Source organism: Coturnix japonica, chromosome 2 (genome assembly GCF_054131305.1).
Source record: "Coturnix japonica strain WE chromosome 2, WE-NBRP24, whole genome shotgun sequence".
NCBI lineage: Eukaryota > Metazoa > Chordata > Aves > Galliformes > Phasianidae > Coturnix > Coturnix japonica.
Genome location: NC_140664.1, coordinates 116,439,876 through 116,653,487, shown reverse-complemented (window position 1 = coordinate 116,653,487; position 213,612 = coordinate 116,439,876). Strand labels below are relative to the sequence as shown.

General features: G+C 37.4%; 1 protein-coding gene across 4 annotated transcripts; it reads left to right on the top strand.

The window, feature by feature from the left end:
* Positions 1-55,533: 55,533 nt before the first annotated feature.
* On the top strand, positions 55,534-189,238 carry NXPH1 (neurexophilin 1). 4 transcript variants are annotated; one of them, XM_015853663.3, is made up of 3 exons: positions 55,534-55,891; positions 57,526-57,687; positions 187,295-189,238. In XM_015853663.3, the coding sequence occupies exons 2-3, from the start codon at positions 57,634-57,636 to the stop codon at positions 188,054-188,056; spliced, it is 816 nt and encodes a 271-aa protein (XP_015709149.1). In that variant the 5' UTR covers positions 55,534-55,891; positions 57,526-57,633; the 3' UTR covers positions 188,057-189,238. The 4 variants fall into 4 exon arrangements, with proteins under 4 accessions (XP_015709149.1, XP_015709148.1, XP_015709147.1 ...); XM_015853662.3 differs by lacking the exon at positions 55,534-55,891 and adding an exon at positions 55,943-56,688; XM_015853661.3 differs by lacking the exon at positions 55,534-55,891 and adding an exon at positions 55,973-56,928.
* The last annotated feature ends 24,374 nt before the right edge of the window (positions 189,239-213,612 follow it).

The following is a 213,612-nucleotide window of genomic DNA, read 5'->3' as shown; positions in this document are numbered from 1 at the left end:
TACTCTCACATGGATCCAATACATCCTATGTTGGCTTCTCCTTTTTTCTATTACACATACATATAAATAGCCCACATGGCTAAACATTAATAGATTTCTTGCATGTTATTGATGACATTATCTTCAGTTTGATTCTGTGAGAAGTCTTCCAGTATCCTCAGAATGTTTAACAAAGCTGAAAATATCATAGGTAATTAAACTGTTTTGCTCACAGGGTTGATGTATCATAAATCAACTCATTCTTGCTAAGCAAAAAACATCATTATTTGGATGATATCTTAAAAAATTGAGATTCAGCTTCAATCTTAATGCAGGATTTCAAAAAGATTCTTGAACTTCTCAGATATTGCTAGCAAAAAGGTTTAAAACACCCATACAATTTCAGAGAAATCACATTATCTGATTTATTGTGAAAGCACGCTAGATTGATTGATTGTCATTTTAAGTTACCAATAATGGGGGTCATCTTACGCTTTTAGAGATAAAGGATGCTAAAATTTGCTTTTTTCTTAGCTCAGTGAGATGTACTGCAACAGTTTACTGCTGTGGTGAAAGATTTTCCATTATCATGTCCCTTTTAGAGGGCATCCCAAGTTATTCGTTTCAGTTCCCATTAGGATAAAACATAGCTTGTAATACATATAGTTGACAGTTAAAAGCATTTGAAAATGCTAGATATGTCATATTTTCACAGCTGTGTTTGTAATCTGTTTCCTCTACAATTAAAGAATTGTTTAGACTGACTTCTGAAAGGTATATTCAGGGCTGACCTGTTCCTTTCAGCACATCCTTGATCCATGAATGATGTGTAAACTGCTCAGCACAGAAATTGATCAAAGACTTGAGACACTATATTACGTTTTTCTTCCATCTGGCCTGCACTAACAGCTCATTTTGACTTGTGTAAAGAAAAGAGGGCTCTACCCATTCTCCTTCCCAATGAATCCAAGCAGTGAAAAACATAACTGTACTATTTACTGGATCTAAGTGTACAAGATCTAAATAGCCTGGTCACTGATATAAAGGCAAATCTGATAGAGGAACACAGCAATGGAAGTTGCAATTAAACATTTTTCATTTAGGATTTTTTTTTTTTTTAATTGACAGTATTTTTTATACAGGTGAACAAGTAATAATGTTCTTTACAGCACATTTTAACAAATGACTCTACTATGGTTAAGTAGAAGTTTAGTGTTTGAGCCATTTAAACATTACGTTTGGGAGCTACAGGTCCAGTGCAAGTCTTTAATATTTCTATGGCTACTGATTCAAGTTCCCGTAGTCTTTCTGTTTATTTAATCTTAGAATCACAGGCCCAGTGGGCCCACTTCAGTCCATTGAAAATGTGAACATATTTTTTTAATTGACTGTTTTTTCAAGAGTTCCTTTAAACCAAAATGTGATTTAAATTAGTACTTTAGAGTACATTAGTACTCCAATCCAAACTAAACCAAGATATGTTTAGAATATCTATAAACTCTTCTCTCATGTTAACAATTCTCTTTTGAGCCAGGAAAAACAATGCAGAGCCACATATTTAGGTCAAGTGATGCTGAAGACGTTGAACTATTCAGCTGCACCAAACATGAATTATGAAATAGGGCTAATAATGTAAAAAAATCAATTGAAACCTCCTCCCTTCCTTCTGCTTTTATATCTCCCTATATGAAGCCTATCTGAGAGCTACAAATGAGTGTGTATAATCATGAATATCTTTATTAGTTATTGATTTCAGGCCTCCTACACTACTGTGTCTCATGGCAGGATTACAGGGAGGGAATTATGACCCATGGTAGAGTAAGGCTGAGTGAACATCCTTGGAGAAAAACTCATTGATCATATGCATTAGATTGGAACAGGTGCCGGGGGAAGCTCTGAAATCTCCATCTTTGGATATATTCAGTATTTGCCTGGACAAAACATATAATTTGTCTTATAAGTGTAATTTGAGGTTAAAATTATTTCTAACTATGGATTAAGCCCTTCTTTGTACTGGTGGGTTGAGCTAGAAAGCCTCCCCAGATGCCTTTCAACCTGTATTTCTTTCTGTGATTCCATGAAGATAATAATCCAAAAGTACTTACTGCCAACCATTAAAGATAATTTGGTTAGCTGTTGTAACACATTTAGCTACAAATCCTATCAGTATTGGGAGAATATCAGCGTGCACATCCTCCCTCCAAGACTGCAGTTTACATGAGCAAGACACTGAGTTGCAGTTTCATTCTACGGAACCCTGCCTTGGAATTTAGGGTTGATTTGCTGCTTAACATGCACGTATCTTAACTCATAGATATGCTAGTAGATAACTGGTAGATGCTGATTTAGCTCAAGACAGTCGTTATATAGGAAATGTCTATTATCTATTCTGTAATATTATTTAATTATGATAAGTTGCTTTAAGTGTAGGATTATTTGCATGTAGTAGGACTATTAATCAATGACATGGTTTAAATCTCAGAACAGCAGTATTCCCTGTCTGATGGAACAAGAGGGGAAGCAAAACACCTGACACATATCATGTCCTCAAATGGTTGTGCTGTACCAAGATAGAAGTCAGATTTCATGGGCTAGTTTCCAAAGAGCAACAGATGTCTTTGTCCTAACTTCAGTCATTCTAGAATTTGACTTCTAACTGTATGTCATGTCACTGGGATAGAGCCTTTGGAGACAATAAAACAAATCTACCTTGTATCATTTTACTTGTTGGAAACAAACTTTATAATAAAAATGCATACATTTCAGTGTTGTAGATATGTATGTATTATACCTATGTATGTGTAGGTAAGCATACTTTCTCCCTGTCATCAGATCAGGTCCAAATTCTTCTGCTATATTGCTGTAAATGTGAAACGAAAGTGAAATAAACTACTGAAAGACATTCGAAGGTCTGTAATGTACCAAGCACGTCTTGCCTGGCGTGGAGAATCACAAAGAGGTCAGTAGGTCTTGTTTTTGTAGAATTTATACTCAATGGGAATTGAATGGAAGTCCTGATGTTTGACCTAGATAGGAGAGAGATTAGGTGCTGTATTGTGGCATTACAACTGGCATGTCCTTATAACATGACTTTTTATTTTCTGCGTGTTAATATCTGTGACAAAAAAGGAGAGTCCACAAGGCCCTTGTTGCCAAGGGGAAATACTGCTATAATGTTGCAAGGAAACACTTGCATTTTATGATTAGTTCTCTCCATTTGTTCTGGGGGAAAAAAAAAGGCCTATTCATTTACAACATATAAGAGTTCTCTTTTTTGTTTCAATAAATGAGTGTGGACATGCTATTCTGTCTTCTGTCAAACTTATAATCTTTTATACTCTTTCAGGAAGATAAAATTTTCTGACTCTATCACTGGAAAGCAATAGTATGTTAGAATGAAAGAATTATTCAATTTTCCTCATAATGGCCCTTTAAAAAAATGTAGGCCATGATTATTTTGCAATAATACAGACTTAAATGATTGTAAACTTTCATTGATAATGACAAACATCTCATCTTAGGCATTTTCAAATAAGATTTAATAAATTTAATAAATCATAGCATTTTTTTTCCCCATGGTCGGTATTCATTAAAGGAGCTCAATTTCTAAATTCCAGACTGCTGAAAATAATGAAATTAGATCAATAGAGTTATGTTTAATGGCTTGTGTTATGCAGCTCATCTGAAAGAGCTCTAAACGTACATTTTCATAAGGCCTGCATTACTCAACTCATTGACTGTAGTGAGGTGGTGAGCTAATGCTGTTATTTTTAGTTCCTGCAGGTTTTATGCAAGGCACGCTGGAGATAAAGAGCTAGGAGGAATGACTGTGCTGAGTGTAGAAGTAAAATGCATTATGAATTTTAAGTTCTGGTTTTCGGGAATGAGAGTTAGGCAGTTCTGAGTAGTGTTGTAATTGCAATTTCCTCATTTTAAGGACTCCAGTTAATGGGTTTGGGAATGCTGCCCATGTTCACATTTTCACAGAATACGTCAATTGGAAGAAGGAGCAAAGAAATCTCCTTGATGTATGCTATCCTGTATCTATCATGGCCAGTGCTAGGAGAACATGCAAAGAAATGTATGGGAGCTACTTGGAGGTCGCATGTAGGTCTCAGTGTCAAGTCCAGTCCCTCAGTTTAAGACTAACAATGAAGTTTTCTTCCTTCTACCAATTTGCTATTTACATTGACTGTGATAACCCTTTGAATTACATGGAGGTAGAATGGAAGCTCATGTTACCTTCACATTTTGCTTATTTCCTTTCTAAGAAAATACCAGTATTTTCAGACTCTGTTTTCGTTTCTCTTTTATTCTCTTTCAGTCTCCTCAGAGCCCATGTAAATCTGTAGCGCTCTTCTGGAGACAGTGTGCTGGATCAGATGAACACCCAGTGCAGGGAGAAAGTCACTTCTGTGGGTCAGCTCACAGCCTTCTAACACATGGTGGTTTTATCCAGCCCTTTCCTATGCCAGCTGCCAGTTTATCCATTTTCATGAAAGTAGATACACATTAGACAGAAGCTTACCTTTTTTTTACCCCTTACCATGAAACCATTACTGGCTTTATTAACATGGTACTGTGAGAATACCCAGTCATTCACTTTGATCAGTATTCCTTATACTTCCCCACCTCCTTCACTGCTCTTCATTAATTCTGTTTCCAAAAGGTAGAACACTCGTAATTTTTAGGTTAATCATGGTGTCATAGAGAAGTAGTGAATTTAGTAAAGTGCTTTGGATTCCTATATGCAAGACACTGTGCAGAGAAATTAGAAAACGATAACATTCTAAAAATAGTCAGCTGGATTTTTTTTGTTGTTGTTGTTATTACTCAGAGGAGATTGAGGCTGGTCCAAAGAAAGCCCTTTTTACTGATGTTTTTTTACTCTTGCTGTCCTTGTGTTTGTAAAGATGTTTGTAATTTATATGAGGAAACTGAAAATCTAATACCTATGTAACTTTATGCAGCCTGACGGGTCTGAGAAATAATAATAAAAATGAACAGAGAGCTGGAGATGTAGATTGTGTCAAGATGTAAGACTCATAATTACAGCACAGGAAATGGCAGCAGATTATGAAAGATCTCTGGCCTGAAATGATGTAGCAAAAATCTCTAAGCATCTGGTTAAAGAGCCCTATTAGCAAGTGCCTGCATTTCTGCAGGCTGGCCGTGTTATCTTACATGGAACATTTTCAGCAGATGAGAGCAAGCAGGTGTAAGACAACAACTTTGATTCTTCTTTAGAGAAGTGTATTGAGAAATAAATGTCAATTTGAATTTATTTAGCTGGTGCTCCAGGGCAACTACCCAGTAAAAGCATTTTTTTTAATATGTCTAGAAAGGACAAGTAGGGCTTACTAGCAAAGCCTTGTCTTGTTCTGGCCTGCGTCTGTGTGTAAATGCTGTACGGTGCACAAAGGTGAGGACTGTTTGTTCTGTCTGACTGTGCTGTATTCAGGTAGGCATTGCCTTGCTTACAGGTTATTAAAAGAAGGGCAGCTAGTGCAGAGGCAGAACATTTGGATTCCAGCGCTACCCAGGTCTCCTTGCTGCATGTGTATTCTCAGCATCCCAACTGAATGTTGTAAATGCCCAAAGTGTAGATGAGATTCATGTGTTCATCCTTTAGCTCATTACTGTGATTGCCAACATATATAATAAAATAAATAAATATGTATATATATTCACCAGAATGGTCGATTTGATTTGATTCAACTTTATTCTAGTCTGTTCTTAAATCCATATCAAATTATATATGTTCACAATAACTTGCACAAGAAATACACATATATTTTAGTGTTACTGAAATCATTTTTTTTTTGCTTCTAAGGTCAGTAAATTTGGATATAGGGAAGCTGAATTGACATAAAAATAAGACAGAATGAATCAACTCCTTTATTGCATTCTAACATAGAAAAAAAAATTCCCTGTATGGAATCTCAGTATGACTTTTTTTTAATGTGTGTGTGAGATTGTATCCTTAATAATAAAACATATTTTTGCCTGGTTCTTTCATTATATAAAAGGAACTGGAAAAGAAACTTGGCCAAAAAGTTGTAATGTCTGGAAATGTTTAATACAGTATTATATTTAAAAAATAATCAATTGATAAGTAAAGCATTAGATGGATGGCCTTGCTTTTATGACAAATGTTGCAAAGCTATTTTCAGTGAGTTGACATTTGCCACGCCATTTATAATTTATTAATAATGTTGTAATTATTAGCAGCACAGCTGTATTGCTTGGGCACTCAGACATCCTAACAATATGTGGTCCCTTCTGCACAAATATGATGTAAATAAAATGAAAAACAATCTCCGTTTCTAAATATTCTTAGCAGGCAAGGCAGAAAAGGAGAGTAGAAAATGAATATTATTACAGAGAAATGAAGTGACTTATCCCAGGTCCCATCAGATGTGAGGAAGCTTAAAATAGAAGACGAGTCTCTTGAGCCTCAGCCATCTGAGCCTTCAGTCTAGTGGTTTGTTTGTTAGTCTAATCTGTCACTCACATACTCCTTGAACCCACCTAATTGCAATCTGCACCAACCAATTTAACAGATTCATTTTGAAGGCTCTTTTTAAGTCCTGGGTTGCACAGAAAATTCTCTGTATTCACAGGCCTGTGGTGATAAGAAAATGCTAATACAGCCTCATAGGAAAACAAATTTTTAGCAGGTCATATAGATATATGCTGAGACTCATTTACTTGTGACAGTAGTGAGCTGTGTGTTGTGTGTGCTTACAATTGGTTTGCACACCTATTTTGACCATGTCCTGTGGCACAGGGTGATGCTCTGCTTGGTGGTTGTGCTGACCTCACGGATGTCTATGGGGGAGCATTTCTGCAATTATTTCTGCTTTATTTTAAGTGAGAAAGCTGTTGAATTTCCCTGTCTTTCTATGTGAGTCTGGATGAGGCCCAAGGAGAATTTTAGCTGGGCAGCCAAAGGGACTTGCCTTAAAACTGACCACAAACTCAAGGACTGATTCATCACATGATTGCAGTGGTCTTCCTGAACATAAGCAAGAATGTAAAATTAAAGGAACAAGGGAGACTGAAGGTGAGTGGGAGTGCTACAGGAGAGGGGAAAGATAATTTTTGAGCAGATGATTTGCTGTAAGTGAGAAACCCATCCAGTACATTTTTTTTTCCCCCAATTGATTTCTGAATTGCATTTTATGTGTGTGTGTGTGTTTATTTGTAATGAAAAGGATGAGTCAAGTACTGTCTGGATACGGAGCTAGGAGATACAGTTTAAGGGATTTTCTGTAGGTATGGTAAAGGGAGGACGGTTGGATTAGATGATCTTACAGGTCCTTTCCAACCTTGTGATTCTATGATTCTATTATTTCTTTTTTGAATAGATACAAGAAGGCTTGGGATCTTAGCTGACATTTGGAGTTTGTCATTGGTGTAAATCAAAGGATTTTAAAATACTGGAGCCAAAGGACATTTTTGTGAGAGGATAAGCCAAAAATTGAGCTGGAGATCCCTGAAAAAAAAAAGACTGCAAATCCCAGTCTTGAAGTACCACTGATCAGGATGATGGGCAGCATCCCTGGGAACTCAGTGTGCTGGGAAAACTCCAGCAGAGCCTCACAGACATGAAAAGCTTTTCAGGAAGGAAACTGCACAAGGATGGAGCTGCTTTATATATATATATATTATTTTTTTTCTCCCCCTTTTCCTTATTTTATATTTATCCTTAGCATACAGCACTTCATTTTTATAAAGCTGTACCCCCAGAAGAAACATTCAGTGCGTTTTCATTAAAGGAAACACTACCATAAGATATTTCGTTTGCATGTTGTGACACAGCCGAGTGATAGCTGGCATTACAAAGCACTGTCTGTGTGGAGTGGGTGAGCTAAATGAAAGCCTGCATGGAATTTGGTGAGAGGAAAACGAACCCCTCAGAAACAGGCATTGATAAAAGCATGGGGAAATCATAAAGGTAATACAGACAGTATTTCGCTTTTGGAGGAAAGCGCTGCTTGTAAAATGTGGCTGCCAGCTCGGAGGAACCCTGGCGTATCTTCTGCAGACACAAACGCTACAAATCCTGCCATATTAATTGGATTTCTCCCGGGGAAGTTGTTCAGATCCCTCATTCACCTGGTTACAATCCAGCTGATGCAGCAGTCGCCATGGCGACGGCTGCTCCAACATTTGAACCTATACAGATATTGCTTTTTACAGCCTCCCCTGATCTCGCTGCCAACGTGCGGAACCGTCGCCCCTCACAAGAGAAATGCTGTGGGTGGGAACTGCGGGATCCGACGGCCGCTGCGATCGCTGCGAGTCGGGTGCGGCTCTGCGGGGTGAGGCTGACACCTGGCGGTTCCTCCTTGTCTGAGACGGGAGGTTCGGTTCACAGAATCAGTGTATCTGGGGCTAGAAGGAAGCCGTAAGGATCATCGAGTCCAGCTCCCGGCTCCACACAGCGGCATCCCAAATCCTGACCCTGTGTCTGAAGGTGTTGTCCTAATGCTGCTTGAACTCCAGCTTGAACTCCGCGCCCACCGCCCTAGAACCCTTTCCCTAACCCCAGCTGCCCCTCCCCTGACTCAGATCCATGCCGTTCCCTCGGACTGAAGGGACCTCTCAGCTGCTCCCCAAACGTCCTGCCCTCCAGATCCTTCATCATCTTTGTATCCTTCCATTGGACACTGTCTGATAGTTTTATGTCCTTTTTGTTTGTACTGGAGTGCCTCAAACCGCGTGCAGTACTTTTCCTGTACATTCTAATCGTTCCAGGGAGCTAATGGCTGATGTTACACAATACAAAACGTGTCATTAGAAAAGCAAACATGCTCTGAATTCTTTCAAGCTTTCAATTCTAACTTCCCAGACTGCTCATTCATAAAGCGTCATGCATAGGAAAAATGCAGTGAACACTAACCAGTTAGGCTGGACTCTGATTTCTGAGTGAATCAAGCTCTTTTACATTTCTTTAAAAATAAAGTGGTTCTTTTGTGTGTGTTTGTTTGGGTTTTGTTTTGGTTTTTTTTTGAGGCAGAGAATGAATACGTAACAAATTGTCTCTTCTAGGCGATGCCTATCTGAAGCTTAACGTTTATTAAGCATCGTGCATGTGACCAGTGCTTACAAATACCATTAATAAATCCAGCAAGAGGACACACATAAATCCTCAGTGCTCTCTATTCTCCAGGCACTAGCAAGGGCACAGTGAAATCGTGGGGGAGCTGCAGGTGCACTGCAACACGGGTAATTCCTGAAAGCCTTGTGCCTGTCAGCTCCCAAGGGCAGACGGAACATCTCAGTGCCATGGAAAGGATTTCTCCAATGACAAGTGGTTTGTGTGTCTCCTTTGTGGGGGTACAGCATAAACTCCCTCTATTTAGTTTGGTAGCTGATGGGAGAGTGAGAGAGCAGGGCTTTAGCTGCCCTCCCTTCTGCTCCATTTTCCTTTGAAAAGTGTTCTGCTGCTGGCATTATTAACTCTGAAACTCCCCATACAGCTGTGGGCTGCAAGGACTGGATCTTCTATGCAACCATGGAAGAGGCACAAAGGTTTCCTTGTGACCACTCACTCTTTTTGTGTCCCCACAAAAGCCCACTCACAATGTAGTATGCTGTTAATAGCTAAAGCACAAGATGTGGTAATGTAAATGAAGCCTGAGCAGCTGAAGCGAAGGTTTCGGGGAGACTGGGGTCTAAATGATTGTGCTTTATCTTCCTTATTGAGTTACTGCCACATGACTGTTCTGGCTTAATCCCTTCATAGTACTTTATGCAGAGGCAATCCGTTCAGATGTTTAAACACATATTCATTATATGCTGTATGTGCTCAGATGTCCTTCCATGTGAATATGACTTTGTTAGTACTCTGTCCTCAAGTATATATTTCACCTGTTTGTTTGATTACTGAGGAATTTTGGCAAAGTTTTGGCTTTGTTACAAGACTGTACCTTCCATTCCCTGAACTAACATTGTATTCTTCTCATTAACATGTACAAAAGTGCACTTTTCTTTTTTTGTTTATTTTTTGTTTTGTTTACTAAGGGGTTATTAAGAATTTGCAAAATACCAGCATAGGAGCAAAGGAACTGAGCATCATTGAGACTGTGTGTGCAGTAGAGATCCAAAGAGCTTTGGGATTTTCAAAGAAAGGAGACTCGGGGGCCCCTGAGAAGTGTACGCATGTCATGAATGTCCCTTCTGTTTGTCAGCTCTGCAGCAGTGTCAAAGAAGCTCCTATCTGTGACAGGCAGACCTGACAGACAGCATTGTTCATTCGGTTTTTATTCAATATAAGGGTCACAGATCCCAGTGTCAGGATAAAGTAAGACTAAGTAAGTGTCTGATTGATCCTGCGCTTCTAGGACATGGCAGACTGGGACGTGGGTACTAGATGTAATTCAGATTTTGCAAGCCTGGGATAAAGACTCTGAGATGAAGGTGAAAGACAGAAATTCTTTGTTAGGGTGGAAGCAAGCCACAGTGAGGATTTAAATCTATTATCTAAATATAAAATATGTGGCCTGTACACAGTCCCTAATTTTCGCTTTTATTTTCTATGACATCTTGCCAAGTTGAGGGAGCAGCAGGGAGACAAACTGATGCCACAAAGCCTGTGAGAAAAAGGAAGGTAAGAAGAAATCTGATCTTTCTGGCACTGTATAAAAATCCTTCTAAATTCATCATTGGCCACTGTGGAACTGTGCTGTTTCGGAACAACTGACAACCTCATCATGCTGGTTCTTTTATTCTGGGAAAGAATTTCTGTTCTTTACCTGATATATTCTGCTAAATTGGCTGTTTGTGGTTTCTAAAATCAAGAGCTACTGGACAGAAGGAAATGGAATGAAAATGGACCATAGTAAGTTATTATTGTTACGAGGATGTGGGTGTATGAGCCTAACATGGTCTCACATCTCTGTAATTGTAGTTCTCATTTGAGGGAGCCATATACAAGAAAAGGAATAAATATAGTGGACATCATTTTTCTCACCAGCCAAAGAAGACACCAAAAGTGTCATTAACTTGTAATAGAAACTAGTCCTTGGAAATGCTCAGCTGCCTTTGAATGTCCCTATTCAGGTGATTCCTCTGCACTGCAGAGAAAATGAAGTTTCTGAACTAATGTTTCCTGAGAAAACCTGTGTATAACAAAGCATGAAAGGGGGGTTGGAGCTTGATGATCCTCGAGTTTCCTTCTGACACATGCCATTCTATGATAAAGCTGGAGAATCACTATAGACACACAGAAGCAAATGGTGTTCTCTAAAAATAAATTTCTGTTGCCCTTCTTCCATCCAAAGACCCTTGAGAATCAGGCTGGAGCAGTTACACACAAAACTTTTAAGAAAGTCAACCAAGGCAAATGTTCTTCATTAGAAGTTCATAATGAATGTTGAATTGCCTTGTTGTCACAGACGAACTCACAGTTGCACATTTCAGTTTGCACCTCGATGCCAGCAGAACTCATATTTCCTTATAGAGGGATATATTTTGAAGCAAGCATTACAAATGCTTATGCATTCAGCTACTAATGATGAAGCCACTGTGAAGTTATTGTCTAGACAGCAGCTGAGATTTGAAGGCACCTCTGGAAAATGTGTTGCCCAAGATCCTCCTCAAGGAATGGTCAGCAGGAGTGGGTTGCTCAGATTCTGTTCAGTTGGGTTTTGAGTAACTCCAGAACTCCATAATTGATTTAGGCAGCCTGTGCCAGTGTTTGAGGACCCTCACCTTAAGAAAGGTTTTTTGTGAGTTTGGGTGGAATTTCTTGTGTTTGAATTTGTGCCACTTGTCTCTTGTCCTGTCACTGGGCGCCACTGAGAAAAGTGTGGCTCTTACTACTTTAGGCACACTCTTGGGGTCTTTATGGACACTGATAGATTCTCACTGATCCTTCTCCAGTCTGTGCAGTCCCATCAGAGTAAAGGAGGCAGTCTGGGAACTCTGCATCTGAAATCAGTTCTGGAACTGACATATTTGAGAAAACTGGAGTGAAATTCCATGCTGTGTCTCAATAGTGGAAGCACAAGGGTCGTGACCCAGTAGGAAGGTAGGTTAAAGTAACTTTGAGATACTTTTGTGCTCCTTTAACCTTGGATTGCCCTGGGGTCTGCTGAAAGCTCTACCATAATCTATTCAGCTAAAATTGTGGCTCCTCTGCAGTGTCCTAAGGGGATGTGAAATAGGATTGCATGAAATAGAAATGTCATGGCTGAAATAGCCATAATGCCGTTCCTCTTGTCCCCACTCCAAACTGTAGCATGCTTGTTATACTAGACCTTGAGAAAGAATGTAAGGAACAAGGCTTTTTTTGCTTTTTTTAGTGCTTCTGCTAAGAAAATCTGACATGTTTTGAGGGATTTTTAGGGCCCCTTTAGACCTCTGTGTTGCTTCTTCATGGATAACAGTGAAGATGAGTCTTTTCTGCTTAATCCCTCTAAGTCTCAGGTATAAGATGCTTTTCTTTTTACTTGTCCCTAAGTAGTAAGCTTTTTAGATTTGATTTGGATTTTATTCCATATGTTGGACCTGGCTGAGAGGAGTCTAGAGTTTTCTCTGAGGGTGTCTAACAATGCTGGAAAGTAAATAATTAGGACAAAACAAAATGCTTGACTTTGTATTTAGGTCATTTTACTTTTCAGGAGTGAAAAGTGCAGAAAGGCTAGGGGAGGCAGAAAATGACTGATTTTAACTATGGTGCTTCCTGGTTATGAGGACATCATTTAGAAACATCACCACAATGTTGTGTAAGTCCAGATGTCTAGAAGCTTTCTCTTAAGAACTCTCAGCTCAGTGGCTGCCATTTTAGGGTGATAATGCTTTCCTTCTCATGCCAGGCTGGAATTGAATCTCTCTGTACTGCTAGTTTTGGTACAGGGTGTCTTGCTAAATTAAAGGCATTCTAGGAAAATTACATAGTCTTTTAGATTCTTATGACTGGGATAAGTCATACGTTTTTGGTCTTTTTGCCAAATGAGTATTCCTTAGCTTGGTTCATTTCAAACAGAACGAATCTGTAATAAAGGCCTCTGAACATTGTTAAGGTGGTACATTTCAATACCTGGGGTCTGCTTGTATGAGAATCAATGAAGATCAATGTGCAAGCAGTGAGAAAATCAGGTCTTGCTTTGGTCAGGTGACACATCTGTTTCTACACATTTTCAAATAATAATAAAGCTGCTCTCTTAAATGCTCTACTTCCACACACTTCTTCAGTATTTGTCAATATTCCCATTGTTATTCAAATCATGTGTCCTACTCTTGTATTCATGCAGCAGTTAAAATTGTGATCGCTGGATTATAGCAGTCTTTATCATCATAACTGAGTTTTTTACTTTGAATTAGCTCTAAAACTTTAATGCTCCATTAATGTATGATACACTGGATATAAGACAGATGATGAGATTTGAATAAGCTCATATCTCTTGATCTTTTTTATCTCCATGCATATGCATGGAATGGAAACATGGCTTTGGGGGCAACAAAAGTTGGAAGGATAATAGAGAGTAAAAGAGTATTTGAAACTATAGATTTAAATACTGGGGAAGGAACATATATTTAAATGATGGCATCTCTGAAGTCCAATGGGGCTGAAATGACAATAAACATTGGCAGCAAAAGAGTAACAGTTGGTATTGCAACAACTTTGGAGTTGAGATTGTGAAAATTTTGTTCATTTTCAGGTTAAATAAAAGAAATCAATTCCTCTTGTGATGCTCCAGGCTGGTCTTTGTTCTCTGTCTGCGAAGGAATTCTGTCTTCCCTGAAGCTTTTGTACCTTTTTATAGGATGAAATCAAGTGACCTTCCTTCACTTCAGCTAGGACCTCATCTCCAGTGGGCAGTGACTAGACTGAACATAGTGACTACATTGATTATTTTATCAAAGGTAGCAGTAAGAATACAGCAGTTAGAGAAAAAGGTTTTAAAACAAGTTCTTACAATTGTCCCCATGAAATATTGTTTCCTGTTCATAAAGGCAGGCAGATTTGCCTTCTTAACTCCCCTCCTGCTAAAATTATCTGCTTAAGCATACCTCTGTATTTCTATCTATTTTCTCTTGGCACTGAGATGCTAACTTTTTATGCACTCAGAGTTACTTTCTCTTCTCAGTTCATGGAGGACCATTTGATGTCTCTCTGACAGGCTGAGACTGTCCTCCTCAGGCTAATGAACTTCCCATAGCCTAAGTGTTTACCAAGCAGGGTCTTATTGTGTTACTTATTTTTTAGTTTGCTGTCCAAACACCATATTGTCTAGCCCCACAAAACAGCAGTAGAAGTTTAATGTGGAGTTTAATGTCCATATTAAATGTGTATGAACCAGGTCAGTATCTGCAGTTTATTGCAGTGCATTGCTAATTTGGTCAATACAAGTCATTCAGGCAAACCAGATTTCTCTGAAATATCAAGCTTACTCAAACCCCTGTAGTCTACTGGTTTTTTACAAAACATGCTTTAAGAGTCTATTTTAAAATTTGAGGAGTAAGGATGTTTCTTTCTAATTTAATCTGTCGTCTCCTGGTGAGCTGATGTGTAGTGCACAGTTGACAGACCTCTGAGCAATTGCTTCAGTGCTCTCACTCTGATTTTTTCAGGCTTTGCTCAGTGATATTAGGACAATCTTGATTTCCAGTTTATTCTTTTGGGGTTTTCTATTGAGCTCATGACCAAAGAAACAGAGTGACATGCAGTAGAGCACAGAGCAGCACAATGAACAGCTGGTATGTGTTTGTTCTCTCATCCTCTCCTCAGGGGGACGAGTGTGTGCTGCAGAATGTTTTCCTTTGGAATTATTTTTAATACTGTGCTAATAAGAGACAAGCAAGGGTAAAACCAATGTGCTTCGTGTTCAGAGTATGAGCAGTGAGACTGGTTATGTCCTTATATTCTTGCTTACCTCAAACACGAATAAGCCTCCAGGAAATACCTGTCTACTGCACAGACACACTTTGATCTTTATGGAGAATATGTCATGGATATTGTCTCTTCGATACTGCAGGGAGAGGAGGCTGACCATTTCTTTATTTTGTTTTAGTAGAGCAATCTGAAGGAAAGCCCCCACCTCAAAAAAAGTATTTAGGTACTTCCAGATCCATAGATCGTTATTTTTTTTTTTTTTTCCAAGGAGAGTTTACATTTCTAAATACAGAGGACTAACACTGCTATTTCAGTGAAGCCAATGACAATTATGCTTATCTATATAGTACAATCTCTGCTTCTGGAACAAAATGAAAACTGGACAGGAAACAGCAGTGAGAACTGTTCTTTTGGAAATCGTCTTTGTAATGGCTCATTACATACTGTCCATGGCACCCTTTTTGGAGAAGTAGAGATGGTCTACAAAGAGATTACTCTCATATTATTCTCAGATACTTTATCAAACAATGTTTCCTAAACTAAATCTTTCCTAAATCATGTGATATTTAATTAAAATTAAAAAATTAAAAAAAAAAAATCAATTGTCCCTTTAATATATTGCTGTAGCGAGACAACATGAAATGGTGTTTTGGACTGGCTGCTGCCAACTGCTTCCCTCTATACTCCAGTTATGGGCCTCTGTGATGGACTCTACTCCCACCCACAAGGGGAGGGTCTGGTGTCTCTAGCAATGCTGGTTTAGCTCTATGAATGAGTCTCTCATGAGTCAGAATAATACAGTGGATGTTCCTCTGTGTTTATACCTCCATAAGTACTGGAGTGCACCAGAGGATTGCTTAGTGTACAGCAACAGCATGCAACTCTAAGCAAATGATGTCCAGGATCTGTGCCTCTCCTTACACCATCAAGACTAAAGGGATGCTGGGGCAAGGTATGAGGAGCACTCCCTCTACTGCTGCCAATGCTTCACAGCTCTACACCTACCTACAATTGTAGGCAAGACAGCGTCATCTGGGAGAAACTGTGCTGCTGCAGTCATGCTGCTGTCACTGCCAGTGGTGGGTTGCATGTGCCTACCTGTGCTGCAGTCGTGTCTCCATGCAATCTTATTCCTCAAGACTATAGTTTTCTTAGTGTTCCTTTCTCAGCAGAGAACATGATTTGTATTTGACGTGCAGCCCTGGGCCAGCACAGCCAGGCTTTGTTTTACTGCTCCATAATGGACATGCTTGTAAACTGATGTTTCCATTCTAGAAGGTTAATAATGATTCTTTCTGGAGTGAAATTTTATCCATAACAGGATAATTACAGTGAAATAGCTGAGAGTACCTTTCCAAGGCGTCAGTTCCCAGGCATTCTCTGCAAATGGGAGAAGGATGATTTCTGACAATCTGCTTTTGATTACAGAAAATTGTTAAGTTCTAGTTTCACCCTCCAACATTTATCTCTCTGCTGCCTTGTTTTGGAAGATGAAGCTTCACAGGAGCTGAACAGTGGGTCTTATTGATATAATCTCTATTTTACCTAACAGGTCATTTACCCCCTTCCTCTCTGCCTGCCTCCTTTCTTTTCCTTTCCTTGCTGCTGCTGGCAAGCTAATTAGGCTGCTCCCACAAGAAAAATTCATCCAGGGCCATAACAGCCATATCAGATGGAAGCTCGGATAAAACTCTCCACAGTATAGCCTTATAAGTGCCTCTCAGCTTGCCATAATGTTTCCCTGCCTGCTTTCTTTTACTCCTTACTTTATAGGGAAAATTCTCTCATCCTGTGTTCTATGCAAACATTAAGTAAATTAATTAAAAGAAATGATGATGCATGTTTCCTGAAACATACTCCTTTACTTCCTTTTATCCTTCTTTCATTTCTACATTGTAGGTGCTGAATCTCAAGCTTTGTCCATCAAAAACACATTGTATATTTCTATATCTTCCCTATTATAAATCCTTAACCTTCTACTAGACTAATATATTAAAATTCTTCAGACACGGAGTAGCAATGCTCATAATCTCCAGTTCATTATCTTAATTAGATCTGTCTTATATTATCCCACAGTTTAGTCTCATTACTTTAAAGGTGATCAGCCTTAGAAGGGAATGTGAGCAGAATTTAGTGAATTCTATTGTGCCAACATTTCTCTCGGATCTGGCTTTGGATCTTTCAGGTGCAATAATGATAATGCTGCTGGTGCGGTTAATTAAAAATTGCATTTGAATGGTATGAATATTCATTCTGGGGAATGAACACAGGATTAACTCAGAGGGGTAAAATGTCTGCAATGGCCCAAGGATGTGAAGTGAGCCTGGATCACATCAGAACACAAATGAATCATTTAAAATGATGGAAATTCCAAATCCTCCCACCCTGGAAACTATTAGTAGAGTATTGCCCAGGTTGAGCCTGTCTCTTAATGTGACAACAGACATTAATGTTCATCCTTCAGTAACAAATTGTATGTCATATATTTGACATACACCTCTACCTAGGAGCCACTACCTGGTGCTAAATCTTCACTAAATAATTAAGAAAGGCTAGTAGCTTTTTAAAATTCTTAGGCTAAAGTGTTACAGTTATATCTGTAAGATCCAGGTTTAATGGCTTTCTGTGAAAGATCAAAATTGGTTTCCCAGAAAGTGACTGTGACGTGCAGGATGCTGCTGGGGAGGGTATAGACAAGAACTGCTGAAACCTTTGATAATGAAGCACTCTGTACCCAAACCGTCTCTCTGGCAAAACCCAGGACTTAAATATTCTGGGCAAGGATGTTAAAAATGTATCTTTTCTTTGTCTTGTGAATAACACCATTGAAAATATCAAAGTGGTGCTTCTTTTTTTGCCCAAATTTATTTGTTGTCATTTTTTCTGAACAAAGGAAACATCAAATAATGAACAGCTTCTGTAAAGCTTATCTGGTACTGCAGGATGCTTAAAAAAATGAGACTACAAACTAGAGATAAAGCCTCTTTGGTGTAGGAACGTTGTGTGAAGTTTAATGGGCATTTGCCAGAGAATATTTTGCTGGCTGTTAGCTAGCTGCCAAGGGATTCACGGGATGCATGTACTAGAATAAAATGCTCTGTGAATAAAATGGGGTCAGTTAAGGTAATTTGCATGGTGCTTTTGACTGGAGCATCAGGGAGGTTCAGGCTTGCTGTGCAGTCAGAGATAGTGCAATGATGTGTGTCCTCTCCTCCCTTGCCCTACGTCCTTCTTATCTGAGTCACTTCTAGTTTGAAGCCTTTACTAGATGGCCACCCGGGAAAGCCCAAATCCACTCATCACTTATCCTGTACAATGCAGAATCTGGCCTTCTTTCTCCAAGAGAGAAGCAGCAGCATTATGTCTCAGAAGCCCAAGCTATTTCACTGGATAAAGGGCATGGGGGTTTTTCATGGGAACAATCCCTTACCCCTGTAAAGTGAAGACAAATAAGAGTAGAGGCATTCTACTGACTCCCATATTTTCGTGTTAATGACAAAGAGATTTAGTCAGCCTTTCTACAGGGAAGATGCAGCAGGAACATAGGTTGTGTTTTGGGGCAGATTATTTGTATAGTGGGCTTCTCCATCTAAGCATCTCAACTCTGACCAGGCTGGGTAGAAGAAGAGAGAAGGTTGCTCTGCCCTATGTGTTGCAGTTATTTATATTTAAAAGGGGATCTTTTTGCGAGTCCTACAGAACCTTTAGAATTGATGTATAACTTGAAAATAGTCTCTTAATTGTCAATAAAGGCAAGGTTAAAAAGTCAAACGACTATTATCATTATTTAAGTTTCTTTTTACCAGCACTATTGTTCCTAGTTTTTCAGGCTAAAATAAAGATAATGGTTGAGAAATAACTCAGGGCCATTTAGTCTGGACATAGCATACACAAAAGCCAGAAATTTCTTGGTTGACTTGTGGGAGGCTTTTACATTTCCTCATCATAGTGTGTGTGCCCAGAGACACCAAATATGTTGCAGATAGGGTATATGTGCCTGGCAGGTCTAATATGGGGCCACAGCTCCTCTAAAGCTACAACTAGTTGATTAACTCTTAGTTGCCTTTGACATCATAGTCCTTATACAGAGCAACCCTCTGGCTGTAGGGAGGCTCAAACTCTTTCTGAAATCAGATCCCTTCAATGTCTAACTACCAACAGAAAGCTGCTTCAAATCTCTAGCATAGTGCATAGCACATTAGTGCAAATGTATGCCACATGCAAACTCCACTGAATAGAGTAACATGAGGGCTTAATTTGCCCTGCTAATTAGACTTGAGAAGAAAATTGTGGCCAGACAGCAGCTGTGGGAGGAAAGAATGAACAAACTCAGACTTTTTGTTCATCTGGTCATGCTTTTCATCCTTGTTTAACTATCTGGCAATTATTGCCCATGTATTTCTGTTGTTCCTTAAGATTTATCCTGCAAGTGAATCTGCTTATTGAAGAACTGCTGTTTTCTTCCTTCCCTGTGGTTTCACCCACTGTGAAGGCCAGACTTGAGGTGATAGAATACCTGGCCTTGCATTTGCGCCAACTGTTTTCCTTAGGTTTTCTTTGGAAAACTAATCACATTAATTTATTCATGGAATGTCACGGTGCTCAATTCTGAGAAGGGGCATGTGCTTGTCTTTTGTACCCTGCTTCTGTTTTGTGTACTCTTGTGGAGCCCATGTGTCTACTGCCTGATAGTTAATCCCACTGATAGTGTGATTTAATAAGAGGGAAGAATGATATGGCTGCATCCTGCCCATTATGCCCTTAGGAAGGAGATTTTTATTCGCTGTCAGATGTCACTGATGGAGCATTTGGCTTCCTTTCATCAAGTGACAATTGCAGTTTTAAGAGTACAGTATAGAGTGCCACTTTAAAGCCAAACATCTCAATTCACAAGTGAGGGAAGGATAAAGTTGTGCAGCTGGAGGATGTTATTTCTTCTCAGCAGCTGTCATTGAAAAGGCATGGGAATGCTCTAGATGTCAGGTGTCATAAATGCTCCATCCAGAGTTTGTCACGTGCTGGGTAATATAATGTGAAGTGTTGAAAAGAAGTTTCTGTATACATTGAAAATCTTCTGTAGGCAAGTTTGCCCTGAAATTTGCTATACTGATGCGTAGGAAGTCAGAAATTAATTTAAGTGAGATCAGTGGCAAAAGCTGTATGTTTTACCAAAGTTGTGGAGGCTTTTTATGTCACTCAAGTAAAATGGACAACTCTGTGAATGTTCATGACAACTCTTTTACTCCGTGCTAGAACTCTCCCAATCCTTAGGTGTACCTATACAGTGTTACCTGCTCCTTCTAAGGACAGATGCATATATGCAGTGTGGGGCCATAAATTAAAATGAGGAAAATGGTATTTTAGTAGAACACAACTTTACACTAGAAAGGTGTTGTACTGTGCCCCATGTACACTCTACTGACAGTTCTCAAAATTTCCAATGTATTTCTCATTCTCCTTATTTCACAAACCTCATCACTGAGATAGGAGAACAGCTGAAGCCATGAAGAGCATCCAGGTCTTTTAACTTGCTTTTCATTTCTTCAGTTTTTCTTATTTTTCAAGAATTCACTCAATTGTTGACAACCACTGCACCATCCACATGTAGTAGCACTGATTTCACTCAGTGAAGAAAAGTATGAACTTATCAGTTTTTAGGTCTAGCATCTGATGACAGCAGGGGCTAGAGAGGGCAAGATTTGAATCTTATTTAGTGATTTCCTTGGCCTTGGACTCTGGTGTTTTCTGTAATGTCCTTCTCCTTTTCTGTTGGGAATGGCCAGCTTTCTCTGTCAGCTGTTGAAATCAGAGCATCTTTCCCTGTTCCAGCTGGCATTTGTCAAAGCTACATGAAAAGCAAATGGATATACAGAAGAATGCTTTCATTTGTAGTTATGTCAAGTGGAGATGTAATGCTAGAAATGTAAGGATGTTTGTTGATGCAAAGACCACCAGGCACTGAAAGCTGAAATGTTGCTCAAAGGGAGCAAGCCAGATGGGAAGAGAAAAGAAATCCCCAGCTTTCAAGTGACACATCATCACAGGTGAGGCTAAAGAATGAGAAGTAGTTTCTTCTTCTAGTCTGTTAGTACCTCTGCACATAGAATCCTTTGTGCTCTTTGTTTAATCAATTCATGAAAAAGTTACTTAGTGTGCCTCCCTAAAATGAGTTCATATCAGCTTCTAGGAGGTCAAGATTGCTGGGCTCCACTACTGTATCCCTTCTGTGCTCACAAGCATAGGAGATTTAAAGTGCCAGCAAGATCAAGACAGGCTAGGAGAGTGAGCTATGGAACTACTAGTGACATTTTTCTCATTTTGCATTGTAGGCAATAAGTCCATGAGAGTTGTGGATGACTGGAACAATCTTCTGGATGGGAAGTCTCCTAAGGAAGAAGTATTTCACTTGGTACTGTTACAGTTGCCTTTGTTTAATGCAGAGACGAATTCAGGACTGTAGATTTTATGCAAATTATCTTTGTACACCAGTCAAAACAGAAGGAACAGATTGGATTATCATCAGAAAAGCCCAAGTGGTTGGATTTACCTGAACTGATACTCACTGTTTGTTCAGAATTAGGCTGACGAAAAAGAAGGTTGGAAGATAGGACAAAACCTATTTTCAAATTCTATGGCTTGAGAATCCAGTTTAACTGATTTTTCCAGAAATGTGTAAAAATAAATTTGGAAGAAAATATTTATGACTACTAAAATAACTAATGCTGTTTCCTGTGGTTATGAAGGAGTCACAGTGATATGCCTTTAAAATTTTTCTTATTGCTTTTAGTATCCATCTAGATGCTGTGAAGTGTTTGCTTATGTAATATCAAAACACTTGTTAAATTTTCTGCCCTTCCACCCTTGTCTGCTTTTCGTTATTTAGAAGGACACTACGCATAGTATATAAAGTGCTTTGGAAACATAAGGATAAAATGACTTAACATGACTTGATTTTTAGTGACAACTGCCTTTATGTTTGCTGGGTGCTCCTGTTCATAGTAGTTGGGTTTTTTGTTTTTTTTTTTGAAGCTGATCTTTGTTTTTCAAAATGTTCACCATTGGAGGTAGCAATTTCAGAACTAAGCTTTTGTTGATATTTGAGCACAAATCGTCTTTGGAATGTCTGAGGAGAGTATTTGCTTCTCTATTTTTAAGTTAAGGTGGAATGAAGTAACAAGGAACAATTCATTTGTTGCAAAAAGAAAACCTTTATATAACTAATGGTAGTGATGATATCCAGTGAAACAGGAAGATCTGTGATAGTTACAGGTAGTTATAAGTTTCTTTCTCCATTCTTCCATGCTGAAATCATTAATTAACTTTTAAGATATTTTTCTTGCAGAATGTACTGGGTTTTGTAGATCTTAAGAAATAGTATTGAATAACATAAAAGATGATTTTTGTAGTGATTCAAGAAAGAGTTGCAGATAGACACATATTAGGGATATTTTGAAAAGCTGTTCTATACCTAATACAGCTTGATGAATACAGTTGTAATGAATGATACATAATGCATGCAGATTTGAGGTTTGTTTCCAGTTTTGTATGAACTGTAAATTAATGTGTTGACCACTTGACTGTCTATCTGTTCTTACATTTTCTGTGAGACGTTTGTATTGTATGTTGAGAAAAATGATTCTTTTAAGATGAAAGTCTGGCTTGATTTTCATACAACAGTAACAATGACAGGAAGAAAGGGATACAAAAATGCCAATCTTTTGAATATAATGAGAACAGGCTACATTTGTATTATTTCCTGTGCTTAAGTTTCATTACAGTAATTTTCCCAGTGAATACATTGCACAGTATGCTATTTCCTCTTCTCATTACCATCTTTGTCATGGAGAAGAGGTTATAGAATCTTAATGATTCAGTTATTTAAACCTTTTTGATACTCTCTGTATTTTGAATGACCTCTCTGTTTCACCTTTTCCCTAAGGTTATTGAGCTTGAGAATAGGAATTACTTTCAAATCAAATTACTCAACAATGAAAAGGGCAAGGTAGTTTAGACTACTATTATCACAATTACAGAGATTCTAGGAAGGATGAGAAGAGGGAAAAAAATAAAAGAAAGCTGACTCTGAATCTTTCAGAAGATCTTTACTACAAAGCAGTGGAAATTGTTGTATGCCAGTACGATGCAAAGCTCACTGGAGATTGTGGATCCCTATGTCCCAGTCCTAAGAGATTGTTTCAGGTGATATCATATTGGAGTATTGTTGGCTTTGCTGTCAAAACTGTAAACACTCTACAGTCCAAACAATGGGCAATCACTGACAACGTGATCTCTAAAAGTTTCATCATCTTGAAAAGTTGTATAAATGTGATTGATCATGTGAATTTGATATATTTCAGGAATGATAGTTTGTGGGACTTCTCTGCATTCAAATGGGAGGAGAAGAACAGGTCTCTCTACATTAGGGTGCCAGGTGATGGCCAGTGAAATGGATAGAAAATTACTTGGGTTCCACAGGTCCTGGGGGAAAACTGATATGTAAAAAGTACCTGGTAAAAAGAAAACATTTATGACATGATGTGAAGTTGCCCCACAGTGTGACCAATTGGGCTCTGCCAGCCAAATAACTTTCACCATTTAAAAGCATTACTGAGTAGCCTGTGATGGTTCACAGACATCTGAGATTCTCAACTGAGAATATTAAATGATAAAAGCCAAGATTAAGGATTCAGTGCTTTCCAGTATCATCAGGATCCTGAATGTGTTCACTGATCATTCTAAATGGTAAATTCACTTCGGAGGCATATGCCCTGTACTTTCTATAACATTTGTTTTCCTACATGGGGCAGGAACATTGCATGAGAGATTCATGAAAAGTGCATGAAGAACAAATATAGGCAAAGGATTTATCTGCAAAGAATTTTTATAGTACAGGGAAGCTATATTTACACACATTCTCCAATCTTTATTTGAATAAATAAAGTGGTGTCATGGGACATGCTGCAATACTGATAATGAGTTTTATACTCATTCATCCTGAGAAGTTTCAACAGATATAGTTTGCCTATCAAATGGATTTAAAATTGTATTGTCACTGGCTTGCTTTCTGCAATGATTGCTTTTGTATTGCAGCTCCATGCCTCAATAGACACTTAGATTGTCTATATCTGCCACATTGTTCACATGAGTCTCCCTATAATCTGTAATAAGAAAGCCTTCATTTTAATACAAAAACTCAACATATGCTCCTACAATGAATATTAACTTAGGGAAATGGCAGCCAAACTGATATTTTCCTTTCTATTCTCTACTCTTTCCATGTACATTGCATGACATGCACCAGTCTACTTAGTTCAACAACTTGGCATAGTCAAGAAAGCATTACAGAAGGGATGTTGTGGGTACAATTGCAAACATTTCCATGTTTTTTATTACCGTGCTGTGCAGAACTGTAGTAATAAGTATTGACTACACTTGGCTTAGCTATTATTTGAAATTCATAAGATCTGAATCCTAACATTCAGAACAAAGTATGACTTTCGCTTAATGCATTTTTTAGGCATGTAGTCTATTTGAAACACATCACCTTAAGAATGAGTGCTAAACGTTTTACTGGATTAGTGTTTTAAGACTTGGTCAAATACTCTGCAGCCTGAATTTTATCAGAATTGAATCAAACTGCAATTCTGAATGTAAAATCCTCTTTCTACTTTTTCTAGTTGAAGTTATTTTAAAACATTTCAGCTAGGTTAAGTAAGGAGCCTACTGAAATAATTGCTAGATTAATGTGTTTATGGACACATTGGTTTTACTGCTCCCTTCTCTCATCTTTGTGTAAATATATTTTTGGCCTATTCCTAACAGCCTGAGAGAAAAACAGTAATCTCAGAGATAGATTTCCAAATACTTTATGAAAGATGTAGCTGAGTGGAGAAAGCTTGCTTCAAAAAGAATGCTGCAGTTTGAGTCCTAATAGCAGATCAAATATCAGCAAACCCAATTATAAGACCTAAATCCATGGAGAATCATCGATTTCTGTTGCTACTTTTTTTTTAGTATTTTTTAGTTGGGTTCTGAAGATGACAACAGTTTCTTCTGGGAGATGCTGGCGCGGTAATGGCAGGTACTTTCTATTTAGAGTTTTGCAGTGAAAACAGTGCATTTTAGTTCAGTGTGATGGAATATATCAGTGGACTGTGCCTATGTTATACTAGAATCTGGAAATACTTTGCTAGGGATGTGATAGGGACAAGAGAGACAAATCTTAGATTGTGCTAAGACAATGAATTCAGACAGAATTGCTTTGTTGATTTGTTACGTAGTTCTCATTTAATTGTTTCACAACATCTTATAAAGGTTAACTATACCTCAGATTTTATGCCTCAGTTCTCACTTGCTTCCACTCTATCAAGAGGAAAAATAAGATATGGAGAGATTAAATGGATAACTGAAGGCTCTACTGCAAGCCTCTGTTATATCTCCAAAGTGCTCTAAGCAAGGTACATTGGTACCAGAAGCACTGCAGTCATTCTAATCAAATGGTCTTTTTAAGGTTAAATTACCCTCGGCAAGTACATAGTATATATTGTAGATACATCCTCAGTCAGGATAATGATAAAGCTCTGATTCCAGTATATATACTTAAGGCAACACCCTGGAATTTTTCCATTTCTTTAAAATATGATCAGATTTCACTTTTAATTCTTGACAATATATTGGTTTATTGTGCTAGATTTTGCACATGGGCTTTTAAATACTTACGGTGTAAAAAACTCAACTCAACTCTAACTCTTCTTTTAAATAAAGTTAAAATCTAATGAAAGAACCCTATACACTGAAATGGAAGCACAGAATAGCAATCATTTATTTCAAATTTCAATACTTTGTGGGGCTATGCTAGCTTCACAATGTCCTAATACATTTTAAAAACTAATTAGAGCATATTTATTTGTAGTCGGCAGAAAAACTATTTACATTTCTCTTTGAGGTAACCATCTTCTGATTTCAGTATGCTTCTAAGCATCTACTGAAACACCCAATAATTGAGTTTTAGTATCGGGAAAATATGTTCATGTTTAGTAAAGAAAGATTATGCACCCTAGTCCTCATTATGGATCTCTCTAAAGTAGTGGCTTTAAAAACTCCTAACAAGACCAGGAAATTAGAAGGATATGAAAGAAACACTATGGAGAAAGATTTGTTTTTCCAAATTAATATGATGAAGAAACGTTTATCATTTTTCACCCTTTATTTTCGACCAAAACTAAATTCAATCATCTATTTAACTCGCACTTCAGGATTTGCATTTGAGTTTGATGGCAATAATAAAGTGAGATAAATTAAATTAATATTCTTCTTGATACAATTAGTTTAATAACTTTTCCATTTCCATTCCCTTTTTATCTGCTTTATCACAATTCGATAACATACTACAGTAAACCAATGCTTCAATAAACTTCTCTCTGTGCCCAGCATGAAGAGATTAGGATTTCTTTTATTGCTCAGATTGTCATATCTTGCCTTATATAGCACCTTTTATTGCAAAAGGAAGCCAGGCGCTTTGATATAAAGAAGAATGACATTTCTCAGAGTTGATACGTGTGTGCTTCTGTGGTGGAACACAGGCCTTTTTCGCAGTAACCATCAAGTGCAAAGTCCTACATCCAAGTGCAAGGTACTACAGCTGGGCTGGGGCAATTGCAAGCACATATACACATCAGGTGGAGAATGGCTTGAGAGCAGGCCCAAGGGAGTGTTGGTTGGTGAAAGCTTCAGCATGAGCCAGCAATGTGTGCTTGTAGCCCAGAAGGCCAACTGTACCCTGGGTTGCATAAAGAGAAGTGTGTCCAGCAGGTTGAGGGAGGTGATTCTGCCCCTCTACACCACCCTCTACCTGGAGTATTGCTTCCAGTTCTGGAGGCCCCAGTGCAAGAAGGACATGAAATTGATGGAGCAGGTCTAGAGGAGGGTCACAAAGATGATCAGAGGACTGGAGTGCCTCCCTGCAGGGGCAGGCTAAGAGAGCTGGGGCTCTTTAGCCTGGAGAAGTGAAGGCTCCAGGTGGGACTGTACAGCAGCCTGCTAGTACCTGAAGAGGGCCTACAGGAAAGCTGGGGAGGAACTTTTTATAAGACCAGGTAGCAACAGGATGAGGGAAAATGTTTTTAAACTGGAAGAGGGTAGATACGGACTAGATATCAGGAAGAAATTCTTTACTTTGAGGATAGTGAGACACTGGAATAGGTTGCCCAGTGAGGTTGTGAATGCTCCCTCCCTGGAAGCATTCAATGACAGGCTTGATGGGGCTGTGAGCAACCTGGTCTAGTGGGAGGTATCCCTGCCTATAGATGATCTTAAAGGTCCCTTCCAACACAAGCAATTTTATTATTCTATGACATTATGTTGTACAACCATTAAGGTAGAATGCTCTGAGAAACTGGAGGAGGCTGGAATAGCCTTGCTGGGGTCCTGGAACCTCCAGGACACATAAAGTGTGTATTGCAAATGCAGATACATGTGTACTCATGCATATTCAAGGTTTTGATGCCTGATACTTATATACCACACAAAGAGTTTTTCTGCCTTTATAGCCTGAGTATTTTGGCTTTAGCTGGATGGAATACAGATTATGTGCAGAATGAAATTTTCCCTTTAACATGGGCTCACTGAACAGGGCTACAGTGCTCTGATGTTACTGTTGCATCCATTGCCAATAAACTGCAGCCTCTGTGCATTCTGAGTGACCGAGTGGCCATGTTCAGGTGAAGGTAAGTCCCACATTCTCCAGGGTAATCCTTCATACTAGGTGACATGAAGAGATTTTCTGAGATATTGCTAATATTTCTCAGTGGAAGTCAAACATCATTCAAATACATACGTTATATACGAACACTCATTTTAATTATTTTTTATTCCCCCTGCATAATTGACTTCTTTCTTTCCCTTTTAGTTTCTGCAGGACTTGAAGACCCAGCTAAGATGTTCTTCTCAACAGAAAGGACAGATTTCTGTGGGAGTTGGGCAGTAGTAATTGTGTTGGGTCAGCAATCTATTAGCACTGGCAGTTTAAGCCACCGTGTTCATAATTGTCCTCTGTGTGTTTACAGAAAAGATGAATATATACACACACAAATCTTTCAAGCCCATGTGTGGGCTGCTTAATAGTTTATCGAGTATTACCAGCTAGCTTAGACCTCCCACTTATCCTTGCTACTACCAAGTGTGCCTAGAGCAATTTTTAGTGGAAGAGTTATTAATCATGTGAATAGCCAATGCTTTGGTTCTCAAGGCCATGCCAGGTGCACTGGAAGGCAAAGAAGCTGTTTCAGGAAAAGCATTTCAGTTTCTTGCTCCATATTAGGCTTCTACATGACCCTAGACAAATTTTTTATATCTAGTTTTCCATATATACTTGAGCTCATAGGCCTGGATCTGTAACAGGACTGGCTCTGGGAGCAGAGGTCCCAAATCTAAGCTGGGTGCCCAAAGTATGTAAAAAGGTGAAACCCTTATACAGTGACTTCTTGTGTTTGTGCTCCATGAAGAGATAATTAAATCATTTTCTTTGAAGGCACAGTGAAAGGATGTGAAGGGGAACAGTGACCTGCTTTTGTGCGATGGTTTAGAGGTGAAATACTTCCATTGAGGAGAAGACCTGGGTAAATAAATGTTGTATATGTTTATAACTTTATATTTTGATAATATTCTGCTGAAATAGTTTTGATTTCATCTAGGTCTGGAAGAAGAACTCTCCTGAGGAAGCTCTGACAGGCTGTTTACTCTGCATGGCTCTGCAACATCTGAAGCGAAATGCATTCAGCCTTTGCAAAAGAACCTAAGCATAAAAATAATGAAAGAAAAGGGACACACACACACACACACAAAAAAAAAAAAAAAAAAAAAGGCAAAAAAGAAAAAGAAAAAAAAAGAACAACTGAAACAAATTTTTACAGAGTCGTGGATATTTTGGTTAAGGTTTCTCAGGACTTCCGGGCTCTTTGTCAGAACCTTTCCCAAAATGTTCTTTTAGTTACTTCTGTTCGAGGGTTGCTTACAAAATCCCTTTCTGAATGCTTTCTTCTAGCTCTCCTGCACGATGTTTCCATTTTACATCCTTTTTCTTTACTTTGCTGCTTGAAGTTACTGAGAGTTAAGAGTTCAGCAGTGACTTTGTCTTCCTGGGGAGGAGCTGCACAAGCACCCAAGGAATAAGTTCTGTCCATCAGACATGGTCTGTTGTTGCTCAGATATTTTTCCTGAGGAGGTATGCTGCTCTCAGATGAGTCTTTTTCAATCTGTTGAACTATACACAGACTTTGGTGATCCTCATTGGGCTGAGAACATCAGTGGATCAACATGAAAGTTATTTTGGTTTGGGCAGCACTCTTTTAAGACTTAGCTAAATGAATCTCCTATTTACTTGACATTGCCTAAGAACATGGATACTTCAGCACTTGTTGTGGATCAGTATTGAAAAGTAAATACAGGAGAGTTGTAACGTGGACATAGATGAGATTTTTTTTTTCTTACTAACAATTACAGTTTTCACTGGAACTGCTGAGCATGACTATCACTGTTTCTTAGAGTAAATGAGAGCAGTTAAGTGGTCGTAGGCAATAAAGAGAGAACACAATGGATTTGCTACTATGGACACTGACAGCAGATCCCAGCAGCTCCAGATTTCTGGGAAACACTCTCGGAGCCTAAGGTTCAAATGAATAGAAATGAGAATCAATAACTGTGAGAAAAACAAGCAGAAAGGACCAGAAAAAAACAGGAGACAAAGAAATATCTGTGGCATGACTGAAGGAAAGCCAATGGAAAAAACAGCAATGTTGGGGCAGAATGATTGTTAAAAAAGCAGATTTAGGATGCTGAAAGAGAAAAAAAAATAACATTCTATTGCTTGTTCCTGCTGCATCAGGGATTTATGCTTGTTCCTGGTAAAGAAAATGGGTTGTACCAGGGCAATCACAGACTCTGTCATCAATTTATCCTCCTAACAAAACAATTCAGAAAACCCCAAATATCTGGTTAACTACCTGGATAAAAAGAATAAGGTTATAAAGAGAAGAGCAATGTTTCCAGCTGTGGAATTTGCTAGATAGGCAGTGAAGTGTGTTGTTCAGCTGAGTTTTGCATAAGAAATACATTTATGTTGCATTTCTAATGCAAATTGCCTGTATTTCACATGGACAGAATGAATCCTTTCTGGCTTGATCTTCAGCTTTTCAAATCAATAGAAGGACTCTAATATATTTTCAATAGACTTTGGAGCAGGCTCTTCCTTCCATGCACTCAAAATGACTTACAATCAATTTATGGCAAAAATCCTCTTCAGAAAGCCTGAAAACTACAAATATGCAGTTTCATGGGGAAGCTAGCATCACTTGCCTAAAAATAGACTCAATTTCATTATACTGATCCAGATGCCTGCCTGTGAAGAATTTACTCCCTGTGCATATGCTATCTAGCTTTTAGTAGCTTGAACAAAAGAGGCAGAAGACTATGTTTAAGGAAGAGATGCCAAGTGTCTCTTTTTATCAAATGTTCTCTACACCAAAATGGAAGTACTCAAGAAGTTCATTTTGATGACATGTTATTTCTTCCTCCGTCCTTACGAGTAACTTGTCAGGCTACTGATAACAGAAGTGTTGCGGAGAAGTGGATCAGCCACTCACATTCATTCAGATGGGTCTGTAAAGAACCTTTTTATATAGTCTGTTCCAATGCAGTGAATGCAGTGATATATTTTTTTTCTTTATATTTTTTTTCCTTTTTTTCTGGCTATACCTCTGCCTTGGATTCTGTGAGAATTTGCAGCTTCTGGCTGTGGAGGCACATCCCAGAATTGTCCTGGCTCATTGTTGAGCTAAAATCTGGAGAAAAACTTCTCTTCCTTTGTGTCCACGCAATAAATATGCACATGCACTGGCTGAAAGTGGGGACACAATTTGAACCAGGAGGTCTGCCTGTCTGAACCATTAGGGTACGAAGGGATCAAACGCTGTGCAGAATTCAGTAATATTCTGAATTCTGAATACATCTCCAGTATTACAGATGCAGACTTATGACACTACACTGGGGAACAGAAGATACATATTAATCCCCTTGCACCTCTGGGGGAAGTGCCAGGAGTATATAAAGGGGATGGCCTGCGAGATTCAGTGAGCAGAGTAGGCTGAAAGAGAAGTACGGACTTGCAAGTCCAAAAGGGCACAGAACATTTTGAAGTTCAAAAGTATGATATGAGGAAAGGAGATTACGTGTAGTTCTGAGAGGCACCTGGGGGAGTAAGAGGAAAAGCAGTGGGCAAATCATAGTAGAAAGCTACCTAAAACAATCTATGAACAGAAGGGGAGAAATGGATGAAGATGAAGGATTGGTGTTCTGGTTTAGGAGTTCATAACTTAGTGCTGTGCACCTGACTCTTTGCAATGTGAAATAAGGGAGTCTGGGGAGTCCTGACTGAGGTTGAGAGAGGTCATGGGAGTCTTGTGTTTCAATAAGGCTTTTCTTTGCTATGTCAGCTAAAGCCCATCACACTGCATCTGTAGTATGAACAGCCTGATGGGGCAGCAGGAAAATTGGTAGAGATACTGATTAAAGAGTGCCTGGAACATTTAACAATTCCATATTTAACTTTGTAATAATGTTGCTATCAACCCTAGGGGTGAACAGGAAGAAGGACAAAAGTCCTTTTTCACAATTAACAGTCTGTGGTAGTGGTCATAAGGTAGAGCAATGCCAAGAACACTTTTCACAGCATCAGAAAATTTCAGAGCTGTGTCACTCCTCTTATGAACGAAAGAAGGAATGATGATTTTCACTGTGAAATACCTGCCTCAAGGACTCACCACCATGGTGAGCATCAGTCCTCTAGGAGATAACACAGCCCAGCAAGGGAGGTGTTAAGAATGATGACAAGAACTGTGAAGGTTCCATATTCTTACTGGTGTACCAAACAGTTCAGCTCACAAGAAAGCTGTGCTCTGGAAGCTGATGGAGAGACCTTTCTTATCTCCTGCAAGTGATAGGAAGACACTTAATCTCTTTTCCTTTTATTTTGAAAATATAAACCACAGGTTTCTTAAATTTCTGAACCCAGCAAAATAAAGCAGAAAGATATCCAGGCATTTGTATACCACTGCAAATGCTGCCAGCATCCTGCTGCTACAGACAGGGATTTCAGTGAGTTGGTGGAGAACTGAGCCAGCACCTACTGTAAATGCACCTGGCAGCATGAGCTGCCTGTGATCATGTCCTTCCTTCTCTCTCTCTCTCTCACTCTATTTCTAAATACTCCTCACAGTCTCCACCAAATGTTGATGAAGAATTTTCACAGTTTACATCCTCAGACCTCCAGATTGTGGGAGAACTGTATGGGGAGATCACTCCCAGCTGACAGACTGGGTGCTCCCCAGCATTTCCAGACTTTCTGCTGTAGAACTGGAACCTGCGAAGGGCAGATGAAGTTTCTCTTAGGGAGGGTCGTACATCAAAATGAATGGAGTAAAGGCAATTTGAGAAATGTATAAAATGTACATGTAATAACTACGGATTTGTACAAGGTGAAGATTATTCTGAATATCCCTTCTCTGTATTGTAATTGGTTTTTTTTTGTTTTTTGTTTTTGTTTTTGTTTTTGTTTTTTAAGACAACAAGAACATAGATCCCAGCAAAGAAGTAAATGAGAAAATGCTTTATTATTTTTATTAATTTTTTACTGTTATTTTCACATCGCATTTCAGCCCTAAATCTGTTGCTTCTAGGCAGTGAGTGAATCCTGGCATGTGCTACCCCACGAGTGAATGCTTTGATGATGATAGTTCAGCTCTGGACTTCTCCTTTGTTCCAGACCAGATGTTCCGCTTCTCCCTGGTAATCGTTAACATGGCGCTACCTCATTATACACCTCTGTCTGGAAATTATGCCAGTGCTACTTCAAAATCAGCCAAGAGCCATGCTGAATCAATGAGACAGCTGGCAACCCTCCCTGGGGACAGAGCGCTTTACCTCTTGGATTCAGGCAGTCACTATGAGCTGAGATCCAGGACGCTGTGAATGATTTTTCGTAGACAGGTGAGAACAAAAGAGCTTTGAAAACCTAATTCAATAGAATCTGGGAACATGAGGGTCTATTGATTAAAAAAAAAATAAAAATACACATACACCATCCAGTTGCATTTTCATCTTAATTGATTTTTGTATGAGATGGAAGAATGAATTCTGTCAAACAAAAGACTCCATAGAAATCTTTTCTTTACATACCATTAAGTAAGTAGATTTTTGCATACACAACAGCTGTGTGGTGTTTGCAAGAATCAAATAATTCCTGAATAAAGCTCACAAACTGTAAATTGATCTCTTTGATCTTGTCCATAACGTATGCTAATCCTCAAATATCCAGGGAAGTAGAGGACAAGATAATGCAAACAAAATAAACACCTGGTTTATATAAACATTTGTAAATTGAGGTTTGAGGCCAGCTCACTGTTAGCATATTTACTTTTGGAAAGAAAAAACAAAAAACCCCCCAAAAAACACAACTCAAGACTTTAAAAGGAGAAAGGAATTTGGCTTTGTTCAGTGAAGTCTCATTAAACTGCAAGTCAGAAAGTTATCCTGAAAATAAATGAGAATTGGCTGCACTTAATTTTCTCCTTCCAGTGAGTATACCTACTTTCACAGGATGTACTTGACAAAACCCATCACAAGAAAAGCATTTGGTTTCTACAAAGACTGTATGACTAAAGTAGACTGCAGGGTTCTCAAGATAATCCCTAACATTGCATACAAGACCTCCTGGATCAACTGGTTTGAACCATTCTAAGAGCACTCTGTGCACTGAGATACTCCCCTTACCTCCCACTCCGTATTTAATTTAGGAACATAAAATTGAGAACTTCTTTTTATTGCTACTTGAAAGTCTCTTGATCACGTTGGATGCTCCAGAAGCAGTGATTAATAATAGTCATTTCTTCTTCCAAGAAAGAAGATCTTCTAACATAACTAGTTATGTTTCTGATGTCTCCCCCTACCAGGGCTGCATGGAACAACATGTCCTGTTTTTGCTAAGTTTGTTGAAATTTGTGTTAACACCTGATTTTAAGAACATTAACTTGTTTCACTCCAAGGGGTTAAATTTTCTTGGATGGCCAGTGCCCAAATGTAGAAAACTCAATGAAATAGTGATGAAAGTGTAAAGTACCAATGAAATCTGGGCTTCTGCCATCGTTTTCATCAGGAAATGCACTGCCTGTGTGACAGAGATCTCTCTGTGTTTCTTTCTTTCCTGACTTTGGTATTCAAAGCAAGTGCTGATTTTGCTGAATAGAAAGAAATACAGCTGAGTCACATGTCTTGAAAGTGGCTGCAGGATAAGACCTGGAACTGCATTAATATGACAGCCATCCTTCACAATAGTTTTTCTGCATCCTGTAGAGATCCTGCCTGGCAGAGAAAGCTATTTCCTCTAAAGAAGAGCACTGTGGTTGGTTTTTCTTTCCTGCCTGGATTATCTTCTGACTGCTTTTATTTTGCTTAATCAAAACCAACTTCTGCTCAGAAATGAAGAAGGAAACTTAAATCTCAGAAAAAAATGATGGCATTTATTAATTTCATACAAAGCCTGTTAATTCCTTGCAAATATGCAGGTCATCAGTATATCCAGGGTGCTTTTCAACTCAAAAAAAAAAAAGGCTTAAACTTTGCAACATTCCTGTGAGGCAGGTAAATCTTTTCATAAAGGGATTATTTCACCAGTTACTGACACCTCCAGGGTGAAACACTGTGGTTGTTTAACTGCCTGTAGCCGCACAGCACAAGAAGTGAGGGGACAGGAAATGAAAACCATCCAATCCAATTTAATTTTAAGGAGCAAATAGATAGGCAGAACGTAAGGTTCACAGCTGGGATTTCAACAGAGTAGAGGAAATAATACACCTTACAGAAAAGTGGCATAGTATTTTCAGTGATTGCAAATAGCAGGCTCTCGGTTTTAACATGTTATCTGGAAGACAGAATCCTCTGCAGCTCATGGCTCCCCACATCATCCTGAGATAACAGCCTGAGAATTAGTGTTAGAGGGGAAAATGCAAGCTACCAAGGCACCATTTGTCCTCTTGGAGGAATCCAGATATTTCTTAGAGGTTCACTATGCAAATACTGCCCAGGCACTGCTGATGAGTTATGACAGTACTGCAATGCAAGGTAGCAGAATGCAGCAGATGCTTGGAAGTGTCATTGCAGAAATATGCCAAAAGAAAGATTATCTTCCAAAAACATTTATTACTTTTCCTGGGAGTCTCACAATCCATATCTACTTGTTTATTCATTATTCTGTAGTGATTAGAAATGTTTAGATATTGTATGATCATATGGACAATTCTTGTCTGGACATGGGTTACTGCCCTTAAGGTATCATCCTCATCCAGTGAGAAAATTCACATTACAGCCCTGAAGAAGACCAAAGGTGTTAAGCAAAATGTAAAGTAATAACCACAGGGACAAAAATGCATCGCTTGCACATGTTTGGTTGTAGGAGAAGAAACAAAAAGAAGGAAGATGAGAGGAAAGATTAAACACTTGCTGCATTCATTCTGTGCTTGTCTTTTTTGAGAGATACTGTGGAGGTGCGGCTGCAGAGCAATTATTCAGTGATGCCAGGGATAGTAGCAGCTGTGTAAACAGCTGTACACAGACAAAGCTTGTCTGATGGGAAGGGCCTGGCTGGTGGCAATGGGTTGGGACAGGGCAGAGAGCAGCAGCATCAAGTGAAATCCTGCCCTGATTACAGACAGAGGTGTTTGCTTTCAAGAAAATTGGGGTTTCAGTCAAGATGTACTTTTGTGGGTGAGAAATGAGAAGGCAGGATATCTTTTTCTTATTTGCATCCTTGCGTACTTGTCTTCTATTAGAAGTGTGTTTGACTTCTTTAGCTCCAAAAGATATAATCTATCAATAAATGGCAAGTGTTTTGAAAGAAAACCAAGCTTTTTTTTTTTTTTAATTTTATTTTTTTTTACTTTCTTTTTTTTTCCCCATAAACAATTCCTCTGGAGCTACAACAACTATATTCTGAGCTTGAACTACCACTTCTTCTGCAATCCTCTTCCATAAACCATGCACTTATTTCTGACTTCCCTGAGCCAACCTAAGCAATCTACTGTGCTGTTGATGGGTGGTCTTCAAGCCTCCTGTATCAGGATGCAGCTATTTGCTAGCCTTCCTAGTGTGTGTTTCTTAGGTCAGAAAATCTGCTGTCTGCAGGATATCGTGATGAGAACATGTATGTTGTATCTCATGTGCAGCTTCTATGAATTTCCAGCAGGAAGAAATCCTTTTTAAACAGAAAATTCAGCCTTGCTTCGTATGGCTAGGGCACAAAGCTCTCAAAAGCTTTGCAGTTTAAAGAGGACAACAACACTGATAACTGCAGAAATTTCAAATAGATATTGATTTCTGTGTTGCATAGAAAAACAACCAGTGTTATTTATTTCCCGAACAAAAGGAGTAGAAACTGAAATACCCATTGGGTAGTGAAAACAAAGAGCCCTGAAGACTTAGGCACAAAAACATCGGACAAGATAATCTACACTGAGGAGGAACATTTAGTTTGAAACCTTCACCTTACCTACAAAGTGGGAAAGAGATGGAGATGTGCCAGGAATAGAAGAGGAGTGGTCCTGATAGCCTCAACAGAGGAAGGAACAGAGATGTAGCCTTGAAGCATAGAACTGAATACCTTGTTTACCATGTGGAGAGTCTAAGATTTAGAGTTTTCACAGGATTGCCAAAAAGTGAGAACTAAAGATGTGGGAAACATTGTGTGCTATCCGTAATTCAGTTTCAGTATTATATAATGGAAATTAGTTATGATATAATAGCAGCAGAAATGTCACCAGAAACTGTCAAAGTAAAAAAAAAAAAATTAACTTACCTGTCTTTCCTTTTATCTCATAAGTGCCAAAGTCTGTAGTAGCATTCTCTAACAGGTAGAATTCTTGTTTTGAGTTCATGATTTGATGCTTGGGGGTGATATTTGAAATACAGCATCTAAGATGTTGAGGAAGGAATCATTTTGCATGAGAAACCTAAAATGATTTTGAAGGAGTTTTGCAGAATAGACCAAGCTTGTGTCTATTACAGATTAGACAAGTGGTGCCTGGGCCCAGTGTGAATCAAATATCAGTTTCTTTGATGTATAGTCCCATCTCTTTCCCCTCTTTCCTACTGTGTGAGCTACTTTATCTTCTAGTTTGTCTGGTACTTTGTTTACCTTCTTTTTAGAGAGAGAGAAAAAAAAAGGTCTGAGGACTCATTACTTTATCCCCAAGGCAACACTGGAATGAAGACAAGGGACATCATTGTTGAAAGACAGTAAAATGATGGGATTTAATGAGAAATACACTTAGGGAATGCCAGCTAAAGCTCATAGCCCTCTCAAGACAGCTGTAGCACAGAGCATCTTGCATTTGTCACAACCAATCATCCTAAAATCATTATGATATTTAAGAAACCAAGAGTTCACAGTAATGCATATTTTATTATATTCTCTATGAAGAATACCAAAAGATGTACTGCAAAAGCAAAATAGATTTCTGATTAAGAACAATAAAAATTTAGAAAGTTAAAATAGGATTCTGGGTAATCTGAAATTTTACGTTATACAGGTGTGATAATTAGGACTACACAGGCCATTTAGAGCATATCGACCAATCATCAAATTATTTAGGAGTTTTATAGATCACTTCTTTCTTCTTATCTTCTCCCAGGTATTCACATATATACTCATGAAAACCAAATGGGTACTGTAATCAGAAGGTTGAAGAGTGGGTTGACCAGCTCAGCTTGAGCCAGCCACAACCAGTAGTGATCCAGGATGTCCCTTTCCATATTTTTTACATAACTTCGTAAGACTGGAATGCTACTAATGGTGTTAGATTATATTTGTCAGGATTGAACATTTTACATCCATGCGAAGATAACCAAGGGTTTTGGGAATTGTTTGAGTTGGAAACACCATGGTAAGCTAAGCAAGGGATGAAAAAGAAGCACACAGGTTTCAGAAGGACAGAGAGGGTCTCATCACCCTTTCAGTATAGTACAGAAATAGCTAGCTGACACTATTAATTCATTTTATATAAGACACAAATACTAGTGACATTTTTGTGTTTTCATCCTATTATTATTCAGAGCCACACTACCAAGCAGCTGCAGCTTCCAGAGAGTCCAGCTGAGGCTCAGCACTATGAACTAATCTCACTGTACCTTCAGGCATCGTTTTAGCTCTCATTTTTTCAGCTTAGATGAGACAAAAGTCTGTCTTCAGAGTCTGGCTCCTCTAGTATACGTAGGCAGAAACATTCAAGCAAACTTAGAATCCCAGAGCTGCACAAGTAAGTGACAGGATCTGCACACATGGAGGAATCTGCTGTCCTGGCAGCCCCTCCTGTGGGAAGGAAGAGGAAATGGGGTGCTTTCAGCAGCCTTTGAGGCTCTGTAGTTGGGCCAGAGGAGGTGACAGGAGACAGCAATCTGCAGGCTGCCTTGGCTGGTCTGTGCAACCCCTCCCTCAGACAATGTTTTACCTGTTGAGACTTCCACATGTTTCCCTTCCCCACTCTTCTGCTCAAGCACATATTTGATTAGTCTTACCTACTAATACCTTGTGTTTTTACCATTGAGCTATCTAGGAGACCACACTGCCACTTGCACAACTTTCCAAAGGCATTTGCAATACTTTTCTCTTGCTATTTACACTCTCTCTCTTTGCTCTCTTTGCTCTCTCACTTTCTTACTCTGTCTCACTGCTTGCTATGCTTGATCTTCTCTTTGAGCAGGACTGAAGCAGTTGAAGCAGACACATCAACAGCAGCCTCTGTGATGAGGTGCCACACTACAACTGAACCTATGCACACTTGCCCTCTCTCTGAGACTTTCTTCATCAGTTTGGCCCACTGTCTTTCCATGGTTTCCTATAATGAACGGCATCTCCGAGCCAACATCTCTCTTCACTACCAGCATCATTGGAGAAGTACTGCACATCCTCTAACATCTGTTGCCAAGTCTCTCACAGGTTGTCCTATCAGTAATAGTGGATAGAAAAGCATGTTTTCTTGGGAAAAGTGAAAAAACTCTTTCCCCTTGATTTCTTGCAGCTCTTTGTTGACAGCTGCCTGTGTTCTAATGAACAGATAACATTTTTGAAAGGGCATACAGTAGCAGACACTTTCCTATCATTCACTATCTCTTTAAACATTTTGGCAGCAGTTCCATACATGCTCTAGTTTTTTCATTCACTTTTTATCCTGTTCCTTCTCGAGTAATGTCACTTTCATACATCCTTTCACTAACAGCTTGTCTAGCATCAGCTGATACACAGTAGTACAGTATTTCCATTTTCAAGAACCTGCTGCTGTAGATAATGGGAACCCTTTCATCAAACAGTATTCTTTTTCATCTTTTGTTAGTCACTGAATGTAGTCCAGTGACCTGTTCACTTCCCTTTACAAAGAGCCTGTTTACAATCAGAGACCATTTCTTGCTTTCATCTCGCTTGCTTCTTCCATTTTCAGTCTCTTCCTTTGCAATGACCACGTCCCTTCACTTCTCATTGCTGAGCTGTTACCTCTTCATTTGGAACTGGTCTCATATCTAATTTTTCCTTTTTTTGTCACCCATAGACAGCAGTGAGTACGGCAGGATCATTGGGAAAATCAGAATTTTGGATCTCCTCCACCCAGTAGAAGAAAGCACAAAGTTAGGGCAAAAGAAGCTCAGCCAAAGTTATGCTACTGCTGCAGGTTGCAGTTACAGTATTTGATACAGTGAGAATTTTTCAAATTCTTTTCCAATGGCCTCTCAAGCATGCAATTTCAGTTTTACGTAAGTGATAAATACAGCTGTGACTTCTCACTTCTACTTTCAGTCAAAAGCTGTAAGTTGGGCGAATCTTGGGTGGGAAAAAGGAGATTTCTGATTGAAGATCATCTCAGCATGCTGTTCCTGTAATTAACACAGAGGAAAACTCAGATCTTGTTTAGAGATGCTTGAATGCCTTGAAACATAGGGATGTGCTGACAGCTGGGTATCCAGTGGGAATTTTGGGTAAGAAATTGATACAAATGGAGTCATTTTTCTTCAGGCCTTTTGCTAATGAGGACAATGGATGAGTGAAGTGGGCAACACATAACTCCACAGGTATTTTATTTCTAGGTTTGCTTACTGGCAGCAGTAAAACTTGGAACTGGGAGCACTGCCAGCAGTGCTACACAATAAGTATGAATCCAATAATCTATTATTCCTCTCCTGGAAGAGGCCAAATGCTAGATAAATTTGAGTTAGTGCTCCAGTACTCAACTCTTTACCATATTCAGATTGTTTGTCATGGCATCCATTAATTTCGATGCATACTATGACATCTTTGTTTAAGTGAACAATGAATGATCCGACAAATTGGGGACCTCTAAGTGCTGGTGTGTTGCACAGTCAAAATAGGCATCTAGAGTAGGTGTACAGCTGCAGTCCTCAGCCACTGAAATCTCTGTGCTAAACAGTGAACGGGAAATTGTCTTGTCTGGAATTAGAATGGCAAAGGTATCCCTGATGTCTTTGTGCATTATATTCTTCATTTACTTTTAACCGAGTGGCTGAGGTGAGCCTCTCAGATGAATAGATCCCTGCCCCAGGGTGCTTGTAAAAAAAGCTTCTTATTTACATCAAGCAGCGTGTGAACAATTCACTGCTGGAAGCACCTCAGCTGTGTTTGCAAATAACTGCTGCTCTCTGACAGCAAATGCTCCTGGTTCATCCCCTACATACATATGGTGATATTATGTTCAACATAAGATGCCTGTAATGAGCAAGGCCTTTACATTATTCCAGAGCTGGTGACTACTTAACATTCATCCTGGGGAAAGAGCAAAGGGCTTTGGAGTTTGACCTTCAAGGTGATTTTGAGCTGGGATCTCAGATCATTTCCAATTTTTTTTTTTTTAGAAAACAGCTTCTAATTTTGAGCATTAAGTAATGTGAACTTTAAGCATTTAAGCATCTGATAATGTATCTGAAAGCAGCATCAAGCAAAGAGTTGCCTAGATATCCTCATTTAAAATCCACAGTTAATGATTTCAGCATGTGAGAAGACACAATAAATCAGTTTCATTCTCCCTAACTTTAGTTGCCTGGAATATTGGATCTAATCTATGTCAGACCTCCTTTCTGCTGCTGGTGGGAGAGAGATGGCATCTTCAAAGCTCAATATGCTCTCACTAAAGCAGAAGCCTAATTGGTGCCAGAAAGCTAAATCAAATGTCAAAATGCTCTAAAGCTTCGTGCCTGGGTTAGGCAAGATGAATTGCCCTACAGAGTTTCTTGCCCTAGTCCTCTGACTGCGAAATCCAGACGGTGAGCTAAGTCTACAGGACAATTTTTTCATGCTTATACATAGATGTGATGAATTGTAAATCAGAAATTATAGCTATGGAAAAACTGCCCAAATTAAATCCCTTTTGCATATTTAGCTCTCTGTAATGATAATGCTATTTAAGAGCGAGGGATCATTTGAACAGACCCTCAGATGATGCTCCTAGTTCATGCCCAAAGAACATGGGGGGCTGTGAAGAATATGAAGCATTTTGCCCAGCAAAACCTTTGGAAACTAGATCTATAGCAGCATCCTTCAGCACATTGATGTTAGTTAGGTTAGTTGCTTTCAACAAGTACATTTCACAGCCTAACCTTGAGGTTGGAGCTAGCCCTAACTTTATGAATAACTAGAGCTTGTTTTCCTACTGGGGTTAAAACATATTCAGTCCCATACATTTTCCAATTTACAGTTCTCTTGTACAACCAAACTCTGCTTCAGCTGATGCTATTAAAATAAATCATCCAATATTTTTGAGTCTGTGCACGCTGAACATTAAGACAGGTTAACACCTCATGCAGCCGATAGTGAAGAACTGTGCACTATGTAACTCTCTATTTAAGGTCTGTTAAATATCACCTTCTGGGTTTCACAGACATAATTATGGTTCCTACACTGCCAATTATGGCTCCAGCTACATTCAGAAGGCTACATTTTTCTGAAAACTGCGTTTGCAGATGATGCTGTGTTTTCCATAAATAAGTAATCATGAAACTCAGATGATATGCATTGAATCCAAAGAACAGATACAGTTCTGACTGTAAAACACTTGCCCAGTCTGTAGGGTTACAGCAGGTTTCCCAGCCTTCCTTTTGTGAGAAGACACCAGAGTCAATGTGGGATATGGAAAACTCCCTTTTGGGTTTGCAGTCATCTCTGCAGTGTCACAGAAGCATTCACTACAGAAATTACAAGAGCTGGGTAGAGCAAACAGTGTGAAATCAATTTTGCTTGGGAATATAAGGTTTTACAGCACCCCAGGAAAAGGTGATGTCATTTGTCCACACATGGACAGTTTTCTTTTCTTAAACTGTGAAGACTTATGCAGACATATGTTTTCCGTTATCAGTCAGTCAGTAACTCTTACCTGCCTATACCTGCCAGACACAACTGGACTCTTGCCTGGAGGAATACAAGCTGTCCCCCTGCAAACAAGTTAAATGTGTGTGTAATTTAAAGAGTACTAATAGCTGATGCCTGGTACTGCTTAAGTGAGCAGTTAAAGTTGATGCTAAAAGACCCTAGGTTAATCAGAGATCTAAAGCCCTTTTCACATACATTTGTGCACATACCTTCTCAGGTAGATAGTCACCAATTTTAAAACAAATTATTTTCTTCTCTCACTCCTATGTACACATACTTCTATGGTCTAGGTTCTGAAGGGCTGTGCCATTTGCCAGCTGTGTGCTTTATTGAAGACCAGTTGAAGACTAATTGCTGCAATCAAAAACTTAACAATTAAATTATAGTAAAATGATTTGTTGTTTTAATTATTTTATTATTATTTTTAAACTGTTGAATTTTCATAATGCTCTCCTCTACCCTCATATTTCTTCTTTTTCCTTTGCAACTGTGGCTTTTAGGTTGAGGCCTGCATCCTGCTGTAGTGGATCTTCTCTTATACACTTTGCATTAGCAATTTCCTGCTTCACTGCTCATCCACTATGAGACAAGCTTCAAGATTTAGTGATCGTACAGCGGAGTTGGATAACAGCACTTCCATTTCCTTTTACAGAAATTGGCATCTCTTGCCTTCTGAGAGCCCTAGTCACTCAGAGGCACCTAAACAGAAATTGCAGCACAGAAAGGAAAAAGTAGCACTAGATTTTTTAACAACAGCATCTAATGTTTTTATTTTATTTTATTTTATTTTATTTTATTTTATTTTCAGGAATGTAAGAACAAACAAACAGATGTATTTGCATTCAAAAGGGATCTTTTCAGTCACTGTTGTTCAGTAAAAATTCACCAGAGGTATTTATGTTTGTTTTTGCTTTTGCTTTTGTTTTAGCCCTCCTCTGTTGGGTAGGCATCTACTTTTTGCAGTTCTGCTTTATGTGGGGAGGTATGGAGGAGAAGGTGGAGCCCTTAATCTCATTCTGTTCTTTTCTGGTAATTCACTGTGGTTTTGTCTTTTCTCCTTTAAACTAGGTTTTGAGCAGGCAATGCCGTTCACAGCCTTGAAACCTTCTGGTTCAGCAAATCCCTTCTGAACCACAGAGGCTTCTCCTGCCAAGGACTGGACTCAGTGGTTCAAATGGTTTCTTCCAGTCAGATTTTCTACTTCTGTGCACCTGCAGTTTAAGGACTGCTAGACAGACAGAAGCTTTGTTTAGACCAAAAGTATATCTCTGGATGGTAATGCAGAAGGAAAGCGCGGGAGAACAAAGTTTACCAGCTTCAGGTGACCAGCAATTTAAACACTGGCTGACCTAGAGAGAGCAGCTGGACTACTGTCACCATTTAATAGCATGTAATGCCTCTACCTATCAAAAACTTGTCTCTCTTTTCACAGTTTCAGATGTGCAACCCTCACATCCTTTGGTGATGTGCTCAGGAATTCACTTACATCTTGACCTACACTTTCCTTTAATAGTACTTCTTTCTCAGTTCACTGGGTGAGAACTCTTGCATTGAGAAAAGTAGTACAAATATCATTGCCTGCTTACTTTCTTCACATCATTTTCTTCCCTTGCTGTTGGTTTTACTAGCAGAGGAGCTTGGTTTTTATAAGCTTCTGTTATGTGGGAACTGTAGCACAACAGACCATTTGTGAGTGGTGTACTCATGGTTTCTGACTTGTTCACACCCTATCTTCAAAAAAATAATAAGAGTTTATTTATCTCTACGATTTCCATGGTTTGTTCAGCTGACAGATTCACTGGAAGTTTCCACACACCTCTTTCCCATGTGGAAACGACCATCTCAGAGCATGTATTTACATAAGGCTCTACCTTCTGATTTGCTGACATTGAATTTCATACCATGTCTTATTATCATTTTAAATTCAAGCCACTTTGTAAATGAAATACTTCTTCACTGCCATCCTCATTTTGTTCCTATTCTGAGTAATTGTACATCATCAGTAAATTTTGGCATGTCACATGATCCTTTCAGATCATTTACAAATCCATTGGATGCCAAGAACACCCGTACCAGGATCACTGCAGCCCCTTGGCTAAATCCCTCCACTGGAAAAAAATTGAATTCATAATAGGACTTTCAAACTCAATGAAAGTTAAGTGCTTTTGAGTATTTATCTGTGAGGACTTTGCAGAAGTTTTAAAGAAATTTGCATAATACTTACAAATTGCAGTATACATATTAAACAACTCTTCAGAAAAAAAGGAATAGATGTATGAACAATGACTTTCCTCAACAAAAGTCATGTTTTATAGTGTACTGTATTTCTGGGTCTATAGGTTTTGTCCTTCAGCATTGTTTTTAACAATTTCTTATTCATGATGGAATACAGAATTCCTAAGTTCAGTACTGGCAACTATGTATAAAAATGGCACCACCCTTAATATCTATGGCACTGAGACTGGTGTGTGTTTTAAGTTATGAAATAGTGTTGATTGCTCAGCAGTTTAATATTCCTTTAGGGCTCTCGAGTGAACATTCTTGAGTCCTGGAACATGATTTGTTATGACTTATTTTACAATTTGTTTCAAAATCTTTTCTAACATTTCAGTCTGAGGCAGATCATCATATTCTTCCCTCGTATGAAGTACTTCGATACCTGAGCCTCCCTCAGATCCGCCACCATGAACACAAGTGGAAAAATTCATTAAACATTTTCAGCCTTATCTTCCATGTGCACTCCTTTTACATCTTGATCGTATATCTGCCTGACTAACTAGCTGGCAGGCTTCCTACTTCTGAGGTGTTTAAAGAGAGCTTTTTATGAAACATTTTTATGCCTTCAGCAAATTGTTCCTAAAAATATTTTGGGCTTCTTTCTGGTTTTTCCTTTAACTTGCCAGTTTTTTGTTGTTTTTTTTTAATTGGATTAAACTTTCTTTCTGTTGTCTCTGCTTTTAAAAGTCTTCATCCTGTTGTTTACTCCAACTGACTTGTGATTTTGTCCTTTTTAAACATTTCTTTTGATAGTTGTTGCTGGCTTACTAAGAGCCTATGCTATGACATCGTAAAACAATTTCCACACTATATAAAGTGCTTACCCTTTTACCTGTTTCATTTCTTTTCCCCTTACCCATATTACATTTTTTAAGGTATTTCTCTTTCTTGAAGTCAAATTCAGTTCATGTTAATTCTTTCAACTCTTGCTTCTATGGGCACAGTCACAGTGCATGCAGTGTGAGGATATACTGCAGCCCTTTTGCAGGTTGCTTTGAAGCAGGCCACTTAGAGCTAAGTCAATACTGGCTTTTTGTCTTGTGAACTCTCTGTGCTCTTATGCTATGCAAACACAAGTGTGTTATGTCCAGAGAACAGGACACAGCAGGCGCCTCTGACACCCTTCTTTGCAGCAGCAGTCCCATGGGACCTTTGAGTACCTCTAGGAAGATTCTTCTAATGCTTATCAGCTGTCTGGACTGGCTTTATCACCCACATATGATCTCATTCTTTCACTGTACTGAAAGGGTTCTTCTTGATTTACCCACCAGTATCTGTGGGAAGAAGGAGGGAATGTCTAAACTGAATGGAAATAAATTACCCCCTTGGGGCATTTAGTTCAGTGAGGAGAGAAAAGTCATCAAATGTCACGTGATTATTCCTTACAGATACTTACAAATAAAGAGCTATTGATTTTTTTCTATTTCCCTAACTCTCTAACCATGGGCTATAGGTAAAGAATGGACTCTCCTAGTTAGTCCCTGGGAGCTTCCAGGTCTTGTGTTTACCAGTTATGTCCCAAAGCTTCAAATGTTCTCAGTCTGCCTCAGGATATTTTGAAACAGGGCACTTCTGTTTGCCTGGAGCTGACAGTTCTGGATCTGGGACTCAAGTCAAGAAGGGGATACATGCTGTGTGTTAAAAGGTCTGAGAAATACAGGTACTGGATCCTAGATTAACCTTGGCATGTCATCATGGAGATGAAGCAGTTCTGTCTCTAGGGACTGTCACTCATAAAGTCCTTTCTTAATGAGAATCTTTGGGTCTTCTGAGGGACAGAGGGAAGAAAGGCAGGAGTTCATTCAGCACGGCAGTCAGGTGCCCCATGAAGTGAGACAAGTGTCTTGCCAGAGCTGTGAATTTGGTGAAGATGAATGCCAGTCATTTGCTTAAAAAGAGAAGAAATTATGACATTACAGAATGCAGGAAAGAACAGGAGCCTTTCCACAAATACTGACTTTCTTTGAGTTTTATTTAAAAGTTATCTATAACTTTCTGGATGGATCAAAGTCTTGGTTCTAGTTTGACTTTGCTTTCTGATATTGATCTCAAATATCCCAGAGAGTTTCAAAATCTAACCTTTTTACCTTTGTTAGTTGTTCAACCATGCTTTCAAGTGCATCTTTTCTCTGGTTCTGAGCATGGTACTTGAGTATTTCAGCCTAAACTTTAATTCATTGCCTAAAAGGTGATGTTTTGCTTATTCTTTTTCTCCCTTTGACATTAATAATGTCATGGTTCACAACTAACAGGTCCCCTTTGCATAAGAAACTGTTCAGATGCCTTCAGAAGTCCATCACTGTAACATGTGGCATATAAATAATTGGACAATTTTCTGTGGCATCAGAAACCGGATTATCCATGTGCCCGAGAATTTAATCTCTGTAGAATACTTTCTTAACAATGTGATCTTGATTTCTTGTCCTTAGTGCAAGAGAATATATAGACATCCTAAATATCCTATTGCTCAGGGAGCCCTTTTACTGGAGATGTTCAGTCCTCTTTGGGTGGATGCTACCCTTAGACAAAACTTACTTTCTCTTTGGTTGCACACAGCTGAGACTGTGCTAGGATGTGTCTGTGAGTAGTGCTATTCTGTCACTCCAGGTTCCTTCAATGTGACGCATTTATCAGGGCCAGAATCGTGTTTGCCCTGAGTGCACCCCATCTGCTCAGAGGGCAGATAATTGTACAGATGATACCTGTGCATTAAGTGAATCAAGCAGCTTCTGCTTTCCTTCTGCTCTCATTAGATACTTTGCTCCAAGCTTCTACAAAGGAGATAGTTAATTAAGGGTAATTAATCTTTGCAGTACCCAGCACTCAAACAGTAAGCAAACAGATACCTATTTATCACTTTCTTAAACCAGCTTTATACTTGATTCAGTTGAAGACTGTTAAATGTGTGGAAGCAATTCAAAGTCAGAATTTAAACTACCAAGCTCCAGGATTTACTAAATTTTAGTCAACAAGGGCTTAGATTGAACAACTCCTAAAGCTGAACTCCATACATCTGTTTTACATGAGTACACTCTGCCATGCTGGCGATGTCTCAAATTTAGTTGAAGTTAAAGCCTAATTAAATTACACAATTCCTCCCACAACCACACACATTTAAATGCAATGCCCCTTAAAAATAGGGAGATATTGACTCTGTAATTCTGACCTCTGAAACCCAAATTTACTCCTTCAGTGTTTGAAACTAGACAGCTAAGAAAAGCAGATTTAATTCTAAATAGTCTGCTGCTACTGCAGAATAATTTTATAGTGTATATCTGAATCTAGAGGTATAAAAACCTGTGAAAATAGCAAATCCAAATTCGGCTGTGCACAAAGATGACTTGTTGGTTAGCATGTGTTTGGCCAGGAATACTGTAGTCATTCATATTGAGACTGTCCTCCAGATCTGTAAAGACAAAATGAGATTTGCAAGGCTCAATTTAACTGAGGAGCTGGAGTGATCATGGCCACCTTGCTTTAACATTGCTGTTTAAATCAGGCTTCTGTCAGCATCTGATTGTCTCCTTAAATCTATGTGTGAATATAAAATCACAGACGCATCTTCTGCCCTCAACAAGAAGATGAATCTTCCAAAAATGTGCTTCTTACAATTATGTTTTATGATCCTATTATCTTATGAGAGGTACAACACATAAGCTCAGCTTCTTTGAAAACAGCGTAATATATACTATTGACAGATGACATGAAGCAACAGATTTGTCAGCATAGATCTACATGGAGTATAGACTGAAAAGTAAAAGATGGCTCTGACAGTAGGTTAAATGGTTGATTCTTCAAATCAGGAATCCCATTTTAAGACCTTTTACATAATACCTGACTGGCACTGGAAGATAATTTTAGACATAATTATCCAGGAATTATTTTGATGCTAATGGACAATTCTGCTTTAGCAACCTGGGGATTATTTTCATACAGTTGTCTTTTGTGAGTTGCTTGGACTTCCATGCTGCTGAACAACAAGCAACGAGATTCCCCTCAGTTTAATTTATGTCCTCTAAATGTCTTTGCCATTGCTTCAAATGGCTTCAGCTTGCTTAGCTGAAAATGGCAGCTTTTTAGGACGTGGGATGGTGAGTCAGACTGGGAACTGGACTGTCCTGTCCATGAAATGGATTGTACAGCATCAGTCTGAGCATGAGCTAGTTTGCGCCTATTTCTGGATTCACTGTCATTGCTGCTGACAGCCCTTTGTCTTGTGTGCCTCTCCTTGAAGATACACTTTTCCCATTTAAATGTCCATCTGGATATGAGTCTCTGAAATTGACCAATTTTGATTATGGATGATGTAGATTTCTTCATTTCTGTGTTTAAGAAGCCCACTTGGCTGTTGGTAAAAATCCCTTATCACTAAGAGATACTTGTGCAAGGGCTTTGTATTATGGACACATCTAAGGGCTCTGCTCAGGAACCATGATCCCATTGCTTTAAGAATGAGCATCAGATTGCAGTAAGGAAAATCCTTATGGATTTAGAAAAGAAAAGTCTTCACAGTGGAAACAGAAAAGCACTGAAATAGATGCATGCATCACAGTGAAGTAGAAACAGCGGTTTCATAGGATCATAGAATCATGGAATGTCTTGGGTTGAAAAGGACCACAGTGATCATCCAGTTTCAGCCCCCATGCTATGGGCAGGGTCACCAACCACCAGACCACACTGCCCAGGGCCACATCCAGCCTGGTCTTGAATGTCTCCAGGTATGGGGCATCCACAGCCCTCTTGGGCATCCTGTTCCAGTGCATCACCACTCTCTGTGAGTGTGTTTAAACCTACCTTGTTTAAAACCATTCCCCCTTATTCTATCACTATCCACCCTTGAAAGTATATCCTTGGTATTAAATCACATGGAATAGTCATGGAGCAATGCTAAAGAAGTTCTCACATGTGAGAAAACCTCCCTCAGAGTCTGTCTACCACAATCTTTGGAGCCTGTTTGAGTAACATCTGAATGTTGGCATCAAGAATGATAGGTGGAAATCTGTACCAGCAAAAGATGGATTTTTGTTCATGAGTAGAGCAAAATGTATTTCAGTACATAAGATAAAACACTCTCAACTTGTTATCTTAATTTATAAATTTCTACATGAGTAATTGGGTGTTAATGCTTGGTGAGTGCGAAGTTTGAAGTTGGGTGCATTTTGCAGTCTTATGCTAAGCCACAAGGTGGCACTGGAAGATTGTAATAATCCACTGTAATTAACATTCCCCCCCCAGCCCCCCCACCCCTCTTCCCTCATAAATCTTTGACAGGGAAAGCAGGATTTTTCACATTAAATGATGTAAACCATGGGAATTGGTTATTTCTCTTTGGTCTGATTTTTGGCTTCACATCCCAATAATTTTTAGTGAAGTTTTCTCCAGAGTAAAATAGAAATGCATCTGTGTGCAGTACAGCCATTGCATCAGCACAACAAAGTAACTCGACAAATCAACACGCCTTTGTGTTTAAACGTGTATTCATTAATACTGGTGATCCTGTCAGCTGTCCCTCTTTTTGCAGCCAAGTATTCATACCTCAGCAGTAACTGCATGCAAAAGTAGGAATTTCATTTCCTCTGTAATTTCTTTGATATGTTGCCTGAAGCTTTCTTTCCCCTTGCAAAGCAAAGAGGAAAGCCTATTTCAGGTTTTCATCAAAGGCAAAAGTTCTTCCAAGATTTGTCCATTTCTAACAAAGATTTGACAACATTCTGTCCGAAACATCTTGCATTTTTCTCATAGCAAAAGTAGGTTCAGATCAGCAAAAGCATTTGATTATTTTATGCTTGTTACAATGTGAAAGTTGACACATTTGCATACAGTTTTGCAAAAGACATAACCCCTTCCCATAATCTCGCATTTCTTTTATATTCCCTAAATATAAAAACTGTTAGACCTGATTCTAAGTTGAGTAAAGTAGCAACGTGAGTGGATGCCTGGCTGAAGGCTGTCCTTCATATCTATGAACATATGAAAGACACAAAACCACAATGAAGTCCAAGAAAAAAAATAAAAATAAAATAAAAGGAACGAAGAAGATAATGAGTGTGACTCAGAGAACCCCTCTAAATAATCAAAACAAAAACTGTGTTAGGATCTTTTTAGACCTAATAATGGTAGATACAAGGTACGATCTTGATCCTTAAGTGCATACAGCCTTGTCTGATTTAAGGCTAGCCCTTGCTGGCCTTAACATCTTGCTGTGTGAAATCATCTCCTAGATGAAGGCTGAGACAAAACCTGTCTTTAGAAATTCTTGTCACTGCAAGAGGTATCTAAACAAAAATTCTCACAAGGGCTTAACTCTGCCTCTAAACTTTCATTTCTCTGAAGAAAAGCAGACCGATAGACTGAACGTAGGTGTATAAAACATGAAAAGTAAAAACTCCTGAGTTGTTTCCTGATAGCTCACTTTGCCTTGCAAGACCAACTATATGAAGCTGGGTCATTAGGGAAGATAAAATATCATCCTCGCTCTGGTTCTGCAGATGATGAGTTCCCAGAAAAAATCAGTGTGGGAGGTAGTTTACAAACTCTGCAAAGTAAAAACTGTCTGAAAATGCTTAGAACTGCACATGTCTCATTGAAAACTCACCCATGAGCCCACTTCATCTTAGCTACTGTCAGTGGCAGCAGTATTTGGCATGAAGAGTCCCATATCTGAGCTCAGCTCTCAGGCTGTTCTAACTGATATAATCTGCCCTTTTATCAGATGTGTCCTTAGAAGAGAAGAAGGTTTCTTTTGAGCATCAACAATTCTAGTCATTCACCATCTGTGAAGACCTGAAGTCTACAGGACTGTGAGGCTCTTTATTGCAGTGCAGAGGAACTGTAAAGAAGTGAGCCTGGAGCAGAAGAGCCAGCGCTGCACCAGATGCTGCATGTTGGGCATGCTGTCATGGTCTTGGCACAAAGCTCAAGGGAGGGAGTGATGTGAGGAAGGACTCCGGAGTCAGAGACTTATTGAGGGGACAACCTGGCATCCTGCCCTGCTCATCTTCTAAGCTCTGTAGAGTAACAGGTAAATGCTCTCTTTGAGACTGGTAACCTGGCACTTCTAGAGTGTGACTGAGAAAAAACAGCAGAACAAAAGACAAGAGGAGATCTTCCTTCAGTGACAGCAATGCTGTGTCATGGAGTTTATTCCTACTTCAGGCATGTGTGATATAGAACTGCAATGTCCTACCCTGCTCTCAGGGAGAAATTTTGCCTTTCTCTATGGAGTGGAATTCTGCCCCAGATGCTCTGAGTTTGTACAAAGCACTTTCTGGACAAGCCTTGAAAAGCTGTGATCTCCCAAGAACCACTGCTATGACAGTGCCCTCAGCTGCAAATGTCCATCCTTCCTCTGGCACTTCAGGAAGTCCAAGAACCTTCAGCATCTTCCTCACTTTATCCATTACCAGCACGCAGAAAGCAAAGACTGACAGCCTCAAAGGCATTTTCCTCCATCAATTTCTACTTTAAGGCAATTTAACTCTCTCATGTTTTCACCCTCCTGCATAAAGCTTTTCAGTTGACATTATATAAGTTGCATTATTGTGCAATTAAAAACAGATGCAGAAAGATTTTAATAAAACTTCTGCTATCAGGTTTTATGATTTCAACAATTATTGCTATCAGCTGATAATCCCTAGAGTGGCCATCATGAAATATTCCAATGATTGGATTTTAATTAGGAATTCACTTAGTCCAACAGAACTTTTGATATTTAATTATGTCTCTAGGAAAATCACCCAACTTGTGGTATTTTGTGGATATTGGAACTCTTTGCTCAGTATAGACTCATTCCAATACTTTAAATGATTATTTTTTTTCTCTTTTTTTCTTATGGTTATTATTAAAACTCCATTTCCTGTATTGCTATTGTAGAAATTGTCAAGATTTAATGAATGAAATAAACATGGAACGCAAATAGAAATCTCTATTATACATATAGTGTTAGAAAAGCAGCTCTCTATACAAAGAAGATTAGAAAGCTTTCTTTATTTATTGTATTTATGATCTTCAGATAAATATTTTTTCCCCTGTGGATTTAAATGTGTTATTAATGAACCGATAGATAAATTTGGCTGTAACTTTTATTCTTATAGACAATAGTTTATGTCTCACCTCATCTCAAGTATTTTGGGAAAAATCCTGAGTGTGCACGCAGTGTCACCTGTAATAAGCCCAGTGAAGCCTGTAGGCTTGCTCACATTTATATCACAGAAGCACTGAGCAATCCAGACACTACTGTTAGTACATTACCTTTTAGTCATTGATGCTGCATGCCACATCTCACTCCAGCGTTCCATGATTCCTCCTGACATAGTGACAGGAGAAATAATTAAGAACATCATGAATTCAAGGTGTTTCTGTTAAAGTGATTGGAATATTTCTGCATTTTTCCATATGGAACACAGAGTAGCATCACTTTGTGGTATGTCTTTATAAGTAGGCAGAAATCAATGCAATAAAAGTCTCATAGAGATATTCCTTGTATTTAGGTGTATGAATAGAATATACAGTCATATTATGACCTTGAAAGAACGGAAATAAAACGTGACAAAGGACTCTGTTTGTAGTATTTATACCAGCCATAAAATTACTCTGAATATGAAGATTTCCTTGAAACCAAAGAAAATCTATTGAAATAGTGAAGAGGGGAAGGGAAAAGAAGCAAAGGTCTGATGAATGAATTGTTGGCAGCATGAAGAACATTTCAGTAAGATTATTTACATGAGTGATATGAGGCATCTGGCCCATATACTGTATAGTTACAAATATAGAAAAGCTGTGGAGGCCATAATCTGTCACTGTTGTGTATATGCGACTCCAGTTGAATTCAATGGTACTTCAGTGTGCATACAGATGAGATGATATTTGCTCACAGCATGGGCTGATTTTTTTTATTTATTTAAAGACAGTTGTCATCAACAATTAAGTGTATCCTTTAAAGTGATGGGACAAAGCTTCTATCAGTGCTAATCAAACCAAAATTCTTGACCCAGGCGTTGGTTATAACAGTGAAACAGCATGAGAAAAAATGGGTTGAGGGCAGACTGAAAAACGGTGGTTTGAGCTGTGTAACATTTTCAACTTCTAAGGTTTGCCTCAGCACTCAGTACTCCAGCCCCTCATGGCTTCTTTGCTTTACTTTCTTTTATATATATATACATATATACACATATTAAGGATTATTTCCCAAAGATGACACTTAGTTTCTATAAATAGTATTGCATGAGATTCAGATCTACTTACTGCTTTTATTTCATGTATAATGTGCAGGTGGTTTAGCTACATCGCACAGCAGGTTTAGCCCAGTCATTTGATATTTATCATTACAGCACTGTGTGTTCTTCTAGTGCCTCAAGCAATTAAATCATGTGCCCATCTTCTGTTGGAACCTCCAGCAATTATTAATCACTTGCCATTGTCTTCGGATTTTCTGCTTGTGACCCTTTCAGTTCTGCAAGAAGGGAAGCTTTCTTCGCAATAACAGGGAAGCTACCTAAAGGTCAGAATATATTTCAATGCTTTAAAAGTAGTCCAATTGCATTTTAAAGTCTAATTGGACTTTTTAAAAGTCCATTAGTAAACCCAGAATTTGTGATTCTTTAAAACCTCACCAGCTGACACCACCTTGCTGGGGAGCTGGTTGCTAGGATTGCACGCAGTATCCAAATGGTTAGAATTAAAATTAACTTTTAAAAATCTAATATTTCACTTAAGCTCTTCTGCCAATATTACAGAATCAGATAAAAGTCAAATGTCTATGTTGAAAAATCCTAAATGTCAGATAAGCAGTGCCATTCCCTTTGAAAAAGTATCATGTGTTCACAGCTGGAATCCTTTGGAACCCTGTTTCTGATTTTTTGTTGTTGTTAGTTTTTATCAGAAAAGACCAACCCAAAGAGATCATCCTTGCTTCTTTCTTCTCAAATCACAATGGAAGGAAGTGGCCCAGATGGCCTTTTGGAAGGAAAGCTTATTTTCTCTGTAGTTAGGAAGCTCAGATTGGGAGGTCAGATGAAGTGAGAACGCCCTCAGTGAAGGCTTTGGTCAGTCCCTGCCTGTTAGGACATAGGTTTGCTCCCTCTTAAGACCTTTACCTCAAGATTCCTCTGATGCCTCAGGTAGACAACATACAGGCTTGTTTGCAGTACACCTCGCTGAGGGGGAGGGGATTTCAGTGGGCTGAAATAAAGAGGAGCCACGCTTAGATTCCAATGGTTTCACTGCAGAACTCGCCTAATGGAGATACGAGGATTTGGTGAGAAAGACTGAGGAGACCTTAATTTGTCCAGCCAAAGGAAGAATTCCTCTCCAATGACTACTTCCATACCACCTCTGACTTGAAGACGTTAATGATCCAATCTTGGAGAGGCTGAATCAAGCTGGGCAGGCTGTGGGAAGGATAGTTCCTTCTTGGAGGAGGAAGCTATATGTTCCTCAGCAACGTGCCCCTGGCAATCAGTCAGACCTTGCATTTGCTCCTACTGCTCTGCATGAAACTGGCAGTTTCATATCTAAGTTAAGAGTAACCATGCTGGGACTACATACATAACAGCTGCATCTTGTGAGGAACCAAAGCGTACATCATCCGTGGGCTCCACTCAGCTGATGGCAAGTTTGTTCTGTACTAAGAGAGGACCATTTCTCTTTCTGTCTATAGACTGTGTACTAAATGCAGACAAAGCCTCTCAACTTCTGAGAAAATAGGAGTGGAAAAGATAGGAAGGAGGCAGCTGGCATTAAGGATAAGTCAGCTGTGATTTTTGATTTGTTACCCCTTTGAAACATGAAGTCCCCAGGCTTCTGGAGCCCACACGGTATTGCAGGGGCTGTCTGAGGGGCAGGATGACAGCATGATTCCTTGCAGACTGCAAGCTTCTGTTCAAAGCCATGACGTGAGTGTCCCACGTCTGACAGAGGGATGGTGCTGGAGCCATATGGAAGTGTCCATCTTCCAGGTGTCTGGAATGGCCATGGAGGAAACTACCGTGCTGCTCTTCCAGAGGGGATTCACCACCTTGCCCACTCCTCTGTTATGTTAGTGTTCCAAACCCAGGGCCCGAGATTAAAACAGATCGGTCCTCAAGCCTCAGATTGCAAATGCTAAGTACAAGGACATGCTCTGAGAGAAGCAAGGATTTGGCAGGACAGCTGAAGTCCTCCCTCCCTCCTGTTCCTCGCTCTGTGCAGTGTGCTGGCTTGCTTCTTGGTTCCCCTTTGGGAGGTGATAAATCTGAGCTTTGCTATCGTGGCTGGGGATCTGGGAAGGCTGCCCTGTGCTGTTGGTGTCCTCCCCTTCACCCTGTCCCAATGTCACATTGGTAAGACGCGGGATGGGGAGGGGGGAGTGGGGGGAGTGTGTGGAAGAGGGCAGGAAAAGAACCCGGAGGACTTGTGAAGAAGAAGGAAAGCAAGGTCGATGAGACCTTTCTCCTTGCGTGACAGCCGGCGGGATTCGCCGCAGCACCGGGCAGGGATGCGCCTTCCAGCCTCGCTCCGAGGGGCTGCCCAGCCACAGGTTTCTGCCGGCGGGGGAAAAGCGTCTCTTTAATCCCGGAGCTCGGCTCCCGCAGCCTTCACCCAGCTCGATCTGCGGGCTGAGCGGCGCCGCGGCTGCACGGGACACCCCCGCGGGAAGCGGAAAAACTGAAGGGAAAGAGAAGAGGCCGAGGAGCTCCGCAGGCGCCGGGCAGGGAGGCAGCGCGGCGGGCAACGCGGGCGCGGCAGGCAGCGCACGGCTCGCTCGGGGAGGGCTCTGCTTCATCACCCCGCGCAGAGGAGAGGATGGGACGCCGCTGAACTCCCCTTCCTCCCTCCTCCCTTCCCCCTCCGCCGAGCCAGCCCCCCCCTCCTCCCCCCTCCGCCGCTCTTTCTCTCTCCCCAAGCAGTGAGGCTCGGACAGCGCTCGGCTCCGGCGCTTTATTTTAAGATGATCGGCCAAGGTCTTTGCAGATAGATTTTATCTGAAGTTAAATAGCTGGCGCTCGCCGCTCCCTCGCCAATAAGTCATTTCTAATAGAGACAAATCGCCCTGGACGCCCCGGAGCGCCGCTGCCGCCGCTCCTGCCCGCGCCCCCCGCCGAAAGCGAGCGGGCAGCCGGGGCAGCTCCCTCCTCCCGTAAGTGTCCTCCTGCTCGGCGGAGCCGTGCGCGACTGTGTGCGGAGAAGGGGAGGCGGAGGGGGGGGAGAGCCCGCCGGCCGCCCAGCCAGTGCCTGCGCCGGATGCCCAGCGGCCGCGGGACAGCCCGGTGCGGAGCGCGGCGAGGAGATGCGCAGGGGCGGGGGGCTGCGCCGCGGCGCTCGGCCCCTCTAGGCTCGCCCATGGAGCGCCCCGCGGAGCCGTCGGATCCCCCACGCCGTACGTATCCCCGCCGCGGCCCCCCCCCGCGGGGCGCGGGGCCGGAGGAGGGCTGGGGCCGGGGCTGGGGGGCAGCTCCCGTCGGGGCGCTCCGGAGCGCGTCCCCGACACGGAGCGAGGCACGGAGAGGCGAGAGGAGGGAGGTGGGCGCTTGGGGGCGCGGGGGGAGTCGCGGAGCTGCCTTAGGGGCCCGGCGACGAAGCTATTCGCCCCGGGGAGCGGCAGGAGCCCCGCTCCTCGCACCTCCTGCCCTTGTCCGCTATGCCGGCCCCCGCCGAGAGCGGGCGCGCAGGGCTGGCGGTGGCACCCCCGGGCCGTCCCAGCCGCACCACGGGGCTCCCCAGCCCGGCTCTGACACGGGGAGAGCTGCCGCCGGGCGCTCCGCAGCCAGCCCGGACCGGGTGGCCAGTCCGCTCTGCCGCCGGATTAACTCGATTTTAATCGTTTTCCGTTCCCTCCACCCCCATCCACACACCCCATCTCCTTCTTCTCCCCCCCCACCCTCACCCCCCCTTTCCTACACACCTCTCATCCCCCCTTGTCTCGAGCCTAACGTTGTCTTGTGGTCATGAGGTCTATAATTTCATTTTTGTCTAGGCTGGTGAGAGCTCCGCTTGTTCCGTAAAGTGGATGTCAGGTGGATCTATGTTCTGCGAGGAACAAAGAGGCAGCGAAGGCAGCGCTGGGGAAGTTTGAGCGGCGAGGATGCAGGCTGTGTACTGGTGCGCGGTCCTCCTGCTGCAGCCCACCCTCTACTTGGTGAGTGCACGGGCCGGCAGAGGGGAGCGCCGGAGAACCAACAAACTCACGGCAGCTGCCGGCAGCCCGCGGTCGGGCCGGGCCGGGCCAGAGGGGCGCGGGGGTCTGCGGGCGGAGGGAACTTCTCGTCCCCGGGGAAGGGCCGCGCCGCCGGGGGGCAGCGTGCGCGGTGTCCCGGTGCCACCTCCGGGCCGGGGCGCCAAGTGCCTGCGGGGCTGCGTTCGGGCTCGGGATCGGAGCAACTTCGTGCCCCGTTGCCGTGCGGCCCCGTTGCCGGCACAGCGAGTGCACCCGCGTGAAGCGCCGCCGAGTTCCGTGGCGAACCTCCTTTAGGATTCCCGGGGGAACGCGGGTACACAGAGGCGTTATCTCGGTTAGCGCACACTTCGCTCCCTCCGCAATCGCAAGGAACAAAACCAGGCAGGCTGCTCCCTGCAGCCCGCGCCGCCGCCTGCGGTGCTTTCAGCGGGCGAACGCCGGGCGGTAGCTCATCCCTGGGGCGGAGGGGAAGGAAGAGCTCCTCGGCCAGCAGCAGCCGTCGAAGCGCCCCGACTCCCGAGCGCGGGAGGCTCCGGCCGCGGCTCCGGCGGAGGCTGCGGGGCGGCGGGGGCGGGGGCGGCGGCGCTCCCCGTTCCGCGTCTGCCTGCCTTGATGCTCCAGCGCCGCATGGGGGAGCTGCGGGGCAGCGCGGCCGACGCGGGGCAGCCAATCGCGGACGGGTGCGGGGCTCGGCGGGTCCGTGCGCGCTCTTCTCCCGCGGCCGCGCAGCTCCGGGGACCGCGCCCGTCCCGCGCCCTCCCGCCGCCCCCCACCCCCGGGCGTCGCCTCCCGCCGGTCGCGTTGTGTGTCGGAGGGGTGGGGAGAGCCGGGAACGATCCATCAAAGAACCGGAGCGAGATCGATACGTCGTGTTAAATTTTAAATGTGTTTGCTGGCAGTTAAACTGCTCTCGACTCATTACAACAACAGCGCTGGATTTATTCTGATGTGCCGCAGTCTGAACAACAAGCGCATTAATTCTCCTTTAATTGTAAACTGGGAGCATTTGAAAACCATTCAGTGTGCAAATTATGCTGATTCAATTACCGTTTAGTTACAGACTTCATTACCTGAATGCTTCTTTTTTTGCTTTTTTTTTTTTTTTTTTTTCCTTGGTTGGCATCACTGAGCAAAGGAGATTATTTTTTATTTATTTAGTTAGTCAGTTTCCTTTGAAACAATGAGAATAAGGGGAAAAAAAAATCGGGAATAAAAGGAAGCCAAGGGGAGAGGGTGCGCTCTTCGGCAAGAAAGCCCGGAGGGGTGCGGAGTGTTTCCCCGTCCCACCGGCTCCTCTCCCTCCCTCGGTCGGAACCCGCTCGGCGATGCCGGCCCCTCTCCCCTCTGTCTGCATTCAGGAGTCAGTCGGAAAGTTTGCGTTGGGCCCTCGCAGTGTTAAAGTGATCGAGTGGAAGCGCCAAGCAGCAGCGCTCGGTGCTCTCCCTCTGTCTCTCTTCTTGGACTCAGTTCGGAATTAAGATTGCCGGTGCCCAACCTGTTAGGAAGGGGAAACGAAATGACGACTCAAACGGCTTCCCACCGAGTTTGTGGCAGGACTGTCTGTGGGCGAGAGGACAGCCGTCCCCCCCTCCCGAATCCGGCGGCGTTCAGCTAACGCCCCGAGCCTCCCCATTACAGCACTGCTGCTGTATGACCCCCCCGACCGGGTGAACCGCTCTGCTCTTCTTCCACAGTTCAACCTTTTCCTAATGAAATCTTACGGAAAAAAAAAACACCAAAAAAACCACAACCAAAACAAAACAGATAGAGAGGTGCTTCTGCTTTCCCTCCCTCCTTTTAATAGAGCCTTATGCCATTCTGCCTTATTGCTTGGGATTTATAGAGGTCACGGCTGACCGCAATGAGTGGGAATTTCGCTGGGATGGAGATGCTTGGCTGTATTATGCTTATTGATAAGAACATTAAGTAGCCTGTGCGAGACATGAGTTTTCTCCTTGTTCTGAGCTGTGCGTTGTAGTGCAAATACTACGTTTGTTTTGCACGGGAAGCTCGCTGCCTTTGGCCTAACCGAGTGGCTCTGTATTTATGCGGTAGAATTAGGAGTTAATCTCCACGGGCCGCAGTTATTTTGTTCTCTCAGGTTTAGAGAGCTGCACAAAGTGTTCAAAATGCCACAGTCGGAAGGATTTACCCAGAGACACCTCGCTGTCCTTTCTGAAGCATCTCGGTGGTATTCTAATGAGTAATGTTTTCTCAGCTCTCAGTGCTGCGCCGAGCTCAAAACTGTCATTGAGGAAGCGTGCAAATATTTAGAGAGAAAAACCCGCTCGGAGACTGGAGACTTTTTTTTTCCTTCTTTTTGGGTTTCATTTCTGTCTGTGCATAAGGACACCGAGGTCCTACACTCTTCCTTTCATTGAAACATTCTCGTTTAATTCCTACTTAGCTGACAGTGAATTTTCTGCCTGACACCACAGCAAAATAAAACTCCAGGCTGTCTTTCCCCGCCTTTATTTCCTTCTTTCTTACTTTCTTCTTCCCGGGGTACAAGCAACATGCTGCAGAAGCGACTACAAAACGCACAGCAGAGCTGCTGGCAAAGCCGGCAAAGCTTCCAACCACTTGTTTCTCGGCGGGCCAGCTCCGTAAAGGGCCAAAAGGCCGAGGCAGACCGTTCCCACAGGCTGCACGGAGCCCCTCGGTGCGAGCGGGGCCCGGCGGGTTGTCGGCAGCGGCCAGCACCAGCCCTGCCCTCCGCCCGCAGCGCGACATCCCGCACCGCCCGCTGCCTGCGGGCCCAGCCGCAATCCCGGCTCTCCTGCCCCACGTCGGGGACAGCCTCCAATCCCGTGCGAGGAAGGAGCAGCAGCTCGCATCCCTTCTGATGGGATCACCCTGCTCTCTGCTTGCTCCCTGCCCGGAGCGGCGGATTTGTCAATTAGGCTCAACACAAGCGTTGTCTGGCAGGGAGATTTTCCTCCTTGCAGCACTTAAACGGAGCAAAGGCAAATCACGGGATGATTCCCCCCACCTCCACACGCACCCCCGACGTGGGCTGCGAGGAGGATGCTTCGCAGGGGAGCTTCTCCTGGGCGCAGTGTTTTACAGGGCGACGTTGGCAGAGGTATCTGCAAAAAGCCTGCTAACCTCCTCCCTTGTCGGTGGGATTTCGAGGTCCGTTCCACACCGTTCGGAGGCCTTCCGACAGCTGAGCGGGGCTCTCCTGCAAAAAATGTCGCGAAGATGAGCAGTTTCCAATTGTTCTCAGCGGTGGCACACTCGGTGCGGTGTTTGCTGAGGGGGTAAACAGGGGGTTGGCGGCTCCGCAGTTTGTGTACATTTAATTTCCCTCTGTGTCGCACTGTTTGCGGTCATTTCACCCCGGTTAATGAAAGCTATGGAGAACGTGGAGAGATATCACGTGCTGCGAAGATAAGTTGATTTCATTTTTTCTTCCCCATTTTTTAAGATAGTTGCTGATCGCGTCCTACTTTGATGTGAAAGGGGAAAAAAAACAACACCAAAAAAACAACAGCACTACAGGCTGCGAAGATAAAACAAAAAACAAAAGAGAGGGAAGGTATTGTCCTGTTATAATCACCACTCACAGTATTTTCTCAGAGGCATTCAGTGCTGAAAGCGTTCGGCTACTGCTTTTTTATTATACTGCTTATTTCTTCCAAACAAGAGATTCCTTGCATTTTTTCAATTTGACGTCCGAGGTGTGGAGGGGGGGAGAGCGCTTGGCGGGGGCTGGGGAAGATCAGTGGCTTTTTGTGCTGAGGAGCTGACATGTTCCCGAGACAATCCCGCTCCCCTTTTCTAAAGGAGTTCGGGACGCATTCACAGTGGCGTAGGGGAAATAGTTACCCTTTCGGAAGATGGTGCACGGGAGTAGAAATGGGTCTCGAATCAGTTGCACCTGGTGAAGTTAACTCTAGTGCTCTAGTTTTCTGTTAGGCAATACAGTGATGCATTTTTTTACTTTGTTTTTTTTTGCACGCTTCCTTCATTCCCAACCACAAGGACCGTCCGGAGGAGCTTAGGGAGGGGTCTTCCTGATGCTTAGCACATGCTGTTTTCATCACTGTAGAAGGCAGCTCTGAGTAGATTTCACCTTTCAGGGAGGCACCTGAACAGAATCCAGTATCCCCTCCCCCTTGAATAACCAAAACTTCCAGGTTGGCACTTAGAGGTATCCATTTTAAGCCCTTTAATACATCCTTGCATCCCTAAACCGCCATTTTAATTAACAAAAAGCCAATTTCCCAGTCGTCTTGGAAAGTGCGGTGAAGCAGGTTAAGAAACCAATTGCTCGGAATAGCCAGCACTTGGAGAAAATGAATGTGTGAGCCATCCTTCCCTCTCTAGGATTGGCTTCTGTTCTCTCAATTGGGCTTGGATGAAGTTATGCTGTGATTTATCAGATAGTTTAACTCTCAACTCGCTCTTCTTATAAGTCAGCATTAAACCACCTCCTGGGTGCTTTGTAAATACAGCTTTAGCATTTTTTTCATGCAGCAGATTGACATGTTGACGATTCTGCTTTAAGGAATGTGACAATAAAGTGGAAAACCAAAGGCTGGCAAGCACTTCATCAAGGATAAAAAGGTTCTGCTGTAAGGATGTCACTCAATTTATTGTGAAAGTCGAATGAATTACGTTTAATGAAACTGCTCCCCAGATGAATATTACCAGCAATTTCCTGAGTTGGCTCTGTCAGATTGATATGAGGAAATGCCAACCCATATCAAAAAAGATCTCCAATCTCAATTACTATGCAAGCTTTCGAAGAGCTCCTTTTTATTGATATGATATATATTGGCGGGTTCTCAATGCAGTGGAAACTGCTCTCTGTTCCCCAGAACTGCACTTTTCCTAGTTTATTGTTTAACCCTACGTTTTTCTGGCTGTATCTTAAACTTCTGAGAGTGTCCTTCCTTTGGTGGGGAAACTGCCTCTCATTCACTTTGTCTTTCTGTGACCTAGAGAGACTGAAGTAGTGCGTCTTGCAGAGTGAAGGGGTGATGCCAATTTTGGGAAGTTTGTTCACCCTGGGTGGACAAAACCGAAGGTCAAGAGAAATAACTCGGCTGAGACAATGATGTTGGATCTCATTTTCAGTGTATTTCTAGGCGACAATCCAGAGCATGCCAATATTTATTATGACTGGCAGTCCCAATATTCCCGCCCTTTCTTCCTCATTCCTCTAGGGCTTCTTTGGGCAAATTAGAAATTCACTAAGCCCGCTAAGAGAGAGAAAAGCTCTTATGTCGCCTCATCTACATAAGAATTGACTTTGTGAGAGGCTTTTCTACTTTAACTACTACGACACCGGTCGCTGCTTAGTAACAGTTTCTTTTCCCAGAATCTGCCTTGATGCACTTGTTTGTGATTAAAGGAGGAATTCAGTCAGTTTTATTCTACCACAGCCCAAGATGGAGAGAGAAAGAGAAGGTTCTGAAGGGCAGCCGGGAGGTTCTTGGCACTCTGCAACAGGATGGGAACACGGGCATCTTTACACGTGGATCTGAGCTGCCTGCATGCAACACTAAAAAGAAAAAAGAAAGAGCTTATCCTTATCCAGTATAGAGTTAATTTTTGTTTCCTTCCTCTTGTTTGTTATTGGATCCGCATGCAAAACTTTCTTTGGTGCACGATTAGCCCAGCTGATTTTTTTTAAAAAAGTGGTTTTCTTTTTGTTTTCTCTCTGTAAGAGAGTCTGGACGTTTCAAGTTGGGGAAGGCTGTGAAGGGAGCAGAATGGAGGCAAGGCTGACTTGCAGTGCTCTGCTCTGTTGCTGCCTCGCCTCGCCCAGTCTCCTCCGGGGGCTGGCGCACCTTTTCGCCGCCTCCAGCCGCACGGGCTCCGTGGTCCGCTCAGCACCTTGGAGAGCTTCGGGGCCGGCAGGTAGCGGAGCCAGCACCGCGGACAGCGCTCGGAGCCGCCCCTCTTCCCTCCAGCCGCGGAGCCCCGCTGGCACCGCTCGCTGTGCGCAGCCGGGGAGCAAGCCGGTCCATGGAAACTCCTCCGTCATAGACACCCCGTTCCGAAACAGTCAGTATTTCGAGCCAGAGCTGCACAGACCATAATCGAAACCCACTCTGGACTTGGGGTTTTGTTGCCTGCATCACTTTTCCTGAAGGAAGAAGTGGATGGGTGGATAGGAAGGTCAATGTATTTACTGTTGCTGTTGACATGCTTTCTTTTAATGGTGAAACAGCCTCTTTATTTTCTTGGGATACGCTGATTAGAGGGGTAATACTTGAGTGGGTTGGGGAGTAGGGATGACATCTTGCATTTAATTATCAAAGACCCCCAGAATTATGCCTCTGGGTTTGGGAAAGTTGTTCTGTGATGCTTGGGTTTGCTTCATGTCATCCCATAGCACTGGATCCTCTTCTTTTTGGGGAAGATCAGGGACATCTGTAAGCATCAGAATCAAAATGGGCTATGGGACATGACTGACAATGAAGTGTGAGAGCAATAAATGATTAATAATTACTGATGATTCCCACCTTCTGGGTTGTAGTTGAAAAAGTTCTCTTGCATAGTCAAGAGTTGACATCACTTTCAGGGCAGTGGTATTCTGAGACAGCCACAAGGGACAGCCAGATCGGCTTACCCCACTTACTTTTGTTCAGACAGCCAGGGCTCGGGTATACTCCAGCTCCCTACTTGCTTTCAAGAGGAGGTAATCACACACAAGATCCTCCATTCCTGTAAATTCCCACTCACTATTGACAGAGCTGTCCTCTAGAGGTCTACTGCCTGAAAAGCACTTGTCAATGAAACACCGACAGTTGACAAGGAAGGTATAAGTGGATGACTGATGGAGAGCCTTTCAATAAAGAAATGTGATAGGAATTGACTGGGCTACAAGGATAAACAACCCACAATCTCCATCAGCCCCACAGACAAAACTCTAAGCCATTTATTCTTGATCCATATTCTCCCAGGAATATCGGTAGTGACTGGGGTACTTCTGCTAGATGTGATCATTTTCCAGTCTGTTTTGTTTACACCGTGTCCCCATGAGTGGTGCCTGGAAACTGTATTGCCTGCTTCAGAGATATTGCTTTTATCTTCCAAATGCCACCCTCATTAATGTCAGTGTCTTGCGGTACACCTAGTGACAAATGTCTCAGGAACGTTCATCTGCCTTGCATGCTGCATCTATCTCTCCAGATTCCCTGTCTCTACCTCTCCAAGGGGCAGTTCAGTAATATTTCCTTCTTGTCCCTTGTGTCTGCTTTAAAAGGATTTGCTTGCTAGTTGGTCTCTGTCTTGTCCATTCACATGTTGGTTTTGCTGATGTCCTCTGGGGTATCACCCCTTCTGTTAGCTGTTTCATCATTTAGATGACAGATTGACCAGTGCATCAATGCATGGAAAGATAACATGCTTTTTCCATGTCTGAAGTTTGTGGAAAGGGAAGAATTGAGGCTCACTTTGCTTTCTGACTGGCTACCAAATGATAATGATACTAGTGCCCTATTTTCCTCAAATCTCATTTTCTAATCCAGGCTCATTTACTGAAAATAAATCTAAAGAATGAAGAGCCTGGTTGTTTCTTTTGCATACAGCCCAGTTGTTTCTTTGTATGTACATCCCAGTTGTTTCTTTTTGTGTGTGCTTTTAATCATTCTCCTTTTTGCCAAACATTTGAAAAGGTACTAAGTAAAATATATCTATGCTATTTCTTTGTACATTTCCTTAAAATTAGATGATTGCCGGGACGGGGTCCCTGGGATCAGCAGACTCAGTAGGAGTATAGATTCTGTCTCCTGTTCAAGATTAAGTATATCATTTCTATTGCTGAGGATTGATTGTCATTATTCAGGTGCCTCTTCAAATTGAAAGCATAATTGACAGCACTTCAAAAATTGTTACTAATGGAATTTCTGTTATGGAAAGTTCAGACCACCTGTACCATAATATTTTTATAAGCCATTCTTGATTGAACTTTAGAAGAAAAATTCTTCTGTTAAGCTATTTTGTCAAGAAGTGTTGTCATAGGCCTTCAGGTACATGAAATTACTTATATAAAATTAATGGACTGCTTTTATTATATTTGCAATCTCATCCATAGCATTTGAAGGCTTTCAGAAGAAGATACAGACTTAAAATAAAAATAATATTAAAGCTGTGCCCTCACAGTTGTTGCACAGTCAATAGTAATATTGTAAAATATTGGTCTGTTTAAAATCAGAATGTTACTTGGTAATTTGACTCTAATTTAGAGTAATTTCTGTTGTCACTTACTGCAGCTACTCTGCATTGCATACAGGGTGTTTTCTTAAGGCTTACTCTGGAAATGTTTTGCACATTGAGAAGATTTTTTTGGCAACAGTGCTAGGTAAAACATAGCAATAATTTTGTAGATTTATGGATGACAATTGCTAAGTTAATGGGTCTTCAAAAAGCAGAAAAATAAGCAGGAGTATGAATACAGGGATGAGACATCAAAAATGTGCACAATAAATATAAAAGCCTTGACCACTAATAAAGACGGACTCCATCCTGCTGCCTTCATTTGTGATATATATTGCCTCAACAGTACACATAATTTTATATATCTACCTATTTCTTATATGTGCTTTCACAAACAGTTCAATTGTCTTCATTGGACTGCTTGCAGTAAATGGTAGAGTAATACATATTGCAAACAGAAGTACAAGAATAAGACCCTTTAGTAACATTATCTACTTATATCTGAATTATAAAAATAAATGAATAGGATTTTTGGTAGTTGTGTGCACAATGGATATTCTTAACTCAGTGAAGCCATTTCAGTGAGTGGTCACTTGGTGCGAGTAAGTAACAACATCATCTGGCCTTTGAGAAAACAGTGCTCTGTGTGAATCAGCTGCTGTGTTTTCATCTTCTTTACAGTTAATCAAGTAATAATACTCTTCTCTTGATGTCTACTCTGCGAGTAGCTCTGCTGGCTCAGATAGTACCAGTCACTGTAATAATACATTATTCCACAGAATCATAAAGGTATCAGAATGTGGCATATGTTTGTATCTTTAATGCGCTTAATATTTGCTAACCTGAGCAGAATGTAAGCCTTGAAAAAGTTATTGGGTGGGTTAGCAGATTGTAATGATATGGTTCAGTCTTTCAGCGTAATGTATATGGAATGAATATTATATATATATGTAGCGTAATGAATATGGAAATGTGTGACTAAGTAGGTTAGAGGAGGTGCAACTGCTTCTTTTCCAAACAATGAATGGAATATTCTGAAATTGTGGGGTTGCATCAGACACTTTAGAGTAGATGCCAGTGTTTTGTGACTGCTTTTTGTAAAACATAAGTTTAAATGAAGAAAGGAGAATTGCTTTACATGGGCTTCAGTGTTTTACTGAACAAGAATAATAAGGAAGTGAATGCATAAGGTTTTTGCTTTTGTTTTTATTTTTTTAAATTTTCTGTTTTAAGGATATATTTTTTACTTTTGTGCCAGAAAAGATCATGCATTTACGTTTTTATAAATCCTACGTTGTAATAATTTACATCTGGTCTACTTTGAATCTACTACAGAATTGTGCTTATAGGCAAACATTACACTACCTATCATCCCTTACTCTAAAAATATTTCCTTTATTATTTTTTCACAATAATTACTGGGTAGCAAGTTATTTGATAATAAAAATTATACATTATTTTTGAATAATATTTTTTTTTCTACTTAGTTCTGAATTTTAGAAATAATGAGATACAACTTATTCATTCTACTAATTAAACTTCTGTATAAATAGTCTGGAAAACATCTTTATCTTTGAAATGAACTCCAAAGTAGGCTTTTCAAGTAGATTATTCATTTGTCCTTTTGGTAAATGTGTTTTTGGAGTGTTCAAGCACCACTTACTGTTTTCTAAAATTACAAAGATATGCAAATGGTGGCATATCTGAGGAAGCCATGTGTGTCCTATATGCAGTATTATATCTGTGCTCTAGATTTGAAGTCTAACTGCTATTGATATCTGTTTTTGCAGATTATTGCAGTTTTTTTTCCCCTTTCAGAAAAAAATATAGTTGAATTGACAATCATATTATTAAAAAAACCTCACAAAACTATATTTTCTTCCATAAAAATACCACATGTTTACTGCTCTGTTCAGACTTGAGAGAACTTTGCCATTGAATACTCTGGTCATAAAAGTGTCCTTTTCTTGATTTCCATTTTTATGAGGTGGTTGGGAATGATATTTTGTTACATTATAGTTGGAGTTTCTTTGTTTGCAGTGGCTATTTATAAATAGCATAGAAGAAAGAAATAAGGATTTTAAGAAATATGAATGAATATCTATGTACGTCTAGAATGCTGTAGATATTCTGCTAGTGATATCCATTGTATTTGGTCAGTGCAGACTTCTGTGAAGTCAGAAGGAGCTGAAGAGCTTCTATATTCTTTCATTTCTAACAATGTTTCATTCATTGTGGTATGCTTTAGTAAATTTATCAAGAAAACTAGGATCCTGTCTTTGGCCTGCCATGAAACTGTTTACATCCAAGTCCTTTTGTACTCTGGCAGAATAGCTCAGTGGCTATGGTTAGAATAATGGCTAAATGGTTTGTCTCTCAACATTTATGTTTTGCTTTAGTCAAATAGAACTGTGTTGTTGATCCCTGCATGTCAAAAAAGAGAGAAAAAAAAAAAAAGGAGAGAGAAAAAACCCTATGTTGCTAACTGTTATGGGTGGATGATTTGCTTTAGCTCAACAGGTGGAGCTGTGACTTCGCTAGCCTGGAGATTCAGGCTAAAATTCATCTATCTGGACATGTCCCTGACTCAAGTTTGCTCACATACTTCATGCCCCTTACAGTTGCATACACTTCTGTTCCTCATGAAAAGTTGTTAAACTCCCGAACCTCAAAACACTGTGGGAAATCAGAGGCATATGGGTTCACGTGTTTGTCAAGAAAACTTGTACACTAGTGGGAATGCAGTGCTTGTAGGGCTTGTAGAGAAATTAGATTGAGTTCAAGACAATACTGATACTTTCACCTATTTGAGTGTGGTCCACATTGCATGATTAATTTAAGATGAATTCTTAAATTCTAGGATTTTGGGGGGGGGGGGGGGGTGTGGGGAGGGGGTGGGCAGAATTTCAGCTAATACATCTATACTTTACCTTTTTTTTTTTTTATCTTAGTCTGTAAAAATATGAAGAATAATTCTTCTGTCTGTTTAGAAAAGGCTATTTACAGTAGATTTATGCTAATAACTTTTAAAATAGAAAATTAGTTGCTTATACATCATATAATTCTAATTTCATAGAGATGTACTTGCACATCCTATGGGTCACACTCCACGCTGCTCTTTTTTCCTTACTTTAGCTGCAGCTGATTACGTGGTTGGAGAAAAGCATGAACGATCCCCCTGTGATGGTAAACATTTCACAGAAAAACAGCTTGACAATTGTGGGGATAATAGCATAAGGATCCAGCTACAGAGGTTCACACACTTCAGAACCTTTCAATTCTCCTATATTGTTATCCATTTTATTTTCTTATATTTTTTCAATGCATGTTTATGTAAATATATATATATATATATATATATATATATATATATATATATATATATATTTTCCCAGTGAATAGTTAGCTCAGGATGTTTCTTTAAGGACTGTGCATCTTTTAGATGGTCAGAGGTTCAAACATAATGCCAGATATTCAGTAACTGCATCAGGAGTGTTACTTGTACTGCACTTACATTGGCAAAGTCAAGTAAGGAACAAAGACAATAGTATGTGAAGACTCACATCACATCATATCCTGTAAAACAATAATCATTGCTATTAGATGAAACAAACAGCTCCCAAGGAAGCTCCAGCATAAAATATGCTGAAAACACTCAAGGAATGCTCATGAATTAAAAAAAAACAAACAACAAAAAACAACAGAAATCAAAATAGGAGACTTTATTTCAGGAACAGAAATGTAGGGTCAATTAATCAAATAAATTGTTCGTTATTAATAATGTGACCAGCTACAGTCAGATTCCAATAAATATGCCCAGTGGGAATGGAAATTTGTTCCTAGTGAAATTACACTGATAAATTTATCCTAGCTTCCAATGTCTTCTGAATATGTATTTCGGAAACAAAAGCTGTCATAAAGATGGCCTAATGGAAAACAACCTCAACTGTTTTTTTAATTGAGATTGCTCTCTTTGACAACAAAAGTAACTTTGGGCTTATTTATGGATGTTAAAAATATCACTGCATAGACAGAGAAATCCTAGCAGGAATGCCAGCATAAAAGTGACCTCCAGTGGTTATAAATATAAACCTGAGGTTGTGCTTTTTTTGTTGTTTGTTTTGGTTTCATGACAAATAAACACAATATGAGAACTACCTTTAAAAACAAAAATCACATTGTTTAATTTGTTTAATATAATATAATACATATATATATATTACTATACAGTAATTTTATATAACTATACAGTAATAAACTATAAACTAAATAACTATATATTACTATATAGTAATATATATGGGAATAGTAGAAATTTTTTGTTAGCTCTCAAAAAAATGAACAGAATGTTCATCTTTAATAAAACATGGTTGGTTCTAAAATATGAATGAGCCACTGAAGTTGCACAGAAATCAGTAAAGTAATTGAATGGCAATCCTAGCTCAATTTCCTTTTGAGAAATCAAAGAAATCAACAGAAACTAAAAAAAGAATCATTCAGTTGAAACTGCTGAGCTTGCACAAGCTTGGCTCTTTAAGTGCTTATTTCTACCAGGCTATTCAAGAATCATTTACACTGCATTTAGTGGCTGAGACAAGGTTACACACAAACCTAAGTTTTTGACTTTGGTCACAGCTTTGGATCAAGGCTGAAAACTTCAGTTAGGGTTTTCTTCTGCTCAGACAGTATTACTGCTACCAAGCACAGCAATGAAATCCCGCAAGTGTTCAAGGTCTCAGAAAATGATTGTGCAGAAAGCTCCTCTTACAGGCATTATTCTTTATTTCTCATCATTGTCTTCTTCTGTCAGAGCTTCTAGCTTAAATTCATTAACTACTTCATAATCTTCATAATTCATGTTACTCAAGCTCTGGTTTTCATTAGTATGGTGTTTTCTGTTCATGACACTCTGAATATCATCTTTGGACATTTTTCCATGTGAACGTTCTCAATATGAAGTATCTTTTCTGGGGCTGATATGCCAGGCCATAGCTTTCTTTTTTGATCATTCTGTGCTCAACTGCCACTTTCAGTCACACTGAAAATATCGCAGTTGCAAGACGCTAACAACATGCAGCTAAATTCTACTCCCAGATTAATGACTGCATCTCACATTCAAATGTTACTTATGGTAGAATTAATATCAGCTGGAATAGACTTCTGGGTTATTTTTGAGCTTAAATGCCATCACTACAGCAACCTAAAATGCTGTAATTTCTCTAGTAATCTTAATTCTTACAGGAATGCGAAGGCAAAAAGAGTATTGGCTATCAAGAAGTGGCTTCAGTTGGATCTTATAGCTTACCTGAGATTTGTAAAAGAGATAGGACAATCACAGAATGCTTTTCTTTGTTCTCACTCCTATTTTTGTAATCAGCCCGCTGGCTGAATGTTTCATTATTGGTTTGGGAGATTCAGTTTCATTCTCTGATTTAAGAAGTATGAACTCCACACTCATGCTTGCTACACTTCAACCACTATTTAGTAGAATCATACGGGAGATTTTATTGATTTCACTTGTTCATTACATTATGCTGGCTTAATACAGCTAGAAAAAAGGGTCTACTCATAGGTAAGTTCTGAAGCACTTCATTTAAGTCTTTTTCTCACCCTTTGTTCTTATGCATAGGATTTCATTTGTTGTGGATCCACTTCAGATCTTGAGAGCTTGTGTTAGAAAAAAGCTATGTTTGGATATGAAAGAAATGCTTGAGCCAGAAAGCTGAAATTACACTGCCTACTCTGTCTGTTGCATATCAGCAATAGTAGGATAAGGTGCCTAACTCTAGGAGTGGTGCATGCCTAGGAAATGATAGAAAGCGTTTAAGTTAATTTCTCATCTTCTTGCAGTATCTTAGTTTGGAGTGTATAGTAGCTTCTGTAAATCATGCTCTCAGAAAACTTCCAGTGGGTACCTAATTCCAGATTAGGAGTTTAAACAGAGACAGGGAGAGTAAGTGCCTAATAGTAGCAATTACAGACTCCTTCTGATTCTGACCTGGAGAATCTGCAAAAATTGCAAATATTGAGCTTAAACAGTATTGTACTTTCTTGTACTTAATCTGCTTGCCCAAATGTTTTTCCTTTGTAAAGCAAAAATTGGATTTAAATACAGTTTAAAAAACCTCTCTCATGCACAGCTGATTAATTACATCTAGAAAACTGCCCACGCTCTTGTGTCTATCACTGTCCTTAAATACATCTCAGAATACTGGGCTCTCTATAGATCTAGTCTCTATGTCATCTTCAGTGCCTCTAAGGCAGGAACTGTCAGTTAGAAAACTGGAGAATTAGGCTTAAACATCTCATTTTATTGGCTTATGACATCAGGAACAAGAATTGCAGGTATATAGTAGGTCAGTGCATCTAGTTCTATAGACTTGAGCAAACACATTGTTTTGTGGAGCTAGAACATGTAAACGTTATTCCACACAAATGAATCTGGGAGCTGGAACATGTAAGGAACTAGTGATTTTGGCTCTAAAATCTGAAGTGTTTCTGAAAAATAATGGTTAAGACTTGAGATTAAGAAAGAAAAAAAGAAAAAAAAATAAAGAAAACACCCCCACAAAAATAGCAAACTAGACTAACTTCGAATGAACATTTCAGGAACTGTAAAAAATTATATACCTGGCAAAAAGGACATGCCCTACCACTTTTCAAAGGTTTTCCATTCTCCAAAAAGCTAGCATTAGGATTTCTAAAAGAAGAACTGCTTTATCAAAGCAAGGTATATTTTCCTGTAATCTTGTTCTCTAAACCATTTTGTGTGGAACTTTCCACAAAGGCTAAACAAATGTAAGGCTGATACCTTGCAGTGAAAATTTTTCTTCAAGTGGTTAAAGTTCAGCAAACTTTTATAAGCAACTGAAGAAAGGTCTTATTATGGGAAGCTTCAGGTAACCTTAATCATAGACATTGCTACAAGAGCCACCTATAATTTATAGACACGTGTGCCGTCCTAGGCACTCTGAGTGGCAGTAAATGCTCTCCAAAATGGTGTTATTCTATAAACTTGTTTATTTAATGCTATACTCTGGAAAAGCCTGAAGTGTTAAATAGAAAGGTTAGAAGAATCCAGTTGTTTATATTGTCCTTATAACAGAGCTGACTCTATTGTGGTTACAGATCAGACTTGTAAGAAATATTTTGTCATGAGGTACTTAGAGAGAGCAAAAATAACGGTACGTAGTAACAGATGGGATTTTTTTTTTTTTTTTTTCCATTAAAAATGGCAGCTAGCCACACAGAACGGAAAAAAAGATGCTATGCAAATTCTTAAAGATGCAGATTGCACTAAATATTATATAGTTTTTGTTATTTCCTAAATTGTAGAATTATAAGCATCATAATGCTGTTTGTCCAGAAGAGGTGATTTATTTATTTTAAAGCAAGGCTTTTTTTTCACCTCACCATCAATGGGTAAACCTTTTAATCTGTACAGCTGAAACAAGTAACTCTCTAAAGCAGGTCCAGACATAATTAGTGACCAGTTCACAGAAGCATCTAGTGGGCAAAAGAAACAATCTCTCATTTCAAACTTCTCCATCTTAAGATACGAAGACTTTTCAAGTGGTAAATAAAAATAGATAACCAGTTCCACAAGTTCTGGGCAAAATGTACTGGTAGTAGAACTGAGAAAGCCTTTCTCCATTCAGGCTACATGTGACCTTGGGAGAGCCTAGTTATTCCTTGGGACACACAAAAAAGTTTCATTTTGTAGCAATACCATCTTTCACCTTTATGTGGATTTAAAAATGTAAATAAAATTGCTTTCTGTCAGTGGTGTATGTGAAGGTCACTGTCATATTCACCACGAGAATTCAAGCTATTCTTTGACCCACCATTTGTTCAGTAGATAACAGTGTTCTATTCACTTCCTGTAATCTAGTTTTGTAAGCATTTTATAGCCCAATATTTTATGCTTAGCTGCTAAAAAATAAGAAATAAGCCTTCAAGAACTTCATTGCAGATTTATTTACAGAATAACTGTGTACTAAACACAGATGTTTTTTAAAATGCCTGGATATATTGTGTTACGGTCTTACAAGAATAGTGAGACAGTACTAGGAAAGATAGGGGTAATGAATAGCAAAAGAGTTCAAGAGTTCTCTCTCAGCTTTATTTTTAACTCTTATGTTCTTATCTCATGCAATTGCACAGATCATCTTTGTAGCTGTTTTGGTATAAGAAAACAAGTATAAGTCACTGTGCTACTTTAAAGGTGGAGATGGTTAAAAGGAGTTTAAATTTAAATGATTTGGTAAAAGTGAGATTTTTCTTTTTTCCCATGTGTAAGGTAAGGGAATAAGTGTGAGGTTTGTCACAAATCAGACTACCCAGGTGCCTGCAGCTTACTCTCTGGGTATTTGGAACATTTGATGGCCAGAGCTTCAGCTGGTATTAAGTCCGGATGTTTCCCTTGATCTGACCATATGTGACTGTCAATACCTTCTGCTGTGGTTTCCTCTCTTGGCTAGCAGACCAATTGTTCTGAGAGAGTGTATGTTATGCTCTAAGGCAGAAACAAACCCTTAAATGTGAAATGCTAGCATGAACTTTCCTACCCACAACTGATTGTACAGTTTCTCAATATATAAACATTTTGTTCACTGAAATGTGAATTACATTTTATTATATTCTTACATTTTTCTCATCTGCACTATTTATAACTTCCTTAGCTACATCTGATGGTGGCCATAGGTAGAATTAGGACATCAGAGTGTATGTACTGGTTTGGCTATTACTTCATCCTGTAATAAGAATTCACTGAACACACATTGCTATGAGACCATCTCCACTTGGTTGAGAGTAATTAGTGAAGTTTAACCACTGTGAGAATCTACAAATGCTTTACCACAACAGAACTGTGATTGAAACCACTTCCAAAAATGCCCCTGGACTTCCATAGATCTATAACAAGGTCTGACCTTTAGTACTACATGAAGATACTGGGAACTACATTTTTACAAAAACATTCTTATGTCTTCTGTGGGAAGATTTAATATACAAATAGAAGGAATTGTTACTATGTCCAGTGTGGGCAGCTCAGCATCTCATAAACTAGAAGAGATTTCTGTGTTACTGTAGAGACAGTAATTTCTCTTGCTTAGAGCACAACTGCATAGCCATGCACAGATGACTACATGCTTGGTTAGCCTCTTTTTGAAGGGATAGCAGAATGAAGCATTCCTAATTCTGAACATATAGGTATGGCAGTATGTGAGCTAACAAGGCTTGCCTCTTAAATGACCTGTTAGCATGGCTATGTACAAATACAAATATTTTTGGATTCAGTAAGAGATATGAGGGTAGTATTTATTTGTTGTCATTTCCACAGTAAATCCCATTTTGAGGGGAAGTAGGTGAAAGCAAGACCATGAGTCTAAAATATTTTTTTTGTGGTTATTAACTGAGATGGAATATTCAGAATGACTAGATTTAAAATGAATCTTCTGTTAAAATCATGGAGATCTAAGAATTTGTGTCAACTAGACAAGATAACTACATGATTTGCAGAAATAAAGCTTGTTTTGATTTTTTCTTTCTTTTTATTTGCCTTTTTATGAAGGGTACAAGCAGAAAAGCCTAAGGATTATAAACAGTATTCTCAGTGTATTACAGAAAACAGTGAATTTGGATAGAATGTGGATAGAAAAGTGTACTAATTTCCTGTGCTCCACATAGTCTGATATAAAACTCATCACTGATGAGTATCTCTAAATTTAGGCATTCAAGTCATTACTTGTTTGACTGACTAACTATGGAGGAACTGGTAGTGAAATTGGAGACTGAGAGAAGTTCTCTGCAAATCAGACTTTTTAACTGCATGCATTCCACAAGCCAGTGCTGGATGCTGTCTGGGACTTCATACTGCAGCAATAATGTCTCTGTGTAAGGCAATTCATAGAATCACAAAATTGTTTGAGTTGGAAGGGACCTTTAAAGGTCATCTAATCTAACTGTCCTGCAATGAACATCTAGTGCTAGCTGGGTTCCTCAGAGCTTGGTCCAGCCTGACCTTGAATGCCTTCCAGGGTGCGGTACCCACCACTTCTCTGGGCACCCTGTTCCAGTGCCTCACTGTCTGTATTGTAAAAGACTTTTTGCTTATATCCAATTTAAATCTCCTCTCTTCTAGTTTGAAACCACTTCCCTTTGTCTGATCACAACAGATCCTGCTAAAGGGTCTGTCCCCTTCCTTCGTATAGCCCTTCTTTATGTACTGAAAGGTCACACTCAGTTCTCCCTGAAGCCTTCTCTTCTTTGGGTTGAACAGCCCCAGCTCTTTTGCTTGTCCCATACACCACACAAGGTTATTAATATGTAAGTCAGAACACTTCACCTATTGTGATCAATTAATAATATGATAGCTCGATGCATTTAGTCTTTAACTGAAGTTGTAGACCCCCTGAAAGAATAAAACACTGAGGCAGAAAAAGGAGAAAGATATATTGATTCGTCAGTAATTGATTTTTAAAAAAAAACGAATCCTATTCTCATTATGTCATTTCAGATTGATGTTTTGGGATATTACATGTATTTTGCAACTAACCCATCTGTAATAAAAACCCCAGAGCAGAGAAATATGACATGAAAGGTTTTAAAAGAACCAAAGAAATCTGAATTTCTTATGATACCTTAGAAAGCTATGCAGAGATTATCATCCCTGATAGAGACCTAACAGAAAAAATGGTGAACTATTTCCTTTCTTGGTTTAGTGGAGATGTGCCATAGCTTTTAGATGCCAAAACATTTTGCTGTGCCAGTATAGATCTTGACAGGTCTTTACATGTTACTCATGTACTTTATATAATTTTCCAGATAATAGTAGGAAAAAGAAGGTTCCTTGCATTCATCCATCATACTGTTACAAAAAAATCCAGGTTGAGGTTTAGCATTAAATTGTTTGCTATTAAGATGAAGAGAAATTGCTTGATGACATTCTTTTTCTGACATGTGGACACAGTTAGTGTCAGCCCAGTGAAACTGAAAAATGCATGTTTAATTTTAAATAAGGAACTCAAGATACAGTCAGACACTTCACGTTTAAACATTTGCTACCACTCTCTTCTGGGTTGAGAGGTATGTCCTGCAGGAGCACTTGTGAGTACTGCAAATATGGACGCAAGGGTAAGTTATTGCACTAGCAATATATTATTACTAAACAAAATTTTAAATTTCTATCTAAAATTACATTGTAATACGATTATTAACATGAGTGTCTCATTTTTCTCTACTGTGACTTGAAAAATAAACACTTGTTCAGTGCCAAAATTCAAGTTGCAGAACTGTGTACAGCTTGAAGTAATAGCTTGAGGATTCAAACTAAAAAATAGAACTAACAAAGATAACTGTTATTTTATATAGTGTATTTCATCTTTGTTATCTAGCTTACCAATGTGAATTTGATTGGTAAGGGATAATGGTGATTTTGTATGGCACAGAAGATGAGGATCTTTGCCCTCTAGCAAGACCCATAAAAAACTTAAATACTTTCCAAAGCAAGGTAGGATAAAGGAATAGTTTGGGGCTGTCTTTGTAACTGGTCTTAACTTACAGTGGATGCTGAGAAATACTTTAGCCCTCGGGTATTTGGTAATAAATACTATTCTGAGATTAGACAAACCAGATGTAATGTAGTTTTAATGCTAAGATTATATGAAGTCTTAAGCTATTGGAATAACAGAGAAAAAGGTAGAATGACATTATGCTACTTTTTAATGCAACTCAGTTTCACTAGTGAAAGCGCTAAAATTCAAATGCTATTTGGTCAGAGTCCAGATTGGCTGTTTAAATTCTTTTGCATATTACAAATTAGCCCTGCTCAGTACTGGGGAGTGCCAATTGTCTGCTGTCTGGGAGGAGATTACGAGGACAGTCCTTGTTTATTTCCTGTGGTGTCTCATCTGAACTTTATCTGCTGCAGCTAGAGCCTATCTATCTCATTTCTGCAGCTGGACAAGATGTGTATGATGTTTTCTCTCTAAACTGCGAACGTCTTTCTTACATGATTTTGCTGAAATGGAGCTGGTAAATGTAGCCTGGGTTTGTCTACCAGCTCCATTTCAGTCCCTTGGAAGGCATCAGACAGCTATGGTGACTCCCAGTGGTGACCATGAATTGTGTATGTCTTCCCAAGGTTACAGTATGGATCTGTAGCTGCTTCTGCTCACTCCTTCCTTTGCTCTTGTGTCAACCGGTGGAAACATTCCTAGTTTTAGTTATGCATGTACCAAAGCTAGTCATTACCAGTACGTACCCATATTTGTGTAAAGCCAAATCAGACATGGGCTTGGCTGCCCATCCCTGTTGCAATTCCTGTCCAGCCTCTCCACCTGGATCCTTTCTTCCCAAGTCTTTGAAAAATTGTTTTGCTAAAAGTAGAGAGAAGGTGAGACACAGCTCCACGTAACCTGCAAGGAATTGTTTCCTTCCCAGCCTAGCTGTTTTATAACTTGAACTGCAAGCACCTGTCAGCTACGCAGAGCAGTTCAGTTTGGTGCAGTAAGGGAAACTTCTGTAGGAAGTGAACGCATTCCATGTTCAAGTATTTGTAAAAATTAACCTGTTTATTTTAGCAAGATACCCATGCAGAAGACAACGTTTGAGATGTACACCTGAAAAGATACATGTTCTACTTGATTTTACTAAGCAGAAAGCTCTTTATGATGTTGGCAGCCATGTCTCTGCTTCTGTGATTATACTGGTCTCAGTCACTCTTGAATATTATTTGAACAGGCATTCTGGGCTATGCATTCAGCAACTGGAGAAGATAATTGGAAGTGTAACCTATGTAAGATTTTTATATCTGTACCTACCTGTTTTGGCTTCAACTTTCCCTTGTCCCAGGTTCTACTCTCTCACCCTCTCCCGTGTTTGTTGTTTTTGGAGTCCCATCTATCACTACTCTGCATGGACATTTCCCTTGCTTTGGAATGAATTAGATTTACTATCTCTCTTGTTGTGCAGGGAAAAAGAACCCTGCTCACCATGTAAGCCATCCAAACAAGCCCTGCCAAGTCATATGGCAATCCTGGGAACCAGCATGTGAGAAAATGACTGCCTGAAAAGATAGTTCAAGCACAAGGACAGACCTGAAAATGGCTCAGATATTGAGTGTTGAAAGGTTATACCGGGCAAGTGCAAAAGCCAGGAACAAAAGTGGTATATCTTAAATAATTTGTTTTTGTATATATATATATATATATATATATATTAGCTAAGAATTTTCATATTGAAAATCAGGATGCCATGTATACACATACTTTTTATCCAGATTGCTGTGCAGAATTATCACGTGGGAACCAGTTTTGACACAGAGATGTAGTAGTGGAGACAGAATATCATTCTGTGAGCACACATGTGTGCATATGAATATATTTTGAATATATCTAAATGTTTGTATGTGTGTAAGTGACAATCAACTTTGCCTGTTAGAAAAGCAGTCCAGACTAGGGTAGGATTTTCGTAACATTACGTGTCTTTGACAGAACACTCAGGATAGAGCTCAGACAGCTGAGATGTGTCTTCCCATGAATTTCCATGTTTCAAAATACTGCAGGGTGGGCTAAGGACAGGTTCATTTGTGATAAGTGCCATCCTTGCCTGAGCCAAGAAAGCACAGAAGCACTTGTGTGCTGCTCCTTGAGGCAGGGCTGTCAGAATACATTTTTCATGAAGGCAAAAAAAGTGTGTAGTGGGGTGAATGAAGGTCTTTTGTTTTGGGTAACAGTAAAGGTTTTTGGAATATGGGCAGACTTGTTGACACGTAATTCATCTGCTGTCTGTCTGACTTGGGAAAGGACCTTGGTCTTGTTAGCATCTGTTCGTCTGTTTCCATCACTCCTCAAGTTGACCCAAGAAAGTTGCATACTGTCTTTTCTTGTGTGCTCTGTCCTGTGTGCCATAAAATCTTGGTGATCTCTGATTACTTGGGATATTCTCAGTGGGAAGGGTTCTTCAGTGTGTTCCAGCATGAGTATTCCCAGAATAATGATATATACATGTAATAGTACCTTCTGCAATGCTGTGACCTGGGTCTCTAAGAAAATAGGTGCCCTTTTGCTACCATGCCTTATTAGGCTACAAGCTCCAAAGTATATCCATACCTGGTGGAAGCCTGAAAGCCTCCTCCAGGGGCTGATCTCCTTTTCCTTTGGCTATGAATACTAAGTAAGTAAGTAGTCAGATTCAGGTAAGATCTATTAAGATGTGTGTTTTATTCTGTGATGCAGTTGTCAAATACATAGTGTGAGCTCTAGGCAGAGATTAGTAGGAGAGCAGCCAAGGACCTCGGTGCTCATCAGGATGCATGTAGTGTGATCTCATACAGGATTGACAGGAATGTGGGTAGCTGCCTAGAGGGCTGTAGTACATGCTGCCCCTAGTAGGAGAAACATAAGGGATTTAGGCAGATGCATAGGAATAAAAAAAAAGGCATCATGTTGTTCAGTTCCAAGGCCACAGACAACTGATATTAATGGACTTTGTACTGCACCACAGCTGGGGTGTAAGCAATTACATAAAGGTAATGTATTTGCATGTGGTCATGTTGACTGGAGGAGCTTAATACTCATTTGAAGGATTATCTTTATATTTCTTTTAACGGAATTCACATCAATATGCTAAATTTTGTCTGTGAAATGTTTCTATGCATTTCTTTTATTTTTTTTCTTCTTAAGATTTGGCCTTTAGTTCATGGAAGTCCAATTCATTTAGACAATAAATCACAGGTTCTATTTTTAAATAACCAACATTGTGTGATATCAACACCTTGAGAAGAACAAGTATTTTAAAATTCTACATTATGAAAATCTGAAAGATTGTCTTACTCTTTTGAAAGCCAAAGGAGATTGCTGCTAGGCAATATGCATGAAGAAAGTGGATGTTACTGTAAATTATGCATCTATCTGATCTATTTTTCTCTGTTATTTAAAAAGTAAATGAATGAGAAGATCAGAACTACAAAGAAGTTAACACACCTGTCTAGGGCAATGCTTTATCTGCCTACCAGGCTGCCATGGCTCACAATAAAGTGAAGCTTCTCTTCTTATGCAAACAACTCTAACAATTTGGAAGTCTTTTTAGGCCAAACTTGTACAGGGAAGCAAGTATTGACAGGCAAAAATCTTAATTTTAATCACACATAAGGTCTAGGGTGTTAACATTCATAAGAAGCTTATGAATAGGAATCAAGAGGAAATTACCTGTTTCTTATCAACAGTCACTATTTCCTCCTTTCACAAAGAGGACTGGGGGAGAATACTTGGTGACTTTATTATGAAAATAGAAAGTTATTTTTCTTTTTTAGGCTTCTAAAGTACAGATGTTGTACTTGAAGAGTGTAATCCTTTGTGAACAGGGAACACAAAGCCTATTGTACTTCTTAATAATATAGATCCTGCCTGGAACAAAAATACCTCACATTCTTGTCTTTCTACATACAGAAAGATTGCTCAGTTGTCCCTAGTCCAGCAAAGAAGGACTGAGGAGTTGAGTACAAGGTTTGTGAGGGAGACATCAGAAGGAACTCTGACTGCCTGTTTACAAATACTGGCTACTCTGCAATAGAACAGACCGTGGATTTTCACTACCGTCTGCAGTTATCACTGAAACAGGTTAGTTTCTAGGTCTGATTGGCCTCCAACTGTCATTTCAGAAGGGTGCAATATACATAGAATATTGCTCATGATTTAAACCAGTGGAAAGCAAAGGAATTTTCGATCCCATATGCCTCCTTGAGATTTGTGTTTTCAGAATTTTAGCACTGATTCTTGCCAAGGCTGTGAATTTAGGACACAAATGATGAATCACTGATGATTTTGAAGTAGATGAAGAGCAGTTGGCTTTCTGCACCATGAGTTGTCTTAAGCAAGACAATGGGTGGTATTTTCCAGAAAGAGTATGTCTTCAGATGACTGAGCTACAGATGGCTAGAGGCTGGACAGGTATTCTGAGGAGTGCCACTATAGACACGTTTTGTTCTTGTAATCTTCTCTAGATACATTTTTCTTGCTGGTGTTGAAATGCTGTTGGCCCTATCTGCTTGTTCTTGTGTGCTTTTTGTAGGAGGTGGCTGAAATTGCTTTGTGTAATGTTAGTCTCTTCTGACCAGTCAAGGAAGGAATATTGTTTCATGCACCACATCCTAAAACACTGTACAGCCATTGAATCTGATTCGTTTGGTCTTTGCATTCATCCCTTGAAGTAGTAACAAGGAGTAACAAGTGTCTGAGCTACTGCAAATTAAGTACAATCAGTGCTTTACAGGCAACTCTCCCTACTGCAACTAGAATATGCTCATGCAGGTGGATAAGTGAAAGCAATTTGACTGTATTTTCTAACTTAAAAGAAGCAGCTGTCTTATCTAAGAGACATCTGCCTCTATTCCTGAGATTAAATATTATTGTTCAGCTGGTAGAAAATAAAATTGACAGGCTCTAAAAAAATTAACATTTTTCTATGACAAACTTGATCTTGAGACTAGCCACCTGAAAAATGGAATGCTCACTGGGACTTGATTTTCATTTGCCTTGTTCTTTGGCTGCTCAGTAAGCCTATGTGAAAAAAAAAAACACAAAAAAACCAAAAAACCCAAAATAAAAAATGTGTATTACTGCTTACTAGGTGTTTCACAAATCAAAATTATGTTATATATTTTCATACTGCTTCTAGTTCTGATCTGGTTTGCTGTTCATCTAGCAGATCTGCTTGGTATTTACTACCCCTGTGGGTTTCTAAAATCACTGTGGGAATTCTAAGATACGCAAAGTTCCATAAAAAATTCATAAGATAGTATCTGTTTCAAAGCTTGAATGAAAGCTTCAGCTGACTTTTTCTATTATGAAGTTCCAGTTTCTAACTGTACTTAATACTCTTTCCCTGCTTTCATGTTTAAAGGGTGGCATATCATAGGGGAAATTCAATGGAATAGGAAAATATACTTATTTCAGAAGTAATTCAAATGCATTCTAATCCATTAAGTACATTACAGATTTTTATCAAATGTATTTTTAATGACTTTAAAATAGATGCTTCTAATTTTATACACTTTAATACTAATTTTGACTTATGCATTTGACCAGAAAAATGTCTGACAAATACTAGTGTAATATACACTTTGCATGAAAATGAATGACCATCTGAAGCACAAAATGATAAATCAGGGTTGGTGCTTCTTTTCCAGATAGAAGACTAAGAAACAGCTGGTCACCACGATTAAGCCTAAAATGAGATTCCTCAGTCTGTTTAAACAGTTCATGTTCTAAAGCCTGAGAATCTATCTCCCATTTCCACAATAGATGCTCATGGGTGTTTAGTGCTTTTGAAATGAAAATCTTTTATTTAAGTACCTTTTAAAATCTAGTACTCTCGAGGGATGCCTACACTTTATTTTGATACTTTAGTAGTCCATGTAGAGAAAAGGTAACCTTAGAGTCTATTTTTAAATTTTAATCAAAACAAGCTTTTTTTTTTCTTAGTCCAGAATTCAAGTTGCTTTAGTATACTGCTATTTTTGAATACAGCAGGAATGAATGAAAAATAGCCTTAGGGTTTTTTGGGAATGATCTTGTCATGTGTACATGGCACACCTACTTGGAAATATTTGTATTTCTGTGTATTTTATGATCTGTAGTGTGTAAGGTGTTGAAAATAATGACAAGGAACAGAATAAAATCTTTAGAGATTGTTGTTTTTTAAGTATTCAGAATTTATAAATGTAAAGATCAGTTGCAGCTAATTGATCCTTTTTTGCCTCTTTCACCTCAAGTTGTTAAAGAGAACTTGAAAATCATGGAGAGTGTAGAGTGCTTAAGATAATCTCAGAATGTGATGAGGGCTCACAGCATTCATTGGTGGGAGTACAGAGGTGAAAACAGGTTTACGCTGTGATGAGTGAGAAATGGTTCCAGTAAACTCACTGCATGTTGAAGAATTTCAGCATTTTTATACTGGGTCTCAATTCAATTTGCTCCCATTTTGTTGTCCTAGGTTGAGTAACTGAAGAGAAGAAAAAACTTCTCTTCCCTCCCACACTGTATCTCTACATGTAAATGAAATGGAAAGGGAAACAACATTGATTTTGATCATGTGTATGAATTCTATTTTCACAAATTAAAGTAAGAACCCTTCGTGAAAATTACTGAAGATGTGACAAACCTATTTATGCTCCATTATTTTTTCTCTGCTGAGGTAAATCACACTTCTTAAGTTAATAAAACTCAAAGTTAAATAGACTGTTCAATAGTGTAGCTATATCCTTCTAATCACAGTCCTGATATTTTCACAGGGTTTTGGAAATGCAGTTGTGAATTTTTTAATGGAATCTTTCCATTTGGAGGTAACTATGATTCTTGTTCTTCATGTCAGTATGGAGACCAGTGCTGATTGTAGCACTGGGAAGGGAAAGGGAAGTTACTTTGGGGCAGTCAGTGACCTTATTTATAATAAGGAGGAACTCTGGAAGGAAAGAACAAGTGATTTTTACTTCACACGAAGGTTCTTGACACCTACAGTGAATGTAGTAGACTGTTTTGAAAAGCATATTATGCCGTGCATTGCATATGGGACCTTTCTCTCACATATCTTTGTGCTGATCTGGTTGCTGAATGAACTGATACAAGGATGTGTGAGACAAGTAGAAAGCATGTGTGACTAAGGACAAAATTATTTGTTGATCGAAGACAAATGGTCTAAAGGTTTTAAAGTGTTGATGAAAATGTATGTCATGATTTTCTACTCCTGTAGGCTGTATTAAATCTGTAGAACCTCTGAATAGCTCTCCAGCTTCTGGATTATTGTGCGTGATCCAGCTGTTTTCTGATTTGTTCTGCATCAATTTTATTCTTCATCTGCCTCCCCATTTCTATGCTTTCATTTTCTGAAGGGAAAGTGGAACTTTCATCAACTTCCAGTAAGTTCCCAACTGACTTGTCATGAACAGGGACTGTAGGCTGCATCCTGGAGTGTATCCAATCTATGTATAGTCTCGCTCTTCAGCTGTGTCTCTGGAACGAACAACGCAATTCAAGAGGAAAGGGAAGTGTTGTTTTTTTTTTTTTTGATTTTATGTGCTTTTCAAAATTTCCTTTAGCTCCTGGAGGCTGCATGTTTCTTGATTTCTTTTTTCTTTGTCTATCTTCATAAGGTGCTGTTTAATACAGGGATGATCTTTTATCCTGTCTTTTATCTCATTCATCTCCTTTACTCAGACTACAAGAACAGGCTAGATACTTTCCACCTTTGTATTTATGGAAGTTCCCATTTTTCAATAGTTGCTTCAGGAGAAAACTGTGCTGTCTTTAGGCATGCTTTGCACTATTGGTGTGGCAAATGCTGTTCAAGTACAGCTAAGGATCGGGGCCATATGCTAGCTGTCAGACATGATTATTTTTCAGAACTATACCCGCAGAAGTGAGTCCTTTGATCATATCCCAAAGGCAAGAGCAAGAGGTTCTCTCTGGTCATATTAATGTCATGCTGGTTTTCATTTATTTTTCAACCAAGTTTTTTCCTAACTGTGGTGAAAATCCTCATAAATAAATCATGGGACATTAAACAAACTCAGTATGCACTTGGTATAGGAAATTTTTGCCTTTTAATTTTAGAATGCTTTTAAACCTATTTTAGACGATTCTATCCCAGTACTACTTCAAGTGTACAATGTTCAACAGCTGTGGCATTTCTATTGGTTGCTTGTAGCTGCTGAGAAGATGCCTGAAACACTTTCCTAAGGAATTAATTTCTGTAAAGAAGGATGCTTTCTTATGAATATCCTCTTTTGGGTCATGGTGCAACTCATCAGTAAATCAGAAAGTGAGAAAATTGTACTTTAGCTACCTACAGTGCTGTTGACACAAAGATGAATGACATCTAATTTTGGATGTTACACCAAACACCCCATGCTTGAGAAGTTTCCACTTCAGAATCTTCTCTTGTTACAGATACAGAAAGAAAATACCACTACTGGGGAAAACATAGAGCACTATTTAACATGAGTTTTGTGATTGTCTGAAAGGCAGTGAGACTAGCAATTTTGGATTCAAATTTTCATTAGTAATATACTCACAGTTAGTGCTCTCCCTTTGTCTCAAATCTGGAAATACGAGAGAGCTCTCCTTTTAAGAGAAAAGAGGTATCTGTAGTCTGAGGGTAGTCATGAGTAAATACCTGCATGACTTCTGAGAAGAATAAACCTCTACTTCTGCACTGTGAAATGGCTGCTGGCAAGTTCAAAATCTATAGGCATATGAAGTAAATTATTGTGACTATCTACATAGGTTTGTAGTAAAACACACCGACTGAAATAATTCCCATGTAATTCAAGTGGATGTATCACTAAGAAGGCTGTCAGAAGTTGACATGACTCTGGGGTGGAGTGTTAGGTGCCACAGCAATGTGTGCTGGAGTTTTTTGTTGTGCCAGGCAATAAAAGATTAGAAAAATTACATCACCAGAAAAGGTACTTCCACATTACACAGGGCCATTGATTACAGAGGGAAATTGAAGTTTCATTTTGCAAACATGTACCTCAACTTGCAGAAGTGCTACCAAACTTAGGGACGCATAGCATGTAGAAGATGTATATGCTCATTGTAAAGTAAACTAAGTACAATAGATAACATGAAGCTCCTACAAATTAGAAATCAGAAGAATGAATGTCATTGTTATTCATTTTTCATTTTTTCCCCTTTATATCATCTATGTTTCTTTAGAATTTTACTATTTTTCTTCCAGTCTTTTACCAGTGTTTTCTGTTGCTAGATCATTTTCTTTTATTTCTTTCTTCCTCTTAAACACTAAGTCATTATTTTTCTTTTATTTTTTTCTTTCTTCATTTTTTGCTTCTCCTTAAAGTCTATTTTTGCTCTTCTTAGTGTTTCTCGACAACGTACGTCTTCATTTTCTTCTACTGTTTAACCCTTTCCAGTCTGTATCCTCTATTTGTTTTCTCAGTTGAAAGTTCTATTGTCCGAGTCTTTTGTCCAAGGCTTCGTTGCAAATGCATAGGAAATTGAGTCCTTGGAAAATTATGTGCCTATTATGCTCTATGCTTTGACTTATTTTTCTGTGAAAACAATTAATAAAACCATTGATATTTTATAGCAGAATTGAAATACGGTAGGTCCATGTTGGTAATTGGGATTTATTACTGAATCATACAATGTTAGAAGCATAAAAGAAGTTTTTTTGATATCTCATAAAGTTATTTCATTTTGAGTAAATGCCTTTGTGTTAAATATAGAAAAAATTACAGTGAGTATTTGCAGTTTCCATACCCACCAAAAAAAAGAAAGAAAAAAGAAATTGAGTCTAAAAGAAAGAGAATTATATTTCCAACTTGGGTTAGATAATAGTGGAAAAAGAGCATATTAATGACCAAAAATATGAAATAGTTTCAGAATTCAGAATGTCAAGTAACTCTTTCTAGATACATCTAAATTTCTCGGCTACTTTTATGCAACCTTTAAGAACATATGATTTGTTCAGAAGCATGTGCCAGTGTCAAATGTTTGTGAGTCAGTCAGGTTTAGACCCCCCAAAACTACTTACATTTCTAACTCCTGTGCAGTACTCAGACTTTTGAAATTACTGTAATAGTAACTCTCAAGGACCTAATGCAGTTGTCTTTTATTTCAAGATTTTTGCTGGTTTTAGTTAGCATGCACTTAACTTCTTTAACCTGCCATTTCCTATTAGGCGATGACTACTTCTGAAAAAATGTATTTCTTTTATAAGTTGATGTAATTAAGTATTTTGTTCAGTTGTACAGTAACATGATAGTAGTGTAAGTTAGATCTTCAAAAAAAGTGAAGAAAAATTGGCTAAATAAATAACGAGAAAGAATGTCATAGAGCGGTCCTCAATCTTCCAGTGCAGGACAATTAAAAGGGGTGAGACCCCAGCTGCATGTGTTGTCTTTCATTTCATTTTATCCAGAAATGCAACATACAGTAATCACTGAACACAACCAAATTGGTTAAGAGATTTCATATATTTTAAGAATACAAGCAATAAATTTCTTATATTCCAGCGAAAAGTAATACAAATAAGTATGGCTTGAAATTTTTATTCTGGTTAACAAAATAGCTATGTCATAACTTACAGCTATTAATCTGTAGAAAGTGTAGTAACTGTGTACTAAAGCATCAAATAAATGAGATCAGCTTGAGCCAACTGTTTAGATTTACAAATTGCATCAACACAGAATAGTGAGACAATTTAAAGCTTAGGAAAGAATTGCTGATGAAAGCCCTTTAATAAGGTCTGAAATACACATTTCTTCTGATTTGCTTTGCTCTTGTGCTTTTTTTTTTTTTTTTTTTTTTTTTTTCAAGACTGGTTAGATATGAACTGCATCATTAGTCTTTAAGAAATGGTCAATTACAGGGAATTGCAAATTAGCTCTACCTGTCAGTGTCTCCAAAGGGAAAGATTTGCTTATCTGCAATATGGGAACAAAAGGAAAACCAAATGTCATGGGAATCTCTAAATCATCTGTGACAACAAGTAAATCTGTCTTCAAAGAAGATCAAGCCAATAGACCTTCCTTCGAAAGTGAGAAGCTTAAAAGAAAAAATGGAAAAATTCAGAAGCAGCACTGCAGGATGAGAGTTTAATATTATTAACAGCTTAAAGAAAAGGAATTGTCAAGAAAGAGATAAATTATATAGAATAGGAGATCAATTTGATTCAGCTCAAAATGATGAAGTACAGATGTTAGTGATAAAATTGTTTTGTTTAATCGCCCACTCTCCTAAACCTCCTTCAAGGGTCTGTTACCTTTGTCTTCTCCAAATGGTGTGTACTTCAGTTTTGGAAGAATTTTTGAGGCTCTATTGATTCTGCAGGCTAAAAATCAGCTACAGTAAAAGTTTAGACTCTTGGCTCATGTGTACAGACATACATGTAAGCATTTAAATCAATATAATACTCATTCCTGTGAAAATTTCTCATGTCACTTAATTTGATTGTTGCTGGTACAAGAGAAAGGCTTTTCTCGTTTCAGTTATCTGTTGGCTTGCTCTAGGCTTTAAGACAAAGTGAACAGCTGGGGAGATTTTTCTTTGGCGTGATGTTGCACCAGTAGAACAAGCGACACAGTACTTCATGTCCACATTGCTATTGTGCCAGACAAAATAATTTTCAGTTGAAGCGTACTGACATGCTAAGGTCAAGCTGCAGAGTAACTGACCCATCAGAATAGCAAGATTCTCAGCAAGTCTTGTAGTTCCAAGATCTTAAAGAGCCGGGGTCTAGAGAGCAGTCAACCTTTTGTGTGGATGAAATTTTGGCGTATGAATTCTTAAATTCTTTGCTGTAAGGGCTCTGGAATGCTGAGATAATATAAGTTTACTTGCTCCCCCACTGAAACAAGGGTATTTTATCATGACTGTGTCTAAGAAGGTCCTATTGATTATTTCCTGAATGTTTTCATAGTATAATATGACTTGGAAATTGTCATGTACTTGGAAATTTTATTAAGGAGTAAAATGAAGAGTTTATGTGCCTGACAACACTATGTGGCTTTTTTTTTTTTCTTTCTTTCTTTAATTCTTTCTTTCTTTCCTTTCCTTTCTTTTTCTCTTTTCTTTTCTTTTCTTTTCTTTTCTTTTCTTTTCTTTTCTTTTCTTTTCTTTTCTTTTCTTTTCTTTTCTTTTCTTTTCTTTTCTTTTCTTTTCTTTTCTTTTCTTTTCTTTTCTTTTCTTTTCTTTTCTTTTCTTTTCTTTTCTTTTCTTTTCTTTTCTTTTCTTTTCTTTTCTTTTCTTTTCTTTTCTTTTTTTTCTTTCTTTTTTTTTTCTTTTCTTTTCTTTTCTTTTTTTTCCACCCTCTCCTTCAATTACTAAATTTTCTTTATTGTGATCCATGATTTTTTCTTTCTTTTTCTTTTCTCATTCTTTTCGCTGTCCTCTGGAGAGACAGTGAAGGAAGAACTGGTAGGGGTGCTTAGCTGTCCATTGGGGTCATCTCACCACAACTGCTCATCAAGTCATTTTTAATTAATCTTGGTTGTGGTGTGAACTCTATTATAACATTTTTAAGTGTTGCTTTCAGGTTGAGTATACTGCAGCAGATTATTCAACCACAAGTAGTGCTAAAGGAAAAGAAAAGGTCAGATGCTGGAAAAGTGAGATTCATCAGCTTAAAACAATTCTAATCTATCTGGGAAGTGTCCAGTAGAGACCAGTTGTGGAATAGTGTAGGTAATGATTCACAACAGAAGCCTGGCCACATGCTGAAAAACAGTTGAAGCTGTATGCAATTGTGTATGGTGAATATAATGTGTAACTAATGGTATATTTAATGAAAACAATTATTTCTGCCTTTCCCTTTATAATTTTTTATCACTAGAATTTACAGAATTCATTGTTATTATGGTAATGTTAGTAGCCACTAATTTGCAGTTTATAGAGACTCTGATTTGGCATCTCAATGTGATTCAAAAGAGAAGATATGTGAAATGATGGTCTTTTTTTTGCTAATGGCTTACGGCTAAGGCTAGGTTTGGATTGAACAGGCAAACATAAGTATCAGAGGAAAATACAAGATGAGACAAAAAAGATTAATATATTCAGTAACGGTTCTTTCCCCCAGGACAGAGAGACTGGAAAGGTCCCTGAACAGTTTCCTCTGTATGTGAAAAAATGTTTTTATATGGAAATATTGTGACACTGCTTCTTAACACTAGCTTGTCATATATGCCTGTTCAGCTGGAAAGGAGTTGTTATTTTCTTCATAGTGTCTGTTACGATGCTGTTTTGTCTTTAGGAGAAAGACAATGTTGATAATGCCTTAGTTGTTGCTGAGAAGTACTGCACACAGTCAAGGACATTTCAATTTCTAATTTTCTCATATTGTTCTGACAGTGGGGGGGGGGGGGGGCTGAGGGAATACAAGTTGTTGGGAGGGGACAGCACCAGGACAGCTGTCCTGAACTGGCCAAGGCAATAATCTATGTCTATTCTATGACATCATGTAAAAATACTTGAAAATGGTGAGAAGATGGCTGGGTGGACAGATGCTGCCTGGGAACTAGCTGGGAATTGGTTGGTGAATGGTGAGCAATTGCTTTTGCATCACTTTTTGTGTGTGTGTCTATATATATACATTATCAAAAGTATGATTCTTTTTTCCCCTTTTCTGTCTTAGTAACTATCTCTTATCTCAATCCGTGAGTTCTATTGTTTTTTCCTTTCCTGATTCCCTCCCTCATCCCACTAGGAGGGAGGAGTGAGTGTATGACTGCAAGGTGCTCAGCTACCTGCTGAACTGAACCACTACGATGTTTTTTGTTGTCTTTTAGCTCAATTAACAGCATTGCCTTTATAGGGATCCTATGACGGCTAAGTAGCTGTAAGAATGTGAGGGCTAGACACAAACTTAGAAACCTTAAACTTCCCAAAAGAGTAACATGCATCACTTTTTCTTTTCTTTCTTTCTTTCTTTCTTTTTTTTTTTTTTTTTTTTTTTTTTTTTTTTCCTTGTCTGACATCAATAAATGTCCAGTAGATATAGATAGTAAGTTAAATGTCATGGACAAGGTCAAACAGAAGAGAATGGTAGAACTGAGATTTAAGCCTACTTTTCTCTCAGGTGTCTTAACCACTGATATAATCTGCCATTCTTTGTCTTAAAGGTAATTTATTTTGTAAGTCAAATTCTCAGTATATTACTCCTAAGATGTAGCAGGGTAATAAAAATAATTAAGCAGATGTTCGAATCACTAAATGAATGTCATTTTTTGTTTGAAGGCTATCCCAGTATGAACTCAGATTTTAGTCTCCAGTGAAAATGTCTGATATAATGTTGGATTTTAGTGTATTACCAGAGAGAAGAATATTTAGCTACCTTAAATGTATTCAGCTATTTGATTAATTGAAGGGCTCAGCAGTCAGCGGACATCTCATTAGCCAATTCACGTAGGCATGCTGTGACTATTTTGGATCACATATCCACAATTCCAATTGACGGTAAAAGGCCAATTAAAAAGTAAATGTGTTTTCATATACTGAAGCAGTGGTGTTGTCATGCGGCTTGGATTTTTCCTTTTATTTCATTCCCAATTACTCATTTTAATGATGTGCTCCTGAATGTAAGAAGCTAATGTGCTTATTTTGAGCTCTGCTTAGAGAAATTGTCAAGCAACCTTTCTCATACTGTTATGCTCGGCTGCTGCAAAGTTGTGTACTTTGACTGCATGTACAGAGGTTATTGTGCCAGATGGTCTGGTTGTTTTGGGGATGTGAAGAACCACAGTGATTCCTGAAATATATCCCTTATGTCATAAAACATCACTTTAACTGGCTTTTCATAGATGAGATATATAGGTATATTAAAAGAACCAAACTGCTGCGATTGAATATCAAAAAGGTCATGATACATTTACAAAGGCATTGTATATCTCCAGCATTATGCTATATTTTAGCAATTTTTTTTCCCCACTAATATCAGTTTTTTGCTTTTCAGTAGTTTAAAAGACAGAACATTACCTTAGCTATCAAATGATTACTCAGAAGAAATGCTAAGTCACAGCTTGAACCAGTGATTGAGCACCTGGGTGAATGGAAGGTGTGGAACCATAATCCACCCCTTCCAAGACCTCATTTAAGGTCTTGCAGTAGAGGCAGGAGTATCTTGCTGGGAATCCGTGTGTATTGTGGCCTTCCAAGGGTAAATAGTTGCTTTCCTTTGCTTCTATGTCAATGGCTGCCGCCTGGGACTTTGCTACTCAGCTATCATTGCTGTGTTTTCTGCTGTGTTACAAATAATTTGTCTCTAATTTTGTTATTCATTTTCTTCTGAAGCAGCAATTATAAAATGGATTCCTTTTTTTTTTTTTTGAGCTAGCTAGAAATATTCAGTTATACAGAAGCAGTATAAATTTGATCTAAAGTAGGTTGGGGCCTAAGTAAAAAATATGAAAGCTGTGTTTAGTTTCCTACTTATTCCTCCCTGCCACCCTCTGCAAAGAAAGTCAAGGTTTTTTAGTAGTTTAGCCCCTAAAATAGTTTTTGTGTTTTATGAAGCAAGTGTCAGTGCTAAAACAAAGGAATGTACATAAAGGAGGACTTTCTTTTTCTCTCTTTTAAACATAATTATCAATTATGTTGACTAAACTCTTCTATAACCTAAATCACCATCAAGTAAGAGCATATGAAGGATGGTACAACACACAGTCATGGCCTGTGGGCTCTGCCAATTGATGTAGACTGGGCAAATTTAGAGTTCTGCAAGTCTTTCTGCACACTCCAACAGTTGCATCTGAACTCACTCTAGCACAGGTGAGTTCTGGATCATCTTGGAAAGACCATATAAGTCGTATATGAGACACCTCTACTTGAAGATTTCCTTTGCTACACTGTGCAATGGTCTGAAGATCTCCAGAGTAGTCACAAATGCACAGTGTTGTGTAGAAAACTCTTCTTGACCCAGCAGACCAAGAACATTACCTTTGAATATGCATTTATTTCCTTTCTTTCTCCTATTTTTGTAATTCCTTATTCCTAAAGGCACTTGGAACAGTACTTTACAATATCAACTTACTGGGCTTTGAGAATATCCATAGCAGATAAATGCCAGGGAAGTGGGCAATGAAACTCAAGCCTAAGTGACAAATACGTACCTTAAATTTCAGTGGACAGCAGCTAACACCTGAAGTAAACTGTTGTTCCAGGAAGCTATTGTAGATCTTAATTTAATCTACCTGTTCAGTGTGTGAACTCACGGCCTATGTACTGCACTAGGGAATAGAAGAAAAAGATTGCCAATGACTGTAGGCTTATGATAGCAAGCTCCTTCTGATCTGTTCTGGAAATTAAAATCCTGTGGCAATTTGTAAGTGCGTGTAACTCATGGTCTTCACATTTAGATGCTGGCAACATAGTTGGTACTTAAATATTTTTGATGTTTCATGGTCATCTTCTTTCATTTTCAGCGCTCTTTAATTACTGACAAAAATTGCACATAAGTGCTCTGAGTAGTAAAGTTCCATTTGCGAATCATCACACAATGAGATGAACATGGGTAATGTGACCAAGGCTTAATGAGAGACAATACACTGATCCATTCATATTGATGGATACTTTAAGTTCATAATTCATTCTCCAAATTAATATTTCACTAATGTGCTGAATGGATTAAACTAAAGGTTGCTTTACCTTTTTTATTTTTATCATTTTATTTGGTGAGCTAAGAAAATAGAATTAAATTCTATAGACACTTGTCTTAATATCGCAAAACTTACCAAAGGTTAGTTATTTATTTTTAATGCCACATAATAATACCTAATTTCTTCAACATATATTGACTAACCAGTCTTTTGTGTCTACCCATTTAAGTGTCATTTATTCATTGTAATTAGTAATCAGATCTGGATAAGAAAGATAAAACAAATGTAAAAATATTCCTCTATCTCTGAATTTCTTGCTTTTAAGCAAAGGAAAAGTAAAACAGGTCATCAAGAAATTAAATACATAAAGATCAGAGGTGAGATAATGAGCTCATTTGCATTGCATTCAGGATTTGTTTTGAACTTCAAAACATGAGATCATACAACAGTCAACATTTAAATACTGCAATCTATATGAAAGACTAAATCAAAATAGTCTCCTTTTTCATCCTCTAACAATTATTCCCTTACTGTGTTTTCAGTCTTTCATTTGGTGTTCTCTGAATATGCAGTGCTTTATTTTTCTATAAACAGAACTAATCCAAAAACTGCTGTATGTAGCAGGTAGTGGACAGTATAAGAACAGAAGTGATACTGGGCAGGAAACAATTGGAGGTATTGGACTATTCAAGAAGCTGCTTTGTAAATGTTTTTCCACTGGTGCAGTTCAAATCTTGACTTAGGATAAGACTTGTGTTACACTGAGGAAGAGTGGAACTGAGATATATGACTCTGAATACAATTTTTCTGTCCAGTTGTGTGGAAGGCCTATAAAATATCTTCTACTCTTGATACTTGGTCATTTTACAGATGTAATACAATACTGAGACTTCAGTGAGGGACTTAAAGAAGAAAGCCTTGGTATTTTTAGAACACAACTTTACAGTCAGTCACAGATTGGTGGAAAATAAACACAGGGCAGCTGTGTATACTACCTCAAAAACAGACCAGAGGACAACCTGAGTATAGGCTTGAGACAGGGATGTGTATATTGGCATGTATGTTAGGAAGTTGCCAGTTAGATTTCTGGTTTTGCTCTTCTATTCCTTTTTCTTTCAATATCTGTGTAGAAAACAAAGTGCTTCACAGTTTATTTAGGACCAGATTATTCCTCTCATTCTTCTAGCAGAAGTATGGACTGAGATGGCTCATACACTTCTCTCTGTTTTCCCAATTACTTGTAAGAAACCTTCGTGTCCTTACAATAGAGAAATTCATGTTCTGAGCAAGGACTTTGGCTATGTCAGTCCTTTCCTTTCCTCTGTTTCCTTGGAACAAACCAAGGCTGTGACAGGTTAAACCTGCTGTGATAAATGATAGTTCAGTCACCTCATGACTATAGCTTATAGCTTAAAGATGTAACAGGATGATGTTTCAGGGATGTACAAATTTGCTCAAACAAATAAAATTGGGAAAGGGCAACATAATTTTTTTTTTCCCCAGCTACTACATAATGGTAAAGACATTTGATTTTCCACTGTATACGTCACCAGTTCAAATTCAGTCCGAGTGTTACTTGGTTCAGTCTTCTCTGAATTAGACACACTTGACCAGGGGACTTTCAGATACTCAGTGACCATAACTGGACACACAAAATTACATCTTTGCTTTGTCAGTATAAAAATGGAGAAGGGGAAATAAAATATAAATAGATACGAGTAAAAAGCAGCTCAGGTGACTTTCTTTAGGAAGCCTAACAGAATCTACAGTCAGCCCTACTGATATAGCTGCTATTTCTGCTTGCAATCTATTTTCCACTGAATATAATCAGCCAAACAAACAAAATAATCATGTTTGGTGCAGACTGCTGTGTTGGCACCTGAACAGCACCTAATGTGCCAGCTGCTGCTTTGTTTTGTTTATTTGTTTGTTTCTAGTGTATTAATGGATTTTACATTGCTTTCATTATCCGGTAAAAATATAATAAAGACTATTCAGGGTATGTGGATGCCAAGATGGCATTGTGGGGAAATTTGGATACATGTGATCTATCTTTGGAATAGGTGATCTTCATATGTTTTCACTTGGTTACAACTGTACAAAATGTGTGGACTCTTTATTGCTTTGGGTGAACACGAAGGATCCAGTGGGGATTTTGTAAAGGTGTCTGTACCCTGTATACCATATTGTTTTACATCAGGCGCTTTCCTGAATTGCTGCTTTTACCACAAGGAGACATTCTCTTCTCACCTTTAATCTTCTGTTCCTGAACTCAGGCTGAGGGAGCTGGGGTTTTTCAGCTTAGAAAAGAGAAGGCTCTGGGGAGGTCTCATTGTTGTCTTACAGTACACGAGGAGAGTTTATAAACAGAAGGAAACTGATGTTTTACATGGTTTGATAGTGACAGGATAAGGAGGGAGGCGTGGAGGGGGAACAGTCTGAAACTAAAAGGGGGAGTTTTAGATTAGATACTAACAGGAAATTCTTGACTCAGAAGCTACTGAGGCACTGGAACAGGCTGGCAGGAAAACCTGTGGATACCCCCTATCTGAAGATGTTTAAGGCCAGGTTGGATGTGGCTATAGACGACCTAGTCTGGTGGTTGGCAGCCCTGTTCACACCACCGGGTTGAAATTGGATGAGCTTTAAGGTCCCTTTCAATCCAAGCTATTCTATGATTCAGCTATACTAAATTTTTTACTGAGAACATGAAAGATGGGAGGTCCCTTAATTGCATCAGTGTTTCAGATAATTTCTTTATTGTTTGCTTTCACCTTCTCAGTGGTCTATTTCAGGTACATCATTAACTTCCATTCCTGAATTCTGACAATATTGTGAGAAAATCAGATATTGTTGTTTTCACGCATAAGAGACTGATCGAAAAAATACTTGTGAATGTGAAAGCTGAGATTTAGGGTCATGTTAAATTTAGCTGGATGCTTTGGTTAAGATAATTTGTTTTCCTAAATGAAATTAGGGCTGATTTCTTATTTCTGAAGCAGATAAATGGTGAATTTCAGGACTTGTAAGAATTTTTTAATAGACATTGAAGGAAAAGCTGGCTAAATTCTAGTTAGCAATTTATGTGCACAAACATGCCTTTTAGTTATTGAATATACTTAATAACTTTCACATATATGACAAGCATAGACTGGCAGCCAAAAGGGCCAACTGCACCCTGGTGCACACCAAGGCCCAGCAGTGCCACTGGGCAAGGGGAAGGATTTTCCTGCTCTGCTCTGGTGTGGTCTGAACTCAAACACTACACAGTTGGGGGCACTACAACATAAGAAGGACATAAAACTATTGGAGAGCCTTCGAAGGAGGGCTGTGAAGATGGTGAGGGGTCCAGAGGGCAAGATGTATGAGGACCAGCTGAGGTCCTATGGTTTGCTCATGCCTGGAGCTGAGGGGGATCTCATGATGGCTGCAGCTCCTCACAGGGAGCGGAGGGGCAGTGCTGAGCTTTGCTTTCTTTGACAGCGACAGGGACAGAGGGAATGGCATGGAGCTGTGTCAGGGGAAGGGCAGCTGGGGGTTAGGGAAAGGGTCTGAAGCAGAGAGCAGTGGGCATAGAACAGGCTGGCCAGGGCAGTGGGCAGGGCCCAAGCTACTGGAGTTCAAAGAGCATTTGGACAGCACTCTCACACAATTAGTCTATTATTATTATTATTATTATTATTATTGTTATTATTATTATTATTGTTATTATTATTATTATTTGGGTGTCTCTATGTGGAGCCAGGAGTTGGATTTAGTGATCCCTGGGCGTCCCTTCCAACTTAGGACATGGCTTGCACGCCTTTTAACATTTACCATGTCTGCGTGAGGCTTTAAAATCATGCCATAGTCATTTAGAGGAAAACATTTGATTTAACTTGATTTTGTGTATTACCCAGAGACTTTTCCACAGCTAATAACCAGTTTTTGTAATTGTGATAAATGCTTCATTTATACGCTTTGAAGAATTTTAGGCTGGAAGTGTTTTTAAAATACTTAGGAAAAAATCTTGTTTAAAAATATTGAGGTAACAGCTGCTTGTAAAAACACTGGTATTAAAACAACATCGTAATATCAGTTTATTTTTATGTGTGGTAGAATAAGCTGTATAACTTAATCACAGCTATCCCAAACTCTTGATCTTTAACATTTATATTAAAATACATTCAGGAATAAAAATATTAAGCAAGTGGTTTATGGCATGCAATTAAACAAGAGCAGTAATATAAAGTGTATAAAATTTATAAAGCATGAACATATAGATAATAGTATGTCAACACAGGCAAACAAATAGGCATTTGAGTGCATACACATATATGGCTTTTTGATATATAAGGATATGGCACTTTTAAAATCGTTATTACCAGTGTTTACCACTTGCTTGCTTTCCGGTCTGCATGGCTTATTGCATATTATAATTTGAAAAGATTATCTTACTAGGGTAATGAACAATAAAAAAAAAAAATTGTAATTCATCCTAATAAGCTTGAATGGTAACCCACATGCTTTGGACATTTCTAGCCAGGCATAATTTATCCACATCTTTGGCTGTGAAACAGTGTGGCTCTTCTTAACTGAGTCCCTGACAGATGGTTTAAGCTTTTTCAGGACTACATTTCCAATCATTTTGCCCATATTGCAAAATTGGCCTTGAAAAAGGGTAAAGAGTTGTTATGCTGCATTAACATCTCTTCTGAATTGCTTGCTGTGAAGGACATGAAAAAGAAAGAATCAGAAAAGGAATGTTTTAAAGATGAAATTTTGAATGTTACAAATGCTAGACATAAAGATCTTAAATTATAATCTTCACCTCAGTGTGAATGTGGTCATATTATGTGTGATAATGAGAACACAACTTTCAGTTATCCTGTTTCATAAATGATTCAGATGGCATCCACGGTATAACAGTTAAAAGTGCCTGTAATTAGAGAGACTTCCTATAGTCTTAAACCTTGCTGATGGATAGCACAGTTGACTGCTATTAGATGAATGGGGATTTCTGTGGCACGTTTGAGATGGCTTTTTTTTACTGCTCTCAATCAAATATCTGGCTTCGTTTCTGCGTGTAACACGAATTGATCACGCATTCTATGTGAAATTTTCATTTTCTTTTGCAGCCTCAGCTGACTGGCTTCTTCATATAAAATGCTGTTCTTTTCTTCTTGCCACCTTTTAGTTTATGATAAAAATCAATGAAAGCTGAAGCCTTCCACGATCATCTATAAAATGCAATTACTGTATACAACACACAGTAAAACTCCTGTGGTGTATATGTTGAGGCATAATTTATGCCACTTACCTCCAGAGAGGTATTGATCCTACTCTGTGAATATCTTACAAAAGGGCTGTTGAGTGCAAGCTCAAGGAAATATGTGGTTATTGGGTCTGATCTATAATTTGATTAATAATGACCTATTTCTTGAACTCTGCTCCTTACTGCACTGTTTTGTGTGACTGAGCCTTTTATCTTTGAATACTGTGCCTGCTGATCTCTGTCAGAGGTCCACCTCATATTGCTGCCCCTCAGGCTCAGTGGTCTCTTTGATCCACACCAGTAGAGCCATGGGAGAAGGCTGAAATGATCTGGCAGATATGGTCGTTATCTTTTAAAATGTCTGGCAGTCTTTGCTAATCCTGAAAGTGCTGGTTGTCCAGCACAGCCTGCACCTATTCTGTGACTGGATTCAGTCCTTAAAATATTTTTCTGCTGTGGAAGAGCAATTCTGGATAAACAGTCCAGCAAGGACTCTCAGAGATATGTGGTAAAAGCTACCCTACTTGGCGCATTTCATGATTTTGAGAGCTGCAATTTAATTTATAAAATACCAGGGAAAAGCCCCCATGAATGATATAAAACAAAGTGAGTGGATATTATACAGAACATTTCAGTGTTCTGGTACTGAGGGAATACCTGCATAGCAAAAGCAACAGAATAACCCAGTTGTGCAGGAATAAATCTGTTACTCAGTATATCAGCATTTTTCAGGCAAATTTCTCAAGTAAAGAGTTGTTGAGTGGTGTCTCTGACCTGACAGTTTCCATTTCAAAGTTCGCATTCTTTGAGATGCAGCAAGAATGGTTGCAATTTACTGCACTATATGGAGGGAAAAAAAGCCATTGTGTATTCATAGAATGAGAGTTCAGGAGAGTTTAATTCGCTTTGGACAGAGACCTGTGTTGTGGGGTAAGCTTCTCTATTATATGATTACAGTAAATAATTCAACCTTGTTCTGACATAAATGTCCTGTTTTGGGATTTGGTGGAAGTTAATTGCCTATTGTGCTTCCTCTGTAGTTGGTGAACGATGGTGGCATAGTTGATGAACAACAAAATATTTATTGAAAATGAAGAAAAAATAGCCTGTTAAAGGAGTAGTAGCAATATAGTTTAGGTCCAAATTAGCCTAAGTGAATTTAAAGTAGAAATATGCGTAATTTCTGACACTTCTAGGGATGCTTTCCTCTCCTATTTATTAATGGGGTTTTCAATCTATTTCATTAGTTCTATAAATCCAAAAGTGATGTTTGATTAGAAACTGAATAAGTAGCAAAATGAACATAATAGGCTTGTTACACTTACAGAAGGAAACAGACCAAAGAAAAAGACAAAAAAAAAAAAAAAAAAAAAAAAAAAAGACTGAAAATAAAACAAGAAGCTGAATTTAATTTGAATTTCAAATATATTAGTAACCCTATTTTAAGGAAAACCTAATCTCAGTGGAATCAGTGGTAATCTATTATCACATTTCTGAGGGCAAGGATTACAGATGGAGGTAATTTCTAGAGCCACTCTGTTACTTGTTTGGATAAAGTCTTCTTGTGGCTTCCTCTGTTTCCCCCTTCATAAGATGGGTGTATTTTATGAAGTTTTGTCACCTGCAGTAAGAAAGGTGACTTTTTAGTATTGAGATAATGTGAATTAAAGAACTGAGTAAAATTCTTGATACTGTGCATTGATCCAGCCCAAACATAGAGTGGAAGTCCAAAAACTTGGACTTCCACTGGAAGTCCAAAAAGTCCAAAAAAGAAAGCGCACTGCTTTCTGGAAAGCTTTTACAGCAGGAGTGATCTTGGTTATTTATTTATTTATTTATTTTTTCCCCATGTGAAAAATGGAGAGAGAGGTTAGTGAAGATATTTTTGGAATTCAGCCACTGCATCTGGGGACTAATAACAAGAATTTATTTTATGAACTAGATAAATTGGAAATTGATGAGGGAAAGGAAGATTTATTGAATCAAATGACCACAGATTAACCAACACCTCATGACATCATTTAGCCACGAGATAGGAAAACTATTCCTGAGACAGGTCAGGTTAGGTAATTCTAGTGGTGAGGTGTGAAATGCCATTACTGCCACTTTACATAGAAAATTATGTGCAATTCTGATAGTTCATATACAAGAAAGAAAAATCTTAGGTAAAGAATAAAGGCTACTCAAATGACTCTGGAAAAGGGCAAGCTCTTTTAGGAGAGTAACATGAAAGATGGATTGGCAAGACTGGCAGAAATGGGTTATGTCTGCTCTGTATAAGTAAGGCTGGATTGAACCCAGTGGACAGTTTCTTCAGCTAGAGAAAAATGTTTCCCTAAGGATGAATGACCACAACACACTAAATCCATCTTTCTAGACCAGGTTGCTCAAAGCCCCATCCAGCCTGGCCTTGGATGCTTCCAGGGAAGGGGCATACACAACCTTGCTGGGCAACTTGTTCCAGTGTCTTACCACTCTCACAGTAAATAATTTCTTCTTGATATCTAATCTAAATCTACTCTCTTTCAGTTTTAAATCATTTCCCTTTGTCCTGTCACTATATACTCTTATGAAAAGTACCTCCCCAGCTTTCCTGTTGGCCCTCTTCAGGTACTGGAAGGCCACTATAAGTTTCCTCCAGAGCCTTCTTTAGGCTGAAGAGTCTCAACACTCTCAGCCTGTCCTGAGATTAGTATTAAGGCATGTTTTGATCAGTTTATAAAATACAAGGTGAGATGTGGTGCCTTTTTAGTTCACTGGGGTCTTTGATGCCCTTTTTTAAATAATACATTTTAATTCATGTGAGATAAATCCATCTGTTTGAATTGATGTAGTTCTGTCAACTTCAGTCTGACTGCATAACTATATAAGTTTAAGACCACCTTATCTAATATGTAAATAATTATTTGCAGAAGGAATAGAAGATGAAAAAAATCTTAAAATTACAAGCAGGACTAGTGGATTCATTTAAATTCACTTTGCTTGTTGAAGTCCTTAAAGAGGGTTAGGGAGATAACTGATCTTTCTGAGGCCAGTTGTTTAGTTAGAGTAGCCTCAAGCTAGAATCTCACAAAAGAGCCTTAGATGAGAGCCTAACTCAACAGGGTCCTACTCTTTCCACAACCTTGATTTACTGTACACAGTATCCTAGGAATGCAGGAGAAGGCATTGTGGAGGCTATGAAACACTGTCCTGTCTGGAGACTTACTGTTGATGAAGTAGTTGTCAGATAGCTGGCCATCTTTGTCACCTTCTGTGGTTCTGGAGTGAGATCAAAGTAACTGCACTTGCTGAAATGCATTTTATCTAGTTAGTTAAAAAATGATGCTGTTATAAAATAAATATCCTTTATTTATTGAACAGTTGGTTCTCTAGATTTTCATTCATTGTATTTTAAGTAATGGCTTCTGTGGTTACCATCTGAAGCCATGTTATGATGATACTGAAGGACTGCTTGGTCTACCTTGAAGTGTCACTGAAGGGATCAGACCATTTGGATGGTGTTTATCCTCAGTTTGACAAACTGATCTTCAGACTGCAGTTACTGGCACACTGTCTTGATACTGCAGAAATGAAATTTCACTAATACCAACCAGTGTGTGGCTAGAAAAGACTCTTGGGTAGATAAGTATATTTCCTGACTGGGAAATCAAATGTGATAGGCAGTAATGCTTTAGCCACAGTATTTTAAGACTTCACCAAGACAAGGATTAGAATGAGGTTTACTTTGGTCTGTCTTCGTTCCCATTCTACTTTCCTGTTTCCCGACTATTGTGTTGCATCCTGGTATTGGATTTGGATGGTGGAACTGGGAACTTTCATAGGAAACAGGAGAGCAGCTTCTGTCATCTTTGTACCTGTTGTGATTTCCCCCTGTACAGAGCACCTTTAGCAATGTTGTGTTCTTCGGGTTCTTTGCATGTACTTTGTACCTTGACAGTACCTCAAAGCAGATACAATACAGATTTACATATTAAACATCACATGTAGGTGAAATACATAGAATCTGTGCTGCCTGTTTCAGTGACTGAAAGTTCTGCCGTGTTTCCCTGTGCATGTTTTGGAAGCTATACTTTGCCTATAAGTGTATGCTGAAACTAATTCTTCTGGAATCTTTGTCTCAGGCAGGGCTTGTCTTTGTGACCTAGAAAGCACTTAGCACTTACCAGACAAACTGTGACCATTTGTTTTTTAATTTTCAGTGGCTGTCTATTAAATGTAGAACTTAGTCCATTACAAGATTTCCTGTTTTTTGTTTTTTTTTTTCATAGCCTTTGCCTTCTGAGTCCTTATTTGTATTAATTTATGTCCTATTTCAATTGACAAATTGAGACGGTTTTCTAACATTTTATAGTAATGGGATGTAGTGATTTTTGTCTGCACTCATGAAATGGTGGCTGTGGTTCTAGTATGCTTCTTGATGATTCATCCAGGTTTAGGGTACTTGCACAGTCTGTTACTATGCACCTGTTAACATGCCAGAATCTGAATTTTATTACTTGTGCTACTGTAGACCAGAAATCTGTGCAAAACTGGCTCAGAGAACAAGCCAGGTGTAAATGCTACTTTGCTTCTGAAGAAAATGCTCAACAGCACAAATACAAAACATTTGTACCTCTCTCAACCAAGCTGTGGCAGACAGTTTCCAGGTGTGCTTATAAGAGCACTGTCTATGATTGAGTAAAAGATGCAGTCCATTTTGCGTTTGTCTGCAAGAGTAGCAACTACTGTGTAACATATTTTCTCTTATCAAGGTTGACTCAAAGGAAAGCAGCCACCAGGATGCAAGAGAAGTCGGGAAACAGATTGGCCCCACACCAGCCCAAGGGCTGCTGAGCAGCTGGGAACTAAGCCAGGGCAGAAGCTAGAGAAAAGGCCGGTCACAAATGCAGATGCCAGTGCTCAAGAAGTATAATCTGGAATGTGACAGCTGCCAAACTAGCCCTTGGAGTGGCCAAACCAGTTGGTTTTTTTTTTTTCTTTTTTTGAAGGAGGTGACAGAAAATTGCCAAAGGGACCAGTAGTGGCACTTCTCCAACTAAAGGACTGAAACAAAGCCGATCAAGTATTGTGATTGTGCTGGTATTTTTTGAAGAGGAGGTACTGTCAGCAGAATTTTAATCCAGACATTGCCTGCTGTTTCATCTATACATCCCGGGAGGCCTGAAAGTAAATGTATGAACCAAATGGAAGCTGCCCCCTACTCTTCCTAACAACTCTTCTCCATCCAGGCCAATGGTGTGATAAAATAATAAAAAAAGCCCAACAGATCCCCTTCTCCACAACTCATGATCTGTAAAGCAAGTCAATTTTCAAATTAGCAACCCGCTGGTAATCCATCTATGACTGTTAGGCAGCTGAACAAAGCTACGTGGGCCATCCTCTTTAATGGAGTCTGCTTAGAACTGCTCAGAATAAGGAAGGTGGTAATTGCAAGTAACTATGATTGTTTGGCACTGCCCTGAAGTTCGTGCTAAGCACGACTAATTCTTACTAGCATCTCTTTGGTCTGCTGATGTGCCTGGCGCCCATGACTTGGCAGCCTTCCCCTCCACAGCTGCTAGCTGTCTTCTCACCTGTACCATGGGCTGTCAGGCAGAGCCCTCTGTCCCTAGTCTGAACAATCATGAAACATGCTTAGTTAATGAAGTCCTTGGATTGCTGCAATGCTATCCCAAGAGGAAGATGGACTCTCCTACCAAAACAAACTGTCCCATCCTAGGACTATTCAGACCTATTTAAAACCCTAAGACATGGCTAAGTGAAATACATTACTAGGAGTGATGGCAAAAAGAGAAAGATGCACAGAAAGACTGAGAGGCAGTCTGAAGCTGAAGATGTTTTTCAAATAAGAAAAGGGTCTGGATTGGAGAACATGAAAGAGATTTCATCTTTGAAAAACAAATCTACTGTGGAATGAGATTGGTTTTTGGGGAAAAGGAATATGAAAGCTATTACTAGAACTGACTATTATACATCTAGTACATTTGAAGAGATCCTTTACACTTTACACACTAGAGGATCATATGGCAAATTAGAGAATTACATGAGAGCTGAATGGATCATGTTCCCATGACCAAACTCATCTATCACTTTATTTGATAGGCAGTTCATATTCTTATTATTGATTAACATCTTAATGTGTTAAAAGTAGTGTAGAAGGGAAATGTTTTCTGCTTCTCCTTCTGAATATAAAATTAAATCCATAATGACCTTGATAAGTGTTCAGGAGGGACAAGATACAATCATATTTTTATAAGTAAAAATGTCACTTCAGAGCAGGGGCTCAGAGTCCTCAGAGTTGGGAGGGATTTCTGAAGACCTTCTAGTCCATCTCCCCTGCAATGAAAAGGGACACCATAGCTAGATCAGACTGCCCAGGACCTTATCCAGCCTTGCCTTGAAAGTCACCGGGGATGGGGCATCAAGCACATCACTGGGCATTGTGCTCCAGTGCCTCGCCACCCTCACTGTAAAAGATTTTTCCTTATATCTAACCTATATACCCTGTTTGAGCTTGAAACCATTTTCCTTTGTTTTACCATCACAAAACTTGTTAAAGAGGCTGTCCTCTTCTTTCCTGCTCAAGCTGGTCTAGGTCCCTCTGGATGACATCCCATCCCTTTGGTGAGTTGAGTGCACCACACAGCTTGGTGTACTTTATTTCAAATCAATGATTATGATTTAAAACATCAGCTGGCTGTGATTCCTGATTGGTTATTATGTATTTGCAGCCCAGGAAGAAATGAAATGTAGCTTATTTTTAATTTTTCAGATAATCCACCAGCTAAACATATATGCTTTTCTCCTTTGACTACAAAGGGAGTGTGCTATGACACGTTTGGTTTTAGACGTTTATTTTGTTTGCATCTGAAGGTAGATCTGGTAAGTTGTACCTACTGTAGCCTTTATGCTTTAGGTTTGATGGCTTCCTGGAGCTGAGACCCCTGATTACTTGTGCAGTCTTTTTAGGGCCTGTCTATTGCTCAGTATGTGGGAGACTCAACTCAATCTCAACTGCTTAGAGACATTTCTTTCATTGCCTGCAAAAGTGGAATGCAAATTTTCCATCTGCCCATTTTACTTAGAGGGGAGCTGCCCCCTGGGGTTCTTTGTTATAAAACATATGAGAGAAGCATAGGGTATTATTATTACAACTGTTATCACAGAAACTGATAAATCATGTTTGGAAGGTATTCCTAAAAAAGTCCAATGACTGTCTTTCCCAGGAATCTGTTCTGATGTGTTACTGTCTTCATGTTACATTTTTTTTTTTTTTCTAATGCCTAATCTAAAATTTTCATGTTCCATTATTTCTCACTAATCCCCATAGACAGGGAGAACAATTGATTCCAGTTCCTCAGCAGGATATCATTGAAGTTTGTTATGACATTTCCTCTAAGCACTGCATTCTCCAAACTGAACTCTTTTTTTTCCCAGTCTTTTCCTTGCAGATCACCTTTTCAGCCCTCTTATTCACTTCTCTTGTCCCTCTGATCAATTGCAATTGTTTCACATCATTAGTAAAACATGGTTTCTAAAAGCACGTTACATTGTTTAGTTACTTACTGATTCTAGAGTATCTACAGCCAATACCGGCATACGATACTGCTGGTGTGACCTGGACAGTAGTTTTACATTTTTTACAGTGGGGTTAATTTCTTGATTTCTGCTCAGCTTGTGATCCCCCATCAAACAATTTCTTACAGAATCATTTTCTGTCTTCTGTTTGTACAGTTGATCACTTCTGCATAAACATAACACTTGTCCTCACTGAATTGTATGCTAGTGATTTTTAGACTACGTCTTCAAACTGTCAGGTTCACTTTTAATAGAGAAAAATGAGTTCTCCTACCTCAGAGCTTGATTGAGTGTGCATAGTTTAGTACAGTTACACAAGTGTCAGGAAAAAAATCACAGACTTTCCTCCGCCTGTATTCCTTCTGAGGTGACAAGGCACAATGACAGTGTCTCTACTGATATATTGTACAGGAAGAAGTAATCATCTCTTTCTAAAGTGGAGCCTGAAGACAAGGCATGTCTGTTGCTCTGTTAACAAGTGTTTTCTAATGCTTCATGTAAAACTCCCACATACTATTATGTCTTGTCTTTTAAAGTCAGAGGAAGAGAAATTTACTCTCATTTCTCAGCATGAGGATCCTTGTTTTAGATACTGCATTCATAAAAATCTGTGAATGATTCTTTGTTCTGTGAAGCTCACAAAATAAATGGAAGAAAAAAAGAATTGATGCAGAGGTCTTAACAGATAACAGGAAGGTAGCAACCCATATGTTCATTTTTGCACTTTCTAGAAGAAGAGAGGGTTGTCAGATGTTAACAGGAGGAAATAGGAAGTAAAAATGTAGGGAACTGGTATCCTGAAGTGAAACAAAGTGAAAGGGATTGAGCTTGCTAAGGGGACCAGAAAGGCAATGGAGCTGAGGGGAGAGTGTTTAGACAATAACAAACCAAGAAAGTCCAGCCTAATCTGCAGAATGTTGCCTGTTAAGAGGTACCAATATTACCAAGCAGCACATCTCTAGCTATACTTGCTCTAGAGCTTGTCTTTACAACTATAAGTCAGGAGGAGAAAATGCAGAGGAATGGAGAGATACTGGTTAGATGTATTTTGACAAGAGCCTCTGTGTGAAAATGTGTTTATGTGTCTCGCTAGCACAGTTTGAGAAGTGGTAAGAGTAGGGTTGGCACAATCAAAGCTGTGTTCCACACAGATATGTCTTGTGCTGTATGTCAGGATCTTAACAAAATTAATGCATCCTGAAGACTGAAAGAGGATGATGACGATCATATTTTTCTCCTGCTCCAGGAGTACTGCTTTTGGGAGTCCTAGCTGTGGCTGTGTTCAGAAGATCACCATATCACCTTTAAAGCACACTCCCTCCACATACCTTTAAAGCCCCCTAGCTGAGTAGTGAGAAAATTGCAGTATATTTTCAGTTACTGACTTGTTCACTGAGTATTAAGTGAGGAGTTCAGAAGGGTTAATTCTCAACCTTTCATTATAATCCAAGTTCTCTCTTCGTTTCTTCATTTTTTCTTCCCTCATCCCCTCCCCGACATAATTGGGGCACATTAGCTTCACTGTCTCAGTTCATTAGGTCATTTCAGAAAATCGAAAAATCATGGTTTTGTGTTTATTGGTGTCTTTTTATTTGTAGGAAATCATTTGCAATGAAACTACTTCTAAATTTCCTACTGTGTAGAAGACTCTAGAGCTGCTTGCTTATACTTTGGAAGAACCGCTAGAAATAATAGCTCTGAGTTAGGGAATGATGTTGCCTGAGGACTCTGGCCTTGATAATTAAAAATGCCAGTCCCTCACAGTGTTGTAAACACTCAATTCTCATGGGCTGCACAGGGCTCTCGGTTCTTAGCAACATTAGGACTTAATTGTGAAGTGGTGGAGTAAGCTTTTGGAGCAAGCATGGGGGAAAATTTGTTTCTACTGCAGTATTAAAAACCAATGCAACTACATGTGAACAGAATCTATGGGATATACATAGGTAATTCCTTTTAACTGGACTACGCTGATGTTCTCTGTAGCCTTTGGTGTTTATTACAACTCAAAACTGGTCTATTTCTATTTTACCTCTCAGTAAATAAAAAGAATATGAAATTGAAAATTTAAGAAGATGACCTGTGAAGAAAAGTATTTATAATTTGTTTGAGATATAATTTTATTGAATATTTATGTGGCATTTAAAAAGGAAAAAAAAATCAGAATTATTTCTAAAGGAGAAATAATAGGGTGATTTATATGTTGTGAGATTACTGCTATAGGGGAAATCTGGTCCTTTCATCTTTCACAGCCTCTTTACCCCAGCTTCACTTCACACTTTTCTTTCTTCATCAGTACCCCTCATCCTTTTTCCTGTCAATGATATTTCTTTGCTCATTTCTCCAAATTACTGTTTCAAATGTCAGCCCAACTTGTGGGAATAGTAAGGCAATTTAGTCTATTTTTAATGATCTCTTTGAGTCTGGAGCAGATTTATTTTTCCCTTTTTTTTTTTTTTTTTGCCAGTGTCACCTCTTGTTCAAAAATATTCCTTTGGAAAACATGTGAAAGGCTGTGAGATGCAGTGCGATGTAGTAAGCATTTACCTGGGGCTTGCAAGTGAAGAAGCTGAAGGTTTTCTGAAGTTTAAATTTGTAGACTACTTTTGCAAAATGTTTGCTTTGTATTCTAAAGTCATCTGTTGACTTACTTTGAGAATTGGCTGTAGCCTGAGTGGAGACTCTGTTTCGTTGCTAGATCTGACTTTGGAAATAAACACTTTCATTATTTTATATACATATTTAATAATTTAGAAATCTTATTATCCAGTTTTCTTACTGGGATGATTAGTTGCATGTGCTATAGCCTGATGGAGGTTATCACACTGAAAAGTTTTATAGAAAAATATGTAAATGGATAATTGTGCCATTACCACTTAAAATTCAATTTCTTGACTCTGGTTTAAAAACATTCAAAGTATGCCAAATATTAAAAAAAGTTGAAATCCAAACAGTTGTAATACACTGGAACAAAGATTTCTTTGAAGGAAAATGTGTTTATTTTTTGTAATTCAATTCAAATGGAAGATTCCAGTGGTCTTGACATCTTTCAGACTGGACCTTCTCAAAGTGGAAAGCTGTTATCCATGCAATGCCATGAGACAGATAGGTTTGACAGTAGGAAATTCAGATCTTAGTTTGAATCATTCACTCGCTGAGTAGGTGATTACTAGAAAGGTATGTGTGACAGGTATTGAAAGGGGCAATTTCCTGACATGTCAGTGAATTTTTTGCAAGATCTGGGAAACTATTCTGGCCAGAGACTGAATTTATGCCTATGGCTTAGCATTGGGAAGGTTCAGAAATTAAAATTAGATTACCAAGGAAAAATACAGCAGTAAGCAACTCTTTCATGAAATCTATTTAAGTTTACCAGTATGTGCAGGACAGAGAAATACTCAATCTCAAGCCAGTGATAGGAAAGCTGATGTAACTACAAGGGTTTTAAATCAACTTAGAACTGCAGAAGGTTTTGAAGAACAAAATGTATCTGCAGAAAGTAAAGCTTCATCTTTGCCACAAAAGAGCTAAAGTGCTACCACAGAATCTGGCAAATGTTTAGAGGGGTTATATAAAGCAGGAACGGGAGAAGACTGACAAGTGCTAAAGAGTATTCAGGTCAGACAAAGACATCTGCCAAAGACATCAGTCATAAGAGATAAGGAAAATTACAATTGAACTGGAGGAGGAACAGGTGTTGTTCACAGAGGAATATCCTGGAAAGCTAATGGTATGCCAGGACAAAATTACATAAGGGCAAAAGAATTAAATCAAAACATATACATATTCATGCACAGCTCAGAATTGTAAGTAGTAATTTGGTTGTTTGAACATACTGGTAATGAGACATTTGAAAACTGGAGAAATGACAGCAAAATATTTTCAAAATGTGGCTTACACTCTTCAAAATAAATAGATTGTCATCAAATGGTTGAGTAGTGCTGCACCTAAATTATTCTTAATTCTCCAGGAACATATGATTTCTTGATAAATGGACATACCCTACAGAAATATGGGCTTTATCACACAGATTGTTACATTTATAACATTATCATCTATGCATCCCAACTATAATATTTTGTGTGCCAAAATGAGGATCAATGTAATATTAGCTGCCTAAACACCAGAGGAGGAGTGACACTTAGTATGTTTCTAAGCTCCAAAGAATAAAACACACTATTTTTCTAATATGTGAGACTTAGTTCAATTGGAAACAACAGCTGAGATGACAGATGTGACACTGATATAATTAAGCCTGATATATTAAACACTATGGAGTTAGAAACACAGTATTGGAAGCTACTTTGGGCAGTAACCTATAAATCTCCACGGCAATCAGCAGAAGAGAAATAATATAGCATGGAAGAAATTGAAAGATATAATGCCATCACTTTATTAACTCTATGCTCCTGTTGAGGCCATATACATATAAACTAGAAAAGGCCATTAAGTACACTTTGAAAATGGTTAGAATCATAGGGCAATTTTAACCTGAGGAGAGAAGTGAAGTACTGAATTTCAGAGAAGAAAAAAAACACATTGGAATTATACAAGGTAGTAAATATTAATAAGAATATTAATTTTCCTTCTTAATAAAAAGTTAAATCAGAGGCTTTTTTTCTAAAGATTTTATCAGAAAGGGACCTTGGTTTGAAATTGAAAGCCCCACAATTAAAACTGACAAAAGGAAATGCATTTAAACATAAAATACTTAATTAACCTGTGGCATTTGTGTAGACAATGCAAACACACACAGTACATTAAGTGGGAAACAACAAACAAGAAAATAATCAGAGACTTAAGCCATCAGATGTCAGCATGTTTGCCAACCTTGGGAAAAATAACCTCTGTGGGCAAGTTATTTTAAATTATGCTGCTGATGAATTCTATTCTTTACTTTCTCTCATGAACCGGTTGCCGTGTGCTGCTGAAGCTAGCAGTGGGTCATCTGTTTAAAAGAAAAGGTGAAAAATCAGATTCTGTTACCACCCTGCAAAAGGTGTAGTGCAGTAAATGCTCTGACTTGTCAGATGATTTCTAAAATTTCGAATGTTATAAGTAAAAGATTTTAAAGCCTTTACAAATCCAGTTAGGAGTATCTCATTTACTTAAGAATAGGAAATAAATTGCTGTCTCAAAGTAAAAGACATTAAAAATAGGCAGTTGTCAGTTCATATCTATTTACAACGTTTGTGTATATGGGTGAGGGATGGAGTGAAACAAAGTCCTGTACGTGTTTTATGATTTCTGTTGGAAGTATACCACCATGAAAAATAAAATAAGTGATAGGCCTAAACTCATCACTAAATCTGAGCATTCTTTTAGGTTCTGAGGTTGTACCTCCTGTTAAGGATGGCTCGCAGAGTTGGAATGGTTGAAGCATACCAATAAGAGGAAGGAAGGTGATGTGATTAGTATCTTATCTGTTTGTCCTTGAATTCCACACTCCTATGACCTCATCTGAGTTCACACAGACTGTCTGGGGAAATGTGTGTTGGTGGAAAGGCAGAAGAGATTAGAGCACTAGTCCATAAGGAAGTCAGCTCATTTTAAATACAAGGACACTATAACTATGTTTTTGTGCCCCATGATGAATTCTCTTATAATGTCTTCAAATTACTTGCTGTCTGTGGCTTATTTGCATATTACTTAATGACACTTATAGATAAGAAAGCATTTTTAATGATTTTTTTAAAAATCCAAACCAGAATGCTGTTTTTTTTATGTTATGCTGTCCTGTTTATGTTGTTTTTAACAACTGCTCTTTCAAATTTGGTTCACACTCCTCACATTTATTTGAGAGGTCATATATAATGCACTCTAAAATCACACCAGCGTAGATCATCATTTGCCTCCATCAAAAGACTCTGAAAGTGTAGGAGCCCATGATATTGGAGATTATTAAGCACCAGAAACTTGAGTTTTAAAGTGCCTAAAGATAGTTGTGATACCGGCTTAGATGTTCTGAAGATGTTAGAGTCTACTACATCAATTCATAGAAAATGATTCTCTGTAATAGGGTGATGGCTGTTCCAAAACCATTAGTCTCATGAGACTTCTGTTATTTTGTGGGAGGTAGTAGCAGAAGCCTGCTGAGTGTGGAAATGGAACATATTTCCAAAACATCTGTTGATACTATGTATGTTGAGTTAATTGCATTTCAAAATTGTCATGTTTTTCAACATAGGACATCTGTAGTGGTAGGCAATATCTGTAAAGTGCAAACAAAAATGGAATTAAATGTACAATAAATATATGAGGACAAATAACACTTTTCAATAGAGAAACAAACATGTGAAGTATCTCCTTTATCTGCCAACCCCTTCTCTTAGGACATATGCTTTCCATGTTCAACTGCCTAGCACCAGACCAATACTGGGGTTGTAATAGCTTTCTAGTCCTGTAAGACAAGTTGTGACCTGTGTCCTAGCTTTTAACACTCCTACTTACTTGGCCTTTGCTGAGTGTGTTTAATATGTAATGTTGAAGTTTCCGTACATGGAGTGAGACAGATTTGACATTTAATCTGGGACCTCAAAAATCATCTAGTCCAACCATCCACCCTCCACCACCATTTCCCCAATAAACCATATTCCTTAGTACAACATTTAAAATTTTCTTGAGCACCTCCAAGGATGGTGACTCAATCACCTTCCTGGACAGCCTGTTCCAGTGACCAACTGTTCTTTCAAAGAAGAAATTTTTCCAGTATCAAACCTGAATCTCCGCTGGTGCAACTTGAGGCCATTCCCTCTAGTCTTCTTCCTAGCTACATGGGAGAAGAGGCTGATCACAGCCTTCCTTCAGATAGTTGTAGAGAGCTATAATGTCACCCCAGAGCCTATAACTAAACAATCTTATTTTCCCCAGCTGTGCCTCATAAGAGTTGTGCTCTAGATCTCTCACCAATTTTGTTGCTCTTCTCAGGGCAAGCTCCAGGGCTTAAGTGTCTTTCTTGTAGAGGGGGCCCCAAAAAATGTGCAGCCTCACCAGAGCTGAATACAGGGGAATGATCACCACCCTACCCCTGATGGCAAAATTATTTCTGACACAAGTCAGGATGCCACTGATCTCCTTGGCTATCTGGACAACAATCTCATGTGCTAATCACTGAGGAAGTAAAGTTACTTGGTAGGATATACAAAAAAGTGGGGTGTTTTAAGCTTATTTAAGTTAATCATGACCTGGAGCTGCTGCATATGCTTCAGTAAACATCGTAAACAAATATATTCCTGTGTTGTTATGGGGACGTGAGAGCTCTCATTTGCAGTATCTCCAAGGATTTTTCATTCTAGATAGCTGCTTAAACACCACCATTTTGAATGAAAGTACTCTGTGCCCCTTCTGTTGAAGCTGGGCTCTTACGTCTGATGTGAGTGTTTCAAACCAGCAGGCACCATGTAAGAGAATTTTCACACAACTCAGAGTGATCTGAATGAATTAAGTTTGGCCAGAGTATGGCTGGAAATCTAGGCTCCTCTGAAGTCTCAGACATTAGCTCATCTTTCTGGGTTGTTAATAAGAGGTGACTTATCTAGGCAGCCAGCACAGAAAGGAGAAAAATGCCTCTGAGTTTCCTCAGTAGTACATTTATAATTACTGAAGAGACTTTTTCCTGAAACCTAAGTGGATTAGGTAGGGTTTTATCAGTCACTTACTTGATCTTGGTAACTTAAATTTCATCTATGGTATGTTTCAGATTTGGTGCAAGTCTACCCGTGTTCCATCAAAAGTCTATACCACGTCAGGAAAGGCACAAGAAAAGAGAGCTGTGCCAGCCTTTTTTAGAGGCCTAAGGAAAACAGTGTCTTAATATATCAGGCCTGGAACTTTGCCTGTTTTTTTAGGAAGTGGAGGAACAGTGGATGAGGCAGAAGGGCTAGAGCATGGTGGAGGCTGAGCTACAGAGAATTGTGTTTACCGATACTGTTGCCACAAACAATCACTGCTGTGGTAGAGCCTCTTCTGCCAACTAACAGTACTACTGCCTGTTGTATTGCCTCTTGTCTTTTTGCAGCTGTGGCATGTAGCTTAGGTTTCTAGGGTTCTGCTGTCAACAAAGTTGATAGGTACATTATGTCTGTTTTTCTTCCTGCCAGTCTGTAGATCTCCAAAAAAATAACCTGGATTTTATCTAAAGCAAGCCCACCTTTAACACAGTAACAAATTTACTGAGCTAAAAATGGAAATGTGTCCAGAATGTGATTGTTTTGGATGGCAATGTTTACTCTTTAAAGTTATGTCTGGAAACATAGAGCGGTTTGGAAAAAATGCTGAAGCCATTGCTTTATGACAATGACATTTGTATACTTTCTGTTCCCACGTGTGTGATCAGATAAGCTCATAACTGGAAAAAAAAAAAAAAGGAAATAATACATTTTGCCCCAAACTGTCATAAGTTTTTTGAAGTATTTTGAAAAAACATTCGAAACACAACATTTCATCTGTTTCACTTTGAAAAAACTTTTGCTTAGAAGTTTATCACACAGTATCACAGTCTTGAGTGGGTTGGAAGGGACCTTAGAGATCATCGAGTCCAACCCCCAGGATTCGAGCCTCCTGTTTAGCAGAGCGGCACTTCTACCACTTGCGCCACAGGGGGGATTCGAACCCAGGCCTCCGTTGTTGCAAGGCAGCATTCCTACCACTTGCGCCACCGGAGGCACACTATCTTCACATTTCAAAGAAATGTATTTAAATTCTAATTGATATCCTTTCTTACATATTTTTTTGTGAACAAGTATGATTAGTGGAGACAACTGAAAAATCACTTTTGCTTCAGAAAATATTTCAAAATTTTGCTTCCTTATTTCAATTAGAAACAACAAGGAGTTTGAAATCTTACAGTTGTTTCCAGGTGGCAAATGTGTCTTGCTTTCCTCCTGACATTACTGTGCAAAACTAACTGAAAAACCACTAAGCTTTGTAATGGTGATTTAGATATTTAAGCCATTGCAGATGAAACTTCACTCTAGTTAAGTGACTTTTCCCTTTCTCTTTCTTTTTCCTTACTAACGTTAGTAGCTTATTCTGTAAATGTAACTAGGCCCTAGATGAAGTGGGAAAGAGCAGGAATAGTTTAACAGGAACCTTTAACAGGGCTCTCACCCTTTTACTACTTCTTGAGAAATGCAGGTGTGTTGATTCAGGTATGACATGAATAGCTGAGATAAGAGATGTTTCTAATCTGAAGTACTTACTCAGCTGCAAATGTTCTGTTAACTAGTATCGTAAAGAAACATTGCAAGGATTAGTCAAAGTTTAAGAAAGCTTACATTTAAAATAGGTAGAGAGCATAACCACAGATTGAGTATTTTGCTGTTGCTACCACATAAAAACATTTATAGTCAAGATCTGTTCTATTATTTGAAGTTAGGATCATACTTGAAAATATATTTGTTAGCATAACTTTGTGCTGTGGTGCATGTTGGGTTTATTGATGCTGAAGAAAATGCCCTTGATCTAGCATTTGTTCAAATTTCTCTACTTATCAAATTGGTTTAGAACCTCATGTTCCAGATGTGACATAAATATATCTACAGATATTATAGAAATTATCCTGAATTTACAATTCCCAGGAGTTTTTTTTTTTGTGCTGCAGCCCATTCTATGAAAAATATTTGTCTATGAAACATAATTTGCTGGATATAGGAAAAACTTCCATGCATCTTTCACTGTGTTATGCTGTTCATTGATAGTGTGAAGACAGTGTGAAACATTATAGATTGCTACAGGGTATTTGACAGAGTACTTTGTAAGGACTGAAGTTTACAGATTTATTGTAGTATCACTCAGTACATTTATTCTTGGTATAATATCTACTAATCATACATTACTTAGAAGACAAACATTAGTTTATGAGTGTGAAACAAGAAAATTCCTTAGAAAAATACACATAAATCTTTCTGTGAAGGGTACTAGCTGTTGGTATAAAAGGGATTTCTGTTCATGTATTTTAATGAAATGATATATATCTGGGATTTTTGGGTTGAAAAATCAACCCTTCTTTCTAGTAGCAAACACCAGGTTGTGGTATGTACTTCAGAAGACCTATTTCTGTAATGTGTTTCAGTAAACTGAAGTAGAACGTACTAATACATTTTAAATGGTTTTCAGCTTGGGATTTATATAAATTTTATTGAGAAGAAATCATTCAACATTTGAAATGGACTTTACCAAGATTAAAATTCTGTTCAGATTCTAAATTTACTGAAGTGACCTTCATACTCATTTGAGTAGCTACAAAAGCCATCCCTGGTCTTGAGATCCTGTTAAAAGTAACGATATTTTATTTTAAAACTAGCATTGCTAACCACTTTTTTTTCCCTACACTTCCCCCTTCTTCTTCAATGAAGAAATCATACTGTGTTCAGTGTAGGAAGATGAAACATGCTTTTTTAGCTCTACTAGAAATATACTGGAGGGAATGAGCCAATTTTGAAGAACGTTGTTGGAGAACTACATTCCTTGGTGCTCTAGTCGAAAACTGTGTTACACAAATTGAGTATCATTAAATATGCATTTTTTCCCACATCTTATGCCACACTCAGACTTACTCTTTTCTTACCCAGTCAGGAATGAATTAAATTTGATCAGAGAAAAATATTTCTGAAATATGAAAAATATTAATGTAGGACTTTTTTTTAGATATATGAGTAACTGGAGAAGAGAATGGAGTCCAGAATGCCTCCTATGCATGAGAATATCTGTATCTTCTTATCTTCTTATCTCTGCTGCCCACCACAGTAATGAAGCAAATCAACCTCAAGTGTTGGAGATCTTATAATATATTCTCTATAAATAGTGATCTATGGATAAAGTATTAAAGAAATTTCATGCAAGTTGTAATGAGGAATGTTCCTGTTGTAACATTTGATAAGTCTGAAACTGACTTTTGTGGTGATATGCTCAAGGAGACCACAGCTCTGTCATGCTGGTATATATATATATATCCTGTTTGTAACTAAAATAGTAAAACTTACCATCCAGTATTTTAAGGAATTAGCATGAAGTATTTTGAGGTTTCAGCATATTATTACTGGAGTACTATTTTTATCTTCAGAAGTTTTTTCTTTAAAGCTTGTTAAAGAGAAATCCTCTTTTCTTTCATGTCTAAAAATAAGTAGAGGTAAACTAAGATTTTCAGAATGTCGTGGTGATGACAGAAATCCTTGTTAAACCTCTGTTAGTTATAAGGAGCTTCAGACTTGATGCCTTGATGCAATTTTTGGATGCAGAGATTGCTATGAATTTTGAATATGAGAGATGCTTGGGGCTTATCTACCTCTCCTTCCTCCACACAAATAGTAGTGTATTTTTTTTGTATAAGGTGAAATTGTTGTGCTTTGTCCAAGGGGCTTTGCTCTGACAATAACTATTATAAAGATGGCCCAGTCATTTTCATTCCCTCAGCAGGGTAGTGTTTGAATAACAGGAAAAAGCGTGTGGCTTTGCTGCATGTAGTGCTTAGGGAACAGTGAAGAGAAAGCTCATGCAGAGATGGAAGTGAGGGTTGTGTGTACTTAGAGTGGTGCTCTTAAGGTCTCTGTTTATCATTGAAGAGGGAATGAAGGCTTTGGGGACTGGGAGAAAATGTGGTAAATGCAGATCTACCAGTTAACCTCCTGACAGTGAGTGAGTATATAGGGAGCAGTTGCTATGCAGGATTTAATCATAAGCCTCCAGAAGAGAGTAGTAGGCATGTTGAAAGCAGGATGAAATTTCAGAAGAATTCAGTCTAACACAGGTGGCTAGAAATGATTATAAAAAGAGCAACATCTGACATGTTTGCCTGGCTTCTTCTGTGAATTACTGAATCAATAGATAACGATGTGTCTCTACATGCTGTTTAACTGCCTTTCTGATAAGGATTTGACAATGTATCAGAAATAAGCTGATCTATAAAATCATAATGTATAACATGCATGCTTGTGTCAAACACATTACATCAGGAAAGTCAAGATGGGAATGTATGAAAGGCAAGAAATTTTGGCAAATCCAATTCAGGTTGTGGTGGCCTACAAAATTATAAATATAATAAAATGTATGCATATAAAACACTTTGATAAAAAATTGCTTTAAGAATGTCTGGATATTGGGATGATCAATTTTGCAGAGTGAGTGTGTGCAGGATGCCAGTTATTAATGGAGTATATATATGGGTTACATACCTAATGGTAATCAGGCAAATGAGGGACATTCTGAGAATCTGCACATTTTTGCATGCACAGTTGTAAATCATTGTTTTTGATTAAGCATCAGATACTGGCATGTAGGGAAAAATTCTGTTCTTAATGAAATCAGTGACTCCATGACTAAGCCTTGGACACAAAAACACTCTCCTGCACTGACAAATCTGGAAGAAAACTTTTCAAGGGTGTTAAACAACATTTACATGGATAAAAACTCTCCTTGATCACTCAGGAGCAAGGTTAATAGGTGCCTAGAGTGCAGATGAGGTTTCTAGAAACTGAAACTTCAGGTTTTTAACTTATTCCAAGTTAAACATAAGAGGAAAAAAAGGAGAAGACTGGAAAGTAAAAAAAAAACAAACAAAAATCAAAATCAAACAAAAAACCCAACAACAAAACACAAGAAACACAGGTCAAGAAGAATTAGAACTTGTCATAGAAGCTTACAGAAATCAGGAATCAGCAATTGATGAAGAATGTTTTGAAGTCAGACATGAAAATCAGCCTATTGTAAATTAAAATTTGTTTGGAATACAGGATATGGGTTATGTACTGATACAAAACTCCAGTTTCCAATATTGTTACTATTTTATTTTATTTTTATTTATTTATTTATTTATTTTAGTATAGGTCAAATAGATAATGAAAGGTGGAAAGACTTTGAAGTTTCTTGAATATTTCTTATTTCCTCATTAAAAAAAGTGACTGGGAAAAAAAGAGGACTGTGTAAAACACAAGTTTGGCAAACTTTCTCAAGTTTTTGCATTTAAAGGAATTCAGCTGTCACTGCTCGAGGAATTCTGAAATCTAAGGAATCCCATAAAGAATATTTTGGCATCATGTTTTAAATGACTTCTTAGGAAGTTGATTGTCAGGAAGAATTTTAACTTCTGCTCCATAAGACCTTTCATATTGCAACTGAACATAGTGCCAGAAAAACATTTTGCATTACCTTGCCTTGTTTTTGAGACCTATACCTCTGGTTTGGTGTCACCTATTTGTTTTATTTCAGAGCTCACTGAAATATAGGAGAAGAAAGAGGAAGGGATTGCATATCTTATCAGAGAATCTGAAGACATTGATGTATAAAGTGGAGTCAGAAACAAACACAGATCACCAGAGTAATTTGACAATTAATATTTTTTTGTACATAACTTCATATGAAGTTTTAAAATTTACGTCTGTGCATTGAGGAATGAATACTAAAGTGATGAAATGTCTGAGATACTTGGAAATAAATTACATTTAGTTTCCTGAACCAATAATCCCTGCAGTAATATAAAAGGTAAAGTAAATTAATTTCACTAATTACTTATACTGTGAAGATTGCTTGTGAAGAGTTTTTAATAAACATAATATAAAACAGGAAGGCATACTACAGCTTCTCCTGAAATGTTCTTTTGCTATAAAGGAATATGCAGACATAAAGAGGGAGAAGCAGAACAGAGGTGTTTCATTGAAAATACTTGCTTTGTTGTAAGTTTTCTGTGCAGATAATGCCCTAAGCAGCAGAGCAAGATACTGTGCAGGAAGGGGATGGAGAGTTACTAGAAGTTTAAGACTAATCCTGGAATTAGGTTTGATTTGATGCTTGGAATGTCAGAAATAAGTCTGTGATTTGCAGAATTGTAAAATCTATACAATTAATGGGCAGTAATAGGAAAAGAAGTCGAACAGATGATTTTCCTCTCAGCTGCACACAAAAATAATTTAATTTACCTTTTTTTTTTTTTTTTTTTTTTTTTTTCCTTTCTTTCTCACTTAAACTGCTGAGAGTAACAGAATATCCAGGCCTTAGAACAGGGCCATTAAGTCACCATTTTTAGATTTAGTTCCAGATCAGCGACTTAAATCTAGGTGCTTAAGCATGGCTGCCTGGTGTCAATTGAAAATCAGATGGCCACGGCTGCAAGATGTTGGTTGAGAAGGGCTTGGATTTCCTGTTTTTCTTATATTACATTTAGATTTACTTTACATTTACATTTGTGCATGTGGAAGCAAAAAGTATCAGTTTTGTGCAACTGAACTGAACCTAAAGTATTTATGGTTACTGGAGCCTAAATAGGCCCTGACCTGATCAGCTAGAAGTCTGAGTTCTACTGCCTATATTCACTAGCTCTCCAGGGCCAACAGAAGTAGGCTGGGCAACTAAAGTGCATGTGTACTCCTCAACTGTGTCCTACCCTGGAACAGTGCTCAGTTCTGTTGCTTACCTAGTGTTATCTGAAACACTGTACATGTGCTATCAGTATGGGTTTCGCAGAGGTAACATAGAACCTACCAGTCCCCTTCTAAGGCGTTACTGTATGTCAGGCTACTCTAGAATGTCCCAGTGGTAGTAAGAATTTATTTTTAGGTAAATTAATATAGTTTTGTCTACCAGAGTCAGAACAAGTGCCATAAAACACACTAAAAATGTTCTGTGATAGGGAGCTATATAATTCTATCCTTACCCCTGTTCCAGAACAGTCAGGTTATTAGGATGCTCTGCTTAAGTTTTTTTTATTTATTCTTTTTATTTTTTTTGTTTGTTTTTTTGGAAGATTAAGCCAAGTTGCAGAGGTATTTTTAAATAAAGAAAAATAATAACATTGTAAGAGTATTCTGTCAAGACACAGGTTTAAATCCACATGGAAAAGGACTCTGAAGACAATCTTTATGACAGGATTCAGATTTAAAGGTATGGAACCTCAATAGTACAGGTTCATATGGAATTAGCAGTACAGCTGGATTTGGATTAGGAGCACTCACCATCTGCAGAGGATTCAGAATTAGAATTATAGGATCATAGAATCATCTAGATTGGAATAAAAACCTTCAGTATCACCAAGTCCAACCATCAGCCTGACTACTGAGTCCTATTATGAAGCTGCATCCCTTAGCATTACCTCCCTTAATACAATTTGAGATCTTTTACTTGTGCCCTAAAATTTGCCACCTGAGAAAGGAGTTCAAACCCCTCCTTGCTGCCACCTTCCTTCAGGGAGATTTAGAGAGCAATATGGTCTCCCCTCAGCCTCCTTTTCTCCAGACTAAACAGCCTTAGTTCTCCCAGTCACTCCTCATAAATGTGGAGAAAGCAGCAGTTATTATGGGATTGTCTATTCTCTTCTTAAATTTTGAAAAAAAGGTGATTTCGTTTAAGTGAGATCCTAAAGAGAAGGAAAATTTAATGTCTAAATTAATGCTTGGCTTAGGAATTTAGAGTGGGCTCAGATCTAGGAAATAAAAGTTATTCACCCTGCAGTGCTCTGGGCTGAAGGCACATTTAAAATTCCTAACATTATGTCATTTCAGAAACAGTCAGCATGTGCAAGTGTATTTTATAACAATAACAGATAATGTTAGATTTATTACACTGATCTTGCCGATGCTGAGGTTGTGTATTATGATTATGTCATCACTGTGTTTAGCAGTCAGACTTTGATGTTTGTGTGTTATAAATAGAGGAGAAGCCTGAAGTTGTGTTTTAATGCCTTAAAATGAGGTCTCATCATTATTCTGTACTCAGTAATATTTGCTGCCTTACTCTAGATCATCAAAGTTCCAAGATATATTTTGAAATTAACATTAATACTGCATTGTCTATAATAATAATAACAATAAAAACAAAAAATTGATAGTTAAAACCTTGCATGTATTAAAAACCACTGTATTACATTTGCAAAGAAAATTCTCCTGACATCAAGATACAGGATTTTAATTCTATCAGGCATTAGGAATGTGCAAAGTACATCCTCTTATCTCTTATTGCTACCAGAAATGGCAGTACTGTAAGATCTCAGAAGGTGATTGTAGGATATCAAATATGTAAATTAAAAAGTGGAATACCGGCCAAGTTGAAACCTCTTCAGAGGTTCCTGCTGTCACTAAATAACTTTTAGATAAAGCTGAGAGAACGAAAAACTGCTTTCTGTGGACATAAGTCTGATTTTTTAAATTTTATTTTTCTCTGATGACAAGTTTCTTTTATTAGGTGGTTTGGTTCAAGAAGAACTGAAATAGTCTGTAAATTATGTTGTAGCTGTTATGGCTATTTATTCATGTGATAAAATGGCCACATTATTCTGCCAGTAAATCACAACATTTTAGAAGGAATAGAGAAGTCCTTGGAAAAATGAATGTATTTACAAAAAGAATGTTTCTCTCTCCCTACAATAATCCATGGGTTAATTAATGGCCTATTTTAAAAAGTATTTTAAAAGATTCTATAGTATTGATTGTTTTCATCATTAAAACAAGGCAAAATCCTAAATATCAACAATTTTAGTACAAATGGCTTCATTAACATGCAGCACAGAACATACGCCTACGTTGTTGATACCATTTTTCCTGTTTATTCTATAGCAGCTACACAAACTGGCAGCACTTAACATGATTATGTCAAGATCTCACACAAGTTAGCTCACAGCCAAGGGCTGACATGTAGAGTCAATATGCCAGGACTAATTATGTTGATGTCACAAAGTTACCTTTCTTTGTGCATGATAAATGTTTCATGTAAATTAAAGCATGTTTATATACTGTGAATTTTACACTAAAGATTGCACCAAAAGGTCAGCAGTCTTTGATGCATTTTAATTACAGTATTTTTGATTATGCGTGCCTTGTAATCAGAGGCTCTGATCAAAGTCAAGTGTGGGATTTGGAAAAAAGTATGTATTATGACTTTTAATCATCCTTTCTGCTCAATGATTATGTCTGGGAGGACTATTAGGGTCTGAATGTTAACCTTGGAAATGGATGCTTTGACTACATCCATTGTACTTTGTTTTCAGTTCTTCACAAATTGAAGGTATTAGCATATTCTTCTCTGTGAGACTTTATGTAGCCCATGACTTGCACATGTAAGGAAGAACCAAAAAATCTTATTGTATTTTGCAGCAATAAAAACTGTTCAGGGCTTCCAGTTCTTCCTTCTGATTTTATAGCATTCCCTTGCTGTGAATGGAAGCCATGATGCTTATTTTGTAGTATGTAAACTGCTCTTTCTTCTCCTGTGTTGCTTAATATTTTTCAAATGAGCATGGTTACGTGGTACTTCAAGTGCAGGGCTTAGCTTCTGGGAAAAAAAGTGCAGATGAACACACTGGAGGTTAAATTCCTGCCTTGGTTTATCTGCTTTTCTTCAGTCTTCCTTAAAATTGTATAGCTTTTTGGCTTACCTTACCAGAGGGAACATATCTGGGCAAGAAAATCCATAACCTTTCCATCCTCCTCTATTAACAGAATTATTGCTAGTTTATGCAAATTATAGTGGTGAGGAGAATTTATATGATAATATCTTGAATATTCTACAAGAACCTTTCAACATTTTTTTATCATATTTCCACTCTGAGGTGGAAATACTATTTTAGTAGGTTTATGTATTGCAAAATGAACTTGCCTCCTTTTCACTGTTGTCTGTTCCTAGTGCAGTTAAAACACTCTTTTCTTCTGGGAAAAGATCCATGAAAGATCAGTGATATGCATGTTGACCATATCTGTTGTTTGCATGTTTTTTTTTATATGGTGGAAAGGGGTACATCTAACTGTCAGCTGGTGTGCTTACCTTGGATATATGTAAGATATGTGTTATTCTGGAAGCAGAATCTGCTCTTTAGCCAGTGTAAGTTTATCAAAAGCAGTTCACAAGGTATTTTTTTCCCTTTCCACAACTGAGAAGCAAACTTTTTATCCTGTTTGGATAGATAAATATGTTGTAGCACAGCTGAATTCTTTAATCCCTCTTTTCTTCCCACTTCCCCTTGGTATACATTTCTTCATTAATGACAGTTTGTGGAAAAACTCTCCAGAGAGATATAAAGCCTTGGCATCTGTATTCCTTTTTGGAACCAAACATTCTGAAGAGCAATCCTTGTTACCTAATGAACCAAAACCCAAAACCTTGGATTTCATTATGGTTATGATTCCTTAACCCACTAGAGTCTCTCATCAGAATGTGGTCTCATTAAGTGAAAGAGAGACTGTACACCACTCCATTAAAATGTGCTAACGTGTTGTCTGATGTGAGGTGAGATGAAATAAAATTATTTCAGATCTGTTCCTAGTGGACTGTAACATACATCATCAGCTGGAAAAATACGTGAGACAGTTCAGAATTCTTAGTTGTGGAAGCCCAATTCTAGATGCATGAGTAAGGTAATGAGTCCAGAGGGGCATGGGCTTCTTCTGAGTAAAGAAACCAGGCTGTCTGCATTGTGGTTCAGATGCAGCCACTTCTGCTGTTTCTTTGAAAATGAATCGCTGAAGCTTACATTATGCCTGGTGTTTCCACGTATATCCAAGAGGCGAAAGAGCAAGGAGCCTTTCTTCACATACATGTCCCATTTTACAGACCCTGGGCACAAAAACAGGCTCTAATTTCTTCCATACCAAGAGATCAAGGGACTGTTTCTTGCTGCTGACAGTTTGGAGATCAACAGAATGATTTCTGTGCTTTTGCAAATAGAAAGATCAGAGCTGAAACGTGCTTTGAGATAGTAAACAATGTGTTTGCCCCAGAGAAGCTGTAATAAGAGGCAGAGGGGAAGAAATTTCATGCAATGCAAAGGTTGAGGTACTCTGGGAATCTGTTATCCAGGGAAAATCCAATAAAGATCAGACTAACAAACAGAAAGTCAAGGCTTTGAGTATGCAATTAAGTAAACTCAATGCAGAATTTCTGTAACTGGGGCATGTAAACTTAACTCCTAAATAGGTGTTCAGCTAGCTATTTACATATAAAGTATAAGATCATGTATGGTGCTACCTGCGTATGTAACTAAAGCTCATTGGTCTGGACCCTTATTACATGCAAAGCGAATATGGATTTGGACCTCTATAATGTGCTAAAACTTAAAATATTTCTCCATGATACATTTTAATAATTCTTTGCAAAGAAATCTTGCAAATTGCATTCTGGATTTCAAGATGAACATTTCAAGCTAATGACTGAAAGAGAACAGCACAGTGAGATCTTTGCACTCATTGGCTTTCCTACTTCATTTGGGAAGGTGGTATTTGAGCATCATACACAAATATTAAAATTTTCTATTGAAATCCTCTGTAGCTGTGTATCAGTAAGTTGGACCTATTGTCCCATGTTAAGTTGTGCATACTATCAGCATAATGGGTAAGATCACAAGACAGAATATGAGAAAAATGAGGATTAGTGTGGTCTGTGGTATTAAACTATCTCCTTTGGAACGCTGGTTGTCAGAAGTCAGGAAAACATGTTGGGCTTCCCTGTCAAGAGTGTTCATGTTGAGCCAGGCATACTATGGGTCACTGGATACTTGAATAGTTCTTGAATATTTCAGCACATTTAATTTCTCAAATGCTGCTTTATACATTGTGCACAAGGTTGATGTGGCTGCGTAGGGAGTTCTCTTTTTTTGCTCACTCCAAGAATTAATTTGACTCTTCCTGTGTCTAAGAAAAGTACTCCTGTTTGGCTTTTGCGCAAAGATTTACAGGAAAAAGAGCAAACTAGAGAAAGAGTAATGATTTGTAGAAAGCTGCAGGAGTTCTGAGTCCCAAATCCAAATGTGACATTGCTTACAATTACATACATAGTGTTCCCATGCATTTATCCCAGCTATAACCAATAGCTAATAACAAATTATAGAGGCCCAATGTGATTTACACACAGAGGTTTCTATACAGGGTTTTGTGTGAATAAAAATGACTATTATTTCTTTTTCTATCCAAAGAAAGGAATAAATCGAATTCTTGTGGAGAATATAATTTTCTTCCATTTAGTTTTAAATAGCATTAGCACAGCAATCAGGTTTTGAGGTGAAAGATAAATACTTCTGGACCTGGGTCTGCAAATGTACAAAACATTAGACAATAAAGGGAGCTACTCCCTAGCCTTTTTATTTCAAAGGGCATTAATATTTTGCTGTATAGGCGATAGCTTCTCTGACTGCTTTGCTGCTAAGTGACCTATTCCATTATTTTTAAACTGTATTAAATGCCCTCTGAATGTATGTAAAAAACAAGACAAAACAAAAAAAACAAAACAATAAAAAACAAACAACGACAACAAAAGATTTAAACATTTAAATTTTACCATTATTTTAAATATACATTTGATATTGCAGCACAATCATGCCACTATTGCTTCCAGTATTACTGTTCCTTCTGCAACAGAAATTTCAGTTTATTGTAATTATGTAACAGTATGGAGAAAACAGTTCAACTCTGTCAGGAGGAAAGAGAATGTAATGTCATTAATCCTTAAACTTCATTTTAAATTACACAGGGAGATCAGTGTCCTATAATTATGAAAGGCAGCAGTAACACAGTGACAAAGACAGTACCAGGTAGTCATCTCCAGCGTTCAGAAAAGGGGAATCAATCAAATAAGGATAAGAGTCCAATTCTCAGCAGTGGGGGAAATGTCTGCTCCTCTGTACTGCAGAGGGGAGAAGGCTGAGGGGCAAGCTGGGGAGAACAATGAAGGGTCTCTGCAAATGCATCGGTGTAGGGAAGGGTTACAGAGACAGGGGATAGAGAGTCTTGAATCAGGAGCCAAGATGAAATCATGGCTCTGGTTCATGAAGAGTTCGTCTTGTTTTCTTTCTCGTGTTATGTTGGAGTACGTATATGTCACCTCACATGTCAAGTGGCTTTAATTATGCTTTTAAAAGGGAGTGATTAGAAATAAACCAAACAAGGTTAAACCTTTCAGCTGTTGCTGCTCACATTTCCCTGGTCTTTCACTGGGCAGATTCCTCTGACTGCAGTGAGAATGTGCCTGAGTAGAACAATGAATCAGTCTTTCGTTATAGCTTTAATTATGGAACTGAGCTGCAGGAGAAATCAATGTCACATCCACTTAAATTTGCTGTATTGGAGCATGTTATTGGTCTCTCTAAACCAGGGCCCTGCCTTTGTTAGCTGTGCAGATCTGAGGCAATCTTGTTGATTTTTTTTCCACTGTTTCCTTATAGGTAGATTGCTACAGTTCCAAGTAACTGCAAGATGTGGCAGCAGCTATTGCTGTTATTGATAAATGGTGCAGCCAATTCAACTAGGACATACTGAGGTGCCTTTGAGGTAGAGAAATAAGAGGATTTAAAGGCAAAGCCCTTGATAGAGTGATGTATGAAGTACTCAGTCTGCCTGGTTGTGAATTGGCTGGTTGTGTCTGGCTGATAGCTGTGCTATAATGCATTCACAGCAATGAGCTACTGAAGGCAGCACTGTGTACCTGTGAAATGTCTGGATACATAGAGTGTAACTGCACCCCTCCTCAAGCAGATATTTCACCTGCTTCCTTCCCATGTGGGGAAAGGATGAACTTCTCTCAGTTTCTTAGGGGCCAGCCTGCTTCCGGTGATGTGCTGCTTTTATTTAGTCTACTCTTCTTGCCTCTATCTCTTTGCTCACACAAAGACCTGGGTTTGCTGCCTTTACTCTTTCTCCTACAAGGAAGGCTAAATTTGAGAAAGGCAATTTCTTATATGTGTACTGGCAGAGACTCAGTATCTGTATTATGCCATCTCTTTAGGATTCTTCCTTCAACTTTCAGACTTAGTTATGGGTTCTTGCTGCCGTTTTCCTTGTCTATCACTTACAAGTAGACATTTTTTCCTGTTTTTATGGTTTTGGATCTGAGAGGAAAAATAATCAATAAAACATTCAAATAAAACCACAGTGAAAAACAAAGAAAGAAGCACATGCAGAGCCCAAGGATGTATGCTCTTTTGGTGGTAATATACTTGAAAAGCTTTTATATTTCTAAGCAAGAGAGAATGATTGCTTTTGAAGGTATATCCAAGGATAAACACAAAAATGCTTTGTGAATATCAGTGGATGAATACTTACTTTTATAATAGTCGATGACGGGGAAAAACTTGACACAAACAACATTTCAGCTTACATGGGTTATGAAAATGCAATGCAGTATAAAAACACACTGTCACTATCTGATTCAGAAGATAAGTGGGAAGGAAGCAACTAGCCGCTTTGAAAAGGCAAACATTAAGATTAAAGATTAGAAAAAGGACTGCGGCGTTTTGCTAGAATGCCCAACAGCTAGTTTGCTTGCACTCAGTAAAGCAAAGCCTTTTGCTGATTTTGTCACATTGTCTTTAACTGATGTTTTGAAGGATGTATCTGTGATAAAGATATAGGGGAAATAACCCGTACTGAGATGACAGGGGATATGATTAGATCATGAGAAATCCAGATCACTCAGTTGAGAGACGATATTGAGAACAGACTAAGACGCAGCTAGACAGGTTGTGAAGAGATTAAGGTTTGCATGACACAAGCTGTAAACTAGTTGCGCAGCATGATACAGGCTTTAAAAGCAGACTTTCCTCCTTCCTTTGAGAAACCTTCAGTTCACTGATCCTGAAGGGAAATAATTGATGAGAATTTAGAGAATTTGCTTTGCACATCTACTAGATTGTGGCTGACAGGTGGCAGAGCAGAGCACTCATGGTGTTGCACAACCAGGTGAATTGCAGAAAATGAAGGCTACCTGCAAACAGTGGGCTGCCTACAAACCATAAACACTCAGGATACAATGTTTTACTAGTAGAAATCGATGCAGCTCACCCAGGGGTTTATAGAGAGTTTATCTAAGAGGCATGAAAAAATGTCCTCGATCCTCCCCTTTTGCACAAAGAACAAAATATTCTGCCAAGCTGCTAGATTGGGGTTGTTCACCATAAGCCACGAGAAAATGTAGCAAAGTATTTGCTGTCCGTATCTCCCTATTGTCCTGATTTTAAACATTATATGTTTCATTTCTTAAAATTGCAACACATGGGTGGTTTATAAAAAAGATTAAAAATAATAAGCCATTTTCTTTCTTTGCAGAAGAAAAAGGGTTCTATAATCTATAAATCTATGTTTTGTATCTCAGCTTTACTTGACTAAAATTTCAATCAACATAAAATTTCTGCAGAAGCAGTTTAATGGAGACCTGGGCTTTATATTTACTTGTTTCTCAAGTGACAGAGATGTTTTAAGCCCCCTAGCATCCTGAGCTTCCATCGGTAACTAAGTCTTATATAAATTATTTGACTAATAGGAGTAAATTTATTTCATTCAGTTTAATTAAACATACTTCAGATAGTGAAAACTAGTAGATTATCAGATGATACATTTATAATCATGACATTCTCCTCTCTCTGTAAATGTTAGGTCATATCGCATTTTAAATGTAGGATCCTTTGTTATATTTAGTTGTCATGACTCTTCACTGCCATCTCCAGATGTCTTAATAATTGGAAATATAGTAGGGATTTCACATCGTTTCTACAGAGGACACAGATGAAAGGATCAAGGCTGAAGGGATAACACATGAAAAGAAGCAGAAGGAATTATTATTGCTAAGTCCAACAAGCATTCAGAACAGGGTGTCAGAATGAATTGACTTCAATAAAAAAAATTGCTCTACCAACAACTGAGTAAAATGCATGAGTCAGGACCTCAAGAATTGAACTATTGTTTGATATTTCTGCAATATCTTTACATGTCAGTCAGCATTAGTGACTGTCTGGGAAGCTGACACTAGCTGAAAGTTTGGCTGTTAAGTATTTGCTATGGTCTGATTAACCTTGTTTTAAGGGAGCATTTGTAGATTGCTGTCTTTATCCTTGACTTGTTGACTGGCATGTTCTACTACTCACACTTGTTGCAACCCATTTTGAAGTGTTCTTTGAATAAAAATACTTTGTGGCAGTGTTTCCTTCCTTACTGGTTCTTCAGCATCTTCACTCACAACTTGTTTAATTATAAGTGGAAAACATCAGTAGTACCATACAAAGCCTGTACACATATTTTTAGTAGGACTAGCAATGTGTTCAGGCTTCTACTGTAACTGAAGGAATCTGAAATAATTGAAAATTCACTCCTGAGTATTATGTTTTCTTAACCTAAGTTAGTCCCTTACAAGCTGAACACTGAGCAGGCAGTGGGTGGTATGGAAAATTTTGTTTTACATTAGTGTCAATATATAACTACATGGTCTCTTTTCTAGTGCAGTTGTATTCTGAAAAGAGACTACGTAAAAGTATTTCTTTCATAAACAAGCTCCCACTATCTGTGAGAAAGAGATTTATTTATTACAATGGTATTAAAAGAAAAAAATCTTTCCTAGTGGTAAAAGAGGAGGCCTGGAATAGGGCAAGTAGTATATAATTGCCTGATATTGAGTTTTCCCTAATCATGAATCAACCTTGATAACGTGTCTGCAGTTGACTAAGTTTCTGAAGCTCGAATGAGAAGGATTTCAACCCTTTTCTCTTCCCTGTGCTGCAGTTCCCACTCCATAGATCAGAGGTCATGTGGGCTCTTGGCTTCTTGACCTGCTCTGTCTCAAGTTTTGGGCCCAGTGTGCCGAGAAATAACTGTGTTCCCCTATTACCTGTCTTTACAGCAGCATTTTTGACCTTTTCTGCCTTACATATGGCTGGTCAGAGAAGTCAGCATCCACCTTTGCCTTGATCATTAGCCTTAAATAACTGAATAATCTTTCTGGATTGCAGGAGCTCTTGTGCCATCCTTCTGGCAATGAGCTCTATCTAGAGAGAAGAACTGTGACTGGAGTGCTGATGTTCTCAGCTATGGTGCTGAGGGTTTGCAAGTGGTGAGGAGAGCTCCAATAGGAGAAGGCTTTAACTTTGTCTTCCAAGATCAAGAAACTGAAACTGGAATTCACAACAACTTTTGTTGTCACATCTTATTTTTTCATGGTGCTCACTTTGATGACTTAAGATGTTGCTATGAAACAGAGCAGTGTGAATAAACCTCCAATAAGTGCATTAGCTGGGGAAGCAGGAGCACTGCTGCCAAAGATCATTGCTGTTGAACTTTGAAGGAACACCAAGCAATATAGTGCCCAGCCACCTAGTAATTTAAGTCTGATTCATAGTACATCTGTCAGTAGTTGATTGCTGCTGCTGGCAGAGATTGCAGAAAAAAAAATCACCTTCTTGTGAATCCAGACGTAAATGCTGTACCTTTCCTTGTAGCAAACATAATTGCAGGGGACAAAATGTATGGGCAGATAATTATGCAGACCATAGAATGATGTGTGTGCACCTTTCTGTTTTTATTTTCACACCAGGTGGGTCAGTACACAGATGCAAAGTCTTTTCAGAATTAGTTATAATGTGTTTCCTTCCCTTTTCTGAAAATCATATCTCATTCTTGTTTTAACTACTGCTGTTTGAACTATTGGCAGATGAAAATTAGGTAATGATATGAAAACCAAAGTATCTAAGTGTCTATATACAAACTTGTGTCATAGAGAACATCTCTCAGGTAGATCAGCTGTATGTATCACAGTCTATTTCACCACTGAAAGATATTTTCTGGACAATTGAAAAATATGGAGAGAACAGCTAGAATACTCGACAATATGCAAAGGAAGAAATTTTACTGGGAGAAGGTGTTACAGTAGTAGGGAAGATTCATGCAGTGGAAAGGCAATACAGATGTGGAACAGCAAAAGAACTACTGCAGATGGGATAGTAATTCAAAGGAGAAGTAAAGATACTTACCCATCTCCAAAAATCCAGGCTTAAAAGAAAGACTCCATAAAAGAGGGATCTCCAACCTTAGATCATTCCACAGTGGCAGTCAGCCCTTAAATGAGGTCTAAGAGAAGTGCAGCCAGGCTCCACCCCTTCTGGTCACACAGGTGATTTGCCTTCACCTGTGCTCCCAGGACTGACCCAGTCCTTTCCCCAAGTGCTCAATCAGTGGCTCAGGCCGTGACTCAACAGTTACCATACAGAAGGTTTAGGGAAAGGAACATAAATTGCATTTAAAATGATCAATATCACATATGCTTTCAGACTCTCACGTGTCCAGTTTCAATGGATAGAAGAGAGGTGCACGTATGTAGATTATAGTAAATCTTGTATGGAAACTTTAATATGTACTTTGACAGGCTCTTCCACATCCTTTCTTTTACAGTAGTGCCATATTTTTCTGCTGATATTGTAACACATGCAGTGAGTTTTTTCAGTTCTTTGACATAGTTTGAGAAAATGCTTGCCAAAATATAATAATAATAATAATAATAAATAAATTCAAGGAAAAAAAAAAGAAATAACATTTCATGGACTCCTCTGTTTTTCTCTGTTTTTTTTCCCTTTAGCCATTTAAATTTGTATCTTTCACTTTTAGTAACACCTTTTAATCTTTTCTTTCTGGAGGCAGTGATGGGAGTTGAATGTTCTATAAAAGCCCTGGATTAAGGCTTCAAATGGGACAGGGACAGTTGTGTTCCACTTGTTGCATCCATACAGGTCTGAGCAGAAATGCTGTTACCTTTTCAGATCCTCACTTTCTGAGTAATTGCCAGTTACCTCTTTGGTTTAGCAGACACAGAAGGTAAATTCTCCTTAAGGCTACAGCTTTGTGTGTAATTTATGGAGACAAAGTTTCAACAGATTTCCATAACTCCTTTGTAGTTTGCATCTTTAACTTTTTTTTTTTTTTTTTTCTTTTTTTTTCCTGCCTGTCTGGCATGTTGATAAAAACAGTCTGAATTTGGGCATGACTGAAATATTCTTTCTTTGTCTTTGAAAGCTCAGGCAAAATATGAGGTGGGTGTCCTGGGTAAATCCGTATGAGAGTAGTAAGTAAGAAGGACTTTAGTGAGCAAGTGAGTTAGGCTACATTTTCCTTGTATTCCCAGCCTTTCAGAATACTTTAGACCAGGTGAGGACTGACTCATGTTTCCTAGGCTTGCTTTATAGAGATGCTTTAGCAAACAAAGGACAATAATGCATGCAGCTTTCAGCATCTTATCTCTCCCCTCCTTGATAAATCTACCACTGTTATGAAAGTCAGACACCTACTTTCAATATGCTATTCTGGTGCAACATACTTCTCACAGCAGACTAAGTCTTTCATGTTTGCAGCGTGCCAAATGTAGATGAGGGATTTTAAAATGGAATCAGAAGTGAGTGTGTTTTCATTGATATTTATGTTGCATGTTTAGATGGAAGAAAGAAGGTGGAAAAAAAATATAGTGAAAGATAAATATGCTTTTTAATAGTCATTCCTCTTTCAGTAAGTGTTCAGAATATGAAGTGACTTTCAGGTTTTAAAATCTAAAATTGAAAAATTTGCTAGAGTTATGTGCAGTGGATGAGACAAATGCAGTTTGGAGCAGCACCAAGTGAACTGACACATTTACAGAACACAGATATTCAGAGAACGTTTTTCTACATGGTGAGCTTTACATATACATAAAGCTCAAAATCACCGTTCAGAACCTCTGACTGGTGGTTAAGGATTATGGGATAACAGAATGGACTCAAAAAAACAAAAAACAAAAAACAAACAAACAAACAAAAAAGCCCAACAACAAAGAAACAGAAAAACTAGAAAGAGTGTATTTGTGTGGAAAGCTCTGTTTCTGGCTTGTGTATCTCTGTCCCTGAGGAAAATAGAGTACAAAGGCTCTCTTCCACAAGAGCCATGCACAATGGGGCTGGGGGTTAAGGAAGGGAAGAGCTCAGGTTCCATGTGACCCCTTCTCCCTGCCTAAGCAAGCAGTTCCAGAGAAAGGAGTGGGTGGTGATGCAACACCCAGTAGGCAACCCAGGGCTCTGGGAAACTGGCCACTCCTGTGAGTCCCCAGGGTTGGCCACCCTATGCAGGAAACCTGTTTGAAGTGAGGCCACTCAGCCACTCCATGTGCTCTAGTTTTACCTGAGTTTACCTATTCCTTTTAGTTGCATCTCCAGTAGAGAGGGAAGGATATGATTTAGCAGAGGGTTTTTAGAGTTAGGGTACTATGGTTAGGCTGTGGTTGGACTTGATGTTCTTCAAGGTCTTTTCCAACCTGGGTAATTCTATGATTCTGTGATTCTATGATCCTCTCACTGCTTGAACTTGCGTGGCAAGAAAGGGGTCTAAGCACTTCTCCCCTCCAGAGCTCTCTAAGCTGTTCACCTAGCCCCACAATGCCTGCCTTATCTCACCAACAAATTTGCTGTAGATCTATCAGTGGGGAGAGACAGCCCTCACTTGATCTGCAGAATCATTCACTGCTGCTCAGATAAGCAGACTGCATTTCAGATGAACTTGAAACATGAGAAGATGACAGTTTAGGAAATGTAAAATTGAAATATGAATGGGTTATATGCTACTGTGTATGTGGGGGAGGGAAACATGATAACTGAGCAGTTTAAATAGCAGGGTTCCCCTCCGTTTCTTTTCTTCCCGGTACTTGTGGAAAATTATGGGCTTAGTACTCAGACTCCAGCGCACATTTTACCACCTTGTTTCATAAGTCTGAATACAGCATTTAGTGGGAGGACAGCCTGTAATTATGTTGTAAGTTATCAAACAAACTGCAGATGTATAAATGTGAGGGTAGGCTTAACTACTTTGTTTTGAAAGGGAACTTTAATATTAAACAAATGTGTACTTATTGGAAATGGCAGTGTTGAAAGCCTGCATTGTGAGTCTGACTTAATAAACCTAATCTTTCCCTAAAGCTCCTTACATTATGGAGAAATAATAAGGTATCTCAACTAACTTAAGTATTTCCTTTCATCTCAGAAAGAGAACCCCACTTCTAAAAGTAATTAATCATCTGATTTAAAGCATCTTGTGTACATGATCAGATTTTTAATATTACCTGCACAGATGTGGCTGCTTGCACAATAACCAGGCATGTGCCTGCACAGTAGCCTAGCTTAGTGCATTAAATGTTTGTGTGTATTTAGAGAAAGGAAAAGTAATATTTTCTTGCATTTATTTTTGGAAATCCTCCCTGTAAAGTAAGGCTTTGGCAAACAGAGCTAGATAAGAACCAACCTCCTCCAAAAATTGCAACTGAATCTAGGACAAATATTTAATATCTCTCAAAAGCCATGGTTTGTGTTGCTTCACTTTTTACCACTTTCTGTTTTCCCCTTTTCACCTAGGACAGACAAAAAATGTAGATATACCACATGAAATGTGCTAGAAAACAGTGAAGTTTTAAAGAAGCAGAGTATAGTTCATAGTCCTGAGGAACAGAACAAAGCAACAAGGGTGTATTAGGGAAATGAGTCTTACAGTATACATGGCTCTCAGAGGGAAGACTGTCCAGAGACCAGGGGTGGTGGCAGGTGAAGGCAAGAAATTCACTCTCAACTCATACTTGAGGTATTTTTAGTATTTGCTTTCTGTTGCAGATTGATCTTTCTTCTGAACACGTCAGCTTGCCTGCTGTGGAACTAGTATCCAGAGCTTGCATAGTCCATAAAGCTATGTATATTTCATGCTGAATCATGCATTTTATGCACTTTCTAATGCATAAGGCATGTAAGTTGTCATTACAGTTATCTGTGATTTTTATTATTATTATATTTGCTAAGTTTAATGCCAGATGGTGTTTTCTTGTTTTGATGAATCTATCCTTCAGGAGTATTTGTTCTACAGGAATTAATGGGACTCCTGTTTCTTGATGGAATATTTCTCATACTGTTAAAGGACCAAGGTAAACCAGGATCAAATGTTTTCATGTTTTCTTTTCATGTTAGATAACAGAGATTTACAAATCTCTGCTAGTGAAGTGGGTGACTTTATTTATCATTTACAAAAGCAAAGAAGTAAGGACCAACCAGAGCAGAAACAGTTGTAGAATTGCTCAACTCTCAGACTAAAAAGTAACTCTGCAAAGAAGACTTTTTTCAGGCTGAGACTAAGTGACTACTGCACTCAAGAGGTTGGGTGACCACTTTATTCATGCTACTTCAATAATGATTTCAGGGTAATTTTGATAGACAAACCTGACTGCTCTACTAGTTAGATCAAGTTTCACCTTCAGTACCTGTAGCTATTTGGGAACATGTTAGATTTGCCAAAAACACCAGGAGAACTTTCCTATGATGGTCTCACAGCCTTCATGAAGGTCTTTCAAAATTCCTCTCTCCAATGCAAGAGCAGTAGAGAACACACTTGGAGGAGTAGCATAATGTGTGCAGGAGCAACCTCTTCACAAAAGTTCTGACTCTGGATCAATATATGAGCCAGAATCTTTTGTGCCAGGCTGAATGGCAGAAATATTTTAATTTGAAAATCTGTACTATGTAAGGTTTTTTATTTAATTATGTTAGGTTTTATGTATGTTAAGTTAGGTTTTATGTAAGTTAATTATTAAGCTCCAACAGGCTTTGAACTGAATCCAGGAGATGTAGTCCTGATCCTGTGTGCTTTGGTGATCAGAAGTTGTTTAAGTCACCTGATAAATAGGCAGACTTGACATGTGTGTTCTTAATCTACTACAATTGCCTGTTAATGGACTTATATTCAAAGTGTACAGCAAGTATTGTTATGTTGGATTTGAGGCAGTCTTAGAGAGTTATGATGGTTCAGGTGATAGCTGCTAACTTTATGAAGTTTTGTAGCCTTTAGATCAAGGTGATCTGCTTTAAGTTTTTTTGTGATTGATCTGGGGCTAGATATTAAATGTATGGATTACTGTGAGTGGGTAAAGACTTCTGTGTTTGAAAATGTGCTTGCAAACTGGAACATCTTTCTAAATGTGGTATTGCTAAAAAGATTTTCTGTGCATTAGTATTACTATTTTGTATGATCATCAGTCCTAGTGTTATTTCTGTTTAAAGCATGGCACAAGATAATTTTTATCCTGAGTTACCTTCTGATGAGAACACCTGGCTTGGTTTAGGAAGAAAAATTTTTATAACTTTTAAACATAGAGTATAAAATCAGATATACTACAAACATTTATGGTGGACAGCTTTTTAATAACTTCTCTCTTTAGCATGTGGAAAGTGAATCTATCCCTTAAAATAGCTTTCCTCTTTAATGGCAGATGCGATATAATTTGTAAGAAGTTAAAAGCACTACTGTACAAGTCATTTCACTAATAACATGCTTTTATGTTTTTATTTATATAGATTTGGTGAAAACAGGAGAAAAAGTCAGAGTCTGAAGTGTATCGCAATCAGGACTCCATCAGTGACACTCTAGTTGGATCAGGATGTCTCTAAATGCATGATAACACTCCTTTAACATGTGTTCCTACCTACGTAGCTAACAAGACACAAAAAAGGTCATTTAAAATCTGTGAATCTCCTAATGGAGGAACTAAATTGTGTTGATATCTTTAACATCATTCTCTGTCATCACAAACGTATTTCCCATATGGCCAATATTCAGTATGAAACATCTCATAGTAAAATTCATCCATGCATGCAAAAAATCTCTATAAGAAGTAGGCCAATAAAATGCAGATGTGATCACCGCCACCAACAGGGACAAAATCCACTACTGCCAGCATAATAAAATAAAAAAAAAGTCTTGGTGTACATACCGATTGTATCTCTTAGAGACAGAGAGGAAGGGAAAAAGAGAGATGTCTGTCTGAATCCAGAGTTTTAGAGATCTAGTTCAGCATTAAAAGGCACTATTTACTGTTGCTGTATGCTAAAACATTTGCAGGTAGTAGGGAAGAGAGCTGTAGGTGTGAGTTTATTGGCATCTGTTCTTTGCAGTGTCCAACCCGCTATTGTTCTGGAAGAGGCAGAGGAAGCCAATATTGTAGAGATAATAATTGGAGACTGCCTCTGAGGGCCAAGAGAGGGTCGAATTCCACTCTGAGGTCTGTAGGGCACAATAACCAGTGTACTGAAAACTGCTAGTGATGCACCAAATAAGCTTTTTTTAAAATTTTTTGTTTTATTTATTTATTTTTTTAAAGTCAAACATATATGGGGAAAAGAAAAAGATGTCAGTCACTGTGATGACTCGGCAGCTGCCCAAAAACCAGTAACTGGAAATGTGTGGATCAGCAGTTGAGAGAAGTTTGTGAAATGAACTGTTATTGGCTCTCCAGAAAAAATCATCTTACTGAAATAAGTTTTCTTGTTTACTTGCCTTGAGAAAGTCAGTACTTCATCTGTATCATATAAATAAAATTGAACTCCCTCCATTTTCCACATCTGAATAGCAATGTCTTTGAAAATCATAATGTCCCTTAGATATAGTTCTGCTCCTGTTATAACTGCTTGCTAGAAGAAGGTTTCTAGTCTGCATGGTTTGCTTCCTCCTCAAACACACAATATCATTCCACAGTGGGAGATTATGTAGTTCACATTCTTCTTTTTGAATTAACTCCATGTAAATTTGCAGTACTTTTAGATCCTTCAGGTGCCAGAGATCACTGGATCCTGGTTCAAAGCAGTTACACCATCTGTATGTACCTAGAAGAACCTAGAAGGAGCTTCTGGCAGTTTTATGAAAATCCACTAGAAGAAACCTAAAATTACCCTGAGTTTTGGGGATTATACAATATGAATTTGTAAATTATGAAACTAGTGGTTCAAAGGAATTTAGACAAAGATCTAGGCAAAAAACTGGCAGAAACTGTAGATGCTGGAAAACTAACTAACTTACTGCTGTGTTCAGTCTATATTTTTCCTTCTGCAAGACTGTATTAGACTTAAAGTTTGTAAACAGCTCATCATAAGAAACCATTTAATCTTAGACTGAATGGACGTTTTTATTTATAAAACATCCAATAGAAAGCTGTTCCATGCTTATCTTTCCTAGATATCCTAAAGAAATTAATTAAAATGTAATATTTGTATTCTGAAAAATCCTCTGATACTGTTTGCGAGCTTATTGCATTTACCAATTAGACAATTTTGACTGATTTTGATTGCTGGCATTAGAAATGGTGTGGCCAGCAGATACTCAGCCCTGGTGAGGCTGCACATCAAGTATTGTGTTCAGTTTTGTGCCCCTCACTACAAAAAAGACATCAAGTCCCTGGAATGTGTCCAGAGAAGAGCAATGAAACTGATGAGGGGTCTGGAGCACAAATCTTATAGGGAGTGGCTGAGGGAGCTGGGATTGTTTAGTCTGGAGGAGGCTCAGGGGAGTCTTCATTGCACTCTACAAATTCCTGAAGGGAGGCTGTGATGAGGAGGGGTTTGGCCTCTTCTCCCAGGCAACAAATATGCCCTGAGGAAATGGCCGCAAGTTGTGCCAGAGGAGATTTAGGTTAGTCATAAGGAAAAACTTTTTCTCTGAGACAGTGGTGAGGCACTGGAATGGCCTGCCCAGGGAGGTGATGGAGTCGCTGTCCCTGGCAGTGTACAAGAGGCATCTAGATGAGGAGCTACGAGATATGGTTTAGTAGCTTGTGGTAGCAAGGGTAATGGAAGGACAGTTGGACTAGATGATCTTGTAGGTCCTTTCCAACTTTGTGATTCTTTGGTTCTATGATTATATGAGTAGTCATCATTCTCTCTGTGTTTTTGCCTGTACAGTTTTGTTTCATGATAGAAGGAAAACACCAAAACTGGAAGCAAAACAATTTAAAAATTCTGAAGAAAATGGATATATTTTTGTCTCCATGCAATGAAATGGTTCTACAAGAACTGGGACAAATTCATTTTAACCTTTTCGAAATTTTGGAGAGGGTCTTTGCATAACTGGGAAAAAAATTATTGTGCTATGGCTCAGCAGCTGTGCATTTAAAGTTTTGAATTCTCTGTGGGTATAGGAAAGCCACGGCATTTTAAATTCTCAATCACATGCTAATTCTTGAACTGTCCTTAGTTTTTCTTCATCAACTTTTATATGATTTATGAGATTTTTAGTGAGAATTGCTTTTCTTATTCCTTTAGATCTTTTTAGAAGTCCACATTGTGCGTAACATTTTACATGTCAACGTGTGCCATAGGTCCAATTATGCAGGATCCTTTCAAACTGTATGCAACCCATATGATCCACAGCCCCATTCTAGAAATCATCAGTACCTTGACACATTAGGCTGTTGTGATCTGATAGGCAAGTTGTGTTTTTAAAGAAAAGTACCTCATAAAAATAAACACATTTGATCTTTTCAACTATTTTTAGTTTATGCCAATCTTTTGTAGCCCTGAGCAACACAGGCAACATGCCAGCCTTGGCAATCTTTTCAGACGCTCTAATATGCCAAGTCCTGGCAGCAGCACATTTTTGATCAGAATTGTTTTTTACTCTCAGTAAATGGCTTTGAATGCTGGTATGCCTGTTATGGATAAGACATCCATGGAGACCACAATGATTGCAATCAAAAACTAGTGGAGAAAATAGAAAGAGTTAGTGTCATTTCTGATTCTCACTATTCTTTTCATCATGACAATAAATTAATACGACTCAGCTTCTGCTCTGGTAAGCCTTTTCCATAAGAGCAAGGTTTTAGAATTCCAGTGCTTAACATTCAGAGTGAAATATTCTACAGTGTTACAAATGTAGTGGAAGTCTAGTATGAAATGCAAAAAAGTATGTCTGTGCAATGTCCTGATAAGAATGTACATGCAGAGAGGAGTCAGAGAATTTGAAATGATGATTCTCACAGGAATTTTAACATAGTCCCCTTTTACCTTACAGAGAATTTTCTAACACTTCCTTTGGCAGATATTTCTAAGCTTACATGCAGCATGGATGTTGCATTTGCCATGGAAATCATAACTTTGAATTGCTTTACTTTTTGGTGAGTGTGAATTTCTTAAGCTAAATTAATAAAAATATTCTTTTAGGGTGCTTTACTTTACCTTTAAACTAATTACACTCCTGGTTGCCATATAGTGTAGTTGTAAGGCTGGATCACAATTGCTGTAAAGACAAGTAAATTGTTGTGATTATGTTACAAGTAATTGCTTTCCTAGGATACACTTTCTATGTATTAAGTACCTAATGCAATACTCTTATTGTTGACTTCATAAAACTGGATTAGTACCTGAAGCCACGACTTCCTAGAACCATATGCATACTTGTAGTTCAAATGCCTCAGGGTATTAAATCAGATTTGTTACTATAATATGGTGTTCCGTATAGATGTAGCCACAAAGTATGCCTCGTATTGACTTATGCTACAAAATAAGTTTTCACATGTTAATGAATTTTATCTATTACTTCTAAAGTCAGTCGAGTATGAACTCGTCCCCTTTGACTACTTATATGCACCATTTGAAGCTTGCCAGATAACTTTTTGGACTAAGCACTATGCAAAAAAAAAAAAAAAAAAAAAAGACAAGAGCATTTTCTTTAAAGCACAAATGGCAGCTTTCATGAAAACAGCCCCATTTTACTTCATTCATCATGAAAGGTGGTGAATCTTAACTGAAGCACAAAAATGAATAAAATCAGCCATTTTTGCTTTAGAAAAACAAAAAAGAACTCAAAATAGAACTTGGCACAAAATTGCCTCTATGCTTATATTTGCTCTTCTGTTTGCTATAAAAAATGACCTTTTCAATGTTTTCTCCTTGGGAGCAGGCTCTTATCTCCTGTTTCATTTCCAAAGGAGATTAGAGCATTAATACTAATGCATCCTTTCCCTAAAGAAGCCAACATCAGGACCAATTTCTTCTTTCACTGATCAATATGGTAGTACCATGTACCAGCTGGACAAAGGGAGAATCAAACATAATCTTAGTTCCTCAGGATAGATATCTTAGTGAAGAAATGGAAGAAAAGTAGGCCACAGAGCCCACACTAATATACTTCAACGTACAGATTCCCAGTAGAAGGAATTGGATGCTCATGTTTTTCAAGGGATCTATCCCAATATAGTACGAATGAATAATGGGTTGATATTCTGCTTTAATAAGCTGGCTTCTCCTTCTCTGAATGAAGCCTCACTCTTATACAAATCATACATGATGAAAGAATGGTACAAGTGAAGTAATAAAATAACAAGACAATGTGGGACTCTTCTTTTTAGCCCAAGAGGAAGGTAAAATAGATAATGAAATATTGACGTACTATACTATACTTCCTCAAATACTGTCAAATATCACATGTGGGTAAGGCAATCTACTGTTGTTCCCAAATGCTCTGCTGAGGGAAGGATAGGGAATAGTTTTTTTGTTTTGTTTTTTATTTTTATATTTAGTTTGCTTGTAATTTTTACTGCATTCTCAGATGTAACTGATTGCTAGGTAACATAATTTATGGTAACACAAGAGTTAAAGTTGAAACTGTTATACTTGTATACTCAACACCTGCTCTGGAAAATTTGTAGCTGAGTAACTTATTGAAAAAACTTGAAATGTACTTCATGAAAGTGTTTTTTTTCTTGACTTTATTGTTAGAATTGGAATCATCTGGCATTTCTAAGATTTACTTTTAAGGTACAGGGGTGACTCTTAGAGTCATAATCCTTTATCAGATATGTCAACTTCAAAAATTCTGTTTGACCTTAAAGATTGATTTAGGGATTGATTAATATTCTGGATGTGCTTTTCTTCTTAGATTTACAAAATTAGGAAAATAGAAAAATCTTTCAATGGAGTTTTCATAGCAAAACCTTACTGTAAATAAAAGTAACCCATAAAAGAGCTATATGCTTTGGTTTTCTAAAGCTTCTTGCTTATGAAACACTTTTGAAATAAACAGAAGTAGAAGTAAGTTTTGACTACCTCAATGCAAAGCATAATGAAATAGGCTTTATGGAGAAATTTTCTGTGGTACTTCAGAGTGGGGACCTGGTAGGAAGAATGAGACTTTCCCATACAGACTACAAATCATTAGCATAAGTCCTGCACAGCTCATATTTTGTCATATTGGGTCTGCACCAATCTTTGAACCTGAACTCTCCAATGCCTACTTTTTGCAAATTGTAGAGTTTTGGGACAGTAGTGCAACAGAAAGACAAAAATACGCGGTCTTTATGATCAAAGGTATTCCACATCACTAGATAAAGTATTTTAATTCCTTTACTGATCCCAAAGTAATGTAGTAATGTCATTCTTCTCTGAAAATTTTAAGATTAACTGCTGATGTGGCATGTTGGATATTAGACATTAAGTCTGTGTATTTCTGCTGATAATTACTGCCACATATAATCTGCTCTTGGGATCTTTACTGAATTTATTCTAGTATTAAAACAGGTCTGTTTGTGATCTTTCAGTGATGGTGTGGTGTATTCTGCTATATAAGGCTGTTGTCAGTGCAAATCTTAAGATGTCCAGCCTGTATCAATTTTGTCAAATGTAGAGGTACACCTGGCTCAGTAACATCTGCTCATAAGGAGTGATCAAAAGCAGTTCCATAGAAAAAATCTGAAACATGAAGAGATGCCTCTCCACAATACATTTTTAGTTTTCAAACAATTTAGAGTTAACAGACATTTTCTGACAGAGGACTTCAGATAAGACTTATGATAGAGATAGGACAAGTTACATGAATGAATTTTAGTCATGGGTGATTGAGATGATGGACAAGTGACCAAAAAGTCTGACTCAACAGAAAGAAAATCACTCATTTTCTCCTTTATTATGTATTAAAAATTGTCCAACAAGGAAGAGTTCTTAAAAAAAATTTCTAAAATAAAAAAAAGGCATAATCATTTCATACTTTATCAGTGAGTAATTTCAACCTATGTTGACAATAGCACTAAAGTCGACATACTATCATTCTGCCATCACAGTGCACACTTAGGAGAAATCTGGAATATGGAAATCTCAACTGCTGGCTTGGCTAGAAAAAAACCCTCCCCCTGGAAAGTTCCAAGTGCTGCAGACTGCTTTATTGACTAAAATTGACATCCTTACTTTGTAATACCGCATTTAAATATTAAGGTTTGTTTTTACCAAATTTCTCATTGTGACAATTCTGCCAGGTGTTAAAATGTGTGCTTGTAAAGTTTTTGGAAAATGAGATTTTGAAAACCTTGGCACTTAAAAAGGATCTTTGTTGATGAGTATGTTTGGAGGATTAATTTACCTGCTCATGAAATAAAGCCAAACAAATGAGAAGCAAGGAACTATTTGGGAATAGAGAAAGAACAAAATGTTCTCTAGTTAATTTCAATATTCTGCCTTTTAATCACTAGGGTAATTAAAGGAAGGAAACCATTTTTTTTTTTTTTTTGTGTTCTTTTGCAAGAGAAAGTGTTTGTTTTGGAAGATGCTGATGTTTTGCACAAATGAGAAAATACCAGCTTATCTGCCCTCAAAACTTTCACTGACACTGGCTTGTTAGTGGGAGAGTGCAGGCTTTCACTAATTTTGAATATTTTATTTCAGTTACTCCCTGTCTTAACTCCAGCAGTAGTTTCCATATTAAAGACTTGGGATTTTGCCATCTGCAACAAAATGTGCAAAGGTCTTATTGCTTGACACAGCTGTACTGTGCTCCTCATTTTCCCTCAAGCCTTGCAGTTTCACCTTTAAAACTTAAGTTCATAGCCGTGCTAAGAAGCTGAATGGGTTATGTTGAGGAAGGGTACTTGACCTCCTGTTGTAGTGCTGATGTGTAGCGCATAGATGACTAACAGCTTCCAGTGCTAGAAAGAGCAAGTGTCTAGTTTACACACTCCTCTTGATTGCTCTGGGTGTTGTCACTGCAGGTTGCCTAGGTTTTTCTCTGAGGCAACTGAATATGACTGCTGAAACATCAAATAGTCTTTATGTTCAAGCTATTGGCAGTTTTTGGCAGAACTATTCAGGGATGGAAAAGTACTGACATTTCGCAGTCTTCAGAAGCACTGAGTTTCTGCCTCTTTCTGGATCCTCATTCCTCAAAAGAAAAACTATATTTGTATGAAGGAAGTACCCTTATTTGAAGCTTTCTGAACTTATGAGACCCTCTTGGGCTCCCCTGCATGTATGCTGTTCTGGAGGTTTGGCAGCAGCTTATTCCCTTGAGGCTGGGGAGAGAAAGTCAATACTTATCATTGACTGGTGTGAATGTGCATTTGCTTCTGGAAGATCTGAGTTTCTGCCAGAAATTACAAGCATTTAGTAGTCCCTAGGCTAGTGTAAACACTTTCAGCTACTAATTAGGAGTAGCTTCTCACTTTTCTGCTCTGGGGAGAACAGAACTGCTTGTAAAAGCAGAGCTTCCTCTAAGGCACTAATGATGTGTTCAGGTTATGTTAGTCTTACTGTTGCAAAGGAAAGGGTGGTTTTGCTCTTCTCTCTCTACACTTTTTCTGCTTCTTGTGTTGGAAACAACAAGCATGTGACTGTGTGATGACTTACACTGAAAGCTAACCCTCAAAAAAAAAAAAAAAGGTTTTCCTTTGGATTAGCAAATTGATGAGACTGTATGGCTCCATTTAGTGTTAGGACTGATGGAGGAAATAACAATCTATGGCCATGGGAAAGGAGACTGGCTTAAGCCATTTCAAAATAATGCTTGTAGATCTTATGGTCCCTCCTGAATCATTTCTTGGCCCTCATTGGACACCCAGCTTGCTACTTTAAAGCATAGTCAGGGAAGAGGAAGAAGTAGATGTGACAGGATGAAAGATACAAAAGGAGTTCAGAGGACATGGGTGGTATAATGTCTCCTTGGGAACTGCTTGTAGAATTATTTTGAACTTGAGGCTGTCTTGTGAAAACTCACTTTCAGAATCCTTTTAAATTAGTGTGGTACATAAGTGTTCCTTATTATTTGGCAGGCAGTTCTAGTGATGTGCTGGTTCTTGTGCTTCATTACATCCCCCTTTAACCAAATAGTGACATGTATTAGATAATTACTACAAGGTCTGTTGCTGGTAAAAGGCTACTTCTGTTAGTCTATTTGTGGCAACGTTGTGCACTTGGGGAAGATTAGTGAAGCAGACTGAGCAATTCTAATGGCAAAGGACATTTTTTTTCAGAGAAATATTTCTATAACCGTGGAGTTTTGGCTTTGTGATTTTTCAGTCATTACTGGAAAGTGCTGAAGTGTCTTATCTCTTCCATTCTTCTACAGTGGATGACTTTGCATAGAACATTTGTCATTTGCTCAGTCTTTATTGCCATTCATGTTGAAACTAATGATGAATTGCTGTTTCAAAGTCTTCATCAGATTGTGCAGATATATTCTTTGAGCATATACCCATTTATTCTCAAAGGACTATCTGGATAGTTTAATTGATCTAATGTAGCACAATGGCATGTGTCAATCTACAAGCAGCCCTTTCTTAATATCTTACTCCCGTTCTTTTAATTTGGCTTCAGAGAATGCTACATCACAATGAATGTGCAATAACTACCATATTTCCTGATTGTATAGATGAATTGATTGATTCACTGTGTCTGCTAGAGCCTTAGGATCTTTCACAGAAATAAGAAAGAAGCATATTTATCTTTTTTTTTTTTTCCCTACCCTATAGCGTGTTTTTTTTTTTTTTCCTACCCTATAGCATATTTCTACCCTATAGCATATTGGTTGGATACAACTTGTTTTATGGCCTTTTGGTTTACTTCTAACAAATAGAGATCACAGCAATTCTTCTGACAGAAGCTTTAATTCTGTTTCATTATGTTATAGTGCAATCACTATTTTTTTCAAGCTATTTGTGTAAAACTGATTGTGGAACTAAACAAGGAAATATATCTTGATATTGAGTCAGAATGAGGGTATGTATGCTGACCAGGCTCAGTTAGCTGGAGCTATTTTTTGGCTTACAGAAAATTTGGATCTGTAATAGAGAATTAATCTTGGGGGCATTAACCAGCTGAGACAGTTGGAACAAAACAAAGCTAATTTTTGCTTATGTGTGAACGCAGTACTCATGAAAACATTGAGTATGGGCTTCTTCAGAGTAGTAGTTCAAACAGCCTTTTTTTTCACTCTCATGGATTCCCTGAATGGACTTATCGCCTGATGCCTTCTGTTATCTAATGTTTCTTCTATCATGTTTTCCCCTCACATAATATGCTCTCTATACTTACAGCTATGGATGACACAGGCTAGTGTCCTTCCACTTGAGATAAAGGTCCTTGTCTCTAGGTTGTTCCTGGACGAATGAGGGAAATGTTGAAACATAAATCTGCTTCAAAGTCTAGTGAGACTATTGGGATTTTTGTTTAATCCCACTGCTTTTCATCTTGACTTCACTGATGGCTGAATAGTCTGGATTTATAATTTCCTTTAATTTGGTCAAATTTTGTATCCCCAGAAACCACAACAGGTTGCCCAGTTACGTGGCTGTTTCTTCAGTCTTTATACTCCTATGCTCCAGTGGAAATTCTAGTGAAGGTTCTTATTCCAGCTGTGCTTCTGTCAGTGAAGATGGCCTGCAGAACTATTTTTCTTGGCAGGATTTTAAGTTGTCCATGACTTTGCATTCAAGTATAAAGAGGTTGTGTGCAATATATTAGAATCTTTAACTCTTCCTTATAAAAGCAACTATAAAAATCCTGAGTGACAGAACCTTGACAAATATTAGACTAAAATGCTCTTAGGCAGAGTGACCTCTAATCCTCAAATTTGATTTAAGAAATATTTGTAGGTGGATTTTATCATCTGCAAATAGTTGCAGCTACATTTGATAGCACTTAGCCTGATTACAGTTCCTACAGATCTATGGTGAAATGTCAGTTACATGTTGCCTTTCTTACATTATGGGGAAGTTTTTTGTTGCTGACATCGTTTATTTGTTTGTTTTTGTTTTTGTTTTTCCCTTCTGATCTACCTAGTACCAAAGAATTACACTGCTGGGGAATATTTTGATAAAACAGAAGTTCTTAAAAATATCCTTGACCTTAAGTTTCATTGGGTTGGATATTAGGAAAAAATTATTCTCAGAAAGAGTGGTGATGCGCTGGCATAGGCTGTCTGGGGAAGTGGTGGAGTCACTGTCCTTGGAAGTGTTCAAAAAATGTGCAGATGTAGCACTGGGGGACATGGTCACTGGGCATGGTAAGGATGGATTGTCAGCTAGACTAGATGATCTCAGTGGACTTTTCCAACCTTAATGATTTTACAATTCTATAACCCAAATTTACTGATGACAAAATCTTTTATAGTTAGGTAAATATTTAGTAGACATAATGGAGAAGGTTTCTTTCCTCAGGGGTGGAACTTCTGCTTAAAAACAGCAAGATAAACAGAGAGACTGCTGTTTCCTAGAGCTACTATCCTAGAGCTACTATATGTGTGGACATGGTTCTTCTCGCAGCTGAGAAGAAACTGGGAAGAGAAAAAAAAAAAACCAAGAGAAAATGCTGCAAGTAGTTCCACACATTTTAATTCATCTTTCCTCTGATGCTCTGTCTAAGTAATCTGAGATCTTAGGTTATAAAGATAACATGAGAGTCTTCTAGAATCTTGAATTAAGCAAACTGCATTATTTATATAGAGCTGATACCTGTTGCTGTTAAAACTCTTTACTGTCTGAGCAGTCAGTGTACTAGTGTACTGCTAGATCAACAGGGATAGTGATTACATTTTAATGTACGTTTATTCGGTAGCTGACAAGCTTTGGTTTGTTTCTGAAAAAACAATTCCAAGTGTTTAACAATCACAATGAACACAGTGTTTACATGTTTACTGAAATGCTTTTTTTTTTTTTTTGACTTCTAGCACTAATATGTTATTGAATGATTTATACAATATTTCTGTTTTAGCGTACGGCTAAAAGCTCTGGGAACAAAACATGCTATTTTTCGAGAAAAGTCAGGCTGTATTTTGAGTCTTGCAGTTTGTCCTGGAGTTTGTGGAATTCTGCTTGTTTTCCTCAGTATTTTTTTTTATTATAAGTGATAGTTTTTTGTTATACTTGTTCATGGCTCATCTGACTTTTCAGAATTGAGTACGGAGTCATTTTGGTACTAGAAATTTAGTAGAATCTCCTTCACAATTTTTTTCTCTTCAATCAAATTCACTACAATGATACTCTTACTTAAAGTGGTTTCCTTCGCTGAGGACAATAGCATGAGGCATCCTCATTAATCTCATTACTGATTGGATCATGAAACTATAGTGCCACAACTTTCCCAAAATAATAATATTCAAAATAAATGTAATGAAGATAGTACATTCCAGGCAGAAACAGGTCAGGAAACTACGATTATGGATGCTACCCAAAATATTTTGATCATACTAAAACAATTTGTCTCTTGCCCAATCTTCCCTGCCAGTGTAATCTAGACAAGGAATACTCAAAAGTTCCTTGGTAATTGTGATTTGCTATATCTTACAGAGTTCATTTTCATTGATAGTCATATGCTATTGTTGAAGTAGTCATCACTAATACCTAGTATTTATCAGTATGTACCATAGGATTCTTAGAAAATGATAGAATCAAAGAATCTTTCAGTTGGAAGGACTTCAAAGATCACCTAGTCCACCTCCCCTTCAGTGCATAGGGGCATCCACAGCTAGATCATGTTGCTCAGAGCCTGGTCCAGCTTGGGGAGCAGTAATACATAAATTAAGAATTTGCTTAGAATGAGCTCTTGTATGGTATGTGCAGTGTACATATTGCTATGGAAGGTACAGCCTACTCCACCAGTCTATGTGAGGTGGAGTTAACAGATAAACATTTTTTTATTTTTTATTTTTTTATTTTTAATCTTAAAAGGAGGCCTGGGCAAGCATACAAGGCATTCAGATACTGATCCACTTTGTATTTGTGGGAAAACATTGATATTTTGTAAGAATGAATATTGTATTCAATTGTACTGCAATGTTTTGTGCTGGTATTCTACATAACCTTGTAACTAAGATGCTTTACAGTGTGCCAAGTGATGTTGATTGGATAGTAAAAAATCTGGTAGGATCTGTGTTTGACATAATTGTATCTTAACATATGCTCAACACAGTTGCACTAATGTTTCATGAATGTATAGCTTGTAATGGCAAATATTGACTGCAGTCCCCAGTTCTGCGTTGCATTGTAACTGGCTATCAATCCTTGAACTACATTTATTCTGCCTGATCTTTTCCTTTGGTGATTACTTGGCTCTATTAAAAGTATTTTGTGTGATTCCTTAGGATATGTAAAAGCAAAAGAGATAAACAAATATATACAAGGGTAGTATGGTGACATTGTTTATGTATTGATTTTGGCACAACTACATGCCAGTTGGGGGAAGGCAAAGGCTAATATTCAACAGATGGCAAAGCCTTAAATCCTATAATAATGACCACAGTTATTTTCATTACTGTCATCTGATGACACACACAATAGCTGAAAATGACTTGAACTGGGTAACTAGAGCAAATATACTCCAGATGACCAGATGCACTTCAAACTATCACAATAGTGATGGATGTTCAGGATGAGTGCTACTTCTGTGCATATTCCAGGTATATTTACTGCTGAGAACTAGAAAGCACATTGTTTGTTGGCATACACTGGACTAACATCTTTCCTTTCTGCAGTAACCAGGAACAAAAATAAAAAATTGGCATCTATTGCATGTAGGGAAATTATTTTATATTGCTGATATGCCTGTGTACTGTTATCAAATATAAACAGGTTGCTATGAAAGAAATGTCTTCATAATAACATTATTTAATAGAGCAAACTCTCAGCTGCAAAACAATGTTTTTCAACATAGCCACAACCGGTAGCTTTGCATTTTCACAAGTGATGAACAAAAACCTGCATGCCACACTTGCAAAAATCTGCATGGCTGCTCAAAATGGCTTGTCTTTCATGCCACTGTCACCAGTGCTGAAATGCACCACCCACTGTCTCACTGTACTGACATCCACTCTTTGGTCTCCATAAACATTTAACAATGTCAGTGGGTACATTTTTTTCTGCACAGAGGAATTCAGTTCCACACCTTTACTTCATTTGCACTTCCATGATAGATGCCATTCTGTCAGACTGCCCCTCTGCTGCCATCTGTCACACAGCAACAACATGTAAGGAAATACGTGTGGCCTCTACTGCCATGCCACCAACATCTGCCTTCAATGTTGTGGGATATCATAATAAAATAGGAGACATTATTTTCATTGCAACTGATGTATAAATTTAGTCTGCAGATTTTTCAACATGAAAATCAAAATATTTAAAAAGCAGAAAATATTTGTTGGGGAAATGCAGAAAAAAAGAATAGTTCAGATGAGTTTATGTATGGTCCTGATTAATATAATACCAGTTTAGTGAAAGAAAATCATCAGGAGATTATATTGCAAAACTTTGCAGGGTTTAGGATATTTTGGCCCTTATAGCTTGAGATGCCTACAAACTGTTAGTATCTATTTAAGGAACTATCCTTTCATCATTTAAAGTTTTATTATTGATTTTGATTTTTATAGCTTTTCAAATTTGAAGGCAAAAATTATGATAATCTGTGACAACACTGGATTTTCGAATATTGTTTTGATCATATCTGGATATTTATTTTAATACTTTGTTCCTGTTGATTACCTAGAGTTTTAGGAGTGGCCTTTTCCTAAGATATTCTTTTTAGCATCTACCATCATACATTCACAGGCTTTGGCTCAGAAAGACCAGGAAAAGACCTGAACATGGCATTGCTAAAATCTCTGCAAAAAAAATTCTGAGTTAAGCCTACTTTCTGACCCTGATTTCTGTAACTGATTCAAAGCAGACTGAGAGAACCTGAAGAAGAAAAAGTCTTGTTAAATCAGGATGCTATTTTGTCAGCTGACATTGATCTACTTACACAAGTTCTTTTGTGCAAATCCTGATGTATTCATGGCTACACTCTATAAAGTGGTGCATTGAAAAGGCATAAACAATGGGGGAAGTCCATAAGTCAGCCTGAATGGGAAACTGAAATTATAACAAGACTTTTACTAATATCTTAATAAAATGAGAGTGGTTTTTAAACAAACAAACAAAAGAAGAAATAACAGAAAAAATCCCACAACTCTACAGTAATCTTAATAGGTATTATGGAGCACATGCATCTTGGTCTCCAATGTCAAGATCATTGAGATCTATACGAAATCACACCCCAGTGTTTTCATTACATCTTAGTTCATTTTAGGCCTTTGTGGAGTTACGCTGGACATTATCTGAGAACGTATTTCAGTGTTGGTTTGGAATACACTGTTGAGCATGCAGTCAAGAAAGCGATCCATCTAATGACAACCTTTATTCAAATGAGAAAAAAGAACATTTAAAATATACTTAATGCCAAAATGGTAGGACTAATTTTTGTTTCATCTACTAGACTTGTATTACATTGGAAATACTGTTTCATTTTGTATAGATCTGATAGCAATTAAAAATGATTGTTAGACTGGTAAGACTGTAACTCTTTTTATCAATTGTTGTTGCTGTTAAAGAGAATATTTTTTTAGTACTTGGGGAAATATAATAAGAAGAATTCTAAATTTATATAAACTTGAATAATTGCATTGTCAAGGCAAGTCTGCTGACCTTGATCCTAGTTTTTAATAGATTGACATACCTGTAGGCTCACTGCGATAGTAGGTATAGAATCAAAAGCACAGGTAATTGTCATGTAGACATTGGAAGCATATGACTAAAAGTGCAAACCTGTCTCTGTCTTTTTAATTTGTATGTTTGAGTAGGACACAAATCAAATTTGTATGCAGAGATATTGTGTAGGAGCTATGCTAAACTGATCTAGAGGTATCAGATTTGATTCTCAGAGGTAATTAGAAGCTCTAAGACCTGCTATGTTGCTTGCAGACTCACTGTAATCAACAGGAATTTGGAAGACTGGAGCACTGTTGTAGAACTGATTAATTTGACATAATTTGATTCTGAACTTCAAAAACTGATCATATGAAAATAAATTAATACTGAAGCTGTACATAAGAACAAAGCCCATCATTTCCCTAAGTCAAGATCTGAGTATAGAAGCCTTGGCCTTTAAAAATCTTTCTAAGAAAGGTCAATGTTTCATGAGCAGTTCTATGGCCTTTTTTGTTTTCTGGTGTGCTTGTACTTGTTCATCACAAATAATCCTCTCTCATCTTTCCAGTGCCCACTGTCCTGGGCATTGGGAGAAATCCACTGACTTCTCTTTCATTTCTTTTTGCCTTTTCTTCCTCTTTCAAATCTTCTCAATCATATTGATTTCAGTGGTGACAAAAAATTGTGACAACCAGATGAATTGTCCAGTAACTGGATTGCATTTCAGGACATTTATGTTTTTCATCCCCTTGTAAATCTGGGACATGAATGAGTCCCTCAGATCTGCAGTTATATAACCTGTTTCTGGATGTACTGTGGGTTGCTTTGATGGAGCTAATGATTCTATATGTTTTGGGTTTTAGAATTACCTATGGGCTTCAAGTGAAATGAAGGCCACATTATATTAGAAAGCATGTACGTAAAGAGTAAATGAGAGTACCGATCACACACAACTTGCAGTCTAGACAGCAAATGGTCAAAATGGGAAAAAATGTTGTATCATGAAGTGGTGAAGGTCACACAACACAGAGTAGTTGAGTTGGATTTAGTTTCCTAATTCATTATATTCAGTCTGCTACTAAGAATGCATTCATATAGGATCAATGAATGTAGGTGTAGGGACCATTGGTAATTTGGTAGTCCTATTTTATTCCACTGCAGTTATAATAATAATCCATTATGGTCCCTCATTCGAATGAGTTGTAGAATAGGAGAAATGGAAAAATTTGCCAATTCCTTTTTTCTTTGCAGTACCTTTCGTAGGCAGATCTGGTTTACCACCTGGGATTGTTCCACAGCTCTATAAAAAAATTGATAACTTTAAAAAAATTAAAACTGGAATTACTATAAGCCTCTTTTACATTAATGCCCCTTTTCCAAGCCTCTACAATGAATGAATTTTAATTATGAGGATCAACCAAAATTTTTGTTTTGATTACCACAGCTATATGAGCTGGTTGATAACAGAATAATACCAATTTCACATTCCTTATTACATATGGAACAAGATGTAAGACCTCCAAAATATAAATCAATAACAAGATAACTTATAATATTTCCTTTTCAGTCACGTTACATATATTTATTTCTGTGGAACTGAAACTTGGGATCAGTTCCTGTGTCACTATATTGATGCATCCCTTATTTGACATAGGATAAAAACTTGTTAATGAAAGGAAAACTTTTGTTGTTCTTTGACTAGGCTATTATTTCAACTAGAAGGAGATTTTCTGCTATTTTTCTGTCTGCATAAGATGAGTTCTGCTGACGTTTGTCTGAATCTTTCCAGTTATAACTTTAGCAAACCCTTTGTAACTAGCTGAAGTAAACTGTCTCTACTTAGTCAAACCTCTTACGTGGGGTGCCAAACTTCAAATATTTCTACCTTTTCTTGAGAGTTAGGCCACATTTACTTAGTTATGCAAATAAGTCCTTGAATATCTAAGTTTAGGCTCTCAAAATGGTTCAGTTGAAAAAAAGGAGTACTCTCCAAAATGTGTCTTTCCCTACCAAAAGTGTAGCTAGGCTACATGGTATAATGTTAAAAGATAGAGTTGGAAATGGACGATTATGGAAGTGTAATCCCAAACTTGAGAAATAGAAAAAAATGTACTGTTAAAATATTGTTGTCAAACTGGGTGGTTGAATAGTGATACTATGCATAGTTCAGCTCTTTTTTTTAATGACTATTGAGTGGAAAGTAGACTCTGTATGTACGTAATGTTTTTAGAAATAGAAGATTTCTCTCTGCATCTTCATATTGTACAGAATCTGAACTTGCTCAATACTTATTTAGTTCACACTCTTTAGAGGCTTTAGAGTTGTCCCTCAAGGAAGCAAAAAATTTGCATAAAAAGATAGGAAAAAAATAAGAACAAATTATTTCTCCAAGTAGATAGATTTTAAATCCATTGTTTGAAAAGGTCTTTTATCTTCAGCATAGTGATGGATTAGTTCTTTAAGGGAAAATGGCAGTAATTAGTTATAATACCTGAGAGAACTCAATAAATATTTACTAAATTAAGTTTATTTATTATTTGAATTCTAAGAGTGTCTGGAAGCCTCCTGTGAGTGCAGAGCGCTGTCGTTTAGGAACTGTATAAGAACGGCTGCTATCCTAACCAGCATACAACCCAAAATAAATGCCAGGGAAGACAGGAACAAAATGAACTGCTGGAGGGCATGGAGTTAGCTGCAAATCTAGGTCTATGATCTCTAAAGCCACCCCTGGAGCATTACCTATAGGAGCTGCTACTTACTCTTCTCATCCCTAATCCTTTGACTTCCAACTATTCCTCAGCGCAGCAATGTATCTCTGATTGATTATCAAGGCCTTAGTGACTATTATCATTGTCCATTTGCTCTGCTGCTCTTAAATTGACCCTGTATAAATAATGGGTGAATTGTGAGTCAGGTGAGAGTTTGTTTTTTGCTGATGTTTTCCAGACTACACACTGCAGATCTTCTATTAGAACAGTTAATTATGATGGTCTGTCCTTTCTTTGGTGGCTGATAGTCTTTACCTTCTGACCTGAAAATGACAGCCAGCAAGTTTACACACCCAAGTGTGAAGCAAATCCACATGGACACAAACATTCCAGGTAGTCTCCTCTGCATGCTGCTTTTAATGTATGCTCCAAATTCAAAAGAAATTTCAAATATGTCTGCTTCAGACAGCTGAACTAATTAAGTGGTTTTGAGAAGAAGAAAATGGCTGAAGGACTGCATGGGGAGCTCAAGTGAGCCTATCTAGGAGAGAACAGTGCTCTGCATGGAATCACTTCATCTTGTCTAAATGTTGCTTAGAAGGCAGTAAAATAGAGCAGGGGGAGAAGATTTCTTGGGACAGTGACTCTGTCATACATAACATATACCTTCTGAACTTTTGACATTTTTCTTTTATTTTATATATCTATGTAAAATTTATTTGCACTTGAGTTATTGCTATATCAGTTGTCCTACACTTCTGCATAGGCTTCAATACTGAGATCATTTGGTTCAGAGGTCCCTTGATTCAACAGAAGTATGCAGACACCCAAGGTGAGATGCTCTAGTAGGGGATTTTCCTAGGAGCACCTATTGTCCAATATGTTCTGTAATCTAAACAGCAATTGAAACATCATCTTGGTCTGTTTTGTAGAAAAGTTCTTCTTCCCTTCCTGCCTTTGGGAATAGGCCTGTAGAGGTTACTTACCTAAAACTATGCACCAACAAATTAATGCAGCTGTTAACTTCAAGTATTAGTTTTTTGTGCCTCTTCTTCACAGTGAGTTGAAGAGCTGAGTGTCAGTAGCATTAATCCCAAAGTCTGAGGATTTTGTTTATATTAAACAGTAGGCACTGTCTCTGAAGGAAACCAAATAGCAGTACAGAGATTCCTAGAGGCTGAAATAATTGAAAGTGAACTCTGTGATGAATGTTCCTTACAGCTGGGCTGCTGGAGAAGTCTGGCTAGAAAGGCATTCAGCATAAATTTCTAGGGTTTACTCTGGTTTCATCTTATCATTATGTTACATCTATATTATTATATTGATATCTAGAAGAGAACTTTCATGATTTCATAGGTTTGATGCATTGCCAGATGTATACTCAGTCTTTCGATAACAGGTTAATATATATTATTTTTATAAATGTCTGTGTACATATGTATATATCTATATATATATGTATATATTGCCTTCAGTGTATTTCTACCAGACAGTCCATCCAGACTACTTCAGACTGTTTCTACCACCTAAACTGTATAGTAGCAAATCAAAATTAACACAGATCACTTATGCTGAAAAGTGACAGGAACACATTGACAATTGGTTTACAATTGAAACAGTTTCCAGGAGCTTATATAATTAGCTTTTTCATAGCTGAAATAACAACATAAGATGGAATTGAATGAATTTCTAGTCTAAACTTCTCCTTTTTGTTTTCTCTGTCAGGAAGGACAGTATTATTACTACTTCTCATATGATCATTGTTAGATCCAAAGACTTTTAAGTATCATCTATTCGTCACACAAAAGAACTTATAACCCTAAGAGGACCAAATCTTTAAATGAATCCTTAGATCTATGCAGAGACCTAATTAAGTTGCTGTATCTCTCCATAGGAGTGGAAGTACAGTCTATCATAGTAGCAAAATCAGGACCCAAATTAGGATAAAAAACTTGTGAACACACAAAAGTCATAAGGAATAGGGTGGAAAGTCTTACAAGCTTGTAGTTATTTTTGATGATTTTCAAAAGAACTTTGAATTGAACTTTGAAAAAGAATTTTTAGACGATATTTCTTTCTAGTGACTTTAGATTAAATGATACAGACCTTTATGTTTCTAAGGTATGATTAAGATAGGATTCTCAGAGATGTAGAGGGGCTCTTTTTTTTTTGTTGTTTTTTTTTGTTTTTGTTTTTGTTTTTGTTTTTGTTTTTGCTTTTTGGAGACAGTCCTTCATGCCCCGGTGCATAGATCTTTTGGATATTTTTAAAAATTCGGGGAAGCCAGAATCTACATCTTTAGATGCCTCAGTAGTTTGACAAAATTTGTCATTCATTCCCAACTGTATAAGACAAGCAAGATTACTTTTTATATCTCAAAGTTTAGAATCTTTGCAAAGTGCAGGAGGGACATCAATATCAGAATGCTAGGGTGTCGTTGCAATCAGAACTATATAGTTATCCATGTAATCTTGTCACAGTACTATGTATATCAGATTTGGAAATAGAGAAGGTTTGTGCCCTGGTTGATTACTGGATAGTGCTAAATATTAAAAAGTTCATCTGCTGGAATACTTTCCATTCCAGAATTTTGAAATGCATAATAAATAATTCAGAAAGGACCTTAAATTTGTTGTTTTCTCGAGATTCATGCATGTATTCCCCTCATATAACGTCTTTGAAACCCCAAGCTAAATCTCAATGTTCAAACCCCAAAACACTTCAGAGTGAAAACCTATCTGAAACTTGTAAGGGATGTGAAACTGATGATATATGAGTTTTCCATCGTTTTAGTGAAAATCTAATAGGAACAGATTGTAAGTAGTGTCTTCTACATGGAACATGGGAATGATCTATTTTGTTTCACTCTAGAGTCCTCTCTGGTAGCCAAAGCTATAAATTGCGGCATGTGCTCAGGGGAGTCTAAGCATCATTCCTTCTACTTGCTAAGGCAATCCAAGAAGTCCAGGACATTTAAACACTCTAATGGCCTGCAAAAATAGCTGAGCTCAGAGCAAAACAGTATGCTCTGCCATTCTTTTGTCATGAGAAGAGTTTTGCAAAAGTTTTGTCTGGAAAGAAAGTTATGTAGAATTTCATCTGACATTTTGATGGTGAGTTAAATCAATTTTAATGTTTGGAGCCTTACCAAAGTAGGTGAGCCTCTGCACAGTGCTACGTCCCTGTGCTCTCTTACATGTTCTAAGAAGATGTCCACTGTGCCTTTCCTTAGATACATATCTGGCTCACTCCATGACCACTGTGAGAGCAGAGGTGAACTGTTTCTTACTTCTCTTTGTTGCATGCTTATTCATTTCACAGATTAGCAATAAGAGAGGAACAATTCTCAGTTTCCCTAAACAGAGGTTGTTATGAGAAGCTTTCAGACTAATAATATTACTTTTTTTTAGGATTTTTGTTTCTTGACATCGGATGCAATATTGCTTCTGAAAGAATATTGTTTGTGCATTCTGGTTATTTCATTCAGTTTGTGTTTGTGTACATGAGTATACACTGCTATTCAAGTATATTCATGAAATATATTGTGTTTCTATATCCCTGGGGAACTCATTGTTTCAGATGATGTGTAGATATGAGTACAATATTTGTATGAAGAAAGAATAAAATAACTAAGAGGCAGTCATAATTTAAATGTGAAATATATAGGTGAAACACAAAAATTAGACTCTGCAAAACAAATTTCTGCTCTTCATAGATCAGCTACATTTGTCCTTACATATAAGTAGAGGTGCTATCCAAGGATAAATATATGACAACATAGTGAAGATGCACAGTGGTGACACAGAAGTAATGGAAAGTGGTGTCATGTAGACATATGTAAGGATAGAATCAGCTACAGAATCAGTTTTGTCCTTTTTTTATTTCAGCTTTTCAGTGCTTCCTGGTATTGTGAAAGCTAGGGAGTATTTCCTAAAATTCATAATAAACTAGTAATGCAGTGATGGAATTATTTCTTTTGGTTATGCAACAATACATTTGAATAATTTATACTTTTTATACATTTGAACTGTATCTGTGACTTTCTATGCTTTGAGTAAATGGAGAGTTTTACTCTTCAAATCATGCAAAAACAAAGCACATAAACTCCTGGATGAACATAGCTTTTGTTTAAAGCATTGAACCCCTTCCATCTCAGTATTATCACTGTATTCTGGCAGTTTGAACAAGTACCCTGTAAGTCACATATTCCCATTTTTGACTTATCTGGGAATAGCTAGTTTGAACTATTTCTTTGTTCTACAGAGTTGATTTTTTCTAGAAATACATTTAAACTTTGTTCAGAAACTGTTCTGCATGTTGTAGTTGATTTTTGTCTGCACAAAAATACCCTGTTTTCAAGGTGTATGTTTCAAATATTTTTTATTAGAATGTTTAATTTAAGAGAAAAAGTTTAAATGAGCAATTCCTGATTTAAAGGCTGAAAGATTAGAAAAATCTTGGTGCACAATTTGTCCCATATCATTTATTTATTTATTTATTTACCTTGACTACTATTAAGGAACTTGATGTCATTCTGTAAGTAAGTCTATGCAGTCAGCATTTGTTTTAAAAGAGGATGAGAAAGAGGTGAGGTTTATTCTGATGTTCCATATGGCATCTCTATTCTTTATTAAGGTGTAATATTCGCTTGTAATTTTCATAACACCATAGACAGACATTATGGAAGGCAGAATTAAGAAATAAATAAAATAACCAGCACATTATTATGTTATTTCAATGATGACACAATATTCAGGAAAGGTTTGTAAAAAACATTGTATAGCCTTCAATAAATGGAATCATCTTCAGTAAATTTTTCTTGGTTAAAAAACTTTTCATGATCTCTGGAAGAAGAGCACCTCTTGAAGAATATTGTAATAAATGAAGGAAATAACTGAAATACTACACAAAAGCCTTGATTTCTGCATGTGAGTCTTTTCCAGGATCAATGAGCCGCTTATCCTTCCTTTGGCTATGAGATGCCAATTTTGCATCTTTCTTCCTCTTAAATCTCGCTTATTAAAAAGGAATAAGAATAACAAATTGTCTACACCAAGATATGAAATTCTCCAAGAAGCAAATCAGGTGCCTCATTTTCTGATTTTGAAATAACAATATGATTTGACAAACCAAAACTGGTAACAAAGAACTTAATCTAACTGCATCTAAACTGCCTAGAGCAATAATTATTAGATAAAGAAGAGGGACATTAAGTGGTTGCTGAAAGAAAAAGAGAAGACAAAAATTATTCAGGTAGGTATCTTTACTAAATCAAAACAGAATAAAGACAAAGTACAGTTGCATCATTCATATGAATATTAAAACTACCCATCAGCAAAATTTTAATGTAATGCAGTTTAATATCAAGTCAAGTCTGACAATAATTCAGAAACATACCTCAAGCAAGGTATGACTCCAAGGGCTGGCCATAAATAACAAACATAACAAAAGAAGCTCAAACTCAATGAATAACACAACTTACTACTGAGTTTATGCTCAGCATCACTATTGAAATTTCACTCATGTAACTATCAATTTCAGTGAAGGCCAACAGTTATAAAACTTGAATATCACTGTGATGAATCAAGCTCAGATTCTCATTTCTTCTCTTTCATCACCTGGGTATTAAAGAACCTTAGCAGTTCCTGTTGAATTTTTCTGCCTACCTTATTGGTCAGAATTTTAGATGTTTATTTAATGGCTATTAAAGAATGATTTTCCAACATATTTGTGTCTGGAACTTACTCCCTGAATTCTGACTGTGTGCTTAGACACTGAATTTGCTTCAGACTCATTTTTTTTTTTTTAATTTTAATTTTTATTTTTTAACCCTAGGTTAGTCATAAACATTGTATAGACTTTTTACACACATAGTTTTCCTTTCCTTAATCCCATATCACTGCCAAATTGCATAAGGATCTCCCATACCACAGTCTACTTTTCAATAGTAGAAGACACAATTGTCAAACCTTAAACATTTTATTAGGCAGTTCTTTCACTGTTGTACAAAGACTAAGTTGGAAAAATGCTATCACACAGTTCTTAAAATATGTTTATGCATGCTGATCATACTACAATTTTTCTTTGCCACTGAAGCATTAAAAATAATCTGAGACGTAAGGATGAGATATATGAAATGTTATATACTTCTGGAAATGCTTGCATTCTCCTAATGTTTCTAGCCTGCGAGGACAAAATCTATATAAATGTCTAAAGCTAGAATCCTATGAATCATAATGAGGAGAGAAAGCAGTCTTTTTATATTTTGTCTTTCTTTTTTAAAAACAAGAAATATATCTGCTTTCTTTAATTCCTTTAGCATTTTCACAGGCTTCCACATAAAAGGTGAAATCATAAATGACATCTCCAATACTGTAGTTCTTTTTTTTTTGGTTTGTCTTTTTTATTTTTATTATTTATTTATTTATTTATTTATTTTAGCATTGCAGCAGCAGCACTGTTGACACCTGGTGCTTGTTATTCCTAAGAGTTTTGATTACCTCTTGAATCTCTTCAAAAATTTGGCTCAGCTGTCTGGAAAATGGCCATTTGTCGTTAGCCTTTTCATTCTCTTTATGGAGCTTGTCAAAGTACTCCTATAATATTTCTGTAGTTGCATTCCTTGTAATAAAATGATTTCCATTTTTATTATTTATCAGACTTTTCATTATTTATATTCTTTCCTTCATGCATTGATACTCCTGTAAAATTATTGTACTGTCTCTGTATCTCTTGACTCAAACATCAGAAGCAAAATCTCTACAAAATATAATGCTCTGAATGGGTTCAGTCTTGCCTGAGGAACAAATGCACAATTTGCCAATGATGTCCATCATTCCATATTAAATATCTCCTCCAAAATAACCATGAAAAGCCCCTAATCTTGTATTTGAATTTCCCAGAATATAATATACATTGTATATATAGTATAATTTGTTCATATTAATGTAGTTTCAATATAATGAAACATCTCTTTTTTTTTTTAACCTCTACATTTAGCATTCTAAGAGTATGGAAATTACAAGACATCATTCTGTTGTTGAAAATATTCAGAGCACTGCTCAGATATTAATCTTTAGTAAGAGTAAATATGTTGGTGAAATCACTTCTGAGCTATCTCTTTATAATGTTAATTAAATATTTGTCCACTAATGACTTTAAAGGACTTCGGTAATATATTTAACTGTTCCCATTTCATGTTGTGTAGTCCTTCTTCCACTGTGAATATATCAATTTCTGTGTACCCTATCTCTGAGAAGACTATCAGTTATGCACAACTTTGCTTTAGTTGTTTTGTAAAAAAACTGGGAATTTTGGGCCTAAATAGTGTTAAACATTCCAAACTTCTAGTTCCTAGTCTTTTCTGTCTTTCTCCTCATCTTTTCATATTTGATTGCAGTTATTCATATTATTTGCATTTTTTTTTTCTGAAATTTAGATGTGTCCCTAAAATTATGCTTTACCACAGATCAAAGAAGCCAATATTAAATTTCTGTTTCCCATAAACAACCTTTTCAGATGTAGATAAAATCATTCCTAATCTTCTGTAAAATATTGAACCCATAGAGATTTTAGCTACGAAAAGAACTGAACTGCTAGGCCTGCTCAAGGCTCTTCTGACAACTGACTGTGATGTACCAACGTTCTTGAAGCACTGCAGTTAGGAATGATGTGTTTTGGCAATGCTTAGGATGTTGCCAAATATACAAAGGAGTATCGCGATACTTATCACTGAAATATCCCTTTCCCTGCTGGGATTTGATTTGTTTCCTCTCTAACCAAATGGTTTTGGGTACAGGGTGTGATGTAAGATTCTGACAAAACTTCTTGTTCATTAAATTTATATTTTCATTTAACCTTTAGAAAATCTCTTCAGTTTTCCCAATTCACTTAAAGTGTCCTGTTGGAGTTGTATTGGCTGTTCATCTAGTAGGTTTTCTACCTTTCACTTGCATCAAATGTGAGTAATCTAAAGCCTTTATCAGTGATGATTTATGTTACTTCTAGATAAGTGTGGATGTTTTTAAAAAATATGTGCCACAAAAACTGCAAATTGCATGACTGAGGTTTCACATCAATATCTTGTCTTGTACAATTTATTGAAGTCATCACATTTATTTCCTTTTCTCTTCATCCTCTATTTCTATTGCAGCAAATCTTAGAATAGAACTCTCAAAGGCAATGGGCATTTGTTTTAAGTTAAGGCTATATCAGGCAATTTGACATTTTATACCTATTTTACTTTTCTGTTTCTAAATGAGCACTGGTAATGCATATATTTTGTGTACTGGAACAGGTCATGTCCCTTTCTGTCACAGTCCACCTTGTTTTGTGATTATGCACCCTTGGATGCATAATGGAGATATGGCCACTTGTGCATAAAGAAACATATCTTAAATGAAGTGTAAAGATTTGTGCTTTATTGGACAGCACTTTTTGAACTTTTTTTCCATGAGCGATTTGTTCAGAAGATCTTAGTAAATGGTGCATAACTTTAAATTGGGTCCATTGACTGCAAATCATATAATTGATTCTCCTCCTTAACTTCATCCATTATATGGTCATAGCATTGCTTTTCCTATTTTGAGTATTTTTTAAAATATTGATAATGTTATGCAAATAACAAAAAGCAGTGTCTAATATTTTAATTTGTTACCTTTATTTCTTTTTCTTATTTAAATTGCCCTTCATGCTGTCTTGCAAGGTAATTTCTCTTGCTGAATCAGAACACAGTTTCAGATGAAGATGCATGCTTGAATTTGGAGACAGGCTAAAATTGATATTGATATCAGACACACTGAAAGTGATGTTAGGAAAGTGATAAAAACCCACAGAGAAAAGCCAGAAAAAGTTAAAGAGGAATTCTAGAAGAGTATGGGATTTTTGTATGTTTTTTTTCTTTGTTTTTTGTTTTAACATTTTAAGATGGATCTGTTCAGTTTGGTTTTCTTTCTTATGCTGTGAGGAGATATATGAAAAAGTTTGTTGGAAATACTTAGGTGAAAATGAATGGCTTATACTATGAGCTGTCAAAGCTGACCTTCTATTGTGTTTGTAACATACACTTATTATTATATTTTAATACATGGTGCATGGACTGAAAGTCTTCTCTTTTATAGTATGTGTACTGCTTGTAAGTCACTAGCAGGTATGATGTATAAGAAAGAGTTTCCAGGTAGGCTGCATTACTCACAAATATATTTTTCACGTTTATGTTCTGAAAGTCACAAAGACATTAAATTTTCTTGAGATAATAATTTTTGATTAAATGGAGACTAGGTTATCAACATATAATCAATGGAGGGGGCATTACTGTGTTTGTAGAGTGAGATTATGCTAACAGCTTGGAGCTGCCTCATTCCCCTGCAAGCACAATGAGACATTCTGCAGCTCCACAGTTTCAAGTCTGAAATGCTTTATGAAGTGGTGATTAACATTTGTTCTGTGTTGTCTTCAAGCTCCTTCTGTGCTAGAATAGCATCTGGCTTCACCTAAAACTTGCCTATATAGAAGTGCTGTGGAATTAATGAACTTCTAAATCTCTAGAAATTCTTAAATTCTTGTAACTGAACTATTTTCTGATACCTCAGATTGACTAAAATGATGGAATTCAATTTCAGAATTCATGCACATAACTGATATAAACTGTCAGTTTCTATTGTTAGTATTCTTTTTACAAAATGCTGTGGAAAGAAAAAATATGCTGTGGATTTGGGAAATCTTAATCCAAACTGAGCAACACAAAGTCTAACTTCTTGTGTCTTTGTTGGTATGTAATTGTAGGTATAAAAGCTGCTTTCATGCAAAAATGAGTAGTTTCTATACCATTTGTTGACGCCCATGAATATTTGTTAGGTATATTTATGTTTACATTTTTCTTATTGGCAGAAAAAAAAGCTTTCTCTTTGAACACCATGTATCTCCTGTTACAAAAGTACTAATTTTTCTCCAGGTGACAAACAATTATCAGCTGAACAGTGTTAATGAGTTGCACTTCTGCTTAAATTAATTTTTAAATGTTTGTGTACAATCCACAGAAATAATGTGTCAGGGATAGGAACAAGGTGACAAGAAAATAGGGTTGAACTTCCCTGTCTTGTTTGGAAAAAGGAATTATGCTGAATCCTGAACTTTTCCCTCTTGCCCATAGTTCTTTTCAAAGATTTTTTTTTTTTCTTTTTTTCTTTTTTTTTTTTTTTTCAGGAGAGAGCGAATTGACCCTTCAATTGTGTGTTTCCTTGAAAAAAGAAGAGAGGAATTTGAGATTATATTACATTACTTTCCATAATTACTTGCTAGAAACTAACGCAGAAGGGAAGTGTGAACATATTTTCAGGAGCTAACAGTGTATAATGAGAAAGAAAAGCCTTTTCTTCTGATTATTTATATTTTCAGCACTGAAGAGCCATAAGTCATAAACTAGGACCTCATGGGGAGGCTATGATTCAAATCAAAGATAAGAGACAACACATGGATCCAGACAGCTAAAGAAGCACAAGGAAACAATGAAGCAACATTGGTTAGCATGAGAGAAAGTGTCTCAGTGCATTATTAGCTTAAACATTCTCTCATGTTTTTTTTGTAGGCATCACAGCAAGAGAGTTTTAATGAGGGATTTGAAGGAAGATAATGAGGTTGTGAGGCAGATGCTTGGAAAAAAATCACAGAGGAGATTGTTTAAAAATATCTGACAAATGGGTAATAGAAGCCAACATTCTGGTCTAACTGGAGAAAAATCTCACTGGAGATGATAGGTAGGATAAAAATAAGATGAAGATGAAGCCAAACAACTCATATCTGATTATTTATAAAATCGTAGGCAGAAGTTGGTCAAACAAGCTGACAATTTTGTTCTGTCTGATTCTGTGTGAGGGAATTAGGGTTCATCAGAGGAACAGATGTAAAATAATAGAGATTTGAGGGGGTTTATGGCAGACTGGATAATACCTTTGGCTTTGTAGTTGAATAGGAATAGATATTCTTTAAAGATACTATGCAGAAACATCTACAATAATTATGCTGAAACATATGATAAATTAATTTGTTTACAGAATTGACTTGTTTACAAAGGATACTATGTGATGTCAGTTTCTAGAGACATTTGGTACAGTTTTACAATACATAGAAGGAAAACACTAACTGGTGTTGAGAGGAACGTGCATCAGAGGTACAGTGTCCGTCCTTCCTGATGTGTAAATCTTTGTTTGAATGAAGACAATGGAAGAATTTAAAAAGTCACACATGAATAAAAATGCATTCATTTATGTAGAAAAATACAGTGTGAGCAATGTTTGTAGTGATAGAAAGTCAGTTCTGCCCATTTTTGATGAATAGATACTTTTCCTATCCCAGTATTTTATATATATATATTTTTTAAGCTTTAGCTGATTAGTTTCAATTTGTAATGGTCTCCTCCATTAGAAATTCTCTTGCATGCTCCATTGTATGTAAGTATTTCTAAAAAAAAAGGTAGGTTTCTGGAAAATCAGGGAATTACTGCAGATGATCAAGGCTATTACTACATGCCACAGCTGAGACCAGGAGATAATAGGACATTTGGGAAAAACTAGTTCACAAAACAGATTTCATTTTTTAAATTTCACAGAAGAAGGTGGCAAACCTGCTCCTTTTGTGAGGCCTAAGGCTATAAAAAGAGTCAACGTGGGAGAAGATGTGCTGAACAGTTTTGTGAAGTCATTTTAAAGTACTTTACATGGGAAGTCTATAAAGGTAGCAGGAGTAAGAAGCTAATATAATTAATGGTCAAAACTACCACACATTAAATTAATGGTTTGCCTGAACATTCACAAGAGTGGGAGACAGATGCTGAGAATTGTACATTTCCTAGGAAGAAGAAATACTGAGGGAAATCAGGGCCATACCTGAACACACGATCAGAATATTAGAATATCTAAAGTTTAACAAAGCTCAAGGGCCATCATGAGTCTGTTCTAAAGATCCAAAACACCTGACCAATTGTCGTAAAAATTATAATATAAAAGAGGAAAGTTGTTAGTGGACTTAAAAGAAGTGACTAGAAACTCAGAAGCAAGAAATTACTGATATTTAAGCATCACTTCTGCTCTTCAGGATAGGGAGATATGAAAATTCAATTCCAGAAAGGTACTATTTGATTATGATTAAAACAGAAAAATAGAAGGAAGAAGTTTAATTATTAATTTCAAGGACTTGTCTAGTTACCTCAACTAGATTAAAAGTTAACTAGTGAAGAGAGAAAAGGAAAATAAATGTAATTTATGCTGGCAAGCATTGGCTACAGCACAGTCTGAAAGAGATACTAGGCTTTTACAATCTTTTCTGACCAGTAAACAGCTCTTTTCATGCATGTACCTTGCCTTTTAAGTCTGTGATTCCTTTAACTATGTTCAGAGTGCTCACTGGGTCTTCAGAGACTCTGAGCTCATCACACCCATTGTACAGTTTTACAGTTTGTTCCAGTTTGGAATAAATACTAGTCAGTGTCCACTGCAGCAACCACTGAAATGTTGAGCTTTTCTTTTTTTTTTTTTTTTTTTTTCTTTTGCAAAATAGAAGATGATTAACTTCAGGAGATGAAAGAGTGAAAGAGCACAGGAGTTAGCTGGTAATGGCAAATATAAATGAAGGCAAATGACTTCAGCCATTTTGCAAGTATCAGCACAATGGTAATTTTCACTTAGTGGAGCAATACAATGAAGGAGAAGTATAGGTGAATAAAATTATGAGAAGTGGTAATGATTTGCAGCTGTGAAAAATGTGGCGTTATAATAGAGGTAAACAAAATAATTCACACTTGTCTGGAATAACTCAGGAACATGGTTTAGTGAACTGGCTTGTAAATACCTGCTAGAAAAGTGTAAGAGAAGTAAAAATAATGTGTAAAAGTGACAAATTCCCCATAGTCACATGCAAATTAGCATTAAGCAGCTGGAAGATCAAGATGAAGGAACGCTATGCATATTGCTCATTTTTCTACATAGGGTGTGGTAGCAGTAAACAAAGAAATCAACTACCTATATAAGTATAGATACTGAATATATATTATTTTATCATGCTATAAAAAATCTCTAAATCTCAGGTGCAAATATCTCCATCCTCTTTGGCATAATAAATCTTGTGTTAATAACTTGTTGCATAGAGAACTTCAGTATAAGCATGCTTAGACTAATAATTCTGTAAAGGACACATATCTTTTTATTGTAGATACACTATTTATTTTTAAAAAGAAAATAAAAATGATCACTCAGAACTGCAATCAGTCAGAAAAACTCAGTGATCAACCAAATATCATTAATTCCATACTTAATTTGTCATTGATCTAATATATTTAAATATAAAACTGATTATTATAATCTAAAAACCATAGAATGCCTGTGGGTACATCTCCTGAGTTTTCCTTGAGCAGTATAAATGTCAAGGTTGTATTCTCTATCTCTGTTTTTCTAGTGCAAAACCTCCCTGCATGTTCTTAACAGTGCTGATTAATGACCTAATACAAAAGTCTATCAAAGTTAATGGAAAGATTTCATTGTCTTTTTGATCAGTTCATCTGTCCTCTGGCGTTTTGGACTTGTGGCTTTTCCATCAGTAAGAACTAATTTCAGTAGTTTCCTCTTTGCAGAACAAGGGAGATTTACTTTTAATCAGACTTTCAATCAGACCAAGGAAGGATTTGTTTCTCAGAAGGCACAGAGCTAGTTTTCAGAGTAACAAAAAATTTTGAGAAGTCTGGGGGAGGTGGAGAAAAGAGGGGAAGCTAAATGCCTCTGAGAAAGTGAGAGAGCAAGGTGAAAGATCTTGCCTTATTGTCTGTTTCATACCTTTGGAATTGGAAGAAATAAAGTAGAATGCTGTAGATCTTCCTAGGGAGGACTGATCATATCACAATACCTACAAGTTAGGGTCAGTGGAAACCACTGGAGAGAATACTTCATGCTCTTTCTTAATGATGAACAAGCTGGGTATGCTGGGCTGGGGTGGTGGTGAGTTTACAAGAAGTCTTTCCAGAGAAAAAAGCTACCTTCCCTTAGTGTTTCTGGCACAAAAGTTCCTGCCGCTGCTAAATAGTTGCAGTAGCATCCTAGATGCATATGCAGATATTTTTTCAGTCCCACAGTCACTGCAAACGTCACTTGATCACTGATGCTTTATATATACCCTGTAAATCTTCCAAGTTATGTATGCTCAGTCTGATAACAAAAAGAGATTTCCCCATTCGCTACTGTGGAGTCAATAAAAATGTAGCTGTGACAAACTAAGGTGCACTCTCTTCTCCCAGATGTACAATAATCATTAAATTATAAGCTGAGATACAATTCCAGAAATAATTTTGCGCATAAAAGTTGAAGCACAGAGAACATAGTTAATGTGCAGATGTGAATTTGTTCTTTCATGCCCATCAGACAGGAATATCTGGTTTTGACTTAAACTAAGAACTTTTCAAATGGGAGCCTGATAGAAATACATGTGAAAAGCAAAAATGTTTTCGTACTGTCAGTTTTTCCAGATTAACCTTATTTCTTCCTGTCAGCTTAACTGGGACGTATAATAATTTCTTTGTTATAATTCCTTGTACATTCCTTTGAATGTAAATATTGTCATGATTTTCTGTTTTTACAGACATATTCTATTTCTTGCTGTTCAAGACACAGCATATCTTAATATTTGTTATAAAGGTTATCATTCAAAAAGACTATAGAGTATAACACTTTCATAACAATATTACCTTTCTATTTCTTTCTTCTGTACAGAGTATGAGAATTATTGGTCATTATTAAATTTCCTAGTGGCTCCTTATAGGACAACATCTAACTACTAATTCTAATCTTTGAATTGAAGATACCTTTAGGAATTGTACCTTAAGCAGCAACCCTATTGGCTGACTAATATTATTTTAAGGTGTAGGAAGTTGATTGCAATGGATTATTTCATAACAATTTACAATCTTGCTTTGTCCTAGTGATATAGTTTTGTTGTTGTTTCTGCATTGGTATGTCCTTGCCATACCTTGAATTTACTATATATGAAGGACAGACACTGAAGGCTCTGTGGAGAAGCTGACATATAGTATCTGAATCTTTTATGATCGCATGTTTAAGTGTCAGTGAGAGAACAGTAGATACACAGCTGGGAGTGCACATTACGTCGGGTCTCACTGCATAGCAATTTAGACATTTACACCAACATGTGTCAAAGTATCTTCATCTGATACTTCACTCTTTGCAAATGGCAGGGCTAGCTGACTTTGCTCCCTTGATTCCAGCTTCCTTCAAATTTTCCAGAAAAGGTTATTGTTGGGAGTTAAAGAGGATATTTTAGAAATGTTTGCATGTAGTTGTCCATCTGAAGTAGGCTTCAGAATAGAACAAGCTAGAAGTTTCTTGGCAAAGCTCTTCATCAAGGCTGAGAGTATGCACAGAAATTGTCCTGGTGAATTTGAGTTAGTCCTTCTTTAGTGTACTTGTTTTGCTCAGAAGGAATGTTTTTATCACAAATGAATGAAAGAGGAAAGCTCTGCAGGGGCAGATGATTGAAATATGCCTGTCTTCACTTACAAAGTCAGCTATTTTCTGTTATTCCAGGATAAACTTACTTAAATGTTGGCCATAAACCTTGGCTGCATTTTAATATTGGCTGGGTTCTTGTGATCTTTCTCTACTGATGCTTAAAAAGGGCATTGACTCTTCCCTTTATTAGATTTCTGTCTGCAGTTATAAAATTAATCTCCCAGTCTCATGCTGCAATGATCTGTGCCAGTGGAAGAGAGATCAGTTTAATTTTTTGTGCCTCAAAACTTCTTCCAAAGTTACAAGGAGTTTAGAACATTACTTTTTAACAAAGCCTTTGTCTTTTTTTTTCTTTTTCTTTTTTTTTTTTTTTTCCCTGCATTTCTATTTTATCCATGTCATTTTGGTTCTTTTGTTTTATACTTCACATTTTTCCCCCACTCTTTTTTCTTCCCTTCAAGCCTAGTTTATAGTCTTTGACAGGATTCTTTCTATGCTATCTGCCAAAACATCTGTTTCTTTTCTGAATAAAAAGCTTCTGTCTCCAAAAAGTGTCACATGGGTCCTCAACAACTATAAACCTTCTTTTCTCTATATGACTTTGTCAATGATGGACCAGCACTGTGCAGCTTTGTACCCTTGTCTGCTTGTCTCATTTTTTATTATGCCCAATTCAGGTATTTTATTGGGGGGGGGAAAAAAAAAAGTCTTTGAATTATTTGGATTTCAGTGTACACATTTCCTTTCAAACTATGCTATTAGTAGTCTGTACTTCTATTTTTAACCTTGCAATTATTTCCTGAATTTCTGATCAAAGCAGATATTTATTAGCTTAAAATTGACTCCAGTTACAAACACTGTGTTATTTGTGCTTTTCTGCTAAGACCAAGTTTGAATTAACATCCTTACAAAATATGCAACATAACTGGCCTTGATTATTCTTGGATTGATTTTTGTTGATGATACAATTTTTTTTTTGTCAATGTGGCATTTAGAGTAGTTTTGGGATGTCTTGAGCAAGTTATGTCACTCAGTACTTCCATTTTGCCATTTATATTTTTTTAATGATAATAATATCTTTTATGTAGTAGACAGACTTGATCCTGTTGTGAAATAATTTGATGTCTTCAAGGAAAAGTGCTGTATCTGAGCATGATATTATTCATACATTATGCTCCCATGGTATTACAGACTTTATGTCACTAAGGTTTTTTCCAGCTGTGTTTTATAAATGGTCAACAGAAGAAATGAATTTAAATACTGCCTTCAAATACTGAAAGAAATTTTTATTGCTTTTTGTTTTGCAAGGTAAAGAAACAAAGTAATTTTCATATGTGTTTGGTATAATTCCCTATTGATATGTTGTTGATATCTTTGTCTTTTGAGTATGTCAAGAAGAAAGACAAAGAGTATTTGCTGGTGAATGATTTTATGTTCCTCCTAACATCTAAACCTTAGTGTGCTAAATAATATAAGAGCAATGGATATATTTCTTCCCCCTGGAATAACTGTAGATATTTCACTCTTTCAATCCCCTGAAGTTTTCACTGATTTTTGCAGCAAATGAACAAATAATTTTTATTATTTTTATTATTTTTTTATATATCTCTCAGAAATTTACTATTTTATTTTTTATTTTTTATTCATTTATATATATATTGTTTTACAAATCTAACATTTCAATTGTGAGATCTATAGTAGTTACTTAGGGTTTTCTAACATCAAACTTGTAAGGGGAGAAGGAATGCACGTTCTGTTCCATTGCTCCCCCTCTCTCCTAGACACAATGGGAGTTTGTCCAGGTGGCAGAGATTTGGTAAATACTGGGAAGCCACGTAAAGAGAATTGCTAAGGAAATGGAATCCAGCTTCTTCCCATGGCACAATTCCCCCTAGAACAGGTGGCCTGGCATGCTGGCCACAAGTTCCTGTTGACAGTTCATCCAGTACCTCAGTTCCCTTGTGCAGGGTGTTTGTTTGTGGAAGCTGGCAAGCTGCCTTCCTGGAGGAGCTGCTACAACAATGGGAGGGCTGGGAATTGTTCAGAAGTTCTAAGTCTTTTCATGGCTCTTTAAGTGTTTTGTTGGTTCTCTGATGGGCCTGACTGAGACTGATGTGTGATTTGCGTTTAAACTTTGAAAAATTCTAGTTGATTAAACATTTCCAATAAACCACAAACCACAAAATTTTCTTAGTGTGCTTTTTGTTTTGGGGACATATATATTTCATATATGTCTCTTGCCAGGATTTCAGGGTAAAAACTACATTTTCTAATTTTCTTTTCTAGGCTTTGTCAAAATTATTAATGTTAAAGTTCATATTACATATGCAGCCACATCACAGTATTACCAAAACATCAGGAAAGGGAAAATATTCTCACTCCTGACAAAAATTACCTATTTCAGTAAGTTGATATTCAGTGGACTATTCGGTGAACACATGGAACAGATTAAAGCTTCAGTCATGTATGTGTAGTACCAGAATAACTCCACAGAAGTGTAGTTAGCTCATAGTATGAATTATTTTTATTTGCATACTGGCAAGCCATACTCTCTTTGTCCCGTATGTATACACTGAGTGTCTGGTCGCCCATCTAACTGGGAAGTATTTTTTAAAGTGTTCCTCTGAGTGAGCAACTAGCATTTGCTGTAGTCCTTGCCCAACTCCAATTGGCCAGAACTTGTTTTAAGGGGAAATCGAGTCACCCTGTTTTAAGGGGAAATCGAGTCACCCCAGTGAAAACATACAATTACTGTAGTCTGTATTTGCCTTGGAAAGTAGGGCAAGTAGGCATCTTTTTTTTTTTTTTTTTTTTTTTTTTTTTTTTTTCAGTGGATGACAGTGTAGGAAATGAGGGCTCTGTCAGTGCAGCACAAAAAATACAGTGCAAACCAGTTTAAGCTCTGCAAGAAGGCCTACCTGCTTTACTACTAAAATATCTGTTATTTGGGTGCTGAGTGCAAGGTAGGCCTGATTGCTTCTTTGCTTTACTTTCCTCAGTTAGCAGTTGTTAATCTGAAGTATAATTGAATGTAAATTTGAAAATAACCAAGAAAAAAGATTAGATTTGTTGATAAGAAATTTAGAATAAGCTAATCATATTCAGAATAAAACCTCAAAGAACTGCTCTTAATACTGTAGCTTGAAATTTGAGGAGGGGAAAACCTTTTGTTCACTTCTTTGCTGTATGATTCTTTCTTATAATGAAATTCAATGCAAAGTGAATCTCAGCTGGTTTAGAATTATATTACCATCTGGGGGAAGATTTTGATACAAGCCAAAACTAACAGATTTCCACCTGGCCCCTTAAGAATTCCAATTGCCAGGAACTGGGCACTTTGTTGTGAGCAGCCCGACTGTACAGTTGCATGAGTCTGCAAGATCTTCTTGGCGGCAAGATCTTCTTGGCTGGAGCTACTTTTTGATTAATGTAGAATCACTAAGAGCCCAGCATACTTTCTTAATATTTCTAGTTAGACAGCTTCATCTATACTTCATCTGAAAAACTATGGCCAAAGCTGTAATTAGCATTGGCAAGTCTGAGCATATTCTTGATGATGTTTTTGGTTAAAAACAATGTTGGAGAGAGGGGGTCAAGCTGCATGCCTCAGGGGCTCTACAGTGTACTTCAGAGACCCTCAGTAGGGATTAGCAATCAAGTTACCAGTTCAAATCCAGCAAAGGTCAAGAGTGATTAACACTCTTTTGTTCTATTGGTTAGTGCGAAACAGATGTAAAATGAAGCTATGATCAAAATCCAATTCCTAGCAGATATTTTACATCATAAACACCAAACTCCTAATGATCCCTTGCTGGCAGTCTGATTAGAATGAGCAGTTAATTGAACAGGCACAGAGACTGATATGCATCCTTTACTGCTCTTCCCTGTAACAAAAATGCACTCATTTTTGAACTGAAGAACATGATGGAAAATTGCTTTTCCTGCCTGAATCCTTTATATTCAGTAGGCATATTTGTAAATTTCTTATTCTCACTGACATAAATGCTGTCCAAAATTGTTTTAAGTGATTTTATTTAACTTAAAAATGAAGCTTTTGATAATTTTAAATATGTGTTTCCTCAGCTGGACTAATCAGGCATAGACCTACTAAAAAATCAGGTAAATGGTCAGCAGTGATGTTGGCAAAAGATCTGCTTCTGCATTATTCAAAGTACATGATAATACTTGAAAAGGCATGGGTAATTTTAGGCAAAAGTGTGTCATAGCTAAATCATTTGCATACACATGTGTTTTTTCAATCTAGGACCTTACAGTCACTGCCCTTCTCCTACCTCCTGGTAACCAAACTCATGCAGGGGCTAATAATGAAGACATTCGATTTTTGATTTGGAGTTTAGGCTTCAGACATTTGGTTATATTTACTACCATGACACTACTGTAAATTACAACACCTGATTTTCTTATACTATCCTGCAACTAGTGAGTGACTGAATGTCTTCCAAATCTGGAATGTCAACCAAATCTGGGTATACATTGTACTCCATAGGAGAAATTGTTCTAAAATTATTGGAAGATATATTCTGTTAGTTTACCTAGTCTACTGTTGGATTATACTATTTTATAAACTTATTTTAGAAAGAATATCTATAAAATGAGGGCTTGAAAAAAATTCATTGAATGGATATAATCTTGTAACAAGTACAAATTGGACTTTTCTCGCTGTCTTACATTCTCGTGTCCTAGTTACCTATACAGTAAAGTAAGGAAACCCTTTAAAAAGCAACTATCTTTATAAATTATATAAGATTATACTGGTTTTCAGTGAGTTTATGAGAATTATATCGTTAGACTTTGATTAAGGAAATTTTAAAAAGTAGAAAATGTTATTCATTAGGTAGTTTAGAAACTACCGAGAGGTGCTACTGACTGACAACTGCACAATGGAGAGAAAACTGAGTAATTCACACTTTCAAGGATAGATTATATATATGTATATATAATCACCTATATATATATCACCTATATATATAATCACCTTTACTGCAAATCTTGTCAAAGCAAGAAGTTATACATATCTCAAAACTAAGGAGAGATGTCCCTGCCTGTGGAGAATATTTAGACCTCTTAGTGCCCTATGAGTGGGTTTCAGTTCCTTTGATCATGTGAACTTACTTGAGTGCCATAAAAATCCCCTCTGAGATGTCTGTTTTTGAGAGTTTGTATCCTTTTAAAAACTGCTAGTGGCATTTTATGTTTCTATTGGTGACTGAAATAAACATTTTTGGGACATATTGGATATGACATTCAAATAAAAGTGTAGAGATTTGTACAAACTCTTAAATTTGTAGTCGAATTATGACATCACCAGTATTTCTTGTTTTTTTTTCTTACCTTTGCAAATTCTATTTCAGTGATAAATCTGTCTATGACAGGGACTGTGTATTTTTGCAGTTGCTAGTATGTCCTAACCCTGACGAAAGGGTGGACCATGAACACTGCAGTAATTGTAATCATATATAGCACTAACAGTGGATTTTGAAATGATGTCTATTTTGCAAATGTATTTAAAAGAAACATGAGCAAAGTTGTAGTTTACTCCCTGAAAAATCGAACTGCTAAGCATTTAAATTTAAATTAAATGCTTTTATGAGTTCATTGAATGTTATTTAGCAAGTATATTATAGCAAAAGTGTGTTACCTATTGCCTTAGAATGAGGATTTTATTGCTTTTTCATAGTTATGTTTTGTACTGGTATTTGGCAGGTAGCAAATGAAATTTACTTGTAAGGTTAAATTACATTGTTCTGTGCAGTTGTTCAGACACACAGATATAGAGACTACAACAATGGAAGAAAGATATTTGCTCTTTTTTTTATGCAGGGGGGATGCTGGGTGGGGAGGGTGGGGGGTGGGGTTGTAAGATGTAGGAATATGTTAATGTATTGTGGCCTTGACCTGCCTTTAAAGAAATATTTATTCTCTGAAAGTTGAAGAACTTAATTTCTATTTGAGCTACTCCATTGAAACCCAGTTCACACAAGAGATATTACAAATAGAATTGGCCCAAACAATTTAGTGTGTTCAAGGCTGTGACACCCAGAACAATCTGAGGTCAAAGCAGAATGAACCCCAAGATAAAGGATCTCTCCAACTTTATACGAGAAGTTCCTGCTTCTCTGTCCATCTCTAAAACCTCTGCATTTCATGATTCATACATATTTGGGATCAATAATGTCTGTTTTTTCCTGAACCCTGAGTCTGTTATATCTTAGTGTTTGCAGTATGAGAAGGGAGCTTACAAGCAGGAGGGAGACTGACTTTTTACATGGTTTAATACTATTAGTGATAAGAATGGGGAATGGCATTAAACTAGAAGGGGGGAGAAATAGGTTACATGTTAGGGAATAATTCTTTACTCAGAGTGTGGTGAGGTACTGGCACAGGCTGCCCTGAAAAGTTGTGGATTCCCCATCCCCATCCTTGTCATTCAAGACAAGGTTGGATGGGGCCCTGGGAAGTCTGGTATGGGGGGTGGCAACACTTTCCACAGTAGGGGATTGAAACTAGATGATCTTTAAGGTCACTTCCAAAATAAGACATTGTATGATTCTATATACATACATGCTGTTGATTAAATACTAAAACCAACGCATGTAAGGATTCCAGCCTTATTTTCTGGACTCCATTGTTTTCTCTAATTCTCAAATCCTTCTGAAAACTACACATGTTGGAAATTCACTGTTTTCTAAATCAATTCTGATAGACCAGTTGAATTTTTTATATAACTGCAAAGACCTTGTGATACAAGGTCAGAATGATAAATTTTATACTTTTCTTCTTTATGTAGGAAATGTAATATAGTGCCATCACTACTTTATTACTCTGAAATCATTCTGTTGACTATTCAACTTAAAATATTTCAACCATCAGCATTTGGAGAAAGTTCATAGGTTTTGGGCAGTCCATAATAATTTGCCTTAAAAGGCTACATTTCTTCTAGTCACCCTGCCTGGAAATGTAGTTATGGATCAAGACACTGGAGTTAGTTGAAGTGAGCTGAGGAGATGCTAGTCTGAGAATGCACTCAATTGCCTCTCATGTAACTAACGCTTTAGGGCTCCTGTAGTTCTATTTGGAAGCTAAGTTTATATTTTCTGCTAACTGGAATAGTTTGGTCCTTTTCTGTAGACTGTGAAAGTGTCTCTGAAGGGTTTATGAAACTTGGACTCAAGTTTTGATTAAAAAAAAGTTTCTCTGGTCTTTGAAGGTGCTAGGCAGAGATCAGCAAGTATAAAATAATCCCAGAGATATCAGCCTAGTAGACCTTGAACTATCTGTATTCAACTTCATTAGGTACACCTTAATGTGAATTTAAAACAATGTATCAACTACACCATGTTACAGGAGAGGACTTGTGGTCTTCCAAAGGCATACTCATAGCAATGCTCATTATCTTAGAGATCGATGTGCTGTTAATGTATTTTTTTCTTATGTATTTCATTTTTGTTATGAAAATCTTAGCAAATAACCTCCTTCAGCTTATGTGTCAATGCTCAAAATACTCATAACTCATCTCAGTTTAAATTAATGATCTTAATGATGGTATTAGAAATTGGACCAAGGCTCTCATGAGCTAGATATTTGCATATGGAATTTGATTAATTCTGTTGGCTATTAATTTTCACTTCTAATTAGGTATGATGCCATTGTAGGAAGAAAATACAAGGCAACTATTAGGCATAGAAAATGTTGATTTTTCAATTTGGTGTTCTATTTTATTTTGATTATACTAGTTTCCTTCACAGCATCTGCTTTGATCAACTCAGAAATACACCACAGACCTAGTCTGCAGAAGTTCAGGAATTATACTACAGAGGAATATTTAACTGAATGAATATATGTATATATGTAGTTTACAAATGGTAGGAAAATTTGTATATAGTATGCTCTTAATGTGTTTGTAACTTTATTTTTCTTAATGGAATAATAGACATTGCATGATATCTGTGTTCAGAGTTGCAGAAATGCCAACAATGTATACAAAATGTAGTAGTATTTTTCTGAGGCTGCTTAATCTTTCTGCATCCCAGCTAGTCAAACGTGCACTGGTGGTTGAGTTCAGATTTATATCAAAAGCAAATTCTGCCGTTTCCATATGCTTTCAACATCTCTACCATCTGGGAGCACTGCAACAGTTTTGCTCATTGACTTCCAGGAAAGGAGGGACCGTCATGTATAGTGCTTACCTGGGAAAACAAATGCCATCACTCCCAACATCTCTCCCTTCATCCTTCTTTAACACAGATTTTATTACAGAGCATGACATCATATAGTATGGAATCTCCCTTTGGTTAGTTGGGTTGAGCTGTCCTGGATATGCCACCTCCCAGCTCCTTGTGCTGCTCCTCACTGTCAGGACTTCATGAGAAGTAGAAGAGTATTTTGCCCTGTGTAAACACTGCTCTGGTGTATTGTGGCAAATATTTTCACCTCCTATCCCCTCCTCTGCGTCCCTTCCCCCCAACACACACACACACACACCAAAACAGAGAATCATATGAGCGAGCCTCTACAAAGAAAATTACCTCAGCCAAAACTGTGACACCACTATATAGTACTGGGATATCTTCCATTTCACCAGTGTGGAGCACACTACAGGTTTTTACACCCTCTTCAAAAGATACGTGTAGCCATACAAGAACAGACATTTTCTTTAGTGTGTTATCTGTAAAGAAAAATACAGCGCAAATTTTGATTAAAATGTTGCTCTGTGGCCTTTCAAATAAAATCTAATTTTATTTAATATTACTTTATACATGTATGCAGAAAATGGCAAACCAGTATTAATAAAAGAAGGCTTATAGGAATGTGGAAAGAGAGAAATATATCCTTGACAACATTTATTTACCTACCTAGACTTTCATTTCAAAGTTAGCAGCAGTGTGCAATACTGGTATAACACAAGGGTCATAAAACCCTGTTAGACATTTTTAACCCACTTTAATTTATTCCATGGAAGTTTAATCCCCTGCTGAACAGAGCTGGTTGAATTTTCAAAAGCTGTAATCCACTGAAGTAAAAAATCCTTAATGACAACACAGGCAGCAAGCTTCAACAGTTTAGTCGAATTCTTTCTAAAAATGTAAAACGTAGGGCAAGAGTTAATAGGATATTTCATACAGATATATTTCAATCATTTTCCAAATCTTTATAAGTTCACTTGCATCTCCACCATTAGAAATATTTGGAGCGAGTTCCTGCACTTCTATGGCAAAAAGCAGAAAGCTGTAAAATTGTAATGAGAAGAATTTCACACTATATTGTAACTCAGTTGGTCCTTCAGTTCACAGGCTGTTATTTGCACTACTGTAATGTTTTCTAAATAGATAGAGAAATGATATTGAACAGCATCAATTCTACCTTAATTATATTACTAGTCAAGAAGATGAAAACAAACTACATAATGCCACACTATATTCATTCTTCTGCTTCTCTAGGAGTTTTATAATTAATTTCAGTGGTGGTCAGGACTGACCAATACATTGAGCAGAGTTAGTTCATAAATTTTAAAGTATTTCAGAACCACAGTCACAAACTGTTTTTATACAGTCTGTTTTCTACCACCTTTGAAACTGCCCAGTTCTTGAAGCACCTGTAAATGAGGCAGCACTTCCTTTTCTCGACCTGTAAGCTCCTCTACTGCCATGCTTTTTTTCATGGCTCTGTTTGGCATAAGCATCCAGATACCGAACTACACTGGAGAAATACAGGTGCTATGCTAGATTTTGTTGTGGCCTTTTGGACAAGAATTTAGGTGGCAGCATGCTGATGTTCTCAAGCTCTTAAATTAATTTGAAAATGACAATCCCTTCCTTTTTTTTTTTTTTTTTTTTTTTTTTTTTTTTCCCTCTTTTTATTTTCTTCCCCCCAGGAAATGCATTTTGAAGAAAAAAAATGAGATCCCTTCTCTGAGAGACAACAGTGATAGTAGTTCCTTTTTTGCCTCTGCTTTTTAGGTAAAGCAAGAATGCTCCCTAGAACTGATATCTCATGGCTTCCTGGCATGGATCTGTGATTTTGATTCCTGGTTCAAAGTCCCCAGCTTTCTCCAGGCACTTAGAGGAGTCTGGTTGATTAACTTCAAGTCAGTTTTCCACTCTGGTAGTTTGTGGAAGGAAGAAGAAAGTCATTACAAAGAATTTACAAGGAGCTGTACTGCCGCAGCTGAGAAGACAACACTCTTGCAGGGCAAAGCAGAGAAAATTGAGAAAGAAAGAATGTGTTAGACCAATGCTGCTGGAAGAAATATCCGCATAATCACAGTCTGTCTGACTGATTTTGAGTGTCTATATGTCTCTTCAGAAGGCTAAATACTCTTTGAAAGCCCAAGTATTAAGCATTTATTCTAATCACTAGTTAACAGAACAGGCTTAAGGGGGGTTACTTTTCAGACTGTAAATACCTGTGAAAATGATTTGTATGATCAAAGATCAAATCAAACCCCAAAGATAACAGAATAGTACAAAACTATACTATCACCAAAAGAAAAGCACTCTGTAGGAAATTTCCTAGATCTAGAAGTATGTGCTACACTGGAAAGTATTCAAGTGGAATAATGGAAGTGTTCAAGCCCAGGGTAGGTAGGAGGTAGATGATAGTGGGAGGCATCCCTGCCCATGGCAATGGATGTTGGATCCAAGTGATCCCTTTTAAGCCAAACAATTATGTCATACTGTGGCTCTATGATTCTAAGACTACACAACTTGTTGTAAAAATAACACAGAACTAGCTTCATCACACTTACACTGTAGGAAACAGTAGACTTGGATGTGATTATAGTCTTGTATAAAAGGTTTTGGTAGAGCAATCTTGTCCTGTTTCTAGCCTGCAATATTTCTGCTCTCTCCAAAGTGTTCTCTCAATGGCAAATTCGTAAGTGAAACAACAAAACCTAAATACTTATTCTTTGCTGGTCAAAGTGAAAAATGTTTTCTAAGTTTGAAATACAGATTTCTGTTTATGTGAGCTAGAATCTTCGGAGATTTTCTGCTTTTTACCTCTTTCTCGTATACCAATTTATAGCAGCCACAATTCCTTAACAGAGTTTAACTCCTCCTGTTATAATTGTATAACCATCAAATTAAATTCTCATTTTCTTTGTGTATGGTCAAATACCTGTATAATATTAGCTCTGACTAGAAATTGTTCATTGGATAAAATATATCCATGCCACTACCGACTTTTTCCAATGTGTAGACAGGTACAGGAATAAAATTTCCTTAAAGCAGTGTAGTTAGCTATATCTAAAATTTCTTCCATGTAACAGGATGTAACAGGATAAAAGAGGGTTAAAGTGGGTAACATAGACCCAACTGATTTTTTTCTGAGTTCTGTTCTGCCTTGACAACAGTCTACCTTGCAGTTACTTCCACCAGTACTGTTTTATCATCTGGGATATTTGACAGAGGAAAGAAAATTCTAAGTTCTTGTGCATGGAGAGCATGCAAACAGTGCTGCCAAATTGTTACAGAGCTATGCCAACAAAAATGATTTCAGTTTTGATTACTTGTTTACCTGAAGAGAGAGATTTTCCACCTTGAGTATTAGATTGTTGTTTACATTTTCATTTGCCCTCAAGTAGTCATATATTCAGAGGAACAAATACATAATTTCTAAGCCAATACCATAATTATAGGTAATGAGCAATAATAAAGTGAGAAATCAAGATGCATTGTGTATCTCTTTGAACCACTCTTTAAATCTCAAATTTATTAATCTTAGTATTAATATTACTATGGTTGATATTGCCCTGGGATGAGAATAGAGCATAAATTACCATTTGAGACCCTGACAACTTCCTGACATAACTTTCCAACTTTGTTTTATTTGTTTTAAATGCTCAGATTTGATCTGACTAAGCATTCAGTGTTCTGTTTCTTGAAAGAGGACTCCAAGGTTTTTGAGACAAATCCCACCTATCCTTTAGGAAGTCCTAATTAAACAACAGACAGTCACTAAAGCACATCTATTGAAGCTAAACATCATGAAAATTTTTTCATCCTCAGAAAGAAGGATACAGAACGAAAAGAAAATTCTGTTTTAGTGGAGCAAAAACTGCATTACAGGTCAATTCCTATGTCTTTTATTAATTGTGCTTTGACTTATTATACCCAGGGAAACCGCTGTCTATGTTTCTGCCTAGAAACATAGGAAGAAATGAAATAGCTGTTTGTCATTATTCATTGAAAAAGTTACCAGGCAGTCTGCTCCCTGTACCTTTTTGTTATCAGTAAGCTTTACTAGGTAGTGGAAATTCGTATTTTCCATTAAAGATACAAGACTAGAAGCAAAGGTCAATTTGTTATACTTACTGAGCTGCTTTTCCAGTAACATTTGTCGTAATGGCTAAGCTTTCCTAAATCTTTTTTCTCCTTACTATTTTTCTATACGGACACTACTGACATCATAATTATTCACTTCTAGCTAAGCAGTCACAGGAAATTCATCTCCTCAGCCCTTTTGGAACATTGATGTATTGTACTGTACTTGGCAAAACTTTTCAATGTTTCTTGTATACTAACTATACTGTGTTTCCTCTGTTAGAATAAAGCTTAAAGCCACCAGCGAAGACTGGCTAACATAGGAAGCTCTGTATATATACATACAGTAAAAAACGAGTCTGGACCCTGATCACTTCAGCCAACAGAAGCTGAAATGCATCTTATTTTTGTAGAGTGAAGCAGACATAAATCTGATTCTGTTATTTCTATAAATTTTTATAATGTAACTATAGAGAAAAATGCTCATTCTCACCCCAATCCTATGTACGCTTGAACAGTCCCAGTGAATTCCTGCTGGAAACCATTTCTGAAAAAAAAGAAAAGATAAATAATGAAGAACAATACATTTTTCAGTCTTCTATTGGCTGTGGTTATGGATTTTATGTTGAATTAATTGGTAAGGGGCTGTATGCATGTTTCTGGATTATACACACATAAAGTCAAAGAAGAAGGAAAAAAAACAGGATGAAATTTTGACTGCTCTCTGGTTTAACTGTCAATTAGTCATTTAAAATTGGCTCTTTTTTTAGGTTTTGCTAAAATGAGTCTGCATTTCAGTAAGCTGGTTTTCACAATGCTAAGTGCAAAATCACATACATTTTATGATCTTTCCTGTATTATTTCAGGCTTATGATTGAAGAGAAGAGAGGCAGAAGGAAATTGTGGATTAGTTCATGTGAAAATAACTGCTGCACTTGCAGAAATTCTATTACACAGCAGTGCTCTGTATTATTGGGTGTGCAAGTCTCTGAGGATACATTTAGCTACTTTCCATAGTACATAGTGCACTAACAGTATATGAAAGAGCACTTGTCTGGAAAATATTAGTGAAGAGCTATGAATTCTAGAGCACTTTTTATTGACAGCTGGGGGCTGTTTCACTAGTACTCACACAAGCACTTGACTAGGGAGGGCAGGTTCAGGCATAGTCATGAATGTAGTCAGTTACCCACAATGAAAATTGCAGAGGTCTCACGGCTAACTGCATGACCAGAAGCTTTTCAAATGCTACTAGATCAATGACAGTAACAATCAATTGTATTTATTAAGACAAATATGAAGCTGTTGAGCATACATGGGATCTGAATTATCCATTTCCATGAGATATACTGGCTTTCAAAAATGTACTTGCGTTGGATCAGTCAGCAATTATAAAAAATACTTCCCTTCTTTTCTGTTCAGTTTTAGTTGGAAAAAAAAATCAGATGTTATTTTTAAATGGTTTTTATTCCTTTACATCTTGTTTCATGGAACTTGCAACATAATCCTATGAATTTTCAGTCATTGAAGGCAGAAAGGAAAACAAAACAAAAGCACGCTCCGAGGAAAGAAAAATATAGTGGTGATAATCTGTGTCCCACCTACAGATTGTAGGTAGACTAGCTCTCTTAGCTAATTGTTTAGATTCATAATAGGTTGACAGATTCATGCTGGACAGGCACATTTTTCCTTTTAGCCACATATCTCCCCTTATTTTGCTCGCCTTCTCCATATGCCACTGCAAAATTATATTCTGAGTCTCATTCTCTCTCCCTGTGACATGTTCACTGCTGCTTCATTAACCAGTGCACCATCAGTGCATTTCATTACAGCTTCTCTCCTGGCTCGCTGTGATGATGCTAAGATGCAGCTAGAAAGTGGCTATCAAAATGCTAGGCTGTGTTTATCCTTCTTTCAGTTCAAAAGAGGAAAAAGTCATCCCTTTGGCAAGGTCTTAAATAAAACCTATATTTTAGCTATTGCTGCTACTGACTCCTCTCACTGGAACTGCGCTAGGAAGATGTAGTGTGGGATGCGACAGAACAGTTTACCCATTTGTTTACTGTAAAGTCTGTGAACATACCTTCTATCTAAGGATACTAAGACTACTTAGTCTGATTTTATGTATGATTATTTCCTTCAACTGACCTTGAAAGAGTAATTAAGCTAATGAAAGCATGTTCAATTCCATGATTCTTAGGAAATGAAAAGGTCAAACTGTGAGAGATATTGTCCCTGACATATACCTTCAGTTATACTAGTAGAGAGGGATCATGGTATAAATACTACCCAATTTTCGATATATTTCTTTAGTTGTGAATATACTCAATTTGATTTAAGTGAAGAGAAAGATGAAGCTGACAATACAGAAGCACAATGTAACGCAGTGCCAAAACACAGAGGTATAAACCAGGCATTTTGAGAATGTGTTATGTAGTCATGAAAAGGGAAATAAGACACTCAATGTCTTCTTCATGTCAGTTCAAATGCTAAAAAAATGTGGTAGTGCACCTGGTGTAAGTTTTTAAAGAAATGAGTCTAAGGGTGTTGTGGATGCCTCCTGTCCTTTTCCTGTCCCCTGATAATTCCAGCCCTCCCTGCTCTCCATCACTGCTGTGAATTACGCAGCTGTGATGCTGCATCTGTTCTCAGTTTTCCACACAATTAAGGCAAAGAGAAAATAAATAAATAAGAAAAAATGGCTCTGACACTGTGAAAACCTATCTCTGAAATTTAGCAACATGATCCACAGTTTTCTCTCTCTCTCTTTTTTTTTTTAAATTTAAATGTGCTGTGTATGATATTTAAAAATTATTGCTTTCCAATAATTGCCCCTAATTTTTCTTGAAATTGCACAAATGAATCTTTGTCTTGCCCAAACCACTGGTTCATGGAGAAATGTCTGAATAAAGAGGAGGTGGAAGGGAGAAATACATATCAAACTTCATACATACAAGGCAAATCAGTAGCTGTTCTAGAAAGGGAGTGATTCCTCTTGCATTAATTGGGGTATAACTCACAGTAGGTTTATTGCTGTTGAAGAAACTCATTAAAACTTACATTATTCTATTGTTTATTCTGTACTTGTTACTGAAGGTCTTAGTCAAGACCGCAGACCAATGTATCTTTACAAAAAGAGTAGGGATATTAGGTTGCTGTCATCAGATTTCTAGTGACCTGGACTTTGAGCATAGTCAGACTGACACCATCAAGACAACAGCCTAACAGTGAACTCAAGGGGCAGTAAGGATAAATGAGTGTGCCTCAGATGGGGGAAAACACAGCTACTGCAAGGAGAGAACATTAAAACTAAAGTTCTTCACTCTGAGAGGAGAAATGGTCAGTGAAAGCAGGATGACGCAGCTGTGTACTTTAGTTTTTGTACACTTGATTCCTTTCTCATCAATTACAGGCATCATGACAGAAGTCACTTGTATGCTGAATAATTAAATGAATGGTCAGAATTAATTCTGAAGGCAAAAGATTGACAAAAGAGAATTAAATAACAACTGCTTGGAAAGAAGAGGAAAGTAGACATTTATGTTTTGTTCTACTTGAATATGGAGAATGTAGTTATTTCTCCCCAAAAAAATCTTTCTTATGATTTTGAAATCTGCTCATTTGCCCAGGTGGAAATGGTGGTTTTTGTATTATATGTCTTAATGTATCCTTTCTTTCTTCTCTTCATTCTTTTCCAGGTTACCTGTGCAAATTTAACAAATGGAGGTAAATCAGAACTTCTAAAATCAGGAAGCTCCAAATCCACACTAAAGCATATATGGACAGAAAGTAGCAAAGACTTGTCCATCAGCCGACTGCTATCACAGACTTTTCGTGGAAAGGAAAATGATACAGATTTAGACCTGCGATATGATGCCCCAGAAACTTATACTGAGCAAGATCTCTGGGACTGGCTGAGGAACTCCACAGACCTACAAGAGCCCCGGCCCAGGGCAAAGAGACGGCCCATTGTCAAGACTGGGAAATTTAAGAAAATGTTTGGCTGGGGTGATTTTCATTCCAACATCAAGACTGTGAAGCTAAATCTGTTAATAACAGGGAAAATCGTTGACCATGGCAATGGGACGTTTAGCGTTTACTTCAGGCATAACTCCACTGGTCAAGGGAATGTATCTGTGAGCCTAGTGCCCCCTACAAAAATAGTGGAATTTGACTTGGCACAACAGACAGTGATTGATGCCAAAGATTCCAAGTCCTTTAACTGTCGAATCGAGTATGAAAAGGTTGACAAGGCCACCAAGAACACACTCTGCAACTATGACCCTTCAAAAACCTGTTATCAGGAGCAGACCCAGAGCCATGTGTCATGGCTCTGCTCCAAGCCCTTTAAAGTAATCTGTATTTACATTTCCTTTTATAGTACAGATTATAAACTAGTACAGAAGGTGTGTCCTGATTACAACTACCACAGTGACACACCCTACTTCCCCTCAGGGTGAGAATGAACACGTGTCTGAGACTGAAGCCTGGGGAATAAAAGAATTCGTGTGACAGGGCTGTAACCTCGAGGAAGAAAGCCACATCTATTGCCTGGAATGTGTCTACCTGCTTCTGCTGATGTCATATGGCTGCAAATATGTTAGTGGAAAACAATCTAATGTAATTTTTGCCCAGTCAGCACCATGTTTCAATCTAGTTGTAAATCACTATGGATTTGAAATAAAACCATACACACACATAGAGACACACACTCTTCTCAGCTCATATCTATTGAGATTCCTGTTAAGAGAGATTTTCATTGTCTGATAACTAAGGTTTTGGGATAAACTATCATCAAGCAAAATGGATTAGCTAGACAGAGAACAGTTTCTAACACAGACTGTTGTGGAAATCTCTTTGAAAATCCTTTGAGTATATACCAATAATCCCCACTCATGCATTCTACTGCTTGGAGTAGCTGTACCGGTAAATAATACTGTAGGAGTAAATACTTGTTAAAATGGGAAAAATGTGTGTGTAAAGTTCTGTATTCCTTGCTATATGAACACAGCAAAGCAAAGTGACTTTTTTTCCAGCATACAGTAGGCACATTCAAGGTGGTGTTAGGTGGCTCTTTTTCCATGGAACGAGCCTGTTACCAGTAAAGATGGGCAAACATTTGGAATTTACATGTGGGCAGACATTCTGGTTTTATGTTTCTCTGACTCTTTAAGCTCTGATTCTTTAAACCTGGTTGAGTTTAGTCGAGCAAAGCTATTTTAAAACCCTCCAGATGATCTTTAGGAAGGAAAATGCCTCATGGAGGACATGTAAGTTATAAGTGGCTGTCTTATCTTTATTACAAAATATTGTAACAAATTCAATATCCTAGTCTTGATTTGTATGAATGGTTTGTATTGTACATAATTTAACCAGTGTTATTTGAGCTGCTTATTAATATTAACTTGTAATTGTCTCTCTGCTTGTTATTGGTTAAAAGCAATTGAGGAATTGAAGAATCCATTTTATCAATGTAGCTGTAAACTCATTAAAAGACAGAACTATGTACAAAGCATTTATTCAGCTTAAGTATTGTTGAAAGCTATACATATACAACATTGCAGTCTGTCTGTACTTAGATATTTTATTTCCAGACAAAAAATATGAGCTGTACATAAAAATAAAAGAAATCTTAAAGTTGAGTTTCAATATGTACTGTGTAGATGGTAGTTTAAATGGTTCGGAAAAGTGGGTAACGTTCCAAATCTGACATGGTTATCAATCTTGCCTCTTTGCATATGTACATATATATATATATATATTTATAAATTTGTGTGTGGTCATGCTTGTGTGTGCATAAGTACATGTGTGTGCATAAGAGTATGTGTAAATACATGTAGGCACATATGGAGAATATATAAAAACTTCTCAGGCCCTATTCTTAGCAAGGAGATGTCATTACTGCGAAGGGTGTTGATAACTTCAGTGGAAGACCCCACTCAGATGAATTACAACAGTTAGGATTTGTTTGAAATTATCATCAGTGTTTAGAAGTGGGTAAACATGATGCCACTCTGTGTTTGCAGGCCAGCTATTGCCTTAATTCTAGCCTCGTCTGAGGCACTGATTTCTCTTTATGGAATGAAGAAATCCCTGTATATGGGTTGGGGAATTTTCTTCATATGAATGAAAAACTCATAGTTTTATATATTTTTGTGTGTATACTGGCATGCTTTATCCCCACTAGCCAGTCAACAAGTGACTATAGAAAAGCCATGCTTAAAACAAGGCTGCCTAAAGAAGAACTAAGTGCTTCTTCTCTTATGTTTCAGAATAATCCTTCCTAGCAAAGCTTTCTTCCCGCTCCCACTCTTACTCCAGGTTCTGTGCTCTTCTGTCAAAGCTATGAATACAGAGATGGGTCATCTTCCAAATGCGCACAACGTCATGAGCAGCTTCTACAAAGTCCCAGTAGATAATCAACTAATGTTTCAAGAAGTGAGAAGTTTGAAACAACATTCAGTTGTGGACATCTCTTGCTGAAACATGCAAAACATAAATGAGAATGAAGCAAAGTGAATAAATAATATGTTTGACAAGTAAACATTTTGGTAATAATGTACAAATAGGAGAGGAGACTTCCATACTATTAATGCTTTGGTTCCTTCAAACTGTATGCCTTTGGGAATTATTTCTCCATTATATGTGACTTTCAAAAGACAACCCTGTGGTCCTGGACCATGTGTAGGTTTAGAAAAAGAAAATGTCCAAGACATATGGTCCAGATTCTGATTACATGCAGGAGTACATTGGGCTACAGTACATGTGTTTTTTCTTTGACAAAAACTGTGATTGCACTAGATTTCCTCATTTGTGCTGTATGGAAAGTAACTGTTGTGAATATATACCACAAAGTAATACATGGAATAATGCAGGAGTAAAATCTTGGCTCCATTGAAGTCAGTGAGAATTCTGCTATCTGGTTTGAGAGGGTTCAAATTTACATTTAATAGTATACAGACATCCAGTTTTAAATACAATTAGCAACCTGTATTATGATTGAACCTTACATTTGTGGTTTCTTGTTTATATTTCTGAAGAGTGAATGTGAATGACTACTACTGGAACGACCTTGTTATGTTTTTTTTGTTTTTTTTTTTTTATTCCATTCATAAATATATGAACTATTTACATTCTATCAAGTGTATAAATTATATACATATAGATAGACTGCATATATATATATACATATATATTTCAAGTAACTCCAAGACACAGAAGAATTATTTTTCAAGCAATGGATTTGATTCTTCTGATTGTGGTAGTTCGTTATGTGGTTATCTGCCTCTCTCACAGCCAGTCAAAATGTTTTTTAGTCTGAAGCCTCAAAAGAACTTGCTACTACTGATAATCTTTCTTGAGACTGAACTTGGAAGAGTTCTTTTGGTGATCCGATTGTGAAACAGTGATCTAAAATCAAATCATATAATGTGTTACTTATCTGCTAGTACTACACTGCACTTCATTCAGTCTCTCTGGAAAATATTTTGTGTTTTTTAATCTTTTTCAAGAATGCTTTTGTCTCTGCCAGGTGAAAAAGAAATTCAGTGAGCATGAGTATTTCTAATTCAGTTAAACAATGTATGTATGAATATCTGGGTTTTGTATGTGAACAATGACTTAATGGAGTGCTACTCTAGGCAAATCTTGCCTTACTTCAGGTCATCAGTTCTAGACATTATAAAGATGCATAGCTCTAAATGTATATTTTCAGGATTAAAAAGTTCAAGTTATTGATTTTTACAAAATGAAGATAGTTGCTGTGTTCCTTCTTTCTTTTTTCTTTCATTTTTTTCTGTTTTTTTTTTTTTTAATTCTATAAAGTATTCACAAATGTGGCTATTTTTGTAAAACAAATTATTGCAAAAAAGAAAAAAAAGAAAGAAAAAAAAAGGAAAAAGGATCATACACTTGAGCAAGGAGAAATATATTAATATATTTAACTTGCCTTGGGTGGATCAGCATTAGAGCTAATTTATCATCTTCTGTGCTTTTAAGACAAGAAATCCACAAACAGGAAGTTTTACACTGCATCTGTCTCGGATCAAAGTTCTATACAGTGATGAAAACTTGAAAGATTTTAACTTATTATTTATATCAAAGTACAGAACAGAAAATTTACTTGCTTCTTTGCTTGTGAAATGACTCATAGCATGTTATCCTTTTCTCCCTATTTTCCCAGGCTTGAATGGATAGTAAACAAACAATTCCGTTCATTTTTATTTTTTTTTAAATTTGTATTTTAATATTTCCCTTGCTAAAAAATATAATGCCAGAAAATGTTGAAATTCACTGTATCTATTTACAGTGAACCAAGAAAAGTTATAACTCCACCTATAGGAGTTGAATGGAGTTTTGGGGTGTTTTGATGAATGTTGGCCTAGACAATACTGCTCTAAGGTGTTTAGTTGGAGTACAGTGTTACTGTGATTAAATCACCTCATTCTCTGACTCTTATGCTGTAATCTGGCATTCTACAGGAATATCACAAACAACTATGAGCACTGTGTGTTTTGAGAATGTAGATTAAAACAGGGATTGCATCATCTGCTCCCTTTTCTTCTTTGAAGTTCCAGTTTACCAATGCATGCAGCATAGGGAACAAACAAGAAGAATTGGGGATCTTTCATACCTGGAATGCTGTCATGGACGGTTACATATTCTTTAGGAAAGGCAGAACAGTAAGGCGAGATGGTGGAAATGATCTTTATGTCTATGTCAGAGCACAACTGGAAATTATTGAACTCTGCCTAGGGATCAATGATAAACTAGTGGAGAACTTATGGGTGTGAAGTGAGAGGCAGGCTAATCTGAGTGACACAGTTGTGGGTGTTTATTGCAGGCTGCCTTATTGGGAGGAAGAACCTGATGAGACCTTCTACAGACAGCTAAAAGTAGCTTCATGCTCACGCTTGCTGCTTCTCATGGGGGACTTCAACCACTCTGATATTTGCTGGCAAAGTATAACTGCCAGGCACACGCTGTCCAGGATGTTTCTTCAGTGCATGGAAGATGATTTTCTGATGCAGGTTGTGGAGGAGCCAAGGAGGAGAAGTATGCTGCTGGACCTTGTTCTAACAGTCAAGGAAGGACTTGTTGGGAATGACACAGTCATGAGCAGCCTAGATACAGCAACCATGAGATAGTGGAGTTCAGGATCTTACATGGAAGAAACAAGTCAATAAGTACAATTGCAATCCTTGACTTTAGGAAAAGCAACAGTGACTTATTCAAGGACTTACTTGAAGGTATCGCATGGGTTAGAGGATTGGAAAGTAAGGAGGCCCAACAGAATTTTTTGACCACTGTTTCCAAGCTCAAGATCCGTACATCCCTAGGAGTAAGAATCAGGCAAATTAGGAAGGAGACACATATGGATAAGCAAGGATCTCATGGAAGAACTCAAATGGAAGACGAAAGTCTAAAGAATGTGAAGAAGAGGTGGCCACTTAGGAAGAATATAGGGGCATTGTCAGGGCATGCAGAGATGCAACAAGGAAGGTTAATATCCACTTGGAATTAAATCTGGTGAAGGAGGTCAATGTTAACAAGATTTATTTAAGAATGTCAATAGCAAAAGGAAGACTACTGAAAATGTGGGCCCACTGCTGAATAAAGTGTGTGCTCTGGTAACAGAGGGCACAGAGAATGCACTGTATTACTGAATGCCTTCCGTGCTTCAGCCCTTGCTATTTAGTCTGCCCCTTGGGAATCTCAAATCCTGAAGATAAGAGAGTGTGGAGAAAGGATGACTTCCCCTTGTTTCAGGAGAATCTGGTTAGAGATCACCTAGGTAAATCTGGCTCACATAAATCCATGGACTCCAGTGAGATGCATCCTCATGTGCTGAGGAAGCTGGCAGAACTGATTGCTAAACTGCTTTCTATCATCTTTGAAAGGTTGTGGAGAATGAGAGAAGTGCCTAAGGATCAGAGGAAAGGCAACATAAACCCTGGGGTGCATTAAAATGAATGTGGTCAGCAGGTTGAGGGAGGATGTTCTTTCCATGTATGCTGCCCTGGTGAGGAGATATCTGGAGTACTGTGCCCAATTCTCGGCTCCCCAGTTCAAGAAAGATGGGGAACTTCTGGAGAGAGCCCAATGGAGGGCAACAAAGATGAACAGGAGCCTGGAATATCTCCCTCATTTGAAATGGAGACAGGAGGCTTAGGATTGTTTAGCCTTGAGAAGTCTGAGCAGGGGGGCTTTTAGCAATGCTGTCCAGGATTCAAGTAGATGGGACCAGTCTATTTTGATGGTTCCCAGTAACAGAACAAGGGGTGATGAGCACAAACTCTTAACTTAGGAAGTTCCATACGAACAGGAGGAAAAACTACTTTACTTTGAGGGTTAAAAAGCACTAGAACAGGCTGCCAAGAGTGGCTCTGGATTCTCCTTCTCAGGAAATATTCAAATCCCACCTGAACATTTTCCTGTACAGCCTATTCTAGGGAACCTGCTTTAGCAGAATATTGGTCTAGATGATCCTCAGAGGTCCCCTCCAATGCCTATGATTCCGTTATTCTATGATTACAAAATATTATATACTTTTACTTGAGCATTAAAACCTGTATAAAGTCCAGGCATCCAATCTAAAGAGCTTCTTGTCACCATCTGAATTGTATGTAACTATGTGGTTAGCATTAGGAATATCTTAAATGGCTACATCAAGGAACTCCATCATAATACAGATATTTGTATTACAGTATATACTCAGAAATAGTTTTTATGCTAAGATTTTTCAAAATTCAAAAGAGTGCAGAGCTCTTGTAAACTATATGTCTATAAATTTGAGGCATGTTGCTCATGAAATTAATTTTAACAAAATTATGCACAGTTCTCAAAGAAAAAGTGCTGTTTTTCAACAATTAGTTATACACACACACATATATATATTTGTATATATATCAATGAAGCTTAAGTATTTCTTAACATTTTCAAGATCAACTTCTGATCTCAGTATATGTCTGGAATTCATGAGAAATTGAATAACTGATTCATTTTATGCAATATTTCAAAAACTGGAAACTTAATTATCACTTTGTGCTCTAATGTATAAATACTATCTCCAGAAACATTTTGACACTGGAACAACAGACTACTGCCTAATAAAACTTATTTGTTCTTATAATAAAGAATTGGCAGTGTCTTACTCAAGATATACTAAAATAAGTGTATGAAATATTTTTTAAGACAAATTAGAGGAAGTGTATGTATAAGTTTAATACTTTTCTGACTGTGAAAAAAACGCTAATTAAATTATAAGTCACTTTAGAGAGTCCAAGAAAATGTAAGTCTGTTAGAATATTGTGTTCACATGGGTAGCATACATGTCACAGTATAACCTAACAGATGTAGCATGATCTCTCATAAAGGACTGGTGAATTCTATGTGTGAAATAATTTTCCTTTTTTTAGTAATCCCAGCTAATTAGTTGAAATTCTATTATTACTAAAAAATAGCAGATAGATCATTCTGTTTTGTGGAGGGCTTTATTTTTTCACTGGAACATTGATGTCTTCATGATAGTTTATTCCATTTGAAGGGCATGGGTGCCTACTTCAGATTAGACTGATGCCCATTACATGGCACATATTTCAAACCCTTTATTTTACTTTGCTTTTGGAATAAATAAACAATACAGGTGTTTGGAGGAAACCAGTGACTTGCTTAAACTTTAATTCTAATTCTGAGAGCATTAATCTCATTGTAGAGACTAAGACTCTAGAATAAGTGAAGTTAATTGTTCAAAATGTACTTCTGCCACGTAGCAAGTAGAGGTGTTGCTATGAGGCAAAGTTTTAGTGATGTGTGAAATGAACTCTCTGTTGTTGGTGGGAAATTAGAGGGATAAAAAAAATTCATAAACGTGAAACACACCAGTGAAGCTTTGAGAAATAGACATTTCAAAAAGTAAACTTTGAACTGTTTTTCTATGAGGTCAACAGTATTTTCTGACAGTAACTCAACCCCCATTATTGGATGATGCTATCCCCTCCACATATCAGTGTCGTACTTATTATTCACTATTTACACAAAAGGATTACAGTAAAAACATTTTATTACATAATCTCTCCCTTTAAGAAGCATTATCTTCTTAATTGTTTTCTAACATTGCTTTAGAAGTGTCATTCAAGTTTTTAAATACTTCACTGCAGACTATATAAGTATTTAATTAATGTCCCTGACAGAAGGCTTTTCCTGATATTGAGGCAAAAACATCAATATATTTTGTTTGTGGGAATTGCACTTTTTTTCCAGTTATATTGCATAAATTAATAATTACCCCTATAGTTGTCAGTTAACCATTCTGAAAGAACTGTGTTAATCTTTTTAGACCAACTTCTATTTCTTCAGTGTCTCCTGCAGTTAAAATCTACATATTAATGTAGTATGTTCAATACACTCTGATAGATAACTTGGCTCATCATATATTTTTAAAAGAAATTCCTCCATTTTCATATTGTCAGTGGTCACTCTCAGGTCTCAAACTGTAAAAACGATTTCTAATGATCTTTCCACTATTAATCCTTATAAAAATCGCAAACCTTAATTATACTGATTTGCAGTGCTCTTTCTAATTCATCATTTTAGTTTTGAACTAGCAGTCTTCAGATGCTTAGGCTACTTTCTTCAGCTGTACCTCTTTATACCTATTTTCAAAATACTCTTAACATTACAGGTATATGATCAACCCAATGAGCTTCACTAGACAATTAATTCCATCTATTTCTAGATTGTGAAAGGTGAGAAATAGTTTATGGTTCACTTCTTACTGATTTCTGGTGTATCTATTATCCTTATTACTTGTCTGTGTTTTTTTCTTACCCTACTGTTTTGTTCTTGTCCATTTTGCCAGTTTTAGATTACATATAAGTAGTGCTCCATACTTCTTTATTTTATACAGTGGAATAGTTGAGATACAGCTACTTCTTTTGCTAAAATGGAAGTAATGAGATGATTGCATTAACTCATTTAGAAATGCAAAGTAACAAACAGTAATTAATCCTTAGGTAAAGACATCAGTAGGCATTAAAAATAAGTGGCATTTCATTTGTAGGGCTGGGAAGTACTGAAACCTGTTGCCTCTAAGTGTCTAAATATTACTGAAAGGCTGAATGATTTTCTTGGAGGTATAGCAGATCAATAAAATAATCTCACTTGCTAGTAAAGATACACTATTTCCATTTATTTTCCTGCTATTTCTTGTATGCTTCTAGGTAGCAGGCTAACTTATAGTTGCAATCACCAGCATGTAGGCTTCTTTCAAATTTTTCTCATTCTCCACAAGGTAATGTTAACATCATTTGCAAAAAAAATCTTTATATTGTGTTTCCTTTGCTTTTCTTGTATGGCTTAAAGTATAGTGGCCAAGAGAAGACAATTAATTTTTTTATTACAATTTCTCCTTACACATTACAGATGTATGAATTTTCAGAACTTCTGTTTTGTTTTGTTTGCACATTTTAACTAAACTCTCCATCTTTACCTAAGCGTTACAGATTTCTCATCTTCCACTTTGAGAGATTTTCAGTCTGCTGTCTGAATGAGAAATGCTGTCAACACAAAGGCTTCTATTTTAAGTTTAGCTGTATATAAGATCTGTTGAATTCATTATAACATGCAAACTGCAAGTTTGGTATAGAAGTAGTATCGTGATGCAAATGAAATCTGAATAACCAGGTGGCACATCAAGCACCACTAATCATAATTTTATATGTAACCGTAAACTTAATTATTATTTTTTATGATTTGCAATTGTAAGTGTGATATTGTAAAGATGAGGAAGATAACATAGAAGAGACACTGAAAACAGAACCATGATTGATCAAGTAGAAAATTAGGGAAACTTGCTCTTACATTTGAAATAATAGATGTTTCTGCCCTGTATCTAATTGCCTAACATATAGTTAAGACACATACAGGCCACTGGAGGGTCTACATTTTAGTGCAATTTTTATAGATTTCAAGAGACAGAGAAAAGAGAGTTGCAAAGCTAAGAAGGTGTAAAAATGCTTAGACCACACTGAAATGTGTTTTTGTAAACTCTCCAATATATTTGTTTCCTCATTCTCTGAAGGTAATCTGGCTCAAAACTTAGCCAGCATTTCTCAACCATATATTCTTCTGCTCCTTCCCCATGAGAAGCTTGTTCCGATCCCTTCCTCCCTTTTTCTCTTCTTTCTTTCTCTTGTTCTTTCTTTCTTCCTTTCTGTCTCTCTTTCTCTATTCCTCTCTTCCTCTGTTCTTCCTTTTTCTCCCTTTTCCTCTTGTAGAACTGTCATGTCTCAGGGTTAGAGATGAAAATAATAAACCCAAGTATTCTCCCTACCGTTCTTCTCGTTGACCTGTTCTTGTACCCCTCAGGTTGATAACACCTCAACATTTTAAAATTGCAGTTGACTATCTCCATCTTTGCAAATGGAGCATGTATTTCCTTTCAGTTCCTAATAGACCAAAAGAAAAAACAATAGACTCCCTTCATAGCATTCTTTTCCATTTTTTTTGAAAGCCAGACTTAGACGGCAGTCATAGATTTTGTTAACATTTCTTTTAAATTCCCATTATAGGATGTTTGACTTCATCCTTACAGCTGCTCCAAAACTTGCCTTATCTTTCAAGCTTGGAAACCCAAAGGAAACAGTCTATTCTTGCTGATACTCTTAACAACAGTGAGCAAAGCATAATACAAAGAATTATCTTCTGTTTCTATCTCCATATTAGCAACAGTGTTGTATGCAGTACTGACATGGTTATTTTCCATAATTTATCAGTGATGGTTTGCAGTGCTTTCTGTACTGACTATATCTTGCTTATGCTTTAATGTTGTCTAGCCTGTAATTCCATACTTTGCATTTGCTTTTGTTTTTTTCTGCCTAAAATGCTAAATGGTAATTTTGTGTAGGAAAGGATACAAATTTACAGCATGCTAATTTCTCTTTGCTAATTTCTCAAGTATCCACATATCCCTTGTGGATACTTGTGGCCAGCTCTAATGCCAGCTGTGTTCAACTTGTGGGAGAAAACAGCACCACACAAAGCTACACTTAGTGCTTAGAAGGAGTATTAGCATGAAAAGTTAGTATGCAGCAGCAAGTCTATTGCAAATTCATGTTTTAGTTTGCTGTACTAACCTACTTGTGTTGTCAAGCCCCAAGTGTAGTACTTTGCACTTATCTCTATTGAATTTCCTGTTATTGATTTCAGACCATTCCTCCCATTTATCAACATGATTTTGGTTTTCAATAATGCATCCCTCTCCTCCTCTTTTCCCTTTCAAACTTACAACATCAGCACTTCATAGTCTTTAATGGTACCGTAAATCACTGGAAAATGGCACAGGTGGGTCTTAACATTTTCAGAATAACCAAGCTGGCATTTTACAGTTAGAGTCTTTAGACTACGGTCACAAGAGTTTAAATAAATGATTATTTGGGGACTAAACAGGAAACTTACCAGAAACAATGACTTCCATGTTTTGAGGGAATTAGATGCTTCCATCATCTGCCTTCTTGTAGAAAGAGAGAATATCAGCAACTTTAAACCTTAAGTAGATTTTTGTGTAAAGTCAAGGCAGAAAACTGTCTGTCTTGGAATATCTACAATTAATAAATGCCCAATTCTTGTTCACATTAACAAATGAAATACTTCTACAGAGGCTAATGGCTTAGAAGTTACCCTTATTGCTGTTACGTTTGTTTGTGAGTGTTACAAACATAAAGCATAAATTGTGGACGAGTTTCCAGTTTGGGGAATTGGCTTTTGCTTCCTTCTAAAAGATTTTAACATGCACTGTGTACTCAAGAGAAACTGTGTAAAGTGAGGATATATGTTAATATTTTCATCAAAACAAGGATTTTAACCTTTACAAATATTACTTAAGTTTGATCATTGAAGGTAGGTCATTCAGCTATAAAATGAGTTTGATCCCCATTTATAAAACTTTTCATATGAAAAAAGATGAAGCTCACCTGCAGGTACTACTTACACTATTTTACTATAAACTATCAACTCTCTGTATATCCCTTTTTGTTTCTAAAGTGGCTGCAATAACATAAGGAGCAGCTTGATGTGGAAACAATTGTGTAGGTCTGTGTGGTTACTTTCTTAAGAGAGAAAAGAAAAAATCTTTACTAGTGCTTCTATCATAATGGATATCATTGTGGAAAAAGCCATAGCATTAACACACTCTCCTGTGTTGGTAAAATTTTTTGATATATTTAAATGTGAGAACTTCACTGAGATGATGCAGTTGCACAGCTTTTGATTTGGAGGGAGGTAAGGATATCTCTCAAGATAGTCCATGAGGCTCATTCAATCATTGCTGTGAAAAAAATAATTAAACAACAAAAACAAACAAGCAAAAAGCATGATCAAACAAACAAACAACAACAACAAAAAAAAAAAAAAAAAAGAAAGAAAGAAAAAGAAAGAAATAAAAGAAAAAAAGAAAAGAAAAAAGTGAAGCCTGAACTGAAACAGAGGAAGTGATTTCATTTAACAACAGTAGTTTCTGCAGATGCTGGTGAGAGCAATTTTTGCATTTCTTGTTCTCTCCTGCTTCTTTCCAACCATTAAGTGTTACCTTTTCCTCCGAATCAGATCTCATGAGAGCTGCAATATACTTTGAATTAAACCTCTGTCTTTTCTTTCCTTCAAAGAACTGAACAAAGATTTCCCCTCTAATATACAGAGGGCTCATGTTCTCATTTTCTGTGAGAATCATCTCATTACAACACTTGCCTAGAAAGCAGAAGTGAATTTGGTAATCCTACTGACTCTCTTTACTACCATCGTTGCATTTTCTAGGACTAAGAATCCCATATTTTTCTGCTCTATGCACTCTAAAGCAGTCTACCAAATTAAAAACCTCCAGTCACTCAAGAAGAGAAATATGTCAGGCATAGGTATACATCAGATGTTAAATGTTCTTTGTGGTCAGTACTTAAGCAGTGCAGGAGTTTGCAATTGTCCTGAAGTTTTGCTTTGTGCAAATTTGGATTCAGTGATCACTGGAACAAACTTGATGGACTTCAATGTGTGTATGTCCTTCTGTAGACCTAACCTCTACAGTTTAATTAAACAGAGGAAACACCATTTACAGTGCAATGGAAGACAGTCTTATTCTCTATTTACTTATTTACTGAATAGTCAATATACTCAGAGTTTATTTGCAGTGTTGTTCCCTATTATAAGAAAAATAACAATTATTCTCCATTATCTCAAAGCCTGACCAGCATAAATTGGCTCATTTCCTGAAGACATGCTGTTAGAAGTGGGTCCTTCCACTCTTATATTATTTTTAATTCTCTTCTTATTAATCCTGTTAACCACCAGTCTAAGTAAAGTACAGTGTGGATCTTCACATTTCTGAGATCTTTATCACTGGGAGGAGACAATGACCTCCCAGCATTATCTTTGTTTGTCACTGCATCAGCTCCTGAGCTGTGTGGCTTTCTCTCACACATGTTGCTTCCCACTGTTCAAGGAGAGACAATAGTTTTGTCTCATTTGCTTACCTATTTCTGTTTTGCATGTCCTGAAATACTTTTGATTTCTTCTGTCCCCTTAACACTATTCTAGACAATTATGTAAGGGCCTTTGCTTCAGAAATTATACTTGAAGAATGCCATTCTGCTGAGAGATGAGAACATTTATTCATCTACAATAACGGGTCATTGTTTTGAAGTTTCTGAAAAGAGCTACTGAAGAAACTCATTATTGGCAGTATTTTCTTTGTAAGTTAGAACTATCAAATGACCTTAGTGTACTGAAAAGAAAATCATCTATGGACAATCTGAATCACAAAGAGTAGTTTGGAAGTTCTGTAGGCTGAAAATAAATTGCTGTTTATAAGAGATTTGGCTGTAAACTGTCTGTCTTCCAATCAACTGAAGTTACCTAGCTCAATATCATCACAAATTGGTGCAGTGTGCTTGATTTAAGATTTGGTATTTTCTGTTGTGTTTATCTCTATATGTGGTGGGAGGTATCATGGTCACAGTTTCACTGTTTGGACACGTTATGTTGCACCATTTTTGCAAAGGTCACGGTTACAAGGTAGCATTTATACTCTAAGAAAAATTCAGCTCTCCTAAAGCATTTGCACTTGTCCCTTGGGCCAGATTTTGGGCTGTATTACCTGCCATTATTTGCTTAAATCAAAACACTGACATGATTCGAAGAACTCAGTTTTGGAGTAGTCTCAAATGCAAATATATCTGTTCTTGTGATACCTAACTTCAAGACCACTGTAATCTATAATGGGTTTCACCCTGGAATCAGTGGATTTTCTGTCCAGATTTTAGTGAATACTGGCACAACCCAAAGACATTTTAGGTTGCATAATGATGGGTCTTGTAAGTTAACATTAATTAATCTTTTCTATTAGATGGTAGTGACTGTCTAATCACTCTTTCCTGCATTTGAAAGGCAAGATCTAGTCAGTAGATTACTTTGTGTCTTATCTCTTTCATTCCAAAAACTAAACAACACTTATTCCAATTCCAGGAAACAAAAGGGGAGTGGCTCTGATAATTTGCAGTATTCACAAGACCATTGCAAAAAGAAAAATGGAAATATTGTGGGTTTTTTTTGTTTGTTTTTGTTTTATTTTTTAGCATTTGCCATATACATTTTTAATTTATTTCTTAATGTTTATTACTTACTATTTGCATAATAAGAGCTGTGATTTTAGCCATTGTGCAGACATAAACACAGACAATCCCATTCACAAATACTTACAGAGTTGAGACGGAAATTTTGAAAGCACATATTGTGGAAAATAAAAATGAAAACAAGGGAAGAAAAATAGGGAGACAAGGAGATTTGGAGATACTGGCTAGTATCTAAAAACAATCTAAGTACTGTCATGCACTAGTGCTAGGAGGAAGTGGTATAACTATGCTCTGAGCTGGTGTCATAGAACACATCATACCTTACAGGCTTGTAAAATAAGAGCCTCGGGGACAAGCACAAGTATATACAATACAACAACACTCAAGAGAAAAGCAAAAGAATTAATGTGAAAAAAGAAATCCAGCGTAAGTACAAGGCAGAAAAATAGGTAAAACCAGTATATAGATGGTGAATTTCTATACTGTTCTTCATCACACAGTGCAGTTAGAACCTTGGTTTTAAGACTTTTCTGGCTTCCACGGCCATTTTCTCCATCTTTTCTCCTAAAAGTTCTTCCTCGTCAGTATGCTGTTTCAGGAAGATATGCTTGAATCTCTCTCTCTCTCTCTCTCTCTCTCTCTTTTTTTTTTTTTACTCTCTCTTTCTATTTTTTTTTTTTTTTCCTTTCCTTTTTCTCTCCTAGCTTTGTGTAATTGCTGATTGGCCTCATCTCACCCTTACTGGAAGATGAACTTAGTTTGTATCTCTGAGGGATCCTGCATATTACAGATTCAACTGGATTCTCTCAACTACAGAATATGTCTGTCTTCTGAAATTCTTTTCTGAGGTGCTTAGGGATATCTCTGTACTTTGCTAATTTGGGGCTTTTTTAGCACCAAGGACCCCTTGCAGCTGTCTCAAGGGTAGATATTTGCTCTCTCATGAACACTAGTATCTCAGGACTTGTCTATGGGGTTAAAGGCTGCCACTTAGACTTTAACATTACTGGTGCTCTGAGCTAGTCATACTGGGCCATACAAAAAATCTCTTTGAGAAAAAAGGATTGTCAGCAGGGACTTGGTCAAGTACCATCTGATCTAAATCATTCAGGAATGTCAGACAGCTTCATTTCCTGTGGCTTAGAGCATGCTTGGATCTGGTATGTGATAGTAACCGGCTGCCCATTTAGAATGGCTGTAGATTTTAGAAAGCTGGTCCTACAGATTTATGCAGTTGAAGAACAGAACTTGCAACTTTATCTCACAGGGCACTATCAATTTCTAGAAATGTGTAATTGTCATGTGAAATGCCTAGGTGAGATATTAAGTGGTTTAATTGACTTAAATTCCAGATTTGCATTTAGCATACAGGTTGTGAAAATGCTCTGCTATATGAAAGGACTTACAGAACTTTTTATCAGATTTCTACTACCAGAATGCTCTCTATATTTATTATGACAGACAGAAGCTGCAACTTCTGCATCTATGAACAACTGGATCTTGCGGTTCACTGACTACTTGAGTTATACTTGCACAATTTGGCACACATCATGTAGAAAACACTGCTCACTCATAGTTTTGCTAGTTTTTTGTTGTTTTTTTTTCTTTTTCAGAGGCATGTAGTATTTTTTTTGGAATTCATTCTACTAAACTGGATGTCTATTATAAATCTCATTCCTTGTGATTATCTGAATTTTTACTACATTTTTTGTCAGAAACCATTACAAAGCCTGAAAATATTTCTGTCATTTATCTACATCCAGACAACTTCAAGTAATTTTCTTCTAATGCAAGTTTTCTCTTTCATAGCACGGAAGAATGTTTGATGTGCTTTAGACAACACAGCAATGTGTGGTAAATAAGCACAGTCAATTTTGTTGAACATTCATCACAGCACACATTTGGATGTGCATTTTCGATACATAGTGTCTAAATACTCTATTTCCATTGAAAATCATCTTTAGAACACATATTTCAGTTCATTTCACACTGTGTTAATTGTGTAACACACTGTAACCATTACCTTTTACCAGCCACAGTTGCTCATCTAATGGGAAATGATGACTTTAACAAGGAATTATTAGATCTGTTTGATCAGAGAATGCACATGTGGACAATGGGGTTTGCAGACTGGAACACACACCATTTTCTCCCCCTATGAGTACGTAATTGAATTAAAAGTCTCATTGTAGGAAGACAAATGCTTTCTAGCTAGCCCTGCTGGGTTGAAAATTTTATTTAAAACTACTGGATAAATATGCTGTGTTTACTGTTACTTCAAGGACAAGTTAAAATATTTCAGTTTTTCTAAACAGAAAGCATATAAGCATAATTGTTTTTATTTTAAGTTAAAAAAAAACAAACTATTTTTATCATGAAGTACTGATATAAGTTTAAAATCATATACTGGGGATTAACATCCCATAATTTTCCCAAAGCAAAGGGAGAATACATGCAAGAATCAGAAGGTAATGTTCCACATTGTACATACTGAGATAAAATGATTTTGAACAGTATTGCAGAACTTTTTGAATAAAATATTTCTGGATTTGTTGCTTGTGGAACTGAGATTCTTGCTGTTTTGTGAGATATGTCTCACAGAACTGTAAGTCCTGAATACGTCATGTTAAGTCTGCTAGTGCTATCTATTCCTTATTGGTGGATGAATCATTATTTATGTTCTAGGAATTCAGAACAAGAATTTAAAATCCTCTAAAACATAATTTGGGAATCTAAAGTCCAGTTTCCATAAGTTCCTGGGAGATGTAGGGGTTTGGAGGTATTTACCCTGCACAGCTATGAAGCTGATCCCATTCAGCAGTTATGCCAGTCTCAGTGGCATTCCTAGTCCAAACAAACAATTAATTCTGAGAGGATAATTTCACTAATTGTGGTGAACCTGAACCAATATGACTACTCTAACTTAGGACCTGATATAGAGCCTCTATGAAACACCCCGTCACAAGCTATGCTTTTGTAGCCATAATGCTGTCTCCTTGAGACATTTTTGAATGGATTTCAAAATAATTCAGACTTCCATAGCAACAGATTGATACTTAGATTCATTGTATTGATGCTGCTGCTGTTTTCACAGCTATAAATACGTCCTTGCCTCCTAGGTGTCCAGTTCAGTATATGCAGTCTCTTGCAACTGGCATTGTCAAAGCAAAAGTACTGCTGCAAATTTCTCTACTGATTAGTTGCTTATAGTACTAGCTCCAGCCTTAAAGTCTTGAAGATGGACTACTGCAGATGCTGGGAAGGTTTTGTTTGAGAATGATGCTTAATCATATAAGGTGTCTAATGTTTTCCAACCTGTAAAATTTGTGTCAAGATAGAATAAAGTTTTAATTACAATGAAGGTCTTACCCACCTGTGTCCAGTGTTCAGTGTTTGTCAGTAAATTCTTACTGGTGTTGATCATTCATGCAATAAGCAAGTACCTGACATCTCCATATCACTGAAAGTTGCAGTTTGTGGAGTCAAGTTATGTCATTGCTCTGCTCTTTTAAGGCTACGATGCTATCTTTTGAATATAAAGATAACTGTCATTCTCAATCCAATATGATATTGTATATTCGTCTGTCTGAAACTAGCATTACTTTGATTCCTCTCTCACTTTCTGCATTGCTGTTAGAACTCATGGCATTTTAGAATATACTCTTAGAAATGTCATTGCATTGCTGGGCAACTTAATGGAAATCTTTTTCTGTAGCTTTGATTTTTCTTCATTACACTGTTATTTACTTAGCTTATATGATTCAACACTGATAAATTGAACTTTTCTCACATTCCATATCACATTGGTTTGAATTACAATCCTTAAACTTTCCAGTAACCAAAAGCAGAACTGGAGAGATTACATCTTTGATAAGATTACAGCCCCCTCATGTAAGTAATATTAAAATTGACTCTCTGAATATAATCAAGAATTTGTCTGGTTATCTTTAATTGATCTCCCTAGAAAGACAGTACAAACTGAGAATGAAATTGAAGTATGTTACAAATCAAAGCAATAATATAAAATCACAGTATAAAACAAAATAGCAATTTATGCTTATCTTGGACCTTTAAAGTGAGAGCTCATCTCTAACTGACAGGAGAGGTCATCTCCAGTTTTTTGAAACAGTAAGGAAAATGAGACATCCAGGATAACACAAAACTATATGTTCAGTATTTAAACATGTTGAAAAGTGGTTTCCTTCTTTGTGTGAATGATTAGTTTTAATAGATTTGTGAAAAAAAATAAACAACAGGACTTAAAGTAAATCTCCCATAAAAGTGTTCTTGGGCATTACCATTCACAATTGGGTCAAGAAATTTATCCTTATTTGAGATCATACCAATAGACAAATTTTAGCTACCTGCTTCATTTTCTTAAGGGCTAGATAGCCAAATTCTATCCAACTAAAAAATTTAAAATATTTTACACTGGTGATGTCTAGGTAGGTATCTGGAAAATCCCTCAGTGGGTTCCTTCTTTTATGAGAATTCTTGCATTTTTTTTATACCTCTGTGGGTATGGTCCAAACTGCACTACCTGTTGTTGATGCCAGTGTGTGTGCTGGTGGCCTTCCACAGATTTGGTCAGTCCTTGGTGTTCTCAGTTCATAAGTTTGTATAGATTCAACAGGACTTCTAGTCTCTGAATCATAACAGTTCTTGAGTGACTGTCTGGTACATCTCAGCATAACCTTTTAATCTCTTCAGCCTGTTGTTTTTTAGTTACTGTTCCTCCATTTAAAACTATAAATACCTACAGAAATTCAAAAACACTCACACAAAAGGTCACACCTCTTTGTTCACCAAAACTGGAATACTTGGATAAGTGTATGTAAGGAAGATGGCGAAGAAATTTTCTTCTGCATCCTACAAATAAGTGTTAATCAGGTGTTTGAAATAACTTTCAACAGTACTAACACTTTCTGTAGGTGCTGAGAGAGTGTTAGTCAAAGAAGATAACTCAATTATAACAAAAAGATGAACAAAAACAGGTTTATAAATTATAATTTTAAAGGAGAACACTTTGTTCTAGAAGCAATCTGGGCAGAAAAATCTTAGCGGTGCTTGAGGTTCAGAAGAGACTCCTGCTACAAAAACTTGCTGGCATATATGACTTAGATAATGGGAAAAATACAAAGGAAAAGGCTGAATTGAGGTCTGTGTAAAAGAAGTGGAGAGTGTGCATATGTACAACAATGCAAGACTTTTTTTGGTTCAACTTCTATTGCTGTACCACCAACATCCACCTCTGATGTTGTGGGTAAACATAATAAAATAGGTAGTATTACTGATAGAGTAGCCCTCATATTTCACTGAAGCCATAAAGATTTGGAATTGTAAAGTTATACAAAAGAGTCTGGAGATGTAGTGGATTACTGCAACACTGAATCCTAACTTACAATTTTACTTGAATAATTGCCTATAACTAAGGATGAGATAGTGTTGCGGGTTGAACTTTTTACTAATCTGCTAGGCACTAGGTCATCTTTCTCAGTCTTTGGGATGCACTTGGATGAATAAAGAATCTCTATTGTTTAATTGTGTTAGTTCACTTTAGTTTAGTTAGTGTCATTGTGGAGTGAGGATAACACAACTGAAGCCATGTTAATTGACCATGTTGTCATCTCCTTACCCCTGTTGTTTTCTCCTGAGGCTAACTGAGGCTAAAATGCAGTAGCCTATTTTGTCAAGGGCTTTTTAATTGGGTTAAAGTCTCCTGAGCAAGCATCATTAACAGTTTCACTTATAGCCTGAACATGGTGTAAATAGTGAAAGCAGGACTTCTGCAAAGCTCTTGGTACTGGATGAATTTACGCTACCAAAATCTTTTTTTCAGCTAAGAAATTAAACATAAAATGGGTTTTCAGCTGATTAATTTAATTTTACAAGAGCTAGGAAGTTGTAAATTGGTTTCAAATATGAGGCTTCCATGGGAAAACTTTGATTAAATCCCCAGGAACAATAAATCATTTATAAAAATAAGCAAACTATGACAGGTTTTTTCTTTATGGATGGTTCTTCATGTGGGAAGCAGCACATATAATACCGGGAGAAGGCAGAGAAAAAGCATTTACAAAATTACAACTGTTCTTTATGAATGCATATTAAAATAAATTGGAGACTCTTTATACTCTGAAAATGACAACATAAAAAGAACCAATCCTATTCCTTTAATTTTAAGCAACATTTTCTTTAGCAACAGTTGTTCAATAACTTTGTTCTTGTTTTTAAATAGCTAAAGCATAAAGTAAATGGTTTATGGAAAGATATTGTAAATGATATTTCTGTGAAAGATCAGCTCAGAGAAAATGCACTTTTAGATGCTACCTGAACAGCCATTTCTAATTATACCTAAATTATATCATATGCCTTCACTGTTACATTTCCCAGTTAACTATTTAAAATCAAACCTACATTTTTTATATGAACCCCAAAATCTAGAATCACCTGTGAATTGTTATAAACTCATAAATTTTGTGAATTTCACAAAAGCTTTTTTTCTCTGATGACATATATGACAACTGTAGTTAAACTACTTCACAAAAAGTACAAGAACCAAGTACTGTATTTGGTTCCTTAAAATTTTATTAACGGTTTTAGTTTTGTTGATAAAATCTTAATCTGCACTGAAAATATATTGAATATTTTCTGAAATTAAGAGTGTAGTGTTGTTTCCTCTCTTTTTTTATTTTTTTATTTTTTCCTTTTCGAGATGCAGGTCACAGATATCTATTTATTTATCTATTTATCTATTTATCTATTTATTTATTTACTTATTCATTCATTTGTTCATTCATTCTGTATTGGAGCAAGATAAATACAGCATGGTCTAGGTCATGAACAGGAATTTCAGTTGCTCCATTAGTGCAGATTTTAAATACTAGCAGTTTCTCGTTGCAGAATAATTGATAGGGTCTGTGAAAACTCCTGACAAACACGTAACTATAATCTAGACTGGGAGTAATTCAAGAAATAGAAAGCACATGAATCTTTCTATCAGATAATGAAATCAAGCTAAGTCTAAATAGCCATATATTTTTTCATTCTTGATTTTTATTTTTTATTTTTTATTATTTATTTCCTGAAATGTTGATTAATTTCTTTAAATGTTGTTATTGAAGTCAAACAGATTTTTAAGTCATTTGAACTTTTCCTGAAAATAACCTCCTGTCACCTCCATGCTAAAGGCATCTTTATTACCTCTGTCACATTAGCTAAAAATAGTGAGGGTACAGTAAAAAGCGATCAAAAACTGCCAGGCTCAGTGAAACACATTTCCATAAGTGGAATTGAGGGAAAATTTTTGTCTACTAAGAACTAGAGAACAAAGATCTAGAGTGGACTGGAAACAAGCAGAGAGTAGAATGAAAAGAATGAGATCATTAGGTCAAGTCCTTCAATCAGCTTGTCTATTTTTCAGTCTCAGGCTAACTAACTGACTAAAGTACATTATTGCTCTTCAATCACACCTTAAATCTGCAAGACTCTTGATGTCTAGAAACTTTGAATTGTTTTGCATGATTTATGCAGTCATATTTCATCTTAATAACTGTAGTTTTTTCAGCACCCATAAGCTTACAGAGGAAGTAGGTGTTAAAGCAAGACCAACATCATCCTATTTTTCACATAGATTTTATTTTAATTTCTGAAGTTTAATCTCTTTGTAAAAGAGGTAATATTAAAAATGCTATGTGAAAAAATTATGTAGACAGAATCAAATCTGCAGGACCAAATTGAATTAATTAGAAAAAGCCTTCATACTCTACGTTGGGGTTTAATATGACTTTGAGGATATGTAATCTCTGAGAATGATTTTGAAAATAGGGGGATTATTTTCTAGTTTGAAAGTATAAAAACTCTTACAAATAACAAAACGACAGTTAACTAAATGGTGAGATATCTGTAAGTGTATGAAGTAGAATGAGATGAAGAAACAGATGCAGATCTGTTGTCCACTCCCATTAGTCATCTCATTTGACAAACTAGACACAAATCATTTGTGTCTGGTAGCTCATGCAGAAAAGATCACAGCAATGATATGTTGAAACACAAGAAAGTCAGCGTCCCAAGGTTTTTGCTAGTTAAGAGAGAAATGAGAAGCCTGAGTTAAAAGAAGAAATTCAGTCCAGTTCAGAATCAGAAATGGGAAATAAGTGTGGGAAGAAAGAATAACAAATATGTAAGAGAAATTTGAGACAAAATAATCTAGAAAGCTTAAACACTGGTGTAGGTTGATGTATGAAACCGATGTTTTGAAAGCTGATTCTAAAGATCTCAATTGCTGGTTATATATATACACATACACACACACACACACACACACACACACACACACACACACACACACATATATATATATTTCAGTTCCATAAAGATGATGCATAATGTTAAATCTTACTGACTGGAAAGAAATGACATGCAAGAAGGCATTTCCTGTGGTCCCCCTCACCCTGCTTTCAATCAGGCAACAAAAGAAGAATGAAAACATACTTCACAATCTTTAATGTTCATAATTATGCCACATAAATTATCTTCCTTTTCTAATTGCATGTGGTTATTTTAAATTAAGTGGCCTTATTTTTTTGTTGTTTATGGGCCAGTCACATTGAATCCATTGTGCTTAAACTGTTGATTGTTACTGTCTTCCTTTTATTTTTTTCAATTGATAAGTCATAGTTTGAGAGATTCATAAAATGCCTTTCTTTTCTTTTTTAACTGTTTTTAAAAAACTTTTTATTCTGTTAAAAATATTCTCAGAAGAGACATCCAGTCACCCAGATGGAAAGCAAATTAAATGCTTGTACAGTGATACCTAGATAATTCTATCAAATTTTGGAAACCTTTGGATATTAAAAATTTACATTTTAGTGTTAAAGCATGCTGATGGAGAAATTCCATAAGGTTTATTTCAAGTAATCACATAAATATGTATAGATATACTGAAGACTGATGCATTGGAGTGCTTAAGCTATTGAAAAAACAGATATATTGGGTGTCAAAAAGAAAAATCAATCACTTTCAATCACTACCATCCCCATATTTTATGCAGATGTTTAGCACATGTATATTATTAGTTATTATGAATTCATATAAAGAATTGTTAACCTGTAACAAATGTTTCAGATATGGCTCTAAGTATCCTTCTTGAATATTTGATGTGGTAATCCTATGTGGTTACAGTCCCCTGCTCTTGTTCTTCATTTTAAATTTCTTGGTACCTTGATCCGTCCTACGTGCAATTGCAAATATATTTGCCCTTTATATGGCATTGCTTGTATACTCATGTAAAATGCATATACCAAGTGCCTACTTGTGACTGCAGTTTTACAGACACTTTTTTGGCTGAAAATTGAATGAAGAGCCCTTATTCATTTACCAACAAGTTGAAAATGAATTAGATTTCTTCTGACACTTTTGTTGATGGTGGATGTGACCCTCTGTCACCTCATCCACCCAACATCATTACCTCAATTTTCATTAACAGCAAGAAGATTCTTGCTATTGCATGGTGCTGTGAAACCAATAGAGGAAGAAAAACTTAATAGAGATGCAAAAATATTTGCCAATTAAATAATTGTAATTTATTTTGAGAAACATGTGTTGTTGAACTTTTATACTTAATGATTTGAATAGACATTCAGTTTCACATACAATATTTGAAGAGTATAAATAAAACTATATAAAAATTATTGCACAGTCTTTGCCCAATTTATTGAGATCTTCAGTCTAAAGGAGGGAATACTGAAATATTTATGGTTTATGCTACTTACAAAAAAAAGAAAGAGTATCCAGAAATATTATGCTTCGTTGGTTAAAAAATTTTTTACTAAACTTGAATACATTAAACATGCTGTAGCTTTTGGAGGACCTCACAATGAAGCATGTGGATACTTCCTAATGGGATGGGCTTTTAGAGAGCTTGTGCTGGAGGAAGTTTATCCTTGAGGACTGCAGCCCATTGGAACAGAGTAGTATGAGCAAGGAAAAACAGAGAGGAACTGCTATGTAAGCCTCATTCCACCTTTGCCTGCACTGCTTGGGATGTGGAGGAAGTAGAGGAGTTGGAAACGAAGGAATGAATATAAACCTGAGAAGAGTGAAGTATAGGAATATGACGTTTCTTTATTTATTTCTCACCATCTAATTCTGTTTAAATTCCCCAAAATTCTAAAATTATGTTCTGCACGTCAAGTCTATTTCAGTCACGATAGTAAATCACAAGTCAACTCTGTGACTTTATCTTGACTGACAGGCTCCTGTTCATGTTATTTTCTCCCACCGTGCAGTTGAGGAGAGAGACAGAGAGAACATCTTGGTGGGTGTTGGGTGTTTAGTCGAGGACAAATAGTAGTAGTCAGAAGTAGCAGGTTATAGACCTATTTACCAACTTTGTTAAAAGACAAGCAAATCGTAAACTCATATGAAAAAGAAGAATTTGTCTTCTAAGAAACCACCTAATCTCAGAAAAGTATAATCTCAGTCACACAACAGAATGAAAGTGAACCAATAGACCAAAGAAGAGCACCTTTATTTATGATAATTCAAAGGGAAATTCAGATATATTATTGTTTGGTACTAAATGAAAGTCTGTTACTAGGCTTTTTCTTTATTACTTTCTTCTTTCTTTGATGATAACATTCTTATTTTAAGCAATTTATATGAGAACACTGAAGCATCTAAATTTTAGAAAACTGATCTTTGGGATATGTTTCTTGGAAAGTCGTGGCTTTTTACTTATTTTATTCTTTCTCTGATTGAAACCTTAACTGTTTCTAAACTTTTTATGATAATGAGGTTCTTTTGTAATTTGAAGGTTAAAATTCCCCTGCATCTAAGTCTAAACCATTGAATAACCACATCCTGATTCCCTTGCTATATGAATTGAAAAAAACAAAAAACAAAAAACAAACAAACAAACAAAAAAACCAACAGTAAAACATGACAAATTTGTCTGATGTTATGCATGGATACAAAAGTAAATATGCATTTAAATCTAACATAAAAATCCAACCACAACAAAAAACGAAAGCAAAACCAAAAATGATTACAAACCAACCTTGCCCCCTAATGAAAAAAACAAATACAAACAATACTATTATTTGGATAATTAATTGGGAATCTGATAATGTTCAAAAAACATCCTTACTTAACTAAAAAAAAAAAAAAAAAAAAAAAAAAGAGAGAGAGAGAGAGAGAAAAGAATAACTTCCCAATCATCCATTTAAAATGTAAAAGAGACCTTCAAGAATAATTAAATTTTGAAGGCTATTTGGAGAAGAGGTAAATAAGGGTGTTTGGATATATCTGAAACAGAATTTTAACTCCAAATGAGCCCTGGGGAAAATAAAGAGAAATATCAGAAAACAAACTAAATAAAAGAGCAATACCTCTAACTT

Bases quoted from the DNA above. Each gene is read 5' to 3' on its own strand.
- NXPH1 (XM_015853663.3), top strand. From the start codon at position 57,634: ATGCAGGCTGTGTACTGGTGCGCGGTCCTCCTGCTGCAGCCCACCCTC. The intron at 57,688-187,294 runs GTGAGTGCACGG...ATTCTTTTCCAG, and splicing joins TGCAGCCCACCCTCTACTTG to GTTACCTGTGCAAATTTAAC.